Consider the following 288,358-nt stretch of genomic DNA (forward strand, 5'->3'; position numbering starts at 1 on the left):
ACAGGAGAGGTTCAAATCATAGAGAGTTAGAGTGTCACTCCTCTTGTACTTAAGTCGGTATTGTGTCTTTTGTATTAAATTCGGATGCAATTTCTGTGTTTCATCGTCAATAAAAAAGTCCAAGGGATACAGTAAACCTGAAGTGAAGCATCGGAATCTAAAACTGGACTCACAGCAGAGGTTCAAATCATATTTAGTTAGCTTGTCAGTCCTCTTGTAATTAAGTCGGTATTGTGCCTTTTGTATTACATTCGGATACAATTTCTGTGTTTCATCATCAATAAGAAGGTCCAAGGGATACAGTAAACCTGAAGTGAAGCATCGGAATCTACAACTGGACTCACAGGAGAGGTTCACATCATAGAAAGTTAGAGTGTCACTCCTCTTGTACTTAAGTCGGCATTGTGCCCTTTGTATTAAATTCGGATGCAAACTCTGTATTACATCGACAATAAAACAGTCCAAGGGACACTGGAAACCTGAAGTGAAGCATCGGAATCTAAAACTAGATTCACAGGAGAGGTTCAAATCATAGAAAGTGAGAGTGTCACTCCTCTTGTACTTATGTCGGCATTGTGCCTTTTGTATTAAATTCAGATGCAATTTCTGTGTTTCATCGTCAGTAAGAAGTTCCATGGGATACAGTAAACCTGAAGTGAAGCATCGGAATCTAAAACTGGACTCACAATAGAGGTTCAAATCATAGAAAGTGAGAGTGTCAGACTCTTGTAGTTAAGTCGGCATTGTGCCTTTTGTATTAAATTCCGATGCAATTTCTGTGTTTCATCGTCAATAAGAAGGTGCAATGTATGCACTAAACCTGAAGTGAAGCATCGGAATCTAAAACTTAACTCACAGGAGAGGTTCAAATCATGGAATGTGAGAGTGTCAGTCCTCTTGTACTTAAGTCGGCATTGTGCCTTTTGTATTAAATTCGGATGCAATTTCTGTGTTTAATCGTCAATAAGAACGTCCACGGGATACAGTAAACCTGAAGAGTAGCATCGGAATCTAAAACTGAACTCACAGGAGCGGTTCAAATCATAGAAAGTGAGAGTGTCAGCCCTCTTGTACTTAAGTCGGCATTGTGCCTTTTGTATTAAATTCGGGTGATATTTCTGTGTTTCATCGTCGAAAAGAAGGTCCGACGTATACAGTAAACCTGAAGTGAAGCATCGGAATCTAAAACTGGAATCACAGGAGAGGTTCAAATTATAGAAAGTTAGAGTGTCAGTCCTCATGTAATTAAGTCGGCATTGTGACTTTTGTACTAAATTCGGATGCAATTTCTGTGTTTCATCGATAATAAGAAGGTCCAAGGGATACAGTACAGCTGAAGTGAAGCATCGGAATCTAAAACTGGATTCACAGGAGAGGTTCAAATCATAGAGAGTTAGAGTATCACTCCTCTTGTACTTAAGTCGGTATTGTGTCTTTGTATTTAATTCGGATGCAATTTATGTGTTTCATCGTCAATAAGAAGGTCCAAGGGATACAGTAAACCTGAAGTGAAGCATCGGAATCTAAAACTGGACTCACAGGAGAGGTTCTAATCACAGAAAGTTAGAGTGTCAGTCCTCTTGTACTTAAGTCAGCATTGTGCCTTTTGTATTAAATTCGGATGCAATTTCTGTGTTTCATCGTCAATAAGAAGGTCCAAGGGATACAGTAAACCTGAAGTGAAGCATCGGAATCTAAAACTGGACTCACAGGAGAGGTTCAAATCATTGAAAGTGAGAGTGTCAGTCCTCTTGTACTTACGTTGGCATTGTGCCTTTTATATCAAATTCGGATGCAATATCTGTGTTTCATCGTCAATAAGAAGGTGCAAGGTATACAGTACACCTGAAGTGAAGCATCGGATTCTAAAACTGGACTCACAGGAGAGGTTCAAATCATATTAATTTAGAGTGTCAGTCCTCTTGTAATTAAGTCGACATTGTGCCTTTTGTATTAAATTCGGATGCAATTTCAGTGTTTTCGTCAAAGAGAAGGTCCGAGGTGTACAGTAAATCTAAAGTGACGCATCGGAATCTAAAACTGGACTCACAGGAGAGGTTCAAATCACAGAAAGTTAGAGTGTCACTCCTTTTGTACTTAAGTCGGTATTGTGTCTTTGGTATTAAATTTGGATGCAATTTCTGTGTTTCATCGTCAATAAAAAAGTCCAAGGGATACAGTAAACCTGAAGTGAAGCATCGGAATCTAAAATTGGACTCACAGCAGAGGTTCAAATCATATTTAGTTAGCTTGTCAGACCTCTTGTAATTAAGTCGGTATTGTGCCTTTTGTATTACATTCGGATACAATTTCTGTGTTTCATCATCAATAAGAAGGTCCAAGGGATACAGTAAACCTGAAGTGAAGCATCGGAATCTACAACTGGACTCACAGGAGAGGTTCAAATCATAGAAAGTTAGAGTGTCAGCCCTCTTGTACTTAAGTCGGCATTGTGCCTTTTGTATTAAATTCGGATGAAATTTCTATGTTTCATCGTCAATACGAAAGTCCAAAAGATACAGTAAACCTGAAGTGAAGCATTGGAATCTGAAACTGGACTCACAGGAGAGGTTCAAATCATAGAAAGTGAGAGTGTCAGTCCTTTTTTTTACATAAGTCGGCATTGTGTCTTTGGTATTAAATTTGGATGCAATTTCTGTGTTTCATCGTCAATAAAAAAGTCCAAGGGATACAGTAAACCTGAAGTGAAGCAACGGAATCTAAAATTGGACTCACAGGAGAGTTTGAAATCATTGAAAGTTAGAGTGTCAGTCCTCTTGTACTTAAGTCGGCTTTGTGCACTTTGTATTAAATTCGGTTGCAAACTCTGTGTTTCTTCGTCAATAAGAAGGTCCAAGTTATACAGTAAACCTGAAGAGAAGCATCGGAATCTAAAACTGAACTCACAGGAGCGGTTGAATCATAGAAAGTGAGAATGTCAGTCCTCTTTTACTTTAGTCGGCATTGTACCTTATGTATTAAATTCGGATGCAATTTCTGTGTTTCTTCGTCAATAAGAAGGTCCAAAGGATACAGTAAACCTGAAGTGAAGCATTGGAATCTAAAACTGGACTCAAAGGAGAGGTTCAAATCATAGAAAGTTAGAGTGTCAGCCCTCTTGTACTTAAGTCGGCATTGTGCCTTTTGTATTAAATTCGGATGAAATTTCTATGTTTCATCGTCAATACGAAAGTCCAAAAGATACAGTAAACCTGAAGTGAAGCATTGGAATCTAAAACTGGACTCACAGGAGAGGTTCAAATCATAGAAAGTGAGAGTGTCAGTCCTATTTTTTACTTAAGTCGGCATTGTGCCTTTTGTATTAAATTCCGATGCAATTTCTGTGTTTCATCGTCAGTAAGAAGATCCAAGGTATACAGTAAACCTGAAGGGAAGCATCGGAATCTAAAATTGGACTCACAGGAGAGTTTGAAATCATTGAAAGTTAGAGTGTCAGTCCTCTTGTACTTAAGTCGGCTTTGTGCACTTTGTATTAAATTCGGATGCAAACTCTGTGTTTCATCGTCAATAAGAAGGTCCAAGTTATACAGTAAACCTGAAGTGAAGCATCGGATTCTAAAACTGGACTCACAGGAGAGGTTCAAATCATAGAAAGTTAGAGTGTCAGCCCTCTTGTACTTAAGTCGGCATTGTGCTTTTTGTATGAAATTCGGATGCAATTTCTGTGTTTCATCGGCAAAGAGAAGGTCCGAGGTGTACAGTAAATCTGAAGTGAAGCATCGGAATCTAAAACTGGACTCACAGGAGAGGTTCAAATCATAGTAAGTTAGAGTGTCAGTCCTCTTGTACTTAAGTCGGCATTGTGACTTTTGTATTAAATTCGGATGCAATTTCTGTGTTTCATCGTTAATAAGAAGGTGCAAGGGATACAGTACACCTGAAGTGAAGCATCGGAATGTAAAACTGGATTGACAGGAGAGATTCAAATCATAGAGAGTTAGAGTGTCACTCCTCTTGTACTTAAGTCGGTATTGTGTCTTTTGTATAAAATTTGGATGCAATTTCTGTGTTTCATCGTGAATAAAAAAGTCCAAGGGATACAGTAAACCTGAAGTGAAGCATCGGAATCTAAAACTGGACTCACAGGAGAGGTTCAAATCATATTAAGTTAGAGTGTCAGTCCTCTTGTAATTAAGTCGGCCTTGTGCCTTTTGTATTACATTCGGATGCAATTTCTGTGTTTCATCATCAATAAGAAGGTCCAAAGGATACAGTAAACCTGAAGTGAAGCATTGGAATCTAAAACTGGACTCACAGGAGAGGTTCAAATCATAGAAAGTTAGAGTGACAGTCCTCTTTTACCTATGTCGGCATTGTGCCTTTTGTATTAAATTCGGATGCAATTTCTGTGTTTCACCGTCAGTAACAAGGTCCGAGGTATACAGTAAACCTGAAGGGAAGCATCGGTATCTAAAACTGGACTCACAGGAGACTTTCAAAACATAGAAAGTTAGAGTGTCAGTCCTCTTGTACTTAAGTCGACATTGTGCCATTTGTATTAAATTCGGATGCAAACTCTGTGTTTCATTGTCAATAAGAAGGTCCAAGTTATACAGTAAACCTGAAGTGAAGGATCGGATTCTAAAGTGGACTCACAGGAGAGGTGCAAATCATAGAAAATTAGAGTGTCAACCCGCTTGTACTTAAGTCGGCATTGTGCGTTTTGTATTAAATTCGGATGCAATTTCTGTGTTTCATCGTCAAAAAGAAGGTCCTAGGTATACAGTAAATCTGAAGTGAAGCATCGGTATCTAAAACTGGACTCACAGGAGAGGTTCAAGTCGTAGAAAGTTAGAGTGACAGTCCTCTTTTACCTAAGTCGGCATTGTGCCTTTTGTATTAAATTCGGATGCAATTTCTGTGTTTCATCGTCAGTAAGAAGGTCCAAGTTATACAGTAAACCTGAAGGGAAGCATCGGAATCTAAAACTGGACTCACAGGAGACTTTCAAAACATAGAAAGTTAGAGTGTCAGTCCTTTGTACTTAAGTCGACATTGTGCCATTTGTATTAAATTCGGATGCAAACTCTATGTTTCACTGTCAATAAGAATGTCCATGTTATACAGTAAACCTGAAGTGAAGCATCGGATTCTAAAGTGGACTCACAGGAGAGGTTCAAATCATAGAAAGTTAGAGTGTCAGTCCTCTTGTACTTAAGTCGACATTGTGCCATTTGTATTAAATTCGGATGCAAACTCTGTGTTTCACTGTCAATAAGAAGGTCCAAGTTATACAGTAAACCTGAAGTGAAGCATCGGAATCTAAAACTGGACTCACAGGAGAGGTTTATATAATAGAAAGTTAGAGTGTCAGTCCTCTTGTAATTAAGTCTGCATTGTGCCTTTGTATTAAATTCGGATGCTATTTCTGTGTTTCATCATCAATAAGAAGGTCCAAGGGATACAGTGAACCAGAAGTGAAGCATCGGAATCTAAAACTGGACTCACAGGAGTGGTTCAAATCATAGACAGTTAGAGAGTCAGTCCCCTTGTACTTAAGTCTGCATTGTGCCTTTTGTATTAAATTTGGATGCAAACTCTGTGTTTCATCGACAATAAAAAGGTCCAACGGACACTGGAAACATGAAGTGAAGCTTCGGAATCTAAAACTGGACTCACAGGAGAGGTTCAAACCATTGAAAGTTAGAGTGTCGTTCCTCTTGTACTTAAGTCGGCATTGTGCCTTTTGTATTAAATTCGGATGAAATTTCTGTGTTTCATCGTCAATAAGAAAGTCCAAAGGATACAGTAAACCTGAAGTGAAGCATTGGAATCTAAAACTGGACTCACAGGAGAGGTTCAAATCATAGAAAGTGAGAGTGTCAGTCCTCTTTTACTTAAGTCGGCATGGTGCCTTTTGTATTAAATTCGGATGCAATTTCTGTGTTTCATCGTCAGTAAGAAAGTCCAAGGTATACAGTAAACCTGAAGGGAAGCATCGGAATCTAAAACTGGACTCACAGGAGAGTTTGAAATCATAGAAAGTTAGAGTGTCAGTTCTCTTGTACTTAAGTCGGCCTTGTGTGCTTTGTATTAAATTCGGATGCAAACTCTGTGTTTCATCGTCAATAAGGAGGTCCAAGTTATACAGTAAACCTGAAGTGAAGCATCGGATTGTAAAACTGGACTCACAGGAGAGGTTCAAATCATAGAAAGTTAGAGTGTCAGCCCTCTTGTACTTAAGTCGGCATTGTGCCTTTTGTATTAAATTCGGATGCAATTTTTGTGTTTCATCGTCAAAGAGAAGGTCCGAGGTGTACAGTAAATCAGAAGTGAAGCATCGGAATCTAAAACTGGACTCACAGGAGAGGTTCAGATCATAGAAAGTTAGAGTGTCAGTCCTCTTGTACTTAAGTCGGCATTGTGACTTTTGTATTAAATTCGGATGCAATCTCTGTGTTTCATCGTTAATAAGAAGGTGCAAGGGATAAAGTACACCTGAAGTGAAGCATCGGAATCTAAAACTGGATTGACAGGAGAGGTTCAAATCATAGAGAGTTAGAGTGTCACTCCTCTTGTACTTAAGTCGGTATTGTGTCTTTTGTATTAAATTCGGATGCAATTACTGTGTTTCATCGTCAATAAAAAAGTCCAAGGGATACAGTAAACCTGAAGTGAAGCATCGGAATCTAAAACTGGACTCACAGCAGAGGTTCAAATCATATTTAGTTAGCTTGTCAGTCCTCTTGTAATTAAGTCGGTATTGTGCCTTTTGTATTACATTCGGATACAATTTCTGTGTTTCATCATCAATAAGAAGGTCCAAGGGATACAGTAAACCTGAAGTGAAGCATCGGAATCTACAACTGGACTCACAGGAGAGGTTCACATCATAGAAAGTTAGAGTGTCACTCCTCTTGTACTTAAGTCGGCATTGTGCCCTTTGTATTAAATTCGGATGCAAACTCTGTGTTACATCGACAATAAAACAGTCCAAGGGACACTGGAAACCTGATGTGAAGCATCGGAATCTAAAACTAGATTCACAGGAGAGGTTCAAATAATAGAAAGTGAGAGTGTCAGTCCTCTTGTACTTATGTCGGCATTGTGCCTTTTGTATTAAATTCAGATGCAATTTCTGTGTTTCATCGTCAGTAAGAAGTTCCATGGGATACAGTAAACCTGAAGTGAAGCATCGGAATCTAAAACTGGACTCACAATAGAGGTTCAAATCATAGAAAGTGAGAGTGTCAGTTCCCTTGTAGTTAAGTCGGCATTGTGCCTTTTGCATTAAATTCCGATGCAATTTCTGTGTTTCATCGTCAATAAGAAGGTGCAATGTATGCACTAAACCTGAAGTGAAGCATCGGAATCTAAAACTGGACTTACAGGACAGGTTCAAATCATTGAAAGTGAGAGTGCCAGTCCTCTGGTACTTAACTCGCCATTGTGCCTTTTGCATTAAATTCGGAAGCAATTTCTGTGTTTCATCGTCAATAAGAAAGTCCAAGGGATGCAGTAAACCTGAGGTGAAGCATCGGAATCTAAAACTTAACTCACAGGAGAGGTTCAAATCATGGAATGTGAGAGTGTCAGTCCTCTTGTACTTAAGTCGGCATTGTGCCTTTTGTATTAAATTCGGATGCAATTTCTGTGTTTAATCGTCAATAAGGACGTCCACGGGATACAGTAAACCTGAAGAGAAGCATCGGAATCTAAAACTGAACTCACAGGAGCGGTTCAAATCATAGAAAGTGAGAGTGTCAGCCCTCTTGTACTTAAGTCGGCATTGTGCCTTTTGTATTAAATTCGGGTGATATTTCTGTGTTTCATCGTCGAAAAGAAGGTCCGACGTATACAGTAAACCTGAAGTGAAGCATCGGAATCTAAAACTTAAATCACAGGAGAGGTTCAAATCATAGAAAGTTAGAGTGTCAGTCCTCATGTAATTAAGTCGGCATTGTGACATTTGTACTAAATTCGGATGCAATTTCTGTGTTTCATCGATAATAAGAAGGTCCAAGGGATACAGTACACCTGAAGTGAAGCATCGGAATCTAAAACTGGATTCACAGGAGATGTTCGAATCATAGAGAGTTAGAGTATCACTCCTCTTGTACTTAAGTCGGTATTGTGTCTTTGTATTTAATTCGGATGCAATTTATGTGTTTCATCGTCAATAAGAAGGTCCAAGGGATACAGTAAACCTGAAGTGAAGCATCGGAATCTAAAACTGGACTCACAGGAGAGGTTCCAATCACAGAAAGTTAGAGTGTCAGTCCTCTTGTACTTAAGTCAGCATTGTGCCTTTTGTATTAAATTCGGATGCAATTTCTGTGTTTCATCGTCAATAAGAAGGTCCAAGGGATACAGTAAACCTGAAGTGAAGCATCGGAATCTAAAACTGGCCTCACAGGAAAGGTTCAAATCATTGAAAGTGAGAGTGTCAGTCCTCTTGTACTTACGTTGGCATTGTGCCTTTTATATCAAATTCGGATGCAATATCTGTGTTTCATCGTCAATAAGAAGGTGCAAGGTATACAGTACACCTGAAGTGAAGCATCGGATTCTAAAACTGGACTCACAGGAGAGGTTCAAATCATATTAATTTAGAGTGTCAGTCCTCTTGTAATTAAGTCGGCATTGTGCCTTTTGTATTAAATTCGGATGCAATTTCTGTGTTTTCGTCAAAGAGAAGGTCCGAGGTGTACAGTAAATCTAAAGTGAAGCATCGGAATCTAAAACTGGACTCACAGGAGAGGTTCAAATCACAGAAAGTTAGAGTGTCACTCCTTTTGTACTTAAGTCGGTATTGTGTCTTTGGTATTAAATTTGGATGCAATTTCTGTGTTTCATCGTCAATAAAAAAGTCCAAGGGATACAGTAAACCTGAAGTGAAGCATCGGAATCTAAAAGTGGACTCACAGCAGAGGTTCAAATCATATTTAGTTAGCTTGTGAGTCCTCTAGTAATTAAGTCGGTATTGTGCCTTTTGTATTACATTTGGATACAATTTCTGTGTTTCATCATCAATAAGAAGGTCCAAGGGATACAGTAAACCTGAAGTGAAGCATCGGAATCTACAACTGGACTCACAGGAGAGGTTCAAATCATAGAAAGTTAGAGTGTCAGCCCTCTTGTACTTAAGTCGGCATTGTGCCTTTTGTATTAAATTCGGATGAAATTTCTGTTTCATCGTCAATACGAAAGTCCAAAAGATACAGTAAACCTGAAGTGAAGCATTGGAATCTAAAACTGGACTCACAGGAGAGGTTCAAATCATAGAAAGTGAGAGTGTCAGTCCTTTTTTTTACATAAGTCGGCATTGTGTCTTTGGTATTAAATTTGGATGCAATTTCTGTGTTTCATCGTCAATAAAAAAGTCCAAGGGATACAGTAAACCTGAAGTGAAGCATCGGAATCGAAAATTGGACTCACAGGAGAGTTTGAAATCATTGAAAGTTAGAGTGTCAGTCCTCTTGTACTTAAGTCGGCTTTGTGCACTTTGTATTAAATTCGGATGCAAACTCTGTGTTTCTTCGTCAATAAGAAGGTCCAAGTTATACAGTAAACCTGAAGTGAAGCATCGGAATCTAAAACTGAACTCACAGGAGCGGTTGAATCATAGAAAGTGAGAATGTCAGTCCTCTTTTACTTTAGTCGGCATTGTACCTTATGTATTAAATTCGGATGCAATTTCTGTGTTTCTTCGTCAATAAGAAGGTCCAAAGGATACAGTAAACCTGAAGTGAAGCATTGGAATCTAAAACTGGACTCAAAGGAGAGGTTCAAATCATAGAAAGTTAGAGTGTCAGCCCTCTTGTACTTAAGTCGGCATTGTGCCTTTTGTATTAAATTCGGATGAAATTTCTATGTTTCATCGTCAATACGAAAGTCCAAAAGATACAGTAAACCTGAAGTGAAGCATTGGAATCTAAAACTGGACTCACAGGAGAGGTTCAAATCATAGAAAGTGAGAGTGTCAGTCCAATTTTTTACTTAAGTCGGCATTGTGCCTTTTGTATTAAATTCCGATGCAATTTCTGTGTTTCATCGTCAGTAAGAAGGTCCAAGGTATACAGTAAACCTGAAGGGAAGCATCGGAATCTAAAATTGGACTCACAGGAGAGTTTGAAATCATTGAAAGTTAGAGTGTCAGTCCTCTTGTACTTAAGTCGGCTTTGTGGACTTTGTATTAAATTCGGATGCAAACTCTGTGTTTCATCGTCAATAAGAAGGTCCAAGTTATACAGTAAACCTGAAGTGAAGCATCGGATTCTAAAACTGGACTCACAGGAGAGGTTCAAATCATAGAAAGTTAGAGTGTCAGCCCTCTTGTACTTAAGTCGGCATTGTGCTTTTTGTATGAAATTCGGATGCAATTTCTGTGTTTCATCGTCAAAGAGAAAGTCCGAGGTGTACAGTAAATCTGAAGTGAAGCATCGGAATCTAAAACTGGACTCACAGGAGAGGTTCAAATCATAGTAAGTTAGAGTGTCAGTCCTCTTGTACTTAAGTCGGCATTGTGACTTTTGTATTAAATTCGGATGCAATTTCTGTGTTTCATCGTTAATAAGAAGGTGCAAGGGATACAGTACACCTGAAGTGAAGCATCGGAATGTAAAACTGGATTGACAGGAGAGATTCAAATCATAGAGAGTTAGAGTGTCACTCCTCTTGTACTTAAGTCGGTATTGTGTCTTTTGTATAAAATTTGGATGCAATTTCTGTGTTTCATCGTGAATAAAAAAGTCCAAGGGATACAGTAAACCTGAAGTGAAGCATCGGAATCTAAAACTGGACTCACAGGAGAGGTTCAAATCATATTAAGTTAGAGTGTCAGTCCTCTTGTAATTAAGTCGGCATTGTGCCTTTTGTATTACATTCGGATGCAATTTCTGTGTTTCATCATCAATAAGAAGGTCCAAAGGATACAGTAAACCTGAAGTGAAGCATTGGAATCTAAAACTGGACTCACAGGAGAGGTTCAAATCATAGAAAGTTAGAGTGACAGTCCTCTTGTACTTAAGTCGACATTGTGCCATTTGTATTAAATTCGGATGCAAACTCTGTGTTTCATTGTCAATAAGAAGGTCCAAGTTATACAGTAAACCTGAAGTGAAGGATCGGATTCTAAAGTGGACTCACAGGAGAGGTGCAAATCATAGAAAATTAGAGTGTCAACCCGCTTGTACTTAAGTCGGCATTGTGCGTTTTGTATTAAATTCGGATGCAATTTCTGTGTTTCATCGTCAAAAAGAAGGTCCTAGGTATACAGTAAATCTGAAGTGAAGCATCGGTATCTAAAACTGGACTCACAGGAGAGGTTCAAATCATAGAAAGTTAGAGTGACAGTCCTCTTTTACCTAAGTCGGCATTGTGCCTTTTGTATTAAATTCAGATGCAATTTCTGTGTTTCATCGTCAGTAAGAAGGTCCAAGTTATACAGTAAACCTGAAGGGAAGCATCGGAATCTAAAACTGGACTCACAGGAGACTTTCAAAACATAGAAAGTTAGAGTGTCAGTCCTCTTGTACTTAAGTCGACATTGTGCCATTTGTATTAAATTCGGATGCAAACTCTGTGTTTCACTGTCAATAAGAAGGTCCAAGTTATACAGTAAACCTGAAGTGAAGCATCGGATTCTAAAGTGGACTCACAGGAGAGGTTCAAATCATAGAAAGTTAGAGTGTCAGTCCTCTTGTACTTAAGTCGACATTGTGCCATTTGTATTAAATTCGGATGCAAACTCTGTGTTTCACTGTCAATAAGAAGGTCCAAGTTATACAGTAAACCTGAAGTGAAGCATCGGAATCTAAATCTGGACTCACAGGAGAGGTTTATATAATAGAAAGTTAGAGTGTCAGTCCTCTTGTAATTAAGTCTGCATTGTGCCTTTGTATTAAATTCGGATGCAATTTCTGTGTTTCATCATCAATAAGAAGGTCCAAGGGATACAGTAAACCTGAAGTGAAGCATCGGAATCTAAAACTGGACTCACAGGAGTGGTTCAAATCATAGAAAGTTAGAGAGTCAGTCCCCTTGTACTTAAGTCTGCATTGTGCCTTTTGTATTAAATTTGGATGCAAACTCTGTGTTTCATCGACAATAAAAAGGTCCAACGGACACTGGAAACATGAAGTGAAGCATCGGAATCTAAAACTGGACTCACAGGAAAGGTTCAAATCATAGAAAGTGAGAGTGTCAGTGCTCTTGTACTTATGTCGGCATTGCGCCTTTTGTATTAAATTCCGATGCAATTTCTGTGTTTCATCGTCAATAAGAAGGTGCAAGGTACACAGTGAACCTGAAGTGAAGCATCGGAATCTAAAACTGGACTCAAAGGTTAGGTTCAGATCATAGAAAGTTAGAGTGTCAGTCCTCTTGTACTTAAGTCGACATTGCGCCTTTTGTATTAAATTCGGATGCAAACTCTGTGTTTCATCGTCAATAAGAAGGTCCAAGTTATACAGTAAACCTGAAGTGAAGCATCGGATTCCAAAACTGGACTCACAGGAGAGGTTCAAATCATAGAAAGTTAGTGTGTCAGCCCTCTTGTACTTAAGTCGGCATTGTGCCTTATGTATTAAATTCGGATGCAATTTCTGTGTTTCATCGTCAATAAGAAGGTCCAAGGGATGCAGTAAACCTGAAGTGAAGCATCGGAATCTAAAAGTGGACTCACAGGAGAGGTTCAAATCATAGAAAGTTAGAGTGTCAGTCCTCTTGTACTTAAGTCGGCATTGTGCCTTTTGTATTAAATTCGGATGCAGTTTCTGTGTTTCATCGTCAATAAGAATGTCCAAGGGATACAGTACCCGAAGTGAAGCATCGGAATTTAACTCTGGACTGACAGGAGAGGTACAAATCATAGAAAGTGAGAGTGTCAGTCCTCTTGTACTTAAGTCGGCTTTGTGCCTTTTGTATTAAATTCGGATGCAAGCCCTGTGTTTCATTGTCAGTAAGAAGTTCCATGGGATACAGTAAACCTGAAGTGAAGCATCGGAATCTAAAACTGGACTCACAATAGAGGTTCGCATCATAGAAACTGAGAGTGTCAGTTCTCTTGTAGTTAAGTCGGCATTGTGCGTTTTGTATTAAATTCCGATGCAATGTCTGTGTTTCATCGTCAATAAAAAGGTGCAAGGTATGCAGTAATCCTGAAGTGAAGCGTCGGAATCTAACACTGGACTCACAGGAGAGGTTCAAATCATAGATAGTGAGAGTGCCAGTCCTCTGGTACTTGAGCCGCCATTGTGCCTTTTGCATTAAATTTGGAAGCAATTTCTGTGTTTCATCGTCAATAAGAAAGTCCAAGGGATGCAGTAAACCTGAGGTAAAGCATCGGAATCTAAAACGTAACTCACAGGAGAGGTTCAAATCATAGAAAGTGAGAATGTCAGTCCTCTTGTACTTAAGTCGGCATTGTGCCTTTTGTATTATATTCGGATGCAATTTCTGTGTTTCATCGTCAATAAGAATGTCCAAGCGATACAGTAAACCTGGAGAGAAGCATCGGAATATAAAACTGGACTCACAGGAGCGGTTCAAATCATAGTAAGTGAGAGTGTCAGTCCTCTTTTACTTAAGTCGGAATTGTACGTTTTTTATTAAATTAGGTCGCAATTTCTGTGTTTCTTCGTCAATAAGAAGGTGCAAGGTATACAGTAAACCTGAAGTGAAGCATCGGAATCTAAAACTGGACTCACAGGAGAAGTTGAAATCATTGTAAGTTAGAGTGTCAGTCCTCTTGTACTTAAGTCGGCATTGTGCCTTTTGTATTAAATTCGGATAAAATTTCTGTGTTTCATCGTCAATAAGAAAGTCCAAAGGATACAGTAAACCTGAAGTGAAGCATTGGAATCTAAAACTGGACTCACAGGAGAGGTTCAAATCATAGAAAGTGAGAGTGTCAGTCCTCTTTTACTTAAGTCGGCATTGTGCCTTTTCTATTAAATTCGGATGCAATTTCTGTGTTTCATCGTCAGTAAGAAGGTCCAAGGAATACAGTAAACCTGAAGGGAAGCATCGGAATCTAAAACTGGACTCACAGGGGGGTTTGAAATCATAGAAAGTTAGAGTGTCAGTCCTCTTGTACTTAAGTCGACATTGTGCCATTTGTATTAAATTCGGATGCAGACTCTGTGTTTCATTGTCAATAAGAAGGTCCAAGTTATACAGTAAACCTGAAGTGAAGCATCGGATTCTAAAGTGGACTCACAGGAGAGGTGCAGATCATAGAAAGTTAGAGTGTCAGCTCGCTTGTACTTAAGTCGGCATTGCGCCATTTGTATTAAATTCGGATGCAATTTCTGTGTTTCATCGTCAAAAAGAAGGTCCCAGCTATACAGTAAATCTGAAGTGAAGAATCGGAATCTAAAACTGGACTCACAGGAGAGGTTCAAATCACAGAAAGTTAGAGTGTCAGTCCTCTTGTACTTAAGTCGGCATTGTGACTTTTGTATTAAATTGGGATGCAATTTCTGTGTTTCATCGTTAATAAGAAGGTGCAAGGGATACAGTACACCTGAAGTGAAGCATCGGAATGTAAAACTGGACTCACAGGCGAGGTTCAAATCATAGGAAGTTAGAGTGTCAGTCCTCTTGTACTTAAGTCGGCGTTGTGCCTTTTGTATTAAATTCGGATGCAAACTCTGTGTTTCATCGTCAATAAGAAGGTCCAAAGGATACAGTAAACCTGATGTGAAGCACTGGAATCTTAAACTGGACTCACAGGAGAGGATCAAATCATAGGAAGTTAGAGTGTCAGCCCTCTTGTACTTATGTCGGCGTTGTGCCTTTTGTATTAAATTCGGATACATTTTCTGGGTTTCATCGTCAAAAAGAAGGTCCGAGGTATACAGTAAACCTGAAGTGAAGCATCGGAATCTAAAACTGGTCTAACAGGACAGGTTCAAACCATAGAAAGTTAGAGTGCCAGTCCTCTTGTAATTAAGTCGGCATTGGGTCTTTTGTACTAAATTCGGATGCAATTTCTGTGTTTCATCGTTAATAAGAAGGTCCAAGGGATACAGTACACCTGAAGTGAAGCATCGGAATCTAAAACTGGACTCACAGGAGTGGTTCAAATCACAGAAAGTTAGAGTGTCAGCCCTCTTGTACATAAGTCAGCATTGTGCGTTTTGTATTAAATTCGGATGCAATTTCTGTATTTCATCGTCAATAAGAAGGTCCAAGGGATACAGTAAACCTGAAGTGAAGCATCGGAATCTAAAACTGGACTCACAGGAGAGGTTCAAATCATTGAAAGTGAGAGTGTCAGTCCTCTTGTACTTACGTTGGCATTGTGCCTTTTGTATTAAATTCGGATGCAATATCTGTGTTTCATCGTCAATAAGAAGGTGCAAGGTATACAGTAAACCTGAAGTGAAGCATCGGAATCTAAAACTGGACTCACAGGAGAGGTTGAAATCATTGTAAGTTAGAGTGTCAGTCCTCTTGTACTTAAGTCGGCATTGTGCCTTTTGTATTAAATTTGGATGAAATTTCTGTGTTTCATCGTCAATAAGAATGTCCAAAGGATACAGTAAACCTGAAGTGAAGCATTGGAATCTAAAACTGGACTCACAGGAGAGGTTCAAATCATAGAAAGTGAGAGTGTCAGTCCTCTTTTACTTAAGTCGGCATTGTGCCTTTTGTATTAAATTCGGATGCAATTTCTGTGTTTCATCGTCAGTAAGAAGGTCCAAGGTATACAGTAAACCTGAAGGGAAGCATCGGAATCTAATACTGGATTCACAGGAGAGTTTGACATCATAGAAAGTTAGAGTGTCAGTCCTCTTGTACTTAAGTCGGCCTTGTGCCCTTTGTATTAAATTCGGATGCAAACTCTGTGTTTCATCGTCAATAAGAAGGTCCAAGTTATACAGTAAACCTGAAGTGAAGCATAGGATTCTAAAACTGGACTCACAGGAGAGATTCAAATCATAGAAAGTTAGAGTGTCAGCCCTCTTGTACTTAAGTCGGCATTGTGCCTTTTGTATTAAATTCGGATGCAATTTCTGTGTTTCATCGTCAAAAAGAAGGTCCGAGGTGTACAGTAAATCTGAAGTGAAGCATCGGAATCTAAAACTGGACTCACAGGAAAGGTTCAAATCATAGAAAGTTAGAATGTCAGTCCTCTTGTACTTAGGTCGGCATTGTGACTTTTGTATGAAATTCGGATGCAATTTCTGTGTTTCATCGTTAATAAGAAGGTGCAAGGGATACAGTACACCTGAAGTGAAGCATCGGAATCTAAAACTTGATAGACAGGCGAGGTTCAAATCATAGAGAGTTAGAGTGTCTCTCCTCTTGTACTTAAGTCGGTATTGTGTCTTTTGTATAAAGTTCAGATGCTATTTCTGTGTTTCATCGTCAATAAAAAAGTCCAAGGGATACAGTAAACCTGAAGTGAAGCATCGGAATCTAAAACTGGACTCAAAGGAGAGGTTCAAATCATATTAAGTTAGAGTGTCAGTCCTCTTGTAATTAAGTCGGCATTGTGCATTTTGTATTACATTCGGATGCAATTTCTGTGTTTCATCATCAATAAGAAGGTCCAAGGGATACAGTAAACCTGAAGTGAAGGATCGGAATCTAAAACTGTACTCACAGGAGAGGTTCAAATCATAGAAAGTGAGAGAGTCAGTCCTCTTGTACTTACGTCGGCATTGTGACTTTTGTATTAAATTCGGATGCAATTTCTGTGTTTCATCGTTAATAAGAAGGTGCAAGGGATACAGTACACCTGAAGTGAAGCATCGGAATCTAAAACTGGATTGACAGGAGAGGTTCAAATCAAAGGGAGTTAGAGTGTCACTCCTCTTGTACTTAAGTCGGTATTTTGTCTTTTGTATAAAATTCGGATGCAATTTCTGTGTTTAATCGTCAATAAAAAGGTCCAAGGGATACAGTAAACCTGAAGTGAAGCATCGGAATCTAAAACTGGACTCACAGGAGAGGTTCAAATAATAGGAAGTTAGAGTGTCAGTCCTCTTGTACTTAAGTCGGCGTTGTGCCTTTTGTATTAAATTCGGATGCAAACTCTGTGTTTCATCGTCAATAAGAAGGTCCAAGGGATACTGTAAACCTGAAGTGAAGCATCGGAATCTAAAACTGGACTCACAGGAGAGGTTCAAATCATAGAAAGTGAGAGTGTCTGTCCTCTTTTACTTAAGTCGGCGTAGTGCCTTTTGTATTAAATTCGGATGCAATTTCTGTGTTTCATCGTCAAAAAGAAGTTCCGAGGTATACAGTAAACCTGAAGGGAAGCATCGGAATCTAAAACTGGACTCACAGGAGAGTTTGAAAACATAGAAAGTTAGAGTGTCAGTCCTCTAGTCCTTAAGTCGGCATTGTGCCTTTTGTATTAAATTCGGATGCAAACTCTGTGTTTCACCGTCAACAAGAAAGTCCAAGTTATACAGTAAACCTGAAGTGAAGCATCGGAATCTAAAACTGGATTCACAGGAGAGGTTCAAATCATAGAGAGTTAGAGTGTCACTCCTCTTGTACTTAAGTCGGTATTTTGTCTTTTGTATTAAATTCGGATGCAATTTCTGTGTTTCATCGTCAATAAAAAGGTCCAAGGGATACAGTAAACCTGAAGTGAAGCATCGGAATCTAAAACTGGACTCACAGGAGAGGTTCAAATAATAGGAAGCTAGAGTGTCAGTCCTCTTGTACTTAAGTCGGCGTTGTGCCTTTTGTATTAAATTCGGATGCAAACTCTGTGTTTCATCGTCAATAAGAAGGTCCAAGGGATACTGTAAACCTGAAGTGAAGCATCGGAATCTAAAACTGGACTCACAGGAGAGGTTCAAATCATAGAAAGTGAGAGTGTCAGTCCTCTTTTACTTAAGTCGGCGTTGTGCCTTTTGTATTAAATTCGGATGCAATATCTGTGTTTCATCGTTAAAAAGAAGGTCCGAGGTATACAGTAAACCTGAAGGGAAGCATCGGAATCTAAAACTGGACTCACAGGAGAGTTTGAAAACATAGAAAAATAGAGTGTCAGTCCTCTTGTCCTTAAGTCGGCATTGTGCCTTTTGTATTAAATTCGGATGCAAACTCTCTGTTCCATCGTCAACAAGAAAGTCCAAGTTATACAGTAAACCTGAAGTGAAGCATCGGGATCTAAAACTGGATTCACAGGAGAGGTTCAAATCATAGAAAGTTAGAGTGTCAGCCCTCTTGTACTCAAGTCGGCATTGTGACTTTAGTACTAAATTCGGATGCAATCTCTGTGTTTCATCGTCAATAAGAAGACCCAAGGGATGCAGTAAACCTAAAGTGCAGCATCGGAATCTAATACTGGACTCACAGCAGAGGTTCAAATCATAGAAAGTTAGAGTGTCAGTCCTCTTGTACTTAACTCGGCATTGTGCCTTTTAAATTTAATTCAGATGCAATTTCTGTGTTTCATCGTAAATAAGAAGATTCTAGGTACACAGTAAACCTGAATAGAAGCATCGGAATCACAAACTGGACTCACAGGAGAGGTTCATATCATAGAAAGTTAGAATGTCAGTCCTCTTGTACTTAAGTCGGCATTGTGCCTTTTGTATTAAATTCGGATGCAGACCCTGTGTTTCATCGTCAATAAGAAGGTCCAAAGGATACTGGTAACCTGAAGTGAAGCATCGGAATTTAAAACTGGACTCACAGGAGAGGTTCAAATCATAGAAAGTGAGAGTGTCAGTCCTCTTGTACTTAAGTCGGCATTGTGCCTTTGTATTAAATTCGGATGCAAACTCTGTGTTTCATCGTCAATAAGAAGGTCCAAGGGATGCAGTAAACCTAAAGTGAAGCATCGGAATCTGAAACTGGGCTCACAGGAGAGGTTCAAATTATAGAAAGTTAGAGTGTCAGTCCTCTTGTGCTTAAGTCGGCATTGTGCTTTTTGTATTAAATTCGGATGAAATATCTGTGTTTCATCATCAATAAGAAGGTCCAAGGGATACAGTAAACCTGAAGTGAAGCATCGGAATCTAAAACTGGACTCACAATAGAGGTTCAAATCGTAGCAAGTAAGAGTGTCAGTCCTCTTGTAGTTTAGTCGGCATTGTGATTTGTGTATTAAATTCGGATACAATTTCTGTGTTTCATCGTCAATAAGAAGGTCCAAGGGATACAGTAAACCTGAAGAGAGGCTTCGGAATCTAAAACTAAACACACAGGAGTGGTTCAAATCATAGAAAGTGAGAGTGACAGTCCTCTTTTACTTAAGTCGGCATTGTGCTTTTTGTATTAAATTCGGATGCAATTTCTGTGTTTCATCGTCAATAAGAAGGTACAGGCTATACAGTAAACCTGAAGTGAAGCATCGGAATCTAAATCTGGACTCACAGGAGAGTTTAAAATTAAATAAAGTTAGAGTGTCAGTCCTTCTGTATTTAAGTCGGCATTGTGCCTTTTGTATTAAATTCGGATGCAAACTCTGTGTTTCAACGTCAATAAGAAGTTCTAAGTTTATACAGTAAACCTGAAGTGAAGCATCGGATTCTAAAACTGGATTCACACGAGAGGTTCAAATCATAGAAAGTTAGAGTGTCAGCCCACTTGTACGTGAGTCGGCATTGTGCCTTTTGTATTAATTTCGGATGCAATTTCTGTTTCTCATCGTCACAAAGAAGGTCCGAAGTATACAGTAAACCTGAAGTGAAGCATCGGAATCTAAAACTGGACTCACAGGAGAGGTTCAAATCATAGAAATTTAGTGTGTCAGTCCTCCTGTACTTATGTCGGCATTGTGCCTTTTGTATTAAATACGGATGCAATTTCTGTGTTTCATCGTCAATAAGAAGGTCCAAGAGATACAGTAAACCTGAAGTGAAGCATCGGAATCTAAAACTGGACTCACAGGAGAGGTTCAAATCATAGAAAAATTGAGTGTCAGTCCTCTTGTACTTAAGTCGGCATTGTGCCATTTGCATTAAATTCGGATGCAATTTCTGTGTTTCATCGTCAATTAGAAGGTCCAAGGGATACAGTAAACCTGAAGTGAAGCATCGGAATCTAAAATTGGACTCACATGAGAGGTTCAAATCGTAGAAAGTTAGAGTGTCAGTAATGTTGTACTTAAGTCGGCATTGTGCCTTTTATATTAAATTCGGATGCAATTTCTGTGTTTCATCGTCAAAAAGAAGGTCCAAGGGATACAGTAAACCTGAAGTGAAGCATCGGAATCTAAAACTTAACTCACAGGAGAGGTTCAAATCATAGAAAGTTTGAGTGTCAGTCCTCTTGTACTTAAGTCGGCATTGTGCCCTTTGTATTAATTTCGGATGCAATATCTGTGTTTTATCGTCAATAAGAAGGACCAAAGGATACAATAAACCTAAAGGTAAGCATCGGAATCTAAAAGTGGACTCACAGGAGGGGTTCATATCATAGAAAGTGAGAGTGTCAGTCCTCTTTTACCTAAGTCGGCATTGTGCCTTTTGTATTAAATTCGGATGCAATTTCTGTGTTTCATCGTCAATAAGAAGGTCCAAGGGATACAGTAAACCTGAACTGAAGCATCGGAATCTATAACTGGACTCACAGGAGAGGTTCAAATCATAGAAAAATTGAGTGTCAGTAATCTTGTACTTAAGTCGGCATTGATCCTTTTATATTAATTTCGGATGCAAACTCTGTGCTTCATCTTCAATAAGAAGGTCCAAGTTATACTGTAAACCTGAAGTGAAGCATCGGAATCTAAAACTGGACTCACAGGAGAGGTTCAAACCATAGAAAGTTAGAGTGTCAGTCCTCTTGTACTTAAGACGGCATTGTGCCTTTTGTATTAAATTCGGATGATATTTCTGTGTTTCATCGTCAATAAGACGGTCCAAGGGGTACAGTAATCCTGAAGTGAAGCATTGGAATCTAACACTGGACTGACAGGAGAGGTTCAAATCATAGAAAGTGAGAGTGTCAGTCCTCTTGTACTTAAGTTGGCATTGTGCCTTTTGTATTAAATTCGGATGCAAACTCTGTGGTTCATCGTGAATAAGAAGTTCCATGGGATACAGTAAACCTGAAGTGAAGCATCGGAATCTAAAACTGGACTCACAATAGAGGTTCAAATCATAGAAAGTGAGAGAGACAGTCCTCTTTTACTTGAGTCGGCATTATGCCTTTTGTATTAAATTCGGATGCAATTTCTGTGTTTCATCGTAAATAAGAAGGTCCAAAAAATACAGCAAACCTGAAGTGAAGCATCGGAATCTAAAACTGGACTCACAGGAGAGGTTCAAATCATAGAAAGCAAGAGTGTCTGTCCTCTTTTACTTACGTTGGCATTGTGCCTTTTGTATTAAATTCGGATGCAGTATCTGTGTTTCATGGTCAATAAGAAGGTGCAAGGTATACAGTAAACCTGAAGTGAAGCATTGGAATCTAAAACTGGACTCACAGGAGAGGTTCAAATCATAGAAAGTTAGAGTGTCAGCCCTCTTGTACTTAAGTCGGCATTGTGCCTTTTGTATTAAATTCGGATGCAATTTCTGTCTTTCATCGTCAAAAAGAAGGTCCGAGGTGTACAGTAAATCTGAAGTGAAGCATCGGAATCTAAAACTGGACTCACAGGAGAGGTTCAAATCATATTAAGTTAGAGTGTCAGTCCTCTTGTAATTAAGTCGGCATTGTGCCTTTTGTATTACATTCGGATGCAATTTCTGTGTTTCATCATCAATAAGAAGGTCCAAGGGATACTGTAAACCTCAAGAGAAGGATCGGAATCTAAAACTGTACTCACAGGAGAGGTTCAAATCATAGAAAGTGAGAGTGTCAGTCCTCTTGTACTTACGTCGGCATTGTGCCTTTTGTATTAAATTCCGATGCAATTTCTGTGTTTTATCGTCAATAAGTAGGTGCAAGGTATACAGTAAACCTGAAGGGAAGCATCGGAATCTAAAACTGGACTCACAGGAGAGGTTCAAATCATAGAAAGTTAGAGTGTCAGCCCTCTTGTACTTAAGTCGGCATTGTGCCTTTTGTATTAAATTCGGATGCGAACTCTGTGTTCCATCGTCAATAAGAAGGTCCAAGGGGTACAGTAAACCTAAAGTGAAGCATCGGAATCTAAAACTGGACTCACAGGAGAGGTTAAAATCATAGAAAATTAGAGGGTCAGTCCTCTTGTACATAAGTCGGCATTGTGCCTTTTGTATTAAATTCGGATGAAATTTCTGTGTTTCATCGTCAATAAGATAGTCCAAAGGATACAGTAAGCCTGATGTGAAGCATTGGAATCTAAAACTAGACTCACAGGAGAGGTTCAAATCACAGAAAGTGAGAGTGACAGTCCTCTTTAACCTAAGCCGGCATTGTGCCTTTTGTATTAAATTCGGATGCAATATCTGTGTTTCATCGTCAGTAAGAAGGTCCAAGGTATACAGTAAACCTGAAGGGAAGCATCGGAATCTAAAACTGGACTCACACGAGACTTTGAAATCATAGAAAGTTAGAGTGTCAGTTCTCTTGTACTTAAGTCGACATTGTGCCATTTGTATTAAATTCGGATGCAAACTCTGTGTTTCATCGTCAATAAGAAGGTACAAGGGATGCAGTAAACCTAAAGTGAAGCATCGGAATCTGAAACTGGGCTCACAGGAGAGGTTCAAATTATAGAAAGTTAGAGTGTCAGTCCTCTTGTACTTAAGTCGGCATTGTGCCTTTTGTATTCAATTCGGATGAAATATCTGTGTTTCATCATCAATAAGAAGGTCCAAGGGATACAGTGAACCTGAAGTGAAGCATCGGAATCTAAAACTGGACTCACAATAGAGGTTCAAATTATAGAAAGTCAGAGTGTCAGTTCCCTTGTAGTTAAGTCGGCATTGTGCCATTTGTATTAAATTCGGATGCAATTTCTGTGTTTCATCGTCGATAAGAAGGTCCAAGGGATACAGTAAACCTGAAGTGATGCATCGGAATCTAAAACTGGACTCAAAGGAGAGGTTCAAATCATAGAATGTTGGAGTGTCAGTCCTCTAGTACTTAAGACGGCATTGTGCCTTTTGTATTAAATTCGAATGCAAACCCTGTGTTTCATCGTGAATAAGAAGGTCCAAGGGATACAGTAAACCTGAAGTGAAGCATCGGAATCTAAAACTGGACTCACAGGAGAGGTTCAAATCATAGAAAGTCAGAGTGTCAGTCCTCTTGTGCTTAAGACGGCATTGTGCCTTTTGTATTAAATTCGGATGATATTTCTGTGTTTCATCGTCAATAAGACGGTCCAAGGGGTACAGTAAACCTGAAGTGAAGCATTGGAATCTAACATTGGACTGACAGGAGAGGTTCAAATCATAGAAAGTGAGAGTGTCTGTCCTCTTGTACTTAAGTCGGCATTGTGCCTTTTGTATTAAATTCGGATGCTAACTCTGTGGTTCATCGTGAATAAGAAGTTCCATGGGATACAGTAAACCTGAAGTGAAGCATCGGAATCTAAAACTGGACTCACAATAGAGGTTCAAATCGTAGCAAGTGAGAGTGTCAGTCCTCTTGTACTTTAGTCGGCATTGTGACTTGTGTATTAAATTCGGATACAATTTCTGTGTTTCATCGTCAATAAGAAGGTCCAAGGGATACAGTAAACCTGAAGAGAGGCATCGGAATCTAAAACTAAACACACAGGAGTGGTTCAAATCATAGAAAGTGAGAGTGACAGTCCTCTTTTACTTAAGTCGGCATTGTGCTTTTTGTATTAAATTCGGATGCAATTTCTGTGTTTCATCGTCAATAAGAAGGTACAAGCTATACAGTAAACCTGAAGTGAAGCATCGGAATCTAAATCTGGACTCACAGGAGAGTTTAAAATTAAATAAAGTTAGAGTGTCAGTCCTTCTGTATTTAAGTCGGCATTGTGCCTTTTGTATTAAATTCGGATGCAAACTCTGTGTTTCAACGTCAATAAGAAGTTCCAAGTTTATACAGTAAACCTGAAGTGAAGCATCGGATTCTAAAACTGGATTCACAGGAGAGGTTCAAATCATAGAAAGTTAGAGTGTCAGCCCACTTGTACTTGAGTCGGCATTGTGCCTTATGTATTAATTTCGGACACAATTTCTGTTTTTCATCGTCACAAAGAAGGTCCGAAGTATACAGTAAACCTGAAGTGAAGCATCGGAATCTAAAACTGGACTCACAGGAGAGGTTCAAATCATAGAAAGTTAGTGTGTCAGTCCTCCTGTACTTATGTCGGCATTGTGCCTTTTGTATTTAATACGGATGCAATTTCTGTGTTTCATCGTCAATAAGAAGGTCCAAGGGATACAGTAAACCTGAAGTGAAACATCGGAATCTAAAACTGGACTCACAGGAGAGGTTCAAATCATAGAAAAATTGAGTGTCAGTCCTCTTGTACTTAAGTCGGCATTGTGCCTTTTGCATTAAATTCGGATGCAACTTTTGTGTTTCATCGTCAATTAGAAGGTCCAAGGGATACAGTAAACCTGAAGTGAAGCATCGGAATCTAAAATTGGACTCACATGAGAGGTTCAAATCGTAGAAAGTTAGAGTGTCAGTCCTGTTGTACTTAAGTCGGCAATGTGCCTTTTGTATTAAATTCGGATGCAATTTCTGTGTTTCATCGTCAATAAGAAGGTCCAAGGGATACAGTAAACCTGAAGTGAAGCATCGGAATCTAAAACTTAACTCACAGGAGAGGTTCAAATCATAGAAAGTTTGAGTGTCAGTCCTCTTGTACTTAAGTCCGCATTGTGCCCTTTGTATTAATTTCGGATGCAATTTCTGTGTTTCATCGTCAATAAGAAGGACCAAAGGATACAATAAACCTAAAGGTAAGCATCGGAATCTAAAAGTGGACTCACAGGAGGGGTTCATATCATAGAAAGTGAGAGTGACAGTCCTCTTTTACTTGAGTCGGCATTATGCCTTTTGTATTAAATTCGGATGCAATTTCTGTGTTTCATCGTAAATAAGAAGGTCCAAAAAATACAGCAAACCTGAAGTGAAGCATCGGAATCTAAAACTGGACTCACAGGAGAGGTTCAAATCATAGAAAGCAAGAGTGTCTGTCCTCTTTTACTTACGTTGGCATTGTGCCTTTTGTATTAAATTCGGATGCAGTATCTGTGTTTCATGGTCAATAAGAAGGTGCAAGGTATACAGTAAACCTGAAGTGAAGCATTGGAATCTAAAACTGGACTCACAGGAGAGGTTCAAATCATAGAAAGTTAGAGTGTCAGCCCTCTTGTACTTAAGTCGGCATTGTGCCTTTTGTATTAAATTCGGATGCAATTTCTGTCTCTCATCGTCAAAAAGAAGGTCCGAGGTGTAGAGTAAATCTGAAGTGAAGCATCGGAATCTAAAACTGGACTCACAGGAGAGGTTCAAATCATATTAAGTTAGAGTGTCAGTCCTCTTGTAATTAAGTCGGCATTGTGCCTTTTGTATTACATTCGGATGCCATTTCTGTGTTTCATCATCAATAAGAAGGTCCAAGGGATACTGTAAACCTCAAGAGAAGGATCGGAATCTAAAACTGTACTCACAGGAGAGGTTCAAATCATAGAAAGTGAGAGTGTCAGTCCTCTTGTACTTACGTCGGCATTGTGCCTTTTGTATTAAATTCCGATGCAATTTCTGTGTTTTATCGTCAATTAGTAGGTGCAAGGGATACAGTAAACCTGAAGGGAAGCATCGGAATCTAAAACTGGACTCACAGGAGAGGTTCAAATCATAGAAAGTTAGAGTGTCAGCCCTCTTGTACTTAAGTCGGCATTGTGCCTTTAGTATTAAATTCGGATGCGAACTCTGTGTTCCATCGTCAATAAGAAGGTCCAAGGGGTACAGTAAACCTAAAGTGAAGCATCGGAATCTAAAACTGGACTCACAGGAGAGGTTAAAATCATAGAAAGTTAGAGGGTCAGTCCTCTTGTACATAAGTCGGCATTGTGCCTTTTGTATTAAATTCGGATGAAATTTCTGTGTTTCATCGTCAATAAGATAGTCCAAAGGATACAGTAAGCCTGATGTGAAGCATTGGAATCTAACACTAGACTCACGGAGAGGTTCAAATCACAGAAAGTGAGCGTGACAGTCCTCTTTTACCTAAGTAGGCATTGTGCCTTTTGTATTAAATTCGGATGCAATTTCTGTGTTTCATCGTCAGTAAGAAGGTCCAAGGTATACAGTAAACCTGAAGGGAAGCATCGGAATCTAAAACTGGACTCACACGAGACTTTGAAATCATAGAAAGTTAGAGTGTCAGTCCTCTTGTACTTAAGTCGACATTGTGCCATTTGTATTAAATTCGGATGCAAACTCTGTGTTTCATCGTCAATAAGAAGGTACAAGGGATGCAGTAAACCTAAAGTGAAGCATCGGAATCTGAAACTGGGCTCACAGGAGAGGTTCAAATTATAGAAAGTCAGAGTGTCAGTCCTCTTGTACTTAAGTCGGCATTGTGCCTTTTGTATTAAATTCGGATGAAATATCTGTGTTTCATCATCAATAAGAAGGTCCAAGGGATACAGTAAACCTGAAGTGAAGCATCGGAATCTAAAACTGGACTCACAATAGAGGTTCAAATTATAGAAAGTCAGAGTGTCAGTTCCCTTGTAGTTAAGTCGGCATTGTGCCTTTTGTATTAAATTCGGATGCAATTTCTGTGTTTCATCGTCGATAAGAAGGTCCAAGGGATACAGTAAACCTGAAGTGATGCATCGGAATCTAAAACTGGACTCAAAGGAGAGGTTCAAATCATAGAATGTTAGAGTGTCAGTCCTCTAGTACTTAAGACGGCATTGTGCCATTTGTATTAAATTCGAATGCAAACCCTGTGTTTCATCGTCAATAAGAAGGTCCAAGGGATACAGTAAACCTGAAGTGAAGCATCGGAATCTAAAACTGGACTCACAGGAGAGGTTCACATCATAGAAAGTCAGAGTGTCAGTCCTCTTGTGCTTAAGACGGCATTGTGCCTTTTGTATTAAATTCGGATGATATTTCTGTGTTTCATCGTCAATAAGACGGTCCAAGGGGTACAGTAAACCTGAAGTGAAGCATTGGAATCTAATATTGGACTGACAGGAGAGGTTCAAATCATAGAAAGTGAGAGTGTCAGTCCTCTTGTACTTAAGTCGGCATTATGCCTTTTGTATTAAATTCGGATGCAAACTCTGTGGTTCATCGTGAATAAGAAGTTCCATGGGATACAGTAAACCTGAAGTGAAGCATCGGAATCTAAAACTGGACTCACAATAGAGGTGCAAATCGTAGCAAGTGAGAGTGTCAGTCCTCTTGTACTTTAGTTGGCATTGTGACTTGTGTATTAAATTCGGATACAATTTCTGTGTTTCATCGTCAATAAGAAGGTCCAAGGGATACAGTAAACCTGAAGAGAGGCATCGGAATCTAAAACTAAACACACAGGAGTGGTTCAAATCATAGAAAGTGAGAGTGACAGTCCTCTTTTACTTAAGTCGGCATTGTGCTTTTTGTATTAAATTCGGATGCAATTTCTGTGTTTCATCGTCAATAAGAAGGTACAAGCTATACAGTAAACCTGAAGTGAAGCATCGGAATCTAAATCTGGACTCACAGGAGAGTTTAAAATTAAATAAAGTTAGAGTGTCAGTCCTTCTGTATTTAAGTCGGCATTGTGCCTTTTGTATTAAATTCGGATGCAAACTCTGTGTTTCAACGTCAATAAGAAGTTCCAAGTTTATACAGTAAACCTGAAGTGAAGCATCGGATTCTAAAACTGGATTCACAGGAGAGGTTCAAATCATAGAAAGTTAGAGTGTCAGCCCACTTGTACTTGAGTCGGCATTGTGCCTTTTGTATTAATTTCGGACACAATTTCTGTTTTTCATCGTCACAAAGAAGGTCCGAAGTATACAGTAAACCTGAAGTGAAGCATCGGAATCTAAAACTGGACTCACAGGAGAGGTTCAAATCATAGAAAGTTAGTGTGTCAGTCCTCCTGTACTTATGTCGGCACTGTGCCTTTTGTATTTAATACGGATGCAATTTCTGTGTTTCATCGTCAATAAGAAGGTCCAAGGGATACAGTAAACCTGAAGTGAAACATCGGAATCTAAAACTGGACTCACAGGAGAGGTTCAAATCATAGAAAAATTGAGTGTCAGTCCTCTTGTACTTAAGTCGGCATTGTGCCTTTTGCATTAAATTCGGATGCAACTTTTGTGTTTCATCGTCAATTAGAAGGTCCAAGGGATACAGTAAACCTGAAGTGAAGCATCGGAATCTAAAATTGGACTCACATGAGAGGTTCAAATCGTAGAAAGTTAGAGTGTCAGTCCTGTTGTACTTAAGTCGGCAATGTGCCTTTTGTATTAAATTCGGATGCAATTTCTGTGTTTCATCGTCAATAAGAAGGTCCAAGGGATACAGTAAACCTGAAGTGAAGCATCGGAATCTAAAACTTAACTCACAGGAGAGGTTCAAATCATAGAAAGTTTGAGTGTCAGTCCTCTTGTACTTAAGTCCGCATTGTGCCCTTTGTATTAATTTCGGATGCAATTTCTGTGTTTCATCGTCAATAAGAAGGACCAAAGGATACAATAAACCTAAAGGTAAGCATCGGAATCTAAAAGTGGACTCACAGGAGAGGTTCAAATCATAGAAAGCAAGAGTGTCTGTCCTCTTTTACTTACGTTGGCATTGTGCCTTTTGTATTAAATTCGGATGCAGTATCTGTGTTTCATGGTCAATAAGAAGGTGCAAGGTATACAGTAAACCTGAAGTGAAGCATTGGAATCTAAAACTGGACTCACAGGAGAGGTTCAAATCATAGAAAGTTAGAGTGTCAGCCCTCTTGTACTTAAGTCGGTATTGTGCCTTTTGTATTAAATTCGGATGCAATTTCTGTCTTTCATCGTCAAAAAGAAGGTCCGAGGTATAGAGTAAATCTGAAGTGAAGCATCGGAATCTAAAACTGGACTCACAGGAGAGGTTCAAATCATATTAAGTTAGAGTGTCAGTCCTCTTGTAATTAAGTCGGCATTGTGCCTTTTGTATTACATTCGGATGCAATTTCTGTGTTTCATCATCAATACGAAGGTCCAAGGGATACTGTAAACCTCAAGAGAAGGATCGGAATCTAAAACTGTACTCACAGGAGAGGTTCAAATCATAGAAAGTGAGAGTGTCAGTCCTCTTGTACTTACGTCGGCATTGTGCCTTTTGTATTAAATTCCGATGCAATTTCTGTGTTTTATCGTCAATTAGTAGGTGCAAGGTATACAGTAAACCTGAAGGGAAGCATCGGAATCTAAAACTGGACTCACAGGAGAGGTTCAAATCATAGAAAGTTAGAGTGTCAGCCCTCTTGTACTTAAGTCGGCATTGTGCCTTTTGTATTAAATTCGGATGCGAACTCTGTGTTCCATCGTCAATAAGAAGGTCCAAGGGGTACAGTAAACCTAAAGTGAAGCATCGGAATCTAAAACTGGACTCACAGGAGAGGTTAAAATCATAGAAAGTTAGAGGGTCAGTCCTCTTGTACATAAGTCGGCATTGTGCCTTTTGTATTAAATTCGGATGAAATTTCTGTGTTTCATCGTCAATAAGATAGTCCAAAGGATACAGTAAGCCTGATGTGAAGCATTGGAATCTAACACTAGACTCACAGGAGAGGTTCAAATCACAGAAAGTGAGAGTGACAGTCCTCTTTTACCTAAGTCGGCATTGTGCCTTTTGTATTAAATTCGGATGCAATTTCTGTGTTTCATCGTCAGTAAGAAGGTCCAAGGTATACAGTAAACCTGAAGGGAAGCATCGGAATCTAAAACTGGACTCACACGAGACTTTGAAATCATAGAAAGTTAGAGTGTCAGTCCTCTTGTACTTAAGTCGACATTGTGCCATTTGTATTAAATTCGGATGCAAACTCTGTGTTTCATCGTCAATAAGAAGGTACAAGGGATGCAGTAAACCTAAAGTGAAGCATCGGAATCTGAAACTGGGCTCACAGGAGAGGTTCAAATTATAGAAAGTTAGAGTGTCAGTCCTCTTGTACTTAAGTCGGCATTGTGCCTTTTGTATTAAATTCGGATGAAATATCTGTGTTTCATCATCAATAAGAAGGTCCAAGGGATACAGTAAACCTGAAGTGAAGCATCGGAATCTAAAACTGGACTCACAATAGAGGTTCAAATTATAGAAAGTCAGAGTGTCAGTTCCCTTGTAGTTAAGTCGGCATTGTGCCTTTTTTTTTAAATTCGGATGCAATTTCTGTGTTTCATCGTCGATAAGAAGGTCCAAGGGATACAGTAAACCTGAAGTGATGCATCGGAATCTAAAACTGGACTCAAAGGAGAGGTTCAAATCATAGAATGTTAGAGTGTCAGTCCTCTAGTACTTAAGACGGCATTGTGCCATTTGTATTAAATTCGAATGCAAACCCTGTGTTTCATCGTCAATAAGAAGGTCCAACGGATACAGTAAACCTGAAGTGAAGCATCGGAATCTAAAACTGGACTCACAGGAGAGGTTCACATCATAGAAAGTCAGAGTGTCAGTCCTCTTGTGCTTAAGACGGCATTGTGCCTTTTGTATTAAATTCGGATGATATTTCTGTGTTTCATCGTCAATAAGACGGTCCAAGGGGTACAGTAAACCTGAAGTGAAGCATTGGAATCTAATATTGGACTGACAGGAGAGGTTCAAATCATAGAAAGTGAGAGTGTCAGTCCTCTTGTACTTAAGTCGGCATTATGCCTTTTGTATTAAATTCGGATGCAAACTCTGTGGTTCATCGTGAATAAGAAGTTCCATGGGATACAGTAAACCTGAAGTGAAGCATCGGAATCTAAAACTGGACTCACAATAGAGGTGCAAATCGTAGCAAGTGAGAGTGTCAGTCCTCTTGTACTTTAGTCGGCATTGTGACTTGTGTATTAAATTCGGATACAATTTCTGTGTTTCATCGTCAATAAGAAGGTCCAAGGGATACAGTAAACCTGAAGAGAGGCATCGGAATCTAAAACTAAACACACAGGAGTGGTTCAAATCATAGAATGTGAGAGTGACAGTCCTCTTTTACTTAAGTCGGAATTGTGCTTTTTGTATTAAATTCGGATGCAATTTCTGTGTTTCATCGTCAATAAGAAGGTACAAGCTATACAGTAAACCTGAAGTGAAGCATCGGAATCTAAATCTGGACTCACAGGAGAGTTTAAAATTAAATAAAGTTAGAGTGTCAGTCCTTCTGTATTTAAGTCGGCATTGTGCCTTTTGTATTAAATTCGGATGCAAACTCTGTGTTTCAACGTCAATAAGAAGTTCCAAGTTTATACAGTAAACCTGAAGTGAAGCATCGGATTCTAAAACTGGATTCACAGGAGAGGTTCAAATCATAGAAAGTTAGAGTGTCAGCCCACTTGTACTTGAGTCGGCATTGTGCCTTTTGTATTAATTTCGGACACAATTTCTGTTTTTCATCGTCACAAAGAAGGTCCGAAGTATACAGTAAACCTGAAGTGAAGCATCGGAATCTTAAACTGGACTCACAGGAGAGGTTCAAATCATAGAAAAATTGAGTGTCAGTCCTCTTGTACTTAAGTCGGCATTGTGCCTTTTGCATTAAATTCGGATGCAACTTTTGTGTTTCATCGTCAATTAGAAGGTCCAAGGGATACAGTAAACCTGAAGTGAAGCATCGGAATCTAAAATTGGACTCACATGAGAGGTTCAAATCGTAGAAAGTTAGAGTGTCAGTCCTGTTGTACTTAAGTCGGCAATGTGCCTTTTGTATTAAATTCGGATGCAATTTCTGTGTTTCATCGTCAATAAGAAGGTCCAAGGGATACAGTAAACCTGAAGTGAAGCATCGGAATCTAAAACTTAACTCACAGGAGAGGTTCAAATCATAGAAAGTTTGAGTGTCAGTCCTCTTGTACTTAAGTCCGCATTGTGCCCTTTGTATTAATTTCGGATGCAATTTCTGTGTTTCATCGTCAATAAGAAGGACCAAAGGATACAATAAACCTAAAGGTAAGCATCGGAATCTAAAAGTGGACTCACAGGAGAGGTTTAAATCATAGAAAGCAAGAGTGTCTGTCCTCTTTTACTTACGTTGGCATTGTGCCTTTTGTATTAAATTCGGATGCAGTATCTGTGTTTCATGGTCAATAAGAAGGTGCAAGGTATACAGTAAACCTGAAGTGAAGCATTGGAATCTAAAACTGGACTCACAGGAGAGGTTCAAATCATAGAAAGTTAGAGTGTCAGCCCTCTTGTACTTAAGTCGGTATTGTGCCTTTTGTATTAAATTCGGATGCAATTTCTGTCTTTCATCGTCAAAAAGAAGGTCCGAGGTGTAGAGTAAATCTGAAGTGAAGCATCGGAATCTAAAACTGGACTCACAGGAGAGGTTCAAATCATATTAAGTTAGAGTGTCAGTCCTCTTGTAATTAAGTCGGCATTGTGCCTTTTGTATTACATTCGGATGCAATTTCTGTGTTTCATCATCAATACGAAGGTCCAAGGGATACTGTAAACCTCAAGAGAAGGATCGGAATCTAAAACTGTACTCACAGGAGAGGTTCAAATCATAGAAAGTGAGAGTGTCAGTCCTCTTGTACTTACGTCGGCATTGTGCCTTTTGTATTAAATTCGGATGCAAACTCTGTGGTTCATCGTGAATAAGAAGTTCCATGGGATACAGTAAACCTGAAGTGAAGCATCGGAATCTAAAACTGGACTCACAATAGAGGTTAAAATCATAGAAAGTGAGAGTGACAGTCCTCTTTTACTTGAGTCGGCATTATGCCTTTTGTATTAAATTCGGATGCAATTCATGTGTTTCATCGTAAATAAGAAGGTCCAAAAAATACAGCAAACCTGAAGTGAAGCATCGGAATCTAAAACTGGACTCACAGGAGAGGTTCAAATCATAGAAAGCGAGAGTGTCAGTCCTCTTTTACTTAAGTCGGCACTGTGCTTTTTGTATTACATTCGGATGCAATTTCTGTGTTTCATCGTCATTAAGAAGGTCCAAGCTATACCGTAAACCTGAAGTATAGCATCGGAATCTAAATCTGGACTCTCAGGAGAGTTTAAAATTAAATAAAGTTAGAGTGTCAGTCCTTCTGTATTTAAGTCGGCATTGTGCCTTTTGTATTAAATTTGGATGCAAACTCTGTGTTTCAACGTCAATAAGAAGTTCCAAGTTATACAGTAAACCTGAAGTGAAGCATCGGAATCTAAAACTGAACTCACAGGAGAGGTTCAAATCACAGAAAGTTAGAGTGTCAGTCCTCTTGTACTTAAGTCAGCATTGTGCCTTTTGTATTAAATTCGGATGCAATTTCTGTGTTTCATCGTCAATAAGAAGGTCCTAGGGATACAGTAAACCTGAACTGAAGCATCGGAATCTAAAACTGGACTCACAGGAGAGGTTCAAATCATTGAAAGTGAGAGTGTCAGACCTCTTGTACTTACGTTGGCATTGTGCCTTTTGTATTAAATTCGGATGCAATATCTGTGTTTCATGGTCAATAAGAAGGTGCAAGGTATACAGTAAACCTGAAGTGAAGCATTGGAATCTAAAACTGGACTCACAGGAGAGGTTCAAATCATAGAAAGTTAGAGTGTCAGCCCTCTTGTACTTAAGTCGGCATTGTGCCTTTTGTATTAAATTCGGATGCAATTTCTGTCTTTCATCGTCAAAAAGAAGGTCCGAGGTGTACAGTAAATCTGAAGTGAAGCATCGGAATCTACAACTGGACTCACAGGAGAGGTTCAAATCATATTAAGTTAGAGTGTCAGTCCTCTTGTAATTAAGTCGGCATTGTGCCTTTTGTATTACATTCGGATGCAATTTCTGTGTTTCATCATCAATAAGAAGGTCCAAGGGATACTGTAAACCTCAAGAGAAGGATCGGAATCTAAAACTGTACTCACAGGAGAGGTTCAAATCATAGAAAGTGAGAGTGTCAGTCCTCTTGTACTTACGTCGGCATTGTGCCTTTTGTATTAAATTCCGATGCAATTTCTGTGTTTTATCGTCAATAAGTAGGTGCAAGGTATTCAGTAAACCTGAAGGGAAGCATCGGAATCTAAAACTGGACTCACAGGAGAGGTTCAAATCATAGAAAGTTAGAGTGTCAGCCCTCTTGTACTTAAGTCGGCATTGTGCCTTTTGTATTAAGTTCGGATGCGAACTCTATGTTCCATCGTCAATAAGAAGGTCCAAGGGGTACAGTAAACCTAAAGTGAAGCATCGGAATCTAAAACTGGGCTCACAGGAGAGGTTAAAATCATAGAAAGTTAGAGGGTCAGTCCTCTTGTACATAAGTCGGCATTGTGCCTTTTGTATTAAATTCGGATGAAATTTCTGTGTTTCATCGTCAATAAGATAGTCCAAAGGATACAGTAAACCTGATGTGAAGCATTGGAATCTAAAACTAGACTCACAGGAGAGGTTCAAATCACAGAAAGTGAGAGTGACAGTCCTCTTTTACCTAAGTCGGCATTGTGCCTTTTGTATTAAATTCGGATGCAATTTCTGTGTTTCATCGTCAGTAAGAAGGTCCAAGGTATACAGTAAACCTGAAGGGAAGCATCGGAATCTAAAATTGGACTCACACGAGACTTTGAAATCATAGAAAGTTAGAGTGTCAGTCCTCTTGTACTTAAGTCGACATTGTGCCATTTGTATTAAACTCGGATGCAAACTCTGTGTTTCATTGTCTATAAGAAGGTCCAAGTAATACAGTAAACCTGAAGTGAAGCATCGGATTCTAAAGTGGACTCACAGGAGAGGTGCAAATCATAGAAAGTTAGAGTGTCAGCCCACTTGTACTTAAGCCGGCATTAGGCCATTTGTATTAATTTCGGATGCAATTTCTGTGTTTCATCGTCAAAAAGAAAGTCCCAGGTATACAGTAAATCTGAAGTGAAGCATCGGAATATAAAACTGGACTCACAGGAGAGGTTCAATTCATAGAAAGTTAGAGTGTCAGTCCTCTTGTAATTAAGTCGGCATTGTGCCTTTTGTATTACATTCGAATGCAATTTCTGTGTTTCATCGTCAATAAGAAGTTCCAAGGGATACAGTAAACCTGAAGTGAAGCATCGGAATCTAAAACTGGACTCACAGGCGAGGTTCAAATCATAGAGAGTTAGAGTGTCACTCCTCTTGTACTTAAGTCGGTATTGTGTCTTTTGTATTAAATTCGGATGCAATTTCTGTGTTTCATCGTCAATAAAAAGGTCCAAGGGATACAGTAAACCTGAAGTGAAGCATCGGAATATAAAACTGGACTCACAGGACAGGATCAAATCATAGAAAGTTGGAGTGTCAGTCCTCTTGTAATTAAGTCGGCATTGTGCCTTTTGTATTACATTCGGATGCAATTTCTGTGTTTCGTCATCAATAAGAAGGTCCAAGGGATACAGTAAACCTGAAGTGAAGCATCGGAATCTAAAGCTGGACTCACAGGCGAGGTTCAAATCATAGGAAGTTAGAGTGCCAGTCCTGTTGTACTTAAGTCGGCATTGTGACTTTTGTATTAAATTCGGATGCAATTTCTGTGTTTCATCGTTAATAAGAAGGTCCAAGGGATACAGTACACCTGAAGTGAAGCATCAGAATCTAAAACTGGACTCACAGGAGAGTTTGAAATCATAGAAAGTTAGAGTGTCAGTCCTCTTGTACTTAAGTCGGCATTGTGCCTTTTGTATTATATTCGGATGCAAACTCGTGTTTCATCGTCAATAAGAAGGTCAAAGTTATAACAGTATACCTGAAGTGAAGCATCGGAATCTAAAACTGGATTCACAGGTGAGGTTCAAATTATAGAAAGTTAGAGTGTCATTCCTCTTCTACTTACGTCGGGTTTGTGACTTTTGTATTAAAATCGGATGCAATGTCTGTGTTTCATCGTCAATAAGGAGGTCCAAGGGATGCAGCAAACCTGAAGTGATGCATAGGAATCCAAAACTGGACTCGCAGGAGAGGTTCAAATCATAGAAAGTTAGAGTGTCAGTCCTCTTGTACTTAACTCGGCATTGAGCCTTTGGAATTTAATTCGGATGCAATTTCTGTGTTTCATCGTCAATAAGAAGGTCCAAGGTACACAGTAAACCTGAAGAGAAGCATCGGAATCTAAAACTGGACTCACAGGAGAGGTTCAAATCATAGAAAGTTAGAGTGTCAGTCCTCTTGTACTTATGTCGGCATTGTGCCTGTTGTATTAAATTCGGATGCAATTTCTGTGTTTCATCGTCAATAAGAAGGTCCAAGGGATACAGTAAACCCGAAGTGAAGAATCGGAATCTAAAACTGGACTCACAGGAGAAGTTCAAATCATAGAAAGTTTGAGTGTCAGTCCTCTTGTACTTAAGTCGGCATTTTGCTTTTTGTATTAAATTCGGATGCAATTTCTGTGTTTCATCGTCAATAAGAAGGTACAAGCTATACAGTAAACCTGAAGTGAAGCATCGGAATCTAAATCTGGACTCACAGGAGAGTTTAAAATTAAATAAAGTTAGAGTGTCAGTCCTTCTGTATTTAAGTCGGCATTGTGCCTTTTGTATTAAATTCGGATGCAAACTCTGTGTTTCAACGTCAATAAGAAGTTCCAAGTTTATACAGTAAACCTGAAGTGAAGCATCGGATTCTAAAACTGGATTCACAGGAGAGGTTCAAATCATAGAAAGTTAGAGTGTCAGCCCACTTGTACTTGAGTCGGCATTGTGCCTTTTGTATTAATTTCGGACACAATTTCTGTTTTTCATCGTCACAAAGAAGGTCCGAAGTATACAGTAAACCTGAAGTGATGCATCGGAATCTAAAACTGGACTCACAGGAGAGGTTCAAATCATAGAAAGTTAGTGTGTCAGTCCTCCTGTACTTATGTCGGCATTGTGCCTTTTGTATTAAATACGGATGCAATTTCTGTGTTTCATCGTCAATAAGAAGGTCCAAGGGATACAGTAAACCTGAAGTGAAACATCGGAATCTAAAACTGGACTCACAGGAGAGGTTCAAATCATAGAAAAATTGAGTGTCAGTCCTCTTCTACTTAAGTCGGCATTGTGCCTTTTGCATTAAATTCGGATGCAACTTCTGTGTTTCATCGTCAATTAGAAGGTCCAAGGGATACAGTAAACCTGAAGTGAAGCATCGGAATCTAAAATTGGACTCACATGAGAGGTTCAAATCGTAGAAAGTTAGAGTGTCAGTCCTGTTGTACTTAAGTCGGCATTGTGCCTTTTGTATTAAATTCGGATGCAATTTCTGTGTTTCATCGTCAATAAGAAGGTCCAAGGGATACAGTAAACCTGAAGTGAAGCATCGGAATCTAAAACTTAACTCACAGGAGAGGTTCAAATCATAGAAAGTTTGAGTGTCAGTCCTCTTGTACTTAAGTCGGCATTGTGCCCTTTGTATTAATTTCGGATGCAATTTCTGTGTTTCATCGTCAATAAGAAGGACCAAAAGATACAATAAACCTAAAGGTAAGCATCGGAATCTAAAAGTGGACTCACAGGAGGGGTTCATATCATAGAAAGTGAGAGTGTCAGTCCTCTTTTACCTAAGTCGGCATTGTGCCTTTTGTATTAAATTCGGATGCAATTTCTGTGTTTCATCGTCAATAAGAAGGTCCAAGGGATACAGTAAACCTGAACCGAAGCATCGGAATCTATAACTGGACTCACAGGAGAGGTTCAAATCATAGAAAAATTGAGTGTCAGTCCTCTTGTACTTAAGTCGGCATTGATCCTTTTATATTAATTTCGGATGCAAACTCTGTGCTTCATCTTCAATAAGAAGGTCCAAGTTATACTGTAAACCTGAAGTGAAGCATCGGAATCTAAAACTGGACTCACAGGAGAGGTTCAAACCATAGAAAGTTAGAGTGTCAGTCCTCTTGTACTTAAGACGGCATTGTGCCTTTTGTATTAAATTCGGATGATATTTCTGTGTTTCATCGTCAATAAGACGGTCCAAGGGGGACAGTAATCCTGAAGTGAAGCATTGGAATCTAACACTGGACTGACAGGAGAGGTTCAAATCATAGAAAGTGAGAGTGTCAGTCCTCTTGTACTTAAGTTGGCATTGTGCCTTTTGTATTAAATTCGGATGCAAACTCTGTGGTTCATCGTGAATAAGAAGTTCCATGGGATACAGTAAACCTGAAGTGAAGCATCGGAATCTAAAACTGGACTCACAGGAGAGGTTCAAATCATAGAAAGCGAGAGTGTCAGTCCTCTTTTACTTAAGTCGGCACTGTGCTTTTTGTATTACATTCGGATGCAATTTCTGTGTTTCATCGTCATTAAGAAGGTCCAAGCTATACCGTAAACCTGAAGTATAGCATCGGAATCTAAATCTGGACTCTCAGGAGAGTTTAAAATTAAATAAAGTTAGAGTGTCAGTCCTTCTGTATTTAAGTCGGCATTGTGCCTTTTGTATTAAATTTGGATGCAAACTCTGTGTTTCAACGTCAATAAGAAGTTCCAAGTTATACAGTAAACCTGAAGTGAAGCATCGGAATCTAAAACTGAACTCACAGGAGAGGTTCAAATCACAGAAAGTTAGAGTGTCAGTCCTCTTGTACTTAAGTCAGCATTGTGCCTTTTGTATTAAATTCGGATGCAATTTCTGTGTTTCATCGTCAATAAGAAGGTCCTAGGGATACAGTAAACCTGAACTGAAGCATCGGAATCTAAAACTGGACTCACAGGAGAGGTTCAAATCATTGAAAGTGAGAGTGTCAGACCTCTTGTACTTACGTTGGCATTGTGCCTTTTGTATTAAATTCGGATGCAATATCTGTGTTTCATGGTCAATAAGAAGGTGCAAGGTATACAGTAAACCTGAAGTGAAGCATTGGAATCTAAAACTGGACTCACAGGAGAGGTTCAAATCATAGAAAGTTAGAGTGTCAGCCCTCTTGTACTTAAGTCGGCATTGTGCCTTTTGTATTAAATTCGGATGCAATTTCTGTCTTTCATCGTCAAAAAGAAGGTCCGAGGTGTACAGTAAATCTGAAGTGAAGCATCGGAATCTAAAACTGGACTCACAGGAGAGGTTCAAATCATATTAAGTTAGAGTGTCAGTCCTCTTGTAATTAAGTCGGCATTGTGCCTTTTGTATTACATTCGGATGCAATTTCTGTGTTTCATCATCAATAAGAAGGTCCAAGGGATACTGTAAACCTCAAGAGAAGGATCGGAATCTAAAACTGTACTCACAGGAGAGGTTCAAATCATAGAAAGTGAGAGTGTCAGTCCTCTTGTACTTACGTCGGCATTGTGCCTTTTGTATTAAATTCCGATGCAATTTCTGTGTTTTATCGTCAATAAGTAGGTGCAAGGTATTCAGTAAACCTGAAGGGAAGCATCGGAATCTAAAACTGGACTCACAGGAGAGGTTCAAATCATAGAAAGTTAGAGTGTCAGCCCTCTTGTACTTAAGTCGGCATTGTGCCTTTTGTATTAAGTTCGGATGCGAACTCTATGTTCCATCGTCAATAAGAAGGTCCAAGGGGTACAGTAAACCTAAAGTGAAGCATCGGAATCTAAAACTGGGCTCACAGGAGAGGTTAAAATCATAGAAAGTTAGAGGGTCAGTCCTCTTGTACATAAGTCGGCATTGTGCCTTTTGTATTAAATTCGGATGAAATTTCTGTGTTTCATCGTCAATAAGATAGTCCAAAGGATACAGTAAACCTGATGTGAAGCATTGGAATCTAAAACTAGACTCACAGGAGAGGTTCAAATCACAGAAAGTGAGAGTGACAGTCCTCTTTTACCTAAGTCGGCATTGTGCCTTTTGTATTAAATTCGGATGCAATTTCTGTGTTTCATCGTCAGTAAGAAGGTCCAAGGTATACAGTAAACCTGAAGGGAAGCATCGGAATCTAAAACTGGACTCACACGAGACTTTGAAATCATAGAAAGTTAGAGTGTCAGTCCTCTTGTACTTAAGTCGACATTGTGCCATTTGTATTAAACTCGGATGCAAACTCTGTGTTTCATTGTCAATAAGAAGGTCCAAGTAATACAGTAAACCTGAAGTGAAGCATCGGATTCTAAAGTGGACTCACAGGAGAGGTGCAAATCATAGAAAGTTAGAGTGTCAGCCCACTTGTACTTAAGCCGGCATTAGGCCATTTGTATTAATTTCGGATGCAATTTCTGTGTTTCATCGTCAAAAAGAAAGTCCCAGGTATACAGTAAATCTGAAGTGAAGCATTGGAATATAAAACTGGACTCACAGGAGAGGTTCAATTCATAGAAAGTTAGAGTGTCAGTCCTCTTGTAATTAAGTCGGCATTGTGCCTTTTGTATTACATTCGAATGCAATTTCTGTGTTTCATCGTCAATAAGAAGTTCCAAGGGATACAGTAAACCTGAAGTGAAGCATCGGAATCTAAAACTGGACTCACAGGCGAGGTTCAAATCATAGAGAGTTAGAGTGTCACTCCTCTTGTACTTAAGTCGGTATTGTGTCTTTTGTATTAAATTCGGATGCAATTTCTGTGTTTCATCGTCAATAAAAAGGTCCAAGGGATACAGTAAACCTGAAGTGAAGCATCGGAATATAAAACTGGACTCACAGGACAGGATCAAATCATAGAAAGTTGGAGTGTCAGTCCTCTTGTAATTAAGTCGGCATTGTGCCTTTTGTATTACATTCGGATGCAATTTCTGTGTTTCATCATCAATAAGAAGGTCCAAGGGATACAGTAAACCTGAAGTGAAGCATCGGAATCTAAAGCTGGACTCACAGGCGAGGTTCAAATCATAGGAAGTTAGAGTGCCAGTCCTGTTGTACTTAAGTCGGCATTGTGACTTTTGTATTAAATTCGGATGCAATTTCTGTGTTTCATCGTTAATAAAAAGGTCCAAGGGATACAGTACACCTGAAGTGAAGCATCGGAATCTAAAACTGGACTCACAGGAGAGTTTGAAATCATAGAAAGTTAGAGTGTCAGTCCTCTTGTACTTAAGTCGGCATTGTGCCTTTTGTATTATATTCGGATGCAAACTCGTGTTTCATCGTCAATAAGAAGGTCAAAGTTATAACAGTATACCTGAAGTGAAGCATCGGAATCTAAAACTGGATTCACAGGTGAGGTTCAAATTATAGAAAGTTAGAGTGTCATTCCTCTTCTACTTACGTCGGGTTTGTGACTTTTGTATTAAAATCGGATGCAATGTCTGTGTTTCATCGTCAATAAGGAGGTCCAAGGGATGCAGCAAACCTGAAGTGATGCATAGGAATCCAAAACTGGACTCGCAGGAGAGGTTCAAATCATAGAAAGTTAGAGTGTCAGTCCTCTTGTACTTAACTCGGCATTGAGCCTTTGGAATTTAATTCGGATGCAATTTCTGTGTTTCATCGTCAATAAGAAGGTCCAAGGTACACAGTAAACCTGAAGAGAAGCATCGGAATCTAAAACTGGACTCACAGGAGAGGTTCAAATCATAGAAAGTTAGAGTGTCAGTCCTCTTGTACTTATGTCGGCATTGTGCCTGTTGTATTAAATTCGGATGCAATTTCTGTGTTTCATCGTCAATAAGAAGGTCCAAGGGATACAGTAAACCCGAAGTGAAGAATCGGAATCTAAAACTGGACTCACAGGAGAAGTTCAAATCATAGAAAGTTTGAGTGTCAGTCCTCTTGTACTTAAGTCGGCATTGTGCTTTTTGTATTAAATTCGGATGCAATTTCTGTGTTTCATCGTCAATAAGAAGGTACAAGCTATACAGTAAACCTGAAGTGAAGCATCGGAATCTAAATCTGGACTCACAGGAGAGTTTAAAATTAAATAAAGTTAGGGTGTCAGTCCTTCTGTATTAAAGTCGGCATTGTGCCTTTTGTATTAAATTCGGATGCAAACTCTGTGTTTCAACGTCAATAAGAAGTTCCAAGTTTATACAGTAAACCTGAAGTGAAGCATCGGATTCTAAAACTGGATTCACAGGAGAGGTTCAAATCATAGAAAGTTAGAGTGTCAGCCCACTTGTACTTCAGTCGGCATTGTGCCTTTTGTATTAATTTCGGACACAATTTCTGTTTTTCATCGTCACAAAGAAGGTCCGAAGTATACAGTAAACCTGAAGTGATGCATCGGAATCTAAAACTGGACTCACGGGAGAGGTTCAAATCATAGAAAGTTAGTGTGTCAGTCCTCCTGTACTTATGTCGGCATTGTGCCTTTTGTATTAAATACGGATGCAATTTCTGTGTTTCATCGTCAATAAGAAGGTCCAAGGGATACAGTAAACCTGAAGTGAAACATCGGAATCTAAAACTGGACTCACAGGAGAGGTTCAAATCATAGAAAAATTGAGTGTCAGTCCTCTTGTACTTAAGTCGGCATTGTGCCTTTTGCATTAAATTCGGATACAACTTCTGTGTTTCATCGTCAATTAGAAGGTCCAAGGGATACAGTAAACCTGAAGTGAAGCATCGGAAACTAAAATTGGACTCACATGTGAGGTTCAAATCGTAGAAAGTTAGAGTGTCAGTCCTGTTGTACTTAAGTCGGCATTGTGCCTTTTGTATTAAATTCGGATGCAATTTCTGTGTTTCATCGTCAATAAGAAGGTCCAAGGGATACAGTAAACCTGAAGTGAAGCATCGGAATCTAAAACTTAACTCACAGGAGAGGTTCAAATCATAGAAAGTTTGAGTGTCAGTCCTCTTGTACTTAAGTCGGCATTGTGCCCTTTGTATTAATTTCGGATGCAATTTCTGTGTTTCATCGTCAATAAGAAGGACCAAAAGATACAATAAACCTAAAGGTAAGCATCGGAATCTAAAAGTGGACTCACAGGAGGGGTTCATATCATAGAAAGTGAGAGTGTCAGTCCTCTTTTACCTAAGTCGGCATTGTGCCTTTTGTATTAAATTCGGATGCAATTTCTGTGTTTCATCGTCAATAAGAAGGTCCAAGGGATACAGTAAACCTGAACCGAAGCATCGGAATCTATAACTGGACTCACAGGAGAGGTTCAAATCATAGAAAAATTGAGTGTCAGTCCTCTTGTACTTAAGTCGGCATTGATCCTTTTATATTAATTTCGGATGCAAACTCTGTGCTTCATCTTCAATAAGAAGGTCCAAGTTATACTGTAAACCTGAAGTGAAGCATCGGAATCTAAAACTGGACTCACAGGAGAGGTTCAAACCATAGAAAGTTAGAGTGTCAGTCCTCTTGTACTTAAGACGGCATTGTGCCTTTTGTATTAAATTCGGATGATATTTCTGTGTTTCATCGTCAATAAGACGGTCCAAGGGGTACAGTAATCCTGAAGTGAAGCATTGGAATCTAACACTGGACTGACAGGAGAGGTTCAAATCATAGAAAGTGAGAGTGTCAGTCCTCTTGTACTTAAGTTGGCATTGTGCCTTTTGTATTAAATTCGGATGCAAACTCTGTGGTTCATCGTGAATAAGAAGTTCCATGGGATACAGTAAACCTGAAGTGAAGCATCGGAATCTAAAACTGGACTCACAATAGAGGTTAAAATCATAGAAAGTGAGAGTGACAGTCCTCTTTTACATGAGTCGGCATTATGCCTTTTGTATTAAATTCGGATGCAATTCATGTGTTTCATCGTAAATAAGAAGGTCCAAAAAATACAGCAAACCTGAAGTGAAGCATCGGAATCTAAAACTGGACTCACAGGAGAGGTTCAAATCATAGAAAGCGAGAGTGTCAGTCCTCTTTTACTTAAGTCGGCACTGTGCTTTTTGTATTACATTCGGATGCAATTTCTGTGTTTCATCGTCATTAAGAAGGTCCAAGCTATACGGTAAACCTGAAGTATAGCATCGGAATCTAAATCTGGACTCTCAGGAGAGTTTAAAATTAAATAAAGTTAGAGTGTCAGTCCTTCTGTATTTAAGTCGGCATTGTGCCTTTTGTATTAAATTCGGATGCAAACTCTGTGTTTCAACGTCAATAAGAAGTTCCAAGTTATACAGTAAACCTGAAGTGAAGCATCGGAATCTAAAACTGAACTCACAGGAGAGGTTCAAATCACAGAAAGTTAGAGTGTCAGTCCTCTTGTACTTAAGTCAGCATTGTGCCTTTTGTATTAAATTCGGATGCAATTTCTGTGTTTCATCGTCAATAAGAAGGTCCTAGGGATACAGTAAACCTGAACTGAAGCATCGGAATCTAAAACTGGACTCACAGGAGAGGTTCAAATCATTGAAAGTGAGAGTGTCAGACCTCTTGTACTTACGTTGGCATTGTGCCTTTTGTATTAAATTCGGATGCAATATCTGTGTTTCATGGTCAATAAGAAGGTGCAAGGTATACAGTAAACCTGAAGTGAAGCATTGGAATCTAAAACTGGACTCACAGGAGAGGTTCAAATCATAGAAAGTTAGAGTGTCAGCCCTCTTGTACTTAAGTCGGCATTGTGCCTTTTGTATTAAGTTCGGATGCGAACTCTATGTTCCATCGTCAATAAGAAGGTCCAAGGGGTACAGTAAACCTAAAGTGAAGCATCGGAATCTAAAACTGGGCTCACAGGAGAGGTTAAAATCATAGAAAGTTAGAGGGTCAGTCCTCTTGTACATAAGTCGGCATTGTGCCTTTTGTATTAAATTCGGATGAAATTTCTGTGTTTCATCGTCAATAAGATAGTCCAAAGGATACAGTAAACCTGATGTGAAGCATTGGAATCTAAAACTAGACTCACAGGAGAGGTTCAAATCACAGAAAGTGAGAGTGACAGTCCTCTTTTACCTAAGTCGGCATTGTGCCTTTTGTATTAAATTCGGATGCAATTTCTGTGTTTCATCGTCAGTAAGAAGGTCCAAGGTATACAGTAAACCTGAAGGGAAGCATCGGAATCTAAAACTGGACTCACACGAGACTTTGAAATCATAGAAAGTTAGAGTGTCAGTCCTCTTGTACTTAAGTCGACATTGTGCCATTTGTATTAAACTCGGATGCAAACTCTGTGTTTCATTGTCAATAAGAAGGTCCAAGTAATACAGTAAACCTGAAGTGAAGCATCGGATTCTAAAGTGGACTCACAGGAGAGGTGCAAATCATAGAAAGTTAGAGTGTCAGCCCACTTGTACTTAAGCCGGCATTAGGCCATTTGTATTAATTTCGGATGCAATTTCTGTGTTTCATCGTCAAAAAGAAAGTCCCAGGTATACAGTAAATCTGAAGTGAAGCATCGGAATATAAAACTGGACTCACAGGAGAGGTTCAATTCATAGAAAGTTAGAGTGTCAGTCCTCTTGTAATTAAGTCGGCATTGTGCCTTTTGTATTACATTCGAATGCAATTTCTGTGTTTCATCGTCAATAAGAAGTTCCAAGGGATACAGTAAACCTGAAGTGAAGCATCGGAATCTAAAACTGGACTCACAGGCGAGGTTCAAATCATAGAGAGTTAGAGTGTCACTCCTCTTGTACTTAAGTCGGTATTGTGTCTTTTGTATTAAATTCGGATGCAATTTCTGTGTTTCATCGTCAATAAAAAGGTCCAAGGGATACAGTAAACCTGAAGTGAAGCATCGGAATATAAAACTGGACTCACAGGACAGGATCAAATCATAGAAAGTTGGAGTGTCAGTCCTCTTGTAATTAAGTCGGCATTGTGCCTTTTGTATTACATTCGGATGCAATTTCTGTGTTTCATCATCAATAACAAGGTCCAAGGGATACAGTAAACCTGAAGTGAAGCATCGGAATCTAAAGCTGGACTCACAGGCGAGGTTCAAATCATAGGAAGTTAGAGTGCCAGTCCTGTTGTACTTAAGTCGGCATTGTGACTTTTGTATTAAATTCGGATGCAATTTCTGTGTTTCATCGTTAATAAGAAGGTCCAAGGGATACAGTACACCTGAAGTGAAGCATCGGAATCTAAAACTGGACTCACAGGAGAGTTTGAAATCATAGAAAGTTAGAGTGTCAGTCCTCTTGTACTTAAGTCGGCATTGTGCCTTTTGTATTATATTCGGATGCAAACTCGTGTTTCATCGTCAATAAGAAGGTCAAAGTTATAACAGTATACCTGAAGTGAAGCATCGGAATCTAAAACTGGATTCACAGGTGAGGTTCAAATTATAGAAAGTTAGAGTGTCATTCCTCTTCTACTTACGTCGGGTTTGTGACTTTTGTATTAAAATCGGATGCAATGTCTGTGTTTCATCGTCAATAAGGAGGTCCAAGGGATGCAGCAAACCTGAAGTGATGCATAGGAATCCAAAACTGGACTCGCAGGAGAGGTTCAAATCATAGAAAGTTAGAGTGTCAGTCCTCTTGTACTTAACTCGGCATTGAGCCTTTGGAATTTAATTCGGATGCAATTTCTGTGTTTCATCGTCAATAAGAAGGTCCAAGGGATACAGTAAACCCGAAGTGAAGAATCGGAATCTAAAACTGGACTCACAGGAGAAGTTCAAATCATAGAAAGTTTGAGTGTCAGTCCTCTTGTACTTAAGTCGACATTGTGCTTTTTGTATTAAATTCGGATGCAATTTCTGTGTTTCATCGTCAATAAGAAGGTACAAGCTATACAGTAAACCTGAAGTGAAGCATCGGAATCTAAATCTGGACTCACAGGAGAGTTTAAAATTAAATAAAGTTAGAGTGTCAGTCCTTCTGTATTTAAGTCGGCATTGTGCCTTTTGTATTAAATTCGGATGCAAACTCTGTGTTTCAACGTCAATAAGAAGTTCCAAGTTTATACAGTAAACCTGAAGTGAAGCATCGGATTCTAAAACTGGATTCACAGGAGAGGTTCAAATCATAGAAAGTTAGAGTGTCAGCCCACTTGTACTTCAGTCGGCATTGTGCCTTTTGTATTAATTTCGGACACAATTTCTGTTTTTCATCGTCACAAAGAAGGTCCGAAGTATACAGTAAACCTGAAGTGATGCATCGGAATCTAAAACTGGACTCACGGGAGAGGTTCAAATCATAGAAAGTTAGTGTGTCAGTCCTCCTGTACTTATGTCGGCATTGTGCCTTTTGTATTAAATACGGATGCAATTTCTGTGTTTCATCGTCAATAAGAAGGTCCAAGGGATACAGTAAACCTGAAGTGAAACATCGGAATCTAAAACTGGACTCACAGGAGAGGTTCAAATCATAGAAAAATTGAGTGTCAGTCCTCTTGTACTTAAGTCGGCATTGTGCCTTTTGCATTAAATTCGGATGCAACTTCTGTGTTTCATCGTCAATTAGAAGGTCCAAGGGATACAGTAAACCTGAAGTGAAGCATCGGAATCTAAAATTGGACTCACATGTGAGGTTCAAATCGTAGAAAGTTAGAGTGTCAGTCCTGTTGTACTTAAGTCGGCATTGTGCCTTTTGTATTAAATTCGGATGCAATTTCTGTGTTTCATCGTCAATAAGAAGGTCCAAGGGATACAGTAAACCTGAAGTGAAGCATCGGAATCTAAAACTTAACTCACAGGAGAGGTTCAAATCATAGAAAGTTTGAGTGTCAGTCCTCTTGTACTTAAGTCGGCATTGTGCCCTTTGTATTAATTTCGGATGCAATTTCTGTGTTTCATCGTCAATAAGAAGGACCAAAAGATACAATTAACCTAAAGGTAAGCATCGGAATCTAAAAGTGGACTCACAGGAGGGGTTCATATCATAGAAAGTGAGAGTGTCAGTCCTCTTTTACCTAAGTCGGCATTGTGCCTTTTGTATTAAATTCGGATGCAATTTCTGTGTTTCATCGTCAATAAGAAGGTCCAAGGGATACAGTAAACCTGAACCGAAGCATCGGAATCTATAACTGGACTCACAGGAGAGGTTCAAATCATAGAAAAATTGAGTGTCAGTCCTCTTGTACTTAAGTCGGCATTGATCCTTTTATATTAATTTCGGATGCAAACTCTGTGCTTCATCTTCAATAAGAAGGTCCAAGTTATACTGTAAACCTGAAGTGAAGCATCGGAATCTAAAACTGGACTCACAGGAGAGGTTCAAACCATAGAAAGTTAGAGTGTCAGTCCTCTTGTACTTAAGACGGCATTGTGCCTTTTGTATTAAATTCGGATGATATTTCTGTGTTTCATCATCAATAAGACGGTCCAAGGGGTACAGTAATCCTGAAGTGAAGCATTGGAATCTAACACTGGACTGACAGGAGAGGTTCAAATCATAGAAAGTGAGAGTGTCAGTCCTCTTGTACTTAAGTTGGCATTGTGCCTTTTGTATTAAATTCGGATGCAAACTCTGTGGTTCATCGTGAATAAGAAGTTCCATGGGATACAGTAAACCTGAAGTGAAGCATCGGAATCTAAAACTGGACTCACAATAGAGGTTAAAATCATAGAAAGTGAGAGTGACAGTCCTCTTTTACATGAGTCGGCATTATGCCTTTTGTATTAAATTCGGATGCAATTCATGTGTTTCATCGTAAATAAGAAGGTCCAAAAAATACAGCAAACCTGAAGTGAAGCATCGGAATCTAAAACTGGACTCACAGGAGAGGTTCAAATCATAGAAAGCGAGAGTGTCAGTCCTCTTTTACTTAAGTCGGCACTGTGCTTTTTGTATTACATTCGGATGCAATTTCTGTGTTTCATCGTCATTAAGAAGGTCCAAGCTATACGGTAAACCTGAAGTATAGCATCGGAATCTAAATCTGGACTCTCAGGAGAGTTTAAAATTAAATAAAGTTAGAGTGTCAGTCCTTCTGTATTTAAGTCGGCATTGTGCCTTTTGTATTAAATTCGGATGCAAACTCTGTGTTTCAACGTCAATAAGAAGTTCCAAGTTATACAGTAAACCTGAAGTGAAGCATCGGAATCTAAAACTGAACTCACAGGAGAGGTTCAAATCACAGAAAGTTAGAGTGTCAGCCCTCTTGTACTTAAGTCGGCATTGTGCCTTTTGTATTAAATTCGGATGCAATTTCTGTCTTTCATCGTCAAAAAGAAGGTCCGAAGTGTACAGTAAATCTGAAGTGAAGCATCGGAATCTAAAACTGGACTCACAGGAGAGGTTCAAATCATATTAAGTTAGAGTGTCAGTCCTCTTGTAATTAAGTCGGCATTGTGCCTTTTGTATTACATTCGGATGCAATTTCTGTGTTTCATCATCAATAAGAAGGTCCAAGGGATACTGTAAACCTCAAGAGAAGGATCGGAATCTAAAACTGTACTCACAGGAGAGGTTCAAATCATAGAAAGTGAGAGTGTCAGTCCTCTTGTACTTACGTCGGCATTGTGCCTTTTGTATTAAATTCCGATGCAATTTCTGTGTTTTATCGTCAATAAGTAGGTGCAAGGTATTCAGTAAACCTGAAGGGAAGCATCGGAATCTAAAACTGGACTCACAGGAGAGGTTCAAATCATAGAAAGTTAGAGTGTCAGCCCTCTTGTACTTAAGTCGGCATTGTGCCTTTTGTATTAAGTTCGGATGCGAACTCTATGTTCCATCGTCAATAAGAAGGTCCAAGGGGTACAGTAAACCTAAAGTGAAGCATCGGAATCTAAAACTGGGCTCACAGGAGAGGTTAAAATCATAGAAAGTTAGAGGGTCAGTCCTCTTGTACATAAGTCGGCATTGTGCCTTTTGTATTAAATTCGGATGAAATTTCTGTGTTTCATCGTCAATAAGATAGTCCAAAGGATACAGTAAACCTGATGTGAAGCATTGGAATCTAAAACTAGACTCACAGGAGAGGTTCAAATCACAGAAAGTGAGAGTGACAGTCCTCTTTTACCTAAGTCGGCATTGTGCCTTTTGTATTAAATTCGGATGCAATTTCTGTGTTTCATCGTCAGTAAGAAGGTCCAAGGTATACAGTAAACCTGAAGGGAAGCATCGGAATCTAAAACTGGACTCACACGAGACTTTGAAATCATAGAAAGTTAGAGTGTCAGTCCTCTTGTACTTAAGTCGACATTGTGCCATTTGTATTAAACTCGGATGCAAACTCTGTGTTTCATTGTCAATAAGAAGGTCCAAGTAATACAGTAAACCTGAAGTGAAGCATCGGATTCTAAAGTGGACTCACAGGAGAGGTGCAAATCATAGAAAGTTAGAGTGTCAGCCCACTTGTACTTAAGCCGGCATTAGGCCATTTGTATTAATTTCGGATGCAATTTCTGTGTTTCATCGTCAAAAAGAAAGTCCCAGGTATACAGTAAATCTGAAGTGAAGCATCGGAATATAAAACTGGACTCACAGGAGAGGTTCAATTCATAGAAAGTTAGAGTGTCAGTCCTCTTGTAATTAAGTCGGCATTGTGCCTTTTGTATTACATTCGAATGCAATTTCTGTGTTTCATCGTCAATAAGAAGTTCCAAGGGATACAGTAAACCTGAAGTGAAGCATCGGAATCTAAAACTGGACTCACAGGCGAGGTTCAAATCATAGAGAGTTAGAGTGTCACTCCTCTTGTACTTAAGTCGGTATTGTGTCTTTTGTATTAAATTCGGATGCAATTTCTGTGTTTCATCGTCAATAAAAAGGTCCAAGGGATACAGTAAACCTGAAGTGAAGCATCGGAATATAAAACTGGACTCACAGGACAGGATCAAATCATAGAAAGTTGGAGTGTCAGTCCTCTTGTAATTAAGTCGGCATTGTGCCTTTTGTATTACATTCGGATGCAATTTCTGTGTTTCATCATCAATAAGAAGGTCCAAGGGATACAGTAAACCTGAAGTGAAGCATCGGAATCTAAAGCTGGACTCACAGGCGAGGTTCAAATCATAGGAAGTTAGAGTGCCAGTCCTGTTGTACTTAAGTCGGCATTGTGACATTTGTATTAAATTCGGATGCAATTTCTGTGTTTCATCGTTAATAAGAAGGTCCAAGGGATACAGTACACCTGAAGTGAAGCATCGGAATCTAAAACTGGACTCACAGGAGAGTTTGAAATCATAGAAAGTTAGAGTGTCAGTCCTCTTGTACTTAAGTCGGCATTGTGCCTTTTGTATTATATTCGGATGCAAACTCGTGTTTCATCGTCAATAAGAAGGTCAAAGTTATAACAGTATACCTGAAGTGAAGCATCGGAATCTAAAACTGGATTCACAGGTGAGGTTCAAATTATAGAAAGTTAGAGTGTCATTCCTCTTCTACTTACGTCGGGTTTGTGACTTTTGTATTAAAATCGGATGCAATGTCTGTGTTTCATCGTCAATAAGGAGGTCCAAGGGATGCAGCAAACCTGAAGTGATGCATAGGAATCCAAAACTGGACTCGCAGGAGAGGTTCAAATCATAGAAAGTTAGAGTGTCAGTCCTCTTGTACTTAACTCGGCATTGAGCCTTTGGAATTTAATTCGGATGCAATTTCTGTGTTTCATCGTCAATAAGAAGGTCCAAGGGATACAGTAAACCCGAAGTGAAGAATCGGAATCTAAAACTGGACTCACAGGAGAAGTTCAAATCATAGAAAGTTTGAGTGTCAGTCCTCTTGTACTTAAGTCGGCATTGTGCTTTTTGTATTAAATTCGGATGCAATTTCTGTGTTTCATCGTCAATAAGAAGGTACAAGCTATACAGTAAACCTGAAGTGAAGCATCGGAATCTAAATCTGGACTCACAGGAGAGTTTAAAATTAAATAAAGTTAGAGTGTCAGTCCTTCTGTATTTATGTCGGCATTGTGCCTTTTGTATTAAATTCGGATGCAAACTCTGTGTTTCAACGTCAATAAGAAGTTCCAAGTTTATACAGTAAACCTGAAGTGAAGCATCGGATTCTAAAACTGGATTCACAGGAGAGGTTCAAATCATAGAAAGTTAGAGTGTCAGCCCACTTGTACTTGAGTCGGCATTGTGCCTTTTGTATTAATTTCGGACACAATTTCTGTTTTTCATCGTCACAAAGAAGGTCCGAAGTATACAGTAAACCTGAAGTGATGCATCGGAATCTAAAACTGGACTCACGGGAGAGGTTCAAATCATAGAAAGTTAGTGTGTCAGTCCTCCTGTACTTATGTCGGCATTGTGCCTTTTGTATTAAATACGGATGCAATTTCTGTGTTTCATCGTCAATAAGAAGGTCCAAGGGATACAGTAAACCTGAAGTGAAACATCGGAATCTAAAACTGGACTCACAGGAGAGGTTCAAATCATAGAAAAATTGAGTGTCAATCCTCTTGTACTTAAGTCGGCATTGTGCCTTTTGCATTAAATTCGGATGCAACTTCTGTGTTTCATCGTCAATTAGAAGGTCCAAGGGATACAGTAAACCTGAAGTGAAGCATCGGAATCTAAAATTGGACTCACATGAGAGGTTCAAATCGTAGAAAGTTAGAGTGTCAGTCCTCTTGTACTTAAGTCGGCATTGTGCCTTTTGTATTAAATTCGGATGCAATTTCTGTGTTTCATCGTCAATAAGAAGGTCCAAGGGATACAGTAAACCTGAAGTGAAGCATCGGAATCTAAAACTTAACTCACAGGAGAGGTTCAAATCATAGAAAGTTTGAGTGTCAGTCCTCTTGTACTTAAGTCGGCATTGTGCCCTTTGTATTAATTTCGGATGCAATTTCTGTGTTTCATCGTCAATAAGAAGGACCAAAAGATACAATAAACCTAAAGGTAAGCATCGGAATCTAAAAGTGGACTCACAGGAGGGGTTCATATCATAGAAAGTGAGAGTGTCAGTCCTCTTTTACCTAAGTCGGCATTGTGCCTTTTGTATTAAATTCGGATGCAATTTCTGTGTTTCATCGTCAATAAGAAGGTCCAAGGGATACAGTAAACCTGAACCGAAGCATCGGAATCTATAACTGGACTCACAGGAGAGGTTCAAATCATAGAAAAATTGAGTGTCAGTCCTCTTGTACTTAAGTCGGCATTGATCCTTTTATATTAATTTCGGATGCAAACTCTGTGCTTCATCTTCAATAAGAAGGTCCAAGTTATACTGTAAACCTGAAGTGAAGCATCGGAATCTAAAACTGGACTCACAGGAGAGGTTCAAACCATAGAAAGTTAGAGTCTCAGTCCTCTTGTACTTAAGACGGCATTGTGCCTTTTGTATTAAATTCGGATGATATTTCTGTGTTTCATCGTCAATAAGACGGTCCAAGGGGTACAGTAATCCTGAAGTGAAGCATTGGAATCTAACACTGGACTGACAGGAGAGGTTCAAATCATAGAAAGTGAGAGTGTCAGTCCTCTTGTACTTAAGTTGGCATTGTGCCTTTTGTATTAAATTCGGATGCAAACTCTGTGGTTCATCGTGAATAAGAAGTTCCATGGGATACAGTAAACCTGAAGTGAAGCATCGGAATCTAAAACTGGACTCACAATAGAGGTTAAAATCATAGAAAGTGAGAGTGACAGTCCTCTTTTACATGAGTCGGCATTATGCCTTTTGTATTAAATTCGGATGCAATTCATGTGTTTCATCGTAAATAAGAAGGTCCAAAAAATACAGCAAACCTGAAGTGAAGCATCGGAATCTAAAACTGGACTCACAGGAGAGGTTCAAATCATAGAAAGCGAGAGTGTCAGTCCTCTTTTACTTAAGTCGGCACTGTGCTTTTTGTATTACATTCGGATGCAATTTCTGTGTTTCATCGTCATTAAGAAGGTCCAAGCTATACCGTAAACCTGAAGTATAGCATCGGAATCTAAATCTGGACTCTCAGGAGAGTTTAAAATTAAATAAAGTTAGAGTGTCAGTCCTTCTGTATTTAAGTCGGCATTGTGCCTTTTGTATTAAATTCGGATGCAAACTCTGTGTTTCAACGTCAATAAGAAGTTCCAAGTTATACAGTAAACCTGAAGTGAAGCATCGGAATCTAAAACTGAACTCACAGGAGAGGTTCAAATCACAGAAAGTTAGAGTGTCAGTCCTCTTGTACTTAAGTCAGCATTGTGCCTTTTGTATTAAATTCGGATGCAATTTCTGTGTTTCATCGTCAATAAGAAGGTCCTAGGGATACAGTAAACCTGAACTGAAGCATCGGAATCTAAAACTGGACTCACAGGAGAGGTTCAAATCATTGAAAGTGAGAGTGTCAGACCTCTTGTACTTACGTTGGCATTGTGCCTTTTGTATTAAATTCGGATGCAATATCTGTGTTTCATGGTCAATAAGAAGGTGCAAGGTATACAGTAAACCTGAAGTGAAGCATTGGAATCTAAAACTGGACTCACAGGAGAGGTTCAAATCATAGAAAGTTAGAGTGTCAGCCCTCTTGTACTTAAGTCGGCATTGTGCCTTTTGTATTAAATTCGGATGCAATTTCTGTCTTTCATCGTCAAAAAGAAGGTCCGAGGTGTACAGTAAATCTGAAGTGAAGCATCGGAATCTAAAACTGGACTCACAGGAGAGGTTCAAATCATATTAAGTTAGAGTGTCAGTCCTCTTGTAATTAAGTCGGCATTGTGCCTTTTGTATTACATTCGGATGCAATTTCTGTGTTTCATCATCAATAAGAAGGTCCAAGGGATACTGTAAACCTCAAGAGACGGATCGGAATCTAAAACTGTACTCACAGGAGAGGTTCAAATCATAGAAAGTGAGAGTGTCAGTCCTCTTGTACTTACGTCGGCATTGTGCCTTTTGTATTAAATTCCGATGCAATTTCTGTGTTTTATCGTCAATAAGTAGGTGCAAGGTATACAGTAAACCTGAAGGGAAGCATCGGAATCTAAACTGGACTCACAGGAGAGGTTCAAATCATAGAAAGTTAGAGTGTCAGCCCTCTTGTACTTAAGTCGGCATTGTGCCTTTTGTATTAAGTTCGGATGCGAACTCTATGTTCCATCGTCAATAAGAAGGTCCAAGGGGTACAGTAAACCTAAAGTGAAGCATTGGAATCTAAAACTGGGCTCACAGGAGAGGTTAAAATCATAGAAAGTTAGAGGGTCAGTCCTCTTGTACATAAGTCGGCATTGTGCCTTTTGTATTAAATTCGGATGAAATTTCTGTGTTTCATCGTCAATAAGATAGTCCAAAGGATACAGTAAACCTGATGTGAAGCATTGGAATCTAAAACTAGACTCACAGGAGAGGTTCAAATCACAGAAAGTGAGAGTGACAGTCCTCTTTTACCTAAGTCGGCATTGTGCCTTTTGTATTAAATTCGGATGCAATTTCTGTGTTTCATCGTCAGTAAGAAGGTCCAAGGTATACAGTAAACCTGAAGGGAAGCATCGGAATCTAAAACTGGACTCACACGAGACTTTGAAATCATAGAAAGTTAGAGTGTCAGTCCTCTTGTACTTAAGTCGACATTGTGCCATTTGTATTAAACTCGGATGCAAACTCTGTGTTTCATTGTCAATAAGAAGGTCCAAGTAATACAGTAAACCTGAAGTGAAGCATCGGATTCTAAAGTGGACTCACAGCAGAGGTGCAAATCATAGAAAGTTAGAGTGTCAGCCCACTTGTACTTAAGCCGGCATTAGGCCATTTGTATTAATTTCGGATGCAATTTCTGTGTTTCATCGTCAAAAAGAAAGTCCCAGGTATACAGTAAATCTGAAGTGAAGCATCGGAATATAAAACTGGACTCACAGGAGAGGTTCAATTCATAGAAAGTTAGAGTGTCAGTCCTCTTGTAATTAAGTCGGCATTGTGCCTTTTGTATTACATTCGAATGCAATTTCTGTGTTTCATCATCAATAAGAAGTTCCAAGGGATACAGTAAACCTGAAGTGAAGCATCGGAATCTAAAACTGGACTCACAGGCGAGGTTCAAATCATAGAGAGTTAGAGTGTCACTCCTCTTGTACTTAAGTCGGTATTGTGTCTTTTGTATTAAATTCGGATGCAATTTCTGTGTTTCATCGTCAATCAAAAGGTCCAAGGGATACAGTAAACCTGAAGTGAAGCATCGGAATATAAAACTGGACTCACAGGACAGGTTCAAATCATAGAAAGTTAGAGTGTCAGTCCTCTTGTAATTAAGTCGGCATTGTGCCTTTTTTATTACATTCGGATGCAATTTCTGTGTTTCATCATCAATAAGAAGGTCCAAGGGATACAGTAAACCTGAAGTGAAGCATCGGAATCTAAAGCTGGACTCACAGGCGAGGTTCAAATCATAGGAAGTTAGAGTGCCAGTCCTGTTGTACTCAAGTCGGCATTGTGACTTTTGTATTAAATTCGGATGCAATTTCTGTGTTTCATCGTTAATAAGAAGGTCCAAGGGATACAGTACACCTGAAGTGAAGCATCGGAATCTAAAACTGGACTCACAGGAGAGTTTGAAATCATAGAAAGTTAGAGTGTCAGTCCTCTTGTACTTAAGTCGGCATTGTGCCTTTTGTATTATATTCGGATGCAAACTCGTGTTTCATCGTCAATAAGAAGGTCCAAGTTATAACAGTATACCTGAAGTGAAGCATCGGAATCTAAAACTGGATTCACAGGAGAGGTTCAAATTATAGAAAGTTAGAGTGTCATTCCTCTTCTACTTACGTTGGGTTTGTGACTTTTGTATTAAAATCGGATGCAATGTCTGTGTTTCATCGTCAATAAGAAGGTCCAAGGGATGCAGCAAACCTGAAGTGATGCATAGGAATCCAAAACTGGACTCGCAGGAGAGGTTCAAATCATAGAAAGTTAGAGTGTCAGTCCTCTTGTACTTAACTCGGCATTGAGCCTTTGGAATTTAATTCGGATGCAATTTCTGTGTTTCATCGTCAATAAGAAGGTCCAAGGTACACAGTAAACCTGAAGAGAAGCATCGGAATCTAAAACTGGACTCACAGGAGAGGTTCAAATCATAGAAAGTTAGAGTGTCAGTCCTCTTGTACTTATGTCGGCATTGTGCCTGTTGTATTAAATTCGGATGCAATTTCTGTGTTTCATCGTCAATAAGAAGGTCCAAGGGATACAGTAAACCCGAAGTGAAGAATCGGAATCTAAAACTGGACTCACAGGAGAAGTTCAAATCATAGAAAGTTTGAGTGTCAGTCCTCTTGTACTTAAGTCGGCATTGTGCCTTTTGTATTAAATTCGGATGCAATATCTGTGTTTCATCGTCAATAAGAAGGTCCAAGGGATACAGTAAACCTGAAGTGAAGCATCGGAATCTAAAACTGGATTCACAGGAGAGGATCAATTCATAGAAACTGAGAGTGTCAGTCCTCTTTTACTTAAGCCGGCATTGTGCTTTTGTATTAAATGCGGTTGCAATTTCTGTGTTTCATCGTCAAAAAGAAGGTACAAAGGATGCAGTAAACCTGAAGTGTAGCATTGGAATCTACAACTGGACTCACAGGAGAGGTTCAAATCATAGAAAATTAGAGTGTCAGTCCTCTTTTACTTACGTCGGCATTCTACATTTTGTAATAAAATCGGATGCAATTTCTGTGTTTCATCGTCAATAAGATGGTCTAAATTATACAGTAAACCTGAAGGGAAGCATCGGAATCTAAAACTGGACTCACAGGAGAGTTTGAAATCATAGAAAGTTAGAGTGTCAGTCCTCTTGTCCTTAAGTCGACATTCTGCCATTTGTATTAAATTCGGTTGCAAACTCTGTGATTCATCGTCAACAAGAAGGTCCAAGTTATACAGTAAACCTGAAGTGAAGCATCGGAATCTAAAACTGGACTCACAGGAGAGGTTCAAATCATAGAAAGTTAGAGTGTCAGCCCTCTTGTACTTAAGTCGGCATTGTGCCTTTTGTATTAAATTCGGATGCAATTTCTGTGTTTCATCGTCAAAAAGAAGGTCCGAGATATACAGTAAACCTGAAGTGAAGCATCGGAATCTAAAACTGGACTCACAAGAGAGGTAGAAATCATAGAAATTTAGAGTGTCAGTCCTCTTGTACTCAAGTCGGCATTGTGACTTTAGTACTAAATTCGGATGCAATCTCTGTGTTTCATCGTCAATAAGAAGATCCATGGGATGCAGTAAACCTAAAGTGTAGCATCGGAATCTAATACTGGACTCACAGGAGAGGTTCAAATCATAGAAAGTTATAATGTCAGTCCTCTTGTACTTAAGTCGGCATTGTGCCTTTTGTATTAAATTCGGATGCAGACCCTGTGTTTCATCGTCAATAAGAAGGTCCAAGGGATACTGGTAACCTGAAGCGAAGCATCGGAATTTAAAACTGGACTCACAGGAGAGGTTCAAATCATAGAAAGTGAGAGTGTCAGTCCTCTTGTACTTAAGTCGGCATTGTGCCTTTTGTATTAAATTCGGATGCAATATCTGTGTTTCATCGTCAATAAGATGGTGCAAGGTATACATTAAACCTGAAGTGAAGCATCGGAATCTAAATTTGGACGCAAAGGAGAAGTTCAAATCACAGAAAGTTAGAGTGTCAGTCCTCTTGTACTTAAGTCGGCATTGTGCCTTTGTATTATATTCGGATGCAATCTCTGTGTTTCATCATCAATAAGAAGGTCCAAGGGATACAGTAAACCTGTAGTGAAGCATCGGAATCCAACACTGGACTGACAGGAGAGGTTCAAACCATAGAAAGTGAGAGTGTCAGTCCTCTTGTACTTTAGTCGGCATTGTGACTTGTGTATTAAATTCGGATGCAATTTCTGTGTTTCATCGTCAATAAGAAGGTCCAAGGGATACAGTAAACCTGAAGAGAGGCATCGGAATCTAAAACTAAACACACAGGAGAGGTTCAAATCATAGAAAGTGAGAGTGACAGTCCCCTTTTACTTAAGTCGGCATTGTGCTTTTTGTATTAAATTCGGATGCAATTATTGTGTTTCATCGTCAATAAGAAGGTACAAGCTATACAGTAAACCTGAAGTCAAGCATCGGAATCTAAATCTGGACTCACAGGAGAGTTTAAAATTTAATAAAGTTAGAGTGTCAGTCCTTCTGTATTTAAGTCGGCCTTGTGCCTTTTGTATTAAATTCGGATGCAAACTCAGTGTTTCAACGTCAATAAGAAGTTCCAAGTTATACAGTAAACCTGAAGTGAAGCATCGGAATCTAAAACTGGACTGACAGGAGAGGTTCAAATCATAGAAAGTTAGAGTGTCAGTCCTCTTGTACTTAAGTCGGCATTGTGCCTTTTGTATTAAATACGGATGCAATTTCTGTGTTTCATCGTCAATAAGAATGTCCAAGGGATACAGTAAACCTGAAGTGAAGCATCGGAATCTAAAACTGGACACACAGGAGAGGTTCAAATCATAGAAAAATTGAGTGTCAGTCCTCTTGTACTTAAGTCGGCATTGTGCCTTTTGCATTAAATTCGGATGCGATTTCTGTGTTTCATCGTCAATAAGAAGGTCCAAGGGTTACAGTAAACCTGAAGTGAAGCATCGGAATCTAAAACTGGACTCACATGAGAGGTTCAAATCGTAGAAAGTTAGAGTTCAGTCCTCTTGTACTTAAGTCGGCATTGTGCCTTTTGTATTAAATTCGGATGCAAACTCTGTGCTTCATCTTCAATAAGAAGGTCCAAGTTATACTGTAAACCTGAAGTGAAGCATCGGAATCTAAAACTGGACTCACAGGAGAGGTTCAAATCACAGAAAGTTAGAGTGTCAGTCCTCTTGTACTTAAGACGGCATTGTGCCTTTTGTATTAAATTCGGATGATGTTTCTGTGTTTCATCGTCAATAACACGGTCCAAGGGGTACAGTAAACCTGAAGTGAGCATTGGAATCTAACACTGCACTGACAGGAGAGGTTCAAATCATAGAAAGTGAGAGTGTCAGTCCTCTTGTACTTAAGTCGGCATTGTGCCTTTTGTATTAAACTTGGATGCAAAGTCTGTGGTTCATCGTGAATAAGAAGTTCCATGGGATACAGTAAACCTGAAGTGAAGCATCGGAATCTAAAACTGGACTCACAGGAAAGGTTCAAATCATAGAAAGCGAGAGTGACAGTCCTCTTTTTACTTAAGTCGGCATTGTGCTTTTTGTATTACATTCGGATGCAATTTCTGTGTTTCATCGTCAATAAGAACGTCCAAGCTATACAGTAAACCTGAAGTGAAGCATCGGAATCTAAATCTGGACTCACAGGAGAGTTTAAAATTAAATAAAGTTAGAGTGTCAGTCCTTCTGTATTTAGGTCAGCATTGTGCCTTTTGTATTAAATTCGGATGCAAACTCTGTGTTTCAACGTCAATAAGAAGTTCCATGTAATACAGTAAACCTAAAGTGAAGCATCGGAATCTAAAACTGGACTCACTGGAGAGGTTGAAATCACAGAAAGTTAGAGTGTCAATCCTCTTGTACTTAAGTCAGCATTGTGCCTTTTTTTTAAATTCGGATGCAATTTCTGTGTTTCATCGTCAATAAGAAGGTCGAAGGGATACAGTAAACCTGAAGTGAAGCATCGGAATCTAAAACTGGACTCACAGGAGAGGTTCAAATCATTGAAAGTGAGAGTGTCAGTGCTCTTGTACTTACGTTGGCATTGTGCCTTTTGTATTAAATTCGGATGCAATATCTGTGTTTCATCGTCAATAAGAAGGTGCAAGGTATACAGTAAACCTGAAGTGAAGCATTGGAAACTAAAACTGGACTCACAGGAGAGGTTAAAATCATAGAAAGTTAGAGTGTCAGTCCTCTTATACTTAAGTCGGCATTGTGCCTTTTGTATTAAAATCGGATGCAAATTCTGTGTTTCATCGTCAGTAAGAAGGTCCAAGGTATACAGTAAACCTGAAGGGAAGCATCGGAATCTAAAACTGGACTCACAGGAGAGTCTGAAATCATAGAAAGTTAGAGTGTCAGTCCTCTTGTACTTAAGTCGGCCTTGTGCCCTTTGTATTAAATTCGGATGCAAACTCTGTGTTTCATCGTCAATAAGAAGGTCCAAGTTATACAGTAAACCTGAAGTGAAGCATCGGATTCTAAAACTGGACTCACAGGAGAGGTTCAAATCATAGAAAATTAGAGTGTTAGCCCTCTTGTACTTAAGTCGGCATTGTGCCTTTTGTATTAAATTCAGATGCAATTTTTGTGTTTCATCGTCAAAAAGAAGGTCCGAGGTGTACAGTAAATCTGAAGTTAAGCATCGGAATCTAAAACTGGACTCACAGGAGAGGTTCAAATCATAGAAAGTTGGAGTGTCAGACCTCTTGTACTTAAGTCGGCATTGTGACTTTTGTATTAAATTCGGATGCTATTACTGTGTTTCATCGTTAATAAGAAGGTGCAAGGGATACAGTACACCTGAAGTGAAGCATCGGAATCTAAAACTGGATTGACAGGAGAGGTTCAAATCATAGAGAGTTAGAGTGTCTTTCCTCTTGTAATTAAGTCGGCATTGTGCCTTTTGTATTACATTCGGATGCAATTTCTGTGTTTCATCATCAATAAGAAGGTGCAAGGGATACAGTAAACCTGAAGTGAAGCATCGGAATCCAAAACTGGACTCACATGAGAGGTTCAAATCGTAGAAAGTTAGAGTGTCAGTCCTCTTGTACTTAAGTCGGCATTGTGCCTTTTGTATCGAATTCGGATGCAATTTCTGTGTTTCATCGTCAATAAGAAGGTCCAAGGGATACAGTAAACCTCAAGTGAAGCATCGGAATCTAAAACTTAACTCACAGGAGAGGTTCAAATCATAGAAAGTTTGAGTGTCAGTCCTCTTGTACTTAAGTCGGCATTGTGCCCGTTATATTAATTTCGGATGCAATTTCTGTGTTTCATCGTCAATAAGAAGGTCCAAAGGATACAATAAACCTGAAGTGAAGCATCGGAATCTAAAAGTGGACTCACAGGAGGGGTTCAAATCATAGAAATTGAGAGTGTCAGTCCTCTTTTACCTAAGTCGCCATTGTGCCTTTTGTATTAAATTCGGATGCAATTTCTGTGTTTCATCGTCAATAAGAAGGTCCAAGGTATACAGTAAGCCTGGAGTGAAGCATCGGAATCTAAAACTGCACTCACAGGAGAGGTTCAAATCATAGAAAGTTAAAGTGTCAGTCCTCTTGTACTTAAGACGGCATTGTGCCTTTTGTATTAAATTCGGATGATATTTCTGTGTTTCATCGTCAATAAGAAGGTCCAAGGGATGCAGCAAACCTGAAGTGGAGCATCGGAATCCAAAACTGGACTCGCAGGAGAGGTTCAAATCATAGAAAGTGTGAGTGTCAGTCCTCTTTTACTTACGTCGGCATTCTACATTTTGTAATAAATTCGGATGCAATTTCTGTGTTTCATCGTCAATAAGAAGGTCTAAAGTATACAGTAAACCTGAAGGGAAGCATCGGAATGTAAAACTGGACTCACAGGAGAGTTTGAAATCATAGAAAGTTAGAGTGTCAGTCCTCTTGTCGTTAAGTCGGCATTGTGCCTTTTGTTTTAAATTCGGATTCAAACTCTGTGTTTCATCGTCAACAAGAAGGTATAAGTTATACAGTAAACCTGAAGTGAAGCATCGGAATCTAAAACTGGACTCACAGGAGAGGTTCAAATCATAGAAAATTAGAGTGTCAGCCCTCTTGTACTTAAGTCGGCATTGTGCCTTTTGTATTAAATTCGGATGCAATTTCTGTGTTTCATCGTCAAAAAGAAGGTCCGAGGCATACAGTAAACCTGAAGTGAAGCATGGGAATCTAAAACTGGATTCACAAGAGAGGTTCAAATCATAGAAATTTAGAATGTCAGTCCTCTTGTACTTAAGTCGGCATTGTGCCTTTTGTATTAAATTCGGATGCAGACCCTGTGTTTCATCGTCAATAAGAAGGTCCAAGGGATACTGGTAACCTGAAGTGAAGCATCGGAATTTAAAACTGGACTCACAGGAGAGGTTCAAATCATAGAAAGTGAGAGTCTCAGACCTCTTGTACTTAAGTCGGCATTGTGCCTTTGTATTAAATTCGGATGCAATATCTGTGTTTCATCGTCAATAAGATGGTGCAAGGTATACAGTAAACTTGAAGTGAAGCATCGGAATCTAAATTTGGACTCGAAGGAGAGGTTCAAATCAGAGAAAGTTAGAGTGTCAGTCCTCTTGTACTTAAGTCGGCATTGTGCCTTTGTATTAAATTCGGATGCAAACTCTGTGTTTCATCGTCAATAAGAAGGTCCAAGGGATGCAGTAAACCTAAAGTGAAGCATCGGAATCCGAAACTGGGCTCACAGGAGAGGTTCAAATTATAGAAAGTTAGAGTGTCAGTCCTCTTGTACTTAAGTCGGCATTGTGCCTTTTGTATTAAATTCGGATGAAATATCTGTCTTTCATCATCAATAAGAAGGTCCAAGGGATACAGTAAACCTGAAGTGAAGCATCGAAATCCAACACTGGACTGACAGGAGAGGTTCAAACCATAGGAAGTGAGAGTGTCAGTCCTCTTGTACTTAAGTCGGCATTGTGCGTTTTGTGTTAAATTCGGATGCAAACTCTGTGTTTCATCGTCAATAAGAAGTTCCATGAGATACAGTAAACCTGAAGTGAAGCATCGGAATCTAAAACTGGACTCACAATAGAGGTTCAAATTAAAGAAAGTGAGAGTGTCAGTTCTCTTGTACTTAAGTCGGCATTGTGCCTTTTGTAATAAATTCGGATGCAATTTCAGTGTTTCATCGTCAATAAGAAGGTAGAAGGGATACTGTAAACCTGAAGTGAAGCATCGGAATCTAAAACTAAACTCACAGGAGAGGTTCAAATCATAGAAAGTGAGAGTGTCAGTCCTCTTGTACTTAAGTCGGCATTGTGCCTTTTGTATTAAATTCGGATGCAATATCTGTGTTTCATCGTCAATAAGAAGGTGCAAGGTATACAGAAAACCTGAAGTGATGCATCGGAATCTAAAACTGGACTCAAAGGAGAGGTTCAAATCATAGAAAGTTAGAGTGTCAGTCCTCTTGTACTTAAGACTGCATTGTGCCTTTTGTATTAAATTCGGATGATATTTCTGTGTTTCATCGTCAATAAGACGGTCCAAGGTGTACAGTAAACCTGAAGTGAAGCATTGGAATCTAACACTGAGCGGACAGGAGAGGTTCAAATCATAGAAAGTGAGAGTGTCAGTCCTCTTGTACTTAAGTCGGCATTGTGCCTTTTGTTTTAAATTCGGATGCAAACTCTGTGGTTCATCGTGAATAAGAAGTTCCATGGGATACAGTAAACCTGAAGTGAAGCATCGGAAACTAAAACTGGACTCACAATAGAGGTTCAAATCGTAGCAAGTGAGAGTGTCAGTCCTCTTGTACTTTAGTCGGCATTGTGACTTGTGTATTAAATTCGGATGCAATTTCTGTCTTTCATCGTCAATATGAAGGTCCAAGGGATACAGTAAACCTGAAGAGAGGCATCGGAATCTAAAACTAAACACACAGGAGAGGTTCAAATCATAGAAAATTAGAGTGTTAGCCCTCTTGTACTTAAGTCGGCATTGTGCCTTTTGTATTAAATTCAGATGCAATTTTTGTGTTTCATCGTCAAAAAGAAGGTCCGAGGTGTACAGTAAATCTGAAGTTAAGCATCGGAATCTAAAACTGGACTCACAGGAGAGGTTCAAATCATAGAAAGTTGGAGTGTCAGACCTCTTGTACTTAAGTCGGCATTGTGACTTTTGTATTAAATTCGGATGCTATTACTGTGTTTCATCGTTAATAAGAAGGTGCAAAGGATACAGTACACCTGAAGTGAAGCATCGGAATCTAAAACTGGATTGACAGGAGAGGTTCAAATCATAGAGAGTTAGAGTGTCTTTCCTCTTGTTATTAAGTCGGCATTGTGCCTTTTGTATTACATTCGGATGCAATTTCTGTGTTTCTTCATCAATAAGAAGGTGCAAGGGATACAGTAAACTTGAAGTGAAGCATCGGAATCCAAAACTGGACTCACATGAGAGGTTCAAATCGTAGAAAGTTAGAGTGTCAGTCCTCTTGTACTTAAGTCGGCATTGTGCCTTTTGTATCGAATTCGGATGCAATTTCTGTGTTTCATCGTCAATAAGAAGGTCCAAGGGATACAGTAAACCTGAAGTGAAGCATCGGAATCTAAAACTTAACTCACAGGAGAGTTTCAAATCATAGAAAGTTTGAGTGTCAGTCCTCTTGTACTTAAGTCGGCATTGTGCCCTTTATATTAATTTCGGATGCAATTTCTGTGTTTCATCGTCAATAAGAAGGTCCAAAGGATACAATAAACCTGAAGTGAAGCATCGGAATCTAAAAGTGGACTCACAGGAAGGGTTCAAATCATAGAAATTGAGAGTGTCAGTCCTCTTTTACCTAAGTCGGCATTGTGCCTTTTGTATTAAATTCGGATGCAATTTCTGTGTTTCATCGTCAATAAGAAGGTCCAAGGTATACAGTAAGCCTGGAGTGAAGCATCGGAATCTAAAACTGCACTCACAGGAGAGGTTCAAATCATAGAAAGTTAAAGTGTCAGTCCTCTTGTACTTAAGACGGCATTGTGCCTTTTGTATTAAATTCGGATGATATTTCTGTGTTTCATCGTCAATAAGACGGTCCAAGGGGTACAGTAAACCTGAAGTGAAGCATTGGAATCTATCACTGGACTGACAGGAGAGGTTCAAATCATAGAAAGTTTGAGTGTCAGTCCTCTTGTACTTAAGTCGGCATTGTGCCCTTTATATTAATTTCGGATGCAATTTCTGTGTTTCATCGTCAATAAGAAGGTCCAAAGGGTACAATAAACCTGAAGTGAAGCATCGGAATCTAAAAGTGGACTCACAGGAGGGGTTCAAATCATAGAAATTGAGAGTGTCAGTCCTCTTTTACCTAAGTCGGCATTGTGCCTTTTGTATTAAATTCGGATGCAATTTCTGTGTTTCATCGTTAATAAGAAGGTTCAAGGGATACAGTACACCTGAAGTGAAGCATCGGAATCTAAAACTGGATTGTCAGGAGAGGTTCAAATCCTAGAGAGTTAGAGTGTCATTCCTCTTGTACTTAGGTCGGAATTGTGTCTTTTGTATTAAATTCCGATGCAATTTCTGTGTTTTATCGTCAATAAGAAGGTGCAAGGTATACAGTAAACCTGAAGCGAAGCATCGGAATCTGAAATTGGACTCAATGGTGTGGTTCAAATCATAGGAAGTTAGAGTGTCAGTCCTCTTGTACTTAAGTCGGCATTGTGCCTTTTGTATTAAATTCGGATGCGAACTCTGTGTTCCATCGTCAATAAGAAGGTCCAAGGGGTACAGTATACCTAAAGTGAAGCATCGGAATCTAAAACTGGACTCACAGGAGAGGTTCAAATCATAGAAAGTTAGAGTGTAAGTCCTGTTGTACTTAAGTCGGCATTGTGCCTTATGTATTAATTTCGGATGCAATTTCTGTGTTTCATCGTCAAAAAGAATGTCCGAGGTATACAGTCAACCTGAAGTGATGCATCGGAATCTAAAACTGGTCTCACAGGACAGGTTCAAATCATAGAAAGTTAGAGTGTCAGTCCACTTCTACTTAAGTCGGCATTGTGACTTTTGTATTAAATTCGGATGCAATTTCTGTGTTTAATCGTCAAAAAGAAGGTCCGAGGTGTACAGTAAATCTGAAGTGAAGCATCGGAATCTAAAACTGGATTCAAAGGAGAGGTTCAAATTATAGATAGTTAGAGTGTCAGTCCTCTTCTACTTAAGTCGGCATTGTGACTTTTGTATTACATTCGGATGCAATTTCTGTGTTTCATCGTCAATAAGAAGGTAGAAGGGATACTGTAAACCTGAAGTGAAGCATCGGAATCTAAAACTAAACTCACAGGAGAGGTTCAAATCATAGAAAGTGAGAGTGTCAGTCCTCTTGTACTTAAGTCGGCATTGTGCCTTTTGTATTAAATTCGGATGCAATATCTGTGTTTCATCGTCAATAAGAAGGTGCAAGGTATACAGAAAACCTGAAGTGATGCATCGGAATCTAAAACTGGACTCAAAGGAGAGGTTCAAATCATAGAAAGTTAGAGTGTCAGTCCTCTTGTACTTAAGACTGCATTGTGCCTTTTGTATTAAATTCGGATGATATTTCTGTGTTTCATCGTCAATAAGACGGTCCAAGGGGTACAGTAAACCTGAAGTGAAGCATTGGAATCTAACACTGGGCGGACAGGAGAGGTTCAAATCATAGAAAGTGAGAGTGTCAGTCCTCTTGTACTTAAGTCGGCATATTGCCTTTTGTTTTAAATTCGGATGCAAACTCTGTGGTTCATCGTGAATAAGAAGTTCCATGGGATACAGTAAACCTGAAGTGAAGCATCGGAAACTAAAACTGGACTCACAATAGAGGTTCAAACCATAGGAAGTGAGAGTGTCAGTCCTCTTGTACTTAAGTCGGCATTGTGCGTTTTGTGTTAAATTCGGATGCAAACTCTGTGTTTCATCGTCAATAAGAAGTTCCATGAGATACAGTAAACCTGAAGTGAAACATCGGAATCTAAAACTGGACTCACAATAGAGGTTCAAATTAAAGAAAGTGAGAGTGTCAGTTCTCTTGTACTTAAGTCGGCATTGTGCCTTTTGTATTAAATTCGGATGCAATTTCAGTGTTTCATCGTCAATAAGAAGGTAGAAGGGATACTGTAAACCTGAAGTGAAGCATCGGAATCTAAAACTAAACTCACAGGAGAGGTTCAAATCATAGAAAGTGAGAGTGTCAGTCCTCTTGTACTTAAGTCGGCATTGTGCCTTTTGTATTAAATTCGGATGCAATATCTGTGTTTCATCGTCAATAAGAAGGTGCAAGGTATACAGAAAACCTGAAGTGATGCATCGGAATCTAAAACTGCACTCACAGGAGAGGTTCAAATCATAGAAAGTTAAAGTGTCAGTCCTCTTGTACTTAAGACGGCATTGTGCCTTTTGTATTAAATTCGGATGATATTTCTGTGTTTCATCGTCAATAAGACGGTCCAAGGGGTACAGTAAACCTGAAGTGAAGCATTGGAATCTATCACTGGACTGACAGGAGAGGTTCAAATCATAGAAAGTTTGAGTGTCAGTCCTCTTGTACTTAAGTCGGCATTGTGCCCTTTATATTAATTTCGGATGCAATTTCTGTGTTTCATCGTCAATAAGAAGGTCCAAAGGGTACAATAAACCTGAAGTGAAGCATCGGAATCTAAAAGTGGACTCACAGGAGGGGTTCAAATCATAGAAATTGAGAGTGTCAGTCCTCTTTTACCTAAGTCGGCATTGTGAATTTTGTATTAAATTCGGATGCAATTTCTGTGTTTCATCGTTAATAAGAAGGTTCAAGGGATACAGTACACCTGAAGTGAAGCATCGGAATCTAAAACTGGATTGACAGGAGAGGTTCAAATCCTAGAGAGTTAGAGTGTCATTCCTCTTGTACTTAGGTCGGAATTGTGTCTTTTGTATTAAATTCCGATGCAATTTCTGTGTTTTATCGTCAATAAGAAGGTGCAAGGTATACAGTAAACCTGAAGCGAAGCATCGGAATCTGAAATTGGACTCAATGGTGTGGTTCAAATCATAGGAAGTTAGAGTGTCAGTCCTCTTGTACTTAAGTCGGCATTGTGCCTTTTGTATTAAATTCGGATGCGAACTCTGTGTTCCATCGTCAATAAGAAGGTCCAAGGGGTACAGTATACCTAAAGTGAAGCATCGGAATCTAAAACTGGACTCACAGGAGAGGTTCAAATCATAGAAAGTTAGAGTGTAAGTCCTGTTGTACTTAAGTCGGCATTGTGCCTTATGTATTAATTTCGGATGCAATTTCTGTGTTTCATCGTCAAAAAGAATGTCCGAGGTATACAGTAAACCTGAAGTGATGCATCGGAATCTAAAACTGGTCTCACAGGACAGGTTCAAATCATAGAAAGTTAGAGTGTCAGTCCACTTCTACTTAAGTCGGCATTGTGACTTTTGTATTAAATTCGGATGCAATTTCTGTGTTTAATCGTCAAAAAGAAGGTCCGAGGTGTACAGTAAATCTGAAGTGAAGCATCGGAATCTAAAACTGGATTCACAGGAGAGGTTCAAATTATAGATAGTTAGAGTGTCAGTCCTCTTCTACTTAAGTCGGCATTGTGACTTTTGTATTACATTCGGATGCAATTTCTGTGTTTCATCGTCAATAAGAAGGTCCAAGGGATGCAGCAAACCTGAAGTGAAGCATCGGAATCCAAAACTGGACTCGCAGGAGAGGTTCAAATCATAGAAAGTGTGAGTGTCAGTCCTCTTTTACTTACGTCGGCATTCTACATTTTGTAATAAATTCGGATGCAATTTCTGTGTTTCATCGTCAATAAGAAGGTCTAAAGTATACAGTAAACCTGAAGGGAAGCATCGGAATGTAAAACTGGACTCACAGGAGAGTTTGAAATCATAGAAAGTTAGAGTGTCAGTCCTCTTGTCGTTAAGTCGGCATTGTGCCTTTTGTTTTAAATTCGGATTCAAACTCTGTGTTTCATCGTCAACAAGAAGGTATAAGTTATACAGTAAACCTGAAGTGAAGCATCGGAATCTAAAACTGGACTCACAGGAGAGGTTCAAATCATAGAAAATTAGAGTGTCAGCCCTCTTGTACTTAAGTCGGCATTGTGCCTTTTGTATTAAATTCGGATGCAATTTCTGTGTTTCATCGTCAAAAAGAAGGTCCGAGGCATACAGTAAACCTGAAGTGAAGCATGGGAATCTAAAACTGGATTCACAAGAGAGGTTCAAATCATAGAAATTTAGAGTGTCAGTCCTCTTGTACTCAAGTCGGCATTGTGACTTTTGTACTAAGTTCGGATGCAATCTCTGTGTTTCATCGTCAATAAGAAAGTCCAAGGGATGCGGTAAACCTAAAGTGAAGCATCGGAAACTAATACTGGACTCACAGGAGAGGTTCAAATCATAGAAAGTTAGTGTAAGTCCTCTTGTACTTAACTCGGCATTATGCCTTTTAAATTTAATTCGGATGCAATTTCTGTGTTTCATCGTAAATAAGAAGGTCCTAGGTACACAGTAAACCTGAATAGAAGCATCGGAATCACAAACTGGACTCACAGGAGAGGTTCAAATCATAGAAAATTTGAATGTCAGTCCTCTTGTACTTAAGTCGGCATTGTGCCTTTTGTATTAAATTCGGATGCAGACCCTGTGTTTCATCGTCAATAAGAAGGTCCAAGGGATACTGGTAACCTGAAGTGAAGCATCGGAATTTAAAACTGGACTCACAGGAGAGGTTCAAATCATAGAAAGTGAGAGTCTCAGTCCTCTTGTACTTAAGTCGGCATTGTGCCTTTTGTATTAAATTCGGATGCAATATCTGTGTTTCATCGTCAATAAGATGGTGCAAGGTATACAGTAAACTTGAAGTGAAGCATCGGAATCTAAATTTGGACTCGAAGGAGAGGTTCAAATCAGAGAAAGTTAGAGTGTCAGTCCTCTTGTACTTAAGTCGGCATTGTGCCTTTGTATTAAATTCGGATGCAAACTCTGTGTTTCATCGTCAATAAGAAGGTCCAAGGGATGCAGTAAACCTAAAGTGAAGCATCGGAATCCGAAACTGGGCTCACAGGAGAGGTTCAAATTATAGAAAGTTAGAGTGTCAGTCCTCTTGTACTTAAGTCGGCATTGTGCCTTTTGTATTAAATTCGGATGAAATATCTGTCTTTCATCATCAATAAGAAGGTCCAAGGGATACAGTAAACCTGAAGTGAAGCATCGAAATCCAACACTGGACTGACAGGAGAGGTTCAAACCATAGGAAGTGAGAGTGTCAGTCCTCTTGTACTTAAGTCGGCATTGTGCGTTTTGTGTTAAATTCGGATGCAAACTCTGTGTTTCATCGTCAATAAGAAGTTCCATGAGATACAGTAAACCTGAAGTGAAACATCGGAATCTAAAACTGGACTCACAATAGAGGTTCAAATTAAAGAAAGTGAGAGTGTCAGTTCTCTTGTACTTAAGTCGGCATTGTGCCTTTTGTATTAAATTCGGATGCAATTTCAGTGTTTCATAGTCAATAAGAAGGTAGAAGGGATACTGTAAACCTGAAGTGAAGCATCGGAATCTAAAACTAAACTCACAGGAGAGGTTCAAATCATAGAAAGTGAGAGTGTCAGTCCTCTTGTACTTAAGTCGGCATTGTGCCTTTTGTATTAAATTCGGATGCAATATCTGTGTTTCATCGTCAATAAGAAGGTGCAAGGTATACAGAAAACCTGAAGTGATGCATCGGAATCTAAAACTGGACTCAAAGGAGAGGTTCAAATCATAGAAAGTTAGAGTGTCAGTCCTCTTGTACTTAAGACTGCATTGTGCCTTTTGTATTAAATTCGGATGATATTTCTGTGTTTCATCGTCAATAAGACGGTCCAAGGGGTACAGTAAACCTGAAGTGAAGCATTGGAATCTAACACTGGGCGGACAGGAGAGGTTCAAATCATAGAAAGTGAGAGTGTCAGTCCTCTTGTACTTAAGTCGGCATATTGCCTTTTGTTTTAAATTCGGATGCAAACTCTGTGGTTCATCGTGAATAAGAAGTTCCATGGGATACAGTAAACCTGAAGTGAAGCATCGGAAACTAAAACTGGACTCACAATAGAGGTTCAAATCGTAGCAAGTGAGAGTGTCAGTCCTCTTGTACTTTAGTCGGCATTGTGACTTGTGTATTAAATTCGGATGCAATTTCTGTCTTTCATCGTCAATATGAAGGTCCAAGGGATACAGTAAACCTGAAGAGAGGCATCGGAATCTAAAACTAAACACACAGGAGAGGTTCAAATCATAGAAAGTGAGAGTGACAGTCCTCTTTTACTTAAGTCGGCATTGTGCCTTTTGTATTAAATTCGGATGCAAACTCTGTGTTTCAACGTCAATAAGAAGTTCCAAGTTATACAGTAAACCTGAAGTGAAACATCGGAATCTAAAACTGGATTCACAGGAGAGGTTCAAATCGTAGAAAGATAGAGTGTCACCCTCTTGTTCTTGAGTCGGCATTGTGCCTTTTGTATTAATTTCGGATGCAATTTCTGTGTTTCATCGTCACAAAGAAGGTCCGAGGTATACAGTAAACCTGAAGTGAAGAATCGGAATCTATAACTGGACTCACAGGAGAGGTTCAAATCATATAAAGTTAGAGTGTCAGTCCTCTTGTACATATGTCGGCATTGTGCCTTTTGTATTAAATTCGGATGCAATTTCTGTGTTTCATCGTCAACAAGAAGGTCCAAGGGATACAGTAAACCTGAAGTGAAGAATCGGAATCTAAATCTGGACTCACAGGAGAGGTTCAAATCATAAAAAAATTGGGTGTCAGTCCTCTTGTACTTAAGTCGGCATTGTGCCTTTTGCATAAAATTCGGATGCAATTTCTGTGTTTCATCATCAATAAGAAGGTGCAAGGGATACAGTAAACCTGAAGTGAAGCATCGGAATCTAAAACTGGACTCACATGAGAGGTTCAAATCGTAGAAAGTTAGAGTGTCAGTCCTCTTGTACTTAAGTCATCATTGTGCCTTTTGTATCAAATTCGGATGCAATTTCTGTGTTTCATCGTCAATAAGAAGGTCCAAGGGATACAGTAAACCTGAAGTGAAGCATCGGAATCTAAAACTTAACTCACAGGAGAGGTTCAAATCATAGATAGTTTGAGTGTCAGTCCTCTTGTACTTAAGTCGGCATTGTGCCCTTTATATTAATTTCGGATGCAATTTCTGTATTTCATCGTCAATAAGAAGGTCCAAAGGATACAATAAACCTGAAGTGAAGCATCGGAATCTAAAAGTGGACTCACAGGAGGGGTTCAAATCATAGAAATTGAGAGTGTCAGTCCTCTTTTACCTAAGTCGGCATTGTGCCTTTTGTATTAAATTCGGATGCAATTTCTGTGTTTCATCGTCAATAAGAAGGTCCAAGGTATACAGTAAGCCTGGAGTGAAGCATCGGAATCTAAAACTGCACTCACAGGAGAGGTTCAAACCATAGAAAGTTAAAGTGTCAGTCCTCTTGTACTTAAGACGGCATTGTGCCTTTTGTATTAAATTCGGATGATATTTCTGTGTTTCATCGTCAATAAGACTGTCCAAGGGGTACAGTAAACCTGAAGTGAAGCATTGGAATCTATCACTGGACTGAGAGGAGAGGTTCAAATCATAGAAAGTTTGAGTGTCAGTCCTCTTGTACTTAAGTCGGCATTGTGCCCTTTATATTAATTTCGGATGCAATTTCTGTGTTTCATCGTCAATAAGAAGGTCCAAAGGGTACAATAAACCTGAAGTGAAGCATCGGAATCTAAAAGTGGACTCACAGGAGGGGTTCAAATCATAGAAATTGAGAGTGTCAGTCCTCTTTTACCTAAGTCGGCATTGTGCCTTTTGTATTAAATTCGGATGCAATTTCTGTGTTTCATCGTTAATAAGAAGGTTCAAGGGATACAGTACACCTGAAGTGAAGCATCGGAATCTAAAACTGGATTGTCAGGAGAGGTTCAAATCCTAGAGAGTTAGAGTGTCATTCCTCTTGTACTTAGGTCGGAATTGTGTCTTTTGTATTAAATTCCGATGCAATTTCTGTGTTTTATCGTCAATAAGAAGGTGCAAGGTATACAGTAAACCTGAAGCGAAGCATCGGAATCTGAAATTGGACTCAATGGTGTGGTTCAAATCATAGGAAGTTAGAGTGTCAGTCCTCTTGTACTTAAGTCGGCATTGTGCCTTTTGTATTAAATTCGGATGCGAACTCTGTGTTCCATCGTCAATAAGAAGGTCCAAGGGGTACAGTATACCTAAAGTGAAGCATCGGAATCTAAAACTGGACTCACAGGAGAGGTTCAAATCATAGAAAGTTAGAGTGTAAGTCCTGTTGTACTTAAGTCGGCATTGTGCCTTATGTATTAATTTCGGATGCAATTTCTGTGTTTCATCGTCAAAAAGAATGTCCGAGGTATACAGTAAACCTGAAGAGATGCATCGGAATCTAAAACTGGTCTCACAGGACAGGTTCAAATCATAGAAAGTTAGAGTGTCAGTCCACTTCTACTTAAGTCGGCATTGTGACTTTTGTATTAAATTCGGATGCAATTTCTGTGTTTCATCGTCAAAAAGAAGGTCCGAGGTGTACAGTAAATCTGAAGTGAAGCATCGGAATCTAAAACTGGATTCACAGGAGAGGTTCAAATTATAGATAGTTAGAGTGTCAGTCCTCTTCTACTTAAGTCGGCATTGTGACTTTTGTATTACATTCGGATGCAATTTCTGTGTTTCATCGTCAATAAGAAGGTCCAAGGGATGCAGCAAACCTGAAGTGAAGCATCGGAATCCAAAACTGGACTCGCAGGAGAGGTTCAAATCATAGAAAGTGTGAGTGTCAGTCCTCTTTTACTTACGTCGGCATTCTACATTTTGTAATAAATTCGGATGCAATTTCTGTGTTTCATCGTAAATAAGAAGGTCCTAGGTACACAGTAAACCTGAATAGAAGCATCGGAATCACAAACTGGACTCACAGGAGAGGTTCAAATCATAGAAAATTAGAATGTCAGTCCTCTTGTACTTAAGTCGGCATTGTGCCTTTTGTATTAAATTCGGATGCAGACCCTGTGTTTCATCGTCAATAAGAAGGTCCAAGGGATACTGGTAACCTGAAGTGAAGCATCGGAATTTAAAACTGGACTCACAGGAGAGGTTCAAATCATAGAAAGTGAGAGTCTCAGTCCTCTTGTACTTAAGTCGGCATTGTGAATTATGTATTAAATTCGGATGCAATATCTGTGTTTCATCGTCAATAAGATGGTGCAAGGTATACAGCAAACTTGAAGTGAAGCATCGGAATCTAAATTTGGACTCGAAGGAGAGGTTCAAATCAGAGAAAGTTAGAGTGTCAGTCCTCTTGTACTTAAGTCGGCATTGTGCCTTTGTATTAAATTCGGATGCAAACTCTGTGTTTCATCGTCAATAAGAAGGTCCAAGGGATGCAGTAAACCTAAAGTGAAGCATCGGAATCCGAAACTGGGCTCACAGGAGAGATTCAAATTATAGAAAGTTAGAGTGTCAGTCCTCTTGTACTTAAGTCGGCATTGTGCCTTTTGTATTAAATTCGGATGAAATATCTGTCTTTCATCATCAATAAGAAGGTCCAAGGGATACAGTAAACCTGAAGTGAAGCATCGAAATCCAACACTGGACTGACAGGAGAGGTTCAAACCATAGGAAGTGAGAGTGTCAGTCCTCTTGTACTTAAGTCGGCATTGTGCGTTTTGTGTTAAATTCGGATGCAAACTCTGTGTTTCATCGTCAATAAGAAGTTCCATGAGATACAGTAAACCTGAAGTGAAGCATCGGAATCTAAAACTGGACTCACAATAGAGGTTCAAATTAAAGAAAGTGAGAGTGTCAGTTCTCTTGTACTTAAGTCGGCATTGTGCCTTTTGTATTAAATTCGGATGCAATTTCAGTGTTTCATCGTCAATAAGAAGGTAGAAGGGATACTGTAAACCTGAAGTGAAGCATCGGAATCTAAAACTAAACTCACAGGAGAGGTTCAAATCATAGAAAGTGAGAGTGTCAGTCCTCTTGTACTTAAGTCGGCATTGTGCCTTTTGTATTATATTCGGATGCAAACTCTGTGGTTCATCGTGAATAAGAAGTTCCATGGGATACAGTAAACCTGAAGTGATGCATCGGAATCTAAAACTGGACTCAAAGGAGAGGTTCAAATCATAGAAAGTTAGAGTGTCAGTCCTCTTGTACTTAAGACTGCATTGTGCCTTTTGTATTAAATTCGGATGATATTTCTGTGTTTCATCGTCAATAAGACGGTCCAAGGGGTACAGTAAACCTGAAGTGAAGCATTGGAATCTAACACTTTTCGGACAGGAGAGGTTCAAATCATAGAAAGTGAGAGTGTCAGTCCTCTTGTACTTAAGTCGGCATTGTGCCTTTTGTTTTAAATTCGGATGCAAACTCTGTGGTTCATCGTGAATAAGAAGTTCCATGGGATACAGTAAACCTGAAGTGAAGCATCGGAATCTAAAACTGGACTCACAATAGAGGTTCAAATCGTAGCAAGTGAGAGTGTCAGTCCTCTTGTACTTTAGTCGGCATTGTGACTTGTGTATTAAATTCGGATGCAATTTCTGTCTTTCATCGTCAATATGAAGGTCCAAGGGATACAGTAAACCTGAAGAGAGGCATCGGAATCTAAAACTAAACACACAGGAGAGGTTCAAATCATAGAAAGTGAGAGTGACAGTCCTCTTTTACTTAAGTCGGCATTGTGCTTCTTGTATTAAATTCGGATGCAATTTCTGTGTTTCCTCGCCAATAAGAAGGTCCAAGCTATACAGTAAACCTGAAGTGAAGCATCGGAATCTAAATCTGGACTCACAGGAGGGTTTAAAATTAAATAAAGTTAGAGTGTGAGTCCTTCTGTATTTAAGTCAGCATTGTGCCTTTTGTATTAAATTCGGATGCAAACTCTGTGTTTCAACGTCAATAAGAAGTTCCAAGTTATACAGTAAACCTGAAGTGAAACATCGGAATCTAAAACTGGATTCACAGGAGAGGTTCAAATCGTAGAAAGATAGAGTGTCACCCTCTTGTTCTTGAGTCGGCATTGTGCCTTTTGTATTAATTTCGGATGCAATTTCTGTGTTTCATCGTCACAAAGAAGGTCCGAGGTATACAGTAAACCTGAAGTGAAGAATCGGAATCTAAAACTGGACTCACAGGAGAGGTTCAAATCATATAAAGTTAGAGTGTCAGTCCTCTTGTACATATGTCGGCATTGTGCCTTTTGTATTAAATTCGGATGCAATTTCTGTGTTTCATCGTCAACAAGAAGGTCCAAGGGATACAGTAAACCTGAAGTGAAGCATCGGAATCTAAATCTGGACTCACAGGAGAGGTTCAAATCATAAAATATTGGGTGTCAGTCCTCTTGTACTTAAGTCGGCATTGTGCTTTTTGCATAAAATTCGGATGCAATTTCTGTGTTTCATCGTCAATAAGAAGGTCCAAGGGATACAGTAAACATGAAGTGAAGCATCGGAATCTAAAACTGGACTCACATGAGAGGTTCAAATCGTAGAAAGTTAGAGTGTCAGTCCTGTTGTACTTAAGTCGGCATTGTGCCTTTCATATTAATCTCGGATGCAAACTCTGTGCTTCATCTTCAACAAGAAGGTCCAAGTTATACAGTAAACCTGAAGTGAAGCATCGGAATCTAAAACTGGACTCACAGGCGACGTTCAAATCATAGAAAGTTAGAGTGTCAGTCCTCTTGTACTTAAGATGGCATTGTGCCTTTTGTATTAAATTCGGATGCAAACTCTGTGGTTCATCGTGAATAAGAAGTTCCATGGGATACAGTAAACCTGAAGTGAAGCATCGGAATCTAAAACTGGACTCACAATAGAGGTTCAAATCGTAGCAAGTGAGAGTGTCAGTCCTCTTGTACTTTAGTCGGCATTGTGACTTGTGTATTAAATATCGGATGCAATTTCTGTGTTTCATCGTCAATAAGAAGGTCCAAGGTATACAGTAAACCTGAAGTGAAGCATCGGAATCTAAAACTAAACACACAGGAGAGGTTCAAATCATAGAAAGTGAGAGTGACAGTCCTCTTTTACTTAAGTCGGCATTATGCCTTTTGTATTAAATTCGGATGCAATTTCTGTGTTTCATCGTAAATAAGAAGGTCCAAAGGATTCAGTAAACCTGAAGTGAAGCATCGGAATCTAAAACTGGACTCACAGGAGAGGTTCAAATCATAGCAAGCGAGAGTGTCAGTCCTCTTTTACTTAAGTCGGCATTGTGCTTTTTGTATTACATTAGGATGCAATTTCAGTGTTTCATCGTCAATAAGAAGGTCCAAGCTATACAGTAAACCTGAAGTGAACCATCGGAATCTAAATCTGAATTCACAGGAGAGTCTAAAATTAAATAAAGTTAGAGTGTCAGTCCTTCTGTATTTAAGTCGGCATTGTGCCTTTTGTATTAAATTCGGATGCAAACTCTGTTTTTCAACGTCAATAAGAAGTTCCAAGTTATACAGTAAACCTGAAGTGAAGCATTGGAATCTAAAACTTGACTCACAGGAGAGGTTCAAATCACAGAATGTTAGAGTGTCAGTCCTCTTGTACTTAATTCAGCATTGTGCCTTTTGTATTAAATTCGGATGCAATTTCTGTGTTTTATCGTCAATAAGAAGGTCCAAGGGATACAGTAAACCTGAAGTGAAGCATCGGATTCTAAAACTGGACTCACAGGAGAGGTTGAAATCATTGTAAGTTACAGTGTCAGTCCTCTTGTTCTTAAGTCGGCATTGTGCGTTTTGTATTAAATTCGGATGAAATTTACGTGTTTCATCGTCAGTAAGAAAGTCCAAAGGATACAGTAAACCTGAAGTGAAGCATTGAAATCTAAAACTGGACTCACAGGAGAGGTTCAAATCATAGAAAGTGAGAGTGTCAGTCCTCATTTACTTAAGTCGGCATTGTGCCTTTTGTATTAAATTCGGATGCAATTTCTGTGTTTCATCGTCAGTAAGAAGGTCCAAGGTATACAGTAAACCTGAAGGGAAGCATCGGAATCGAAAACTGGACTCACAGGAGAGTTTGAAATCATAGAAATTTAGAGTGTCAGTCCTCTTGTACTTAAGTCGGCCTTTTGCCCTTTGTATTAAATTCGGATGCAAACTCTGTGTTTCATCGTCAATAAGAAGGTCCAAGTTATACCGTAAACCTGAAGTGAAGCATCGGATTCTAAAACTGGACTCACAGGAGAGGTTCAAATCATATTAAGTTAGAGTGTCAGCTCGCTTGTACTTAAGTCGGCATTGTGCCTTTTGTATTAAATTTGGATGCAACTTCTGTGTTTCATCGTCAAAAAGAAGGTCCCAGGTATACAGTAAATCTGAAGTGAAGCATCGGAATCTATTACTGGACTCACAGGAGAGGCTCAAATCATAGAAAGTTAGAGTGTCAGTCCTCTTGTACTTAAGTCGGCATTGTGACTTTTGTATTAAATTCGGATGCAATTTATGTGTTTCATCGTTAATAAGAAGGTGCAAGGGATACAGTACACCTGAAGTGAAGCATCGGAATCTAAAACTGGATTGACAGGAGAGGTTCAAATCATAGAGAGTTAGAGTGTCACTCCTCTTGTACTTAAGTCGGCATTGTGCCTTTTGTATTACATTCGGATGCAATTTCTGTGTTTCATCATCAATAAGAAGGTCCAAGGGATAAAGTAAATCTGAAGTAAAGCATCGGAATCAAAACTGGTCTCACAGGCGAGGTTCAAATCATAGGAAGTTAGAGTGTCAGTCCTCTCGTACTTAAGTCGGCATTGTTCCTTTTGTATTAAATTCAGATGCAATTTCTGTGTTTCTTCGTCAATAAGAAGGTCCAAAGGATACAGTAAACCTGATGTGAAGCACTGGAATCTTAACCTGGACTCACTGGAGAGGTTCAAATCATAGAAAGTTAGAGTGTCAGCCCTGTTGTAGTTAAGTCGGCGTTGTGCCTTTTGTATTAAGTTCGGATGCAATTTCTGTGTTTCATCGTCCAAAAGAAGGTCTGAGGTATACTGTAAACCTGAAGTGAAGCATCGGAATCTAAAACTGGTCTCACAGGACAGGTTCAAAGCATAGAAAGTTAAAGTGTCAGTCCTCTTGTACTTAAGTCGGCATTGTGCCTTTTGTATTAAATTCGAATGCAAACTCGTGTTTCATCGTCAATAAGAAGGTCCAAGTTATACAGTAAACCTGAAGTGAAGCATCGGAATCTAAAACTGGATTCACAGGAGGGGTTCAAATTATAGAAAGTTAGAGTGTCAGTCCTCTTCTACTTAAGTCGGCATTGTGACTTTTGTATTAAATTCGGATGCAATTTCTGTGTTTCATCGTTAATAAGAAGGTCCAAGGGATGCAGCTAACCTGAAGTGAAGCATTGGAATCCAAAACTGGACTCACAGGAGAGGTTCAAATCATAGAAAGTTAGAGTGTCAGTCCTCTTTTACCTAAGTCGGCATTGTGCTTTTGTATTAAATGCGGATGCAATTTCTGATTTTCATCGTCAAAAAGAAGGTCCAAAGGATACAGTAAACCTGAAGTGTAGCATCGGAATCTACAACTGGACTCACAGGAGAGGTTCAAATCATAGAAAGTGAGAGTGTCAGTCCTCTTTTTCTTACGTCGGCATTCTACATTTTGTAATAAATTCGGATGCAATTTCTGAGTTTCATCGTCAATAAGAAGGTCTAAAGTATACAGTAAACCTGAAGTGAAGCATCGGAATCTAAAACTGGTCTCACAAGACAGGTCCAAATCGTAGAAAGTTAGAGTGTCAGTCCTCTTGTACTTAAGACGGCGTTGTGCCTTTTGTATTAAATTCGGATGCAATTTCTGTGTTTCATCGTCAAAAAGATGGTCCGAGGTATACAGTAAACCTGAAGTGAAGCATCGGAATCTAAAACTGGTCTCACAGGACAGGTTCGAATCATAGAAAGTTAGAGTGTCAGTTCTCTTGTACTTAACTCGGCATTGTGCCTTTGGAATTTAATTCGGATGCAATTTGTGTGTTTCATCGTCAATAAGAAGGTCCAAGGTACACAGTAAACCTGAAGAGAAGCATCGGAATCTAAAACTGGACTCACAGGAGAGGTTCAAATCATAGAAAGTTAGAGTGTCAGTCCTCTTGTACTTATGTCGGCATTGTGCCTGTTGTATTAAATTCGGATGCAATTTCTGTGTTTCATCGTCAGTAAGAAGGTCCAAGGGATACAGTAAACCTGAAGTGAAGCATCGGAATCTAAAACTGGATTCACAGGAGAGGTTCAAATCATAGAAACTGAGAGTGTCAGTCCTCTTTTACTTAAGTCGGCATTGTGCTTTTGTATTAAATGCGGATGCAATTTCTGATTTTCATCGTCAAAAAGAAGGTCCAAAGGATACAGTAAACCTGAAATGTAGCATCGGAATCTACAACTGGACTCACAGGAGAGGTTCAAATCATAGAAAGTGAGAGTGTCATTCCTCTTTTACTTACGTCGGCATTCTACATTTTGTAATAAATTCGGATGCAATTTGTGTGTTTCATCGTCAATAATCAGGTCCAAGGTACACAGTAAACCTGAAGAGAAGCATCGGAATCTAAAACTGGACTCACAGGAGAGGTTCAAATCATAGAAAGTTAGAGTGTCAGTCCTCTTGTACTTAAGTCGGCATTGTGACTTTTGTAATAAATTCGGATGCAATTTCTGTGTTTCATCATTAATAAGAAGGTGCAAGGGATACAGTACACCTGAAGTGAAGCATCGGAATCTAAAAATGGACTCACAGGAGAGGTTCAAATCATATTAAGTTAGAGTGTCAGCTCGCTTGTACTTAAGTCGGCATTGTGCCTTTTGTATTAAATTCGGATGCAATTTCTGTGTTTCATCGTCAAAAAGAAGGTCCCAGGTATACAGTAAATCTGAAGTGAAGCATCGGAATCTATTACTGGACTCACAGGAGAGGCTCAAATCATAGAAAGTTAGAGTGTCAAGCCTCTTGTACTTAAGTCGGCATTGTGACTTTTGTATTAAATTCGGATGCAATTTCTGTGTTTCATCGTTAATAAGAAGGTGCAAGGGATACAGTACACCTGAAGTGAAGCATCGGAATCTAAAACTGGACTCACAGGAGAGTTTGAAATCATAGAAAGTTAGAGTGTCAGTCCTCTTGTACTTAAGTCGGCATTGTGCCTTTTGTATTAAATTCGGATGCAAACTCGTGTTTCATCGTCAATAAGAAGGTCCACGTTATACGGTTATAATGAAGTGAAGCATCGGAATCTAAAACTGGATTCACAGGAGAGGTTGAAATTATAGAAAGTTAGAGTGTCAGTCTTCTTCTACTTAAATCGGCATTTTGACTTTTGTATTAAGTTCGGATGCAATTTCTGTGTTTCATCGTCAATAAGAAGGTCCAAGGGATGCAGCAAACCTGAAGTGAAGCATCGGAATGTAAAACTGGACTCGCAGGAGAGGTTCAAATTATAGAAAGTGAGAGTGTCAGTCCTCTTTTACTTACGTCGGCATTCTACATTTTGTAATAAATTCGGATGCAATTTCTGTGTTTCATCGTCAATAAGAAGGTCTAAAGTATACAGTAAACCTGAAGGGAAGCATCGGAATCTAAAACTGGACTCACAGGAGAGTTTGAAATCATAGAAAGTTAGAGTGTCAGTCCTCCTGTCCTTAAGTCGGCATTGTGCCTTTTGTATTAAATTCGGATTCAAACTCTGTGTTTCATCGTCAACAAGATGGTATAAGTCATACAGTAAACCTGAATTGAAGCATCGGAATCTAAAACTGGACTCACAGGAGAGGTTCAAATCATAGAAAGTTAGAGTGTCAGCCCTCTTGTACTTAAGTCGGCATTGTGCCCTTTGTATTAAATTCGGATGCAATTTCTGTGTTTGATCGTCAAAATGAAGGTCCGAGGTATACAGTAAACCTGAAGTGAAGCATCGGAATCTAAAACTGGACTCACAACAGAGGTTCAAATCATAGAAATTTAGTGTGTCAGTCCTCTTGTACTCAAGTCGGCATTGTGACTTTTGTACTAAATTCGGATGCAATCTCTGTGTTTCATCGTCAAAAAGAAGGTCCAAGAGATGCAGTAAACCTAAAGTGAAGCATCGGAATCTAATACTGGACTCACAGGAGAGGTTCAAATCATAGAAAGCTAGTGTAAGTCCTCTTGTACTTAACTCGGCATTGTGCCTTTTAAATTTAATTCGGATGCAATTTCTGTGTTTCATCGTAAATAAGAAGGTCCTAGGTACACAGTAAACCTGAATAGAAGCATCGGAATCACAAACTGGACTCACAGGAGAGGTTCAAATCATAGAAAGTTAGAATGTCAGTCCTCTTGTACTTAAGTCGGCATTGTGACTTTTGTATTAAATTCGGATGCAATTTCTGTGTTTCATCGTTAATAAGATGGTCCAAGGGATACAGTACACCTGAAGTGAAGCATCGGAATCTAAAACTGGACTCACAGGAGAGTTTGAAATCATAGAAAGTTAGAGTGTCAGTCCTCTTGTACTGAAGTCGGCATTGTGCCTTTTGCTTTAAATTCGGATGCAAACTCGTGTTTCATCGTCAATAAGAAGGTCCACGTTATACAGTTATCCTGAAGTGAAGCATCGGAATCTAAAACTGGATTCACAGGAGAGGTTCAAATTATAGAAAGTTAGAGTGTCAGTCCTCTTCTACTTAAATCGGCATTGTGACTTTTGTATTAAGTTCGGATGCAATTTCTGTGTTTCATCGTCAATAAGAAGGTCCAAGGGATGCAGCAAACCTGAAGTGAAGCATCGGAATGTAAAACTGGACTCGCAGGAGAGGTTCAAATCATAGAAAGTGAGAGTGTCAGTCCTCTTTTACTTACGTCGGCATTCTACATTTTGTAATAAATTCGGATGCAATTTCTGTGTTTCATCGTCAATAAGAAGGTCTAAAGTATACAGTAAACCTGAAGGGAAGCATCGGAATCTAAAACTGGACTCACAGGAGAGTTTGAAATCACAGAAAGTTAGAGTGTCAGTCCTCCTGTCCTTAAGTCGGCATTGTGCCTTTTGTATTAAATTCGGATTCAAACTCTGTGTTTCATCGTCCTCAAGAAGGTATAAGTTATACAGTAAACCTGAAGTGAAGCATCGGAATCTAAAACTGGACTCACAGGAGAGGTTCAAATCATAGAAAGTTAGAGTGTCAGCCCTCTTGTACTTAAGTCGGCATTGTACCTTTTGTATTAAATTCGGATGCAATTTCTGTGTTTCATCGTCAAAAAGAAGGTCCGAGGTATACAGTAAACCTGAAGTGAAGCATCGGAATCTAAAACTGGACTCACAAGAGAGGTTCAAATCATAGAAATTTAGTGTGTCAGTCCTCTTGTACTCAAGTCGGCATTGTGACTTTTGTACTAAATTCGGATGCAATCTCTGTGTTTCATCGTCAAAAAGAAGGTCCAAGAGATGCAGCAAAACTAAAGTGAAGCATCGGAATCTAATACTGGACTCACAGGAGAGGTTCAAATCATAGAAAGCTAGTGTAAGTCCTCTTGTACTTAACTTGGCATTGTGCCTTTTAAATTTAATTCGGATGCAATATCTGTGTTTCATCGTAAATAAGAAGGTCCTAGGTACACAGTAAACCTAAATAGAAGCATCGGAATCACAAACTCTACTCACAGGAGAGGTTCAAATCATAGAAAGTTAGAATGTCAGTCCTCTTGTACTTAAGTCGGCATTGTGACTTTTGTATTAATTTCGGATGCAATTTCTGTGTTTCATCGTTAATAAGATGGTCCAAGGGATACAGTACACCTGAAGTGAAGCATCGGAATCTAAAACTGGACTCACAGGAGAGTTTGAAATCATAGAAAGTTAGAGTGTCAGTCCTCTTGTACTTAAGTCGGCATTGTGCCTTTTGCATTAAATTCGGATGCAAACTCGTGTTTCATCGTCAATAAGAAGGTCCAAGTTATACAGTAAACCTGAAGTGAAGCATCGGAATCTAAAACTGGATTCACAGGAGAGGTTCAAATTATAGAAAGTTAGAGTGTCAGTCCCCTTCTACTTAAGTCGGCATTGTGACTTTTGTATTAAATTCGGATGCAAATTCTGTGTTTCATCGTCAATAAGAAGGTCCAAGGGATGCAGCTAACCTGAAGTGAAGCATCGGAATCCAAAACTGGACTCGCAGGAGAGGTTCAAATCATGGAAAGTTAGAGTGTCAGTCCTCTTGTACTTAACTCGGCATTGTGCCTTTGGAATTTAATTCGGATGCAATTTGTGTGTTTCATCGTCAATAAGAAGGTCCAAGGTACACAGTAAACCTGAAGAGAAGCATCGGAATCTAAAACTAAACTCACAGGAGAGGTTCAAATCATAGAAAATGAGAGTGTCAGTCCTCTTGTACTTAAGTCGGCATTGTGCCTTTTGTATTAAATTCGGATGCAATATCTGTGTTTCATCGTCAATAAGATGGTGCAAGGTATACAGTTAACCTGAAGTGAAGCATCGGAATCTAAATTTGGACTCAAAGGAGAGGTTCAAATCAGAGAAAGTTAGAGTGTCAGTCCTCTTGTACTTAAGTCGGCATTGTGCGTTTTGTATTAAATTCGGATGCAAACTCTGTGTTTCATCGTCAATAAGAAGTTCCATGAGATACAGTAAACCTGAAGTGAAGCATCGGAATCTAAAACTGGACTCACAATAGAGGTTCAAATTAAAGAAAGTGAGAGTGTCAGTTCTCTTGTACTTAAGTCGGCATTGTGCCTTTTGTATTAAATTCGGATGCAATTTCAGTGTTTCATCGTCAATAAGAAGGTAGAAGGGATACTGTAAACCTGAAGTGAAGCATCGGAATCTAAAACTAAACTCACAGGAGAGGTTCAAATCATAGAAAGTGAGAGTGTCAGTCCTCTTGTACTTAAGTCGGCATTGTGCCCTTTGTATTAAATTCTGATGCAATATCTGTGTTTCATCGTCAATAAGAAGGTGCAAGGTATACAGAAAACCTGAAGTGATGCATCGGAATCTAAAACTGGACTCAAAGAAGAGGTTCACATCATAGAAAGTTAGAGTGTCAGTCCTCTTGTACTTAAGACGGCATTGTGCCTTTTGTATTCAATTCGGATGATATTTCTGTGTTTCATCGTCAATAAGACGGTCCAAGGGGTACAGTAAACCTGAAGTGAAGCATTGGAATCTAACACTGGACGGACTGGAGAGGTTCAAATCATAGAAAGTGAGAGATACAGTCCTCTTGTACTTAAGTCGGCATTGTGCCTTTTGTTTTAAATTCGGATGCAAACTCTGTGGTTCATCGTGAATAAGAAGTTCCATGGGATACAGTAACCCTGAAGTGAAGCATCGGAATCGAAAACTGGACTCACAATAGAGGTTCAAATCGTAGCAAGTGAGAGTGTCAGTCCTCTTGTACTTTAGTCGGCATTGTGACTTGTGTATTAAATTCGGATGCAATTTCTGTCTTTCATCGTCAATAAGAAGGTCCAAGGGATACAGTAAACCTGAACAGAGGCATCGGAATCTAAAACTAAACACACAGGAGAGCTTCAAATCATAGAAATTGAGAGTGACAGTCCTCTTTTACTTAAGTCTACATTGTGCTTTTTGTATTAAATTCGGATGCAATTTCTGTGTTTCATCGTCAATAAGAAGGTCCAAGCTATACAGTAAACCTGAAGTGAAGCATCGGAATCTAAATCTGGACTAACAGGAGAGTTTAAAATTAAATAAAGTTAGAGTGTCAGTCCTTCTGTATTTAAGTCGGCATTGTGCCTTTTGTATTAAATTCGGATGCAAACTCTGTGTTTCAACGTCAATAAGAAGTTCCAAGTTATACAGTAAACCTGAAGTGAAACTTCGGAATCTAAAACTGGATTCACAGGAGAGGTTCAAATCATAGAAAGTTAGAGTGTCAGCCCTCTTGTACTTGAGTCGGCATTGTGCCATTTGTATTAATTTCGGATGCAATTTCTGTGTTTCATCGTCACAAAGAAGGTCCAAGGTATGCAGTAAACCTGAAGTGAAGCATCGGAATCTAAAACTGGACTCACAGGAGAGGTTCAAATCATATAAAGTTAGTGTGTCAGTCCTCTTGTACTTATGTCGGCATTGTGCCATTTGTATTAAATTCGGATGCAATTTCTGTGTTTGATCGTCAACAAGAAGGTCCAAATGGTACAGTAAACCTGATGTGAAGCATCGGAATCTAAAACTGGACTTACAGGAGAGGTTCAAATCATAAAAAAATTGAGTGTCAGTCCTCTTGTACTTAACTCGGCATTGTGCCTTTTGCATTAAATTCGGATGCAATTTCTGTGTTACATCGTCAATAAGAAGGTCGAAGCTGTACAGTAAACCTGAAGTGAACCATAGGCATCTAAAACTGCACTCACAATAGAGGTTCAAATCGTAGCAAGTGAGAGAGTCAGTCCTCTTGTACTTTAGTCGGCATTGTGACTTGTGTATTAAATTCGGATGCATTTCTGTGTTTCATCGTCAATAAGAAGGTCCAAGGGATACAGTAAACCTGAACAGAGGCATCGGAATCTAAAACTAAACACACAGGAGAGGTTCAAATCTTAGAAAGTGAGAGTGACAGTCCTCTTTTACTTAAGTCGGCATTATGCCTTTTGTATTAAATTCGGATGCAATTTCTGTGTTTGATCGTCAACAAGAAGGTCCAAATGGTACAGTAAACCTGAAGTGAAGCATCGGAATCTAAAACTGGACTCACAGGAGAGGTTCAAATCATAGAAAGCGAGAGTGTCAGTCCTCTTTTACTTAAGTCGGCATTGTGCTTTTTGTATTAAATTCGGATGCAATTTCTGTGTTTCATCGTCAATAAGAAGGTCCAAGCTATACAGTAAACCTGAAGTGAACCATCGGAATCTAAATCTGGACTCACAGGAGAGTTAAAAATTAAATAAAGTTAGAGTGTCAGTCCTTCTGTATTTAAGTCGGCATTGTGCCTTTTGTATTAAATTCGGATGCAAACTCTGTGTTTCAACGTCAATAAGAAGTTCCAAGTTATACAGTAAACCTGAAGTGAAGCATCGGAATCTAAATCTGGACTCACAGGAGAGGTTCAAATCACAGAAAGTTAGAGTGTCAGTCCTCTTGTACTTACGTCAGCATTGTGCCTTTTGTATTAAATTCGGATGCAATTTCTGTGTTTCATCGTCAATAAGAAGGTGCAAGGTATACAGTAAACCTGAAGTGAAGCATCGGATTCTAAAACTGGACTCACAGGAGAGGTGGAAATCATTGTAAGTTAGAGTGTCAGTCCTCTTGTTCTTATGTCGGCATTGTGCCTTTTGTATTAAATTCGGATGAAATTTCTGTGTTTCATCGTCAATAAGAAAGTCCAAAGGATACAGTAAACCTGAAGTGAAGCATTGGAATCTAAAACTGGACTCACAGGAGAGGTTCAAATCATAGAAAGTGAGAGTGTCAGTCCTCTTTTACTTAAGTCGGCATTGTGCCTTTTGTATTAAATTCGGATGCAATTTCTGTGTTTCATCGTCAGTAAGAAGGTCCAAGGTATACAGTAAACCTGAAGGGAAGCATCGGAATCTAAAACTGGACTCACAGGAGAGGTTCAAATCATAGAAAGTTAGGGTGTCAGCCTTCTTGTACTTAAGTCGGCATTGTGCCTTTTGTGTTAAATTCGGATGCAATTTCTGTGTTTCATCGTCAAAAAGAAGTTCCGAGGTGTACAGTAAATCTGAAGTGAAGCATCGGAATCTAAAACTGGACTCACAGGAGAGGTTAAAATCATAGAAAGTTAGAGTGTCAGTCCTCTTGTACATAAGTCGGCATTGTGCCTTTTGTATTAAATTCGGATGAAATTTCTGTGTTTCATCGATAATAAGAAGGTGCAAGGTATACAGTAAACCTGAAGTGAAGCATCGGAATCTAAAATTGGACTCAAAGGTGTGGTTCAAATCATAGGAAGTTAGAGTGTCAGTCCTCTGGTACTTAAGTCGGCTTTGTGCCTTTTGTATTAAATTCGGATGCGAACTCTGTGTTCCATCGTCAATAAGAAGGTCCAAGGGGTACAGTAAACCCAAAGTGAAGCATCGGAATCTAAAACTGGACTCACAGGAGAGGTTAAAATCATAGAAAGTTAGAGTGTCAGTCCTCTTGTACATAAGTCGGCATTGTGCCTTTTGTATTAAATTCGGATGAAATTTCTGTGTTTCATCGATAATAAGAAGGTCCAAAGGATACAATAAACCTGAAGTGAAGCATCGGAATCTAAAACTGGACTCACAGGAGACTTTGAAATCATAGTAAGTTAGAGTGTCAGTCCTCTTGTACTTAAGTCGACATTGTGCCATTTGTATTAAATTCGGATGCAAACTCTGTGTTTCATTGTAATTAAAAGGTCCAAGTTATACAGTAAACCTGAAGTGAAGCATCGGATTCTAAAGTGGACTCACAGGAGAGGTGCAAATCATAGAAAGTTAGAGTGTCAGCCCGCTTGTGCTTAAGTCGGCATTGTGCCTTTTGTATCAAATTCGGATGCAATTTCTGTGTTTCATCGTCAAAAAGAAGGTCCCAGGTATACAGTAAATCTGAAGTGAAGCATCGGAATCTAAAACTGGACTCACAGGAGAGGCTCAAATCATAGAAAGTTAGAGTGTCAGTCCTCTTGCAATTAAGTCGGCATTGTGCCTTTTGTATTACATTCGGATGCAATTTCTGTGTTTCATCATCAATTAGAAGGTCCAAGGGATAAAGTAAACCTGAAGTAAAGCATCGGAATCTAAAACTGGTCTCACAGGCGAGGTTCAAATCATAGGAAGTTAGAGTGTCAGTCCCCTTGTACTTAAGTCGGCATTGTGCCTTTTGTATTAAATTCGGATGCAAACTCTGTGTTTCATCGTCAATAAGAAGGTCCAAGGGATACTGTAAACCTGAAGTGAAGCATCGGAATCTAAAACTGGACTCACAGGAGAGGTTCAAATCATAGAAAGTGAGAGTGTCAGTCCTCTTTTACTTAAGTCGGCATTGTGCCTTTTCTATTAAATTCGGATGCAATTTCTGTGTTTCATCGTCAAAAAGAAGTTCCGAGGTGTACAGTAAATCTGAAGTGAAGCATCGGAATCTAAAACTGGACTCACAGGAGAGGTTCAAATCATAAAAAGTTAGAGTGTCAGTCCTCTTGTACTTAAGTCGGCATTGTGACTTTTGTATTAAATTCGGATGCAATTTCTCTGTTTCATCATTAATAAGAAGGTGCAAGGGATACAGTACACCTGAAGTGAAGCATCGGAATCTAAAACTGGACTCACAGGAGAGTATCAAATCATATTAAGTTAGAGTGTCAGTCCACTTGTAATTAAGTCGGCATTGTGCCTTTTGTATTACATTCGGATGCAATTTCTGTGTTTCATCATCAATAAGGAGGTCCAAGTTATACAGTAAACCTGAAGTGAAGGATCGGAATCTAAAACTGTACTCACAGGAGAGGTTCAAATCATAGAAATTGAGAGTGTCAGTCCTCTTGTACTTACGTCGGCATTGTGCCTTTTGTATTAAATTCCGATGCAATTTCTGTGTTTTATCGTCAATAAGAAGGTGGAAGGTATACAGTAAACCTGAAGTCAAGCATCGGAATCTAAAACTGGACTCACAGGAGAGGTTCAAATCATAGAAAGTGAGAGTGTCAGTCCTCCTTTACTTAAGTCGGCATTGTGCCTTTTCTATTAAATTCGGATGCAATTTCTGTGTTTCTTCGTCAATAAGAAGGTCCAAAGGATACAGTAAACCTGATGTGAAGCACTGGAATCTTAACCTGGTCTCACAGGAGAGGATCAAATCATAGAAATTAAGAGTGTCAGCCCTCTTGTACTTAAGTCGGCGTTGTGCCTTTTGTATTAAATTCGGATGCAATTAATGTGTTTCATCGTCCAAGAGAAGGTCCGAGATATACAGTAAACCTGAAGTGAAGCATCGGAATCTAAAACTGGTCTCACAGCACAGGTTCAACTCATAGAAAGTTAGAGTGTCAGTCCTCTTGTACTTAAGTCGGCATTGTGACTTTTGTATTAAATTCGGATACAATTTCTGTGTTTCATCGTTAATAAGAAGGTCCAAGGGATACAGTACACCTGAAGTGAGGCATCGGAATCTAAAACTGGACTCACAGGAGAGTTTGAAATCATAGAAAGTTAGAGTGTCAGTCCTCTTGTACTTAAGTCGGCATTGTGACTTTTGTATTAAATTCGGATGCAATTTCTGTGTTTCATCGTTAATAAGAAGGTCCAAGGGATACAGTACACCTGAAGTGAAGCATCGGAATCTAAAAGTGGACTGACAGGAGAGTTTGAAATCATAGAAAGATAGAGTGTCAGTCCTCTTGTACTTAAGTCGGCATTGTGCCTTTTGTATTAAATTCGGATGCAAACTCGTGTTTCATCGTCAATAAGAAGGTCCAAGTAATACAGTAAACCTGAAGTGAAGCATCGGAATCTAAAACTGGATTCACAGGAGTGGTTCAAATTATAGAAAGTTAGAGTGTCAGTCCTCTTCTACTTAAGTCGGCATTGTGAGTTTTGTATTAAATTCGGATGCAATTTCTGTGTTTCATCGTCAATAAGAAGGTCCAAGGGATGCAGCTAACCTGAAGTGAAGCATCGGAATCCAAAACTGGACTCGCAGGAGAGGTAAAATGATAGAAAGTTAGAGTGTCAGTCCTCTTCTACTTAACTCGGCATTGTGCCTTTGGAATTTAATTCGGATGCAGTTTCTGTGTTTCATCGTCAATAAGAAGGTCCAAGGTACACAGTAAACCTGAAGAGATGCATCGGAATCTAAAACTGGACTGACAGGAGAGGTTCAAATCATAGAAAGTTAGAGTGTCAGTCCTCTTGTACTTATGTCGGCATTGTGCCTGTTGTATTAAATTCGGATGCAATTTCTGTGTTTCATCGTCAGTAAGAAGGTCCAAGGTATACAGTAAACCTGAAGTGAAGCATCGGAATCTAAAACTGGATTCACAGGAGAGGTTCAAATCATAGAAACTGAGAGTGTCAGTCCTCTTTTACTTAAGTGGGCATTGTGCTTTTGTATTAAATGCGGATGCAATATCTGTGTTTCATCGTCAAAAAGAAGGTCCAAAGGATACAGTAAACCTGAAGTGTAGCATCGGAATCTACAACTGGACTCACAGGAGAGGTTGAAATCATAGAAAGTGAGAGTGTCAGTCCTCTTTTACTTACGTCGGCATTCTACATTTTGTAATAAATTCGGATGCAATTTCTGTGTTTCATCGTCAATAAGAAGGTCTAAAGTATACAGTAAACCTGAAGGGAAGCATCGGAATCTAAAACTGGACTCACAGGAGAGTTTGAAATCATAGAAAGTTAGAGTGTCAGTTCTCTTGTCCTTAAGTCGGCATTGTGCCTTTTGTATTAAATTCGGATGCAAACTCTGTGTTTCATCGTCAACAAGAAGGTCCAAGTTATACAGTAAACCTGAAGTGAAGCATCGGAATCTTAAACTGGACTCACAGGAGAGGTTCAAATCATAGAAAGTTAGAGTGTCAGCCCTCTTGTACTTAAGTCGGCACTGTGCCTTTTGTATTAAATTCGGATGCAATTTCTGTGTTTCATCGTCAATAAGATGGTGCAAGGTATACAGTAAACCTGAAGCGAAGCATCGGAATCTAAATTTGGACTCAAAGGAGAGGGGCAAATCCGAGAAAGTTAGAGTGTCAGTCCTCTTGTACTTAAGTCGGCGTTGTGCCTTTTGTATTAAATTCGGATGCAATATCTGTGTTTCATCGTCCAAAAGAAGGTCCGAGGTATACAGTACACCTGAAGTGAAGCATCGGAATCTAAAACTGGTCTCACAGGACAGGTTCAAATCGTAGAAAGTTAGAGTGTCAGTCCTCTTGTACTTAAGTCGGCATTGTGACTTTTGTATTAAATTCGGATGCAATTTCTGTGTTTCATCGTTAATAAGAAGGTCCAAGGGATACAGTACACCTGAAGTGAAGCATCGGAATCTAAAACTGGACTCACAGGAGAGCTTGAAATCATAGAAAGTTAGAGTGTCAGTCCTCTTGTACTTAAGTCGGCATTGTGCCTTTTGTATTAAATTCGGATGCAATTTCAGTGTTTCATCGTCAATTAGAAGGTAGAAGGGATACTGTAAACCTGAAGTGAAGCATCGGAATCTAAAACTAAACTCACAGGAGAGGTTCAAATCATAGAAAGTGAGAGTGTCAGTCCTCTTGTACTTAAGTCGGCATTGTGCCTTTTGTATTAAATTCGAATGCAATATCTGTGTTTCATCGTCAATAAGACGGTCCAAGGGGTACAGTAAACCGGAAGTGAAGCATTGGAATCTAACACTGGACTGACAGTAGAGGTTCAAATCATAGAAAGTGAGAGTGTCAGTCCTCTTGTACTTAAGTCGGCATTGTGCCTTTTGTATTAAATTCGGTTGCAAATTCTGTGTTTCATCGTCCATAAGAAGTTCCATGGGATACAGTAAACCTGAAGTGAAGCATCGGAATCTAAAACTAAACACACAGGAGAGGTTCAAATCATAGAATGTGAGAGTGACAGTCCTCTTGTACTTAAGTCGGCATTGTGCCTTTTGTATTAAATTCGGATGCAAATTCTGTGTTTCATCGTCCATAAGAAGTTCCATGGGATACAGTAAACCTGAAGTGAAGCATCGGAATCTAAAACTAAACTCACAGGAGAGGTTCAAATCATAGAAAGTGAAAGTGTCAGTCCTCTTGTACTTAAGACGGCATTGTGCCTTTTGTATTAAATTCGGATGATATTTCTGTGTTTCATCGTCAATAAGACGGTCCAAGGGGTACAGTAAACCTGAAGGGAAGCATTGGAATCTAACACTGGACGGACTGGAGAGGTTCAAATCATAGAAAGTGAGAGTTACAGTCCTCTTGTACTTAAGTCGGCATTGTGCCTTTTGTTTTAAATTCGGATGCAAACTCTGTGGTTCATCGTGATTAAGAAGTTCCATGGGATACAGTAACCCTGAAGTGAAGCATCGGAATCTAAAACAGGACTCACAATAGAGGTTCAAATCGTAGCAAGTGAGAGTGTCAGTCCTCTTGTACTTTTAGTCGGCATTGTGACTTGTGTATTATATTCGGATGCAATTTCTGTCTTTCATCGTCAATAAGAAGGTCCAAGGGATACAGTAAACCTGAACAGAGGCATCGGAATCTAAAACTAAACACACAGGAGAGGTTCAAATCATAGAAAGTGAGAGTGACAGTCCTCTATTACTTAAGTCGGCATTGTGCTTTTTGTATTAAATTCGGATGCAATTTCTGTGTTTCATCGTCAATAAGAAGGTCCAAGCTATACAGTAAACCTGAAGTGAAGCATCGGAATCTAAATCTGGACTCAAAGGAGAGTTTAAAATTAAATAAAGTTAGAGTGTCAGTCCTTCTGTATTTAAGTCGGCATTGTGCCTTTTGTATTAAATTCGGATGCAAACTCTGTGTTTCAACGTCAATAAGAAGTTCCAAGTTATACAGTAAACCTGAAGTGAAACTTCGGAATCTAAAACTGGATTCACAGGAGAGGTTCAAATCATAGAAAGTTAGAGTGTCAGCCCTCTTGTACTTGAGTCGGCATTGTGCCATTTGTATTAATTTCGGATGCAATTTCTGTGTTTCATCGTCACAAAGAAGGTCCAAGGTATACAGTAAACCTGAAGTGAAGCATCGGAATCTAAAACTGGACTCACAGGAGAGGTTCAAATCATATAAAGTTAGAGTGTCAGTCCTCTTGTACTTATGTCGGCATTGTGCCATTTGTATTACATTCTGATGCAATTTCTGTGTTTGATCGTCAACAAAAAGGTCCAAATGGTACAGTAAACCTGATGTGAAGCATCGGAATCTAAAACTGGACTCACAGGAGAGGTTCAAATCATAAAAAAATTGAGTGTCAGTCCTCTTGTACTTAACTCGGCATTGTGCCTTTTGCATTAAATTCGGATGCAATTTCTGTGTTTCACCGTCAATAAGAAGGTCGAAGCTATACAGTAAACCTGAAGTGAACCATCGGCATCTAAAACTGCACTCACAGGAGAGTTTGAAATCATAGAAAGTTGCAGTGTCAGTCCTCTGGTACTTAAGTCGGCATTGTGCCTTTCATATTAATTTCGGATGCAAACTCTGTGTTTCATCTTCAATAAGAAGGTCCAAGTTATACAGTAAACCTGAAGTGAAGCATCGGAATCTAAAACTGGACTCACAGGAGAGGTTCAAATCATACAAATTTAGAGTGTCAGTCCTCTTGTACTTAAGACGGCATTGTGCCTTTTGTATTAAATTCGGATGCAAACTCTGTGGTTCATCGTGAATAAGAAGTTCCATGGGATACAGTAAACCTGAAGTGAAGCATCAGAATCGAAAACTGGACTCACAATAGAGGTTCAAATCGTAGCAAGTGAGAGAGTCAGTCCTCTTGTACTTTAGTCGGCATTGTGACTTGTGTATTAAATTCGGATGCATTTCTGTGTTTCATCGTCAATAAGAAGGTCCAAGGGATACAGTAAACCTGAACAGAGGCATCGGAATCTAAAACTAAACACACAGGATAGGTTCAAATCTTAGAAAGTGAGAGTGACAGTCCTCTTTTACTTAAGTCGGCATTGTGCCTTTTGTATTAAATTCGGATGCAATTTCTGTGTTTCATCGTCAATAAGAAGGTGCAAGGTATACAGTAAACCTGAAGTGAAGCATCGGATTCTAAAACTGGACTCACAGGAGAGGTGGAAATCATTGTAAGTTAGAGTGTCAGTCCTCTTGTTCTTATGTCGGCATTGTGCCTTTTGTATTAAATTCGGATGAAAGTTCTGTGTTTCATCGTCAATAAGAAAGTCCAAAGGATACAGTAAACCTGAAGTGAAGCATTCTAATCTAAAACTGGACTCACAGGAGAGGTTCAAATCATAGAAAGTGAGAGTGTCAGTCCTCTTTTACTTAAGTCGGCATTGTGCCTTTTGTATTAAATTCGGATGCAATTTCTGTGTTTCATCGTCAGTAAGAAGGTCCAAGGTATACAGTAAACCTGAAGTGAAGCATCGGAATCTAAAACTGGATTCACAGGAGAGGTTCAAATCATAGAAACTGAGAGTGTCAGTCCTCTTTTACTTAAGTGGGCATTGTGCTTTTGTATTAAATGCGGATGCAATATCTGTGTTTCATCGTCAAAAAGAAGGTCCAAAGGATACAGTAAACCTGAAGTGTAGCATCGGAATCTACAACTGGACTCACAGGAGAGGTTGAAATCATAGAAAGTGAGAGTGTCAGTCCTCTTTTACTTACGTCGGCATTCTACATTTTGTAATAAATTCGGATGCAATTTCTGTGTTTCACCGTCAATAAGAGGGTCTAAAGTATACAGTAAACCTGAAGGGAAGCATCGGAATCTAAAACTGGACTCACAGGAGAGTTTGAAATCATAGAAAGTTAGAGTGTCAGTTCTCTTGTCCTTAAGTCGGCATTGTGCCTTTTGTATTAAATTCGGATGCAAACTCTGTGTTTCATCGTCAACAAGAAGGTCCAAGTTATACAGTAAACCTGAAGTGAAGCATCGGAATCTTAAACTGGACTCACAGGAGAGGTTCAAATCATAGAGAGTTAGAGTGTCAGCCCTCTTGTACTTAAGTCGGCACTGTGCCTTTTGTATTAAATTCGGATGCAATTTCTGTGTTTCATCGTCAATAAGATGGTGCAAGGTATACAGTAAACCTGAAGCGAAGCATCGGAATCTAAATTTGGACTCAAAGGAGAGGGGCAAATCCGAGAAAGTTAGAGTGTCAGTCCTCTTGTACTTAAGTCGGCGTTGTGCCTTTTGTATTAAATTCGGATGCAATATCTGTGTTTCATCGTCCAAAAGAAGGTCCGAGGTATACAGTACACCTGAAGTGAAGCATCGGAATCTAAAACTGGTCTCACAGGACAGGTTCAAATCGTAGAAAGTTAGAGTGTCAGTCCTCTTGTACTTAAGTCGGCATTGTGACTTTTGTATTAAATTCGGATGCAATTTCTGTGTTTCATCGTTAATAAGAAGGTCCAAGGGATACAGTACACCTGAAGTGAAGCATCGGAATCTAAAACTGGACTCACAGGAGAGCTTGAAATCATAGAAAGTTAGAGTGTCAGTCCTCTTGTACTTAAGTCGGCATTGTGCCTTTTGTATTAAATTCGGATGCAATTTCAGTGTTTCATCGTCAATTAGAAGGTAGAAGGGATACTGTAAACCTGAAGTGAAGCATCGGAATCTAAAACTAAACTCACAGGAGAGGTTCAAATCATAGAAAGTGAGAGTGTCAGTCCTCTTGTACTTAAGTCGGCATTGTGCCTTTTGTATTAAATTCGAATGCAATATCTGTGTTTCATCGTCAATAAGACGGTCCAAGGGGTACAGTAAACCGGAAGTGAAGCATTGGAATCTAACACTGGACTGACAGTAGAGGTTCAAATCATAGAAAGTGAGAGTGTCAGTCCTCTTGTACTTAAGTCGGCATTGTGCCTTTTGTATTAAATTCGGATGCAAATTCTGTGTTTCATCGTCCATAAGAAGTTCCATGGGATACAGTAAACCTGAAGTGAAGCATCGGAATCTAAAACTAAACACACAGGAGAGGTTCAAATCATAGAATGTGAGAGTGACAGTCCTCTTGTACTTAAGTCGGCATTGTGCCTTTTGTATTAAATTCGGATGCAAATTCTGTGTTTCATCGTCCATAAGAAGTTCCATGGGATACAGTAAACCTGAAGTGAAGCATCGGAATCTAAAACTAAACTCACAGGAGAGGTTCAAATCATAGAAAGTGAAAGTGTCAGTCCTCTTGTACTTAAGACGGCATTGTGCCTTTTGTATTAAATTCGGATGATATTTCTGTGTTTCATCGTCAATAAGACGGTCCAAGGGGTACAGTAAACCTGAAGGGAAGCATTGGAATCTAACACTGGACGGACTGGAGAGGTTCAAATCATAGAAAGTGAGAGTTACAGTCCTCTTGTACTTAAGTCGGCATTGTGCCTTTTGTTTTAAATTCGGATGCAAACTCTGTGGTTCATCGTGATTAAGAAGTTCCATGGGATACAGTAACCCTGAAGTGAAGCATCGGAATCTAAAACAGGACTCACAATAGAGGTTCAAATCGTAGCAAGTGAGAGTGTCAGTCCTCTTGTACTTTTAGTCGGCATTGTGACTTGTGTATTATATTCGGATGCAATTTCTGTCTTTCATCGTCAATAAGAAGGTCCAAGGGATACAGTAAACCTGAACAGAGGCATCGGAATCTAAAACTAAACACACAGGAGAGGTTCAAATCATAGTAAGTGAGAGTGACAGTCCTCTATTACTTAAGTCGGCATTGTGCTTTTTGTATTAAATTCGGATGCAATTTCTGTGTTTCATCGTCAATAAGAAGGTCCAAGCTATACAGTAAACCTGAAGTGAAGCATCGGAATCTAAATCTGGACTCAAAGGAGAGTTTAAAATTAAATAAAGTTAGAGTGTCAGTCCTTCTGTATTTAAGTCGGCATTGTGCCTTTTGTATTAAATTCGGATGCAAACTCTGTGTTTCAACGTCAATAAGAAGTTCCAAGTTATACAGTAAACCTGAAGTGAAACTTCGGAATCTAAAACTGGATTCACAGGAGAGGTTCAAATCATAGAAAGTTAGAGTGTCAGCCCTCTTGTACTTGAGTCGGCATTGTGCCATTTGTATTAATTTCGGATGCAATTTCTGTGTTTCATCGTCACAAAGAAGGTCCAAGGTATACAGTAAACCTGAAGTGAAGCATCGGAATCTAAAACTGGACTCACAGGAGAGGTTCAAATCATATAAAGTTAGAGTGTCAGTCCTCTTGTACTTATGTCGGCATTGTGCCATTTGTATTAAATTCTGATGCAATTTCTGTGTTTGATCGTCAACAAGAAGGTCCAAATGGTACAGTAAACCTGATGTGAAGCATCGGAATCTAAAACTGGACTCACAGGAGAGGTTCAAATCATAAAAAAATTGAGTGTCAGTCCTCTTGTACTTAACTCGGCATTGTGCCTTTTGCATTAAATTCGGATGCAATTTCTGTGTTTCACCGTCAATAAGAAGGTCGAAGCTATACAGTAAACCTGAAGTGAACCATCGGCATCTAAAACTGCACTCACAGGAGAGTTTGAAATCATAGAAAGTTACAGTGTCAGTCCTCTTGTACTTAAGTCGGCATTGTGCCCTTCATATTAATTTCGGATGCAAACTCTGTGTTTCATCTTCAATAAGAAGGTCCAAGTTATACAGTAAACCTGAAGTGAAGCATCGGAATCTAAAACTGGACTCACAGGAGAGGTTCAAATCATACAAATTTAGAGTGTCAGTCCTCTTGTACTTAAGACGGCATTGTGCCTTTTGTATTAAATTCGGATGCAAACTCTGTGGTTCATCGTGAATAAGAAGTTCCATGGGATACAGTAAACCTGAAGTGAAGCATCGGAATCGAAAACTGGACTCACAATAGAGGTTCAAATCGTAGCAAGTGAGAGAGTCAGTCCTCTTGTACTTTAGTCGGCATTGTGACTTGTGTATTAAATTCGGATGCATTTCTGTGTTTCATCGTCAATAAGAAGGTCCAAGGGATACAGTAAACCTGAACAGAGGCATCGGAATCTAAAACTAAACACACAGGAGAGGTTCAAATCTTAGAAAGTGAGAGTGACAGTCCTCTTTTACTTAAGTCGGCATTGTGCCTTTTGTATTAAATTCGGATGCAATTTCTGTGTTTCATCGTCAATAAGAAGGTGCAAGGTATACAGTAAACCTGAAGTGAAGCATCGGATTCTAAAACTGGACTCACAGGAGAGGTGGAAATCATTGTAAGTTAGAGTGTCAGTCCTCTTGTTCTTATGTCGGCATTGTGCCTTTTGTATTAAATTCGGATGAAATTTCTGTGTTTCATCGTCAATAAGAAAGTCCAAAGGATACAGTAAACCTGAAGTGAAGCATTCTAATCTAAAACTGGACTCACAGGAGAGGTTCAAATCATAGAAAGTGAGAGTGTCAGTCCTCTTTTACTTAAGTCGGCATTGTGCCTTTTGTATTAAATTCGGATGCAATTTCTGTGTTTCATCGTCAGTAAGAAGGTCCAAGGTATACAGTAAACCTGAAGGGAAGCATCGGAATCTAAAACTGGACTCACGGGAGAGGTTCAAATCATAGAAAGTTAGAGTGTCATCCTTCTTGTACTTAAGTCGGCATTGTGCCTTTTGTGTTAAATTCGGATGCAATTTCTGTGTTTCATCGTCAAAAAGAAGTTCCGAGGTGTACAGTAAATCTGAAGTGAAGCATCGGAATCTAAAACTGGACTCACAGGAGAGGTTCAAATCATAAAAAGTTAGAGTGTCAGTCCTCTTGTACTTAAGTCGGCATTGTGACTTTTGTATGAAATTCGGATGCAATTTCTCTGTTTCATCATTAATAAGAAGGTGCAAGGGATACAGTACACCTGAAGTAAAGCATCGGAATCTAAAACTGGACTCACAGGAGAGTATCAAATCATATTAAGTTAGAGTGTCAGTCCACTTGTAATTAAGTCGGCATTGTGCCTTTTGTATTACATTCGGATGCAATTTCTGTGTTTCATCATCAATAAGAAGGTCTAAGTTATACAGTAAACCTGTGGTGAAGGATCGGAATCTAAAACTGTACTCACAGGAGAGGTTCAAATCATAGAAATTGAGAGTGTCAGTCCTCTTGTACTTACGTCGGCATTGTGCCTTTTGTATTAAATTCCGATGCAATTTCTGTGTTTTATCGTCAATAAGAAGGTGCAAGGTATACAGTAAACCTGAAGTGAAGCATCGAAATCTAAAATTGGACTCAAAGGTGTGGTTCAAATCATAGGAAGTTAGAGTGTCAGTCCTCTGGTACTTAAGTCGGCTTTGTGCCTTTTGTATTAAATTCGGATGCGAACTCTGTGTTCCATCGTCAATAAGAAGGTCCAAGGGGTACAGTGAACCCAAAGTGAAGCATCGGAATCTAAAACTGGACTCACAGGAGAGGTTAAAATCATAGAAAGTTAGAGTGTCAGTCCTCTTGTACATAAGTCGGCATTGTGCCTTTTGTATTAAATTCGGATGAAATTTCTGTGTTTCATCGATAATAAGAAGGTCCAAAGGATACAATAAACCTGAAGTGAAGCATCGGAATCTAAAACTGGACTCACAGGAGACTTTGAAATCATAGTAAGTTAGAGTGTCAGTCCTCTTGTACTTAAGTCGACATTGTGCCATTTGTATTAAATTCGGATGCAAACTCTGTGTTTCATTGTAATTAAAAGGTCCAAGTTATACAGTAAACCTGAAGTGAAGCATCGGATTCTAAAGTGGACTCACAGGTGAGGTGCAAATCATAGAAAGTTAGAGTGTCAGCCCGCTTGTACTTAAGTCGGCATTGTGCCTTTTGTATCAAATTCGGATGCAATTTCTGTGTTTCATCGTCAAAAAGAAGGTCCCAGGTATACAGTAAATCTGAAGTGAAGCATCGGAATCTAAAACTGGACTCACAGGAGAGGTTCAAATCATAGAAAGTTAGAGTGTCAGTCCTCTTGCAATTAAGTCGGCATTGTGCCTTTTGTATTAAATTCGGATGCAATTTCTGTGTTTCATCGTTAATAAGAAGGTCCAAGGGATACAGTACACCTGAAGTGAAGCATCGGAATCTAAAAGTGGACTCACAGGAGAGTTTGAAATCATAGAATGTTATAGTGTCAGTCCTCTTGTACTTAAGTCGGCATTGTGCCTTTTGTATTAAATTCGGATGCAAACTCGTGTTTCATCGTCAATAAGAAGCTCCAAGTAATACAGTAAACCTGAAGTGAAGCATCGGAATCTAAAACTGGATTCACAGGAGTGGTTCAAATAATAGAAAGTTAGAGTGTCAGTCCTCTTCTACTTAAGTCGGTATTGTGACTTTTGTATTAAATTCGGATGCAATTTCTGTGTTTCATCGTCAATAAGAAGGTCCAAGGGATGCAGCTAACCTGAAGTGAAGCATCGGAATCCAAAACTGGACTCGCAGGAGAGGTAAAATGATAGAAAGTTAGAGTGTCAGTCCTCTTCTACTTAACTCGGCATTGTGCCTTTGGAATTTAATTCGGATGCAATATCTGTGTTTCATCGTCAATAAGAAGGTCCAAGGTACACAGTAAACCTGAAGAGATGCATCGGAATCTAAAACTGGACTCACAGGAGAGGTTCAAATCATAGAAAGTTAGAGTGTCAGTCCTCTTGTACTTATGTCGGCATTGTGCCTGTTGTAATAAATTCGGATGCAATTTCTGTGTTTCATCGTCAGTAAGAAGGTCCAAGGTATACAGTAAACCTGAAGTGAAGCATCGGAATCTAAAACTGGATTCACAGGAGAGGTTCAAATCATAGAAACTGAGAGTGTCAGTCCTCTTTTACTTAAGTCGGCATTGTGCTTTTGTATTAAATGCGGATGCAATATCTGTGTTTCATCGTCAAAAAGAAGGTCCAAAGGATACAGTAAACCTGAAGTGTAGCATCGGAATCTACAACTGGACTCACAGGAGAGGTTGAAATCATAGAAAGTGAGAGTGTCAGTCCTCTTTTACTTACGTCGGCATTCTACATTTTGTAATAAATTCGGATGCAATTTCTGTGTTTCATCGTCAATAAGAAGGTCTAAAGTATACAGTAAACCTGAAGGGAAGCATCGGAATCGAAAACTGGACTCACAATAGAGGTTCAAATCGTAGCAAGTGAGATAGTCAGTCCTCTTGTACTTTAGTCGGCATTGTGACTTGTGTATTAAATTCGGATGCATTTCTGTGTTTCATCGTCAATTAGAAGGTCCAAGGGATACAGTAAACCTGAACAGAGGCATCGGAATCTAAAACTAAACACACAGGAGAGGTTCAAATCTTAGAAAGTGAGAGTGACAGTCCTCTTTTACTTAAGTCGGCATTGTGCCTTTTGTATTAAATTAGGATGCAATTTCTGTGTTTCATCGTCAATAAGAAGGTGCAAGGTATACAGTAAACCTGAAGTGAAGCATCGGATTCTAAAACTGGACTCACAGGAGAGGTGGAAATCATTGTAAGTTAGAGTGTCAGTCCTCTTGTTCTTATGTCGGCATTGTGCCTTTTGTATTAAATTCGGATGAAATATCTGTGTTTCATCGTCAATAAGAAAGTCCAAAGGATACAGTAAACCTGAAGTGAAGCATTCTAATCTAAAACTGGACTCACAGGAGAGGTTCAAATCATAGAAAGTGAGAGTGTCAGTCCTCTTTTACTTAAGTCGGCATTGTGCCTTTTGTATTAAATTCGGATGCAATTTCTGTGTTTCATCGTCAGTAAGAAGGTCCAAGGTATACAGTAAACCTGAAGGGAAGCATCGGAATCTAAAACTGGACTCACAGGAGAGGTTCAAATCATAGAAAGTTAGAGTGTCATCCTTCTTGTACTTAAGTCGGCATTGTGCCTTTTGTGTTAAATTCGGATGCAATTTCTGTGTTTCATCGTCAAAAAGAAGTTCCGAGGTGTACAGTAAATCTGAAGTGAAGCATCGGAATCTAAAACTGGACTCACAGGAGAGGTTCAAATCATAAAAAGTTAGAGTGTCAGTCCTCTTGTACTTAAGTCGGCATTGTGACTTTTGTAATAAATTCGGATGCAATTTCTCTGTTTCATCATTAATAAGAAGGTGCAAGGGATACAGTTCACCTGAAGTAAAGCATCGGAATCTAAAACTGGACTCACAGGAGAGTATCAAATCATATTAAGTTAGAGTGTCAGTCCACTTGTAATTAAGTCGGCATTGTGCCTTTTGTATTACATTCGGATGCAATTTCTGTGTTTCATCATCAATAAGAAGGTCTAAGTTATACAGTAAACCTGAGGTGAAGGATCGGAATCTAAAACTGTACTCACAGGAGAGGTTCAAATCATAGAAATTGAGAGTGTCAGTCCTCTTGTACTTACGTCGGCATTGTGCCTTTTGTATTAAATTCCGATGCAATTTCTGTGTTTTATCGTCAATAAGAAGGTGCAAGGTATACAGTAAACCTGAAGTGAAGCATCGAAATCTAAAATTGGACTCAAAGGTGTGGTTCAAATCATAGGAAGTTAGAGTGTCAGTCCTCTGGTACTTAAGTCGGCTTTGTGCCTTTTGTATTAAATTCGGATGCGAACTCTGTGTTCCATCGTCAATAAGAAGGTCCAAGGGGTACAGTGAACCCAAAGTGAAGCATCGGAATCTAAAACTGGACTCACAGGAGAGGTTAAAATCATAGAAAGTTAGAGTGTCAGTCCTCTTGTACATAAGTCGGCATTGTGCCTTTTGTATTAAATTCGGATGAAATTTCTGTGTTTCATCGATAATAAGAAGGTCCAAAGGATACAATAAACCTGAAGTGAAGCATCGGAATCTAAAACTGGACTCACAGGAGACTTTGAAATCATAGTAAGTTAGAGTGTCAGTCCTCTTGTACTTAAGTCGACATTGTGCCATTTGTATTAAATTCGGATGCAAACTCTGTGTTTCATTGTAATTAAAAGGTCCAAGTTATACAGTAAACCTGAAGTGAAGCATCGGATTCTAAATTGGACTCACAGGTGAGGTGCAAATCATAGAAAGTTAGAGTGTCAGCCCGCTTGTACTTAAGTCGGCATTGTGCCTTTTGTATCAAATTCGGATGCAATTTCTGTGTTTCATCGTCAAAAAGAAGGTCCCAGGTATACAGTAAATCTGAAGTGAAGCATCGGAATCTAAAACTGGACTCACAGGAGAGGTTCAAATCATAGAAAGTTAGAGTGTCAGTCCTCTTGCAATTAAGTCGGCATTGTGCCTTTTGTATTAAATTCGGATGCAATTTCTGTGTTTCATCGTTAATAAGAAGGTCCAAGGGATACAGTACACCTGAAGTGAAGCATCGGAATCTAAAAGTGGACTCACAGGAGAGTTTGAAATCATAGAATGTTATAGTGTCAGTCCTCTTGTACTTAAGTCGGCATTGTGCCTTTTGTATTAAATTCGGATGCAAACTCGTGTTTCATCGTCAATAAGAAGCTCCAAGTAATACAGTAAACCTGAAGTGAAGCATCGGAATCTAAAACTGGATTCACAGGAGTGGTTCAAATAATAGAAAGTTAGAGTGTCAGTCCTCTTCTACTTAAATCGGTATTGTGACTTTTGTATTAAATTCGGATGCAATTTCTGTGTTTCATCGTCAATAAGAAGGTCCAAGGGATGCAGCTAACCTGAAGTGAAGCATCGGAATCCAAAACTGGACTCGCAGGAGAGGTAAAATGATAGAAAGTTAGAGTGTCAGTCCTCTTCTACTTAACTCGGCACTGTGCCTTTGGAATTTAATTCGGATGCAATTTCTGTGTTTCATCGTCAATAAGAAGGTCCAAGGTACACAGTAAACCTGAAGAGATGCATCGGAATCTAAAACTGGACTCACAGGAGAGGTTCAAATCATAGAAAGTTAGAGTGTCAGTCCTCTTGTACTTATGTCGGCATTGTGCCTGTTGTATTAAATTCGGATGCAATTTCTGTGTTTCATCGTCAGTAAGAAGGTCCAAGGTATACAGTAAACCTGAAGTGAAGCATCGGAATCTAAAACTGGATTCACAGGAGAGGTTCAAATCATAGAAACTGAGAGTGTCAGTCCTCTTTTACTTAAGTCGGCATTGTGCTTTTGTATTAAATGCGGATGCAATATCTGTGTTTCATCGTCAAAAAGAAGGTCCAAAGGATACAGTAAACCTGAAGTGTAGCATCGGAATCTACAACTGGACTCACAGGAGAGGTTGAAATCATAGAAAGTAAGAGTGTCAGTCCTCTTTTACTTACGTCGGCATTCTACATTTTGTAATAAATTCGGATGCAATTTCTGTGTTTCATCGTCAATAAGAAGGTCTAAAGTATACAGTAAACCTGAAGGGAAGCATCGGAATCTAAAACTGGACTCACAGGAGAGTTTGAAATCATAGAAAATTAGAGTGTCAGTTCTCATGTCCTTAAGTCGGCATTGTGCCTTTTGTATTAAATTCGGATGCAAACTCTGTGTTTCATCGTCAATAAGAAGGTCATAGGTACACAGTAAACCTGAATAGATGCATCGGAATCACAAACTGGACTCACAGGAGATGTTCAAATCATAGAAAGTTAGAATGTCAGTCGTCTTGTACTTAAGTCGGCATGTGCATTTTGTATTAAATTCGGATGCAATATCTGTGTTTCATCGTCAATAAGATGGTGCAAGGTATACAGTAAACCTGAAGCGAAGCATCGGAATCTAAATTTGGACTCAAAGGAGAGGTTCAAATCCGAGAAAGTTAGAGTGTCAGTCCTCTTGTACTTAAGTCGGCGTTGTGGCTTTTGTATTAAATTCGGATGCAATATCTGTGTTTCATCGTCCAAAAGAAGGTCCGAGGTATACAGTAAACCTGAAGTGAAGCATCGGAATCTAAAACTGGTCTCACAGGACAGGTTCAAATCATAGAAAGTTAGAGTGTCAGTCCTCTTGTACTTAAGTCGGCATTGTGACTTTTGTATTAAATTCGGATGCAATTTCTGTGTTTCACGTTAATAAGAAGGTCCAAGGAATACAGTACACCTGAAGTGAAGCATCGGAAACTAAAACTGGACTCACAGGAGAGCTTGAAATCATAGAAAGTTAGAGTGTCAGTCCTCTTGTACTTAAGTCGGCATTGTGCCTTTTGTATTAAATTCGGATGCAATTTCAGTGTTTCATCGTCAATTAGAAGGTAGAAGGGATACTGTAAACCTGAAGTGAAGCATCGGAAACTAAAACTAAACTCACAGGAGAGGTTCAAATCATAGAAAGTGAGAGTGTCAGTCCTCTTGTACTTAAATCGGCATTGTGCCTTTTGTATTAAATTCGGATGCAATATCTGTGTTTCATCGTCAATAAGAAGGTGCAAGGTTTAAAGAAAACCTGAAGTGATGCATCGGAATCTAATACAGGACTCAAAGGAGAGGTTATAATCATAGAAAGTTAGAGTGTCAGTCCTCTTGTACTTAAGACGGCATTGTGCCTTTTGTATTAACTTCGAATGCAAACTCTGTGTTTCATCGTCAATAAGACGGTCCAAGGGGTACAGTAAACCTGAAGTGAAGCATTGGAATCTAACACTGGACTGACAGTAGAGGTTCAAATCATAGAAAGTGAGAGTGTCAGTCCTCTTGTACTTAAGTCGGCATTGTGCCTTTTGTATTAAATTCGGATGCAAACTCTGTGGTTCATCGTGAATAAGAAGTTCCATGGGATACAGTAAACCTTAAGTGAAGCATCGGAATCTAAAACTGGACTCACAATAGAGGTTCAAATCGTAGCAAGTGAGAGTGTCAGTCCTCTGGTACTTTCGTCGGCATTGTGACTTGTGTATTAAATTCGGATGCAATTTCTGTGTTTCATCGTCAATAAGAAGGTCCAGGGGATACAGTAAACCTGAAGAGAAGCATCAGAATCTAAAACTAAACACACAGGAGAGGTTCAAATCATAGAAAGTGAGAGTGACAGTCCTCTTTTACTTAAGTCGGCATTGTGCTTTTTGTATTAAATTCGGCTGCATTTTCTGTGTTTCATCGTCAATAAGAAGGTCCAAGCTATACAGTAAAACTGAAGTGAAGCATCGGAATCTAAATCTGGACACACAGGAGAGTTTATAATTAAATAAAGTTAGAGTATCAGTCCTTCTGTGTTTAAGTCGGCATTGTGCCTTTTGTATTAAATTCGGATGCAAACTCTTTGTTTCAACGTCAAAAAGAAGTTCCAAGTTATACAGTAATCCTGAAGTGAAGCATCGGAATCTAAAACAGGATTCAGAGGAGAGGTTCAAATCATAGAAAGTTAGAGTGTCAGCCCACTTGTACTTGAGTCGGCATCTGCCATTTGTATTAATTTCGGACGCAATTTCTGTGTTTCATCGTCACAAAGAAGGTCCGAGGTATACAGTAAACCTGAAGTGAAGCATCGGAATCTAAAACTGGACTCACAGGAGATGTTCAAATCATAGAAAGTCAGAGTGTCAGTCCTCTTGTACGTATGACGGCAATGTGCCTTTTGTATTAAATTCGGATGCAATATCTGTGTTTCATCGTCAATAAGAGGGTCCAAGGGATACAGTAAACCTTAAGTGAAGCATCGGAATCTAAAACTGGACTCACAGGAGAGGTTCACACCATAGAAAAATTGAGTGTCAGTCCTCTTGTACTTAAGTCGGCATTGTGCCTTTTGTATTAAATTCGGATGAAGTATCTGTGTTTCATCATCAATAAGAAGGTCCAAGGGACACAGTAAACCTGAAGTGAAGCATCGGAATCCAACACTGGACTGACAGGAGAGGTTCAAACCATAGAAAGTGAGAGTGTCAGTCCTCTTGTACTTAAGTCGGCATTGTGCCTTTTGTATTAAATTCGGATGCAAATTCTGTGTTTCATCGTCCATAAGAAGTTCCATGGGATACAGTAAACCTGAAGTGAAGCATCGGAATCTAAAACTGGACTCACAATAGAGGTTCAAATTATAGAAAGTGAGAGTGTCAGTTCTCTTGTAGTTAAGTCGGCATTGTGCCTTTTGTAATAAATTCGGATGCAATTTCTGTGTTTCATCGTCGATAAGAAGGTCCAAGCGATACAGTAAACCTGAAGTGAAGCATCGGAACCTAAAACTGGACTCACAGGAGAGGTTCAAATCATAGAAAGTTAGAATGTCAGTCCTCTTGTACTTAAGTCGGCAGTGTGCCTTTTGTATTAAATTCGGATGCAATTTCAGTGTTTGATCGTCAATAAGAAGTTCGAAGGGATACTGTAAACCTGAAGTGAAGAATCTGAATCTAAAACTAAACTCACAGGAGAGGTTCAAATCATAGAAAGTGAGAGTGTCAGTCCTCTTGTACTTAAGTCGGCATTGTGCCTTTTGTATTAAATTCGGATGCAATATCTGTGTTTCATCGTCAATAAGAAGGTGCAAGGTATACAGAAAACCTGAAGTGATGCATCGGAATCTAAAACTGGGCTCAAAGGAGAGGTTATAATCATAGAATGTTAGAGTGTCAGTCCTCTTGTACTTAAGACGGCATTGTGCCTTTTGTATTAAATTCGAATGCAAACTCTGTGTTTCATCGTCAATAAGACGGTCAAAGGGGTACAGTAAACCTGAAGTGAAGCATTGGAATCTAACACTGGACTGACAGGAGAGGTTCAAATCATAGAGAGTGAGAGTGTCAGTCCTCTTGTACTTAAGTCGGCATTGGGCCTTTTGTTTTAAATTCGGATGCAAACTCTGTGGTTCATCGTGAATAAGAAGTTCCATGGGATACAGTAAACCTGAAGTGAAGCATCGGAATCTAAAACTGGACTCACAATAGAGGTTCAAATCGTAGCAAGTGAGAGTGTCAGTCCTCTTGTATTTTAGTCGGCATTGTGACTTGTGTATTAAATTCGGATGCAATTTCTGTGTTTCATCGTTAATAAGAAGGTCCAAGTTATACAGTAAACCTGAAGTGAAGCATCGGAATCTAAAACTGGATTCACAGGAGAGGTTCAAATCATAGAGAGTTAGAGGGTCAGCCCACATGTACTTGAGTCGGCATTGTGCCTTTTGTATTAATTTCGGATGCAATTTCTGTGTTTCATCGTCACAAAGAAGGTCCGAGGTATACACTAAACCTGAAGTGAAGCATCGGAATCTAAAACTGGACTCACAGGAGAGGTTCAAATCATAGAAAAATTGAGTGTCAGTCCTCTTGTACTTAAGTCGGCATTGTGCCTTTTGCATTAAATTCGGATGCAATTTCTGTGTTTCATCGTCAATAAGAATGTCCAAGGGATACAGTAAACCTGTAGTGAAGCATCGGAATCTAAAACTGGACTCACATGAGAGGTTCAAATCGTAGAAAGTTAGAGTGTCAGTCCTCTTGTACTTAAGTCGGCATTGTGCCTTTTGTATTAATTTCGGATGCTAATTCTGTGCTTCATCTTCAATAAGAAGGTCCAAGTTATACAGTAAACCTGAAGTGCAGCATCGGAATCTAAAACTGGACTCACAGGAGAGGTTCAAATCATAGAAAGTTAGAGTGTCAGTCCTCTTGTACTTAAGACGGCATTGTGCCTTTTGTATTAAATTCGGATGATATTTCTGTGTTTCATCGTCAATAAGACGGTCCAAGGGCTACAGTAAACCTGAAGTGAAGCATTGGAATCTATCACTGGATGACAGGAGAGGTTCAAATCATAGAAAGTGAGAGTGTCAGTCCTCTTGTACTTAAGTCGGCATTGTGCTTTTTGTATTAAATTCGGATGCAAACTCTGTGGTTCATCGTGAATAAGAAGTTCCATGGGATACAGTAAACCTGAAGTGAAGCATCGGAATCAAAACTGGACTCACGATAGAGGTTCAAATCGTAGCAAGTGAGAGTGTCAGTCCTCTTGTACTTTAGCCGGCATTGTGACTTGTGTATTAAATTCGGATGCAATTCTGTGTTTCATCGTCAATAAGAAGGTCCAAGGGATACAGTAAACCTGAAGAGAGGCATCGGAATCTAAAACTAAACACACAGGAGAGGTTCAAATCATAGAAAGTGAGAGTGACAGTCCTATTTTACTTAAGTCGGCATTATGCCTTTTGTATTAAATTCGGATGCAATTTCTGTGTTTCATCGTAAATAAGAAGGTCCAAAGGATACAGTAAACCTGAAGTGAAGCAACGTAATCAAAATCTGGACTCACAGGAGAGATCAATTCATAGAAAGCGAGAGTGTCAGTCCTCTCTTACTTAAGTCGGCATTGTGCTTTTTGTATTACATTCGGATGCAATTTCTGTGTTTCATCGTCAATAAGAAGGTCCAAGCTATACGGTAAACCTGAAGTGAAGCATCGGAATCTAAATCTGGACTCACAGGAGAGTTTAAAATTAAATAAAGTTAGAGTGTCAGTCCTTCTGTATTTAAGTCGGCATTGTGCCTTTTGTATTAAATTAAGATGCAAACTCTGTGTTTCAACGTCAATAAGAAGTTCCAAGTTATACAGTAAACCTGAAGTGAAGCATCGGAATCTAAAACAGGATTCACAGGAGAGGTTCAAATCATTGAAAGGTAGAGTGTCAGCCCACATGTACTTGAGTCGGCATTGTGCCTTTTGTATTAATTTCGGATGCAATTTCTGTGTTTCATCGTCACAAAGAAGGTCCGAGGTATAGAGTAAACCTGAAGTGAAGCATCGGAATCTAAAACTGGACTCACAGGAGAGGTTCAAATCATAGAAAGTTAGAGTGTCAGTCCTCTTGTACTTATGTCGGCATTGTTCCTTTTGTATTAAATTCGGATGCAATTTCTGTGTTTCATCGTCAATAAGAAGGTCCAAGGGATACAGTAAACCTGAAGTGAAGCATCGGAAACAAAAACTGGACTCACAGGAGAGGTTCAAATCATTGAGAAATTGAGTGTCAGTCCTCTTGTACTTAAGTCGGCATTGTGCCTTTGTATTAAATTCGCATGCAAACTCTGTGTTTCATCGTCAATAAGAAGGTCCAAGGGATGCAGTAAACCTGAAGTGAAGCATCGGAATCAAAATCTGGACTCACAGGAGAGATCAATTCATAGAAAGCGAGAGTGTCAGTCCTTTCTTACTTAAGTCGGCATTGTGCTTTTTGTATTACATTCGGATGCAATTTCTGTGTTTCATCGTCAATAAGAAGGTCCAAGCTATACAGTAAACCTGAAGTGAAGCATCGGAATCTAAATCTGGACTCACAGGAGAGTTTAAAATTATATAAAGTTAGAGTGTCAGTCCTTCTGTATTTAAGTCGGCATTGTGCATTTTGTATTAAATTCGGATGCGAACTCTGTGTTTCAACGTCAATAGGAAGTTCCAAGTTATACAGTAAACCTGAAGTGAAGCATCGGAAACTAAAACTTGATTCACAGGAGAGGTTCAAATCATAGAAAGTGAGAGTGTCAGTCCTCTTGTACTTAAGTCGGCATTGTGCCTTTTGTATTAAATTCGGAAGCAATATCTGTGTTTCATCGTCAATAAGAAGGTGCAAGGTATACAGAAAACCTGAAGTGATGCATCGGAATCTAAAACTGGACTCAAAGGAGAGGTTCAAATCATAGAAAGTTAGAGTGTCAGTCCTCTTGTACTCAAGACGGCATTGTGCCTTTTGTATTAAATTCGAATGCAAACTCTGTGTTTCATCGTCGATAAGACGGTCCAAGGGGGACAGTAAACCAGAAGTGAAGCATTGGAATCTAAAACTGGACTCACAGGAGAGGTTCAAATCATTAAAAAATTGAGTGTCAGTCCTCTTGTACTTAAGTCGGCATTGTGCCTTTTGTTTTAAATTCGGATGCAATTTCTGTGTTTCATCGTCAATAAGAAGGTCCAAGGGATACAGTAAACCTGAAGTGAAGCATCGGAATCGAAAACTGGACTCACAGGAGAGGTTCAAATCATTAAAAAATTGAGTGTCAGTCCTCTTGTACTTAAGTCGGCATTGTGCCTCTTGCATTAAATTCGGATGCAATTTCTGTGTTTCATCGTCAATAAGAAGGTCCAAGTTACACAGTAAACCTGAAGTGATGCATCGGCATCTAAAACTGGACTCACAGGAGAGGTTCAAATCATAGAAAGTGAGAGTGTCAGTCCTCTGGTACTTAAGTCGGCATTGTGCCTTTTGTATTAAATTCGGATGCAAACTCTGTGGTTCATCGTGAATAAGAAGTTCCATGGGATACAGTAAACCTGAAGTGAAGCATCGGAATCTAAAACTGGAATCACAATAGAGGTTCAAATCGTAGCAAGTGAGAGTGTCAGTCCTCTTGTACTTTAGTCGGCTTTGTGACTTGTGTATTAAATTCGGATGCAATTTCTGTGTTTCATCGTCAATAAGAAGGTCCAAGGGATACAGTAAACCTGAAGAGAGGCATCGGAATCTAAAACTAAACACACAGGAGAGGTTCAAATCATAGAAAGTGAGAGTGACAGTCCTATTTTACTTATGTCGGCATTATGCCTTTTGCTTTAAATTCGGATGCAATTTTCTGTGTTTCATCTTAAATAAGAAGGTCCAAAGGATACTGTAAACCTGAAGTGAAGCATCGGAATCTAAAACAGGAATCACAGGAGAGGTTCAAATCGTAGAAAGCGGGAGTGTCACTCCTCTTTTACTTAAGTCGGCATTGTGCTTTTTGTATTACATTCGGATGCAATTTCTGTGTTTCATCGTCAGTAAGAAGGACCAAGCTATACAGTAAACCTGAAATGAAGCATCGGAATCTAAATCTGGACTCACAGGAGAGTTTAAAATTAAATAAAGTTAGAGTGCCAGTCCTTCTGTATTTAAGTCGGCATTGTGCCTTTTGTATTAAATTCGGATGCAAACTCTGTGTTTCAACGTCAATAAGAAGTTCCAAGTTATAAAGTAAAGCTGAAGTGAAGCATCGGAATCTAAAACTGGATTCACAGAAGAGGTTCAAATCATAGAAAGTTTGAGTGTCAGTCCTCTTGTACTTAAGTCGGCATTGTGCCCTTTGTATTAATTTCGGATGCAATTTCTGTGTTTCATCGTCAGTAAGAAGGTCCGAGGTATACAGTAAACCTGAAGTGAAGCATCGGAATCTAAAACTGGAGTCACAGGAGAGGTTCAAATCATAGAAAAATTGAGTGTCAGTCCTCTTGTACTTAAGTCGGCATTGTGCCTTTTGCATTAAATTCGGATGCAATTTCTGTGTTTCATCGTCAATAAGAAGGTCCAAGGGATAGAGTAAACCTGAAGTGAAGCATCGGAATGTAAAACTGGACTCACATGAGAGGTTCAAATCGTAGAAAGTTATAGTGTCAGTCCTCTTGTACTTAAGTCGGCATTGTGCCTTTTGTATTAAATTCGGATGCAATTTCTGTGTTTCATCGTCAATAAGAAGGTCCAAGGGATACAGTAAACCTGAAGTGAAGCATCGGAATCTAAAACTAGACTCACAGGAGAGGTTCAAATCATAGAAAGTTTGAGTGTCAGTAATCTTGTACTTAAGTCGGCATTGTGCCCTTTGTATTAATTTCGGATGCAATTTCTGAGTTTCATCGTCAATACGAAGGTCCAAAGGATACAATAAACCTGAAGTGAAGCATCGGTATCTAAAACTGGACTCACAGGAGGAGCTCAAATCATAGAAAGTGAGAGAGTCAGTCCTCTTTTACCTAAGTCGGCATTGTGCCTTTTGTATTAAATTCGGATGCATTTTCTGTGTTTCATCGTCAATAAGAATGTCCAAGGTACACAGTAAACCTGGAGTGAAGCATCGGAATCTAAAACTGCACTCACAGGACAGTTTGAAATCATAGATAGTTAGAGTGTCAGTCCTCTTGTACTTAAGTCGGCATTGTGCCTTTTGTATTAATTTCGGATGCAAACTCTGTGCTTCATCTTCAATAAGAAGGTCCAAGTTATACAGTAAACCTGAAGTGAAGCATCGGAATCTAAAACTGGACCCACAGTAGAGTTTCAAATCATAGAAAGTTAGAGTGTCAGTCCTCTTGTACATAAGACGGCATTGTGCCTTTTGTATTAAATTCGGATGATATTTCTTTGTTTCATCGTCAATAAGACGGTCCAAGGGGTACAGTAAACCTGAAGTGAAGCATTGGAATCTAACACTGGACTGACAGGAGAGGTTCAAATCATAGAAAGTGTGAGTGTCAGTCCTCTTGTACTTAAGTCGGCATTGTGCCTTTTGTATTAAATTCGGATGCAAACTCTGTGGTTCATCGTGAATAAGAAGTTCCATGGGATACAGTTAACCTGAAGTGAAGCATCGGAATCTAGATGTGGACTCACAATAGAGGTTCAAATTGTAGCAAGTGAGAGTGTCAGTCCCCTGGTACTTTAGTCGGCATTGTGACTTGTGTATTAAATTCGGATGCAATTTCTGTGTTTCATCGTCAATAAGAAGGTCCAAGGGATACAGTAAACCTGAATAGAGGCATCAGAATCTAAAACTAAACACACAGGAGAGGTTCAAGTCATAGAAAGTGAGAGTGACAGTCCTCTTTTACTTAAGTCGGCATTGTGCTTTTTGTATTAAATTCGGATGCAATTTCTGTGTTTCATCGTCAATAAGAAGGTCCAAGCCATACAGTAAACCTGAAGTGAAACATCGGAATCTAAATCTGGACACACAGGAGAGTTTATAATTAAATAAAGTTAGAGTGTCAGTCCTTCTGTGTTTAAGTCGGCATTGTGCCTTTTGTATTAAATTCGGATGCAAACTCTGTGTTTCAACGTCAATAAGAAGTTCCAAGTTATACAGTAAACCTGAAGTGAAGCATCGGAATCTAAAACTGGATTCACAGGAGAGGCTCAAATCATAGAAAGTTAGAGTGTCAGCCCACTTGTACTTGAGTCGGCATGTGCCTTTTGTATTAATTTCGGATGCAATTTCTGTGTTTCATCGCCACAAAGAAGGTCCGAGGTATACAGTAAACATGAAGTGAAGCATCGGAATCTAAAACTGGACTCACAGGAGAGGTTCAAATCATAGAAAGTTAGAGTGTCAGTCCTCTTGTACTTATGTCGGCATTGTGCCTTTTGTATTAAATTCGGATGCAATTTCTGTGTTTCATCGTCAATAAGAAGGTCCAAGGGATACAATAAACCTGAAGTGAAGCATCGGAATCTAAAACAGGACTCACAGGAGAGGTTCAAACCATAGAAAATTGAGTGTCAGTCCTCTTGTACTTAAGTCGGCATTGTGCCTTTTGCATTAAATTCGGATGCAATTTCTGTGTTTCATCGTCAATAAGAAGGTCCGAGGTATAGAGTAAACCTGAAGTGAAGCATCGGAATCTAAAACTGGACTCACAGGAGAGGTTCAAATCATAGAAAGTTAGAGTGTCAGTCCTCTTGTACTTATGTCGGCATTGTGCCTTTTGTATTAAATTCGGATGCAATATCTGTGTTTCATCGTCAATAAGAAGGTCCAAGGGATACAGTAAACCTGAAGTGAAGCATCGGAATCAAAAACTGGACTCACAGGAGAGGTTCAAATCATTGAAAAATTGAGTGTCAGTCCTCTTGTACTTAAGTCGGCATTGTGCCCTATTTATTAGTTTCGGATGCAATTTCTGTGTTTCATCGTCAATAAGAAGGTCAAAGGGATACAATAAACCTAAAGTGAAGCATCGGAATCTAAAACTGGACTCACAGGAGGGGTTCAAATCATAGAAAGTGAGAGTGTCAGTCCTCTTTTACCTATGTCGGCATTGTGCCTTTTGTATTAAATTCGGATGCAATTTCTGTGTTTCTTCGTCAATAAGAAGGTCCAAGGTATACAGTAAACCTGGAGTGAAGCATCGGAATCTAAAACTGCACTCACAGGAGAGTTTGAAATCACAGAAAGTTAGAGTGTCAGTCCTCTTGTACTTAAGTCGGCATTGTGCCTTTTGTATTAATTTCCGATGCAAACTCTGTGCTTCATCTTCAATAAGATGGTCCAAGTTATACGGTAAACCTGAAGTGAAGCATCAGAATCTAAAACTGGACTCACAGGAGAGGTTCAAATCATAGAAAATTAGAGTGTCAGTCCTCTTGTACTTAAGACGGCATTGTGCCTTTTGTATTAAATTCGGATGATATTTCTGTGTTTCATCGTCAATAAGACGGTCCAAGGGGTACTGTAAACCTGAAGTGAAGCATTGGAATCTAACACTGGACTGACAGGAGAGGTTCAAATCATAGATAGTGAGAGTGTCAGTCCTCTTGTACTTAAGACGGCATTGTGCCTTTTGTATTAAATTCGGATGCAAACTCTGTGGTTCATCGTGAATAAGAAGTTCCATGGGATACAGTAAACCTGAAGTGAAGCATCGGAATGAAAACTGGACTCACAATAGAGGTTCAAATCGTAGCAAGTTAGAGTGTCAGTCCTCTTGTACTTTAGTCGGCATTGTGACTTGTGTATTAAATTCGGATGCAATTCTGTGTATCATCGTCAATAAGAAGGTCCAAGGGATACAGTAAACCTGAAGAGAGGCATCGGAATCTAAAACTAAACACACAGGAGAGGTTCAAATCATAGAAAGTGAGAGTGACAGTCCTATTTTACTTAAGTCGGCATTATGCCTTTTGTATTAAATTCGGATGCAATTTCTGTGTTTCATCGTAAATAAGAAGGTCCAAAGGATACAGTAAACCTGAAGTGAAGCATCGGAATCAAAATCTGGACTCACAGGAGAGATCAATTCATAGAAAGCGAGAGTGTCAGTCCTCTCGTACTTAAGTCGGCATTGTGCTTTTTGTATTACATTCGGATGCAATTTCTGTGTTTCATCGTCAATAAGAAGGTCCAAGCTATACAGTAAACCTGAAGTGAAGCATTGGAATCTAAAACTGGATTCACAGGAGAGGTTCAAATCATTGAATGTTAGAGTGTCAGCCCACATGTACTTGAGTCGGCATTGTGCCTTTTGTATTACTTTCGCATGCAATTTCTGTGTTTCATCGTCACAAAGAAGGTCCGAGGTATAGAGTAAACCTGAAGTGAAGCATCGGAATCTATAACTGGACTCACAGGAGAGGTTCAAATCATAGAAAGTTAGAGTGTCAGTCCTCTTGTACTTATGTCGGCATTGTGCCTTTTGTATTAAATTCGGATGCAATATCTGTGTTTCATCGTCAATAACAAGGTCCAAGGGATACAGTAAACCTGAAGTGAAGCATCGGAATCAAAAACTGGACTCACAGGAGAGGTTCAAATCATTGAAAAATTGAGTGTCAGTCCTCTTGTACTTAAGTCGGCATTGTGCCTTTTGCATTAAATTCGGATGCAATTTCTGTGTTTCATCGTCAATAAGAAGATCCAAGGGATACAGTAAAAATGAAGTGAAGCATCGGAATCTAAAACTGGACTCACATGAGAGGTTCAAATCGTAGAAAGTTAGAGTGTCAGTCCACTTGTACTTAAGTCGGAATTGTGCCTTTTGTATTAAATTCGGATGCAATTTCTGTGTTTCATCGTCAATAAGAAGGGCCCAGGGATACAGTAAACCTGAAGTGAAGCATCGGAATCTAAATTTGGACTCAAAGGAGAGGTTCAAATCCGAGAAAGTTAGAGTGTCAGTCCTCTTGTACTTAAGTCGGCATTGTGCCTTTGTATTAAATTCGGATGCAAACTCTGTGTTTCATCGTCAATAAGAAGTTCGAAGGGGTACAGTAAACCTGAAGTGAAGCATTGGAATCTAACACTGGACTGACAGGAGAGGTTCAAATCATAGAGAGTGAGAGTGTCAGTCCTCTTGTACTTAAGTCGGCAGTGTGCCTTTTGTATTATATTCGGATGCAATTTCAGTGTTTCATCGTCAATAAGAAGTTCGAAGGGATACTGTAAACCTGAAGTGAAGAATCTGAATCTAAAACTAAACTCACAGGAGAGGTTCAAATCATAGAAAGTGAGAGTGTCAGTCCTCTTGTACTTAAGTCGGCATTGTGCCTTTTGTATTAAATTCGGATGCAATATCAGTGTTTCATCGTCAATAAGAAAGTGCAAGGTATACAGAAATTCTGAAGTGATGCATCGGAATCTAAAACTGGACTCAAAGGAGAGGTTATAATCATAGAATGTTAGAGTGTCAGTCCTCTTGTACTTAAGACGGCATTGTGCCTTTTGTATTAAATTCGAATGCAAACTCTGTGTTTCATCGTCAATAAGACGGTCAAAGGGGTACAGTAAACCTGAAGTGAAGCATTGGAATCTAACACTGGACTGACAGGAGAGGTTCAAATCATAGAGAGTGAGAGTGTCAGTCCTCTTGTACTTAAGTCGGCATTGGGCCTTTTGTTTTAAATTCGGATGCAAACTCTGTGGTTCATCGTGAATAAGAAGTTCCATGGGATACAGTGAACCTGAAGTGAAGCATCGGAATCTAAAACTGGACTCACAATAGAGGTTCAAATCGTAGCAAGTGAGAGTGTCAGTCCTCTTGTATTTTAGTCGGCATTGTGACTTGTGTATTAAATTCGGATGCAATTTCTGTGTTTCATCGTTAATAAGAAGGTCCAAGCTATACAGTAAACCTGAAGTGAAGCATCGGATTCTAAATCTGGACACACAGGAGAGTTTATAATTAAATAAAGTTAGAGTGTCAGTCCTTCTGTATTTAAGTCGGCATTGTGCCTTTGTATTAAATTCGGATGCAAACTCTGTGTTTCAACGTCAATAAGAAGTTCCAAGTTATACAGTAAACCTGAAGTGAAGCATCGGAAACTAAAACTGGATTCACAGGAGAGGTTCAAATCATAGAAAGTTAGAGGGTCAGCCCACATGTACTTGAGTCGGCATTGTGCCTTTTGTATTAATTTCGGATGCAATTTCTGTGTTTCATCGTCACAAAGAAGGTCCGAGGTATACACTAAACCTGAAGTGAAGCATCGGAATCTAAAACTGGACTCACAGGAGAGGTTCAATTCCTAGAAAGTTAGAGTGTCAGTCCTCTTGTACTTATGTCGGCATTGTGCCTTTTGTATTAAATTCGGATGCAATTTCTGTGCTTCATCGTCAATAAGAAGGTCCAAGGGATACAGTAAACCTGAAGTGAAGCATCGGAATCTAAAACTGGACTCACAGGAGAGGTTCAAATCATAGAAAAATTGAGTGTCAGTCCTCTTGTACTTAAGTCGGCATTGTGCCTTTTGCATTAAATTCGGATGCAATTTCTGTGTTTCATCGTCAATAAGAATGTCCAAAGGATACAGTAAACATGTAGTGAAGCATCGGAATCTAAAACTGGACTCACATGAGAGGTTCAAATCGTAGAAAGTTAGAGTGTCAGTCCTCTTGTACTTAAGTCGGCATTGTGCCTTTTGTATTAAATTCGGACGCAATTTCTGTGTTTCATCGTCAATAAGAAGTTCCAAGGGATACAGTAAACCTGAAGTGAAGCATCGGAATCTAAAACTGGACTCACAGGAGAGGTTCAAATCATAGAAAGTTTGAGTGTCAGTCCTCTTGTACTTAAGTCGGCAATGTGCCTTTTGTATTAATTTCGGATGCAATTTCTGTGTTTCATCGTCAATAAGAAGGTCGAAAGGATACAATAAACCTGAAGTGAAGCATCGGAATCTAAAACTGGACTCACAGGAGGGGTTCAAAACATAGAAAGTGAGATTGTCAGTCCTCTTTTACCTAAGTAGGCATTGTGCCTTTTGTATTAAATTCGGATGCAATTTCTGTGTTTCATCGTCAATAAGAAGGTCCCAGGTATACAGGAAACCTGGATTGAAGCATCGGAATCTAAAACTGCACTCACAGGAGAGTTTGAAATCATAGAAAGTTAGAGTGTCAGTCCTCTTGTTCTTAAGTCGGCATTGTGCCTTATGTATTAATTTCGGATGCAAACTCTGTGCTTCATCTTCAATAAGAAGGTCCAAGTTATACAGTAAACCTGAAGTGCAGCATCGGAATCTAAAACTGGACTCACAGGAGAGGTTCAAATCATAGAAAGTTAGAGTGTCAGTCCTCTTGTACTTAAGACGGCATTGTGCCTTTTGTATTAAATTCGGATGATATTTCTGTGTTTCATCGTCAATAAGACGGTCCAAGGGCTACAGTAAACCTGAAGTGAAGCATTGGAATCTAACACTGGATGACAGGAGAGGTTCAAATCATAGAAAGTGAGAGTGTCAGTCCTCTTGTACTTAAGTCGGCATTGTGCCTTTTGTTTTAAATTCGGATGCAAACTCTGTGGTTCATCGTGAATAAGAAGTTCCATGGGATACAGTAAACCTGAAGTGAAGCATCGGAATCAAAACTGGACTCACAATAGAGGTTCAAATCGTAGCAAGTGAGAGTGTCAGTCCTCTTGTACTTTAGCCGGCATTGTGACTTGTGTATTAAATTCGGATGCAATTCTGTGTTTCATCGTCAATAAGAAGGTCCAAGGGATACAGTAAACCTGAAGAGAGGCATCGGAATCTAAAACTAAACACACAGGAGAGGTTCAAATCATAGAAAGTGAGAGTGACAGTCCTATTTTACTTAAGTCGGCATTATGCCTTTTGTATTAAATTCGGATGCAATTTCTGTGTTTCATCGTAAATAAGAAGGTCCAAAGGATACAGTAAACCTGAAGTGAAGCATCGAAATCAAAATCTGGACTCACAGGAGAGATCAATTCATAGAAAGCGAGAGTGTCAGTCCTCTCTTACTTAAGTCGGCATTGTGCTTTTTGTATTACATTCGGATGCAATTTCTGTGTTTCATCGTCAATAAGAAGGTCCAAGCTATACAGTAAACCTGAAGTGAAGCATCGGAATCTAAATCTGGACTCACAGGAGAGTTTAAAATTAAATAAAGTCAGAGTGTCAGTCCTTTTGTATTTAAGTCGGCATTGTGCCTTTTGTATTAAATTCGGATGCAAACTCTGTGTTTCAACGTCAATAAGAAGTTCCAAGTTATACAGTTAACCTGAAGTGAAGCATCGGAATCTAAAACTGGATTCACAGGAGAGGTTCAAATCATTGAAAGTTAGAGTGTCAGCCCACATGTACTTGAGTCGGCATTGTGCCTTTTGTATTAATTTCGGATGCAATTTCTGTGTTTCATCGTCACAAAGAAGGTCCGAGGTATAGAGTAAACCAGAAGTGAAGCATCGGAATCTAAAACTGGACTCACAGGAGAGGTTCAAATCATAGAAAGTTAGAGTGTCAGTCCTCTTGTACTTATGTCGGCATTGTTCCTTTTGTATTAAATTCGGATGCAATTTCTGTGTTTCATCGTCAATAAGAAGGTCCAAGGGATACAGTAAACCTGAAGTGAAGCATCGGAATCAAAAACTAGACTCACAGGAGAGGTTCAAATCATTGAGAAATTGAGTGTCAGTCCTCTTGTACTTAAGTCGGCATTGTGCCTTTGTATTAAATTCGGATGCAAACTCTGTGTTTCATCGTCAATAAGAAGGTCCAAGGGATGCAATAAACCTGAAGTGAAGCATCGGAATCAAAATCTGGACTCACAGGAGAGATCAATTCATAGAAAGCGAGAGTGTCAGTCCTCTCTTACTTAAGTCGGCATTGTGCTTTTTGTATTACATTCGGATGCAATTTCTGTGTTTCATCGTCAATAAGAAGGTCCAAGCTATACAGTAGACCTGAAGTGAAGCATCGGAATCTAAATCTGGACTCACAGGAGAGTTTAACATTAAATAAAGTTAGAGTGTCAGTCCTTCTGTATTTAAGTCGGCATTGTGCATTTTGTATTAAATTCGGATGCGAACTCTGTGTTTCAACGTCAATAAGAAGTTCCAAGTTATACAGTAAACCTGAAGTGAAGCATCGGAAACTAAAACTTGATTCACAGGAGAGGTTCAAATCATAGAAAGTGAGAGTGTCAGTCCTCTTGTACTTAAGTCGGCATTGTGCCTTTTGTATTAAATTCGGATGATATTTCTTTGTTTCATCGTCAATAAGACGGTCCAAGGGGTACAGTAAACCTGAAGTGAAGCATTGGAATCTAACACTGGACTGACAGGAGAGGTTCAAATCGTAGAAAGTGTGAGTGTCAGTCCTCTTGTACTTAAGTCGGCATTGTGCCTTTTGTATTAAATTCGGATGCAAACTCTGTGGTTCATCGTGAATAAGAAGTTCCATGGGATACAGTTAACCTGAAGTGAAGCATCGGAATCTAGATGTGGACTCACAATAGAGGTTCAAATCGTAGCAAGTGAGAGTGTCAGTCCCCTGGTACTTTAGTCGGCATTGTGACTTGTGTATTAAATTCGGATGCAATTTCTGTGTTTCATCGTCAATAAGAAGGTCCAAGGGATACAGTAAACCTGAATAGAGGCATCAGAATCTAAAACTAAACACACAGGAGAGGTTCAAGTCATAGAAAGTGAGAGTGACAGTCCTCTTTTACTTAAGTCGGCATTGTGCTTTTTGTATTAAATTCGGATGCAATTTCTGTGTTTCATCGTCAATAAGAAGGTCCGAGGTATAGAGTAAACCTGAAGTGAAGCATCGGAATCTAAAACTGGATTCACAGGAGAGGCTCAAATCATAGAAAGTTAGAGTGTCAGCCCACTTGTACTTGAGTCGGCATGTGCCTTTTGTATTAATTTCGGATGCAATTTCTGTGTTTCATCGCCACAAAGAAGGTCCGAGGTATACAGTAAACATGAAGTGAAGCATCGGAATCTAAAACTGGACTCACAGGAGAGGTTCAAATCATAGAAAGTTAGAGTGTCAGTCCACTTGTACTTATGTCGGCATTGTGCCTTTTGTATTAAATTCGGATGCAATTTCTATGTTTCATCGTCAATAAGAAGGTCCAAGGGATACAATAAACCTGAAGTGAAGCATCGGAATCTAAAACAGGACTCACAGGAGAGGTTCAAACCATAGAAAATTGAGTGTCAGTCCTCTTGTACTTAAGTCGGCATTGTGCCTTTTGCATTAAATTCGGATGCAATTTCTGTGTTTCATCGTCAATAAGAAGGTCCGAGGTATAGAGTAAACCTGAAGTGAAGCATCGGAATCTAAAACTGGACTCACAGGAGAGGTTCAAATCATAGAATGTTAGAGTGTCAGTCCTCTTGTACTTATGTCGGCATTGTGCCTTTTGTATTAAATTCGGATGCAATATCTGTGTTTCATCGTCAATAAGAAGGTCCAAGGGATACAGTAAACCTGAAGTGAAGCATCGGAATCAAAAACTGGACTCACAGGAGAGGTTCAAATCATTGAAAAATTGAGTGTCAGTCCTCTTGTACTTAAGTCGGCATTGTGCCCTATTTATTAGTTTCGGATGCAATTTCTGTGTTTCATCGTCAATAAGAAGGTCCAAGGTATACAGTAAACCTGGAGTGAAGCATCGGAATCTAAAACTGCACTCACAGGAGTGTTTGAAATCACAGAAAGTTAGAGTGTCAGTCCTCTTGTACTTAAGTCGGCATTGTGCCTTTTGTATTAATTTCCGATGCAAACTCTGTGCTTCATCTTCAATAAGATGGTCCAAGTTATACGGTAAACCTGAAGTGAAGCATCGGAATCTAAAACTGGACTCACAGGAGAGGTTCAAATCATAGAAAATTAGAGTGTCAGTCCTCTTGTACTTAAGACGGCATTGTGCCTTTTGTATTAAATTCGGATGATATTTCTGTGTTTCATCGTCAATAAGACGGTCCAAGGGGTACTGTAAACCTGAAGTGAAGCATTGGAATCTAACACTGGACTGACAGGAGAGGTGCAAATCATAGATAGTGAGAGTGTCAGTCCTCTTGTACTTAAGACGGCATTGTGCCTTTTGTATTAAATTCGGATGCAAACTCTGTGGTTCATCGTGAATAAGAAGTTCCATGGGATACAGTAAACCTGAAGTGAAGCATCGGAATGAAAACTGGACTCACAATAGAGGTTCAAATCGTAGCAAGTTAGAGTGTCAGTCCTCTTGTACTTTAGTCGGCATTGTGACTTGTGTATTAAATTCGGATGCAATTCTGTGTATCATCGTCAATAAGAAGGTCCAAGGGATACAGTAAACCTGAAGAGAGGCATCGGAATCTAAAACTAAACACATAGGAGAGGTTCAAATCATAGAAAGTGAGAGTGACAGTCCTATTTTACTTAAGTCGGCATTATGCCTTTTGTATTAAATTCGGATGCAATTTCTGTGTTTCATCGTAAATAAGAAGGTCCAAAGGATACAGTAAACCTGAAGTGAAGCATCGGAATCAAAATCTGGACTCACAGGAGAGATCAATTCATAGAAAGCGAGAGTGTCAGTCCTCTCGTACTTAAGTCGGCATTGTGCTTTTTGTATTACATTCGGATGCAATTTCTGTGTTTCATCGTCAATAAGAAGGTCCAAGCTATACAGTAAACCTGAAGTGAAGCATTGGAATCTAAAACTGGATTCACAGGAGAGGTTCAAATCATTGAAAGTTAGAGTGTCAGCCCACATGTACTTGAGTCGGCATTGTGCCTTTTGTATTACTTTCGCATGCAATTTCTGTGTTTCATCGTCACAAAGAAGGTCCGAGGTATAGAGTAAACCTGAAGTGAAGCATCGGAATCTATAACTGGACTCACAGGAGAGGTTCAAATCATAGAAAGTTAGAGTGTCAGTCCTCTTGTACTTATGTCGGCATTGTGCCTTTTGTATTAAATTCGGATGCAATATCTGTGTTTCATCGTCAATAACAAGGTCCAAGGGATACAGTAAACCTGAAGTGAAGCATCGGAATCAAAAACTGGACTCACAGGAGAGGTTCAAATCATTGAAAAATTGAGTGTCAGTCCTCTTGTACTTAAGTCGGCATTGTGCCTTTTGCATTAAATTCGGATGCAATTTCTGTGTTTCATCGTCAATAAGAAGATCCAAGGGATACAGTAAAAATGAAGTGAAGCATCGGAATCTAAAACTGGACTCACATGAGAGGTTCAAATCGTAGAAAGTTAGAGTGTCAGTCCTCTTGTACTTAAGTCGGAATTGTGCCTTTTGTATTAAATTCGGATGCAATTTCTGTGTTTCATCGTCAATAAGAAGGGCCCAGGGATACAGTAAACCTGAAGTGAAGCATCGGAATCTAAATTTGGACTCAAAGGAGAGGTTCAAATCCGAGAAAGTTAGAGTGTCAGTCCTCTTGTACTTAAGTCGGCATTGTGCCTTTGTATTAAATTCGGATGCAAACTCTGTGTTTCATCGTCAATAAGAAGTTCGAAGGGGTACAGTAAACCTGAAGTGAAGCATTGGAATCTAACACTGGACTGACAGGAGAGGTTCAAATCATAGAGAGTGAGAGTGTCAGTCCTCTTGTACTTAAGTCGGCAGTGTGCCTTTTGTATTATATTCGGATGCAATTTCAGTGTTTCATCGTCAATAAGAAGTTCGAAGGGATACTGTAAACCTGAAGTGAAGAATCTGAATCTAAAACTAAACTCACAGGAGAGGTTCAAATCATAGAAAGTGAGAGTGTCAGTCCTCTTGTACTTAAGTCGGCATTGTGCCTTTTGTATAAAATTCGGATGCAATATCAGTGTTTCATCGTCAATAAGAAAGTGCAAGGTATACAGAAATTCTGAAGTGATGCATCGGAATCTAAAACTGGACTCAAAGGAGAGGTTATAATCATAGAATGTTAGAGTGTCACTCCTCTTGTACTTAAGACGGCATTGTGCCTTTTGTATTAAATTCGAATGCAAACTCTGTGTTTCATCGTCAATAAGACGGTCAAAGGGGTACAGTAAACCTGAAGTGAAGCATTGGAATCTAACACTGGACTGACAGGAGAGGTTCAAATCATAGAGAGTGAGAGTGTCAGTCCTCTTGTACTTAAGTCGGCATTGGGCCTTTTGTTTTAAATTCGGATGCAAACTCTGTGGTTCATCGTGAATAAGAAGTTCCATGGGATACAGTGAACCTGAAGTGAAGCATCGGAATCTAAAACTGGACTCACAATAGAGGTTCAAATCGTAGCAAGTGAGAGTGTCAGTCCTCTTGTATTTTAGTCGGCATTGTGACTTGTGTATTAAATTCGGATGCAATTTCTGTGTTTCATCGTTAATAAGAAGGTCCAAGCTATACAGTAAACCTGAAGTGAAGCATCGGATTCTAAATCTGGACACACAGGAGAGTTTATAATTAAATAAAGTTAGAGTGTCAGTCCTTCTGTATTTAAGTCGGCATTGTGCCTTTGTATTAAATTCGGATGCAAACTCTGTGTTTCAACGTCATTAAGAAGTTCCAAGTTATACAGTAAACCTGAAGTGAAGCATCGGAAACTAAAACTGGATTCACAGGAGAGGTTCAAATCATAGAAAGTTAGAGGGTCAGCCCACATGTACTTGAGTCGGCATTGTGCCTTTTGTATTAATTTCGGATGCAATTTCTGTGTTTCATCGTCACAAAGAAGGTCCGAGGTATACACTAAACCTGAAGTGAAGCATCGGAATCTAAAACTGGACTCACAGGAGAGGTTCAATTCCTAGAAAGTTAGAGTGTCAGTCCTCTTGTACTTATGTCGGCATTGTGCCTTTTGTATTAAATTCGGATGCAATTTCTGTGCTTCATCGTCAATAAGAAGGTCCAAGGGATACAGTAAACCTGAAGTGAAGCATCGGAATCTAAAACTGGACTCACAGGAGAGGTTCAAATCATAGAAAAATTGAGTGTCAGTCCTCTTGTACTTAAGTCGGCATTGTGCCTTTTGCATTAAATTCGGATGCAATTTCTGTGTTTCATCGTCAATAAGAATGTCCAAAGGATACAGTAAACCTGTAGTGAAGCATCGGAATCTAAAACTGGACTCACATGAGAGGTTCAAATCGTAGAAAGTTAGAGTGTCAGTCCTCTTGTACTTAAGTCGGCATTGTGCCTTTTGTATTAAATTCGGACGCAATTTCTGTGTTTCATCGTCAATAAGAAGTTCCAAGGGATACAGTAAACCTGAAGTGAAGCATCGGAATCTAAAACTGGACTCACAGGAGAGGTTCAAATCATAGAAAGTTTGAGTGTCAGTCCTCTTGTACTTAAGTCGGCAATGTGCCTTTTGTATTAATTTCGGATGCAATTTCTGTGTTTCATCGTCAATAAGAAGGTCCAAAGGATACAATAAACCTGAAGTGAAGCATCGGAATCTAAAACTGGACTCACAGGAGGGGTTCAAAACATAGAAAGTGAGATTGTCAGTCCTCTTTTACCTAAGTAGGCATTGTGCCTTTTGTATTAAATTCGGATGCAATTTCTGTGTTTCATCGTCAATAAGAAGGTCCCAGGTATACAGGAAACCTGGATTGAAGCATCGGAATCTAAAACTGCACTCACAGGAGAGTTTGAAATCATAGAAAGTTAGAGTGTCAGTCCTCTTGTTCTTAAGTCGGCATTGTGCCTTTTGTATTAATTTCGGATGCAAACTCTGTGCTTCATCTTCAATAAGAAGGTCCAAGTTATACAGTAAACCTGAAGTGCTGCATCGGAATCTAAAACTGGACTCACAGGAGAGGTTCAAATCATAGAAAGTTAGAGTGTCAGTCCTCTTGTACTTAAGACGGCATTGTGCCTTTTGTATTAAATTCGGATGATATTTCTGTGTTTCATCGTCAATAAGACGGTCCAAGGGCTACAGTAAACCTGAAGTGAAGCATTGGAATCTAACACTGGATGACAGGAGAGGTTCAAATCATAGAAAGTGAGAGTGTCAGTCCTCTTGTACTTAAGTCGGCATTGTGCCTTTTGTTTTAAATTCGGATGCAAACTCTGTGGTTCATCGTGAATAAGAAGTTCCATGGGATACAGTAAACCTGAAGTGAAGCATCGGAATCAAAACAGGACTCACAATAGAGGTTCAAATCGTAGCAAGTGAGAGTGTCAGTCCTCTTGTACTTTAGCCGGCATTGTGACTTGTGTATTAAATTCGGATGCAATTCTGTGTTTCATCGTCAATAAGAAGGTCCAAGGGATACAGTAAACCTGAAGAGAGGCATCGGAATCTAAAACTAAACACACAGGAGAGGTTCAAATCATAGAAAGTGAGAGTGACAGTCCTATTTTACTTAAGTCGGCATTATGCCTTTTGTATTAAATTCGGATGCAATTTCTGTGTTTCATCGTAAATAAGAAGGTCCAAAGGATACAGTAAACCTGAAGTGAAGCATCGGAATCAAAATCTGGACTCACAGGAGAGATCAATTCATAGAAAGCGAGAGTGTCAGTCCTCTCTTACTTAAGTCGGCATTGTGCTTTTTGTATTACATTCGGATGCAATTTCTGTGTTTCATCGTCAATAAGAAGGTCCAAGCTATACAGTAGACCTGAAGTGAAGCATCGGAATCTAAATCTGGACTCACAGGAGAGTTTAAAATTAAATAAAGTTAGAGTGTCAGTCCTTCTGTATTTAAGTCGGCATTGTGCATTTTGTATTAAATTCGGATGCGAACTCTGTGTTTCAACGTCAATAAGAAGTTCCAAGTTATACAGTAAACCTGAAGTGAAGCATCGGAAACTAAAACTTGATTCACAGGAGAGGTTCAAATCATAGAAAGTGAGAGTGTCAGTCCTCTTGTACTTAAGTCGGCATTGTGCCTTTTGTATTAAATTCGGATGCAATATCTGTGTTTCATCGTCAATAAGAAGGTGCAAGGTATACAGAAAACCTGAAGTGATGCATCGGAATCTAAAACTGGACTCAAAGGAGAGGTTCAAATCATAGAAAGTTAGAGTGTCAGTCCTCTTGTACTCAAGACGGCATTGTGCCTTTTGTATTAAATTCGAATGCAAACTCTGTGTTTCATCGTCGATAAGACGGTCCAAGGGGGACAGTAAACCTGAAGTGAAGCATTGGAATCTAAAACTGGACTCACAGGAGAGGTTCAAATCATTAAAAAATTGAGTGTCAGTCCTCTTGTACTTAAGTCGGCATTGTGCCTTTTGTTTTAAATTCGGATGCAAATTCTGTGTTTCATCGTCAATAAGAAGGTCCAAGGGATACAGTAAACCTGAAGTGAAGCATCGGAATCGAAAACTGGACTCACAGGAGAGGTTCAAATCATTAAAAAATTGAGTGTCAGTCCTCTTGTACTTAAGTCGGCATTGTGCCTTTTGCAATTCGGATGCAACTTCTGTGTTTCATCGCCAATAAGAAGGTCCAAGTTATACAGTAAACCCGAAGTGAAGCATCGGCATCTAAAACTGGACTCACAGGAGAGGTTCAAATCATAGAAAGTGAGAGTGTCAGTCCTCTGGTACTTAAGTCGCCATTGTGCCTTTTGTATTAAATTCGGATGCAAACACTGTGGTTCATCGTGAATAAGAAGTTCCATGGGATACAGTAAACCTGAAGTGAAGCATCGGAATCTAAAACTGGACTCACAATAGAGGTTCAAATCGTAGCAAGTGAGAGTGTCAGTCCTCTTGTACTTTAGTCGGCATTGTGACTTGTGTATTAAATTCGGATGCAATTTCTGTGTTTCATCGTCAATAAGAAGGTCCAAGGGATACAGTAAACCTGAAGAGAGGCATCGGAATCTAAAACTGGATTCACAGGAGAGGTTCAAATCATTGAAAGTTAGAGTGTCAGCCCACTTGTACTTGAGTCGGCATTGTGCCTTTTGCATTAAATTCGGATGCAATTCTGTGTTTCATCGTCAATAAGAAGGTCCAAGGGATAGAGTAAACCTGAAGTGAAGCATCGGAATGTAAAACTGGACTCACATGAGAGGTTCAAATCGTAGAAAGCGGGAGTGTCACTCCTCTTTTACTTAAGTCGGCATTGTGCTTTTTGTATTAGATTCGGATGCAATTTCTGTGTTTCATCGTCAATAAGAAGGACCAAGCTATACAGTAAACCTGAAATGAAGCATCGGAATCTAAATCTGGACTCACAGGAGAGTTTAAAATTAAATAAAGTTAGAGTGTCAGTCCTTCTGTATTTAAGTCGGCATTGTGCCTTTTGTATTAAATTCGGATGCAAACTCTGTGTTTCAACGTCAATAAGAAGTTCCAAGTTATACAGTAAACCTGAAGTGAAGCATCGGAATCTAAAACTGGATTCACAGGAGAGGTTCAAATCGTTGAAAGTTAGAGTGTCAGCCCACATGTACTTGAGTCGGCATTGTGCCTTTTGCATTAAATTCGGATGCAATTTCTGTGTTTCATCGTCAATAAGAAGGTCCAAGGGATAGAGTAAACCTGAAGTGAAGCATCGGAATGTAAAACTGGACTCACATGAGAGGTTCAAATCGTAGAAAGTTATAGTGTCAGTCCTCTTGTACTTAAGTCGGCATTGTGCCTTTTGTATTAAATTCGGGTACAATTTCTGTGTTTCATCGTCAATAAGAAGGTCCAAGGGATACAGTAAACCTGAAGTGAAGCATCGGAATCTAAAACTTGACTCACAGGAGAGGTTCAAATCATAGAAAGTTTGAGTGTCAGTCCTCTTGTACTTAAGTCGGCATTGTGCCTTTTGTATTAAATTCGGATGCAAACACTGTGGTTCATCGTGAATAAGAAGTTCCATGGGATACAGTAAACCTGAAGTGAAGCATCGGAATCTAAAACTGGACTCACAATAGAGGTTCAAATCGTAGCAAGTGAGAGTGTCAGTCCTCTTGTACTTTAGTCGGCATTGTGACTTGTGTATTAAATTCGGATGCAATTTCTGTGTTTCATCGTCAATAAGAAGGTCCAAGGGTTACAGTAAACCTGAAGAGAGGCATCGGAATCTAAAACTAAACACACAGGAGAGGTTCAAATCATAGAAAGTGAGAGTGACAGTCCTATTTTACTTATGTCGGCATTATGCCTTTTGCATTAAATTCGGATGCAATTTCTGTGTTTCATCTTAAATAAGAAGGTCCAAAGGATACTGTAAACCTGAAGTGAAGCATCGGAATCTAAAACTGGAATCACAGGAGAGGTTCAAATCGTAGAAAGCGGGAGTGTCACTCCTCGTTTACTTAAGTCGGCATTGTGCTTTTTGTATTACATTCGGATGCAATTTCTGTGTTTCATCGTCAATAAGAAGGACCAAGCTATACAGTAAACCTGAAATGAAGCATCGGAATCTAAATCTGGACTCACAGGAGAGTTTAAAATTAAATAAAGTTAGAGTGTCAGTCCTTCTGTATTTAAGTCGGCATTGTGCCTTTTGTATTAAATTCGGATGCAATTTCTGTGTTTCATCGTCAATAAGAATGTCCAAGGTATACAGTAAACCTGGAGTGAAGCATCGGAATCTAAAACTGCACTCACAGGAGAGATTGAAATCATAGAAAGTTAGAGTGTCAGTCCTCTTGTACTTAAGTCGGCATTGTGCCTTTTGTATTAATTTCGGATGCAAACTCTGTGCTTCATCTTCAATAAGAAGGTCCAAGTTATACAGTAAACCTGAAGTGAAGCATCGGAATCTAAAACTGGACCCACAGTAGAGGTTCAAATCATAGAAAGTTAGAGTGTCAGTCCTCTTGTACTTAAGACGGCATTGTGCCTTTTGTATTAAATTCGGATGATATTTCTGTGTTTCATCGTCAATAAGACGGTCCAAGGGGTACAGTAAACCTGAAGTGAAGCATTGGAATCTAACACTGGACTGACAGGAGAGGTTCAAATCATAGAAAGTGTGAGTGTTAGTCCTCTTGTACTTAAGTCGGCATTGTGCCTTTTGTATTAAATTCGGATGCAAACTCTGTGGTTCATCGTGAATAAGAAGTTCCATGGGATACAGTTAACCTGAAGTGAAGCATCGGAATCTAGATGTGGACTCACAATAGAGGTTCAAATCGTAGCAAGTGCGAGTGTCAGTACTCTTGTACTTTAGTCGGCATTATGACTTGTGTATTAAATTCGGATGCAATTTCTGTGTTTCATCGTCAATAAGATGGTCCAAGGGATACAGTAAACCTGAAGAGAGGCATCGGAATCTAAAACTAAACACACAGGAGAGGTTCAAATCATAGAAAGTGAGAGTGACAGTCCTCTTTTACTTAAGTCGGCATTATGCCTTTTGTATTAAATTCGGATGCCATTTCTGTGTTTCATCGTAAATAAGAAGGTCCAAAGCATACAGTAAACCTGAAGTGAAGCATTGGAATCTAAAAGTGGACTCACAGGAGAGGTTCAAATCATAGAGAGCGAGAGTGTCAGTCTTCTCTTACTTAAGTCGGCATTGTGCTTTTTGTATTACATTCGGATGCAATTTCTGTGTTTCATCGTCAATAAGAAGGTCCAAGCTATGCAGTAAACCTGAAGTGAAGCATCGGAATATAAATCTGGACTCACAGGAGAGTTTAAAATTAAATAAAGTTAGGGTGTCAGTCCTTCTGTATTTAAGTCGGCATTGTGCCTTTTGTATTAAATTCGGATGCAAACTCTGTGTTTCAACGTCAATAAGAAGTTCCAAGTCATACAGTACACCTGAAGTGAAGCATCGGAATCTAAAACTGGATTCACAGGAGAGGTTCAAATCATAGAAAGTGAGAGTGTCAGTCCTCTTGTACTTAAGTCGGCATTGTGCCTTTTGTAATTAATTCGGATGCAATATCTGTGTTTCATCGTCAATAAGAAGGTGCAAGGTATACAGAAAACCTGAAGTGATGCATCGGAATCTAAAACTGGACTCAAAGGGGAGGTTCAAATCATAGAAAGTTAGAGTGTCAGTCCACTTGTACTTAAGACGGCATTTTGCCTTTCGTATTAAATTCGAATGCAAACTCTGTGTTTCATCGTCAATAAGACGGTCCAAGGGGTACAGTAAACCTGATGTGAAGCATTGGAATCTAACACTGGACTGACAGGAGAGGTTCAAATCATAGAATGTGAGAGTGTCAGTCCTCTTGTACTTAAGTCGGCATTGTGCCTTTTGTATTAAATTCGGATGAAAACTCTGTGGTTCATCGTGAATAAGAAGTTCCATGGGATACAGTAAACCTGAAGTGAAGCATCGGAATCTAAAACTTGACTCACAATAGAGGTTCAAATCGTAGCAAGTGAGAGTGTCAGTCCTCTAGTACTTTAGTCGATATTGTGACTTGTGTATTAAATTCGGATGCAATTTCATTGTTTCATCGTCAATAAGAAGGTCCAAGGGATACAGTAAACCTGAAGGGAGACATCGGTATCTAAAACTAAACACACAGGAGAGGTTCAAATCATAGAAAGTGAGAGTGACAGTCCTCTTTTACTTAAGTCGGCATTGTGCTTTTTGTAGTAAATTCGGATGCAATTTCTGTGTTTCATCGTCAATAAGAAGTTCCTAGCTATACAGTAAACCTGAAGTGAAGCATCGGAATCTAAATCTGGACTCACAGGAGAGTTTAAAATTAAATAAAGTTAGAGTGTCAGTCCTTCTGTATTTAATTCGGCATTGTGCCTTCAGTATTAAATTCGGATGCAATTTCTGTGTTTCAACGTCAATAAGAAGTTCCAAGTTATACAGTAAACCTGAAGTGAAGCATCGGAATCTAAAACTGGATTCACAGGAGAGGTTCAAATCATAGAAAGTAAGAGTGTCAGCCCACTTGTACTTGAGTCGGCAGTGTGCCTTTTGTATTAATTTCGGATGCAATTTCTGTGTTTCATCGTCACAAAGAAGGTCCGAGGTATACAGTAAACCTGAAGTGAAGCATCGGAATCTATAACTGGACTCACAGGAGAGGTTCAAATCATAGAAAGTTAGAGTGTCAGTCCTATTTTACTTAAGTCGGCATTATGCCTTTTGTATTAAATTCGGATGCAATTTCTGTGTTTCATCGTAAATAAGAAGGTCCAAAGGATACAGTAATCCTGAAGTGAAGCATCGGAATCAAAAACTGGAATCACAGGAGAGGTTCAAATCATAGAAAGCGAGAGTGTCAGTCCTCTTTTACTTAAGTCGGCATTGTGCTTTTTATATTACATTCGGATGCAATTTCTGTGTTTCAACGTCAATAAGAAGTCCCAAGTTATACAGTAAACCTGAAGTGAATCATCGGAAACTAAAACTTGATTCACAGGAGAGGTTCAAATCATAGAAAGTGAGAGTGTCAGTCCTCTTGTACTGCAGACGGCATTGTGCCTTTTGTATTAAATTCGAATGCAAACTCTGTGTTTCATCGTCAATAAGACGGTCCAAGGGGGACAGTAAACCTGAAGTGAAGCATTGGAATCTAACACTGGACTGACAGGAGAGGTTCAAATCATAGAAAGTGAGAATGTCAGTCCTCTTGTACTTAAGTCGGCATTGTGCCTTTTGTATGAAATTCGGATGCAAACTCTGTGGTTCATCGTGAATAAGAAGTTCCATGGGATACAGTAAACCTGAAGTGAAGCATCGGAATCTAAAACTGGACTCACAATATAAGTTCAAATCGTAGCAAGTGAGAGTGTCAGTCCTCTTGTACTTTAGTCGGCATTGTGACTTGTGTATTAAATTCGGATGCAATTTCTGTGTTTCATCGTCAATAAGAAGGTCCAAGGGATACAGTAAACCTGAAGAGAGGCATCGGAATCTAAAACTAAACACACAGGAGAGGTTCAAATCATAGAAAGTGAGAGTGACAGTCCTCTTTTACTTAAGTCGGCATTGTACTTTTTGTATTAAATTCGGATGCAATTTCTGTGTTTCATCGTCAATAAGAAGGTCCAAGCTATACAGTAAACCTGAAGTGAAGCATCGGAATCTAAATCTGGACTCACAGGAGAGTTTAAAATCAAATAAAGTTAGAGTGTCAGTCCTTCTGTATTTAAGTCGGCATTGTGCCTTTTGTATTAAATTCGGATGCAAACTCTGTGTTTCAACGTCAATAAGAAGTTCCAAGTTATACGGTAAACCTGAAGTGAAGCATAGGAATCTAAAACTGGATTCACAGGAGAGGTTCAAATCATAGAAAGTTAGAGTGTCAGCCCACTTGTACTTGAGTCGGCATTGTGCCTTTTGTATTAATTTCGGATGCAATTTCTGTGTTTCATCGTCACAAAGAAGGTCCGAGGTATATACAGTAAACCTGAAGTGAAGCATCGGAACCAAAAACTGGACTCACAGGAGAGGTTCAAATCATAGAAAGTTAGAGTGTCAGTCCTCTTGTACTTATGTCGGCATTGTGCCTTTTGTTTTAAATTCGGATGCAATTTCTGTGTTTCATCGTCAATAAGAAGGTCCAAGGGATACAGTAAACCTGAAGTGAAGCATCGGAATCGAAAACTGGACTCACAGGAGAGGTTCAAATCATTAAAAAATTGGGTGTCAGTCCTCTTGTACTTAAGTCGGCATTGTGCCTTTTGCATTAAATTCGGATGCAATTTCTGTGTTTCATCATCAATAAGAAGGTCCAAGTTATACAGTAAACCTGAAGTGAAGCATCGGCATCTAAAACTGGACTCCCAGGAGAGGTTCAAATCATAGAAAGTGAGAGTGTCAGTCCTCTGGTACTTAAGTCGGCATTGTGCCTTTTGTATTAAATTCGGATGCAAACTCTGTGTTTCATCGTCAATAAGAAGGTCCAAGGGATACAGTAAACCTGAAGAGAGGCATCGGAATCTAAAACTAAACACACAGGAGAGGTTCAAATCATAGAAAGTGAGAGTGACAGTCCTATTTTACTTATGTCGGCATTATGACTTTTGCAATAAATTCGGATGCAATTTCTGTGTTTCATCGTAAATAAGAAGGTCCAAAGGATACTGTAAACCTGAAGTGAAGCATCGGAATCTAAAACTGGAATCACAGGAGAGGTTCAAATCATAGAAAGCGGGGGTGTCACTCCTCTTTTACTTAAGTCGGCATTGTGCTTTTTGTATTACATTCGGATGCAATTTCTGTGTTTCATCGTCAATAAGAAGGACCAAGCTATACAGTAAACCTGAAATGAAGCATCGGAATCTAAATCTGGACTCACAGGAGAGTTTAAAATTAAATAAAGTTAGAGTGTCAGTCCTTCTGTATTTAAGTCGGCATTGTGCCGTTTGTATTAAATTCGGATGCAAACTCTGTGTTTCAACGTCAATAAGAAGTTCCAAGTTATAAAGTAAACCTGAAGTGAAGCATCGGAATCTAAAACTGGATTCACAGGAGAGGTTCAAATCATAGAAAGTTTGAGAGTCAGTCCTCTTGTACTTAAGTCGGCATTGTGCCCTTTGTATTAATTTCGGATGCAATTTCTGTGTTTCATCGTCAATAAGAAGGTCCGAGGTATACAGTAAACCTGAAGTGAAGCAGCGGAATCTAAAACTGGAGTCACAGGAGAGGTTCAAATCATAGAAAAATTGAGTGTCAGTCCTCTTGTACTTAAGTGGGCATTGTGCCTTTTGCATTAAATTCGGATGCAATTTCTGTGTTTCATCGTCAATAAGAAGGTCCAAGGGATACAGTAAACCTGAAGTGAAGCATCGGAATGTAAGACTTGACTCACATGAGAGGTTCAAATCGTAGAAAGTTATAGTGTCTGTCCTCTTGTACTTAAGTCGGCATTGTGCCTTTTGTATTAAATTCGGATGCAATTTCTGTGTTTCATCGTCAATAAGAAGGTCCAAGGGATACAGTAAACCTGAAGTGAAGCATCGGAATCTAAAACTAGACTCACAGGAGAGGTTCAAATCATAGAAAGTTTGAGTGTCAGTCCTCTTGTACTTAAGTCGGCATTGTGCCCTTTGTATTAATTTCGGATGCAATTTCTGTGTTTCATCGTCAATACGAAGGTCCAAAGGATACAATAAACCTGAAGTGAAGCATCGGTATCTAAAACTGGACTCACAGGAGGGGCTCAAATCATAGAAAGTGAGAGAGTCAGTCCTCTTTTACCTAAGTCGGCATTGTGCCTTTTGTATTAAATTCGGATGCAATTTCTGTGTTTCATCGTCAATAACAGTGTCCAAGGTATACAGTAAACCTGGAGTGAAGCATCGTAATCTAAAACTGCACTCACAGGAGAGTTTGAAATCATAGAAAGTTAGAGTGTCAGTCCTCTTGTACTTAAGTCGGCATTGTGCCTTTTGTATTAATTTCGGATGCAAACTCTGTGCTTCATCTTCAATAAGAAGGTCCAAGTTATACAGTAAACCTGAAGTGAAGCATCGGAATCTAAAACTGGACCCACAGTAGAGGTTCAAATCATAGAAAGTTAGAGCGTCAGTCCTCTTGTACTTAAGACGGCATTGTGCCTTTGTATTAAATTCGGATGCAAACTCTGTGTTTCATCGTCAATAAGAAGGTCCAAGGGATGCAGTAAACCTGAAGTGAAGCATCGGAATCAAAATCTGGACTCACAGGAGAGATCAATTCATAGAAAGCGAGAGTGTCAGTCCTCTCTTACTAAAGTCGGCATTGTGCTTTTTGTATTACATTCGGATGCAATTTCTGTGTTTCATCGTCAATAAGAAGGTCCAAGCTATACAGTAAACCTGAAGTGAAGCATCGGAATCTAAATCTGGACTCACAGGAGAGTTTAAAATTAAATATAGTTAGAGTGTCAGTCCTTCTGTATTTAAGTCGGCATTGTGCATTTTGTATTAAATTCGGATGCGAACTCTGTGTTTCAACGTCAATAAGAAGTTCCAAGTTATACAGTAAACCTGAAGTGAAGCATCGGAAACTAAAACTTGATTCACAGGAGAGGTTCAAATCATAGAAAGTGAGAGTGTCAGTCCTCTTGTACTTAAGTCGGCATTGTGCCTTTTGTATTAAATTCGGATGCAATATCTGTGTTTCATCGTCAATAAGAAGGTGCAAGGTATACAGAAAACCTGAAGTGATGCATCGGAATCTAAAACTGGACTCAAAGGAGAGGTTCAAATCATAGAAAGTTAGAGTGTCAGTCCTCTTGTACTGCAGACGGCATTGTGCCTTTTGTATTAAATTCGAATGCAAACTCTGTGTTTCATCGTCGATAAGACGGTCCAAGGGGGACAGTAAACCTGAAGTGAAGCATTGGAATCTAAAACTGGACTCACAGGAGAGGTTCAAATCATTAAAAAATTGAGTGTCAGTCCTCTTGTACTTAAGTCGGCATTGTGCCTTTTGTTTTAAATTCGGATGCAATTTCTGGGTTTCATCGTCAATAAGAAGGTCCAAGGGATACAGTAAAGCTGAAGTGAAGCATCGGAATCGAAAACTGGACTCACAGGAGAGGTTCAAATCATTAAAAAATTGAGTGTCAGTCCTCTTGTACTTAAGTCGGCATTGTGCCTTTTGCATTAAATTCGGATGCAATTTCTGTGTTTCATCGTCAATAAGAAGGTCCAAGATATACAGTAAACCTGAAGTGAAGCATCGGCATCTAAAACTGGACTCACAGGAGAGGTTCAAATCATAGAATGTGAGAGTGTCAGTCCTCTGGTACTTAAGTCGGCATTGTGCCTTTTGTATTAAATTCGGATGCAAACACTGTGGTTCATCGTGAATAAGAAGTTCCATGGGAAACATTAAACCTGAAGTGAACCATCGGAATCTAAAACTGGACTCACAATAGAGGTTCAAATCGTAGCAAGTGAGAGTGTCAGTCCTCTTGTACTTTAGTCGGCATTGTGACTTGTGTATTAAATTCGGATGCAATTTCTGTGTTTCATCGTCAATAAGAAGGTCCAAGGGATACAGTAAACCTGAAGAGAGGCATCGGAATCTAAAACTAAACACACAGGAGAGGTTCAAATCATAGAAAGTGAGAGTGACAGTCCTATATTACTTATGTCGGCATTATGCCTTTTGCATTAAATTCGGATGCAATTTCTGTGTTTCATCTTAAATAAGAAGGTCCAAAGGATACTGTAAACCTGAAGTGAAGCATCGGAATCTAGAACTGGAATCACAGGAGAGGTTCAAATCGTAGAAAGCGGGAGTGTCACTCCTCTTTTACTTAAGTCGGCATTGTGCTTTTTGTATTACATTCGGATGCAATTTCTGTGTTTCATCGTCAATAAGAAGGACCAAGCTATACAGTAAACCTGAAATGAAGCATCGGAATCTAAATCTGGACTCACAGGAGAGTTTAAAATTAAATAAAGTTAGAGTGTCAGTCCTTCTGTATTTAAGTCGGCATTGTGCCTTTTGTATTAAATTCGGATGCAAACTCTGTGTTTCAACGTCAATAAGAAGTTCCAAGTTATAAAGTAAACCTGAAGTGAAGCATCGGATCTTAAACTGGATTCACAGAAGAGGTTCAAATCATAGAAAGTTTGAGTGTCAGTCCTCTTGTACTTAAGTCGGCATTGTGCCCTTTGTATTAATTTCGGATGCAATTTCTGTGTTTCGTCGTCAGTAAGAAGGCCCGAGGTATACAGTAAACCTGAAGTGAAGCATCGGAATCTAAAACTGGAGTCACATGAGAGGTTCAAATCATAGAAAAATTGAGTGTCAGTCCTCTTGTACTTAAGTCGGCATTGTGCCTTTTGCATTAAATTCGGATGCAATTTCTGTGTTTCATCGTCAATAAGAAGGTCCAAGGGATAGAGTAAACCTGAAGTGAAGCATCGGAATGTAAAACTGGACTCACATGAGAGGTTCAAATCGTAGAAAGTTATAGTGTCAGTCCTCTTGTACTTAAGTCGGCATTGTGCCTTTTGTATTAAATTCGGGTGCAATTTCTGTGTTTCATCGTCAATAAGAGGGTCCAAGGGATACAGTAAACCTGAAGTGAAGCATCGGAATCTAAAACTTGACTCACAGGAGAGGTTCAAATCATAGAAAGTTTGAGTGTCAGGCCTCTTGTACTTAAGTCGGCATTGTGCCCTTTGTATTAATTTCGGATGCAATTTCTGTGTTTCATCGTCAATACGAAGGTCCAAAGGATACAATAAACCTGAAGTGAAGCATCGGTATCTAAAACTGGACTCACAGGAGGGGCTCAAATCATAGAAAGTGAGAGAGTCAGTCCTCTTTTACCTAAGTCGGTATTGTGCCTTTTGTATTAAATTCGGATGCAATTTCTGTGTTTCATCGTCAATAAGAATGTCCAAGGTATACAGTAAACCTGGAGTGAAGCATCGGAATCTAAAACTGCACTCACAGGAGAGTTTGAAAGCATAGAAAGTTAGAGTGTCAGTCCTCTTGTACTTAAGTCGGCATTGTGCCTTTTGTATTAATTTCGGATGCAAACTCTGTGCTTCATCTTCAATAAGAAGGTCCAAGTTATACAGTAAACCTGAAGTGAAGCATCGGAATCTAAAACTGGACCCACAGTAGAGGTTCAAATCATAGAAAGTTAGAGTGTTAGTCCTCTTGTACTTAAGACGGCATTGTGCCTTTTGTATTAAATTCGGATGATATTTCTGTGTTTCATCGTCAATAAGACGGTCCAAGGGGTACAGTAAACCTGAAGTGAAGCATTGGAATCTAACACTGGACTGACAGGAGAGGTTCAAATCATAGAAAGTGTGAGTGTCAGTCCTCTTGTACTTAAGTCGGCATTGTGCCTTTTGTATTAAATTCGGTTGCAAACTCTGTGGTTCATCGTGAATAAGAAGTTCCATGGGATACAGTTAACCTGAAGTGAAGCATCGGAATCTAGATGTGGACTCACAATAGAGGTTCAAATCGTAGCAAGTGCGAGTGTCAGTACTCTTGTACTTTAGTCGGCATTATGACTTGTGTATTAAATTCGGATGCAATTTCTGTGTTTCATCGTCAATAAGATGGTCCAAGGGATACAGTAAACCTGAAGAGAGGCATCGGAATCTAAAACTAAACACACAGGAGAGGTTCAAATCATAGAAAGTGAGAGTGACAGTCCTCTTTTACTTAAGTCGGCATTGTGCTTTTTGTAGTAAATTCGGATGCAATTTCTGTGTTTCATCGTCAATAAGAAGTTCCAAGCTATACAGTAAACCTGAAGTGAAGCATCGGAATCTAAAACTGGACTCACAGGAGAGGTTCAAATCATAGAAAGTTAGAGTGTCAGTCCTATTTTACTTAAGTCGGCATTATGCCTTTTGTATTAAATTCGGATGCAATTTCTGTGTTTCATCGTAAATAAGAAGGTCAAAAGGATACAGTAATCCTGAAGTGAAGCATCGGAATCAAAAACTGGAATCACAGGAGAGGTTCAAATCATAGAAAGCGAGAGTGTCAGTCCTCTTTTACTTAAGTCGGCATTGTGCTTTTTATATTACATTCGGATGCAATTTCTGTGTTTCAACGTCAATAAGAAGTTCCAAGTTATACAGTAAACCTGAAGTGAATCATCGGAAACTAAAACTTGATTCACAGGAGAGGTTCAAATCATAGAAAGTGAGAGTGTCAGTCCTCTTGTACTTAAGTCGGCATTGTGCCTTTTGTATTAAATTCGGATGCAATATCTGTGTTTCATCGTCAATAAGAAGGTGCAAGGTATACAGAAAACCTGAAGTGATGCATCGGAATCTAAAACTGGACTCAAAGGAGAGGTTCAAATCATAGAAAGTTAGAGTGTCAGTCCTCTTGTACTGCAGACGGCATTGTGCCTTTTGTATTAAATTCGAATGCAAACTCTGTGTTTCATCGTCAATAAGACGGTCCAAGGGGGACAGTAAACCTGAAGTGAAGCATTGGAATCTAACACTGGACTGACAGGAGAGGTTCAAATCATAGAAAGTGAGAGTGTCAGTCCTCTTGTACTTAAGTCGGCATTGTGCCTTTTGTATTAAATTCGGATGCAAACTCTGTGGTTCATCGTGAATAAGAAGTTCCATGGGATACAGTAAACCTGAAGTGAAGCATCGGAATCTAAATCTGGACTCACAGGAGAGTTTAAAATTAAATAAAGTTAGAGTGTCGGTCCCTCTGTATTTAATTCGGCATTGTGCCTTCAGTATTAAATTCGGATGCATTTTCTGTGTTTCAACGTCAATAAGAAGTTCCAAGTTATACAGTAAACCTGAAGTGAAGCATCGGAATCTAAAACTTGATTCACAGGAGAGTTTCAAATCATAGAAAGTTAGAGTGTCAGCCCACTTGTACTTGAGACGGCAGTGTGCCTTTTGTATTAATTTCGGATGCAATTTCTGTGTTTCATCGTCACAAAGAAGGTCCGAGGTATACAGTAAACCTGAAGTGAAGCATCGGAATCTAAAACTGGACTCACAGGAGAGGTTCAAATCATAGAAAGTTAGAGTGTCAGTCCTATTTTACTTAAGTCGGCATTATGCCTTTTCTATTAAATTCGGATGCAATTTCTGTGTTTCATCGTAAATAAGAAGGTCCAAAGGATACAGTAATCCTGAAGTGAAGCATCGGAATCAAAAACTGGAATCACAGGAGAGGTTCAAATCATAGAAAGCCAGAGTGTCAGTCCTCTTTTACTTAAGTCGGCATTGTGCTTTTTATATTACATTCGGATGCAATTTCTGTGTTTCAACGTCAATAAGAAGTTCCAAGTTATACAGTAAACCTGAAGTGAATCATCGGAAACTAAAACTTGATTCACAGGAGAGGTTCAAATCATAGAAAGTGAGAGTGTCAGTCCTCTTGTACTTAAGTCGGCATTGTGCCTTTTGTATTAAATTCGGATGCAATATCTGTGTTTCATCGTCAATAAGAAGGTGCAAGGTATACAGAAAACCTGAAGTGATGCATCGGAATCTAAAACTGGACTCAAAGGAGAGGTTCAAATCATAGAAAGTTAGAGTGTCAGTCCTCTTGTACTGCAGACGGCATTGTGCCTTTTGTATTAAATTCGAATGCAAACTCTGTGTTTCATCGTCAATAAGACGGTCCAAGGGGGACAGTAAACCTGAAGTGAAGCATTGGAATCTAACACTGGACTGACAGGAGAGGTTCAAATCATAGAAAGTGAGAGTGTCAGTCCTCTTGTACTTAAGTCGGCATTGTGCCTTTTGTATTAAATTCGGATGCAAACTCTGTGGTTCATCGTGAATAAGAAGTTCCATGGGATACAGTAAACCTGAAGTGAAGCATCGGAATCTAAAACTGGACTCACAATAGAGGTTCAAATCGTAGCAAGTGAGAGTGTCAGTCCTCTTGTACTTTAGTCGGCATTGTGACTTGTGTATTAAATTCGGATGCAATTTCTGTGTTTCATCGTCAATAAGAAGGTCCAAGGGATACAGTAAACCTGAAGAGAGGCATCGGAATCTAAAACTAAACACACAGGAGAGGTTCAAATCATAGAAAGTGAGAGTGACAGTCCTCTTTTACTTAAGTCGGCATTGTACTTTTTGTATTAAATTCGGATGCAATTTCTGTGTTTCATCGTCAATAAGAAGGTCCAAGCTATACAGTAAACCTGAAGTGAAGCATCGGAATCTAAATCTGGACTCACAGGAGAGTTTAAAATCAAATAAAGTTAGAGTGTCAGTCCTTCTGTATTTTAGTCGGCATTGTACCTTTTGTATTAAATTCGGATGCAAACTCTGTGTTTCAACGTCAATAAGAAGTTCCAAGTTATACGGTAAACCTGAAGTGAAGCATCGGAATCTAAAACTGGATTCACAGGAGAGGTTCAAATCATAGAAAGTTAGAGTGTCAGCCCACTTGTACTTGAGTCGGCATTGTGCCTTTTGTATTAATTTCGGATGCAATTTCTGTGTTTCATCGTCACAAAGAAGGTCCGAGGTATATACAGTAAACCTGAAGTGAAGCATCGGAACCAAAAACTGGACTCACAGGAGAGGTTCAAATCATAGAAAGTTAGAGTGTCAGTCCTCTTGTACTTATGTGGGCATTGTGCCTTTTGTTTTAAATTCGGATGCAATTTCTGTGTTTCATCGTCAATAAGAAGGTCCAAGGGATACAGTAAACCTGAAGTGAAGCATCGGAATCGAAAACTGGACTCACAGGAGAGGTTCAAATCATTAAAAAATTGGGTGTCAGTCCTCTTGTACTTAAGTCGGCATTGTGCCTTTTGCATTAAATTCGGATGCAATTTCTGTGTTTCATCGTCAATAAGAAGGTCCAAGTTATACAGTAAACCTGAAGTGAAGCATCGGCATCTAAAACTGGACTCCCAGGAGAGGTTCAAATCATAGAAAGTGAGAGTGTCAGTCCTCTGGTACTTAAGTCAGCATTGTGCCTTTTGTATTAAATTCGGATGCAAACTCTGTGTTTCATCGTCAATAAGAAGGTCCAAGGGATACAGTAAACCTGAAGAGAGGCATCGGAATCTAAAACTAAACACACAGGAGAGGTTCAAATCATAGAAAGTTAGAGCGTCAGTCCTCTTGTACTTAAGACGGCATTGTGCCTTTGTATTAAATTCGGATGCAAACTCTGTGTTTCATCGTCAATAAGAAGGTCCAAGGGATGCAGTAAACCTGAAGTGAAGCATCGGAATCAAAATCTGGACTCACAGGAGAGATCAATTCATAGAAAGCGAGAGTGTCAGTCCTCTCTTACTTAAGTCGGCATTGTGCTTTTTGTATTACATTCGGATGCAATTTCTGTGTTTCATCGTCAATAAGAAGGTCCAAGCTATACAGTAAACCTGAAGTGAAGCATCGGAATCTAAATCTGGACTCACAGGAGAGTTTAAAATTAAATATAGTTAGAGTGTCAGTCCTTCTGTATTTAAGTCGGCATTGTGCATTTTGTATTAAATTCGGATGCGAACTCTGTGTTTCAACGTCAATAAGAAGTTCCAAGTTATACAGTAAACCTGAAGTGAAGCATCGGAAACTAAAACTTGATTCACAGGAGAGGTTCAAATCATAGAAAGTGAGAGTGTCAGTCCTCTTGTACTTAAGTCGGCATTGTGCCTTTTGTATTAAATTCGGATGCAATATCTGTGTTTCATCGTCAATAAGAAGGTGCAAGGTATACAGAAAACCTGAAGTGATGCATCGGAATCTAAAACTGGACTCAAAGGAGAGGTTCAAATCATAGAAAGTTAGAGTGTCAGTCCTCTTGTACTGCAGACGGCATTGTGCCTTTTGTATTAAATTCGAATGCAAACTCTGTGTTTCATCGTCGATAAGACGGTCCAAGGGGGACAGTAAACCTGAAGTGAAGCATTGGAATCTAAAACTGGACTCACAGGAGAGGTTCAAATCATTAAAAAATTGAGTGTCAGTCCTCTTGTACTTAAGTCGGCATTGTGCCTTTTGTTTTAAATTCGGATGCAATTTCTGTGTTTCATCGTCAATAAGAAGGTCCAAGGGATACAGTAAACCTGAAGTGAAGCATCGGAATCGAAAACTGGACTCACAGGAGAGGTTCAAATCATTAAAAAATTGAGTGTCAGTCCTCTTGTACTTAAGTCGGCATTGTGCCTTTTGCATTAAATTCGGATGCAATTTCTGTGTTTCATCGTCAATAAGAAGGTTCAAGGTATACAGTAAACCTGAAGTGAAGCATCGGCATCTAAAACTGGACTCACAGGAGAGGTTCAAATCATAGAATGTGAGAGTGTCAGTCCTCTGGTACTTAAGTCGGCATTGTGCCTTTTGTATTAAATTCGGATGCAAACACTGTGGTTCATCGTGAATAAGAAGTTCCATGGGAAACAGTAAACCTGAAGTGAACCATCGGAATCTAAAACTGGACTCACAATAGAGGTTCAAATCGTAGCAAGTGAGAGTGTCAGTCCTCTTGTACTTTAGTCGGCATTGTGACTTGTGTATTAAATTCGGATGCAATTTCTGTGTTTCATCGTCAATAAGAAGGTCCAAGGGATACAGTAAACCTGAAGAGAGGCATCGGAATCTAAAACTAAACACACAGGAGAGGTTCAAATCATAGAAAGTGAGAGTGACAGTCCTATATTACTTATGTCGGCATTATGCCTTTTGCATTAAATTCGGATGCAATTTCTGTGTTTCATCTTAAATAAGAAGGTCCAAAGGATACTGTAAACCTGAAGTGAAGCATCGGAATCTAGAACTGGAATCACAGGAGAGGTTCAAATCGTAGAAAGCGGGAGTGTCACTCCTCTTTTACTTAAGTCGGCATTGTGCTTTTTGTATTACATTCGGATGCAATTTCTGTGTTTCATCGTCAATAAGAAGGACCAAGCTATACAGTAAACCTGAAATGAAGCATCGGAATCTAAATCTGGACTCACAGGAGAGTTTAAAATTAAATAAAGTTAGAGTGTCAGTCCTTCTGTATTTAAGTCGGCATTGTGCCTTTTGTATTAAATTCGGATGCAAACTCTGTGTTTCAACGTCAATAAGAAGTTCCAAGTTATAAAGTAAACCTGAAGTGAAGCATCGGATCTTAAACTGGATTCACAGAAGAGGTTCAAATCATAGAAAGTTTGAGTGTCAGTCCTCTTGTACTTAAGTCGGCATTGTGCCCTTTGTATTAATTTCGGATGCAATTTCTGTGTTTCGTCGTCAGTAAGAAGGCCCGAGGTATACAGTAAACCTGAAGTGAAGCATCGGAATCTAAAACTGGAGTCACATGAGAGGTTCAAATCATAGAAAAATTGAGTGTCAGTCCTCTTGTACTTAAGTCGGCATTGTGCCTTTTGCATTAAATTCGGATGCAATTTCTGTGTTTCATCGTCAATAAGAAGGTCCAAGGGATAGAGTAAACCTGAAGTGAAGCATCGGAATGTAAAACTGGACTCACATGAGAGGTTCAAATCGTAGAAAGTTATAGTGTCAGTCCTCTTGTACTTAAGTCGGCATTGTGCCTTTTGTATTAAATTCGGGTGCAATTTCTGTGTTTCATCGTCAATAAGAAGGTCCAAGGGATACAGTAAACCTGAAGTGAAGCATCGGAATCTAAAACTTGACTCACAGGAGAGGTTCAAATCATAGAAAGTTTGAGTGTCAGGCCTCTTGTACTTAAGTCGGCATTGTGCCCTTTGTATTAATTTCGGATGCAATTTCTGTGTTTCATCGTCAATACGAAGGTCCAAAGGATACAATAAACCTGAAGTGAAGCATCGGTATCTAAAACTGGACTCACAGGAGGGGCTCAAATCATAGAAAGTGAGAGAGTCCGTCCTCTTTTACCTAAGTCGGTATTGTGCCTTTTGTATTAAATTCGGATGCAATTTCTGTGTTTCATCGTCAATAAGAATGTCCAAGGTATACAGTAAACCTGGAGTGAAGCATCGGAATCTAAAACTGCACTCACAGGAGAGTTTGAAAGCATAGAAAGTTAGAGTGTCAGTCCTCTTGTACTTAAGTCGGCATTGTGCCTTTTGTATTAATTTCGGATGCAAACTCTGTGCTTCATCTTCAATAAGAAGGTCCAAGTTATACAGTAAACCTGAAGTGAAGCATCGGAATCTAAAACTGGACCCACAGTAGAGGTTCAAATCATAGAAAGTTAGAGTGTTAGTCCTCTTGTACTTAAGACGGCATTGTGCCTTTTGTATTAAATTCGGATGATATTTCTGTGTTTCATCGTCAATAAGACGGTCCAAGGGGTACAGTAAACCTGAAGTGAAGCATTGGAATCTAACACTGGACTGACAGGAGAGGTTCAAATCATAGAAAGTGTGAGTGTCAGTCCTCTTGTACTTAAGTCGGCATTGTGCCTTTTGTATTAAATTCGGATGCAAACTCTGTGGTTCATCGTGAATAAGAAGTTCCATGGGATACAGTTAACCTGAAGTGAAGCATCGGAATCTAGATGTGGACTCACAATAGAGGTTCAAATCGTAGCAAGTGCGAGTGTCAGTACTCTTGTACTTTAGTCGGCATTATGACTTGTGTATTAAATTCGGATGCAATTTCTGTGTTTCATCGTCAATAAGATGGTCCAAGGGATACAGTAAACCTGAAGAGAGGCATCGGAATCTAAAACTAAACACACAGGAGAGGTTCAAATCATAGAAAGTGAGAGTGACAGTCCTCTTTTACTTAAGTCGGCATTGTGCTTTTTGTAGTAAATTCGGATGCAATTTCTGTGTTTCATCGTCAATAAGAAGTTCCAAGCTATACAGTAAACCTGAAGTGAAGCATCGGAATCTAAAACTGGACTCACAGGAGAGGTTCAAATCATAGAAAGTTAGAGTGTCAGTCCTATTTTACTTAAGTCGGCATTATGCCTTTTGTATTAAATTCGGATGCAATTTCTGTGTTTCATCGTAAATAAGAAGGTCAAAAGGATACAGTAATCCTGAAGTGAAGCATCGGAATCAAAAACTGGAATCACAGGAGAGGTTCAAATCATAGAAAGCGAGAGTGTCAGTCCTCTTTTACTTAAGTCGGCATTGTGCTTTTTATATTACATTCGGATGCAATTTCTGTGTTTCAACGTCAATAAGAAGTTCCAAGTTATACAGTAAACCTGAAGTGAATCATCGGAAACTAAAACTTGATTCACAGGAGAGGTTCAAATCATAGAAAGTGAGAGTGTCAGTCCTCTTGTACTTAAGTCGGCATTGTGCCTTTTGTATTAAATTCGGATGCAATATCTGTGTTTCATCGTCAATAAGAAGGTGCAAGGTATACAGAAAACCTGAAGTGATGCATCGGAATCTAAAACTGGACTCAAAGGAGAGGTTCAAATCATAGAAAGTTAGAGTGTCAGTCCTCTTGTACTGCAGACGGCATTGTGCCTTTTGTATTAAATTCGAATGCAAACTCTGTGTTTCATCGTCAATAAGACGGTCCAAGGGGGACAGTAAACCTGAAGTGAAGCATTGGAATCTAACACTGGACTGACAGGAGAGGTTCAAATCATAGAAAGTGAGAGTGTCAGTCCTCTTGTACTTAAGTCGGCATTGTGCCTTTTGTATTAAATTCGGATGCAAACTCTGTGGTTCATCGTGAATAAGAAGTTCCATGGGATACAGTAAACCTGAAGTGAAGCATCGGAATCTAAATCTGGACTCACAGGAGAGTTTAAAATTAAATAAAGTTAGAGTGTCGGTCCTTCTGTATTTAATTCGGCATTGTGCCTTCAGTATTAAATTCGGATGCATTTTCTGTGTTTCAACGTCAATAAGAAGTTCCAAGTTATACAGTAAACCTGAAGTGAAGCATCGGAATCTAAAACTTGATTCACAGGAGAGTTTCAAATCATAGAAAGTTAGAGTGTCAGCCCACTTGTACTTGAGTCGGCAGTGTGCCTTTTGTATTAATTTCGGATGCAATTTCTGTGTTTCATCGTCACAAAGAAGGTCCGAGGTATACAGTAAACCTGAAGTGAAGCATCGGAATCTAAAACTGGACTCACAGGAGAGGTTCAAATCATAGAAAGTTAGAGTGTCAGTCCTATTTTACTTAAGTCGGCATTATGCCTTTTCTATTAAATTCGGATGCAATTTCTGTGTTTCATCGTAAATAAGAAGGTCCAAAGGATACAGTAATCCTGAAGTGAAGCATCGGAATCAAAAACTGGAATCACAGGAGAGGTTCAAATCATAGAAAGCCAGAGTGTCAGTCCTCTTTTACTTAAGTCGGCATTGTGCTTTTTATATTACATTCGGATGCAATTTCTGTGTTTCAACGTCAATAAGAAGTTCCAAGTTATACAGTAAACCTGAAGTGAATCATCGGAAACTAAAACTTGATTCACAGGAGAGGTTCAAATCATAGAAAGTGAGAGTGTCAGTCCTCTTGTACTTAAGTCGGCATTGTGCCTTTTGTATTAAATTCGGATGCAATATCTGTGTTTCATCGTCAATAAGAAGGTGCAAGGTATACAGAAAACCTGAAGTGATGCATCGGAATCTAAAACTGGACTCAAAGGAGAGGTTCAAATCATAGAAAGTTAGAGTGTCAGTCCTCTTGTACTGCAGACGGCATTGTGCCTTTTGTATTAAATTCGAATGCAAACTCTGTGTTTCATCGTCAATAAGACGGTCCAAGGGGGACAGTAAACCTGAAGTGAAGCATTGGAATCTAACACTGGACTGACAGGAGAGGTTCAAATCATAGAAAGTGAGAGTGTCAGTCCTCTTGTACTTAAGTCGGCATTGTGCCTTTTGTATTAAATTCGGATGCAAACTCTGTGGTTCATCGTGAATAAGAAGTTCCATGGGATACAGTAAACCTGAAGTGAAGCATCGGAATCTAAAACTGGACTCACAATAGAGGTTCAAATCGTAGCAAGTGAGAGTGTCAGTCCTCTTGTACTTTAGTCGGCATTGTGACTTGTGTATTAAATTCGGATGCAATTTCTGTGTTTCATCGTCAATAAGAAGGTCCAAGGGATACAGTAAACCTGAAGAGAGGCATCGGAATCTAAAACTAAACACACAGGAGAGGTTCAAATCATAGAAAGTGAGAGTGACAGTCCTCTTTTACTTAAGTCGGCATTGTACTTTTTGTATTAAATTCGGATGCAATTTCTGTGTTTCATCGTCAATAAGAAGGTCCAAGCTATACAGTAAACCTGAAGTGAAGCATCGGAATCTAAATCTGGACTCACAGGAGAGTTTAAAATCAAATAAAGTTAGAGTGTCAGTCCTTCTGTATTTTAGTCGGCATTGTACCTTTTGTATTAAATTCGGATGCAAACTCTGTGTTTCAACGTCAATAAGAAGTTCCAAGTTATACGGTAAACCTGAAGTGAAGCATCGGAATCTAAAACTGGATTCACAGGAGAGGTTCAAATCATAGAAAGTTAGAGTGTCAGCCCACTTGTACTTGAGTCGGCATTGTGCCTTTTGTATTAATTTCGGATGCAATTTCTGTGTTTCATCGTCACAAAGAAGGTCCGAGGTATATACAGTAAACCTGAAGTGAAGCATCGGAACCAAAAACTGGACTCACAGGAGAGGTTCAAATCATAGAAAGTTAGAGTGTCAGTCCTCTTGTACTTATGTGGGCATTGTGCCTTTTGTTTTAAATTCGGATGCAATTTCTGTGTTTCATCGTCAATAAGAAGGTCCAAGGGATACAGTAAACCTGAAGTGAAGCATCGGAATCGAAAACTGGACTCACAGGAGAGGTTCAAATCATTAAAAAATTGGGTGTCAGTCCTCTTGTACTTAAGTCGGCATTGTGCCTTTTGCATTAAATTCGGATGCAATTTCTGTGTTTCATCGTCAATAAGAAGGTCCAAGTTATACAGTAAACCTGAAGTGAAGCATCGGCATCTAAAACTGGACTCCCAGGAGAGGTTCAAATCATAGAAAGTGAGAGTGTCAGTCCTCTGGTACTTAAGTCGGCATTGTGCCTTTTGTATTAAATTCGGATGCAAACTCTGTGTTTCATCGTCAATAAGAAGGTCCAAGGGATACAGTAAACCTGAAGAGAGGCATCGGAATCTAAAACTAAACACACAGGAGAGGTTCAAATCATAGAAAGTGAGAGTGACAGTCCTATTTTACTTATGTCGGCATTATGACTTTTGCAATAAATTCGGATGCAATTTCTGTGTTTCATCGTAAATAAGAAGGTCCAAAGGATACTGTAAACCTGAAGTGAAGCATCGGAATCTAAAACTGGAATCACAGGAGAGGTTCAAATCATAGAAAGCGGGAGTGTCACTCCTCTTTTACTTAAGTCGGCATTGTGCTTTTTGTATTACATTCGGATGCAATTTCTGTGTTTCATCGTCAATAAGAAGGACCAAGCTATACAGTAAACCTGAAATGAAGCATCGGAATCTAAATCTGGACTCACAGGAGAGTGTAAAATTAAATAAAGTTAGAGTGTCAGTCCTTCTGTATTTAAGTCGGCATTGTGCCGTTTGTATTAAATTCGGATGCAAACTCTGTGTTTCAACGTCAATAAGAAGTTCCTAGTTATAAAGTAAACCTGAAGTGAAGCATCGGAATCTAAAACTGGATTCACAGGAGAGGTTCAAATCATAGAAAGTTTGAGTGTCAGTCCTCTTGTACTTAAGTCGGCATTGTGCCCTTTGTATTAATTTCGGATGCAATTTCTGTGTTTCATCGTCAATAAGAAGGTCCGAGGTATACAGTAAACCTGAAGTGAAGCAGCGGAATCTAAAACTGGAGTCACAGGAGAGGTTCAAATCATAGAAAAATTGAGTGTCAGTCCTCTTGTACTTAAGTCGGCATTGTGCCTTTTGCATTAAATTCGGATGCAATTTCTGTGTTTCATCGTCAATAAGAAGGTCAAGGGATACAGTAAACCTGAAGTGAAGCATCGGAATGTAAGACTGGACTCACATGAGAGGTTCAAATCGTAGAAAGTTATAGTGTCAGTCCTCTTGTACTTAAGTCGGCATTGTGCCTTTTGTATTAAATTCGGATGCAATTTCTGTGTTTCATCGTCAATAAGAAGGTCCAAGGGATACAGTAAACCTGAAGTGAAGCATCGGAATCTAAAACTAGACTCACAGGAGAGGTTCAAATCATAGAAAGTTTGAGTGTCAGTCCTCTTGTACTTAAGTCGGCATTGTGACCTTTGTATTAATTTCGGATGCAATTTCTGTGTTTCATCGTCAATACGAAGGTCCAAAGGATACAATAAACCTGAAGTGAAGCATCGGTATCTAAAACTGGACTCACAGGAGGGGCTCAAATCATAGAAAGTGAGAGAGTCAGTCCTCTTTTACCTAAGTCGGCATTGTGCCTTTTGTATTAAATTCGGATGCAATTTCTGTGTTTCATCGTCAATAAGAATGTCCAAGGTATACAGTAAACCTGGAGTGAAGCATCGTAATCTAAAACTGCACTCACAGGAGAGTTTGAAATCATAGAAAGTTAGAGTGTCAGTCCTCTTGTACTTAAGTCGGCATTGTGCCTTTTGTATTAATTTCGGATGCAAACTCTGTGCTTCATCTTCAATAAGAAGGTCCAAGTTATACAGTAAACCTGAAGTGAAGCATCGGAATCTAAAACTGGACCCACAGTAGAGGTTCAAATCATAGAAAGTTAGAGCGTCAGTCCTCTTGTACTTAAGACGGCATTGTGCCTTTTGTATTAAATTCGGATGATATTTCTGTGTTTCATCGTCAATAAGACGGTCCAAGGGGTACAGTAAACCTGAAGTGAAGCATTGGAATCCAACACTGGACTGACAGGAGAGGTTCAAATCATTGAAAGTGTGAGTGTCAGTCCTCTTGTACTTAAGTCGGCATTGTGCCTTTTGTATTAAATTCGGATGCAAACTCTGTGGTTCATCGTGAATAAGAAGTTCCATGGGATACAGTTAACCTGAAGTGAAGCATCGGAATCTAGATGTGGACTCACAATAGAGGTTCAAATCGTAGCAAGTGAGAGTGTCAGTCCTCTTGTACTTTAGTCGGCATTATGACTTGTGTATTAAATTCGGATGCAATTTCTGTGTTTCATCGTCAATAAGATGGTCCAAAGGATACAGTAAACCTGAAGAGAGGCATCGGAATCTAAAACTAAACACACAGGAGAGGTTCAAATCATAGAAAGTGAGAGTGACTGTCCTCTTTTACTTAAGTCGGCATTATGCCTTTTGTATTAAATTCGGATGCAATTTCTGTGTTTCAACGTAAATAAGAAGGTCCAAAGCATACAGTAAACCTGAAGTGAAGCATCGGAATATAAAACTGGACTCACAGGAGAGGTTCAAATCAAAGAAAGCGAGAGAGTCAGTCCTCTCTTACTTAAGTCGGCATTGTGCTTTTTGTATTACATTCGGATGCAATTTCTGTGTTTCATCGTCAATAAGAAGGTCCAAGCTATACAGTAAACCTGAAGTGAAGCATCGGAATCTAAATCTGGACTCACAGGAGAGTTTAAAATTAAATAAAGTTAGGGTGTCAGTCCTTCTGTATTTAAGTCGGCATTGTGCCTTTTGTATTAAATTCGGATGCAAACTCTGTGTTTCAACGTCAATAAGAAGTTCCAAGTCATACAGTAAACCTGAAGTGAAGCATCGGAATCTAAAACTGGATTCACAGGAGAGGTTCAAATCATAGAAAGTGAGAGTGTCAGTCCTCTTGTACTTAAGTCGGCATTGTGCCTTTTGTAATTAATTCGGATGCAATATCTGTGTTTCATCGTCAATAAGAAGGTGCAAGGTATACAGAAAACCTGAAGTGATGCATCGGAATCTAAAACTGGACTCAAAGGGGAGGTTCAAATCATAGAAAGTTAGTGTGTCAGTCCACTTGTACTTAAGACGGCATTTTGCCTTTCGTATTAAATTCGGATGCAAACTCTGTGTTTCATCGTCAATAAGACGGTCCAAGGGGTACAGTAAACCTTAAGTGAAGCATTGGAATCTAACACTGGACTGACAGGAGAGGTTCTAATCATAGAAAGTGAGAGTGTCAGTCCTCTTGTACTTAAGTCGGCATTGTGCCTTTTGTATTAAATTCGGATGAAAACTCTGTGGTTCATCGTGAATAAGAAGTTCCATGGGATACAGTAAACGTGAAGTGAAGCATCGGAATCTAAAACTTGACTCACAATAGAGGTTCAAATCGTAGCAAGTGAGAGTGTCAGTCCCCTAGTACTTTAGTCGATATTGTGACTTGTGTATTAAATTCGGATGCAATTTCATTGTTTCATCGTCAATAAGAAGGTCCAAGGGATACAGTAAACCTGAAGGGAGACATCGGTATCTAAAACTAAACACACAGGAGAGGTTCAAACCATAGAAAGTGAGAGTGACAGTCCTCTTTTACTTAAGTCGGCATTGTGCTTTTTGCATTAAATTCGGATGCAATTTCTGTGTTTCATCGTCAATAAGAAGTTCCAAGCTATACAGTAAACCTGAAGTGAAGCATCGGAATCTAAATCTGGACTCACAGGATTGTTTAATATTAAATAAAGTTAGAGTGTCAGTCCTTCTGTATTTAAGTCGGCATTGTGCCTTTTGTATTAAATTCGGATGCAATTTCTGTGTTTCAACGTCAATAAGAAGTTCCAAGTTATACAGTAAACCTGAAGTGAAGCATCGGAATCTAAAACTGGATTCACAGGAGAGGTTCAAATCATAGAAAGTTAGAGTGTCAGCCCACTTGTACTTGAGTCGGCATTGTGCCTTTTCTATTAATTTCGGATGCAATTTCTGTGTTTCATCGTCACAAAGAAGGTCCGAGGAATACAGTAAACCTGAAGTGAAGCATCGGAATCTAAAACTGGACTCACAGGAGAGGTTCAAATCATAGAAAGTTAGACTGTCAGTCCTATTTTACTTAAGTCGGCATTATGACTTTTGTATTAAATTCGGATGCAATTTCTGTGTTTCATCGTAAATAAGAAGGTCCAAAGGATACAGTAATCTTGAAGTGAAGCATCGGAATCAAAAACTGGAATCACAGGAGAGGTTCAAATCATAGAAAGCGAGAGTGTCAGTCCTCTATTACTTAAGTCGGCATTGTGCTTTTTGTATTACATTCGGATGCAATTTCTGTGTTTCATCGTCAATAAGAAGGTCCAAGCTATACAGTAACCCTGAAGTGAAACATCGGAATCTAAATCTGGTCTCACAGGAGAGTCTAAAATTAAATAAAGTTAGAGTGTAAGTCCTTCTGTATTTAAGTCGGCATTGTGCCTTCTGTATTAAATTCGGATGCAAACTCTGTGTTTCAACACCAATAAGAAGTTCCAAGTTATACAGTAACCTAAAGTGAAGCATCGGAATCGAAAACTGGATTCACAGGAAAGGTTCAAATCATAGATAGTTAGAGTGTCAGCCCACTTGTACTTGAGTCGGCATTGTGCCTTTTGTATTAATTTCGGATGCAATTTCTGTGTTTCATCGTCACAAGGATGGTCCGAGGTATACAGTAAACCTGAAGTGAAGTATCGGAATCTAAAACTGGACTTACAGGAGAGGTTCAAATCATAGAAAGTTAGAGTGTCAGACCTCTTGTACTTATGTCGGCATTGTGCCTTTTGTATTAAATTCGGATGCATTTTCTGTGTTTCATCGTCAATAAGAAGGTCCAAGGGATACAGTAAACCTGAAGTGAAGCATCGGAATCTAAAACTGGACTCACAGGAGAGGTTCAAATCATAGAAAGTTAGAGTGTCAGTCCTCTTGTACTTATGTTGGCATTGTGCCTTTTGTATTAAATTCGGATGCATTTTCTGTGTTTCATCGTCAATAAGAAGGTCTAAGGGATGCAGTAAACCTGATGTGAAGCATTGGAATCTAACACTGGACTCAAAGGGGAGGTTCAAATCATAGAAATTTAGAGTGTCAGTCCACTTGTACTTAAGACGGCATTTTGCCTTTCGTATTAAATTCGAATGCAAACTCTGTGTTTCATCGTCAATAAGACGGTCCAAGGGGTACAGTAAACCTGATGTGAAGCATTGGAATCTAACACTGGACTGACAGGAGAGGTTCAAATCATAGAATGTGAGAGTGTCAGTCCTCTTGTACTTAAGTCGGCATTGTGCCTTTTGTATTACATTCGGATGAAAACTCTGTGGTTCATCGTGAATAAGAAGTTCCATGGGATACAGTAAACCTGAAGTGAAGCATCGGAATCTAAAACTTGACTCACAATAGAGGTTCAAATCGTAGCAAGTGAGAGTGTCAGTCCTCTAGTACTTTAGTCGATATTGTGACTTGTGTATTAAATTCGGATGCAATTTCATTGTTTCATCGTCAATAAGAAGGTCCAAGGGATACAGTAAACCTGAAGGGAGACATCGGTATCTAAAACTAAACACACAGGAGAGGTTCAAATCATAGAAAGTGAGAGTGACAGTCCTCTTTTACTTAAGTCGGCATTGTGCTTTTTGTAGTAAATTCGGATGCAATTTCTGTGTTTCATCGTCAATAAGAAGTTCCAAGCTATACAGTAAACCTGAAGTGAAGCATCGGAATCTAAATCTGGACTCACAGGAGAGTTTAAAATTAAATAAAGTTAGAGTGTCAGTCCTTCTGTATTTAATTCGGCATTGTGCCTTCAGTATTAAATTCGGATGCAATTTCTGTGTTTCAACGTCAATAAGAAGTTGCAAGTTATACAGTAAACCTGAAGTGAAACATCGGAATCTGAAACTGGATTCACAGGAGAGGTTCAAATCATAGAAAGTTAGAGTGTCAGCCCACTTGTACTTGAGTCGGCAGTGTGCCTTTTGTATTAATTTCGGATGCAATTTCTGTGTTTCATCGTCACAAAGAAGGTCCGAGGTATACAGTAAACCTGAAGTGAAGCATCGGAATCTAAAACTGGACTCACAGGAGAGGTTCAAATCATAGAAAGTTAGAGTGTCAGTCCTATTTTACTTAAGTCGGCATTATGCCTTTTGTATTAAATTCGGATGCAATTTCTGTGTTTCATCGTAAATAAGAAGGTCCAAAGGATACAGTAATCCTGAAGTGAAGCATCGGAATCAAAAACTGGAATCACAGGAGAGGTTCAAAACATAGAAAGCGAGAGTGTCAGTCCTCTTTTACTTAAGTCGGCATTGTGCTTTTTATATTACATTCGGATGCAATTTCTGTGTTTCAACGTCAATAAGAAGTTCCAAGTTATACAGTAAACCTGAAGTGAATCATCGGAAACTAAAACTTGATTCACAGGAGAGGTTCAAATCATAGAAAGTGAGAGTGTCAGTCCTCTTGTACTTAAGTCGGCATTGTGCCTTTTGTATTAAATTCGGATGCAATATCTGTGTTTCATCGTCAATAAGAAGGTGCAAGGTATACAGAAAACCTGAAGTGATGCATCGGAATCTAAAACTGGACTCAAAGGAGAGGTTCAAATCATAGAAAGTTAGAGTGTCAGTCCTCTTGTACTGCAGACGGCATTGTGCCTTTTGTATTAAATTCGAATGCAAACTCTGTGTTTCATCGTCAATAAGACGGTCCAAGGGGGACAGTAAACCTGAAGTGAAGCATTGGAATCTAACACTGGACTGACAGGAGAGGTTCAAATCATAGAAAGTGAGAGTGTCAGTCCTCTTGTACTTAAGTCGGCATTGTGCCTTTTGTATTAAATTCGGATGCAAACTCTGTGGTTCATCGTGAATAAGAAGTTCCATGGGATACAGTAAACCTGAAGTGAAGCATCGGAATCTAAAACTGGACTCACAATAGAGGTTAAAATCGTAGCAAGTGAGAGTGTCAGTCCTCTTGTACTTTAGTCGGCATTGTGACTTGTGTATTAAATTCGGATGCAATTTCATTGTTTCATCGTCAATAAGAAGGTCCAAGGGATACAGTAAACCTGAAGAGAGGCATCGGAATCTAAAACTAAACACACAGGAGAGGTTCAAATCATAGAAAGTGAGAGTGACAGTCCTCTTTTACTTAAGTCGGCATTGTACTTTTTGTATTAAATTCGGATGCAATTTCTGTGTTTCATCGTCAATAAGAAGGTCCAAGCTATACAGTAAACCTGAAGTGAAGCATCGGAATCTAAATCTGGACTCACAGGAGAGTTTAAAATCAAATAAAGTTAGAGTGTCAGTCCTTCTGTATTTAAGTCGGCATTGTGCCTTTTGTATTAAATTCGGATGCAAACTCTGTGTTTCAACGTCAATAAGAAGTTCCAAGTTATACGGTAAACCTGAAGTGAAGCATCGGAATCTAAAACTGGATTCACAGGAGAGGTTCAAATCATAGAAAGTTAGAGTGTCAGCCCACTTGTACTTGAGTCGGCATTGTGCCTTTTGTATTAATTTCGGATGCAATTTCTGTGTTTCATCGTCAAAAAGAAGGTCCGAGGTATATACAGTAAACCTGAAGTGAAGCATCGGAACCAAAAACTGGACTCACAGGAGAGGTTCAAATCATAGAAAGTTAGAGTGTCAGTCCTCTTGTACTTATGTCGGCTTTGTGCCTTTTGTTTTAAATTCGGATGCAATTTCTGTGTTTCATCGTCAATAAGAAGGTCCAAGGGATACAGTAAACCTGAAGTGAAGCATCGGAATCGAAAACTGGACTCACAGGAGAGGTTCAAATCATTAAAAAATTGGGTGTCAGTCCTCTTGTACTTAAGTCGGCATTGTGCCTTTTGCATTAAATTCGGATGCAATTTCTGTGTTTCATCGTCAATAAGAAGGTCCAAGTTATACAGTAAACCTGAAGTGAAGCATCGGCATCTAAAGCTGGACTCCCAGGAGAGGTTCAAATCATAGAAAGTGAGAGTGTCAGTCCTCTGGTACTTAAGTCGGCATTGTGCCTTTTGTATTAAATTCGGATGCAAACTCTGTGTTTCATCGTCAATAAGAAGGTCCAAGGGATACAGTAAACCTGAAGAGAGGCATCGGAATCTAAAACTAAACACACAGGAGAGGTTCAAATCATAGAAAGTGAGAGTGACAGTCCTATTTTACTTATGTCGGCATTATGACTTTTGCAATAAATTCGGATGCAATTTCTGTGTTTCATCGTAAATAAGAAGGTCCAAAGGATACTGTAAACCTGAAGTGAAGCATCGGAATCTAAAACTGGAATCACAGGAGAGGTTCAAATCATAGAAAGCGGGAGTGTCACTCCTCTTTTACTTAAGTCGGCATTGTGCTTTTTGTATTACATTCGGATGCAATTTCTGTGTTTCATCGTCAATAAGAAAGACCAAGCTATACAGTAAACCTGAAATGAAGCATCGGATTCTAAATCTGGACTCACAGGAGAGTTTAAAATTAAATAAAGTTAGAGTGTCAGTCCTTCTGTATTTAAGTCGGCATTGTGCCGTTTGTATTAAATTCGGATGCAAACTCTGTGTTTCAACGTCAATAAGAAGTTCCAAGTTATAAAGTAAACCTGAAGTGAAGCATCGGAATCTAAAACTGGATTCACAGGAGAGGTTCAAATCATAGAAAGTTTGAGTGTCAGTCCTCTTGTACTTAAGTCGGCATTGTGCCCTTTGTATTAATTTCGGATGCAATTTCTGTGTTTCATCGTCAATAAGAAGGTCCGAGGTATACAGTAAACCTGAAGTGAAGCAGCGGAATCTAAAACTGGAGTCACAGGAGAGGTTCAAATCATAGAAAAATTGAGTGTCAGACCTCTTGTACTTAAGTCGGCATTGTGCCTTTTGCATTAAATTCGGATGCAATTTCTGTGTTTCATCGTCAATAAGAAGGTCCAAGGGATACAGTAAACCTGAAGTGAAGCATCGGAATGTAAGACTGGACTCACATGAGAGGTTCAAATCGTAGAAAGTTATAGTGTCAGTCCTCTTGTACTTAAGTCGGCATTGTGCCTTTTGTATTAAATTCGGATGCAATTTCTGTGTTTCATCGTCAATAAGAAGGTCCAAGGGATACAGTAAACCTGAAGTGAAGCATCGGAATCTAAAACTAGACTCACAGGAGAGGTTCAAATCATAGAAAGTTTGAGTGTCAGTCCTCTTGTACTTAAGTCGGCATTGTGCCCTTTGTATTAATTTCGGATGCAATTTCTGTGTTTCATCGTCAATACGAAGGTCCAAAGGATACAATTAACCTGAAGTGAAGCATCGGTATCTAAAACTGGACTCACAGGAGGGGCTCAAATCATAGAAAGTGAGAGAGTCAGTCCTCTTTTACCTAAGTCGGCATTGTGCCTTTTGTATTAAATTCGGATGCAATTTCTGTGTTTCATCGTCAATAAGAATGTCCAAGGTATACAGTAAACCTGGAGTGAAGCATCGTAATCTAAAACTGCACTCACAGGAGAGTTTGAAATCATAGAAAGTTAGAGTGTCAGTCCTCTTGTACTTAAGTCGGCATTGTGCCTTTTGTATTAATTTCGGATGCAAACTCTGTGCTTCATCTTCAATAAGAAGGTCCAAGTTATACAGTAAACCTGAAGTGAAGCATCGGAATCTAAAACTGGACCCACAGTAGAGGTTCAAATCATAGAAAGTTAGAGCGTCAGTCCTCTTGTACTTAAGACGGCATTGTGCCTTTTGTATTAAATTCGGATGATATTTCTGTGTTTCATCGTCAATAAGACGGTCCAAGGGGTACAGTAAACCTGAAGTGAAGCATTGGAATCCAACACTGGACTGACAGGAGAGGTTCAAATCATTGAAAGTGTGAGTGTCAGTCCTCTTGTACTTAAGTCGGCATTGTGCCTTTTGTATTAAATTCGGATGCAAACTCTGTGGTTCATCGTGAATAAGAAGTTCCATGGGATACAGTTAACCTGAAGTGAAGCATCGGAATCTAGATGTGGACTCACAATAGAGGTTCAAATCGTAGCAAGTGAGAGTGTCAGTCCTCTTGTACTTTAGTCGGCATTATGACTTGTGTATTAAATTCGGATGCAATTTCTGTGTTTCATCGTCAATAAGATGGTCCAAAGGATACAGTAAACCTGAAGAGAGGCATCGGAATCTAAAACTAAACACACAGGAGAGGTTCAAATCATAGAAAGTGAGAGTGACTGTCCTCTTTTACTTAAGACGGCATTATGCCCTTTGTATTAAATTCGGATGCAATTTCTGTGTTTCAACGTAAATAAGATGGTCCAAAGCATACAGTAAACCTGAAGTGAAGCATCGGAATATAAAACTGGACTCACAGGAGAGGTTCAAATCATAGAAAGCGAGAGAGTCAGTCCTCTCTTACTTAAGTCGGCATTGTGCTTTTTGTATTACATTCGGATGCAATTTCTGTGTTTCATCGTCAATAAGAAGGTCCAAGCTATACAGTAAACCTGAAGTGAAGCATCGGAATCTAAATCTGGACTCACAGGAGAGTTTAAAATTAAATAAAGTTAGGGTGTCAGTCCTTCTGTATTTAAGTCGGCATTGTGCCTTTTGTATTAAATTCGGATGCAAACTCTGTGTTTCAACGTCAATAAGAAGTTCCAAGTCATACAGTAAACCTGAAGTGAAGCATCGGAATCTAAAACTGGATTCACAGGAGAGGTTCAAATCATAGAAAGTGAGAGTGTCAGTCCTTTTGTACTTAAGTCGGCATTGTGCCTTTTGTAATTAATTCGGATGCAATATCTGTGTTTCATCGTCAATAAGAAGGTGCAAGGTATACAGAAAACCTGAAGTGATGCATTGGAATCTAAAACTGGACTCAAAGGGGAGGTTCAAATCATAGAAAGTTAGTGTGTCAGTCCACTTGTACTTAAGACGGCATTTTGCCTTTCGTATTAAATTCGAATGCAAACTCTGTGTTACATCGTCAATAAGACGGTCCAAGGGGTACAGTAAACCTTAAGTGAAGCATTGGAATCTAACACTGGACTGACAGGAGAGGTTCTAATCATAGAAAGTGAGAGTGTCAGTCCTCTTGTACTTAAGTCGGCATTGTGCCTTTTGTATTAAATTCGGATGAAAACTCTGTGGTTCATCGTGAATAAGAAGTTCCATGGGATACAGTAAACCTGAAGTGAAGCATCGGAATCTAAAACTTGACTCACAATAGAGGTTCAAATCGTAGCAAGTGAGAGTGTCAGTCCCCTAGTACTTTAGTCGATATTGTGACTTGTGTATTAAATTCGGATGCAATTTCATTGTTTCATCGTCAATAAGAAGGTCCAAGGGATACAGTAAACCTGAAGGGAGACATCGGTATCTAAAACTAAACACACAGGAGAGGTTCAAACCATAGAAAGTGAGAGTGACAGTCCTCTTTTACTTAAGTCGGCATTGTGCTTTTTGCATTAAATTCGGATGCAATTTCTGTGTTTCATCGTCAATAAGAAGTTCCAAGCTATACAGTAAACCTGAAGTGAAGCATCGGAATCTAAATCTGGACTCACAGGATTGTTTAATATTAAATAAAGTTAGAGTGTCAGTCCTTCTGTATTTAAGTCGGCATTGTGCCTTTTGTATTAAATTCGGATGCAATTTCTGTGTTTCAACGTCAATAAGAAGTTCCAAGTTATACAGTAAACCTGAAGTGAAGCATCGGAATCTAAAACTGGATTCACAGGAGAGGTTCAAATCATAGAAAGTTAGAGTGTCAGCCCACTTGTACTTGAGTCGGCATTGTGCCTTTTCTATTAATTTCGGATGCAATTTCTGTGTTTCATCGTCACAAAGAAGGTCCGAGGAATACAGTAAACCTGAAGTGAAGCATCGGAATCTAAAACTGCACTCACAGGAGAGGTTCAAATCATAGAAAGTTAGAGTGTCAATCCTATTTTACTTAAGTCGGCATTATGACTTTTGTATTAAATTCGGATGCAATTTCTGTGTTTCATCGTAAATAAGAAGGTCCAAAGGATACAGTAATCCTGAAGTGAAGCATCGGAATCAAAAACTGGAATCACAGGAGAGGTTCAAATCATAGAAAGCGAGAGTGTCAGTCCTCTATTACTTAAGTCGGCATTGTGCTTTTTGTATTACATTCGGATGCAATTTCTGTGTTTCATCGTCAATAAGAAGGTCCAAGCTATACAGTAACCCTGAAGTGAAGCATCGGAATCTAAATCTGGTCTCACAGGAGAGTCTAAAATTAAATAAAGTTAGAGTGTAAGTCCTTCTGTATTTAAGTCGGCATTGTGCCTTCTGTATTAAATTCGGATGCAAACTCTGTGTTTCAACGTCAATAAGAAGTTCCAAGTTATACAGTAACCTAAAGTGAAGCATCGGAATCGAAAACTGGATTCACAGGAAAGGTTCAAATCATAGATAGTTAGAGTGTCAGCCCACTTGTACTTGAGTCGGCATTGTGCCTTTTGTATTAATTTCTGATGCAATTTCTGTGTTTCATTGTCACAAGGATGGTCCGAGGTATACAGTAAACCTGAAGTGAAGTATCGGAATCTAAAACCGGACTTACAGGAGAGGTTCAAATCATAGAAAGTTAGAGTGTCAGACCTCTTGTACTTATGTCGGCATTGTGCCTTTTGTATTAAATTCGGATGAATTTTCTGTGTTTCATCGTCAATAAGAAGGTCCAAGGGATACAGTAAACCTGAAGTGAAGCATCGGAATCTAAAACTGGACTCACAGGAGAGGTTCAAATCATAGAAAGTTAGAGTGTCAGTCCTCTTGTACTTATGTCGGCATTGTGCCTTTTGTATTAAATTCGGATGCATTTTCTGTGTTTCATCGTCAATAAGAAGGTCTAAGGGATGCAGTAAACCTGAAGTGAAGCATCGGAATCTAAAACTGGACTCACAGGGGAGGTTCAAATCATAGAAAGTTGAAGTGTCAGTCCACTTGTACTTACGTCGGCATTGTACCTTTTGCATTGAATTCGAATGTAATATCTGTAAATCATCGTCAATAAGAAGGTCCAAGGGATACAGTATACCTGAAGTGAAGCATCGGAATCTAAAACTGGACTCACATGAGAGGTTCAAATCGTAGAAAGTTAGAGTGTCAGTCCTCTTGTACTTAAGTCGGCATTGTACTTTTTGTATTAAATTCGGATGCAATTTCTGTGTTTCATCGTCAATAAGAAGGTCCAAAGGATACAATAAACCTGAAGTGAAGCATCGGAATCAAAATCTGGACTCACAGGACGGGTTCAAATCATAGAAAGTGAGAGTGTCAGTCCTCTTTTACCTAAGTCTGCAATGTGACTTTTGTATTAAATTCGGATGCAATTTCTGTGTTTCATCTTCAATAAGAAGGTCCAAGTTATACAGTAAACCTGAAGTGAAGCATCGGAATCTAAAACAGGGCTCACAGGAGAGTTTCAAATCATAGAAAGTTAGAGTGTCAGTCCTCTTGTACTTAAGACGGCATTGTGCCTTTTGTATTAAATTCGGATGCAATTTCTGTGTTTCATCGTCAAAAAGAAGGTCCGAGGAGTACAGTTAACCTGAAGTGAAGCATCGGAATCTAAAACTGGACACACAGGAGAGGTTCAAATCATAGATAGTTAGAGTGTCAGTCCTCTTGTACTTCAGTCGGCATTGTGCATTTTGTATTAAATTCGGATGCAAACTCTTTGTTTCATCGTCAATAAGAAGGTCCAAGGTATACAGTAAACCTGGAGTGAAGCATCGGAATCTAAAACTGCACTCACAGGAGAGTTTGAAATCATACAAAGTTAGAGTGTCAGTCCTCTTGTACTTAAGACGGCATTGTGCCTTTTGTATTAAATTCGGATGATATTTCTGTGTTTCATCGTCAATAAGACGGTCCAAGGGGTACAGTAAACCTGAAGTAAAGCATTGGAATCTAACACTGGACTGACAGGAGTGGTTCAAATCGTAGAAAGAGAGAGTGTCAGTCCTCTTGTATTTAAGTCGGCATTGTGCCTTTTGTATTAAATTCGGATGCAAACTCTGTGGTTCATCGTGAATAAGAAGTTCCATGGGATACAGTAAACCTGAAGTGAAGCATCGGAATCTAGAAGTGGACTCGCAATAGAGGTTCAAATCGTAGACAGTGAGAGTGTCAGTCCTCTTGTACTTTAGTCGGCATTGTGAATTGTGTATTAAATTCGGATGCAATTTCTGTGTTTCATCGTCAATAAGAAGGTCCAAGGGATACAGTAAACCTTAAGAGAGGTATCGGAATCTAAAAGTAAACACACAGGAGAGGTTCAAATCATAGAAAGTGAGAGTGACAGTCCTATTTTACTTAAGTCAGCATTATGACTTTTGTATTAAATTCGGATGCAATTTCTGTGTTTCATCGTAAATAAGAAGGTACAAAGGAGACTGTAAACCTGAAGTGAAGCATCGGAATCTAAAACTGGAATCACAGGAGAGGTTCAAATCATAGAAAGCGAGAGTGTCAGTCCTCTTTTACTTAAGTCAGCATTGTGCTTTTTGTATTACATTCGGATGCAATTTCTGTGTTTCATCGTCAATAAGAAGGTCCGAGCTATACAGTTAACCTGAAGTGAAGCATCGGAATCTAAATCTGGACTCACAGGAGAGTTTAAAATTAAATAAAGTTAGAGTGTCAGTCCTTCTGTATTTAAGTCGGCATTGTGCCTTCTGTATTAAATTCGATTGCAAACTCTGTGTTTGAACGTCAATAAGAAGTTCCAAGTTATACAGTAAACCTGCAGTGAAGCATCGGAATCTAAAACTGGATTCACAGGACAGGTTCAAATCATAGAAAGTTAGAGTGTCAGTCCTCTTGTACTTATGTCGGCATTGTGCCTTTTGTATTAAATTCGGATGCTTTTTCTGTGTTGCATCGTCAATAAGAAGGTCTAAGGGATGCAGTAAACCTGAAGTGAAGCATCGGAATCTGAAACTGGACTCACAGGAGAGGTTCAAATCATAGAAAGTTTGAGTGTCAGTCCACTTGAACTTAAGTCGGCATTGTGCCTTTTGCATTAAATTCGAATGCAATTTCTGTGTTTCATCGTCAATAAGAAGGTCCACGGGATACAGTAAACCTGAAGTGAAGCATCGGAATCTAAAACTGGACTCACAGGATAGGTTCAAATCATTGAAAGTTTGAGTGTCAGTCCTCTTGTACTTAAGTCGGCATTGTGCCCTTTGTATTAAATTCGGATGCAATATCTGTGTTTCATCGTCAATAAGAAGGTCCAAAGGATACAATAAACCTGAAGTGAAGCTTCGGAATCTAAATCTGGACTCACAGGAGGGGTTCAAATCATAGAAAGTGAGAGTGTCAGTCCTCTTTTACCTAAGTCTGCAATGTGACTTTTGTATTAAATTCGGATGCAATTTCTGTGTTTCATCGTCAATAAGAAGGTCCAAGGTATACAGTAATCCTGGAGTGAAGCATCGGAATCTAAAACTGCACTCACAGGAGAGTTTGAAATCATAGAAAGTTTGAGTGTCAGTCCTCTTGTACTTAAGTCGGCATTGTGCCTTTTGTATTAATTTCGGATGCAAACTCTGTGCTTCATCTTCAATAAGAAGGTCCAAGTTAAACAGTAAACCTGAAGTGAAGCATCGGAATCTAAAACTGGGCTCACAGGAGAGTTTCAAATCATAGAAAGTTAGAGTGTCAGCCCTCTTGTACTTAAGTCGGCATTGTGCCTTTTGTATTAAATTCGGATGCAATTTCTGTGTTTCATCGTCAAAAAGAAGGTCCGAGGAGTACATTAAACCTGAAGTGAAGCATCGGAATCTAAAACTGGACACACAGGAAAGGTTCAAATCATAGATATTTTGAGTGTCAGTCCTCTTGTACTTCAGTCGGCATTGTGCATTTTGTATTAAATTCGGATGCAAACTCTGTGTTTCATCGTCAAATAGAAGTTAAATGGGATACAGTAAACCTGAAGTGAAGCATCAGAATCCAAACCTGGACTCACAATAGAGGTTCAAATCACAGAAAGTGAGAGTGCCAGTTCTCTGGTAGTTTAGTCGGCATTGTGCCTTTTGTATTAAATTCGGATTCAATTTCTGTGTTTCATCGTCAATAACAAGGTGCAAGGTATGCAGTAAACATGAAGTGAAGCATCGGAATCTATAACTGGAATCACAGGAGAGCTTAATTTCATAGAAAGTGAGAGTGTCAGTCCTCTTGTACTTAAGTCGGCATTGTGCCTTTTGTATTAAATTCGGATGAAATTTCTGTTTTTCATCGTCAATAAGAAGGTCCAACGGATACAGTAAACCTGAAGTGAAGCATTGGAATCCAACACTGTACTGACAGAAGAGCTTCAAATCATAGAAAGTTAGAGTGTCAGCCCACTTGTACTTGAGTCGGCATTGTGCCTTTTGTATTAATTTCGGATGCAATTTCTGTGTTTCATCGTCACAAAGAAGGTCCGAGGTATACAGTAAACCTGAAGTGAAGCATCGGAATCTAAAACTGGACTCACAGGAGAGGTTCAAATCATAGAAAGTTAGAGTGTCAGTCCTCTTGTACTTATGTCGGCATTGTGCCTTTTGTATTAAATTCGGATGCATTTTCTGTGTTTCATCGTCAATAAGAAGGTCCAAGGGATACAGTAAACCAGAAGTGAAGCATCGCAATCAAAAACTGGACTCACAGGAGAGGTTCAAATCATAGAAAGTTAGAGTGTCAGTCCTCTTGTACTTATGTCGGCATTGTGCCTTTTGTATTAAATTCGGATGCATTTTCTGTGTTTCATCGTCAATAAGAAGGTCTAAGGGAAGCAGTAAACCTGAAGTGAAGCATCGGAATCTAAAACTGGACTCACAGGAGAGGTTCAAATCATAGAAAATTTGAGTGTCAGTCCACTTGTACTTAAGTCGGCATTGTGCCTTTTGCATTAAATTCGAATGCAATTTCTGTGTTTCATCGTCAATAAGAAGGTCCACGGGATACAGTAAACCCGAAGTGAAGCATCGGAATCTAAAACTGGACTCACATGAGAGGTTCAAATCGTAGAATGTTAGAGTGTCAGCCCTCTTGTACTTAAGTCGGCATTGTGCCTTTTGTATTAAATTCGGATGCAAACTCTGTGTTTCATCGTCAATAAGAAGTTCCATGGGATACAGTAAGCCTGAAGTGAAGCATAGGAATCTAAACCTGGGCTCACAATAGAGGTTCAAATCATAGAAAGTGAGAGTGTCAGTTCTCTTGTAGTTAAGTCATCATTGTGTTAATTGTACTAAATTCCGATGTAATTTCTGTGTTTCATCGTCAATAAGAAGGTGCAAGGTATGCAGTAAACCTGAAGTGAAGCATCGGAATCTAAAACTGGAATCACAGGAGAGGTTAAATTCATAGAAAGTGAGAGTGTCAGTCCTCTTGTACTTACGTCGGCATTGTGCCTTTTGTATTAATTTCGGATGCAATTTCTGTGTTTCATCGTCAAAATGAAGGTCCGAGGAGTACAGTAAACCTGAAGTGAAGCATCGGAATCTAAAACTGGACACACAGGAGAGGTTCAAATCATAGATAGTTAGAGTGTCAGTCCTCTTGTACTTCAGTCGGCATTGTGCATTTTGTATTAAATTCGGATGCAAACTCTGTGATTCATCGTCAATAAGAAGTTCCATGGGATACAGTAAACCTGAAGTGAAGCATCAGAATCCAAAACTGGACTCACAATGGAGGTTCAAATCACAGAAAGTGAGAGTGCCAGTTCTCTTGTAGTTTAGTCGGCATTGTGCCTTTTGTATTAAATTCGGATTCAATTTCTGTGTTTCATCGTCAATAAGAAGGTGCAAGGTATGCAGTAAACATGAAGTGAAGCATCGGAATCTATAACTGGAATCACAGGAGAGGTTAAATTCATAGAAAGTGAGAGTGTCAGTCCTCTTGTACTTAAGTCGGCATTGTGCCTTTTGTATTAAATTAGGATGAAATTTCTGTGTTTCATCGTCAATAAGAAGGTCCCACGGATACAGTAAACCTGAAGTGAAGCATAGGAATCTAAACCTGGGCTCACAATAGAGGTTCAAATCATAGAAAGTGAGAGTGTCAGTTCTCTTGTAGTTAAGTCATCATTGTGTCTTTTGTACTAAGTTCCGATGTAATTTCTGTGTTTCATCGTCAATAAGAAGGTGCAAGGTGTGCAGTAAACCTGAACTGAAGCATCGGAATCTAAAACTGGAATCACAGGAGAGGTTAAATTCATAGAAAGTGAGAGTGTCAGTCCTCTTGTACTTAAGTCGGCATTGTGCCTTTTGTATTACATTCCGATGCAATTTCTGTGTTTCATCGTCAATAAGAAAGTCCATGGGATACAGTAAACCTCAAGTGAAGCATCGGATTCTAAGACTGGACTCACAGGCGAGGTTCAAATCATAGAAAGTTAGAGTGTCAGCCCACTTGTACTTGAGTCGGCATTGTGCCTTTTGTATTAATTTCGGATGCAATTTCTGTGTTTCATCGTCACAAAGAAGGTCCGAGGTTTACAGTAAACCTGAAGTGAAGCATCGGAATCTAAAACTGGATCACAGGAGAGGTACAAATCATAGAAAGTTAGAGTGTCAGTCCTCTTGTACTTACGTCGGCATTGTGCATTTGTATTAAATTCGGATGCAATTTCTGTGTTTCATCGTCAATAAGAAGGTCCAAGGGATACAGTAAACCTCAAGTGAAGCATCGGAATCTAAAACTGGACTCACAGGAGAGGTTCAAATCATAGAAAAATTGAGTGTCAGTCCCCTTGTACTTAAGTCGGCATTGTGCCTTTTGCATTAAATTCGGATGCAATTTCTGTGTTTCATCGTCAATAAGAAGGTCCAAGGGATACAGTAAAACTGAAGTGAAGCATCGGAATCTAAAACTGGACTCACATGAGAGGTTCAAATCGTAGAAAGGTAGAGTGTCGGTCCTCTTGTACTTAAGTCGGCATTGTGCCTTTTGTATTAAGTTCGGATGCAATATCTGTGTTTCATCGTCAATAAGAAGGTCCAAAGGATACAGTAAATCTGAAGTGAAGCATCGGAATCTAAAACTAAACACACAGGAGGGGTTCAAATCATTGAAAGTGAGAGTGACAGTCCTCTTTTACTTAAGTCGTCATTATGCCTTTTGTATTAATTTCGGATGCAATTTCTGTGTTTCATCGTAAATAAGAAGGTCCAAAGGATACAGTAAACCTGAAGTGAAGCATCGGAATCTAAAACTGGACTCACAGGAGAGGTTCAAATCATAGAAAGCGAGAGTTTCAGTCCTCTTTTACTTAAGTCGGCATTGTGCTTTTTGTATTACATTCGGATGCAATTTCTGTGTTTCATTGTCAATAAGAAGGTCCAAGTTATACAGTAAACCTGAAGTGAAGCATCGGAATCTAAATCTGGACACACAGGAGAGTTTAAAATTAAATAAAGTTAGAGTGTCAGTCCTTCTGTATTTATGTCGGCATTGTGCCTTTTGTATTAAATTCGGATGCAAACTCTGTGTTTCAACGTCAATAAGAAGTTCCAAGTTATACAGTAATCCTGAAGTGAAGCATCGGATTCTAAAACTGGACTCACAGGAGAGGTTCAAATCATAGAAAGTTAGTGTGTCAGTCCTCTTGTACTTAACTCGGCATTGTGCCTAGAGAATTTAATTCGGATGCAATTTCTGTGTTTCATCGTCAATAACAAGGTCCAAGGTACAGGGTAAAAATGAAGAGAAACATTGGAATCTAAAACTGGACTCACAGGAGAGGTTCAAATCATAGAAAAATTGAGTGTCAGTCCCCTTGTACTTAAGTCGGCATTGTGACTTTTGCATTAAATTAGGATGCAATTTCTGTGTTTCATCATCAATAAGAAGGTCCAAGGGATACAGTAAACCTGAAGTGAAGCATCGGAATCTAAAACTGGACTCACATGAGAGGTTCAAATCGTAGAAAGTTAGGGTGTCAGTCCTCTTGTCCTTAAGTCGGCATTGTGAATTTTGTATTAAATTCGGATGCAATTTCTGTGTTTCATCGTCAATAAGAAAGTCCAAGGGATACAGTAAACCTGAAGTGAATCATCGGAATCTAAAACTGGACTCACAGGAGAGGTTCAAATCATAGAAAGTTTGAGTGTCAGTCCTCTTGTACGTAAGTCGGCATTGTGCCCTTTGTATTAAATTCGGATGCAATTTCTGTGTTTCATCGTCAATAAGAAGGTCCAAAGGATACAATAAACCTGAAGTGAAGCTTCGGAATCTAAATCTGGACTCACAGGAGGGGTTCAAATCATAGAAAGTGAGAGTGTCAGTCCTCTTTGACCTAAGTCGGCATTGTGCCTTTTGTATTAAATTCGGATGCAATTTCTGTGTTTCATCGTCAATAAGACGGTCCAAGGTATACAGTAATCCTGGAGTGAAGCATCGGAATCTAAAACTGCACTCACAGGAGAGTTTGAAATCATAGAAAGTTAGAGTGTCAGGCCTCTTGTACTTAAGTCGGCATTGTGCCTTTTGTATTAATTTCGGAAGCAAACTCTGTGCTTCATCTTCAATAAGAAGGTCCAAGTTATACAGTAAACCTGAAGTGAAGCATCGGAATCTAAAACTGGACTCACAGGAGAGGTTCAAATCATAGAAAGTTAGAGTGTCAGCCCTCTTGTACTTAAGTCGGCATTGTGCCTTTTGTATTAAATTCGGATGCAATTTCTGTGTTTCATCCTCAAAAAGTAGGTCCGAGGAGTACAGTAAACCTGAAGTGAAGCATCGGAATCTAAAACTGGACACACAGGAGAGGTTCAAATCATAGTTAGTTAGAGTGTCAGTCCTCTTGTACTTAAGTCGGCATTGTGCCTTTTGTATTAAATTCGGATGCAAACTCTGTGTTTCATCGTCAATAAGAAGTTCCATGGGATACAATAAACCTGAAGTGAAGCATCAGACTCCAAAACTGGACTCACAATAGGGGTTCAAATCACAGAAAGTGAGAGTGTCAGTTCTCTTGTAGTTTAGTCGGCATTGTGCCTTTTGTGTTAAATTCGGAATCAATTTCTGTGTTTCATCGTCAATAAGAAGGTGCAAGGTATGCAGTAAACCTGAAGTGAAGCATCGGAATCTATAACTGGAATCACAGGAGAGGTTAAATTCATAGAAAGTGAGAGTGTCAGTCCTCTTGTTCTTAAGTGTGTATTGTGCCTTTTGTATTAAATTCGGATGAAATTTCTGTGTTTCATCGTCAATTAGAAGGTCCACCGGATACAGTAAACCTGAAGTGAAGCATTGGAATCCTACACTGTACTGACAGGAGAGGTTCAAATCATAGAAAGTGAGAGTGTCAGCCCTCTTGTACTTAAGTCGGCATTGTGCCTTTTGTATTAAATTCGGATGCAAACTCTGTGTTTCATCGTCAATAAGAAGGTGCAAGGTATGCAGTAATCCTGAAGTGAAGCATCGGATTCTAAAACTGGACTCACAGGAGAGGTTCAAATCATAGAAAGTGAGAGTGTCGGTCCTCTTGTACTTATGTCGGCATTGTGCCATTTGTATTAAATTCCGATGCAATTTCTGTGTTTCATCGTCACAAAGAAGGTCCGAGGTATACAGTAAACCTGAAGTGAAGAATCGGAATCTAAAACTGGACTCGCAGGAGAGGTTCAAATCATAGAAAGTTAGAGTGTCATCCTCTTGTACGTAAGTCGGCATTGTGACTTTTGAATTAAATTCGGATCCAATATCTGTGTTTCATCGTCAATAAGAAGGTCCAAGGGGTGCAGTAAACCTGAAGTGAAGCATCGGAATCTAAAACTGGACTCACAGATCAGGTTCAAATCATAGAAACCGAGAGTTTCAGTCCTCTTTTACTTAAGTCGGCATTGTGCTTTTTGTAATAAATTCGGATGCATTTTCTGTGTTTAATCGTCAAAAAGAAGGTCCAAGCTATACAGTAAACCTGAAGTGAAGCATCGGAATCTAAAACTGGACTCACAGGAGAGGTTCAAATCATAGAAAGTTAGTGTCAGCCCTCTTGTACTTAAGTCAGCATTGTGCCTTTTGTATTAAATTCGGATGCAATTTCTGTGTTTCATCGTCAATAAGAAATTCCATGGGATACGGTAAACCTGAAGTGACGCATCAGAATCTAAAACTGGACTCACAATAGAGGTTCAAATCATAGAAAGTGAGAGTGTCAGTTCTCTTGTAGTTTAGTCGGCATTGTGCTTTTGGATTAAATTCCGATGTAATTTCTGTGTTTCATCGTCAATAAGGAGGTGCAAGGTTTGCAGTAAACCTGAAGTGAATCATCGGAATCCAAACCTGGAATCACAAGAGTGGTTAAATTCATAGAAAGTGAGAGTGTCAGTCCTCTTGTACTTAAGTCGGCATTGTGCCTTTTGTATTAAATTCGGATGAAATTTCTGTGTTTCATCGTCAATAGGAAGGTCCAACGGATACAGTAAACCTGAAGTGAAGCATCGGAATCTAACACTTTACTGACAGGAGAGGTTCAAATCATAGAAAGTGAGGGTGTCAGCCCTCTTGTACTGAAGTCGGCATTGTGCCCTTTGTATTAAATTCGGATGCAAACTCTGTGTTTCATCGTCAATAAGAAGTTCCATGGGATACAGTAAACCTGAAGTGAAGCATCGGAATCTAAAACTTGACTCACTATAGAGGTTCAAATCATAGAAAGTGAGAATCTCAGTTCTCTTGTACTTAAGTCGGCATTGTGCCTTTTGTATTACATTCCGATGCAATTTTTGTGTTTCATCGGCAATAAGAAAGTCCAAGGGATACAGTAAACCTGAAGTGAAGCATCGGAATTTAAAACTGTACTCACAGGAGAGGTTCAAATCATAGAAAGTTAGAGTGTCAGTCCTCTTGTACCTAAGTCGGCATTGTGACTTGTGTATTAAATTCGGATGCAATTTCTGTGTTTCATCGTCAATAAGAAAGTCCAAGTGATATAGTAAACCTGAAGAGAAGCATCGGAATCTAAAACTGGACTCACAGGAGAGGTTTAAATCACAGAAAGTGAGAGTGTCAGCACTCTTTTACTTAAGTCGGCATTGTGCCCTTTGTATTAAATTCGGATGCAATTTCTGTGTTTCATCGTCAATAAGAAGGTCCAAGGTATACAGTAAACCTGAAGTGAGGCATCGGAATCTAAATCTGGACCCACAGGAGAGTTTGAAATCATAGAAACTTAGAGTGTCAGTCCTCTTGTACTTAAGTCGGCATTGTGCCTTTTGTATTAAATTCGGATGCAATCTCTGTGTTTCATCGTCAATAAGAAGTTGCAAGTTATACAGTAAAACTGAAGTGAAGCTTCGGAATCTAAAACTGGATTTACAGGAGTGGTTCAATTCATAGAAAGTTAGAGTATCAGCAAACTTGTACTTAAGTCTGCATTGTGCCTTTTGTATTAAATTCGGATGCAATTTCTGTGTTTCATCGTCACAAAGAAGGTCCGAGGTATACAGTAAACCCGAAGTGAGGCATCGGAATCTAAAACTGGACTCACAGGAGAGGTGCAAATCATAGAAAGTTAGAGTGTCAGTCCTCTTGTACGTCAGTCGGCATTGTGACATTTGAATTAAGTTCGGATCCAATATCTGTGTTTCATCGTCAATAAGAAGGTCCAAGGGGTGCAGTAAACCTGAAGTGAAGCATCGGAATCTAAAACTGGACTCACTGGAGGGGTTCAAATCATAGAAAGTTAGAGTGTCAGTCCTCTTGTACTTAACTCGGCATTGTGCCTTTTGAATTTAATTCAGATGCAAATTCTGTGTTTCATCGTCAATAAGAAGGTCCAAGGTACACAGTAAACCTGAAGAGAAACATCGGAAACTAAAACTGGACTCACAGGAGAGGTTCTAGTCATAGAAAGTTAGAGTGTCAGTCGTCTTGTACTGAAGACGGCATTGTGCCTTTTGTATTAAATTCGGATGATACTTCTATGTTTCATCGACAATAAGACGGTCCAAGGGGTACAGTAAACCTGAAGTGAAGCATTGGAATCTAACACTGGACTGACAGGAGAGGTTCAAATCATCGAAAGTGAGAGTGTCAGTCCTCTTGTACTTAAGTCGGCATTGTGCCTTTTGTATTAAATTCGGATGCAAACTCTGTGGTTCATCGTGAATAAGAAGTTCCATGGGATACAGTAAACCTGAAGTGAAGCATCGGAAACTAAAACTGGACTCACAATTGAGGTTCAAATCGTAGCAAGTGAGAGTGTCAGTCCACTTGTACTTTAGTCGGCATTGTGACTTATGTATTAAATTCGGATGCAATTTCTGTGTTTCATCGTCAATAAGAAGGTCCAAGGGATACAGTAAACCTGAAGAGAGGCATCGGAATCTAAAACTAAACACACAGGAGAGGTTCAAATCACAGAAAGTGAGAGTGACAGTCCTCTTTTACTTAAGTCGGCATTGTGCCTTTTGTATTAAAATCGGATGCAATTTCTGTGTTTCATCGTAAATAAGAAGGTCCAAAGGATACAGTGAACCTGAAGTGAAGCATCGGAATCTGAAACTGGACTCACAGGAGAGGTTCAAATCATAGAAAGCGAGAGTGTCAGTCCTCTTTTACTTAAGTCGGCATTGTGCTTTTTGTATTAAATTCGGATGCAATTTCTGTGTTTCATCGTCAATAAGAAGGTCCAAGCTATACAGTAAACCTGAAGTGAAGCATCGGAATCTAAATCTGGACTCACAGGAGAGTTTAAAATTAAATAAAGTTAGAGTGTCAGTCGTTCTGTATTTAAGTCGGCATTGTGCCTTTTATATTAAATTCGGATGCAAACTCTGTGTATCAACGTCAATAAGAAGTTCCAAGTTATACAGTAAACCTGAAGTGAAGCATCGGAACCTAAAACTGGATTCACAGGAGAGGTTCAAATCATAGAAAGTTAGAGTGTCAGTCCTCCTGTACTTAAGTCGGCATTGTGCATTTTGTATTAAATTCGGATGCAAACTCTGTGATTCATCGTCAATAAGAAGTTCCATGGGATACAGTAAACCTGAAGTGAAGCATCAGAATCCAAAACTGGACTCACAATGGAGGTTCAAATCTCAGAAAGTGAGAGTGCCAGTTCTCTTGTAGTTTAGTCGGCATTGTGCCTTTTGTATTAAATTCGGATTCAATTTCTGTGTTTCATCGTCAATAAGAAGGTGCAAGGTATGCAGTAAACATGAAGTGAAGCATCGGAATCTATAACTGGAATCACAGGAGAGGTTAAATTCATAGAAAGTGAGAGTGTCAGTCCTCTTGTACTTAAGTCGGCATTGTGCCTTTTGTATTAAATTAGGATGAAATTTCTGTGTTTCATCGTCAATAAGAAGGTCCCACGGATACAGTAAACCTGAAGTGAAGCATAGGAATCTAAACCTGGGCTCACAATAGAGGTTCCAATCATAGAAAGTGAGAGTGTCAGTTCTCTTGTAGTTAAGTCATCATTGTGTCTTTTGTACTAAGTTCCGATGTAATTTCTGTGTTTCATCGTCAATAAGAAGGTGCAAGGTGTGCAGTAAACCTGAACTGAAGCATCGGAATCTAAAACTGGAATCACAGGAGAGGTTAAATTCATAGAAAGTGAGAGTGTCAGTCCTCTTGTACTTAAGTCGGCATTGTGCCTTTTGTATTACATTCCGATGCAATTTCTGTGTTTCATCGTCAATAAGAAAGTCCATGGGATACAGTAAACCTGAAGTGAAGCATCGGATTCTAAGACTGGACTCACAGGCGAGGTTCAAATCATAGAAAGTTAGAGTGTCAGCCCACTTGTACTTGAGTCGGCATTGTGCCTTTTGTATTAATTTCGGATGCAATTTCTGTGTTTCATCGTCACAAAGAAGGTCCGAGGTTTACAGTAAACCTGAAGTGAAGCATCGGAATCTAAAACTGGATCACAGGAGAGGTACAAATCATAGAAAGTTAGAGTGTCAGTCCTCTTGTACTTACGTCGGCATTGTGCATTTGTATTAAATTCAGATGCAATTTCTGTGTTTCATCGTCAATAAGAAGGTCCAAGGGATACAGTAAACCTCAAGTGAAGCATCGGAATCTAAAACAGGACTCACAGGAGAGGTTCAAATCATAGAAAAATTGAGTGTCAGTCCCCTTGTACTTAAGTCGGCATTGTGCCTTTTGCATTAAATTCGGATGCAATTTCTGTGTTTCATCGTCAATAAGAAGGTCCAAGGGATACAGTAAAACTGAAGTGAAGCATCGGAATCTAAAACTGGACTCACATGAGAGGTTCAAATCGTAGAAAGGTAGAGTGTCGGTCCTCTTGTACTTAAGTCGGCATTGTGCCTTTTGTATTAAGTTCGGATGCAATATCTGTGTTTCATCGTCAATAAGAAGGTCCAAAGGATACAGTAAACCTGAAGTGAAGCATCGGAATCTAAAACTAAACACACAGGAGAGGTTCAAATCATTGAAAGTGAGAGTGACAGTCCTCTTTTACTTAAGTCGTCATTATGCCTTTTGTATTAATTTCGGATGCAATTTCTGTGTTTCATCGTAAATAAGAAGGTCCAAAGGATACAGTAAACCTGAAGTGAAGCATCGGAATCTAAAACTGGACTCACAGGAGAGGTTCAAATCATAGAAAGCGAGAGTTTCAGTCCTCTTTTACTTAAGTCGGCATTGTGCTTTTTGTATTACATTCGGATGCAATTTCTGTGTTTCATTGTCAATAAGAAGGTCCAAGTTATACAGTAAACCTGAAGTGAAGCATTGGAATCTAAATCTGGACACACAGGAGAGTTTAAAATTAAATAAAGTTAGAGTGTCAGTCCTTCTGTATTTATGTCGGCATTGTGCCTTTTGTATTAAATTCGGATGCAAACTCTGTGTTTCAACGTCAATAAGAAGTTCCAAGTTATACAGTAATCCTGAAGTGAAGCATCGGATTCTAAAACTGGACTCACAGGAGAGGTTCAAATCATAGAAAGTTAGTGTGTCAGTCCTCTTGTACTTAACTCGGCATTGTGCCTAGAGAATTTAATTCGGATGCAATTTCTGTGTTTCATCGTCAATAACAAGGTCCAAGGTACAGGGTAAAAATGAAGAGAAACATTGGAATCTAAAACTGGACTCACAGGAGAGGTTCAAATCATAGAAAAATTGAGTGTCAGTCCCCTTGTACTTAAGTCGGCATTGTGCCTTTTGCATTAAATTCGGATGCAATTTCTGTGTTTCATCGTCAATAAGAAGGTACAAGGGATACAGTAAACCTGAAGTGAAGCATCGGAATCTAAAACTGGACTCGCAGGAGAGGTTCAAATCATAGAAAGTTTGAGTGTCAGTCCTCTTGTACTTAAGTCGGCATTGTGACTTTTGCATTAAATTAGGATGCAATTTCTGTGTTTCATCATCAATAAGAAGGTCCAAGGGATACAGTAAACCTGAAGTGAAGCATCGGAATCTAAAACTGGACTCACATGAGAGGTTCAAATCGTAGAAAGTTAGGGTGTCAGTCCTCTTGTCCTTAAGTCGGCATTGTGAATTTTGTATTAAATTCGGATGCAATTTCTGTGTTTCATCGTCAATAAGAAAGTCCAAGGGATACAGTAAACCTGAAGTGAATCATCGGAATCTAAAACTGGACTCACGGGAGAGGTTCAAATCATAGAAAGTTTGAGTGTCAGTCCTCTTGTACGTAAGTCGGCATTGTGCCCTTTGTATTAAATTCGGATGCAATTTCTGTGTTTCATCGTCAATAAGAAGGTCCAAAGGATACAATAAACCTGAAGTGAAGCTTCGGAATCTAAATCTGGACTCACAGGAGGGGTTCAAATCATAGAAAGTGAGAGTGTCAGTCCTCTTTGACCTAAGTCGGCATTGTGCTTTTGTATTAAATTCGGATGCAATTTCTGTGTTTCATCGTCAATAAGACGGTCCAAGGTATACAGTAATCCTGGAGTGAAGCATCGGAATCTAAAACTGCACTCACAGGAGAGTTTGAAATCATAGAAAGTTAGAGTGTCAGACCTCTTGTACTTAAGTCGGCATTGTGCCTTTTGTATTAATTTCGGAAGCAAACTCTGTGCTTCATCTTCAATAAGAAGGTCCAAGTTATACAGTAAACCTGAAGTGAAGCATCGGAATCTAAAACTGGACTCACAGGAGAGGTTCAAATCATAGAAAGTTAGAGTGTCAGCCCTCTTGTACTTAAGTCGGCATTGTGCCTTTTGTATTAAATTCGGATGCAATTTCTGTGTTTCATCCTCAAAAAGAAGGTCCGAGGAGTACAGTAAACCTGAAGTGAAGCATCGGAACCTAAAACTGGACACACAGGAGAGGTTCAAATCATAGTTAGTTAGAGTGTCAGTCCTCTTGTACTTAAGTCGGCATTGTGCCTTTTGTATTAAATTCGGATGCAAACTCTGTGTTTCATCGTCAATAAGAAGTTCCATGGGATACAATAAACCTGAAGTGAAGCATCAGACTCCAAAACTGGACTCACAATAGGGGTTCAAATCACAGAAAGTGAGAGTGTCAGTTCTCTTGTAGTTTAGTCGGCATTGTGCCTTTTGTGTTAAATTCGGAATCAATTTCTGTGTTTCATCGTCAATAAGAAGGTGCAAGGTATGCAGTAAACCTGAAGTGAAGCATCGGAATCTATAACTGGAATCACAGGAGAGGTTAAATTCATAGAAAGTGAGAGTGTCAGTCCTCTTGTTCTTAAGTGTGTATTGTGCCTTTTGTATTAAATTCGGATGAAATTTCTGTGTTTCATCGTCAATTAGAAGGTCCACCGGATACAGTAAACCTGAAGTGAAGCATTGGAATCCTACACTGTACTGACAGGAGAGGTTCAAATCATAGAAAGTGAGAGTGTCAGCCCTCTTGTACTTAAGTCGGCATTGTGCCTTTTGTATTAAATTCGGATGCAAACTCTGTGTTTCATCGTCAATAAGAAGGTGCAAGGTATGCAGTAATCCTGAAGTGAAGCATCGGATTCTAAAACTGGACTCACAGGAGAGGTTCAAATCATAGAAAGTGAGAGTGTCGGTCCTCTTGTACTTATGTCGGCATTGTGCCATTTGTATTAAATTCCGATGCAATTTCTGTGTTTCATCGTCACAAAGAAGGTCCGAGGTATACAGTAAACCTGAAGTGAAGCATCGGAATCTAAAACTGGACTCACAGATCAGGTTCAAATCATAGAAACCGAGAGTTTCAGTCCTCTTTTACTTAAGTCGGCATTGTGCTTTTTGTAATAAATTCGGATGCATTTTCTGTGTTTAATCGTCAAAAAGAAGGTCCAAGCTATACAGTAAACCTGAAGTGAAGCATCGGAATCTAAAACTGGACTCACAGGAGAGGTTCAAATCATAGAAAGTTAGTGTCAGCCCTCTTGTACTTAAGTCAGCATTGTGCCTTTTGTATTAAATTCGGATGCAATTTCTGTGTTTCATCGTCAATAAGAAATTCCATGGGATACGGTAAACCTGAAGTGACGCATCAGAATCTAAAACTGGACTCACAATAGAGGTTCAAATCATAGAAAGTGAGAGTGTCAGTTCTCTTGTAGTTTAGTCGGCATTGTGCTTTTGGATTAAATTCCGATGTAATTTCTGTGTTTCATCGTCAATAAGGAGGTGCAAGGTTTGCAGTAAACCTGAAGTGAATCATCGGAATCCAAACCTGGAATCACAAGAGTGGTTAAATTCATAGAAAGTGAGAGTGTCAGTCCTCTTGTACTTAAGTCGGCATTGTGCCTTTTGTATTAAATTCGGATGAAATTTCTGTGTTTCATCGTCAATAAGAAGGTCCAACGGATACAGTAAACCTGAAGTGAAGCATCGGAATCTAACACTTTACTGACAGGACAGGTTCAAATCATAGAAAGTGAGGGTGTCAGCCCTCTTGTACTGAAGTCGGCATTGTGCCCTTTGTATTAAATTCGGATGCAAACTCTGTGTTTCATCGTCAATAAGAAGTTCCATGGGATACAGTAAACCTGAAGTGAAGCATCGGAATCTAAAACTTGACTCACTATAGAGGTTCAAATCATAGAAAGTGAGAATCTCAGTTCTCTTGTACTTAAGTCGGCATTGTGCCTTTTGTATTACATTCCGATGCAATTTTTGTGTTTCATCGGCAATAAGAAAGTCCAAGGGATACAGTAAACCTGAAGTGAAGCATCGGAATTTAAAACTGTACTCACAGGAGAGGTTCAAATCATAGAAAGTTAGAGTGTCAGTCCTCTTGTACCTAAGTCGGCATTGTGACTTGTGTATTAAATTCGGATGCAATTTCTGTGTTTCATCGTCAATAAGAAGGTCCAAGTGATATAGTAAACCTGAAGAGAAGCATCGGAATCTAAAACTGGACTCACAGGAGAGGTTTAAATCACAGAAAGTGAGAGTGTCAGTACTCTTTTACTTAAGTCGGCATTGTGCCCTTTGTATTAAATTCGGATGCAATTTCTGTGTTTCATCGTCAATAAGAAGGTCCAAGGTATACAGTAAACCTGAAGTGAGGCATCGGAATCTAAATCTGGACCCACAGGAGAGTTTGAAATCATAGAAACTTAGAGTGTCAGTCCTCTTGTACTTAAGTCGGCATTGTGCCTTTTGTATTAAATTCGGATGCAATCTCTGTGTTTCATCGTCAATAAGAAGTTGCAAGTTATACAGTAAAACTGAAGTGAAGCTTCGGAATCTAAAACTGGATTTACAGGAGTGGTTCAATTCATAGAAAGTTAGAGTATCAGCAAACTTGTACTTAAGTCTGCATTGTGCCTTTTGTATTAAATTCGGATGCAATTTCTGTGTTTCATCGTCACAAAGAAGGTCCGAGGTATACAGTAAACCCGAAGTGAGGCATCGGAATCTAAAACTGGACTCACAGGAGAGGTGCAAATCATAGAAAGTTAGAGTGTCAGTCCTCTTGTACGTCAGTCGGCATTGTGACATTTGAATTAAGTTCGGATCCAATATCTGTGTTTCATCGTCAATAAGAAGGTCCAAGGGGTGCAGTAAACCTGAAGTGAAGCATCGGAATCTAAAACTGGACTCACTGGAGGGGTTCAAATCATAGAAAGTTAGAGTGTCAGTCCTCTTGTACTTAACTCGGCATTGTGCCTTTTGAATTTAATTCAGATGCAAATTCTGTGTTTCATCGTCAATAAGAAGGTCCAAGGTACACAGTAAACCTGAAGAGAAATATCGGAAACTAAAACTGGACTCACAGGAGAGGTTCTAGTCATAGAAAGTTAGAGTGTCAGTCGTCTTGTACTGAAGACGGCATTGTGCCTTTTGTATTAAATTCGGATGATACTTCTATGTTTCATCGACAATAAGACGGTCCAAGGGGTACAGTAAACCTGAAGTGAAGCATTGGAATCTAACACTGGACTGACAGGAGAGGTTCAAATCATAGAAAGTTAGAGTGTCAGTCCTCCTGTACTTAAGTCGGCATTGTGCATTTTGTATTAAATTCGGATGCAAACTCTGTGATTCATCGTCAATAAGAAGTTCCATGGGATACAGTAAACCTGAAGTGAAGCATCAGAATCCAAAACTGGACTCACAATGGAGGTTCAAATCTCAGAAAGTGAGAGTGCCAGTTCTCTTGTAGTTTAGTCGGCATTGTGCCTTTTGTATTAAATTCGGATTCAATTTCTGTGTTTCATCGTCAATAAGAAGGTGCAAGGTATGCAGTAAACATGAAGTGAAGCATCGGAATCTATAACTGGAATCACAGGAGAGGTTAAATTCATAGAAAGTGAGAGTGTCAGTCCTCTTGTACTTAAGTCGGCATTGTGCCTTTTGTATTAAATTAGGATGAAATTTCTGTGTTTCATCGTCAATAAGAAGGTCCCACGGATACAGTAAACCTGAAGTGAAGCATAGGAATCTAAACCTGGGCTCACAATAGAGGTTCCAATCATAGAAAGTGAGAGTGTCAGTTCTCTTGTAGTTAAGTCATCATTGTGTCTTTTGTACTAAGTTCCGATGTAATTTCTGTGTTTCATCGTCAATAAGAAGGTGCAAGGTGTGCAGTAAACCTGAACTGAAGCATCGGAATCTAAAACTGGAATCACAGGAGAGGTTAAATTCATAGAAAGTGAGAGTGTCAGTCCTCTTGTACTTAAGTCGGCATTGTGCCTTTTGTATTACATTCCGATGCAATTTCTGTGTTTCATCGTCAATAAGAAAGTCCATGGGATACAGTAAACCTGAAGTGAAGCATCGGATTCTAAGACTGGACTCACAGGCGAGGTTCAAATCATAGAAAGTTAGAGTGTCAGCCCACTTGTACTTGAGTCGGCATTGTGCCTTTTGTATTAATTTCGGATGCAATTTCTGTGTTTCATCGTCACAAGGAAGGTCCGAGGTTTACAGTAAACCTGAAGTGAAGCATCGGAATCTAAAACTGGATCACAGGAGAGGTACAAATCATAGAAAGTTAGAGTGTCAGTCCTCTTGTACTTACGTCGGCATTGTGCATTTGTATTAAATTCAGATGCAATTTCTGTGTTTCATCGTCAATAAGAAGGTCCAAGGGATACAGTAAACCTCAAGTGAAGCATCGGAATCTAAAACAGGACTCACAGGAGAGGTTCAAATCATAGAAAAATTGAGTGTCAGTCCCCTTGTACTTAAGTCGGCATTGTGCCTTTTGCATTAAATTCGGATGCAATTTCTGTGTTTCATCGTCAATAAGAAGGTCCAAGGGATACAGTAAAACTGAAGTGAAGCATCGGAATCTAAAACTGGACTCACATGAGAGGTTCAAATCGTAGAAAGGTAGAGTGTCGGTCCTCTTGTACTTAAGTCGGCATTGTGCCTTTTGTATTAAGTTCGGATGCAATATCTGTGTTTCATCGTCAATAAGAAGGTCCAAAGGATACAGTAAACCTGAAGTGAAGCATCGGAATCTAAAACTAAACACACAGGAGAGGTTCAAATCATTGAAAGTGAGAGTGACAGTCCTCTTTTACTTAAGTCGTCATTATGCCTTTTGTATTAATTTCGGATGCAATTTCTGTGTTTCATCGTAAATAAGAAGGTCCAAAGGATACAGTAAACCTGAAGTGAAGCATCGGAATCTAAAACTGGACTCACAGGAGAGGTTCAAATCATAGAAAGCGAGAGTTTCAGTCCTCTTTTACTTAAGTCGGCATTGTGCTTTTTGTATTACATTCGGATGCAATTTCTGTGTTACATTGTCAATAAGAAGGTCCAAGTTATACAGTAAACCTGAAGTGAAGCATTGGAATCTAAATCTGGACACACAGGAGAGTTTAAAATTAAATAAAGTTAGAGTGTCAGTCCTTCTGTATTTATGTCGGCATTGTGCCTTTTGTATTAAATTCGGATGCAAACTCTGTGTTTCAACGTCAATAAGAAGTTCCAAGTTATACAGTAATCCTGAAGTGAAGCATCGGATTCTAAAACTGGACTCACAGGAGAGGTTCAAATCATAGAAAGTTAGTGTGTCAGTCCTCTTGTACTTAACTCGGCATTGTGCCTAGAGAATTTAATTCGGATGCAATTTCTGTGTTTCATCGTCAATAACAAGGTCCAAGGTACAGGGTAAAAATGAAGAGAAACATTGGAATCTAAAACTGGACTCACAGGAGAGGTTCAAATCATAGAAAAATTGAGTGTCAGTCCCCTTGTACTTAAGTCGGCATTGTGCCTTTTGCATTAAATTCGGATGCAATTTCTGTGTTTCATCGTCAATAAGAAGGTACAAGGGATACAGTAAACCTGAAGTGAAGCATCGGAATCTAAAACTGGACTCGCAGGAGAGGTTCAAATCATAGAAAGTTTGAGTGTCAGTCCTCTTGTACTTAAGTCGGCATTGTGACTTTTGCATTAAATTAGGATGCAATTTCTGTGTTTCATCATCAATAAGAAGGTCCAAGGGATACAGTAAACCTGAAGTGAAGCATCGGAATCTAAAACTGGACTCACATGAGAGGTTCAAATCGTAGAAAGTTAGGGTGTCAGTCCTCTTGTCCTTAAGTCGGCATTGTGAATTTTGTATTAAATTCGGATGCAATTTCTGTGTTTCATCGTCAATAAGAAAGTCCAAGGGATACAGTAAACCTGAAGTGAATCATCGGAATCTAAAACTGGACTCACGGGAGAGGATCAAATCATAGAAAGTTTGAGTGTCAGTCCTCTTGTACGTAAGTCGGCATTGTGCCCTTTGTATTAAATTCGGATGCAATTTCTGTGTTTCATCGTCAATAAGAAGGTCCAAAGGATACAATAAACCTGAAGTGAAGCTTCGGAATCTAAATCTGGACTCACAGGAGGGGTTCAAATCATAGAAAGTGAGAGTGTCAGTCCTCTTTGACCTAAGTCGGCATTGTGCTTTTGTATTAAATTCGGATGCAATTTCTGTGTTTCATCGTCAATAAGACGGTCCAAGGTATACAGTAATCCTGGAGTGAAGCATCGGAATCTAAAACTGCACTCACAGGAGAGTTTGAAATCATAGAAAGTTAGAGTGTCAGACCTCTTGTACTTAAGTCGGCATTGTGCCTTTTGTATTAATTTCGGAAGCAAACTCTGTGCTTCATCTTCAATAAGAAGGTCCAAGTTATACAGTAAACCTGAAGTGAAGCATCGGAATCTAAAACTGGACTCACAGGAGAGGTTCAAATCATAGAAAGTTAGAGTGTCAGCCCTCTTGTACTTAAGTCGGCATTGTGCCTTTTGTATTAAATTCGGATGCAATTTCTGTGTTTCATCCTCAAAAAGAAGGTCCGAGGAGTACAGTAAACCTGAAGTGAAGCATCGGAACCTAAAACTGGACACACAGGAGAGGTTCAAATCATAGTTAGTTAGAGTGTCAGTCCTCTTGTACTTAAGTCGGCATTGTGCCTTTTGTATTAAATTCGGATGCAAACTCTGTGTTTCATCGTCAATAAGAAGTTCCATGGGATACAATAAACCTGAAGTGAAGCATCAGACTCCAAAACTGGACTCACAATAGGGGTTCAAATCACAGAAAGTGAGAGTGTCAGTTCTCTTGTAGTTTAGTCGGCATTGTGCCTTTTGTGTTAAATTCGGAATCAATTTCTGTGTTTCATCGTCAATAAGAAGGTGCAAGGTATGCAGTAAACCTGAATTGAAGCATCGGAATCTATAACTGGAATCACAGGAGAGGTTAAATTCATAGAAAGTGAGAGTGTCAGTCCTCTTGTTCTTAAGTGTGTATTGTGCCTTTTGTATTAAATTCGGATGAAATTTCTGTGTTTCATCGTCAATTAGAAGGTCCACCGGATACAGTAAACCTGAAGTGAAGCATTGGAATCCTACACTGTACTGACAGGAGAGGTTCAAATCATAGAAAGTGAGAGTGTCAGCCCTCTTGTACTTAAGTCGGCATTGTGCCTTTTGTATTAAATTCGGATGCAAACTCTGTGTTTCATCGTCAATAAGAAGGTGCAAGGTATGCAGTAATCCTGAAGTGAAGCATCGGATTCTAAAACTGGACTCACAGGAGAGGTTCAAATCATAGAAAGTGAGAGTGTCGGTCCTCTTGTACTTATGTCGGCATTGTGCCATTTGTATTAAATTCCGATGCAATTTCTGTGTTTCATCGTCACAAAGAAGGTCCGAGGTATACAGTAAACCTGAAGTGAAGCATCGGAATCTAAAACTGGACTCACAGATCAGGTTCAAATCATAGAAACCGAGAGTTTCAGTCCTCTTTTACTTAAGTCGGCATTGTGCTTTTTGTAATAAATTCGGATGCATTTTCTGTGTTTAATCGTCAAAAAGAAGGTCCAAGCTATACAGTAAACCTGAAGTGAAGCATCGGAATCTAAAACTGGACTCACAGGAGAGGTTCAAATCATAGAAAGTTAGTGTCAGCCCTCTTGTACTTAAGTCAGCATTGTGCCTTTTGTATTAAATTCGGATGCAATTTCTGTGTTTCATCGTCAATAAGAAATTCCATGGGATACGGTAAACCTGAAGTGACGCATCAGAATCTAAAACTGGACTCACAATAGAGGTTCAAATCATAGAAAGTGAGAGTGTCAGTTCTCTTGTAGTTTAGTCGGCATTGTGCTTTTGGATTAAATTCCGATGTAATTTCTGTGTTTCATCGTCAATAAGGAGGTGCAAGGTTTGCAGTAAACCTGAAGTGAATCATCGGAATCCAAACCTGGAATCACAAGAGTGGTTAAATTCATAGAAAGTGAGAGTGTCAGTCCTCTTGTACTTAAGTCGGCATTGTGCCTTTTGTATTAAATTCGGATGAAATTTCTGTGTTTCATCGTCAATAAGAAGGTCCAACGGATACAGTAAACCTGAAGTGAAGCATCGGAATCTAAAACTTGACTCACTATAGAGGTTCAAATCATAGAAAGTGAGAATCTCAGTTCTCTTGTACTTAAGTCGGCATTGTGCCTTTTGTATTACATTCCGATGCAATTTTTGTGTTTCATCGGCAATAAGAAAGTCCAAGGGATACAGTAAACCTGAAGTGAAGCATCGGAATTTAAAACTGTACTCACAGGAGAGGTTCAAATCATAGAAAGTTAGAGTGTCAGTCCTCTTGTACCTAAGTCGGCATTGTGACTTGTGTATTAAATTCGGATGCAATTTCTGTGTTTCATCGTCAATAAGAAGGTCCAAGTGATATAGTAAACCTGAAGAGAAGCATCGGAATCTAAAACTGGACTCACAGGAGAGGTTTAAATCACAGAAAGTGAGAGTGTCAGTACTCTTTTACTTAAGTCGGCATTGTGCCCTTTGTATTAAATTCGGATGCAATTTCTGTGTTTCATCGTCAATAAGAAGGTCCAAGGTATACAGTAAACCTGAAGTGAGGCATCGGAATCTAAATCTGGACCCACAGGAGAGTTTGAAATCATAGAAACTTAGAGTGTCAGTCCTCTTGTACTTAAGTCGGCATTGTGCCTTTTGTATTAAATTCGGATGCAATCTCTGTGTTTCATCGTCAATAAGAAGTTGCAAGTTATACAGTAAAACTGAAGTGAAGCTTCGGAATCTAAAACTGGATTTACAGGAGTGGTTCAATTCATAGAAAGTTAGAGTATCAGCAAACTTGTACTTAAGTCTGCATTGTGCCTTTTGTATTAAATTCGGATGCAATTTCTGTGTTTCATCGTCACAAAGAAGGTCCGAGGTATACAGTAAACCCGAAGTGAGGCATCGGAATCTAAAACTGGACTCACAGGAGAGGTGCAAATCATAGAAAGTTAGAGTGTCAGTCCTCTTGTACGTCAGTCGGCATTGTGACTTTTGAATTAAGTTCGGATCCAATATCTGTGTTTCATCGTCAATAAGAAGGTCCAAGGGGTGCAGTAAACCTGAAGTGAAGCATCGGAATCTAAAACTGGACTCACTGGAGGGGTTCAAATCATAGAAAGTTAGAGTGTCAGTCCTCTTGTACTTAACTCGGCATTGTGCCTTTTGAATTTAATTCAGATGCAAATTCTGTGTTTCATCGTCAATAAGAAGGTCCAAGGTACACAGTAAACCTGAAGAGAAACATCGGAAACTAAAACTGGACTCACAGGAGAGGTTCTAGTCATAGAAAGTTAGAGTGTCAGTCGTCTTGTACTGAAGACGGCATTGTGCCTTTTGTATTAAATTCGGATGATACTTCTTTGTTTCATCGACAATAAGACGGTCCAAGGGGTACAGTAAACCTGAAGTGAAGCATTGGAATCTAACACTGGACTGACAGGAGAGGTTCAAATCATCGAAAGTGAGAGTGTCAGTCCTCTTGTACTTAAGTCGGCATTGTGCCTTTTGTATTAAATTCGGATGCAAACTCTGTGGTTCATCGTGAATAAGAAGTTCCATGGGATACAGTAAACCTGAAGTGAAGCATCGGAAACTAAAACTGGACTCACAATTGAGGTTCAAATCGTAGCAAGTGAGAGTGTCAGTCCACTTGTACTTTAGTCGGCATTGTGACTTATGTATTAAATTCGGATGCAATTTCTGTGTTTCATCGTCAATAAGAAGGTCCAAGGGATACAGTAAACCTGAAGAGAGGCATCGGAATCTAAAACTAAACACACAGGAGAGGTTCAAATCACAGAAAGTGAGAGTGACAGTCCTCTTTTACTTAAGTCGGCATTGTGCCTTTTGTATTAAAATCGGATGCAATTTCTGTGTTTCATCGTAAATAAGAAGGTCCAAAGGATACAGTGAACCTGAAGTGAAGCATCGGAATCTGAAACTGGACTCACAGGAGAGGTTCAAATCATAGAAAGCGAGAGTGTCAGTCCTCTTTTACTTAAGTCGGCATTGTGCTTTTTGTATTAAATTCGGATGCAATTTCTGTGTTTCATCGTCAATAAGAAGGTCCAAGCTATACAGTAAACCTGAAGTGAAGCATCAGAATCTAAATCTGGACTCACAGGAGAGTTTAAAATTAAATAAAGTTAGAGTGTCAGTCGTTCTGTATTTAAGTCGGCATTGTGCCTTTTATATTAAATTCGGATGCAAACTCTGTGTATCAACGTCAATAAGAAGTTCCAAGTTATACAGTAAACCTGAAGTGAAGCATCGGAACCTAAAACTGGATTCACAGGAGAGGTTCAAATCATAGAAAGTTAGAGTGTCAGTCCTCCTGTACTTAAGTCGGCACTGTGACTTTTGTATTAAATATGGAACCAATATCTGTGTTTCATCGTCAATAAGAAGGTCCAAGGGATGCAGTACACCTGAAGTGAAGCATCGGAATCCAAAACCGGACTCACATAGAGGTTCAAATCATAGAAAGATAGAGTGTCAGTCCTGTTGTTCTTAACACGGCATTGTGCCTAGAGAATTTAATTCGTATGCAATTTCTGTGTTTCATCGTCAATAACAAGGTCCAAGTTACACAGTAAAAATGAAGAGAAACATTGGAATCTAAAACTGGACTCACAGGAGAGGTTCAAATCATAGAAAGTTAGAGTGTCAGTCCTCTCGTACTTAAGTTGGCATTGTGCTTTTTGTATTAAATTCAGATGCAATTTCTGTCTTTTATCGTCAATAAGAAGGTCCAAGGGATACAGTAAACCTGAAGTGAAGCATCGGAATCTAAAACTGGACTCACAGGAGAGGTTCAAATCGTAGAAAGTTAGAGTGTCAGTCCTCTTGTACTTAAGTCGGCATTGTGGCTTTTGTATTAAATTCCGATGCAATTTCTGTGTTTCATCGTCAATAAGACGGTCCAAGGGATACAGTAAACCTGAAGTGAAGCATTGGAATCTAAAACTGGACTCACAGGAGAGGTTCAAATCATAGAAAGTTTGAGTGTCAGTCCTCTTGTACTTAAGTCGGCATTGTGCATTTTGTATTAAATTCGGATGCAATATCTGTGTTTCATCATAAATAAGAAGGTCCAAAGGATACAATAAACCTGAAGTGAAGCATCGTAATCTAAAACTGGACTCACACGAGGGGTTCAAATCATAGAAAGTGAGAGTGTCTGTCCTCTTTTACCTAAGTCGGCATTGTGCCTTTTGTACTAAATTCGGATGCAATTTCAGTGTTTCATCGTCAATAAGAAGGTCCAAGGTATACAGTTAACCTGGAGTGAAGCATCGGAATCTAAATCTGCACTCACAGGAGAGTTTGATATCATAGAAAGTTAGAGTATCAGTCCTCTTGTACTTAAGTCGGCATTGTGCCTTTCGTATTAATTTCGGATGCAAACTCTGTGCTTCATCTTCAATACGAAGGTCCAAGTTATACAGTAAACCTGAAGTGAAGCATCGGAATCTAAAACTGGACTCACAGGAGAGGTTCAAATCATAGAAAGTGAGAGTGTCGGTCCTCTTGTACTTAAGTCGGCATTGTGCCTTTTGCATTAAATTCGGATGCAATTTCTGTGTTTCATCGTCAAAATGAAGGTCCGAGGAGTACAGTAAACCTGAAGTGAAGCAACGGAATCTAAAACTGGACACACAGGAGAGGTTCAAATCATAGATAGTTAGAGTGTCAGTCCCCTTGTACTTAAGTCGGCATTGTGCCTTTTGTATTAAATTCGGATGCAAACTCTGTGTTTCATCGTCACTTAGAAGGTCCAACGGAAACAGTAAACCTGAAGTGAAGCATTGGAATCCAACACTGTACTGACAGGAGAGGTTCAAATCATAGAAAGTGAGAGTGTCAGCCCTCTTGTACTTAAGTCGGCATTGTGCCTTTTGTATTAAATTCGGATGCAATCTCTGTGTTTCATCGTCAATAAGAAGTTCCATGGGATACGGTAAACCTGAAGTGAAGCATAGGAATCTAAACCTGGGCTCACAATAGAGGTTCAAATCATAGAAAGTGAGAGTGTCAGTTCTCTTGTAGTTACGTCGGCATTATGTATTTTGTACTAAATTCCGATGTAATTTCTGTGTTTCATCGTCAATAAGAAGGTGCAAGGTATGCAGTAATCCTGAAGTGAAACATCGGAATCTAAAACTGGAATCACAGGAGAGGTTAAATTCATAGAAAGTGAGAGGGTCAGTCCTCTTGTACTTAAGTCGGCATTGTGCCTTTTGTATTACATTCCGATGCAATTTCTGTGTTTCATCGTCAATAAGAAAGTCCATGGGATACAGTAAACCTGAAGTGAAGCATCGGATTCTAAAACTGGACTCACAGGAGAGGTTCAAATCATAGAAAGTGAGAGTGTCGGTCCTCTTGTACTTATGTCGGCATTGTGCCTTTTGTATTAAATTCCGATGCAATTTCTGTGTTTCATCGTCAATAAGAAGTTGCAAGTTATACAGTAAAACTGAAGTGAAGCATCGGAATCTAAAACTGGATTCACCGGAGAGGTTCAAATCATAGAAAGTTAGAGTATCAGCAAACTTGTACTTAAGTCGGCATTGTGCCTTTTGTATTAAATTCGGATGCAATTTCTGTGTTTCATTGTCACAAAGAAGGTCCGAGGTATACAGTAAACCTGAAGTGAAGAATCGGAATCTAAAACTGGACTCACAGGAGAGGTTCAAATCATAGAAAGTTAGAGTGTCATCCTCTTGTACGTAAGTCGGCATTGTGACTTTTGAATTAAATTCGGATCCAATATCTGTGTTTCTTCGTCAATAAGAAGGTCCAAGGGGTGCAGTAAACCTGAAGTGAAGCATCGGAATCTAAAACTGGACTCACAGAACAGGTTCAAATCATAGAAACCGAGAGTGTCAGTCCTCTTTTACTTAAGTCGGCATTGTGCTTTTAGTAATAAATTCGGATGCATTTTCTGTGCTTCGTTGTCAATAAGAAGGTCCAAGCTATACAGTAAACCTGAAGTGAAGCATCGGAATCTAAAACTGGACTCACAGGAGAGGTTCAAATCATAGAAAGTTTGAGTGTCAGCCCTCTTGTACTTAAGTCAGCATTGTGCCTTTTGTATTAAATTCGGATGCAATTTCTGTGTTTCATCGTCAATAAGAAGTTCCATGGGATACGGTAAACCTGAAGTGAAGCATCAGAATCTAAAACTGGACTCACAATAGAGGTTCAAATCATAGAAAGTGAGAGTGTCAGTTCTCTTGTAGTTTAGTCGGCATTGTGCTTTTGGATTAAATTCCGATGCAATTTCTGTGTTTCATCGTCAATAAGGAGGTCCAAGGTATACAGTAAACCTGGAGTGAAGCATCGGAATCTAAATCTGCACTCACAGGAGAGTTTGATATCATAGAAAGTTAGAATATCAGTCCTCTTGTACCTAAGTCGGCATTGTGCCTTTCGTATTAATTTCGGATGCAAACTCTGTGCTTCATCTTCAAAACGAAGGTCCAAGTTATACAGTAAACCTGAAGTGAAGCATCGGAATCTAAAACTGGACTCACAGGAGAGGTTCAAATCATAGAAAGTTAGAGTGTCAGCCCTCTTGTACTTAAGTTGGCATTGTGCCTTTTGTATTAAATTCGGATGCAATTTCTGTGTTTCATCGTCAAAAAGAAGGTCCGAGGAGTACAGTAAACCTGAAGTAAAGCATCGGAATCTAAAACTGGACTCACAGGAGAGGTTCAAATCATAGAAAGTTAGAGTGTCAGCCCTCTTGTACTTAAGTTGGCATTGTGCCTTTTGTATTAAATTCGGATGCAATTTCTGTGTTTCATCGTCAAAAAGAAGGTCCGAGGAGTACAGTAAACCTGAAGTAAAGTGTCGGAATCTAAAACTGGACACACAGGAGAGGTTCAAATCATAGATAGTTAGAGTGTCAGTCCTCTTGTACTTAGGTCGGCATTGTGCCTTTTGTATTAAATTCCGATGCAATTTCTGTGTTTCATCGTCAATAAGAAGTTGCAAGTTATATAGTAAAACTGAAGTGAAGCATCAGAATCTAAAACTGGACTCACAGGAGAGGTTCAAATCATAGTAAGTTAGAGTGTCAGCCCTCTTGTACTTAAGTTGGCATTGTGCCTTTTGTATTAAATTCGGATGCAATATCTGTGTTTCATCGCCAATAAGAAGGTCCAAGGGGTGCAGTAAACCTGAAGTGAAGCATCGGAATCTAAAACTGGACTCACAGGAGGGGTTCAAATCATAGAAAGTTAGAGTGTCAGTCCTCTTGTACTTAACTCGGCATTGTGCCTTTTGAATTTAATTCAGATGCAATTTCTGTGTTTCATCGTCAATAAGAAGGTCCAAGGTACACAGTAAACCTGAAGAGAAACATCGGAAACTAAAACTGGACTCACAGGAGAGGTTCTAGTCATAGAAAGTTAGAGTGTCAGTCGTCTTGTACTGAAGACGGCATTGTGCCTTTTGTATTAAATTCGGATGATACTTCTTTGTTTCATCCACAATAAGACGGTCCAAGGGGTACAGTAAACCTGAAGTGAAGCATTGGAATCTAACACTGGACTGACAGGAGAGGTTCAAATCATCGAAAGTGAGAGTGTCAGTCCTCTTGTACTTAAGTCGGCATTGTGCCTTTTGTATTAAATTCGGATGCAAACTCTGTGGTTCATCGTGAATAAGAAGTTCCATGGGATACAGTCAACCTGAAGTGAAGCATCGGAAACTAAAACTGGACTCACAATTGAGGTTCAAATCGTAGCAAGTGAGAGAGTCAGTCCACTTGTACTTTAGTCGGCATTGTGACTTGTGTATTAAATTCGGATGCAATTTCTGTGTTTCATCGTCAATAAGAAGGTCCAAGGGATACAGGAAACCTGAAGAGAGGCATCGGAATCTAAAACTAAACACACAGGAGAGGTTCAAATCATAGAAAGTGAGAGTGACAGTCCTCTTTTACTTAAGTCGGCATTGTGCCTTTTGTATTAAATTCGGATGCAATTTCTGTGTTTCATCGTAAATAAGAAGGTCCAAAGGATACAGTGAACCTGAAGTGAAGCATCGGAATCTAAAACTGGACTCACAGGAGAGGTTCAAATCATAGAAAGCGAGAGTGTCAGTCCTCTTTTACTTAAGTCGGCATTGTGCTTTTTGTATTAAATTCGGATGCAATTTCTGTGTTTCATCGTCAATAAGAAGGTCCAAGCTATACAGTAAACCTGAAGTGAAGCATCGGAATCTAAATCTGGACTCACAGGAGAGTTTAAAATTAAATAAAGTTAGTGTGTCAGTCCTTCTGTATTTAAGTCGGCATTGTGCCTTTTATATTAAATTCGGATGCAAACTCTGTGTTTCAACGTCAATAAGAAGTTCCAAGTTATACAGTAAACCTGAAGTGAAGCATCGGAACCTAAAACTGGATTCACAGGAGAGGTTCAAATCATAGAAAGTTAGAGTGTCAGTCCTCCTGTACTTAAGTCGGCACTGTGACTTTTGTATTAAATACGGAACCAATATCTGTGTTTCATCGTCAATAAGATGGTCCAAGGGATGCAGTACACCTGAAGTGAAGCATCGGAATCCAAATCTGGACTCACAAAGAGGTTCAAATCATAGAAAGATAGAGTGTCAGTCCTGTTGTTCTTAACACGGCATTGTGCCTAGAGAATTTAATTCGTATGCAATTTCTGTGTTTCATCGTCAATAACAAGGTCCAAGTTACACAGTAAAAATGAAGAGAAACATTGGAATCTAAAACTGGACTCACAGGAGAGGTTCAAATCATAGAAAGTTAGAGTGTCAGTCCTCTCGTACCTAAGTTGGCATTGTGCCTTTTGTATTAAATTCAGATGCAATTTCTGTCTTTTATCGTCAATAAGAAGGTCCAAGGGATACAGTAAACCTGAAGTGAAGCATCGGAATCTAAAACTGGACTCACAAGAGAAGTTCAAATCATAGAAAGTTTGAGTGTCAGTCCTCTTGTACTTAAGTCGGCATTGTGCCTTTTGCATTAAATTCGGATGCAATTTCTGTGTTTCATCGTCAATAAGAGTGTCCAAGGGATATAGTAAACCTGAAGTGAAGCATCGGAATCTAAAACTGGACTCACAGGAGAGGTTCAAATCGTAGAAAGTTAGAGTGTCAGTCCTCTTGTACTTAGGTCGGCATTGTGGCTTTTGTATTAAATTCCGATGCAATTTCTGTGTTTCATCGTCAATAAGACGGTCCAAGGGATACAGTAAACCTGAAGTGAAGCATCGGAATCTAAAACTGGACTCACAGGAGAGGTTCAAATCATAGAAAGTTTGAGTGTCAGTCCTCTTGTACTGAAGTCGGCATTGTGCATTTTGTATTAAATTCGGATGCAATATCTGTGTTTCATCATAAATAAGAAGGTCCAAAGGATACAATAAACCTGAAGTGAAGCATCGTAATCTAAAACTGGACTCACACGAGGGGTTCAAATCATAGAAAGTGAGAGTGTCTGTCCTCTTTTACCTAAGTCGGCATTGTGCCTTTTGTACTAAATTCGGATGCAATTTCAGTGTTTCATCGTCAATAAGAAGGTCCAAGGTATACAGTTAACCTGGAGTGAAGCATCGGAATCTAAATCTGCACTCACAGGAGAGTTTGATATCATAGAAAGTTAGAGTATCAGTCCTCTTGTACTTAAGTCGGCATTGTGCCTTTCGTATTAATTTCGGATGCAAACTCTGTGCTTCATCTTCAATACGAAGGTCCAAGTTATACAGTAAACCTGAAGTGAAGCATCGGAATCTAAAACTGGACTCACAGGAGAGGTTCATATCATAGAAAGTTATAGTGTCAGCCCTCTTTTACTTAAGTCGGCATTGTGCCTTTTGTATTAAATTCGGATGCAATTTCTGTGTTTCATCGTCAAAATGAAGGTCCGAGGAGTACAGTAAACCTGAAGTGAAGCATCGGAATCTAAAACTGGACACACAGGAGAGGTTCAAATCATAGAAAGTTAGAGTATCAGTCCTCTTGTACTTAAGTCGGCATTGTGCCTTTTGTATTAAATTCGGATGCAAACTCTGTGTTTCATCGTCAATTAGAAGGTCCAACGGATACAGTAAACCTGAAGTGAAGCATTGGAATCCAACACTGTACTGACAGGAGAGGTTCAAATCATAGAAAGTGAGAGTGTCAGCCCTCTTGTACTTAAGTCGGCATTGTGCCTTTTGTATTAAATTCGGATGCAAACTCTGTGTTTCATCGTCAATAAGAAGTTCCATGGGATACGGTAAACCTGAAGTGAAGCATAGGAATCTAAACCTGGGCTCACAATAGAGGTTCAAATCATAGAAAGTGAGAGTGTCAGTTCTCTTGTAGTTAAGTCGGCATTATGTATTTTGTACTAAATTCCGATGTAATTTCTGTGTTTCATCGTCAATAAGAAGGTGCAAGGTATGCAGTAATCCTGAAGTGAAACATCGGAATCTAAAACTGGAATCACAGGAGAGGTTAAATTCATAGAAAGTGAGAGTGTCAGTCCTCTTGTACTTAAGTCGGCATTGTGCCTTTTGTATTACATTCCGATGCAATTTCTGTGTTTCATCGTCAATAAGAAAGTCCATGGGATACAGTAAACCTGAAGTGAAGCATCGGATTCTAAAACTGGACTCACAGGAGAGGTTCAAATCATAGAAAGTGAGAGTGTCGGTCCTCTTGTACTTATGTCGGCATTGTGCCTTTTGTATTAAATTCCGATGCAATTTCTGTGTTTCATCGTCAATAAGAAGTTGCAAGTTATACAGTAAAACTGAAGTGAAGCATCGGAATCTAAAACTGGATTCACCGGAGAGGTTCAAATCATAGAAAGTTAGAGTATCAGCAAACTTGTACTTAAGACGGCACTGTGCCTTTTGTATTAAATTCGGATGCAATTTCTGTGTTTCATCGTCACAAAGAAGGTCCGAGGTATACAGTAAACCTGAAGTGAAGAATCGGAATCTAAATCTGGACTCACAGGAGAGGTTCAAATCATAGAAAGTTAGAGTGTCATCCTCTTGTACGTAAGTCGGCATTGTGACTTTTGAATTAAATTCGGATCCAATATCTGTGTTTCTTCGTCAATAAGAAGGTCCAAGGGGTGCAGTAAACCTGAAGTGAAGCATCGGAATCTAAAACTGGACTCACAGAACAGGTTCAAATCATAGAAACCGAGAGTGTCAGTCCTCTTTTACTAAAGTCGGCATTGTGCTTTTAGTAATCAATTCGGATGCATTTTCTGTGCTTCATCGTCAATAAGAAGGTCCAAGCTATACAGTAAACCTGAAGTGAAGCATCGGAATCTAAAACTGGACTCACAGGAGAGGTTCAAATCATAGAAAGTTTGAGTGTCAGCCCTCTTGTACTTAAGTCAGCATTGTGCCTTTTGTATTAAATTCGGATGCAATTTCTGTGTTTCATCGTCAATAAGAAGTTCCATGGGATACGGTAAACCTGAAGTGAAGCATCAGAATCTAAAACTGGACTCACAATAGAGGTTCAAATCATAGAAAGTGAGAGTGTCAGTTCTCTTGTAGTTTAGTCTGCATTGTGCTTTTGGATTAAATTCCGATGCAATTTCTGTGTTTCATCGTCAATAAGAAGGTCCAAGGTATACAGTAAACCTGGAGTGAAGCATCGGAATCTAAATCTGCACTCACAGGAGAGTTTGATATCATAGAAAGTTAGAATATCAGTCCTCTTGTACTTAAGTCGGCATTGTGCCTTTCGTATTAATTTCGGATGCAAACTCTGTGCTTCATCTTCAAAACGAAGGTCCAAGTTATACAGTAAACCTGAAGTGAAGCATCGGAATCTAAAACTGGACTCACAGGAGAGGTTCAAATCATAGAAAGTTAGAGTGTCAGCCCTCTTGTACTTAAGTTGGCATTGTGCCTTTTGTATTAAATTCGGATGCAATTTCTGTGTTTCATCGTCAAAAAGAAGGTCCGAGGAGTACAGTAAACCTGAAGTGAAGCATCGGAATCTAAAACTGGACACACAGGAGAGGTTCAAATCATAGATAGTTAGAGTGTCAGTCCTCTTGTACTTAAGTCGGCATTGTGCCTTTTGTATTAAATTCCGATGCAATTTCTGTGTTTCATCGTCAATAAGAAGTTGCAAGTTATACAGTAAAACTGAAGTGAAGCATCGGAATCTAAAACTGGATTCACAGGAGAGGTTCAAATCATAGAAAGTTAGAGTATCAGCAAACTTGTATATAAGTCGGCATTGTGCCTTTTGTATTAAATTCGGATGCAATTTCTGTGTTTCATCGTCACAAAGAAGGTCCGAGGTATACAGTAAACCTGAAGTGAAGAATCGGAATCTAAAACTGGACTCACAGGAGAGGTTCAAATCATAGAAAGTTAGAGTGTCATCCTCTTGTACGTAAGTCGGCATTGTGACTTTTGAATTAAATTCGGATCCAATATCTGTGTTTCATCGTCAATAAGAAGGTCCAAGGGGTGCAGTAAACCTGAAGTGAAGCATCGGAATCTAAAACTGGACTCACAGAACAGGTTCAAATCATAGAAACCGAGAGTGTCAGTCCTCTTTTACTTAAGTCGGCATTGTGCCTTTTGTATTAAATTCGGATGCAATTTCTATGTTTCATCGTCACTAAGAAGTTCCATGGGATACGGTATACCTGAAGTGAAGCATCAGAATCTAAAACTGGACTCACAATAGAGGTTCAAATCATAGAAAGTGAGAGTGTCAGTTATCTTGTAGTTTAGTCGGCATTGTGCTTTTGGATTAAATTCCGATGCAATTTCTGTGTTTCATCGTCAATAAGGAGGTGCAAGGTTTGCAGTAAACCTGAAGTGAAGCATCGGAATCCAAACCTGGAATCACAAGAGTGGTTAAATTCATAGAAAGTGAGAGTGTCAGTCCTCTTGTACTTAAGTCGGCATTGTGCCTTTTGTATTAAGTTCGGATGAAATTTCTGTGTTTCATCGTCAATAAGAAGGTCCAACGGATACAGTAAACCTGAAGTGAAGCATTGGAATCTAACACTTTACTGACGGGAGAGGTTCAAATCATAGAAAGTGAGGGTGTCAGCTCTCTTGTACTGAAGTCGGCATTGTGTCTTTTGTATTAAATTCGGATGCAAACTCTGTGTTTCATCGTCAATAAGAAGTTCCATGGGATACAGGAAACCTGAAGTGAAGCATCGGAATCTAAAACTTGACTCACTATAGAGGTTCAAATCATAGAAAGTGAGAATGTCAGTTCTCTTGTAGTTAAGTCGGCATTGTGCCCTTTGTATTAAATTCCGATGCAATTTCTGTGTTTCATCGTCAATAAGAAAGTCCAAGGGATACAGTAAACCTGAAGTGAAGCATCGGAATTAAATCTGGACTCACAGGAGAGGTTCAAATCATAGAAAGTTAGAGTGTCAGTCCTCTTGTACCTAAGTCGGCATTGTGACTTGTGTATTAAATTCGGATGCAATTTCTGTGTTTCATCGTCAATAAGAAGGTCCAAGTGATATAGTAAACCTGAAGAGAAGCATCGGAATCTAAAACTGGACTCACAGGAGAGGTTCAAAACACAGAAAGTGAGAGTGTCAGTACTCTTTTACTTAAGTCGGCATTGTGCCCTTTGTATTAAATTCGGATGCAATTTCTGTGTTTCATCGTCAATAAGAAGGTCCAAGGTATACAGTAAACCTGAAGTGAGGCATCGGAATCTAAATCTGGACCCACAGGAGAGTTTGAAATCATAGAAACTTAGTGTGTCAGTCCTCTTGTATTTAAGTCGGCATTGTGCCTTTTGTATTAAATTCGGATGCAATCTCTGTGTTTCATCGTCAATAAGAAGTTGCAAGTTATACAGTAAAACTGAAGTGAAGCATCGGAATCTAAAACTGGATTTACAGGAGTGGTTCAAATCATAGTAAGTTAGAGTATCAGCAAACTTGTACTTAAGTCTGCATTGTGCCTTTTGTATTAAATTCGGATGCAATTTCTGTGTTTCAACGTCACAAAGAAGGTCCGAGGTATACAGTAAACCTGAAGTGAGGCATCGGAATCTAAAACTGGACTCACAGGAGAGGTGCAAATCATAGAAAGTTAGAGTGTCAGTCCTCTTGTACGTAAGTCGGCATTGTGACATTTGAATTGAATTCCGATCCAATATCTGTGTTTCATCGTCAATAAGAAGGTCCAAGGGGTGCAGTAAACCTGAAGTGAAGCATCGGAATCTAAAACTGGACTCACAGGAGGGGTTCAAATCATAGAAGGTTAGAGTGTTAGTCCTCTTGTACTTAAGTCAGCATTGTGCCTTTTGTATTAAATTCGGATGCAATTTCTGTGTTTCATCGTCAATAAGAAGTTCCATGGGATACGGTAAACCTGAAGTGAAGCATCAGAATCTAAAACTGGACTCACAATAGAGGTTCAAATCATAGAAAGTGAGAGTGTCAGTTCTCTTGTAGTTTAGTCTGCATTGTGCTTTTAGATTAAATTCCGATGCAATTTCTGTGTTTCATCGTCAATAAGGAGGTCCAAGGTATACAGTAAACCCGGAGTGAAGCATCGGAATCTAAATCTGCACTCACAGGAGAGTTTGATATCATAGAAAGTTAGAATATCAGTCCTCTTGTACTTAAGTCGGTATTGTGCCTTTCGTATTAATTTCGGATGCAAACTCTGTGCTTCATCTTCAAAACGAAGGTCCAAGTTATACAGTAAACCTGAAGTGAAGCATCGGAATCTAAAACTGGACTCACAGGAGAGGTTCAAATCATAGAAAGTTAGAGTGTCAGCCCTCTTGTACTTAAGTTGGCATTGTGCCTTTTGTATTAAATTCGGATGCAATTTCTGTGTTTCATCGTCAAAAAGAAGGTCCGAGGAGTACAGTAAACCTGAAGTGAAGCACCGGAATCTAAAACTGGACACACAGGAGAGGTTCAAATCATAGATAGTTAGAGTGTCAGTCCTCTTGTACTTAAGTCGGCATTGTGCCTTTTGTATTAAATTCCGATGCAATTTCTGTGTTTCATCGTCAATAAGAAGTTGCAAGTTATACAGTAAAACTGAAGTGAAGCATCGGAATCTAAAACTGGATTCACAGGAGAGGTTCAAATCATAGAAAGTTAGAGTATCAGCAAACTTGTATATAAGTCGGCATTGTGCCTTTTGTATTAAATTCGGATGCAATTTCTGTGTTTCATCGTCACAAAGAAGGTCCGAGGTATACAGTAAACCTGAAGTGAAGAATCGGAATCTAAAACTGGACTCACAGGAGAGGTTCAAATCATAGAAAGTTAGAGTTTCATCCTCTTGTACGTAAGTCGGCATTGTGACTTTTGAATTAAATTCGGATCCAATATCTGTGTTTCATTGTCAATAAGAAGGTCCAAGGGGTGCAGTAAACCTGAAGTGAAGCATCGGAATCTAAAACTGGACTCACATAACAGGTTCAAATCATAGAAACCGAGAGTGTCAGTCCTCTTTTACTTAAGTCGGCATTGTGCCTTTTGTATTAAATTCGGATGCAATTTCTATGTTTCATCGTCACTATGAAGTTCCATGGGATACGGTATACCTGAAGTGAAGCATCAGAATCTAAAACTGGACTCACAATAGAGGTTCAAATCATAGAAAGTGAGAGTGTCAGTTATCTTGTAGTTTCGTCGGCATTGTGCTTTTGGATTAAATTCCGATGCAATTTCTGTGTTTCATCGTCAATAAGGAGGAGCAAGGTTTGCAGTAAACCTGAAGTGAAGCATCGGAATCCAAACCTGGAATCACAAGAGTGGTTAAATTCATAGAAAGTGAGAGTGTCAGTCCTCTTGTACTTAAGTCGGCATTGTGCCTTTTGTATTAAGTTCGGATGAAATTTCTGTGTTTCATCGTCAATAAGAAGGTCCAACGGATACAGTAAACCTGAAGTGAAGCATTGGAATCTAACACTTTACTGACGGGAGAGGTTCAAATCATAGAAAGTGAGGGTGTCAGCTCTCTTGTACTGAAGTCGGCATTGTGTCTTTTGTATTAAATTCGGATGCAAACTCTGTGTTTCATCGTCAATAAGAAGTTCCATGGGATACAGGAAACCTGAAGTGAAGCATCGGAATCTAAAACTTGACTCACTATAGAGGTTCAAATCATAGAAAGTGAGAATGTCAGTTCTCTTGTAGTTAAGTTGGCATTGTGCCCTTTGTATTAAATTCCGATGCAATTTCTGTGTTTCATCGTCAATAAGAAAGTCCAAGGGATACAGTAAACCTGAAGTGAAGCATCGGAATTAAATCTGGACTCACAGGAGAGGTTCAAATCATAGAAAGTTAGAGTGTCAGTCCTCTTGTACCTAAGTCGGCATTGTGACTTGTGTATTAAATTCGGATGCAATTTCTGTGTTTCATCGTCAATAAGAAGGTCCAAGTGATATAGTAAACCTGAAGAGAAGCATCGGAATCTAAAACTGGACTCACAGGAGAGGTTCAAAACACAGAAAGTGAGAGTGTCAGTACTCTTTTACTTAAGTCGGCATTGTGCCCTTTGTATTAAATTCGGATGCAATTTCTGTGTTTCATCGTCAATAAGAAGGTCCAAGGTATACAGTAAACCTGAAGTGAGGCATCGGAATCTAAATCTGGACCCACAGGAGAGTTTGAAATCATAGAAACTTAGAGTGTCAGTCCTCTTGTATTTAAGTCGGCATTGTGCCTTTTGTATTAAATTCGGATGCAATCTCTGTGTTTCATCGTCAATAAGAAGTTGCAAGTTATACAGTAAAACTGAAGTGAAGCATCGGAATCTAAAACTGGATTTACAGGAGTGGTTCAAATCATAGTAAGTTAGAGTATCAGCAAACTTGTACTTAAGTCTGCATTGTGCCTTTTGTATTAAATTCGGATGCAATTTCTGTGTTTCATCGTCACAAAGAAGGTCCGAGGTATACAGTAAACCTGAAGTGAGGCATCGGAATCTAAAACTGGACTCACAGGAGAGGTGCAAATCATAGAAAGTTAGAGTGTCAGTCCTCTTGTACGTAAGTCGGCATTGTGACATTTGAATTGAATTCGGATCCAATATCTGTGTTTCATCGTCAATAAGAAGGTCCAAGGGGTGCAGTAAACCTGAAGTGAAGCATCGGAATCTAAAACTGGACTCACAGGAGGGGTTCAAATCATAGAAGGTTAGAGTGTCAGTCCTCTTGTACTTAACTCGGCATTGTGCCTTTTGAATTTAATTCTGATGCAATTTCTGTGTTTCATCGTCAATAAGAAGGTCCAAGGTACACAGTAAACCTGAAGAGAAACTTCGGAAACTAAAACTGGACTCACAGGAGAGGTTCAAGTCATAGAAAGTTAGAGTGTCAGTCCTCTTGTACTTAAGACGGCATTGTGCCTTTTTTATTAAATTCGGATGATATTTCTTTTTTTCATCGACAATAAGACGGTCGAAGGGGTACAGTAAACCTGAAGTGAAGCATCGGAATCTAAATCTGGACTCACAGGAGAGTTTAAAATTAAATAAAGTTAGAGTGTCAGTCCTTCTGTATTTAAGTCGGCATTGTGCCTTTTGTATTAAATTCGGATGCAAACTCTGTGTTTCAACGTCAATAAGAAGTTCCAAGTTATACAGTAAGCCTGAAGTGAAGCATCGGAACCTAAAACTGGATTCACAGGAGAGGTTCAAATCATAGAAAGTTAGAGTGTCAGTCCTATTGTACTTAAGTCGGCACTGTGACTTTTGTATTAAATTCGGATCCAATATCTGTGTTTCATCGTCAATAAGAAGGTCCAAAGGATGCAGTACACCTGAAGTGAAGCATCGGAATCCAAAACTGGACTCACATAGAGGTTCAAATCATAGAAAGTTTGAGTGTCAGTCCTCTCGTACTTAAGTTGGCATTGTGCCTTTTGGATTAAATTCAGATGCAATTTCTGTCTTTCATCGTCAATAAGAAGGTCCAAGGGATACAGTAAACCTGAAGTGAAACATCGGAATCTAAAACTGGACTCACAAGAGAAGTTCAAATCATAGAAAGTTTGAGTGTCAGTCCTCTTGTACTTAAGTCGGCATTGTGCATTTTGTATTGAATTCGGATGCAATATCTGAAATTCGTCATAAATAAGAAGGTCCAAAGGATACAATAAACCTGAAGTGAAGCATCGGAATATAAAACTGGACTCACAGGAGAGGTTCAAATCATAGAAAGTTTGAGTGTCAGTCCTCTTGTACTTAAGTCGGTATTGTGCATTTTGTATTAAATTCGGATGCAATATCTGTGTTTCATCATAAATAAGAAGGTCCAAAGGATACAATAAACCTGAAGTGAAGCATCGGAATCTAAAACTGGACTCACAGGAGAGGTTCAAATCATAGAAAGTTTGAGTGTCAGTCCTCTTGTACTTAAGTCGGCATTGCGCATTTCGTATTAAATTCGGATCCAATATCTGTGTTCCATCGTCAATAAGAAGGTCCAAAGGATGCAGTACACCTGAAGTGAAGCATCGGAATCCAAAACTGGACTCACATAGAGGTTCAAATCATAGAAAGTTTGAGTGTCAGTCCTCTTGTACTTTAGTCGGCATTGTGCATTTTGTATTAAATTCGGATGCAATGTCTGTGTTTCATCATAAATAAGAAGGTCCAAAGGATACAATAAACCTGAAGTGAAGCATCGGAATCTAAAACTGGACTCACAGGAGAGGTTCAAATCATAGAAAGTTTGAGTGTCAGTCCTCTTGTACTTAAGTCGGCATTGTGCCTTTCGTATTAATTTCGGATGCAAACTCTGTGCTTCATCTTCAATACGAAGGTCCAAGTTATACAGTAAACCTGAAGTGAAGCATCGGAATCTAAAACTGGACTCACAGGAGAGGTTCAAATCATAGAAAGTTAGAGTGTCAGCCCTCTTGTACTTAAGTCGGCATTGTGGCTTTTGTATTAAATTAGGATGCAATTTCTGTGTTTCATCGTCAAAAAGAAGGTCCGAGGAGTACAGTAAACCTGAAGTGAAGCATCGGAATCTAAAACTGGTCACACAGGAGAGGTTCAAATCATAGATAGTTAGAGTGTCAGTCCTCTTGTACTTAAGTCGGCATTGTGCCTTTTGTATTAATTTCGGATGCAAACTCTGTGTTTCATCGTCAATAAGAAGTTCCATGGGATACAGTAAACCTGAAGTGAAGCATCGGAATCTAAAACTGGACTCACAATAGAGGTTCAAACCATAGAAAGTGAGAGTGTCAGTTCTCTTGTAGTTTAGTCGGCATTGTGCCTTTTGTATTAAATTCCGATGCAATTTCTGTGTTTCATCGTCAAAAAGAAGGTGCAAGGTATGCAGTAAACCTGAAGTGAAGCATCGGAATCTAAAACTGGAATCACAGTAGAGGTTAAATTCATAGAAAGTGAGAGTGTCAGTCCTCTTGTACTTAAGTCGGCATTGTGCCTTTTGTATTAAATTCAGATGAAATTTCTGTGTTTCATCGTCAATAAGAAGGTCCAACGGATACAGTAAACCTGAAGTGAAGCATTGGAATCTAACACTGTACTGACACGAAAGGTTCAAATCATAGAAAGTGAGAGTGTCAGCCCTCTTGTACTTAAGACGGCATTGTGCCTTTTGTATTAAATTCCGATGCAAACTCTGTCGTTCATCGTCAATAAGAAGTTCCGTGGGATACAGTAAACCTGAAGTGAAGCATCGGAATTTAAAACTGGACTCACAGGAGAGGTTCAAATCATAGAAAGTTAGAGTTTCAGTCCTCTTGTACTTAAGTCGGCATTGAGACTTGTGTATTAAATTCGGATGCAATTTCTGTGTTTCATCGTAAATAAGAAGGTCCAAAGTATACAGTAAACCTGAAGTGAAGCATCGGAATCTAAAACTGGACTTAAGGGAGAGGTTCAAATCATAGAAAGTGAGAGTGTCAGTCCTCATTTACTTAAGTCGGCATTGTGCCTTTTGTATTAAATTCGGATGCAATTTCTGTGTTTCATCGTCAATAAGAAGGTCCAAGGTATACAGTAAATCTGAAGTGAAGCATCGGAATCTAAATCTGTACCCACAGGAGAGTTTGAAATCATAGAAAGTGAGAGTGTCAGTCCTCTTGTATTTAAGTCGGCATTGTGCCTTTTGTATTAAATTCGGATGCAAACTCTGTGTTTCATCGTCAATAAGAAGTTGCAAGTTATACAGTAAAACTGAAGTGAAGCATCGGAATCTAAAACTGGATTTACAGGAGTGGTTCAAATCATAGAAAAATAGAGTATCAACAAACTTGTACTTAAGTCTGCATTGTGACTTTTGTATTAAATTCGGATGCAATTTCTGTGTTTCATCGTCACAAAGAAGGTCCGAGGTATACAGTAAACCTGAAGTGAGGCATCGGAATCTAAAACTGGACTCACAGGAGAGGTGCAATTCATAGAAATTTAGAGTGTCAGTCCTCTTGTACGTAAGTGGGCATTGTGACATTTGAATTAAATTCGGATCCAATATCTGTGTTTCATCGTCAATAAGAAGGTCCAAGGGGTGCAGTAAACCTGAAGTGAAGCATCGGAATCTAAAACTGGACTCACAGGAGGGGTTCAAATCATAGAAAGTTAGAGTGTCAGTCCTCTTGTACTTAACTCGGCATTGTGCCTTTTGAATTTAATTCTGATGCAATGTCTGTGTTTCATCGTCCATAAGAAGGTCCAAGGTACACAGTAAACCTGAAGAGAAACATCGGAAACTAAAATTGGACTCACAGGAGAGGTTCAAGTCATAGAAAGTTAGAGTGTCAACCCTCTTGTACTTAAGACGGCATTGTGCCTTTTGTATTAAATTCGGATGATATTTCTTTGTTTCATCGACAATAAGACGGTCCAAGGGGTACAGTAAACCTGAAGTGAAGCATTGGAATCTAACACTGGACTGACAGGAGAGGTTCAAATCATCGAAAGTGAGGGTGTCAGTCCTCTTTTACTTAAGTCGGCATTGTGCTTTTTGTAATAAATTCGGATGCAATTTCTGTGTTTCATCGTCAATAAGAAGGTCCAAGCTATACAGTAAACCTGAAGTGAAGCATCGGAATCTAAATCTGGACTCACAGGAGAGTTTAAAATTAAATAAAGTTAGAGTGTCAGTCCTTCTGTATTTAAGTCGGCATTGTGCCTTTTGTATTAAATTCGGATGCAAACTCTGTGTTTCAACGTCAATAAGAAGTTCCAAGTTATACAGGAAACCTGAAGTGAAGCATCGGAACCTAAAACTGGATTCACAGGAGAGGTTCAAATCATAGAAAGTTAGAGTGTCAGTCCTCTTGTACTTAACTCGGCATTGTGCCTTTTGTATTAAATTCGGATGCAATTTCTGTGTTTCATCGTCAAAAAGAAGGTCCGAGGAGTACAGTAAACCTGAAGTGAAGCATCGGAATCTAAAACTGGTCACACAGGAGAGGTTCAAATCATAGATAGTTAGAGTGTCAGTCCTCTTGTACTTAAGTCGGCATTGTGCCTTTTGTATTAAATTCGGATGCAAACTCTGTGTTTCATCGTCAATAAGAAGTTCCATGGGATACAGTAAACCTGAAGTGAAGCATCGGAATCTAAAACTGGACTCACAATAGAGGTTCAAACCATAGAAAGTGAGAGTGTCAGTTCTCTTGTAGTTTAGTCGGCATTGTGCCTTTTGTATTAAATTCCGATGCAATTTCTGTGTTTCATCGTCAAAAAGAAGGTGCAAGGTATGCAGTAAACCTGAAGTGAAGCATCGGAATCTAAAACTGGAATAACAGTAGAGGTTAAATTCATAGAAAGTGAGAGTGTCAGTCCTCTTGTACTTAAGTCGGCATTGTGCCTTTTGTATTAAATTCAGATGAAATTTCTGTGTTTCATCGTCAATAAGAAGGTCCAACGGATACAGTAAACCTGAAGTGAAGCATTGGAATCTAACACTGTACTGACACGAAAGGTTCAAATCATAGAAAGTGAGAGTGTCAGCCCTCTTGTACTTAAGACGGCATTGTGCCTTTTGTATTAAATTCCGATGCAAACTCTGTCGTTCATCGTCAATAAGAAGTTCCGTGGGATACAGTAAACCTGAAGTGAAGCATCGGAATTTAAAACTGGACTCACTGGAGAGGTTCAAATCATAGAAAGTTAGAGTTTCAGTCCTCTTGTACTTAAGTCGGCATTGAGACTTGTGTATTAAATTCGGATGCAATTTCTGTGTTTCATCGTAAATAAGAAGGTCCAAAGTATACAGTAAACCTGAAGTGAAGCATCGGAATCTAAAACTGGACTTAAGGGAGAGGTTCAAATCATAGAAAGTGAGAGTGTCAGTCCTCATTTACTTAAGTCGGCATTGTGCCTTTTGTATTAAATTCGGATGCAATTTCTGTGTTTCATCGTCAATAAGAAGGTCCAAGGTATACAGTAAATCTGAAGTGAAGCATCGGAATCTAAATCTGTACCCACAGGAGAGTTTGAAATCATAGAAAGTGAGAGTGTCAGTCCTCTTGTATTTAAGTCGGCATTGTGCCTTTTGTATTAAATTCGGATGCAAACTCTGTGTTTCATCGTCAATAAGAAGTTGCAAGTTATACAGTAAAACTGAAGTGAAGCATCGGAATCTAAAACTGGATTTACAGGAGTGGTTCAAATCATAGAAAAATAGAGTATCAACAAACTTGTACTTAAGTCTGCATTGTGACTTTTGTATTAAATTCGGATGCAATTTCTGTGTTTCATCGTCACAAAGAAGGTCCGAGGTATACAGTAAACCTGAAGTGAGGCATCGGAATCTAAAACTGGACTCACAGGAGAGGTGCAATTCATAGAAATTTAGAGTGTCAGTCCTCTTGTACGTAAGTGGGCATTGTGACATTTGAATTAAATTCGGATCCAATATCTGTGTTTCATCGTCAATAAGAAGGTCCAAGGGGTGCAGTAAACCTGAAGTGAAGCATCGGAATCTAAAACTGGACTCACAGGAGGGGTTCAAATCATAGAAAGTTAGAGTGTCAGTCCTCTTGTACTTAACTCGGCATTGTGCCTTTTGAATTTAATTCTGATGCAATGTCTGTGTTTCATCGTCCATAAGAAGGTCCAAGGTACACAGTAAACCTAAAGAGAAACATCGGAAACTAAAATTGGACTCACAGGAGAGGTTCAAGTCATAGAAAGTTAGAGTGTCAACCCTCTTGTACTTAAGACGGCATTGTGCCTTTTGTATTAAATTCGGATGATATTTCTTTGTTTCATCGACAATAAGACGGTCCAAGGGGTACAGTAAACCTGAAGTGAAGCATTGGAATCTAACACTGGACTGACAGGAGAGGTTCAAATCATCGAAAGTGAGGGTGTCAGTCCTCTTTTACTTAGGTCGGCATTGTGCTTTTTGTATTAAATTCGGATGCAATTTCTGTGTTTCATCGTCAATAAGAAGGTCCAAGCTATACAGTAAACCTGAAGTGAAGCATTGGAATCTAAATCTGGACTCACAGGAGAGTTTAAAATTAAATAAAGTTAGAGTGTCAGTCCTTCTGTATTTAAGTCGGCATTGTGCCTTTTGTATTAAATTCGGATGCAAACTCTGTGTTTCAACGTCAATAAGAAGTTCCAAGTTATACAGGAAACCTGAAGTGAAGCATCGGAACCTAAAACTGGATTCACAGGAGAGGTTCAAATCATAGAAAGTTAGAGTGTCAGTCCTCTTGTACTTAACTCGGCATTGTGCCTTTTGTATTAAATTCGGATGCAATTTCTGTGTTTCATCGTCAAAAAGAAGGTCCGAGGAGTACAGTAAACCTGAAGTGAAGCATCGGAATCTAAAACTGGACTCACAGGAGAGGTTCAAATCATAGAAAGTTAGAATGTCAGCCCTCTTGTACTTAAGTCGGCATTGTGCCTTTTGTATTAAATTCGGATGCAATTTCTGTGTTTCATCGTCAAAAAGAAGGTCCGAGGAGTACAGTAAACCTGAAGTGAAGCATCGGAATCTAAAACTGGTCACACAGGAGAGGTTCACATCATAGATAGTTAGAGTGTCAGTCCTCTTGTACTTAAGTCGGCATTGTGCCTTTTGTATTAAATTCGGATGCAAACTCTGTGTTTCATCGTCAATAAGAAGTTCCATGGGATACAGTAAACCTGAAGTGAAGCATCGGAATCTAAAACTGGACTCACAATAGAGGTTCAAATCATAGAAAGTGAGAGTGTCAGTTCTCTTGTAGTTTAGTCGGCATTGTGCCTTTTGTATTAAATTCCGATGCAATTTCTGAGTTTCATCGTCAAAAAGAAGGTGCAAGGTATGCAGTAAACCTGAAGTGAAGCATTGGAATCTAACACTGTACTGACACGAAAGGTTCAAATCATAGAAAGTGAGAGTGTCAGCCCTCTTGTACTTAAGACGGCATTGTGCCTTTTGTATTAAATTCGGATGCAAACTCTGTGGTTCATCGTGAATATGAAGTTCCATGGGATACAGTAAACCTGAAGTGAAGCATCGGGAACTAAAACTGGACTCACAATAGAGGTTCAAATCGTAGCAAGTGAGAGTGTCAGTCCACTTGTACTTTAGTCGGCATTGTGACTTGTGTATTAAATTCGGATGCAATTTCTGTGTTTCATCGTCAATAAGAAGGTCCAAGGGATACAGTAAACCTGAAGAGAGGCATCGGAATCTAAAACTAAACACACAGGAGAGGTTCAAATCATAGAAAGTGAGAGTGACAGTCCTCTTTTACTTAAGTCGGCATTGTGCCTTTTGTATTTAATTCGGATGCAATTTCTGTGTTTCATCGTAAATAAGAAGGTCCAAAGGATACAGTGAACCTGAAGTGAAGCATCGGAATCTAAAACTGGACTGACAGGAGAGGTTCAAATCATAGAAAGCGAGAGTGTCGGTCCTCTTTTACTTAAGTCGGCATTGTGCTTTTTGTATTTAATTCGGATGCAATTTCTGTGTTTCATTGTCAATAAGAAGGTCCAAGCTATACAGTAAACCTGAAGTGAAGCATCGAAATCTAAATCTGGACTCACAGGAGAGTTTAAAATTAAATAAAGTTAGAGTGTCAGTCCTTCTGTATTTAAGTCGGCATTGTGCCTTTTGTATTAAATTCGGATGCAAACTCTGTGTTTCAACGTCAATAAGAAGTTCCAAGTTATACAGGAAACCTGAAGTGAAGCATCGGAACCTAAAACTGGATTCACTGGAGAGGTTCAAATCATAGAAAGTTAGAGTGTCAGTCCTCCTGTACTTAAGTCGGCACTGTGACTTTTGTATTAAATTCGGATCCAATATCTGTGTTTCATCGTCAATAAGAAGGTCCAAGGGATGCAGTACACCTGAAGTGAAGCATCGGAATCCAAAACTGGACTCACATAGAGGTTCAAATCTTAGAAAGTTTGAGTGTCAGTCCTCTTGTACTTAACTCGGCATTGTGCCTAGAGATTTTAATTCGTATGCAATTTCTGTGTTTCATCGTCAATAACAAGGTCCAAGTTACACAGTAAAAATGAAGAGAAACATTGGAATCTAAAACTGGACTCACAGGAGAGGTTCAAATCATAGAAAGTTAGAGTGTCAGTCCTCTCGTACTTAAGTTGGCATTGTGCCTTTTGTATTAAATTCGGATGCAATTTCTGTCTTTCATCGTCAAAAGAAGGTCCAAGGGATACAGTAAACCTGAAGTGAAGCATCGGAATCTAAAACTGGACTCACAAGAGAAGTTCAAATCATAGAAAGTTTGAGTGTCAGTCCTCTTGCACTTAAGTCGGCATTGTGCTTTTGCATTAAATTCGGATGCAATTTCTGTGTTTCATCATAAATAAGAAGGTCCAAAGGATACAATAAACCTGAAGTGAAGCATCGGAATCTAAAACTGGACTCACACGAGGGGTTCAAATCATAGAAAGTGAGAGTGTCAGTCCTCTTTTACCTAAGTCGGCATTGTGCCTTTTGTACTAAATTCGGATGCAATTTCAGTCTTTCATCGTCAATAAGAATATCCAAGGTATACAGTAAACCTGGAGTGAAGCATCGGAATCTAAAACTGCACTCACAGGAGAGTTTGATATCATAGAAAGTTAGAGTATCAGTCCTCTTGTACTTAAGTCGGCATTGTGCCTTTCGTATTAATTTCGGATGCAAACTCTGTGCTTCATCTTCAATACGAAGGTCCAAGTTATACAGTAAACCTGAAGTGAAGCATCGGAATCTAAAACTGAACTCACAGGAGAGGTTCAAATCATAGAAAGTTAGAGTGTCAGCCCTCTTGTACTTAAGTCGGCATTGTGCCTTTTGTATTAAATTCGGATGCAATTTCTGTGTTTCATCGTCAAAAAGAAGGTCCGAGGAGTACAGTAAACCTGAAGTGCAGCATCGGAATCTAAAACTGGACACACAGGAGAGGTTCAAATCATAGATAGTTAGAGTGTCAGTCCTCTTGTACTTAAGTCGGCATTGTTCCTTTTGTATTAAATTCGGATGAAAACTCTGTGTTTCATCGTCAATAAGAAGTTCCATGGGATACAGTAAACCTGAAGTGAAGCATCGGAATCTAAAACTGGACTCACAATAGAGGTTCAAATCATAGAATGTGAGTGTCAGTTCTCTTGTAGTTTAGTATGCATTGTGCCTTTTGTATTAAATTCCGATGCAATATCTGTGTTTCATCGTCAATAAGATGGTGCAGGGTATGCAGTAAACCTGAAGTGAAGCATCGGAATCTAAAACTGGAATCACAGTAGAGGTTAAATTCATAGAAAGTGAGAGTGTCAGTCCAATTGTACTTAAGTCGGCATTGTGCCTTTTGTATTAAATTCGGATAAAATTTCTGTGTTTCATCGTCAATAAGAAGGTCCAACGGATACAGTAAACCTGAAGTGAAGCATTGGAATCTAACACTGTACTGACACGAGAGGTTCAAATCATAGAAAGTGAGAGTGTCAGCCCTCTTGTACTTAAGACGGCATTGTGCCTTTTGTATTAAATTCGGATGCAAACTCTGTCTTTCATCGTCAATAAGAAGTTCCGTGGGATACAGTAAACCTGAAGTGAAGCATCGGAATTTAAAACTGGACTCACAGGAGAGGTTCAAATCATAGAAAGTTAGAGTAGCAGTCCTCTTGTACTTAAGTCGTCATTGAGACTTGTGTATTAAATTCGGATGCAATTTCTGTGTTTCATCGTCAATAAGAAGGTCCAAGTGATATAGTAAACCTCAAGAGAAGCATCGGAATCTAAAACCGGACTCACAGGAGAGGTTCAAATCTCAGAAAGTGAGAGTGTCAGTCCTCTTTTACTTAAGTCGCCATTGTGCCTTTTGTATTACATTCGGATGCAATTTCTGTGTTTCATCGTAAATAAGAAGGTCCAAAGTATACAGTAAACCTGAAGTGAAGCATCGGAATCTAAAACTGGACATAAGGGAGAGGTTCAAATCATAGAAAGTGAGGGTGTCAGTCCTCTTTTACTTAAGTCGGCATTGTGCCTTTTGTATTAAATTCGGATGCAATTTCTGTGTTTCATCGTCAATAAGAAGGTCCAAGGTATACAGTAAATCTGAAGTGAAGCATCGGAATCTAAATCTGGACCCACAGGAGAGTTTGAAATCATAGAAACTGAGAGTGTCAGTCCTCTTGTATTTAAGTCGGCATTGTGCCTTTTGTATTAAATTCGGATGCAAATTCTGTGTTTCATCGTCAATAAGAATTTGCAAGTTATACAGTAAAACTGAAGTGAAGCATCGGAATCTAAAACTGGATTCACAGGAGAGGTTCAAATCACAGAAAGTTAGAGTATCAGCAAACTTGTACTTAAGTCGGCATTGTGCCTTTTGTATTAAATTCGGATGCAATTTCTGTGTTTCATCGTCACGAAGAAGGTCCGAGGTATACAGTAAACCTGAAGTGAAGCATCGGAATCTAAATCTGGACTCAAAGGAGAGGTTCAAATCATAGAAAGTGAGAGTGTCAGTCCTCTTGTACTTAAGTCGGCATTGTGAATTTTGTATTAAATTCGGATCCCATATCTCTGTTTCATCGTCAATAAGAAGGTCCAAGGGATGCTGTAAACCTAAAGTGAAGCATCGGAATCTAAAACTGGACTCACAGGAGAGGTTCAAATCATAGAAAGTTAGTGTCAGCCCTCTTGTACTTAATTCGGCATTGTGCCTTTTGTATTAAATTCGGATGCAATTTCTGTGTTTGATCGACAAAAAGAAGGTCCGAGGTGTACAGTAAACCTGAAGTGAAGCATCGGAATCTAAAACTGGACTCACAGGAGAGGTTCAAATCGGCATTATGATTTTTGTATTAAATTCGGATGCAATTTCTGTGTTTCATCGTCAATCAGAAGGTCCAAGGGATACAGTAAACCTGAAGTGAATCATCGGAATCTAAAACTGGACTCACAGGAGAGGTTCAAATCATAGAAAGTTTGAGTGTCAGGCCTCTTGTACTTAAGTCGGCATTGTGCCTTTTGCATTCAATTCGGATGCAATTTCTGTGTTTCATCGTCAATAAGAAGGTCCAAGGGATACAGTAAACCTGAAGTGAAGCATCGGAATCTAAAACTGGACTCACAGGAGAGGTTCAAATCGTAGAAAGTTAGAGTGTCAGTCCTCTTGTACTTAAGTTGGCATTGTGCCTTTTGTATTAAATTCGGATGCAATTTCTGTGTTTCATCGTCAATAAGAAGGTCCAAGGGATACAGTAAACCTGGAGTATGGCATCGGAATCTAAAACTGGACTCACAGGAGGGGTTCAAATCATAGAAGGTGAGAGTGTCAGTGCTCTTTTACCAAGGTCGGCATTGTGCCTTTTGTATTAAATTCGGATGCAATTTCTGTGTTTCATCGTCAATAAGAAGGTCCAAGGTATACAGTAAACCTGGAGTGAAGCATCGGAATCTAAAACTGCACTCACAGGAGAGTTTGAAATCATAGAAAGTTAGAGTGTCAGTCCTCTTGTACTTAAGTCGGCATTGTGCCTTTTGTATTAATTTTGGATGCAAACTCTGTACTTCATCTTCAATAAGAAGGTCCAAGTTATGCAGTAAACCTGAGGTGAAGCATCGGAATCTAAAACTGAACTCACAGGAGAGGTTCAAATCATAGAAAGTTAGAGTGTCAGCCTTCTTGTACTTAATTCGGCATTGTGCCTTTTGTATTAAATTCGGATGCAATTTCTGTGTTTCATCGTCAAAAAGAAGGTCCGAGGAGTACAGTAAACTTGAAGTGAAGCATCGGTATCTAAAACTGGACACACAGGAGACGTTCAAATCATAGATAGTTAGAGTGTCAGTCATCTTGTACTTAAGTCGGCATTGTGCCTTTTGTATTAATTTCGGATGCAAGCTCTGTGTTTCATCGTCAATAAGAAGTTCCATGGGATACAGTAAACCTGAAGTGAAGCATCGGAATCTAAAACTGGACTCACAATAGAGGTTCAAATCATAGGAAGGAGAGTGTCAGTTCTCTTGTTGTTTAGTCGGCATTGTGCCTTTTGTATTAAATTCCGATGCAATATCTGTGTTTCATCGTCAATAAGATGGTGCAGGGTATGCAGAAAACCTGAAGTGAAGCATCGGAATCTAAAACTGGAATCACAGGAGAGGTTAAATTCATAGAAAGTGAGAGTGTCAGTCATCCTGTACTTAAGTCGGCATTGTGCCTTTTGTATTAAATTCGGATGAAATTTCTGTGTTTCATCGTCAATAAGAAGGTCTAACGGATAGAGTAAACCTGAAGTGAAGCATTGGAATCTAACACTGTACTGGCAGGTGAGGTTCAAATCATAGAAAGTGAGAGTGTCAGCCCTCTTGTACTTAAGTCGCCATTGTGCCTTTTGTATTAAATTCGGATGCAAACTCTGTGTTTCATCGTCAATAAGAAGTTCCATGGGATACAGTTAACCTGAAGTGAAGCATCGGAATCTAAAACTGGACTCACAATAGAGGTTCAAATCATAGAAAGTGAGAGTGTCAGTTCTCTTGTAGTTAAGTCGGCATTGTGCCTTTTGTACTAAATTCCGATGTAATTTCTGTGTTTCATCGTCAATAAGAAGTTGCAAGTTATACAGTAAAACTGAAGTGAAGCATCGGAATCTAAAACTGGATTTACAGGAGTGGTTCAAATCATAGAAAGTTAGAGAATCAGCAAACTTGTACTTAAGTCTGCATTGTGACTTTGAATTAAATTCGGACGCAATTTCTGTGTTTCATCGTCACAAAGAAGGTCCGAGGTATACAGTGAACCTGAAGTGAGGCATCGGAATCTAAAACTGGACTCACAGGAGAGGTGCAAATCATAGAAAGTTAGAGTGTCAGTCCTCTTGTACGTAAGTCGGCATTGTGACATATGAATTAAATTCGGATCCAATATCTGTGTTTCATCGTCAATAAGAAGGCCCAAGGGGTGCAGTAAACCTGAAGTGAAGCATCGGAATCTAAAACTGGACTCACAGGAGTGGTTCAAATCATAGAAAGTTAGAGTGTCAGTCCTCTTGTACTTAACTCGGCATTGTGCCTTTTGAGTTTAATTCTGATGCAATTTCTGTGTTTCATCGTCAATAAGAAGGTCCAAGGTACACAGTAAACCTGAAGAGAAACATCGGAAACTAAAACTGGACTCACAGGAGAGGTTCAAGTCATAGAAAGTTAGAGTGTCAGTCCTCTTGTACTTAAGACGGCATTGTGCCTTTTGTATTAAATTCGGATGATATTTCTTTGTTTCATCGACAATAAGACGGTCCAAGGGGTACAGTAAACCTGAAGTGAAGCATTGGAATCTAACACTGGACTGACAGGAGAGGTTCAAATCATCGAAAGTGAGAGTGTCAGTCCTCTTGTACTTAAGTCGGCATTGTGCCTTTTGTATTAAATTCGGATGCAAACTCTGTGGTTCATCGTGAATAAGAAGTTCCATGGGATACAGTAAACCTGAAGTGAAGCATCGGAAACTATAACTGGACTCACAATACAGGTTCAAATCGTAGCAAGTGAGAGTGTCAGTCCACTTGTACTTTAGTCGGCATTGTGACTTGTGTATTAAATTCGGATGCAATTTCTGTGTTTCATCGTCAATAAGAAGGTCCAAGGGATACAGTAAACCTGAAGAGAGGCATCGGAATCTAAAACTAAACACACAGGTGAGGTTCAAATCATAGAAAGTGAGAGTGACAGTCCTCATTTACTTAAGTCGGCATTGTGCCTTTTGTATTCACTTCGAATGCAATTTCTGTGTTTCATCGTAAATAAGAAGGTCCAAAGGATATAGTGAACCTGAAGTGAAGCATCGGAATCTAAAACTGGACTCACAGGAGAGGTTCAAATCATAGAAAGCGAGAGTGTCAGTCCTCTTTTACTTAAGTCGGCATTGTGCTTTTTGTATTAAATTCGGATGCAATTTCTGTGTTTCATCGTCAATAAGAAGGTCCAAGCTATACAGTAAACCTGAAGTGAAGCATCGGAATCTAAATCTGGACTCACTGGAGAGTTTAAAATTAAATAAAGTTAGAGTGTCAGTCCTTCTGTATTTAAGTCGGCATTGTGCCTTTTGTATTAAATTCGGATGCAAACTCTGTGTTTCAACGTCAATAAGAAGTTCCAAGTTATACAGGAAACCTGAAGTGAAGCATCGGAACCTAAAACTGGTTTCACAGCAGAGGTTCAAATCATAGAAAGTTATAGTGTCAGTCCTCCTGTACTTAAGTCGGCATTGTGACTTTTGTATTAAATTCGGATCCAATATCTGTGATTCATCGTCAATACGAAGGTCCAAGGGATGCAGTACACCTGAAGTGAAGCATCGGAATCCATACTGGACTCACATAGAGGTTCAAATCATAGAAAGTTAGAGTGTCAGTCCTCTTGTACTTAACTCGGCATTGTGCCTAGAGAATTTAATTCCTATGCAATTTCTGTGTTTCATCGTCAATAACAAGGTCCAAGTTACACAGTAAAAATGAAGAGAAACATTGGAATCTAAAACTGGACTCACAGGAGAGGTTCAAATCATAGAAAGTTAGAGTGTCAGTCCTCTTGTACTTATGTCGGCATTGTGCCTTTTGTATTAAATTCGGATGCATTTTCTGTGTTTCATCGTCAATAAGAAGGTCTAAGGGATGCAGTAAACCTGAAGTGAAGCATCGGAATCTAAAACTGGACTCACAGGGGAGGTTCAAATCATAGAAAGTTGAAGTGTCAGTCCACTTGTACTTACGTCGGCATTGTACCTTTTGCATTGAATTCGAATGTAATATCTGTAAATCATCGTCAATAAGAAGGTCCAAGGGATACAGTAAACCTGAAGTGAAGCATCGGAATCTAAAACTGGACTCACAGGAGAGGTTCAAATCGTAGAAAGTTAGAGTGTCAGTCCTCTTGTACTTAAGTTGGCATTGTGCCTTTTGTATTAAATTCGGATGCAATTTCTGTGTTTCATCGTCAATAAGAAGGTCCAAGGGATACAGTAAACCTGGAGTATGGCATCGGAATCTAAAACTGGACTCACAGGAGGGGTTCAAATCATAGAAGGTGAGAGTGTCAGTGCTCTTTTACCAAGGTCGGCATTGTGCCTTTTGTATTAAATTCGGATGCAATTTCTGTGTTTCATCGTCAATAAGAAGGTCCAAGGTATACAGTAAACCTGGAGTGAAGCATCGGAATCTAAAACTGCACTCACAGGAGAGTTTGAAATCATAGAAAGTTAGAGTGTCAGTCCTCTTGTACTTAAGTCGGCATTGTGCCTTTTGTATTAATTTTGGATGCAAACTCTGTACTTCATCTTCAATAAGAAGGTCCAAGTTATGCAGTAAACCTGAGGTGAAGCATCGGAATCTAAAACTGAACTCACAGGAGAGGTTCAAATCATAGAAAGTTAGAGTGTCAGCCTTCTTGTACTTAATTCGGCATTGTGCCTTTTGTATTAAATTCGGATGCAATTTCTGTGTTTCATCGTCAAAAAGAAGGTCCGAGGAGTACAGTAAACTTGAAGTGAAGCATCGGTATCTAAAACTGGACACACAGGAGACGTTCAAATCATAGATAGTTAGAGTGTCAGTCATCTTGTACTTAAGTCGGCATTGTGCCTTTTGTATTAATTTCGGATGCAAGCTCTGTGTTTCATCGTCAATAAGAAGTTCCATGGGATACAGTAAACCTGAAGTGAAGCATCGGAATCTAAAACTGGACTCACAATAGAGGTTCAAATCATAGGAAGGAGAGTGTCAGTTCTCTTGTTGTTTAGTCGGCATTGTGCCTTTTGTATTAAATTCCGATGCAATATCTGTGTTTCATCGTCAATAAGATGGTGCAGGGTATGCAGAAAACCTGAAGTGAAGCATCGGAATCTAAAACTGGAATCACAGGAGAGGTTAAATTCATAGAAAGTGAGAGTGTCAGTCATCCTGTACTTAAGTCGGCATTGTGCCTTTTGTATTAAATTCGGATGAAATTTCTGTGTTTCATCGTCAATAAGAAGGTCTAACGGATAGAGTAAACCTGAAGTGAAGCATTGGAATCTAACACTGTACTGGCAGGTGAGGTTCAAATCATAGAAAGTGAGAGTGTCAGCCCTCTTGTACTTAAGTCGCCATTGTGCCTTTTGTATTAAATTCGGATGCAAACTCTGTGTTTCATCGTCAATAAGAAGTTCCATGGGATACAGTTAACCTGAAGTGAAGCATCGGAATCTAAAACTGGACTCACAATAGAGGTTCAAATCATAGAAAGTGAGAGTGTCAGTTCTCTTGTAGTTAAGTCGGCATTGTGCCTTTTGTACTAAATTCCGATGTAATTTCTGTGTTTCATCGTCAATAAGAAGTTGCAAGTTATACAGTAAAACTGAAGTGAAGCATCGGAATCTAAAACTGGATTTACAGGAGTGGTTCAAATCATAGAAAGTTAGAGTATCAGCAAACTTGTACTTAAGTCTGCATTGTGACTTTGTATTAAATTCGGACGCAATTTCTGTGTTTCATCGTCACAAAGAAGGTCCGAGGTATACAGTGAACCTGAAGTGAGGCATCGGAATCTAAAACTGGACTCACAGGAGAGGTGCAAATCATAGAAAGTTAGAGTGTCAGTCCTCTTGTACTTAACTCGGCATTGTGCCTTTTGAGTTTAATTCTGATGCAATTTCTGTGTTTCATCGTCAATAAGAAGGTCCAAGGTACACAGTAAACCTGAAGAGAAACATCGGAAACTAAAACTGGACTCACAGGAGAGGTTCAAGTCATAGAAAGTTAGAGTGTCAGTCCTCTTGTACTTAAGACGGCATTGTGCCTTTTGTATTAAATTCGGATGATATTTCTTTGTTTCATCGACAATAAGACGGTCCAAGGGGTACAGTAAACCTGAAGTGAAGCATTGGAATCTAACACTGGACTGACAGGAGAGGTTCAAATCATCGAAAGTGAGAGTGTCAGTCCTCTTGTACTTAAGTCGGCATTGTGCCTTTTGTATTAAATTCGGATGCAAACTCTGTGGTTCATCGTGAATAAGAAGTTCCATGGGATACAGTAAACCTGAAGTGAAGCATCGGAAACTATAACTGGACTCACAATACAGGTTCAAATCGTAGCAAGTGAGAGTGTCAGTCCACTTGTACTTTAGTCGGCATTGTGACTTGTGTATTAAATTCGGATGCAATTTCTGTGTTTCATCGTCAATAAGAAGGTCCAAGGGATACAGTAAACCTGAAGAGAGGCATCGGAATCTAAAACTAAACACACAGGTGAGGTTCAAATCATAGAAAGTGAGAGTGACAGTCCTCTTTTACTTAAGTCGGCATTGTGCCTTTTGTATTCACTTCGAATGCAATTTCTGTGTTTCATCGTAAATAAGAAGGTCCAAAGGATACAGTGAACCTGAAGTGAAGCATCGGAATCTAAAACTGGACTCACAGGAGAGGTTCAAATCATAGAAAGCGAGAGTGTCAGTCCTCTTTTACTTAAGTCGGCATTGTGCTTTTTGTATTAAATTCGGATGCAATTTCTGTGTTTCATCGTCAATAAGAAGGTCCAAGCTATACAGTAAACCTGAAGTGAAGCATCGGAATCTAAATCTGGACTCACTGGAGAGTTTAAAATTAAATAAAGTTAGAGTGTCAGTCCTTCTGTATTTAAGTCGGCATTGTGCCTTTTGTATTAAATTCGGATGCAAACTCTGTGTTTCAACGTCAATAAGAAGTTCCAAGTTATACAGGAAACCTGAAGTGAAGCATCGGAACCTAAAACTGGATTCACAGCAGAGGTTCAAATCATAGAAAGTTATAGTGTCAGTCCTCCTGTACTTAAGTCGGCATTGTGACTTTTGTATTAAATTCGGATCCAATATCTGTGATTCATCGTCAATACGAAGGTCCAAGGGATGCAGTACACCTGAAGTGAAGCATCGGAATCCATACTGGACTCACATAGAGGTTCAAATCATAGAAAGTTAGAGTGTCAGTCCTCTTGTACTTAACTCGGCATTGTGCCTAGAGAATTTAATTCCTATGCAATTTCTGTGTTTCATCGTCAATAACAAGGTCCAAGTTACACAGTAAAAATGAAGAGAAACATTGGAATCTAAAACTGGACTCACAGGAGAGGTTCAAATCAGAGAAAGTTAGAGTGTCAGTCCTCTCGTACTTAAGTTGGCATTGTGCCTTTTGTATTAAATTCGGATGCAATTTCTGTCTTTCATCGTCAATAAGAAGGTCCAAGGGATACAGTAAACCTGAAGTGAAGCATCGGAATCTAAAACTGGACTCACAAGAGAAGTTCAAATCATAGAAAGTTTGAGTGTCAGTCCTCTTGTACTTAAGTCGGCATTGTGCCTTTTGCATTAAATTCGGATGCAAACCCTGTGCTTCATCTTCAATACGAAGGTCCAAGTTATACAGTAAACCTGAAGTGAAGCATCGGAATCTAAAACTGGAATCACAGTAGAGGTTAAATTCATAGAAAGTGAGAGTGTCAGTCCAATTGTACTTAAGTTGGCATTGTGCCTTTTGTATTAAATTCGGATGAAATTTCTGTGTTTCATCGTCAAAAAGAAGGTCCGAGGAGTACAGTAAACCTGAAGTGAAGCATCGGAATCTAAAACTGGACACACAGGAGAGGTTGAAATCATAGATAGTTAGAGTGTCAGTCCTCTTGTACTTAAGTCGGCATTGTTCCTTTTGTATTAAATTCGGATGCAAACTCTGTGTTTCTTCGTCAATAAGAAGTTCCATGGGATACAGTAAACCTGAAGTGAAGCATCGGAATCTAAAACTGGACTCACAATAGAGGTTCAAATCATAGAAAGTGAGAGTGTCAGTTCCCTTGTAGTTTAGTCGGCATTGTGCCTTTTGTATTAAATTCCGATGCAATTTCTGTGTTTCATCGTCAAAAAGAAGGTGCAAGGTATGCAGTAAACCTGAAGTGAAGCATCGGAATCTAAAACTGGAATCACAGTAGAGGTTAAATTCATAGAAAGTGAGAGTGTCAGTCCAATTGTACTTAAGTCGGCATTGTGCCTTTTGTATTAAATTCGGATGAAATTTCTGTGTTTCATCGTCAATAAGAAGGTCCAAAGGATACAGTAAACCTGAAGTGAAGCATTGGAATCTAACACTGTACTGACACGAGAGGTTCAAGTCATAGAAAGTGAGAGTGTCAGCCCTCTTGTACTTAAGACGGCATTGTGCCTTTTGTATTAAATTCGGATGCAAACTCTGTCTTCCATCGTCAATAAGAAGTTCCGTGGGATACAGTAAACCTGAAGTGAAGCATCGGAATTTAAAACTGGACTCACAGGAGAGGTTCAAATCAAAGAAATTTAGAGTGCCAGTCCTCTTGTACTTAAGTCGGCATTGAGGCTTGTGTATTGAATTCGGACGCAATTTCTGTATTTCATCGTCAATAAGAATGTCCAAGGGATACAGTAAACCTGAAGTGAAGCATCGGAATCTAAAACTGGACTCACAGGAGAGGTTCAAATCATAGAAAGTGAGAGTGTCAGTCCTCTTTTACTTAAGTCGACATTGTGCCTTTTGTATTAAATTCGGATGCAATTTCTGTGTTTCATCGTCACGATGAAGGTCCGAGGTATACAGTAAACCTGAAGTGAAGCATCGGAATCTAAATCTGGACTCACAGGAGAGGTTCAAATCATAGAAAGTGTGAGTGTCAGTCCTCTTGTACTTAAGTCGGCATTGTGACTTTTGTATTAAATTCGGATCCTATATCTGTGTTTCATCGTCAATAAGAAGGTCCAAGGGATGCTGTAAACCTGAAGTGAAGCATCGGAATCTAAAACTGGACTCACAGGAGAGGTTCAAATCATAGAAAATTAGAGTGTCAGCCCTCTTGTACTTAATTCGGCATTATGCCTTTTGTATTAAATTCGGATGCAATTTCTGTGTTTGATCGACAAAAAGAAGGTCCGAGGTATACAGTAAACCTGAAGTGAAGCATCGGAATCTAAAACTGGACTCACAGGAGAGGTTCAAATCAGCATTATGATTTTTGTATTAAATTCGGATCCAATATCTGTGTTTCATCGTCAATAAGAAGGTCCAAGGGATGCTGTAAACCTGAAGTGAAGAATCGGAATCTAAAACTGGACTCACTGGAGAGGTTCAAATCATAGAAAGTTAGAGTGTCAGTCCTCTTGTACATAAGTCGGCATTGTGCCGCATGTATTAAATTCGAATGCAATTTCTGTGTTTCAACTTCAATAAGAAGGTCCACGGGATACAGTAAACCTGAAGTGAAGCATCGGAATCTAAAACTGGACTCACAGGAGAGGTCCAAATCATAGAAAGTTTGAGTGTCAGGCCTCTTGTACTTAAGTCGGCATTGTGCCTTTTGCATTAAATTCGGATGCAATTTCTGTGTTTCATCGTCAATAAGAAGGTCCAAGGGATACAGTAAACCTGAAGTGAAGCATCGGAATCTAAAACTGGACTCACAGGAGAGGTTCAAATCACAGAAAGTTAGAGTGTCAGTCGTCTTGTACTTAGCTCGGCATTGTGCCTAGAGAATTTAATTCGGATGCAATTTCTGTGTTTCATCGTCAATAAGAAGGTCCAAGGGATACAGTAAACCTGGAGTAAGGCATCGGAATCTAAAACTGGACTCACAGGAGGGGTTCAAATCATAGAAGGTGAGAGTGTCAGTGCTCTTTTACCAAAGTCGGCATTGTGCCTTTTGTATTAAATTCGGATGCAATTTCTGTGTTTCATCGTCAATAAGAAGGTCCAAGGTATACAGTAAACCTGGAGTGAAGCATCGGAATCTTAAACTGCACTCACAGGAGAGTTTGAAATCATAGAAAGTTAGAGTGTCAGTCCTCTTGTACTTAAGTCGGCATTGTGCCTTTTGTATTAATTTTGGATGCAAACTCTGTACTTCATCTTCAATAAGAAGGTCCAAGTTATGCAGTAAACCTGAGGTGAAGCATCGGAATCTAAAACTGGACTCACAGGAGAGGTTCAAATCATAGATAGTTAGAGTGTCAGTCGTCTTGTACTTAAGTTGGCATTGTGCCTTTTGTATTAAATTCGGATGCAATTTCTGTGTTTCATCGTCAATAAGAAGGTCCAAGAGACACAGTAAACCTGAAGTGAAGCATCGGAATCTAAAACTGGACTCACAGGAGGGGTTCAAATCATAGAAGGTGAGAGTGTCAGTGCTCTTTTACCTAAGTCGGCATTATACTATTTGTATTAAATTCGGATGCAATTTCTGTGTTTCATCGTCAAAAAGAAGGTCCGAGGAGTACAGTAAACCTGAAGTGAAGCATCGGAATCTAAAACTGGACACACAGGAGAGGTTCAAATCATAGAAAGTGAGTGTGTCAGTCATCTTGTACTTAAGTCGGCATTGTGCCTTTTGTATTAAATTCGGATGAAATTTCTGTGTTTCATCGTCAATAAGAAGGTCTAACGGATAGAGTAAACCTGAAGTGAAGCATTGGAATCTAACACTGTACTGACAGGAGAGGTTCAAATCATAGAAAGTGAGAGTGTCAGCCCGCTTGTACTTAAGTCGGCATAGTGCCTTTTGTATTAAATTCGGATGCAAACTCTGTGTTTCATCGTCAATAAGAAGTTCCATGTGATACAGTAAACCTGAAGTGAAGCATCGGAATCTAAAACTGGACTCACAATAGAGGTTCAAATCATAGAAAGTGAGAGTGTCAGTTCTCTTGTAGTTAAGTCGGCATTGTGCCTTTTGTACTAAATTCCGATGTAATTTCTGTGTTTCATCGTCAATAAGAAGGTGCAAGGTATGCAGTAATCCAGATGTGAAGCATCGGAATCTAAAACTGGAATCACAGGAGAGGTTAAATTCATAGAAAGTGAGAGTGTCAGTCCTCATGTACTTAAGTCGGCATTGTGCCTATTGTATTACATTCCGATGCAATTTCTGTGTTTCATCGTCAATAAGAAAGTCCAAATGATACAGTTAACCTGAAGTGAAGCATCGGAATTTAAAACTGGACTCACAGGAGAGGTTCAAATCACAGAAAGTTAGAGTGTCAGTCCTCTTGTACTTAAGTCGGCATTGTGGATTTTGTATTAAATTCGGATGCAATTTCTGTGTTTCATCGTCAATAAGAAGATCCAAGGTATACTGTAAACCTGAAGTGAAGCATCGGAATCTAAATCTGGACCCACGGGAGAGTTTGAAATCATAGAAAGTTAGAGTGTCTGTCCTCTTGTATTGAAGTCGGCTTTGTGCCTTTTGTATTAAATTCGGATGCAAACTCTGTGTTGCATCGTCAATAAGAAGTTGCAAGTTATACAGTAAAACTGTAGTGAAGCATCGGAATCTAAAACTGGATTCATAGGAGAGGTTCAAATCATAGAAAGTTAGAGTATCAGCAAACTTGTACTTAAGTCGGCATTGTGCTTTTGTGTTAAATTCGGATGCAATTTCTGTGTTTCATCGTCACAAAGGAGGTCCGAGGTATACAGTAAACCTGAAGTGAAGCATCGGAATCTAAAACTGGATTCACAGGAGAGGTTCAAATCATAGAAAGTTAGAGTGTCAGCCCACTTGTACTTGAGTCGGCATTGTGCCTTTTGTATTAATTTCGGATGCAATTTCTGTGTTTCATCGTCACAAAGAAGGTCCGAGGTATACAGTAAACCTGAAGTGAAGCATCGGAATCTAAAACTGGACTCACAGGAGAGGTTCAAATCACAGAAAGTTAGAGTGTCAGTCGTCTTGTACTTAGCTCGGCATTGTGCCTAGAGAATTTAATTCGGATGCAATTTCTGTGTTTCATCGTCAATAAGAAGGTCCAAGGTACACAGTAAAAATGAAGAGAAACATTGGAATCTAAACCTGAACTCACTGGAGAGGTTCAAATCATAGAAAGTTAGAGTGTCAGTCTTCTTGTACTCAAGTCGGCATTGTGCCTTTTGTATAAAATTCGGATGCAATTTCTGTGTTTCATCGTCAATAAGAAGGTCCAAGGGATACAGTAAACCTGAAGTGAAGCATCGGAATCAAAAACTGGACTCACAGGAGAGGTTCAAATCATAGAAGTTTGAGTGTCAGTCCTCTTGTACTTAAGTCGGCATTGTGCCTTTTGCATTAAATTCGGATGCAATTTCCTTGTTTTATCGTCAATAAGAAGGTCCAAGGGATACAGTAAACCTGAAGTGAAGCATAGGAATCTAAAACTGGAGTCACTGGAGTTGTTGAAATCATAGAAAGTGAGAGTGTCAATCCTCTTTTACCTAAGTCGGCATTGTGCCTTTTGTATTGAATTCGGATGCAATTTCTGTGTTTCATCGTCAATAAGAAGGTCCAAGGTATACAGTAAACCTGGAGTGAAGCATCGGGATCTAAAACTGCACTCACAGGAGGGTTTGAAATCATAGAAAGTTAGAGTGTCAGTCCTCTTGTACTTAAGTCGGCATTGTACCTTTTGTATTAAATTTGGATGTAATTTCTGTGTTTCATCGTCAAAAAGAAGGTCCGAGGAGTACAGTAAACCTGAAGTGAAGCATCGGAATCTAAAACTGGACTCACAATAGAGGTTCAAACCATAGAAAGTGAGAGTGTCAGTTCTCTTGTAGTTTAGTCGGCATTGTGCCTTTTGTATTAAATTCCGATGCAATTTCTGTGTCTCATCGTCAATAAGAAATTGCAAGGTATGCAGTAAACCTGAAGTGAAGCATCGGAATCTAAAACTGGAATCACAGGAGAGGTTAAATTCATAGAAAGTGAGAGTGTCAGTCCTCTTGTACTTAAGTCGGCATTGTGCCTTTTGTATTAAATTCGGATGAAATTTCTGTGTTTCATCGTCCATAAGAAGGTCCAACGGATACAGTTAACCTGAAGTGAAGCATTGGAATCTAACACTGTACTGACAGGAGAGGTTCAAAACATAGAAAGTGAGAGTGTCAGCCCTCTTGTACTTAAGTCGGCATTGTGCCTTTTGTATTAAATTCGGATGCAAACTCTGTGTTTCATCGTCAATAAGAAGTTCCATGGGATACAGTAAACCTGAAGAGAAGCATCGGAATCTAAAACTGGACTCACAATAGAGGTTAAAATCATAGAAAGTGAGAGTGTCAGTTCACTTGTAGATAAGTCGGCATTGTGCCTTTTGTACTAAATTCCGATGTAATTTCTGTGTTTCATCGTCAATAAGAAGGTGCAAGGAATGCAGTAAACCTGAAGTGAAGCATCGGAATCTAAAACTGGAATCACAGGAGAGGTTAAATTCATAGTAAGTGAGAGTGTCAGTCGTCTTGTACTTAAGTCGGCATTGTGCCTTTTGTATTACATTCCGATGCAATTTCTGTGTTTCATCGTCAATAAGAAAGTCCAAGGGATACTGTAAACCTGAAGTGAAGCATCGGAATTTAAAACTGGACTCACAGGAGAGGTTCAAATCATAGAAAGTTAGAGTGTCAGTCCTCTAGTACTTAAGTCGGCATTGTGACTTGTGTATTAAATTCGGATGCAATTTCTGTGTTTCATCGTCAATAAGAAGGTCCAAGTGATATAGTAAACCTGAAGAGAAGCATCGGAATCTAAAACTGGATTCACAGGAGAGGTTCAAATCACAGAAAGTGAGAGTGTCAGTCCTCTTTTACATAAGTCGGCATTGTGCCTTTTGTATTACACTCGGATGCAATTTCTGTGTTTCATCGTAAATAAGAAGGTCCAAAGTATACAGTAAACCTGAAGTGAAGCATCGGAATCTAAAACTGGACTTAAGGGACAGGTTCAAATCATAGAAAGTGAGAGTGTCAGTCCTCTTGTACGTAAGACGGCATTGTGACTTTTGAATTAAATTCGGATCCAATATCTGTGTTTCATCGTCAATAAGAAGGTCCAAGGGGTGCAGTAAACCTGAAGTGAAGCATCGGAATCTAAAACTGGGTTCGCAGGAGAGGTTCAATTCATAGGAAGTTAGAGTATCAGCAAACTTGTACTTATGTCGGCATTGTGCTTTTGTAATAAATTCGGATGCAATTTCTGTGTTTCATCGTCACAAAGAAGGTCCGAGGTATACAGTAAACCTGAAGTGAAGCATCAGAATCCAAAACTGGACTCACAGGAGATGTTCAAATCGTAGAAAGTTAGAGTGTCAGTCGTCTTGTACTTAAGTTGGCATTGTGCCTTTTGTATTAAATTCGGATGCAATTTCTGTGTTTCATCATCAATAAGAAGGTCCAAGGGATACAGTAAACCTGAAGTGAAGCATCGGAATCTAAAACTGGACTCACAGGAGGGGTTCAAATCATAGAAGGTGAGAGTGTCAGTGCTCTTTTACCTAAGTCGGCATTGTGCCTTTTGTATTAAATTCGGATGCAATTTCTGTGTTTCATCGTCAATAAGAAGGTCCAAGGTATACAGTAAACCTGGAGTGAAGCATCGGAATCTAAAACTGCACTCACAGGAGAGTTTGAAATCATAGAATGTAAGAGTGTCAGTCCTGTTGTACTTAAGTCGGCATTGTACCTTTTGTATTAATTTTGGATGCAAACTCTGTGCTTCATCTTCAATAAGAAGGTCCAAGTTATACAGTAAACCCAAGGTGAAGCATCGGAATCTAAAACTGGACTCACGGGAGAGGTTCAAATCATAGAAAGTTAGAGTGTCAGCCCTCTGGTACTTAAGTCGGCATTGTGCCTTTTGTATTAAATTCGGATGCAATTTCTGTGTTTCATCGTCAAAAAGAAGGTCCGAGGAGTACAGTAAACCTGAAGTGAAGCATCGGAATCTAAAACTGGACACACAGGAGAGGTTCAAATCATAGATAGTTAGAGTGTCAGCCCTCTTGTACTTAAGTCGGCATTGTGCCTTTTGTATTAATTTCGGATGCAAACTCTGTGTTTCATCGTCAATAAGAAGTTCCATGGGATACAGTAAACCTGAAGTGAAGCATCGGAATCTAAAACTGGACTCACAATAGAGGTTCAAATCATAGAAAGTGAGAGTGGCAGTTCTCTTGTAGTTAAGTCGGCATTGTGCCTTTTGTATTACATTCCGATGCAATTTCTGTGTTTCATCGTCAATAAGAAAGTCCAAATGATACAGTAAACCTGAAGTGAAGCATCGGAATTTGAAACTGGACTCACAGGAGAGGTTCAAATCACTGAAATTTAGAGTGTCAGTCCTCTTGTACTTAAGTCGGCATTGTGACTTGTGTATTAAATTCGGATGCAATTTCTGTGTTTCATCGTCAATAAGAAGGTCGAAGTGATATAGTAAACCTGAACAGAAGCATCGGAATCTAAAACTGGACTTACAGGAGAGGTTCAGATCACGGAAAGTGAGAGTGTCAGTCCTCTTTTACTTAAGTCGGCATTGTGGATTTTGTATTAAATTCGGATGCTATTTCTGTGTTTCATCGTCAATAAGAAGGTCCAAAATATACTGTAAAGCTGAAGTGAAGCATCGGAATCTAAATCTGGACCCACAGGAGAGTTTGATATCATAGAAAGTTAGAGTGTCGGTCCTCTTGTATTTAAGTCGGCATTGTGCCTTTTGTATTAAATTGGGATGCAAACTCTGTGTTTCATCGTGAATAAGAAGTTGCAAGTTATACAGTAAAACTGAAGTGAAGCATTGGAATCTAAAACTGGATTCACAGGAGAGGTTCAAATCACAGAAAGTGAGAGTGTCAGTCCTCTTGTACTTCAGTCGGCATTGTGAATTTTGTATTAAATTCGGATGCAAACTCTGTGTTTCATCGTCAATAAGAAGTTCCATGGGATACAGTAAACCTGAAGAGAAGCATCGGAATCTAAAACTGGACTCACAATAGAGGTTAAAATCATAGAAAGTGAGAGTGTCTGTTCACTTGTAGTTAAGTCGGCATTGTGCCTTTTGTACTAAATTCCGATGTAATTTCTGTGTTTCATCGTCAATAAGAAGGTGCAAGGTATGCAGTAAACCTGAAGTGAAGCATCGGAATCTAAAACTGGAATCACAGGAGAGGTTAAATTCATAGTAAGTGAGAGTGTCAGTCCGCTTGTACTTAAGTCGGCATTGTGCCTTTTGTATTACATTCCGATGCAATTTCTGTGTTTCATCGTCAATAAGAAAGTCCAAGGGATACTGTAAACCTGAAGTGAAGCATCGGAATTTAAAACTGGACTCACAGGAGAGGTTCAAATCATAGAAAGTTAGAGTGTCAGTCCTCTTGTACTTAAGTCGGCATTGTGACTTGTGTATTAAATTCGGATGCAATTTCTGTGTTTCATCGTCAATAAGAAGGTCCAAGTGATATAGTAAACCTGAAAAGAAGCATCGGAATCTAAAACTGGATTCACAGGAGAGGTTCAAATCACAGAAAGTGAGAGAGTCAGTCCTCTTTTACTTAAGTTGGCATTGTGCCTTTTGTATTACATTCGGATGCAATTTCTGTGTTTCATCGTAAATAAGAAGGTCCAAAGTATACAGTAAACCTGAAGCGAAGCATCGGAAACTAAAACTGGACTTAAGGGACAGGTTCAAATCATAGAAAGTGAGAGTGTCAGTCCTCTTTTACTTAAGACGGCATTGTGCCTTTTGTATTAAATTCGGATGCAATTTCTGTGTTTCATCGTCAATAAAAAGGTCCAAGGTATACAGCAAACCTGAAGTGAAGCATCGGAATCTAAAACTGGACTCACAGGAGAGGTTCAAATCATAGAAGGTTAGAGTGTCAGTTCTCTTGTACGTAAGTCGGCATTGTGACTTTTGAATTAAATTCGGATCCAATATCTGTGTTTCATCGTCAATAAGAAGGTCCAAGGTGTGCAGTAAACCTGAAGTGAAGCATCGGAATCTAAAACTGGACTCACAGGAGAGGTTCAAATCATAGAAAGTTAGAGTGTCAGCCCTCTTGTACTTAAGTCGGCATTGTGCCTTTTGTATTAAATTCGGATGCAATTTCTGTGTTTCATCGTCAAAAAGAAGGTCCGAGGAGTACAGTAAACCTGAAGTGAAGCATCGGAATCTAAAACAGGACACACAGGAGAGGTTCAAATCATAGATAGTTAGAGTGTCAGTCCTCTTGTACTTAAGTCGGCATTGTGCCTTTTGTATTAATTTCGGATGCAAACTCTGTGTCTCATCGTCAATAAGAAGTTCCATGGGATACAGTAAACCTGAACTGAAGCATCGGAATCTAAAACTGGACTCACAATAGAGGTTCAAATCATAGAAAGGAGAGTGTCAGTTCTCTTGTAGTTTAGTCGGCATTGTGCCTTTTGTATTAAATTCCGATGCAATTTCTGTGTTTCATCGTCAATAAGAAAGTCCAAATTATACAGTAAACCTGAAGTGAAGCATCGGAATTTGAAACTGGACTCACAGGAGAGGTTCAAATCACAGAAATTTAGAGTGTCAGTCCTCTTGTACTTAAGTCGGCATTGTGACTTGTGTTTTAAATTCGGATGCAATTTCTGTGTTTCATCGCCAATAAGAAGGTCGAAGTGATATAGTAAACCTGAAGAGAAGCATCGGAATCTAAAACTGGACTCACAGGAGAGGTTCAGATCACAGAAAGTGAGAGTGTCAGTCCTCTTTTACTTAAGTCGGCATTGTGGATTTTGTATTAAATTCGGATGCTATTTCTGTGTTTCATCGTCAATAAGAAGGTCCAAGGTATACTGTAAACCTGAAGTGAAGCATCGGAATCTACATCTGGACCCACGGGAGAGTTTGAAATCATAGAAAGTTAGAGTGTCGGTCCTCTTGTATTTAAGTCGGCATTGTGCCTTTTGTATTAAATTCGGATGCAAACTCTGTGTTTCATCGTCAATAACAAGTTGCAAGTTATACAGTAAAACTGAAGTGAAGCATCGGAATCTAAAACTGGATTCACAGGAGAGGTTCAAATCACAGAAAGTGAGAGTGTCAGTCCTCTTGTACTTAAGTCGGCATTGTGACTTGTGTATTAAATTCGGATGCAATTTCTGTGTTTCATCGTCAATAAGAAGGTCCAAGTGATATAGTAAACCTGAAGAGAAGCATCGGAATCTAAAACTGGATTCACAGGAGAGGTTCAAATCACAGAAAGTGAGAGTGTCAGTCCTCTTTTACTTAAGTCGGCATTGTGCCTTTTGTATTACATTCGGATGCAATTTCTGTGTTTCATCGTAAATAAGACGGTCCAAAGTATACAGTAAACCTGAAGTGAAGCATCGGAATCTAAAACTGGACTGAAGGGACAGGTTCAAATCATAGAAAGTGAGAGTGTCAGTCCTCTTTTACTTAAGTCGGCATTGTGCCTTTTGTATTATATTCGGATGCAATTTCTGTGTTTCATCGTCAATAAAAAGGTCCAAGGTATACAGCAAACCTGAAGTGAAGCATCGGAATCTAAAACTGGACTCACAGGAGAGGTTCAAATCATAGAAGGTTAGAGTGTCCGTCCTCTTGTACGTAAGTCGGCATTGTGACTTTTGAATTAAATTCGGATCCGATATCTGTGTTTCATCGACAATAAGAAGGTCCAAGGGGTGCAGTAAACCTGAAGTGAAGCATCGGAATCTAAAACTGGATTCACAGGAGAGGTTCAAATCATAGGAAGTTAGAGAATCAGCAAACTTGTACTTAAGTCGGCATTGTGCTTTTGTATTAAATTCGGATGCAATTTCTGTGTTTCATCGTCTCAAAGAAGGTCCGAGGTATACAGTAAACCTGAAGTGAAGCATCGGAATCTAAAACTGGACTCACAGGAGATGTTCAAATCGTAGAAAGTTAGAGTGTCAGTCGTCTTGTACTTAAGTTGGCATTGTGCCTTTTGTATTAAATTCGGATGCAATTTCTGTGTTTCATCGTCAATAAGAAGGTCCAAGGGATACAGTAAACCTGAAGTGAAGCATCGGAATCTAAAACTGGACTCACAGGAGGGGTTCAAATCATAGAAGGTGAGAGTGTCAGTGCTCTTTTACATAAGTCGGCATTGTGCCTTTTGTATTAAATTGGGATGCAATTTCTGTGTTTCATCGTCAATAAGAAGGTCCAAGGTATACAGTAAACCTGGAGAGAAGCATCGGAATCTAAAACTGCACTCACAGGAGAGTTTGAAATCATAGAAAGTTAGAGTGTCAGTTCTCTTGTACTTAAGTCGGCATTGTGCTTTTTGTATTAAATTTGGATGCAAACTCTGTGCTTCATCTTCAATAAGAAGGTCCAAGTTATACAGTAAACCTGAGGTGAAGCATCGGAATCTAAAACTGGACTCACAGGAGAGGTTCAAATCATAGAAAGTTAGAGTGTCAGCCCTCTTGTACTTAAGTCGGCATTGTGCCTTTTGTATTAAATTCGCATGCAAACTCTGTGTTTCATCGTCAATAAGAAGTTCCATGGGATACAGTAAACCTGAAGTGAAGCATCGGAATCTAAAACTGGGCTCACAATAGAGGTTCTAATCATAGAAAGTGAGAGTGTCAGTTCTCTTGTAGTTAAGTCGGCATTGTGCCTTTTGTACTAAATTCCGATGTAATTTCTGTGTTTCATCGTCAATAAGACGGTCCAAGGTATGCAGTAATCCAGAAGTGAAGCATCGGAAACTAAAACTGGAATCACAGGAGAGGTTAAATTCATAGAAAGTGAGAGTGTCAGTCCTCTTGTACTTAAGTCGGCATTGTGCCTTTTGTATTAAATTCGGATGAAATTTCTGTGTTTCGTCGTCAATAAGAAGGTCTAACGGATAGAGCAAACCTGAAGTGAAGCATTGGAATCTAACACAGTACTGACAGGAGAGGTTCAAATCATAGAAAGTGAGAGTGTCAGCCCTCTTGTACTTAAGTCGGCATTGTGCCTTTTGTATTACATTCCGATGCAATTTCTGTGTTTCATCGTCAATAAGAAAGTCCAAATGATACAGTAAACCTGAAGTGAAGCATCGGAATTTGAAACTGGACTCACAGGAGAGGTTCAAATCACAGAAATTTAGAGAGTCAGTCCTCTTGTACTTAAGTCGGCATTGTGACTTGTGTATTAAATTCGGATGCAATTTCTGTGTTTCATCGTCAATAAGAAGGTCGAAGTGATATAGTAAACCTGAAGAGAAGCATCGGAATCTAAAACTGGACTCACAGGAGAGGTTCAGATCACAGAAAGTGAGAGTGTCAGTCCTCTTTTACTTAAGTCGGCATTGTGGATTTTGTATTAAATTCGGATGCAATTTCTGTGTTTCATCGTCAATAAGAAGGTCCAAGGGATACAGTAAACCTGAAGTGAAGCATCGGAATCTAAAACTGGACTCACAGGAGGGGTTCAAATCATAGAAGGTGAGAGTGTCAGTGCTCTTTTACCTAAGTCGGCATTGTGCCTTTTGTATTAAATTCGGATGCAATTTCTGTGTTTCATCGTCAATAAGAAGGTCCAAGGTATACAGTAAAACTGGAGTGAAGCATCGGAATCTAAAACTGCACTCACAGGAGAGTTTGAAATCATAGAAAGTTAGAGTGTCAGTCCTCTTGCACTAAAGTCGGCATTGTGCCTTTTGTATTAATTTTGGATGCAAACTCTGTGCTTGATCTTCAATTAGAAGGTCCAAGTTATACAGTAAACCTGAGGTGAAGCATCGGAATCTAAAACTGGACTCACAGGAGAGGTTCAAATCATAGGAAGTTAGAGTGTCAGCCCTCTGGTACTTAAGTCGGCATTGTGCCTTTTGTATTAAATTCGGATGCAATTTCTGTGTTTCATCGTCAAAAAGAAGGTCCGAGGAGTACAGTAAACCTGAAGTGAAGCATCGGAATCTAAAACTGGACACACAGGAGAGGTTCAAATCATAGAAAGTGAGAGTGTCAGTCCTCTTGTACTTAAGTCGGCATTGTGCCTTTTGTATTAAATTCGGATGAAATTTCTGTGTTTCATCGTCAATAAGAAGGTCTAACGGATAGAGCAAACCTGAAGTGAAGCATTGGAATCTAACACAGTACTGACAGGAGAGGTTCAAATCATAGAAAGTGAGAGTGTCAGCCCTCTTGTACTTAAGTCGGCATTGTGCCTTTTGTATTAAATTCGGATGCAAACTCTGTGTTTCATCGTCAATAAGAAGTTCCATGTGATACAGTAAACCTGAAGTGAAGCATCGGAATCTAAAACTGGACTCACAATAGAGGTTCAAATCATAGAAAGTGAGAGTGTCAGTTCTCTTGTAGTTAAGTCGGCATTGTGCCTTTTGTACTAAATTCTGATGTAATTTCTGTGTTTCATCGTCAATAAGAAGGTGCAAGGTATGCAGTAATCCAGAAGTGAAGCATCGGAATCTAAAACTGGAATCACAGGAGAGGTTAAATTCATAGAAAGTGAGAGTGTCAGTCCTCATGTACTTAAGTCGGCATTGTGCCTTTTGTATTACATTCCGATGCAATTTCTGTGTTTCATCGTCAATAAGAAAGTCCAAATGATACAGTTAACGTGAAGTGAAGCATCGGAATTTAAAACTGGACTCACAGGAGAGGTTCAAATCACAGAAAGTTAGAGTGTCAGTCCTCTTGTACTTAAGTCGGCATTGTGACTTGTGTATTAAATTCGGATGCAATTTGTGTGTTTCATCGTCAATAAGAAGGTCGAAGTGATATAGTAAACCTGAAGAGAAGCATCGGAATCTAAAACTGGACTCACAGGAGAGGTTCAGATCACAGAAAGTGAGAGTGTTAGTCCTCTTGTATTTAAGTCGGCATTGTGCCTTTTGTATTAAATTCGGATGCAAACTCTGTGTTGCATCGTCAATAAGAAGTTGCAAGTTATACAGTAAAACTGTAGTGAAGCATCGGAATCTAAAACTGGATTCACAGGAGAGGTTCAAATCATAGAAAGTTAGAGTATCAGCAAACTTGTACTTAAGTCGGCATTGTGCTTTTGTATTAAATTCGGATGCAATTTCTGTGTTTCATCGTCACAAAGGAGGTCCGAGGTATACAGTAAACCTGAAGTGAAGCATCGGAATGAAATACTTTACTCACAGGAGAGGTTCAAATCACAGAAAGTTAGAGTGTCAGTCCTCTTGTACTTAAGTCGGCATTGTGACTTGTGTATTAAATTCGGATGCAATTTGTGTGTTTCATCGTCAATAAGAAGGTCGAAGTGATATAGTAAACCTGAAGTGAAGCATCGGAATCTACAACTGGACTCACAGGAGAGGTTCAAATCATAGAATGTTAGAGTGTCAGTCCTCTTGTACTTAACTCGGCATTGTGCCTTTTGAATTTAATTCGGATGCAATTTCTGTGTTTCATCGTCAATAAGAAGGTCCAAGGTACACAGTAAACCTGAAGAGAAACATCGGAAACTAAAACTGGACTGACAGGAGTGGTTCAAGTCATAGAAAGTTAGAGTGTCAGTCCTCTTGTACTTCAGAGGGCATTGTGCCTTTTGTATTAAATTCGGATGATATTTCTGTGTTTCATCGTCAATATGACGGTCCAAGGGGTACAGAAAACCTGATGTGAAGCATTGGAATCTAACACTGGACTGACAGGAGAGGTTCAAATCATAGAAAGTGAGAGTGTCAGTCCTCTATAACTTAAGTCGGCATTGTGCCTTTTGTATTAAATTCGGATGCAAACTCTGTGGTTCATCGTGAACAAGAAGTTCCATGGGATACCGTAAACCTGAAGTGAAGCATCGGAATCTAAAACTGGACTCACAATAGAGGTTCAAATCGTAGCAAGTGAGAGTGTCAGTCCTCTAGTACTTTAGTCGGCATTGTGACTTGTGTATTAAATTCGGATGCAATTTCTGTGTTTCATCGTCTATAAGAAGGTCCAAGGGATACAGTAAACCTGAAGAGAGGCATCGGAATCTAAAACTAAACACACAGGAGAGGTTCAAATCATAGAAAGTGAGAGTGACTGTCCTCTTTTACTTAAGTCGGCATTGTGCCTTTTGTATTAAATTCGGATGCAATTTCTGTGTTTCATCGTAAATAAGAAGGTCCTAAGGATACAGTAAACCTGAAGTGAAGCATCGGAATCTAAAACTGGACTCACAGGGAGGTTCAAATCATAGAGAGCGAGAGTGTCAGTCCTGTTTTACTTAAGTCGGCATTGTGCTTTTTGTTTTAAATTCGGATGCAATTTCTGTGTTCATCGTCAATAAGAAGGTCCAAGCTATACAGTAAACCTGAAGTGAAGCATCAGAATCTAAATCTGGACTCTCAGGAGAGATTAAAATTAAATAAATTTAGTGTTTCAGTCCTTCTGTATTTCAGTCGGTATTGTGCCTTTTGTATTAAATTCGGATGCAAACTCTGTGTTTCAACGTCAATAACAAGTTCCAAGTTATACAGTAAACCTGAAGTGAAGCATCGGAATCTAAAACTGGATTCACAGGAGAGGTTCAAATCATAGAAAGTTAGAGTGTCAGCCCACTTGTACTTGAGTCGACATTGTGCCTTTTGTATTAATTTCGGATGCAATTTCTGTGTTTCATCGTCACAAAGAAGGTCCGAGGTATACTGTAAACCTGAAGTGAAGCATCGGAATCTAAAACTGGACTCACAGGAGAGGTTCAAATCACAGAAATTTAGAGTGTCAGTCGTCTTGTACTTAGCTCGGCATTGTGCCTAGAGAATTTAATTCGGATGCAATTTCTGTGTTTCATCGTCAATAAGAAGGTCCAAGGTACACAGTAAAAATGAAGAGAAACATTGGAATCTAAAACTGAACTCACTGGATTGGTTCAAATCATAGAAGTTTGAGTGTCAGTCCTCTTGTATTTAAGTCGGCATTGTGCCTTTTGTATTAAATTCGGATGCAATTTCTGTGTTTCATCGTCAATAAGAAGGTCCAAGGGATACAGTAAACCTGGAGTGAAGCATCGGGATCTAAAACTGCACTCACAGGAGGGTTAGAAATCATAGAAAGTTAGAGTGTCAGTCCTCTTGTACTTAAGTCGGCATTGTGCCTTTTGTATTAAATTCGGATGCAATTTCTGTGTTTCATCGTCAAAAAGAAGGTCCGAGGAGTACAGTAAACCTGAAGTGATGCATCGGAATCTAAAACTGGACACACAGGAGACGTTCAAATCATAGATAGTTAGAGTGTCAGTCCTCTTGTTCTTAAGTCGGCATTGTGCCTTTTGTATTAAATTCGAATGCAAACTCTGTGTTTCATCGTCAATAAGAAGTTCCATGGGATACAGTAAACCTGAAGTGAAGCATCGGAATCTAAAACTGGACTCACAATAGAGGTTCAAACCATAGAAAGTGAGAGTGTCAGTTCTCTTGTAGTTTACTCGGCATTGTGCCTTTTGTACTAAATTCCGATGAAATTTCTGTGTTTCATCGTCAATAAGAAGGTGCAAGGTATGCAGTAAACCTGAAGTGAAGCATCGGAATCTAAAACTGGACTCACAGGAGAGGTTCAAATCATAGAGGGTTAGAGTGTCAGTCCTCTTGTACGTAAGTCGGCATTGTGACTTTTGAATTAATTTCGGATCCAATATCTGTGTTTCATCGTCAATAAGAAGGTCCAAGGGATGCAGTAAACCTGAAGTGAAGCATCGGAATCTAAAACTGGATTCGCAGGAGGGGTTCAAATCATGGGAAGTTAGAGTATCAGCAAACTTGTACTTAAGTCGGCATTGTGCTTTTGTAATAAATTCGGATGCAATTTCTGTGTTTCATCGTCACAAAGAAGGTCCGAGGTATACAGTAAACCTGAAGTGAAGCATCAGAATCCAAAACTGGACTCACAGGAGATGTTCAAATCGTAGAAAGTTAGAGTGTCAGTCGTCTTGTACTTAAGTTGGCAATGTGCCTTTTGTATTAAATTCGGATGCAATTTCTGTGTTTCATCGTCAATAAGAAGGTCCAAGGGATACAGTAAAACTGAAGTTAAGCATCGGAATCTAAAACTGGACTCACAGGAGGGGTTCAAATCATAGAAGGTGAGAGTGTCAGTGCTCTTTTACCTAAGTCGGCATTGTGCCTTTTGTATTAAATTCGGATGCAATTTCTGTGTTTCATCGTCAATAAGAAGGTCCAAGGTATACAGTAAACCTGGAGTGAAGCATCGGAATCTAAAACTGCACTCACAGGAGAGTTTGAAATCATAGAATGTTAGAGTGTCAGTCCTGTTGTACTTAAGTCGGCATTGTACCTTTTGTATTAATTTTGGATGCAAACTCTGTGCTTCATCTTCAATAAGAAGGTCCAAGTTATACAGTAAACCTGAGGTGAAGCATCGGAATCTAAAACTGGACTCACGGGAGAGGTTCAAATCATAGAAAGTTAGAGTGTCAGCCCTCTTGTACTTAAGTCGGCATTGTGCCTTTTGTATTAAATTCGGATGCAATTTCTGTGTTTCATCGTCAAAAAGAAGGTCCGAGGAGTACAGTAAACCTGAAGTGAAGCATCGGAATCTAAAACTGGACACACAGGAGAGGTTCAAATCATAGATAGTTAGAGTGTCAGTCCTCTTGTACTTAAGTCGGCATTGTGCCTTTTGTATTAATTTCGGATGCAATTTCTGTGTTTCATCGTCAATAAGAAGGTCCAAGGGATACAGTAAAACTGAAGTTAAGCATCGGAATCTAAAACCGGACTCACAATAGAGGTTCAAATCATAGAAAGTGAGAGTGGCAGTTCTCTTGTAGTTAAGTCGGCATTGTGCCTTTTGTATTACATTCCGATGCAATTTCTGTGTTTCATCGTCAATAAGAAAGTCCAAATGATACAGTAAACCTGAAGTGAAGCATCGGAATCTGAAACTGGACTCACAGGAGAGGTTCAAATCACAGAAATTTAGAGTGTCAGTCCTCTTGTACTTAAGTCGGCATTGTGACTTGTGTATTAGATTCGGATGCAATTTCTGTGTTTCATCGTCTATAAGAAGGTCGAAGTGATATAGTAAACCTGAAGAGAAGCATCGGAATCTAAAACTGGACTCACAGAAGAGGTTCAGATCACAGAAAGTGAGAGTGTCAGTCCTCTTTTACTTAAGTCGGCATTGTGGATTTTGTATTAAATTCGGATGCTATTTCTGTGTTTCATCGTCAATAAGAAGGTCCAAGGTATACTGTAAACCTGAAGTGAAGCATCGGAATCTAAATCTGGACCCACAGGAGAGTTTGAAATCATAGAAAGTTAGAGTGTCGGTCCTCTTGTATTTAAGTCGGCATTGTGCCTTTTGTATTAAATTGCGATGCAAACTCTGTGTTTCATCGTCAATAAGAAGTTGCAAGTTATACAGTAAAACTGAAGTGAAGCATCGGAATCAAAAACTGGATTCACAGGAGAGGTTCAAATCACAGAAAGTGAGAGTGTCAGTCCTCTTGTACTTAAGTCGGCACTGTGCCTTTTGTATTAAATTCGGATGCAAACTCTGTGTTTCATCGTCAATAAGAAGTTCCATGGGATATAGTAAACCTGAAGAGAAGCATCGGAATCTAAAACTGGACTCACAATAGAGGTTAAAATCATAGAAAGTGAGAGTGTCTGTTCACTTGTAGTTAAGTCGGCATTGTGCCTTTTGTACTAAATTCCGATGTAATTTCTGTGTTTCATCGTCAATAAGAAGGTGCAAGGTATGCAGTAAACCTGAAGTGAAGCATCGGAATCTAAAACTGGAATCACAGGAGAGGTTAAATTCATAGTAAGTGAGAGTGTCAGTCCTCTTGTACTTATGTCGGCATTGTGCCTTTTGTATTACATTCCGATGCAATTTCTGTGTTTCATCGTCAATATGAAAGTCCAAGGGATACTGTAAACCTGAAGTGAAGCATCGGAATTTAAAACTGGACTCACAGGAGAGGTTCAAATCATAGAAAGTTAGAGTGTCAGTCCTCTTGTACTTAAGTCGGCATTGTGACTTGTGTATTAAATTCGGATGCAATTTCTGTGTTTCATCGTCAATAAGTAGGTCCAAGTGATATAGTAAACCTGAAGAGAAGCATCGGAATCTAAAACTGGATTCACAGGAGAGGTTCAAATCACAGAAAGTGAGAGTGTCAGTCCTCTTTTACTTAAGTCGGCATTGTGCCATTTGTATTACATTCGGATGCAATTTCTGTGTTTCATCGTAAATAAGAAGGTCCAAAGTATACAGTAAACCTGAAGTGAAGCATCGGAATCTAAAACTGGACTTAAGGGACTGGTTAAAATCATAGAAAGTGAGAGTGTCAGTCCTCTTTTACTTAAGACGCCATTGTGCCTTTTGTATTAAATTCGGATGCAATTTCTGTGTTTCATCGTCAATAAAAAGGTCCAAGGTATACAGCAAACCTGAAGTGAAGCATCGGAATCTAAAACTGGACTCACAGGAGAGGTTCAAATCATAGAGGGTTAGAGTGTCAGTCCTCTTGTACGTAAGTCGGCATTGTGACTTTTGAATTAAATTCGGATCCAATATCTGTGTTTCATCGTCAATAAGAAGGTCCAAGGGGTGCAGTAAACCTGAAGTGAAGCATCGGAATCTAAAACTGGATTCGCAGGAGAGGTTCTAATCATAGGAAGTTAGAGTATCAGCAAACTTGTACTTAAGTCGGCATTGTGCTTTTGTAATAAATTCGGATGCAATTTCTGTGTTTCATCGTCACAAAGAAGGTCCGAGGTATACAGTAAACCTGAAGTGAAGCATCAGAATCCAAAACTGGACTCACAGGAGATGTTCAAATCGTAGAAAGTTAGAGTGTCAGTCGTCTTGTACGTAAGTCGGCATTGTGACTTTTGAATTAAATTCGGATCCAATATCTGTGTTTCATCGTCAATAAGAAGGTCCAAGGGGTGCAGTAAACCTGAAGTGAAGCATCGGAATCTAAAACTGGATTCGCAGGAGAGGTTCTAATCATAGGAAGTTAGAGTATCAGCAAACTTGTACTTAAGTCGGCATTGTGCTTTTGTAATAAATTCGGATGCAATTTCTGTGTTTCATCGTCACAAAGAAGGTCCAAGGGATACAGTAAAACAGAAGTGAAGCATCGGAATCTAAAACTGGACTCACAGGAGGGGTTCAAATCATAGAAGGTGAGAGTGTCAGTGCTCTTTTACCTAAGTCGGCATTGTGCCTTTTGTATTAAATTCGGATGCAATTTCTGTGTTTCATCGTCAATAAGAAGGTCCAAGGTATACAGTAAACCTGGAGTGAAGCATCGGAATCTAAAACTGCACTCACAGGAGAGTTTGAAATCATAGAATGTTAGAGTGTCAGTCCTGTTGTACTTAAGTCGGCATTGTACCTTTTGTATTAATTTTGGATGCAAACTCTGTGCTTCATCTTCAATAAGAAGGTCCAAGTTATACAGTAAACCTGAGGTGAAGCATCGGAATCAAAAACTGGACTCACGGGAGAGGTTCAAATCATAGAAAGTTAGAGTGTCAGCCCTCTTGTACTTAAGTCGGCATTGTGCCTTTTGTATTAAATTCGGATGCAATTTCTGTGTTTCATCGTCAAAAAGAAGGTCCGAGGAATACAGTAAACCTGAAGTGAAGCATCGGAATCTAAAACTGGACACACAGGAGAGGTTCAAATCATAGATAGTTAGAGTGTCAGCCCTCTTGTACTTAAGTCGGCATTGTGCCTTTTGTATTAATTTCGGATGCAAACTCTGTGTTTCATCGTCAATAAGAAGTTCCATGGGATACAGTAAACCTGAAGTGAAGCATCGGAATCTAAAACCGGACTCACAATAGAGGTTCAAATCATAGAAAGTGAGAGTGGCAGTTCTCTTGTAGTTAAGTCGGCATTGTGCCTTTTGTATTACATTCCGATGCAATTTCTGTGTTTCATCGTCAATAAGAAAGTCCAAATGATACAGTAAACCTGAAGTGAAGCATCGGAATTTGAAACTGGACTCACAGGAGAGGTTCAAATCACAGAAATTTAGAGTGTCAGTCCTCTTGTACTTAAGTCGGCATTGTGACTTGTGTATTAAATTCGGATGCAATTTCTGTGTTTCATCGTCAATAAGAAGGTCGAAGTGATATAGTAAACCTGAAGAGAAGCATCGGAATCTAAAACTGGACTCACAGAAGAGGTTCAGATCACAGAAAGTGAGAGTGTCAGTCCTCTTTTACTTAAGTCGGCATTGTGGATTTTGTATTAAATTCGGATGCTATTTCTGTGTTTCATCGTCAATAAGAAGGTCCAAGGTATACTGTAAACCTGAAGTGAAGCATCGGAATCTAAATCTGGACCCACAGGAGTGTTTGAAATCATAGAAAGTTAGAGTGTCGGTCCTCTTGTATTTAAGTCGGCATTGTGCCTTTTGTATTAAATTGGGATCCACACTCTGTGTTTCATCGTCAATAAGAAGTTGCAAGTTATACAGTAAAACTGAAGTGAAGCATCGGAATCTAAAACTGGATTCACAGGAGAGGTTCAAATCACAGATAGTGAGAGTGTCAGTCCTCTTGTACTTAAGTCGGCACTGTGCCTTTTGTATTAAATTCGGATGCAAACTCTGTGTTTCATCGTCAATAAGAAGTTCCATGGGATACAGTAAACCTGAAGAGAAGCATCGGAATCTAAAACTGGACTCACAATAGAGGTTAAAATCATAGAAAGTGAGAGTGTCAGTTCACTTGTAGTTAAGTCGGCATTGTGCCTTTTGTACTAAATTCCGATGTAATTTCTGTGTTTCATCGTCAATAAGAAGGTGCAAGGTATGCAGTAAACCTGAAGTGAAGCATCGGAATCTAAAACTGGAATCACAGGAGAGGTTAAATTCATAGTAAGTGAGAGTGTCAGTCCTCTTGTACTTAAGTCGGCATTGTGCCTTTTGTATTACATTCCGATGCAATTTCTGTGTTTCATCGTCAATAAGAAAGTCCAAGGGATACAGTAAACCTGAAGTGAAGCATCGGAATTTAAAACTGGACTCACAGGAGAGGTTCAAATCATAGAAAGTTAGAGTGTCAGTCCTCTTGTACTTAAGTCGGCATTGTGACTTGTGTATTAAATTCGGATGCAATTTCTGTGTTTCATCGTCAACAAGAAGGTCCAAGTGATATAGTAAACCTGAAGAGAAGCATCGGAATCTAAAACTGGATTCACAGGAGAGGTTCAAATCACAGAAAGTGAGAGTGTCAGTCCTCTTTTACTTAAGTTGGCATTGTGCCTTTTGTATTACATTCGGATGCAATTTCTGTGTTTCATCGTAAATAAGAAGGTCCAAAGTATACAGTAAACCTGAAGTGAAGCATCGGAAACTAAAACTGGACTTAAGGGACAGGTTCAAATCATAGAAAGTGAGAGTGTCAGTCCTCTTTTACTTAAGACGGCATTGTGCCTTTTGTATTAAATTCTGATGCAATTTCTGTGTTTCATCGTCAATAAAAAGGTCCAAGGTATACAGCAAACCTGAAGTGAAGCATCGGAATCTAAAACTGGACTCACAGGAGAGGTTCAAATCATAGAAGGTTAGAGTGTCAGTTCTCTTGTACGTAAGTCGGCATTGTGACTTTTGAATTAAATTCGGATCCAATATCTGTGTTTCATCGTCAATAAGAAGGTCCAAGGGGTGCAGTAAATCTGAAGTGAAGCATCGGAATCTAAAACTGGATTCGCAGGAGAGGTTCAAATCATAGGAAGTTAGAGTATCAGCAAACCTGTACTTAAGTCGGCATTGTGCTTTTGTATTAAATTCGGTTGCAATTTCTGTGTTTCATCGTCACAAAGAAGGTCCGAGGTATACAGTAAACCTGAAGTGAAGCATCAGAATCTAAAACTGGACTCACAGGAGATGTTCAAATCGTAGAAAGTTAGAGTGTCAGTCGTCTTGTACTTAAGTTGGCATTGTGCCTTTTGTATTAAATTCGGATGCAATTTCTGTGTTTCATCGTCAATAAGAAGGTCCAAGGGATACAGTAAACCTGAAGTGAAGCATCGGAATCTAAAACTGGACTCACAGGAGGGGTTCAAATCATAGAAGGTGAGAGTGTCAGTGCTCTTTTACCTAAGTCGGCATTGTGCTTTTTGTATTAAATTCCGATGCAATTTCTGTGATTCATCGTCAATAAGAAGGTCCAAGGTATACAGTAAACCTGGAGTGAAGCATCGAAATCTAAAACTGCACTCACAGGAGAGTTTGACATCATAGAAAGTTAGAGTGTCAGTCCTCTTGTACTTAAGTCGGCATTGTGCCTTTTGTATTAATTTTGGATGCAAAGTCTGTGCTTCATCTTCAATAAGAAGGTGCAAGTTATACAGTAAACCTGAGGTGAAGCGTCGGAATCTAAAACTGGACTCACAGGAGAGGTTCAAATCATAGAAAGTTAGAGTGTCAGCCCTCTTGTACTTAAGTCAGCATTGTGCCTTTTGTATTAAATTCGGATGCAATTTCTGTGTTTCATCGTCAAAAAGAAGGTCCGAGGAGTACAGTAAACCTGAAGTGAAGCATCGGAATCTAAAACTGGACACACAGGAGAGGTTCAAATCATAGATAGTTAGAGTGTCAGTCCTCTTGTACTTAAGTCGGCATTGTGCCTTTTGTATTAATTTCGGATGCAAACTCTGTGTTTCATCGTCAATAAGAAGTTCCATGGGATACAGTAAACCTAAAGTGAAGCATCGGAATCTAAAACCGGACTCACAATAGAGGTTCAAATCATAGAAAGTGAGAGTGGCAGTTCTCTTGTTGTTAAGTCGGCATTGTGCCTTTTGTATTACATTCCGATGCAATTTCTGTGTTTCATCGTCAATAAGAAAGTCCAAATGATACAGTAAACCTGAAGTGAAGCATCGGAATTTGAAACTGGACTCACAGGAGAGGTTCAAATCACAGAAATTTAGAGTGTCAGTCCTCTTGTACTTAAGTCGGCATTGTGACTTGTGTATTAAATTCGGATGCAATTTCTGTGTTTCATCGTCAATAAGAAGTTGCAAGTTATACAGTAGAACTGAAGTGAAGCATCGGAATCTAAAACTGGATTCACAGGAGAGGTTCAAATCACAGAAAGTGAGAGTGTCAGTCCTCTAGTACTTAAGTCGGCATTGTGCCTTTTGTATTAAATTCGGATGCAAACTCTGTGTTTCATCGTCAATAAGAAGTTCCATGGGATACAGTAAACCTGAAGAGAAGCATCGGAATCTAAAACTGGACTCACAATAGAGGTTAAAATCATAGAAAGTGAGAGTGTCTGTTCACTTGTAGTTAAGTCGGCATTGTGCCTATTGTACTAAATTCCGATGTAATTTCTGTGTTTCATCGTCAATAAGAAGGTGCAAGGTATGCAGTAAACCTGAAGTGAAGCATCGGAATCTAAAACTGGAATCACAGGAGAGGTTAAATTCATAGTAAGTGAGAGTGTCAGTCCTCTTGTACTTAAGTCGGCATTGTGCCTTTTGTATTACATTCCGATGCAATTTCTGTGTTTCATCGTCAATAAGAAAGTCCAAGGGATACAGTAAACCTGAGGTGAAGCACCGGAATCTAAAACTGGACTCACAGGAAAGGCTCAAATCATAGAAAGTGAGAGTGTCGGTCCTCTTGTACTTAAGTCGGCATTGTGCCTTTTGTATTAAATTCGGATGCAATTTCTGTGTCTCATCGTATATAATAAGGTCCAAAGTATACAGTAAACCTGAAGTGAAGCATCGGAAACTAAAACTGGACTTAAGGGACAGGTTCAAATCATAGAAAGTGAGAGTGTCAGTCCTCTTTTACTTAAGACGGCATTGTGAATTTTGTATTAAATTCGGATGCAATTTCTGTGTTTCATCGTCAATAAAAAGGTCCAAGGTATACAGCAAACCTGAAGTGAAGCATCGGAATCTAAAACTGCACTTACAGGAGAGGTTCAAATCATAGAAGGTTAGAGTGTCAGTTCTCTTGTACGTAAGTCGGCATTGTGACTTTTGAATTAAATTCGGATCCAATATCTGTGTTTCATCGTCAATAAGAAGGTCCAAGGGGTGCAGTAAACCTGAAGTGAAGCATCGGAATCTAAAACTGGATTCGCAGCAGAGGTTCAAATCATAGGAAGTTAGAGTATCAGCAAACCTGTACTTAAGTCGGCATTGTGCTTTTGTATTAAATTCGGATGCAATTTCTGTGTTTCATCGTCACAAAGAAGGTCCGAGGTATACAGTAAACCTGAAGTGAAGCATCAGAATCTAAAACTGGACTCACAGGAGATGTTCAAATCGTAGAAAGTTAGAGTGTCAGTCGTCTTGTACTTAAGTTGGCATTGTGCCTTTTGTATTAAATTCGGATGCAATTTCTGTGTTTCATCGTCAATAAGAAGGTCCAAGGGATACAGTTAACGTGAAGTGAAGCATCGGAATCTAAAACTGGACTCACGGGAGGGGTTCAAATCATAGATGGTGAGAGTGTCAGTGCTCTTTTACCTAAGTCGGCATTGTGCCTTTTGTATTAAATTCGGATGCAATTTCTGTAGTTCATCGTCAATAAGAAGGTCCAAGGTATACAGTAAACCTGAGGTGATGCATCGGAATCTAAAACTGGACTCACAGGAGAGGTTCAAATCATAGAAAGTTATAGTGTCAGCCCTCTTGTACTTAAGTCGGCATTGTGCCTTTTGTATTAAATTCAGATGCAATTTCTGTGTTTCATCGTCAAAACGAAGGTCCGAGGGGTACAGTAAACCTGAAGTGAAGCATCGGAATCTAAAATTGGACACACAGGAGAGGTTCAAATCATAGATACTTAGAGTGTCAGTCCTCTTGTACTTAAGTCGGCATTGTGCCTTTTGTATTAATTTCGGATGCAAACTCTGTGTTTCATCGTCAATAAGAAGTTCCATGGGATACAGTAAACCTGAACTGAAGCATCGGAATCTAAAACTGGACTCACAATAGAGGTTCAAATCATAGAAAGGAGAGTGTCAGTTCTCTTGTAGTTTAGTCGGCATTGTGCCTTTTGTATTAAATTCCGATGCAATTTCTGTGTTTCATCGTCAATAAGATGGTGCAAGGTATGCAGAAAACCTGAAGTGAAGCATCGGAATCTAAAAGTGGAATCACAGGAGAGGTTAAATTCATAGAAAGTGAGAGTGTCAGTCCTCTTGTACTTAAGTCGGCATTGTGCCTTTTGTATTAAATTTTGATGAAATTTCTGTGTTTCATCGTCAATAAGAAGGTCTAACGGATAGAGTAAACCTGAAGTGAAGCATTGGAATCTAACACTGTACTGACAGGAGAGGTTCAAATCATAGAAAGTGAGAGTGTCAGCCCTCTTGTACTTAAGTCGGCATTGTGCCTTTTGTATTAAATTCGGATGCAAACTCTGTGTTTCATCGTCAATAAGAAGTTCCATGGGATACAGTAAACCTGAAGTGAAGCATCGGAACCTAAAACTGGACTCACAATAGAGGTTCAAATCATAGAATGTGAGAGTGGCAGTTCTCTTGTAGTTAAGTCGGCATTGTGCCTTTTGTATTACATTCCGATGCAATTTCTGTGTTTCATCGTCAATAAGAAAGTCCAAATTATACAGTAAACCTGAAGTGAAGCATCGGAATTTGAAACTGGACTCACAGGAGAGGTTCAAATCACAGAAATTTTGAGTGTCAGTCCTCTTGTACTTAAGTCGGCATTGTGACTTGTGTTTTAAATTCGGATGCAATTTCTGTGTTTCATCGCCAATAAGAAGGTCGAAGTGATATAGTAAACCTGAAGAGAAGCATCGGAATCTAAAACTGGACTCACAGGAGAGGTTCAGATCACAGAAAGTGAGAGTGTCAGTCCTCTTTTACTTAAGTCGGCATTGTGGATTTTGTATTAAATTCGGATGCTATTTCTGTGTTTCAACGTCAATAAGAAGGTCCAAGGTATACTGTAAACCTGAAGTGAAGCATCGGAATCTAAATCTGGACCCACAGGAGAGTTTGAAATCATAGAAAGTTAGAGTGTTGGTCCTCTTATATTTAAGTCGGCATTGTGCCTTTTGTATTAAATTCGGATGCAAACTCTGTGTTTCATCGTCAATAAGAAGTTGCAAGTTATACAGTAAATCTGAAGTGAAGCATCGGAATCTAAAACTGGATTCACACGAGAGGTTCAAATCACAGAAAGTGAGAGTGTCAGTCCTCTTTTACTTAAGTCGGCATTGTGACTTGTGTATTAAATTCGGATGCAATTTCTGTGTTTCATCGTCAATAAGAAGGTCCAAGTGATATAGTAAACCTGAAGAGAAGCATCGGAATCTAAAACTGGATTCACAGGAGAGGTTCAAATCACAGAAAGTGAGAGTGTCAGTCCTCTTTTACTTAAGTCGGCATTGTGCCTTTTGTATTACATTCGGATGCAATTTCTGTGTTTCATCGTAAATAAGAAGGTCCAAAGTATACAGTAAACCTGAAGTGAAGCATCGGAATCTAAAACTGGACTGAAGGGACAGGTTCAAATCATAGAAAGTGAGAGTGTCAGTCCTCTTTTACTTAAGTCGGCATTGTGCCTTTTGTATTAAATTCGGATGCAATTTCTGTGTTTCATCGTCAATAAAAAGGTCCAAGGTATACAGCAAACCTGAAGTGAAGCATCGGAATCTAAAACTGGACTCACAGGAGAGATTCAAATCATAGAAAGTTAGAGTGTCAGTCCTCATGTACTTAAGTCAGCATTGTGACTTTTGTATTAAATTCGGATCCAATATCTGTGTTTCATCGGCAATAAGAAGGTCCAAGGGATACAGTAAACCTGAAGTGAAGCATCGGAATCTAAAACTGGACTCACAGGAGAGGTTCAATTCATAGAAAGTGAGAGTGTCAGTCCTCTTATACTTAAAACGGCATTGTGCCTTTTGTATTAATTTCGGATGCAATTTCTGTGTTTCATCGTCACAAAGAAGGTCCGAGATATACAGTAAACCTGAAGTGAAGCATCGGAATCTAAAACTGGACTCACAGGAGAGGTTGAAATCATAGAAAGTTGGAGTGTCAGTCCTCATGTACTTAAGTCAGCATTGTGACTTTTGTATTAAATTCGGATCCAATATCTGTGTTTCATCGGCAATAAGAAGGTCCAAGGGATGCTGTAAACCTGAAGTGAAGCATCGGAATCTAAAACTGGACTCACAGGAGAGGTTCAAATCATAGAAAGTTAGAGTGTCAGCCCTCTTGTACTTAAGTCGGCATTGTGCATTTTGTATTAAATTCGGATGCAATTTCTGTGTTTCATCGACAAAAAGAAGGTCCGAGGTGAACTGTAAACATGACGTGAAGCATCGGAATCTAAAACAGGACTCACAGGAGAGGTTCAAATCGGCATTATGATTTTTGTATTAAATTCGGATGCAATTTCTGTGTTTCATCGTCAATAAGAAGGTCCAAGGGATACAGTATACCTGAAGTGAGGCATCGGAATCTAAAACAGGACTCACAGGAGAGGTTCAAATCATAGAAAGTTAGAATGTCAGTCCTCATGTACTTAAGTCGGCATTGTGCCGTATGTATTAAATTCGTATGCTATTTCTTTGTATCAACGTCAATAAGAAGGTCCAAGGGATACAGTAAACCTGATGTGAAGCATCGGAATCTAAAACTGGTCTCACAGGAGATGTTAAAAACATAGAAAGTTAGAGTGTCAGTCCTCTTGTACTTAAGTCGGCATTGTGCCTTTTGTATTAAATTCGGATGCAAACTTTGTGTTTCATCGTCAATAACGAGGTCCAAGGGATACAGTAAACCTGAAGTGAAGCATCGGAATCTAAAACTGGACTCACAGGAGAGGTTCAAATCATAGAAAGTGAGAGTGTCAGTCCTCTTGTACTTAAGTTGGCATTGTGCCTTTCTTGTTAAATTCGGATGCAATATCTGTGTTTCATCGTGAATAAGATGGTGCAAGGTATACAGTAAACCTGAAGTGAAGCATCGGATTCTGAAACTGGACTCAAAGGAGGGCTTAAAATCATAGAAAATTAGAGTATCAGTCCTCTTGTACTTAAGTCGGCATTGTGCCTTTTGTATAAAATTCGGATGCAAACTCTGTGTTTCATCGTCAATAAGAAGTTCCATGGGATACAGTAAACCTGACGTGAAGCATCGGAATCTGAAACTGGACTCACAGGAGAGGTTCAAATCGGCATTATGATTTTTGTGTTAAATTCGGATGCAATTTCTGTGTTTCATCGTCAAAAAGAAGGTCCAAGGGATACAGTAAACCTGGAGTGAAGCATCGGGATCTAAAACTGCACTCACAGGAGGGTTTGAAATCATAGAAAGTTAGAGTGTCAGTCCTCTTGTACTTAAGTCGGCATTGTGCCTTTTGTATTAAATTCGGATGCAATTTCTGTGTTTCATCGTCAAAAAGAAGGTCCGCGGAGTACAGTAAACCTGAAGTGATGCATCGGAATCTAAAACTGGACACACAGGAGACGTTCAAATCATAGATAGTTAGAGTGTCAGTCCTCTTGTTCTTAAGTCGGCATTGTGCCTTTTGTATTAAATTCGGCTGCCAACTCTGTGTTTCATCGTCAATAAGAAGTTCCATGGGATACAGTAAACCTGAAGTGAAGCATGGGAAATGTAAAACTGGACTCACAATAGAGGTTCAAATCATAGAAGGTGAGAGTGTCAGTTCACTTGTAGTTAAGTCGGCATTGTGCCTTTTGTACTAAATTCCGATGTAATTTCTGTGTTTCATCGTCAATAAGAAGGTGCAAGGTATGCAGTAAACCTGAAGTGAAGCATCGGAATCTAAAACTGGAATCACAGGAGAGGTTAAATTCATAGTAAGTGAGAGTGTCAGTCCTCTTGTACTTAAGTCGGCATTGTGCCTTTTGTATTACATTCCGATGCAATTTCTGTGTTTCATCGTCAATAAGAAAGTCCAAGGGATACAGTAAACCTGAAGTGAAGCATCGGAATTTAAACTGGACTCACAGGACAGGTTCAAATCATAGAAAGTTAGTGTGTCAGTCCTCTTGTACTTAAGTCGGCATTGTGACTTGTGTATTAAATTCGGATGCAATTTCTGTGTTTCATCGTCAATAAGAAGGTCCAAGTGATATAGTAAACCTGAAGAGAAGCATCGGAATCTAAAACTGGACTCACAGGAGAGGTTCAAATCACAGAAAGTGAGAGTGTCAGTCCTCTTTTACTTAAGTCGGCATTGTGCCTTTTGTATTACATTCGGATGCAATTTCTGTGTTTCATCGTAAATAAGAAGGTCCAATGTATACAGTAAACCTGAAGTGAAGCATCGGAATCTAAAACTGGACTTAAGGGAGAGGTTCAAATCATAGAAAGTGAGAGTGTCAGTCCTCTTTTACTTAAGTCGGCATTGTGCCTTTTGTATTAAATTCGGATGCAATTTCTGTGTTTCATCGTCAATAAGAAGGTCCAAGGGGTGCAGTAAACCTGAAGTGAAGCATCGGAATCTAAAACTGGACTCACAGGAGTGGTTCAAATCAAAGAAAGTTAGAGTGTCAGTCCTCTTGTACTTAACTCGACATTGTGCCTTTTGAATTTAATTCGGATGCAATTTCTGTGTTTCATCGTCAATAAGAAGGTCCAAGGTACACAGTAAACCTGAAGAGAAACATCGGAAACTAAAACTGGACTCACAGGAGAGGTTCAAGTCATAGAAAATTAGAGTGTCAGTCCTCTTGTACTTAAGTCGGCATTGGGCATTTTGTATTAAATTCGGATGCAATTTCTGTGTTTCATCGTCTATAAGAAGGTCCAAGGGATACAGTAAACCTGAAGTGAAGCATCGGAATCTAAAACTGGACTCACAGGAGAGGTTCAAATCATAGAAAGTGAGAGTGTCAGTCCTCTTTTACTTAAAACGGCATTGTGCCTTTTGTATTAAATTCGGATGCAATTTCTGTGTTTCATCGTCACAAAGAAGGTCCGAGGTATACAGTAAACCTGTAGTGAAGCATCGGAATCTAAAACTGGACTCACAGGAGAGGTTCAAATCATAGTAAGTTAGAGTGTCAGTCCTCTTGTACTTAAGTCGGCATTGTGCCTTTTGTATTAAATTCGGATGCAAACTTTGTGTTTCATCGTCAATAACGAGGTCCAAGGGATACAGTAAACCTGAAGTGAAGCATCGGAATCTAAAGCTTCACTCACAATAGAGGTTCAAATCATAGAAGGTGAGAGTGTCAGTTCACTTGTAGTTAAGTCGGCATTGTGCCTTTTGTACTAAATTCCGATGTAATTTCTGTGTTTCATCGTCAATGAGAAGGTGTAAGGTATGCAGTAAACCTGAAGTGAACCATCGGAATCTAAAACTGGAATCACAGGAGAGGTTAAATTCATAGTAAGTAAGAGTGTCAGTCCTCTTGTACTTAAGTCGGCATTGTGCCTTTTGTATTACATTCCGATGCAATTTCTGTGTTTCATCGTCAATAAGAAAGTCCAAGGGATACAGTAAACCTGAAGTGAAGCATCGGAATTTAAAACTGGACTCACAGGAGAGGTTCAAATCATAGAAAATTAGAGTGTCAGTCCCCTTGTACTTAAGTCGGCATTGTGACTTGTGTATTAAATTCGGATGCAATTTCTGTGTTTCATCGTCAATAAGAAGGTCCAAGTGATATAGTAAACCTGAAGAGAAGCATCGGAATCTAAAACTGGACTCACAGGAGAGGTTCAAATCACAGAAAGTGAGAGTGTCAGTCCTCTTTTACTTAAGTCGGCATTGAGCCTTTTGTATTCCATTCGGATGCAATTTCTGTGTTTCATCGTAAATAAGAAGGTCCAAAGTATACAGTAAACCTGAAGTGAAGCATCGGAATCTAAAACTGGACTTAAGGGATAGGTTCAAATCATAGAAAGTGAGAGTGTCAGTCCTCTTTTACTTAAGTCGGCATTGTGCCTTTTGTATTAAATTCGGGTGCAATTTCTGTGTTTCATCGTCAATAAAAAGGTCCAAGGTATACAGCAAACCTGAAGTGAAGCATCGGAATCTAAAACTGGACTCACAGGAGAGGTTCAAATCATAGAAAGTTAGAGTGTCAGTCCTCTTGTACATAAGTCGGCATTGTGACTTTTGAATTAAATTCGGATTAAATATCTGTGTTTCATCGTCAATAAGAAGGTCCAGGGGTGCAGTAAACCTGAAGTGAAGCTTCGGAATCTAAAACTGGACTCACAGGAGTGGTTCACATCATAGAAAGTTAGAGTGTCAGTCCTCTTGTACTTAACTCGGCATTGTGCCTTTTGAATGTAATTCGGATGCAGTATCTGTGTTTCATCGTCAATAAGAAGGTCCAAGGTACACAGTAAACCTGAAGAGAAACATCGGAAACTAAAACTGGACTCACAGGAGAGGTTCAAATCGGCATTATGATTTTTGTGTTAAATTCGGATGCAATTTCTGTGTTTCATCGTCAATGAGAAGGTCCAAGGGATGCTGTAAACCTGAAGTGAAGCATCGGAATCTAAAACGGGACTCACAGGAGAGGTTTAAATCATAGAAAGTTAGAGTGTCAGCCCTCTTGTACTTAAGTCGGCATTGCGCATTTTGTATTAAATTCGGATGCAATTTCTGTGTTTCATCGACAAAAAGAAGTCCGAGGTGTACAGTAAACCTGACGTGAAGCATCGGAATCTAAAACTGGACTCACAGGAGAGGTTCAAATCGGCATTATGATTTTTGTATTAAATTCGGATGCAATTTCTGTGTTTTATCGTCAATAAGACGGTCCAAGGGATACAGTATACCTGAAGTGAAGCATCGGAATCTAAAACAGGACTCACAGGAGAGGTTCAAATCATAGAAAGTTAGAGTGTCAGTCCTCATGTACTTAAGTGGGCATTGTGCCGTATGTATTAAATTCGGATGCTATTTCAGTGTATCAACGTCAATAAGAAGGTCCAAGGGATACAGTAAACCTGAAGTGAAGCATCGGAATCTAAAACTGGACTCACAGGAGATGTTAGAATCATAGAAAGTTAGAGTGTCAGCCCTCTTGTACTTAAGTCGGCATTGTGCCTTTTGTATTAAATTCGGATGCAAACTTTGTGTTTCATCGTCAATAACGAGGTCCAAGGGATACAGTAAACCTGAAGTGAAGCTTCGGAATCTAAAACTGGACTCACAGGAGAGGTTCAAATCATAGAAGGTGAGAGTGTCAGTCCTCTTGTACTTAAGTCGGCATTGTGCCTTTCTTGTTAAATTCGGATGCAAAATCTGTGTTTCATTGTCAATAAGATGGTGCAAGGTATACAGTAAACCTGAAGTGAAGCATCGGATTCTAAAACTGGACTCAAAGGAGAGCTTAAAATCATAGAAAATTAGAGTGTCAGTCCTCTTCTACTAAAGTCGGCATTGTGCCATTTGTATAAAATTCCGATGCAAACTCTGTGTTTCATCGTCAATAAGAAGGTCCAAGGGATACAGTAAACCTGAAGTGAAGCATCGGAATCTAAAACTTCACTCACAATAGAGGTTCAAATCATAGAAGGTGAGAGTGTCAGTTCACTTGTAGTTAAGTCGGCATTGTGCCTTTTGTACTAAATTCCGATGTAATTTCTGTGTTTCATCGTCAATGAGAAGGTGTAAGGTATGCAGTAAACCTGAAGTGAACCATCGGAATCTAAAACTGGAATCACAGGAGAGGTTAAATTCATAGTAAGTAAGAGTGTCAGTCCTCTTGTACTTAAGTCGGCATTGTGCCTTTTGTATTACATTCCGATGCAATTTCTGTGTTTCATCGTCAATAAGAAAGTCCAAGGGATACAGTAAACCTGAAGTGAAGCATCGGAATTTAAAACTGGACTCACAGGAGAGGTTCAAATCATAGAAAATTAGAGTGTCAGTCCCCTTGTACTTAAGTCGGCATTGTGACTTGTGTATTAAATTCGGATGCAATTTCTGTGTTTCATCGTCAATAAGAAGGTCCAAGTGATATAGTAAACCTGAAGAGAAGCATCGGAATCTAAAACTGGACTCACAGGAGAGGTTCAAATCACAGAAAGTGAGAGTGTCAGTCCTCTTTTACTTAAGTCGGCATTGTGCCTTTTGTATTCCATTCGGATGCAATTTCTGTGTTTCATCGTAAATAAGAAGGTCCAAAGTATACAGTAAACCTGAAGTGAAGCATCGGAATCTAAAACTGGACTTAAGGGAGAGGTTCAAATCATAGAAAGTGAGAGTGTCAGTCCTCTTTTACTTAAGTCGGCATTGTGCCTTTTGTATTAAATTCGGGTGCAATTTCTGTGTTTCATCGTCAATAAAAAGGTCCAAGGTATACAGCAAACCTGAAGTGAAGCATCGGAATCTAAAACTGGACTCACAGGAGAGGTTCAAATCATAGAAAGTTAGAGTGTCAGTCCTCTTGTACATAAGTCGGCATTGTGACTTTTGAATTAAATTCGGATTAAATATCTGTGTTTCATCGTCAATAAGAAGGTCCAAGGGGTGCAGTAAACCTGAAGTGAAGCTTCGGAATCTAAAACTGGACTCACAGGAGTGGTTCACATCATAGAAAGTTAGAGTGTCAGTCCTCTTGTACTTAACTCGGCATTGTGCCTTTTGAATGTAATTTGGATGCAGTATCTGTGTTTCATCGTCAATAAGAAGGTCCAAGGTACACAGTAAACCTGAAGAGAAACATCGGAAACTAAAACTGGACTCACAGGAGAGGTTCAAATCGGCATTATGATTTTTGTGTTAAATTCGGATGCAATTTCTGTGTTTCATCGTCAATGAGAAGGTCCAAGGGATGCTGTAAACCTGAAGTGAAGCATCGGAATCTAAAACGGGACTCACAGGAGAGCTTTAAATCATAGAAAGTTAGAGTGTCAGCCCTCTTGTACTTAAGTCGGCATTGCGCATTCTGTATTAAATTCGGATGCAATTTCTGTGTTTCATCGACAAAAAGAAGTCCGAGGTGTACAGTAAACCTGACGTGAAGCATCGGAATCTAAAACTGGACTCACAGGAGAGGTTCAAATCGGCATTATGATTTTTGTATTAAATTCGGATGCAATTTCTGTGTTTTATCGTCAATAAGACGGTCCAAGGGATACAGTATACCTGAAGTGAAGCATCGGAATCTAAAACAGGACTCACAGGAGAGGTTCAAATCATAGAAAGTTAGAGTGTCAGTCCTCATGTACTTAAGTGGGCATTGTGCCGTATGTATTAAATTCGGATGCTATTTCAGTGTATCAACGTCAATAAGAAGGTCCAAGGGATACAGTAAACCTGAAGTGAAGCATCGGAATCTAAAACTGGACTCACAGGAGAGGTTCAAATCATAGAAGGTGAGAGTGTCAGTCCTCTTGTACTTAAGTCGGCATTGTGACTTTCTTGTTAAATTCGGATGCAAAATCTGTGTTTCATTGTCAATAAGATGGTGCAAGGTATACAGTAAACCTGAAGTGAAGCATCGGATTCTAAAACTGGACTCAAAGGAGAGCTTAAAATCATAGAAAATTAGAGTGTCAGTCCTCTTGTACTAAAGTCGGCATTGTGCCATTTGTATAAAATTCCGATGCAAACTCTGTGTTTCATCGTCAATAAGAAGGTCCAAGGGATACAGTAAACCTGAAGTGAAGCATCGGAATCTAAAACTGGACTCCCAATAGAGGTTAAAATCATAGAGAGTGAGAGTGTCTGTCCTCTTGTACTTAAGTCGGTATTGTGCCTTTTGTATTAAATTCCGATGCAATTTCTGTGTTTCATCGTCAATAAGAAGGTGCAAGGTATGCAATAAACCTGAAGTGAAACATCAGAATCTAAAACTGCACTCACAGGAGAGGTTCAAATCATAGAAAGTGAGTGTGTCAGTCCACTTGTACTTAAGTCGGCATTGGTCCTTTTTTATTAAATTCGGATGCAATTTCTGTGTTTCATCGTCAATAAGAAGGTCCAAGGGATACAGTAAACCTGAAGTGAAGCATCCGAATCTAAAACTGGACTCACAGGAGCGGTTCAAATCAAAGAAAGTGAGAGTGTCAGTCCTCTTGTACTTAAGTCAGCATTGTGACGTTTGTATTAAATTCGGATCCAATATCTGTGTTTCATCGTCAATAAGAAGGTCCAAGGGATGCTGTAAACCTGAAGTGAAGCATCGGAATCTAAAACTGGACTCACAGGAGAGGTTCAAATAATAGAAAGTTAGAGTGTCAGCCCTCTTGTACTTAAGTCGGCATTGTGCCTTTTGTATTAAATTCGGATGCAATTTCTGTGTTTCATCGACAAAAAGAAGGTCCGAGGTGTACAGTGAACCTGAAGTGAAGCATCAGAATCTAAAACTGGACTCACAGGAGAGGTTCAAATCGGCATTATGTTTTTTGTATTAAATTCGGATGCAATTTCTGTGTTTCATCGTCAACAAGAAGGTCCAAGGGATACAGTAAACCTGAAGTGAAGCATCGGAATCTAAAACTGGACTCACAGGAGCGGTTCAAATCAAAGAAAGTGAGAGTGTCAGTCCTCTTGTACTTAAGTCGGCATTGTGCCTTTTGTGTTAAATTCGGGTGCTATATCTATGTTTCATCGTCAATAAGATGGTGCAAGGTATACAGTAAACCTGAAGTGAAGCATCGGAATCTAAAACTGGACTCAAAGGAGAGCTTAAAATCATAGAAAATTAGAGTGTCAGTCCTCTTGTACTTAAGTCGGCATTGTGCCTTTTGTATAAAATTCGGATGCAAACTCTGTGTTTCATCGTAAATAAGAAAGTCCAAGGGATACAGTAAACCTGAAGTGAAGCATCGGAATCTAAAACTGGACTCCCAATAGAGGTTCAAATCATAGAAAGTGAGAGTGTCAGTCCTCTTGTACTTAAGTCGGCATTGTGCATTTGTACTAAATTCCGATGCAATTTCTGTGTTTCATCGTCAATAAGAAGGTGCAAGGTATGCAATAAACCTGAAGTGAAGCATCAGAATCTAAAACTGGACTCACAGGAGGGGTTCAAATCATAGAAAGTGAGAGTGTCAGCCCTCTTGTACTTCAGTCGGCATTGGGCCTTTTTTATTAAATTCGGATGCAATTTCTGTGTTTCATCGTCAATAAGAAGTTCCAAGGGATACAGTAAACCTGAAGTGAAGCATCGGAATCTGAAACTGGACTCACAGGAGAGGTTCAAATCATAGAAAGTGAGAGTGTCAGTCCTCTTTTACTTAAGTCGGCATTGTGCCTTTTGTATTAAATTCGGATGCAATTTCTGTGTTTCATCGTCACAAAGACGGTCCGAGGTATACAGTAAACCTGAAGTGAAGCATCGGAATCTAAAACTGGACTCACAGGAGACGTTCAAATCATAGAAAGTTAGAGTGTCAGCCCTCTTGTACTTAAGTCGGCATTGTGCCTTTTGTATTAAATTTGGATGCAATTTCTGTGTTTCATCGACGAAAAGAAGGTCCGAGGTGTACAGTGAACCTGAAGTGAAGCATCGGAATCTAAAACTGGACTCACAGGAGAGGTTCAAATTGGCATTATGATTTTTGTATTAAATTCGGATGCAATTTCTGTGTTTCATCGTCAATAAGAAGGTCCAAGGGATACAGTAAACCTGAAGTGAAGCATCGGAATCTAAAAGAGGACTCACAGGAGAGGTTCAAATCATAGAAAGTTAGAGTGTCAGTCCTCATGTACTTACGTCGGCATTGTGCCGTATGTATTATATTCGGATGCTATTTCTGTGTTTCAACGTCAATAAGAAGGTCCAAGGGATACAGTAAACCTGAAGTGAAGCATCGGAATCTAAAACTGGACTCACAGGAGATGTTAAAATCATATAAAGTTAGAGTGTCAGTCCTCTTGTACTTAAGTCGGCATTGTGCCTTTTGTATTAAATTCGGATGCAAACTCTGTGTTTCATCGTCAATAAGAATGTCCAACGGATACAGTAAACCTGAAGTGAAGCATCGGAATCTAAAACTGGACTGACAGGAGTGGTTCAAATCATAGAAAGTGAGAGTGTCAGTCCTCTTGTACTTAAGTCGGCATCATGCCTTTTGTATTAAATTCGGATGCAATATCTGTGTTACATCGTCAATAAGATAGTGCAAGGTATACAGTCAACCTGAAGTGAAGCATCGGAATCTAAAACTGGTCTCAAAGGAGAGCTTAAAATCATAGAAAATTAGAGTGTCAGTCCTCTTGTACTTAAGTCGGCATTGTGCCTATTGTATGAAATTCGGATGCAAACTCTGTGTTTCATCGTCAATAAGAAGGTCCAAGGGATACAGTAAACCTGAAGTGAAGCATCGGAATCTAAAACTGGGCTCCCAATAGAGGTTCAAATCATAGAAAGTGAGAATGTCAGTCCTCTTGTACTTAAGTCGACATTGTGACTTTTGTATTAAATTCCGATGCAATTTCTGTGTTTCATCGTCAATAAGAAGGAGCAAGGTATGCAGTAAACCTGAAGTGAAGCATCAGAATCTAAAACTGGACTCACAGGAGAGGTTCAAATCATAGAAAGTGAGAGTGTCAATCCTCTTGTACTTAAGTCCGCATTGTGCCTTTTGTATTAGATTCGGATGCAATCTCTGTGTTTCAGCGTCAATGCGAAAGTCCAAGGGATACAGTAAACCTGAAGTGAAGATTCGGAATCTAAAACTCGACTCACAGGAGAGGTTCAAATCATAGAAAGTTAGAGTGTCAGTCCTCTTGTACTTAAGTCGGCATTGTGCCTTTTGTATTAAATTCGGATGCTATTTCTGTGTTTCATCGTCAATAAGAAGGTGCAAGGTATACAGTAAACCTGAAGTGAAGCATCGGAATCTAAAACTGGTCTCAAAGGAGAGGTTCAAATCATAGAAAGTGAGAGTGTCAGTCCTCTTGTACTTAAGTCGGCATTTTGCCATTTGTATTAAATTCGGATGCAAACTCTGTGTTTCATCATCAATAAGAAGGTCCAAGGGATACAGTAAACCTAAAGTGAAGCATCGGAATCAAAACCAGACTCACAGTAGAGGTTAAAATCATAGAAAGTTAGAGTGTCAGTCCTCTTGTACTTAAGTCGGCATTGTGCTTTTTGTATTAAATTCGGATGCAATTTCTGTGTTTCATCGACAATAAGAAGGTCCAAGGGATACAGTAAACCTGAAGTGAAGCACTGGAATCTAACGCTGGACTGACAGGAGAGGTACAAACCATAGTAGGTGAGAGTGTCAGTCCTCTTGTACTTAAGATGGCATTGTGCCTTTTGTATTAAATTCGGATGCAAAGTCTGTGTTTCATCGTCAATAAGAAGGTCCATGGGATACAGTAAACCTGAAGTGAAGCATCGGAATCTAAAACTGGACCCACAATAGAGGTTCAAATCATAGAAAGTGAGAGTGTCAGTTCTCTTGTAGTTAAGTCGGCATTGTGCCTTTTGTATTAAATTCCGATGCAATTTCTGTGTTTCATCGTCAATAAGAAGGTGCAAGGTATGCAGTAAACCTGAAGTGAAGCATCGGAATCTAAAATTGGACTCACAGGAGAGGTTCAAATCATAGAAAGTGAGAGTGTCAGTCCTCTTGTACTTATGTCGGCATTGTGACTTTTGTATTAAATTCGGATCCAATTTCTGTGTTTCATTGTCAATAAGAAGGACCAAGGGATGCAGTAAACCTGAAGTGAAGCATCGGAATCTAAAACTGGACTCACAGAAGAGGTTCAAATCATAAAAAGTTAGAGTGTCGGTCCTCTTGTACTTAACTCGGCATTGTGCCTTTTGAATTTAATTCGAATGCAATTTCTGTGTTTCATCGTCAATAAGAAGGTCCAAGGTACACAGTAAGCCTGAAGAGAAACATCGGAGTCTAAAACTGGACTCACAGGAGACGTTCAAATCATAGAAAGTTAGAGTGTCAGTCCTCTTGTACTTAAGTCGGCATTGTGCCTTATGTATTAAATTCGGATGCAATTTCTGTGTTTCATCGTCAATAAGAAGGTCCAAGGGATACAGTAAACCTCAAGTGAATCATCGGAATCTAAATCTGGACTCACAGGAGAGGTTCAAATCATAGAAAGTGAGAGTGTCAGTCCTCTTTTACTTAAGTCGGCATTGTGCCTTTTGTATTAAATTCGGATGCAAACTCTGTGTTTCATCGTCAATAAGATGGTCCAAGGGATACAGTAAATCTGAAGTAAAGCATCGGAATCTAAAACTGGACTCCCAATAGAGGTTCAAATCATAGAAAGTGAGAGTGTCAGTCCTCTTGTACTTAAGTCGGCATTGTGCCTTTTGTATTAAATTCCGATGCAATTTCTGTGTTTCATCGTCAATAAGAAGGACCAAGGGATGCAGTGAACCTGAAGTGAAGCATCGGAATCTAAAACTGGACTCACAGGAGAGGTTCAAATCATAAATAGATAGAGTGTCGGTCCTCTTGTACTTAACTCGGCATTGTGCCTTTTGAATTTAATTCGGATGCAATTTCTGTGTTTCATCGTCAATAAGAAGGTCCAAGGTACACAGTAAACCTGAAGAGAAACATCGGAGTCTAAAACTGGACTCACAGGAGACGTTCAAATCATAGAATGTTAGAGTGTCAGTCCTCTTGTACTTAAGTCGGCATTGTGCCTTATGTATTAAATTCGGATGCAATTTCTGTGTTTCATCGTCAATAAGAAAGTCCAAATTATACAGTAAACCTGAAGTGAAGCATCGGAATTTGAAACTGGACTCACAGGAGAGGTTCAAATCACAGAAATTTAGAGTGTCAGTCCTCTTGTACTTAAGTCGGCATTGTGACTTGTGTTTTAAATTCGGATGCAATTTCTGTGTTTCATCGCCAATAAGAAGGTCGAAGTGATATAGTAAACCTGAAGAGAAGCATCGGAATCTAAAACTGGACTCACAGGAGAGGTTCAGATCACAGAAAGTGAGAGTGTCAGTCCTCTTTTACTTAAGTCGGCATTGTGGATTTTGTATTAAATTCGGAAGCTATTTCTGTGTTTCATCGTCAATAAGAAGGTCCAAGGTATACTGTAAACCTGAAGTGAAGCATCGGAATCTAAATCTGGACCCACAGGAGAGTTTGAAATCATAGAAAGTTAGAGTGTTGGTCCTCTTATATTTAAGTCGGCATTGTGCCTTTTGTATTAAATTCGGATGCAAACTCTGTGTTTCATCGTCAATAAGAAGTTGCAAGTTATACAGTAAATCTGAAGTGAAGCATCGGAATCTAAAACTGGATTCACACGAGAGGTTCAAATCACAGAAAGTGAGAGTGTCAGTCCTCTTTTACTTAAGTCGGCATTGTGACTTGTGTATTAAATTCGGATGCAATTTCTGTGTTTCATCGTCAATAAGAAGGTCCAAGTGATATAGTAAACCTGAAGAGAAGCATCGGAATCTAAAACTGGATTCACAGGAGAGGTTCAAATCACAGAAAGTGAGAGTGTCAGTCCTCTTTTACTTAAGTCGGCATTGTGCCTTTTGTATTACATTCGGATGCAATTTCTGTGTTTCATCGTAAATAAGAAGGTCCAAAGTATACAGTAAACCTGAAGTGAAGCATCGGAATCTAAAACTGGACTGAAGGGACAGGTTCAAATCATAGAAAGTGAGAGTGTCAGTCCTCTTTTACTTAAGTCGGCATTGTGCCTTTTGTATTAAATTCGGATGCAATTTCTGTGTTTCATCGTCAATAAAAAGGTCCAAGGTATACAGCAAACCTGAAGTGAAGCATCGGAATCTAAAACTGGACTCACAGGAGAGATTCAAATCATAGAAAGTTAGAGTGTCAGTCCTCATGTACTTAAGTCAGCATTGTGACTTTTGTATTAAATTCGGATCCAATATCTGTGTTTCATCGGCAATAAGAAGGTCCAAGGGATACAGTAAACCTGAAGTGAAGCATCGGAATCTAAAACTGGACTCACAGGAGAGGTTCAATTCATAGAAAGTGAGAGTGTCAGTCCTCTTATACTTAAAACGGCATTGTGCCTTTTGTATTAATTTCGGATGCAATTTCTGTGTTTCATCGTCACAAAGAAGGTCCGAGATATACAGTAAACCTGAAGTGAAGCATCGGAATCTAAAACTGGACTCACAGGAGAGGTTGAAATCATAGAAAGTTGGAGTGTCAGTCCTCATGTACTTAAGTCAGCATTGTGACTTTTGTATTAAATTCGGATCCAATATCTGTGTTTCATCGGCAATAAGAAGGTCCAAGAGATGCTGTAAACCTGAAGTGAAGCATCGGAATCTAAAACTGGACTCACAGGAGAGGTTCAAATCATAGAAAGTTAGAGTGTCAGCCCTCTTGTACTTAAGTCGGCATTGTGCATTTTGTATTAAATTCGGATGCAATTTCTGTGTTTCATCGACAAAAAGAAGGTCCGAGGTGTACTGTAAACATGACGTGAAGCATCGGAATCTAAAACAGGACTCACAGGAGAGGTTCAAATCGGCATTATGATTTTTGTATTAAATTCGGATGCAATTTCTGTGTTTCATCGTCAATAAGAAGGTCCAAGGGATACAGTATACCTGAAGTGAGGCATCGGAATCTAAAACAGGACTCACAGGAGAGGTTCAAATCATAGAAAGTTAGAATGTCAGTCCTCATGTACTTAAGTTGGCATTGTGCCGTATGTATTAAATTCGTATGCTATTTCTTTGTATCAACGTCAATAAGAAGGTCCAAGGGATACAGTAAACCTGATGTGAAGCATCGGAATCTAAAACTGGACTCACAGGAGATGTTAAAAACATAGAAAGTTAGAGTGTCAGTCCTCTTGTACTTAAGTCGGCATTGTGCCTTTTGTATTAAATTCGGATGCAAACTTTGTGTTTCATCGTCAATAACGAGGTCCAAGGGATACAGTAAACCTGAAGTGAAGCATCGGAATCTAAAACTGGACTCACAGGAGAGGTTCAAATCATAGAAAGTGAGAGTGTCAGTCCTCTTGTACTTAAGTTGGCATTGTGCCTTTCTTGTTAAATTCGGATGCAATATCTGTGTTTCATCGTGAATAAGATGGTGCAAGGTACACAGTAAACCTGAAGTGAAGCATCGGATTCTGAAACTGGACTCAAAGGAGGGCTTAAAATCATAGAAAATTAGAGTGTCAGTCCTCTTGTACTTAAGTCGGCATTGTGCCTTTTGTATAAAATTCGGATGCAAACTCTGTGTTTCATCGTCAATAAGAAGTTCCATGGGATACAGTAAACCTGACGTGAAGCATCGGAATCTGAAACTGGACTCACAGGAGAGGTTCAAATCGGCATTATGATTTTTGTGTTAAATTCGGATGCAATTTCTGTGTTTCATCGTCAAAAAGAAGGTCCAAGGGATACAGTAAACCTGGAGTGAAGCATCGGGATCTAAAACTGCACTCGCAGGAGGGTTTGAAATCATAGAAAGTTAGAGTGTCAGTCCTCTTGTACTTAAGTCGGCATTGTGCCTTTTGTATTAAATTCGGATGCAAACTTTGTGTTTCATCGTCAATAACGAGGTCCAAGGGATACAGTAAACCTGAAGTGAAGCATGGGAAATGTAAAACTGGACTCACAATAGAGGTTCAAATCATAGAAGGTGAGAGTGTCAGTTCACTTGTAGTTAAGTCGGCATTGTGCCTTTTGTACTAAATTCCGATGTAATTTCTGTGTTTCATCGTCAATAAGAAGGTGCAAGGTATGCAGTAAACCTGAAGTGAAGCATCGGAATCTAAAACTGGAATCACAGGAGAGGTTAAATTCATAGTAAGTGAGAGTGTCAGTCCTCTTGTACTTAAGTCGGCATTGTGCCTTTTGTATTACATTCCGATGCAATTTCTGTGTTTCATCGTCAATAAGAAAGTCCAAGGGATACAGTAAACCTGAAGTGAAGCATCGGAATTTAAACTGGACTCACAGGACAGGTTCAAATCATAGAAAGTTAGTGTGTCAGTCCTCTTGTACTTAAGTCGGCATTGTGACTTGTGTATTAAATTCGGATGCAATTTCTGTGTTTCATCGTCAATAAGAAGGTCCAAGTGATATAGTAAACCTGAAGAGAAGCATCGGAATCTAAAACTGGACTCACAGGAGAGGTTCAAATCACAGAAAGTGAGAGTGTCAGTCCTCTTTTACTTAAGTCGGCATTGTGCCTTTTGTATTACATTCGGATGCAATTTCTGTGTTTCATCGTAAATAAGAAGGTCCAAAGTATACAGTAAACCTGAAGTGAAGCATCGGAATCTAAAACTGGACTTAAGGGAGAGGTTCAAATCATAGAAAGTGAGAGTGTCAGTCCTCTTTTACTTAAGTCGGCATTGTGCCTTTTGTATTAAATTCGGATGCAATTTCTGTGTTTCATCGTCAATAAGAAGGTCCAAGGGGTGCAGTAAACCTGAAGTGAAGCATCGGAATCTAAAACTGGACTCACAGGAGTGGTTCAAATCAAAGAAAGTTAGAGTGTCAGTCCTCTTGTACTTAACTCGACATTGTGCCTTTTGAATTTAATTCGGATGCAATTTCTGTGTTTCATCGTCAATAAGAAGGTCCAAGGTACACAGTAAACCTGAAGAGAAACATCGGAAACTAAAACTGGACTCACAGGAGAGGTTCAAGTCATAGAAAATTAGAGTGTCAGTCCTCTTGTACTTAAGTCGGCATTGGGCATTTTGTATTAAATTCGGATGCAATTTCTGTGTTTCATCGTCTATAAGAAGGTCCAAGGGATACAGTAAACCTGAAGTGAAGCATCGGAATCTAAAACTGGACTCACAGGAGAGGTTCAAATCATAGAAAGTGAGAGTGTCAGTCCTCTTTTACTTAAAACGGCATTGTGCCTTTTGTATTAAATTCGGATGCAATTTCTGTGTTTCATCGTCACAAAGAAGGTCCGAGGTATACAGTAAACCTGTAGTGAAGCATCGGAATCTAAAACTGGACTCACAGGAGAGGTTCAAATCATAGTAAGTTAGAGTGTCAGTCCTCTTGTACTTAAGTCGGCATTGTGCCTTTTGTATTAAATTCGGATGCAAACTTTGTGTTTCATCGTCAATAACGAGGTCCAAGGGATACAGTAAACCTGAAGTGAAGCATCGGAATCTAAAACTTCACTCACAATAGAGGTTCAAATCATAGAAGGTGAGAGTGTCAGTTCACTTGTAGTTAAGTCGGCATTGTGCCTTTTGTACTAAATTCCGATGTAATTTCTGTGTTTCATCGTCAATAAGAAGGTGCAAGGTATGCAGTAAACCTGAAGTGAACCATCGGAATCTAAAACTGGAATCACAGGAGAGGTTAAATTCATAGTAAGTAAGAGTGTCAGTCCTCTTGTACTTAAGTCGGCATTGTGCCTTTTGTATTACATTCCGATGCAATTTCTGTGTTTCATCGTCAATAAGAAAGTCCAAGGGATACAGTAAACCTGAAGTGAAGCATCGGAATTTAAAACTGGACTCACAGGAGAGGTTCAAATCATAGAAAATTAGAGTGTCAGTCCCCTTGTACTTAAGTCGGCATTGTGACTTGTGTATTAAATTCGGATGCAATATCTGTGTTTCATCGTCAATAAGAAGGTCCAAGTGATATAGTAAACCTGAAGAGAAGCATCGGAATCTAAAACTGGACTCACAGGAGAGGTTCAAATCACAGAAAGTGAGAGTGTCAGTCCTCTTTTACTTAAGTCGGCATTGTGCCTTTTGTATTCCATTCGGATGCAATTTCTGTGTTTCATCGTAAATAAGAAGGTCCAAAGTATACAGTAAACCTGAAGTGAAGCATCGGAATCTAAAACTGGACTTAAGGGAGAGGTTCAAATCATAGAAAGTGAGAGTGTCAGTCCTCTTTTACTTAAGTCGGCATTGTGCCTTTTGTATTAAATTCGGGTGCAATTTCTGTGTTTCATCGTCAATAAAAAGGTCCAAGGTATACAGCAAACCTGAAGTGAAGCATCGGAATCTTAAACTGGACTCACAGGAGAGGTTCAAATCATAGAAAGTTAGAGTGTCAGTCCTCTTGTACATAAGTCGGCATTGTGACTTTTGAATTAAATTCGGATTAAATATCTGTGTTTCATCGTCAATAAGAAGGTCCAAGGGGTGCAGTAAACCTGAAGTGAAGCTTCGGAATCTAAAACTGGACTCACAGGAGTGGTTCACATCATAGAAAGTTAGAGTGTCAGTCCTCTTGTACTTAACTCGGCATTGTGCCTTTTGAATGTAATTCGGATGCAGTATCTGTGTTTCATCGTCAATAAGAAGGTCCAAGGTACACAGTAAACCTGAAGAGAAACATCGGAAACTAAAACTGGACTCACAGGAGAGGTTCAAATCGGCATTATGATTTTTGTGTTAAATTCGGATGCAATTTCTGTGTTTCATCGTCAATGAGAAGGTCCAAGGGATGCTGTAAACCTGAAGTGAAGCATCGGAATCTAAAACGGGACTCACAGGAGAGGTTTAAATCATAGAAAGTTAGAGTGTCAGCCCTCTTGTACTTAAGTCGGCATTGCGCATTTTGTATTAAATTCGGATGCAATTTCTGTGTTTCATCGACAAAAAGAAGTCCGAGGTGTACAGTAAACCTGACGTGAAGCATCGGAATCTAAAACTGGACTCACAGGAGAGGTTCAAATCGGCATTATGATTTTTGTATTAAATTCGGATGCAATTTCTGTGTTTTATCGTCAATAAGACGGTCCAAGGGATACAGTATACCTGAAGTGAAGCATCGGAATCTAAAACAGGACTCACAGGAGAGGTTCAAATCATAGAAAGTTAGAGTGTCAGTCCTCATGTACTTAAGTGGGCATTGTGCCGTATGTATTAAATTCGGATGCTATTTCAGTGTATCAACGTCAATAAGAAGGTCCAAGGGATACAGTAAACCTGAAGTGAAGCATCGGAATCTAAAACTGGACTCACAGGAGATGTTAGAATCATAGAAAGTTAGAGTGTCAGTCCTCTTGTACTTAAGTCGGCATTGTGCCTTCTGTATTAAATTCGGATGCAAACTTTGTGTTTCATCGTCAATAACGAGGTCCAAGGGATACAGTAAACCTGAAGTGAAGCTTCGGAATCTAAAACTGGACTCACAGGAGAGGTTCAAATCATAGAAGGTGAGAGTGTCAGTCCTCTTGTACTTAAGTCGGCATTGTGCCTTTCTTGTTAAATTCGGATGCAAAATCTGTGTTTCATTGTCAATAAGATGGTGCAAGGTATACAGTAAACCTGAAGTATAGAAAATTAGAGTGTCAGTCCTCTTGTACTAAAGTCGGCATTGTGCCCATTTGTATAAAATTCGGATGCAAACTCTGTGTTTCATCGTCAATAAGAAGGTCCAAGGGATACAGTAAACCTGAAGTGAAGCATCGGAATCTAAAAACTGGACTCCCAATAGAGGTTAAAATCATAGAGAGTGAGAGTGTCTGTCCTCTTGTACTTAAGTCGGTATTGTGGCCTTTTGTATTTAAATTCCGATTGCAATTTCTGTGTTTCATCGTCAATAAGAAGGTGCAAGGTATGCAATAAACCTGAAGTGAAACATCAGAATCTAAAACTGCACTCACAGGAGAGGTTCAAATCATAGAAAGTGAGAGTGTCAGTCCACTTGTACTTAAGTCGGCATTGGTCCCTTTTTTATTAAATTCGGATGCAATTTCTGTGTTTCATCGTCAATAAGAAGGTCCAAGGGATACAGTAAACCTGAAGTGAAGCATCGGAATCTGAAACTGGACTCACAGGAGAGGTTCAAATCATAGAAAGTGGAGAGTGTCAGTCCTCTTTTACTTAAGTCGGGCATTGTGCCTTTTGTATTAAATTCGGATGGCAATTTTCTGTGTTTCATCGTCACAAAGACGGTCCGAGGTATACAGTAAACCTGAAGTGAAGCATCGGAATCTAAAACTGGACTCACAGGAGACGTTCAAATCATAGAAAGTTAGAGTGTCAGCCCTCTTGTACTTAAGTCGGCATTGTGCCTTTTGTATTAAATTTGGATGCAATTTCTGTGTTTCATCGACAAAAAGAAGGTCCGAGGTGTACAGTGAACCTGAAGTGAAGCATCGGAATCTAAAACTGGACTCACAGGAGAGGTTCAAATTGGCATTATGATTTTTGTATTAAATTCGGATGCAATTTCTGTGTTTTCATCGTCAATAAGAAGGTCTAAGGGATACAGTAACCTGAAGTGAAGCATCGGAATCTAAAAGAGGACTCACAGGAGAGGTTCAAATCATAGAAAGTTAGAGTGTCAGTCCTCATGTACTTACGTCGGCATTGTGCCGTATGTATTATATTCGGATGCTATTTCTGTGTTTCAACGTCAATAAGAAGGTCCAAGGGATACAGTAAACCTGAAGTGAAGCATCGGAATCTAAAACTGGACTCACAGGGAGATGTTAAAATCATATAAAGTTAGAGTGTCAGTCCTCTTGTACTTAAGTCGGCATTGTGCCTTTTGTATTAAATTCGGATGCAAACTCTGTGTTTCATCGTCAATAAGGAATGTCCAACGGATACAGTAAACCTTGAAGTGAAGCATCGGAATCTAAAACTGGACTGACAGGAGTGGTTCAAATCATAGAAAGTGGAGAGTGTCAGTCCTCTTGTACTTAAGTCGGCATCATGCCCTTTTGTATTAAAATTCGGATTGCAATATCTGTGTTACATCGTCAATAAGATAGTGCAAGGTATACAGTCAACCTGAAGTGAAGCATCGGAATCTAAAACTGGACCCACAATAGAGGTTCAAATCATAGAAAGTGAGAGTGTCAGTTCTCTTGTAGTTAAGTCGGCATTGTGCCTTTTGTATTAAAATTCGGATGCTATTTCTGTGTTTCATCGTCAATAAGAAGGTGCAAGGTATACAGTAAACCTGAAGGTGAGCATCGAGAATCTAAAACTGGTCTCAAAGGAGAGGTTCAAATCATAGAAAGTGAAGAGTGTCAGTCCTCTTGTACTTAAGTCGGCATTTTGCCATTTGTATTAAATTCGGATGCAAACTCTGTGTTTCATCATCAATAAGAAGGTCCAAGGGATACAGTAAACCTAAAGTGAAGCATCGGAATCAAAACCAGACTCACAGTAGAGGTTAAAATCATAGAAAGTTAGAGTGTCAGTCCTCTTGTACTTAAGTCGGCATTGTGCTTTTTGTATTAAATTCGGATGCAATTTCTGTGTTTCATCGACAATAAGAAGGTCCAAGGGATACAGTAAACCTGAAGTGAAGCACTGGAATCTAACGCTGGACTGACAGGAGAGGTACAAACCATAGTAGGTGAAGGGTGTCAGTCCTCTTGTACTTAAGATGGCATTGTGCCTTTTTGTATTAAATTCGGATGCAAAGTCCTGTGTTTCATCGTCAATAAGAAGGTCCATGGGATACAGTAAACCTGAAGTGAAGCATCGGAATCTAAAACTGGACCCACAATAGAGGTTCAAATCATAGAAAGTGAGAGTGTCAGGTCTCTTGTAGTTAAGTCGGGCATTGTGCCTTTTGTATTAAATTCCGATGCAATTTCTGTGTTTCATCGTCAATAAGAAGGTGCAAGGTATGCAGTAGAACCTGAAAGTGAAGCATCGGAATCTAAAATTGGACTCACAGGAGAGGTTCAAATCATAGAAAGTGAGAGTGTCAGTCCTCTTGTACTTATGTCGGCATTGTGAACTTTTGTATTAAATATCGGATCCAATTTCTGTGTTTCATTGTCAATAAGAAGGACCAAGGGATGCAGTAAACCTGAAGTGAAGCATCGGAATCTAAAACTGGACTCACAGAAGAGGTTCAAATCATAAAAAGTTAGAGTGTCGGTCCTCTTGTACTTAACTCGGCATTGTGCCTTTTGAATTTAATTCGAATGCAATTTCTGTGTTTCATCGTCAATAAGAAGGTCCAAGGTACACAGTAAACCTGAAGAGAAAACATCGGAGTCTAAAACTGGACTCACAGGAGACGTTCAAATCATAGAAAGTTAGAGTGTCAGTCCTCTTGTACTTAAGTCGGCATTGTGCCTTATGTATTAAATTCGGATGCAATTTCTGTGTTTCATCGTCAATAAGAAGGTCCAAGGGATACAGTAAACCTCAAGTGAAGCATCGGAATCTAAATCTGGACTCACAGGAGAGGTTCAAATCATAGTAAGTGAGAGTGTCAGTCCTCTTTTACTTAAGTCGGCATTGGTGCCTTTTGTATTAAATTCGGATGCAAACTCTGTGTTTCATCGTCAATAAGATGGTCCAAGGGATACAGTAAATCTGAAGTAAAGCATCGGAATCTAAAACTGGACTCCCAATAGAGGTTCAAATCATAGAAAGTGAGAGTGTCAGTCCTCTTGTACTTAAGTCGGCATTGTGCCTTTTGTATTAAATTCCGATGCAATTTCTGTGTTTCATCGTCAATAAGAAGGACCAAGGGATGCAGTGAACCTGAAGTGAAGCATCAGAATCTAAAACTGGACTCACAGGAGAGGTTCAAATCATAAATTGATAGAGTGTCGGTCCTCTTGTACTTAACTCGGCATTGTGCCTTTTGAATTTAATTCGGATGCAATTTCTGTGTTTTCATCGTCAATAAGAAGGTCCACGGTACACAGTAAACCTGAAGAGAAACATCGGAGTCTAAAACTGGACTCACAGGAGACGTTCAAATCATAGAATGTTAGAGTGTCAGTCCTCTTGTACTTAAGTCGGCATTGTGCCTTATGTATTAAATTCGGATGCAATTTCTGTGTTTCATCGTCAATAAGAAGGTCCAAGGGATACAGTAAACCTCAAGTGAAGCATCGGAATCTAAATCTGGACTCACAGGAGAGGTTCAAATCATAGAAAGTTTGAGTGCCAGTCCTCTTGAACGTGAGTCGGGATTGAGCCTTTTGTGTTAAATTCGGATGCAATTTCTGTGTTTCATCGTCAATAAGAAGGTCCAAGGGATACAGTAAACCTGAAGTGAAGCATCGGAATCTAAAAGAGGACTCACAGGAGAGGTTCAAATCATAGAAAGTTAGAGTTTCAGTCCTCATGTACTTACGTCGGCATTGTGCCGTATGTATTAAATTCGGATGCTATTTCTGTGTTTTCAACGTCAATAAGAAGGTCCAAGGGATACAGTAAACCTGAAGTGAAGCATCGGAATCTAAAACTGGACTCACAGGAGATTTTAAAATCATGGAAAGTTAGAGTGTCAGTCCTCTTGTACTTAAGTCGGCATTGTGCCTTATGTATTAAATTCGGATGCAATTTCTGTGTTTCATCGTCAATAAGAAGGTCCAAGGGATACAGTAAAACTGAAGTAAAGCATCGGAATCTAAAACTGGACTCCCAATAGAGGTTCAAAGCATAGAAAGTGAGAGTGTCAGTCCTCTTGTACTTAAGTCGGCATTGTGCCTTTTGTATTAAATTCCGATGCAATTTCTGTGTTTCATCGTCAATAAGAAGGTGCAAGGTATGCACTAAACCTGAAGTGAAGCATCGGAATCGAAAACTGAACTCACAGGAGAGGTTCAAATCATAGAAAGTTAGAGTGTCGGTCCTCTTGTACTTAAGTCGCCATTGTGCCTTTTGTATTAAATTCGGATGCAATTTCATCGTCAAGAGGAAGGGACAAGGGATACAGTACACCTGAAGTGAAGCATCGGAATGTAAATCTCGACTCACAGGAGAGGTTCAAATCATAGAATGTTTGAGTGCCAGTCCTCTTGAACTTAAGTCGGGATTGAGCCTTTTGTGTTAAATTCGGATGCAATATCTGTGTTTCATCGTCAATAAGAAGGTCCAAGGGATACAGTAAACCTGAAGTGAAGCATCGGAATCTAAAAGAGGACTCACAGGAGAGGTTCAAATCATAGAAAGTTAGAGTGTCAGTCCTCATGTACTTACGTCGGCATTGTGCCGTATGTATTAAATTCGGATGCTATTTCTGTGTTTCAACGTCAATAAGAAGGTCCAAGGGATACAGTAAACCTGAAGTGAAGCATCGGAATCTAAAACTGGACTCACAGGAGATTTTAAAATCATAGAAAGTTAGAGTGTCAGTCCTCTTGTACTTAAGTCGGCACTGTGCCTTTTGTATTAAATTCGGATGCAAACTCTGTGTTTCATCGTCAATAAGAATTTCCAAGGGATACAGTAAAACTGAAGTGAAGCATCGGAATCTAAAACTGGACTGACAGGAGAGGTACAAACCATAGTAGGTGAGAGTGTCAGTCCTCTTGTACTTAAGATGGCATTGTGCCTTTTGTATTAAATTCGGATGCAAACTCTGTGTTTCATCGTCAATAAGAAGGTCCATGGGATACAGTAAACCTGAAGTGAAGCATCGGAATCTAAAACTGGACCCACAATAGCGGTTCAAATCATAGAAAGTGAGAGTGTCAGTTCTCTTGTAGTTAAGTCGGCATTGTGCCTTTTGTATTAAATTCCGATGCAATTTCTGTGTTTCATCGTCAATAAGAAGGTGCAAGGTATGCAGTAAACCTGAAGTGAAGCATCGGAATCTAAAACTGGACTCACAGGAGAGGTTCAAATCATAGAAAATTAGAATGTCAGTCCTCTTGTACTTAAATCGGCGTTGTGACTTTTGTATTAAATGTGGATGCATTTCTGTGTTTCATCGTCAATAAGAAGGTGCAAGGTATACAGTAAACCTGAAGTGAAGCATCGGAGCCTAAAACTGGACTCACAGGAGAGGTTCAAATCATGGAAAGTGAGAATGTCAGTCCTCTTTTACTTAAGTCGGCATTGTGCCTTTTGTATTAATTTCGGATGCAATTCCTGTGTTTCATCGTAAATAAGAAGGTCCAAAGGATACAGTAAACCTGAAGTGAGGCATCGGAATCTAAAACTGGACTCACAGGAGATGTTCAAATCATAGAAAGTGAGAGTGTCAGTCCTCTTGTACTTATGTCTGCATTGTGACTTTTGTATTAAATTCGGATCCAATTTCTGTGTTTCATCGTCAATAAGAAGGACCAAGGGATGCAGTAAACCTGAAGTGAAGCATCGGAATCTAAAACTGCACTCACAGAAGAGGTTCAAATCATAAAAAGTTAGAGTGTCGGTTTTCTTGTACTTAAGTCGGCATTGTGCCTTATGTATTAAATTCGGATGCAATTTCTGTGTTTCATCGTCAATAAGAAGGTCCAAGGGATACAGTAAACCTCAAGTGAAGCATCGGAATCTAAATCTGGACTCACAGGAGAGGTTCAAATCATAGAAAGTGAGAGTGTCAGTCCTCTTTTACTTAAGTCGGCATTGTGCCTTTTGTATTAAATTCGGATGCAAACTCTGTGTTTCATCATCAATGAGAAGGTCCAAGGGATACAGTAAATCTGAAGTAAAGCATCGGAATCTAAAACTGGACTCCCAATAGAGGTTCAAATCATAGAAAGTGAGAGTGTCAGTCCTCTTGTACTTAAGTCGGCATTGTGCCTTTTGTATTAAATTCCGATGCAATTTCTGTGTTTCATCGTCAATAAGAAGGACCAAGGGATGCAGTAAACCTGAAGTGAAGCTTCGGAATCTAAAACTGGACTCACAGAAGAGGTTCAAATCATAAAAAGTTAGAGTGTCGGTCCTCTTGTACTTAACTCGGCATTGTGCCTTTTGAATTTAATTCGGATGCAATTTCTGTGTTTCATCGTCAATAAGAAGGTCCAAGGTACACAGTAAACCTGAAGAGAAACATCGGAGTCTAAAACTGGACTCACAGGAGACGTTCAAATCATAGATAGTTAGAGTGTCAGTCCTCTTGTACTTAAGTCGGCATTGTGCCTTATGTATTAAATTCGCATGCAATTTCTGTGTTTCATCGTCAATAAGAAGGTCCAAGGGATACAGTAAACCTCAAGTGAAGCATCGGAATCTAAATCTGGACTCCCAGGAGAGGTTCAAATCATAGAAAGTGAGAGTGTCAGTCCTCTTTGACTTAAGTCGGCATTGTGCCTTTTGTATTAAATTCGGATGCAAACTCTGTGTTTCATCGTCAATAAGAATTTCCAAGGGATACAGTAAAAGTGAAGTGAAGCATCGGAATCTAAAACTGGACTCCCAATAGAGGTTCAAATCATAGAAAGTGAGAGTGTCAGTCCTCTTGTACTTAAGTCGGCATTGTGCCTTTTGTATTAAATTCCGATGCAATTTCTGTGTTTCATCGTCAATAAGAAGGACCAAGGGATGCAGTAAACCTGAAGTGAAGCATCGGAATCTAAAACTGGACTCACAGGAGAGGTTCAAATCATAAAAAGTTAGAGTGTCGGTCCTCTTGTACTTAACTCGGCATTGTGCCTTTTGAATTTAATTCGGATGCAATTTCTGTGTTTCATCGTCAATAAGAAGGTCCAAGGTACACAGTAAACCTGAAGAGAAACATCGGAGTCTAAAACTGGACTCACAGGAGACGTTCAAATCATAGAATGTTAGAGTGTCAGTCCTCTTGTACTTAAGTCGGCATTGTGCCTTATGTATTAAATTCGGATGCAATTTCTGTGTTTCATCGTCAATAAGAAGGTCCAAGGGATACAGTAAACCTCAAGGGAAGCATCGGAATCTAAATCTGGACTCACAGGAGAGGTTCAAATCATAGAAAGTGAGAGTGTCAGTCCTCTTTTACTTAAGTCGGCATTGTGCCTTTTGTATTAAATTCGGATGCAAACTCTGTGTTTCATCATCAATGAGAAGGTCCAAGGGATACAGTAAATCTGAAGTAAAGCATCGGAATCTAAAACTGGACTCCCAATAGAGGTTCAAATCATAGAAAGTGAGAGTGTCAGTCCTCTTGTACTTAAGTCGGCATTGTGCCTTTTGTATTAAATTCCGATGCAATTTCTGTGTTTCATCGTCAATAAGAAGGACCAAGGGATGCAGTAAACCTGAAGTGAAGCTTCGGAATCTAAAACTGGACTCACAGGAGAGGTTCAAATCATAAAAAGTTAGAGTGTCGGTCCTCTTGTACTTAACTCGGCATTGTGCCTTTTGAATTTAATTCGGATGCAATTTCTGTGTTTCATCGTCAATAAGATGGTCCAAGGTACACAGTAAACCTGAAGAGAAACATCGGAGTCTAAAACTGGACTCACAGGAGACGTTCAAATCATAGATACTTAGAGTGTCAGTCCTCTTGTACTTAAGTCGGCAATGTGCCTTATGTATTAAATTCGCATGCAATTTCTGTGTTTCATCGTCAATAAGAAGGTCCAAGGGATACAGTAAACCTCAAGTGAAGCATCGGAATCTAAATCTGGACTCCCAGGAGAGGTTCAAATCATAGAAAGTGAGAGTGTCAGTCCTCTTTGACTTAAGTCGGCATTGTGCCTTTTGTATTAAATTCGGATGCAAACTCTGTGTTTCATCGTCAATAAGAATTTCCAAGGGATACAGTAAAAGTGAAGTGAAGCATCGGAATCTAAAACTGGACTCACAGGAGTGGTTCAAATCATAGAAAGTGAGAGTGTCAGTCATCTTGTACTTAAGTCGGCATCATGCCTTTTGTATTAAATTCGGATGCAATATCTGTGTTATATCGTCAATAAGATAGTGCAAGGTATACAGTCAACCTGAACTGAAGCATCGGAATCTAAAACTGGTCTCAAAGGAGAGCTTAAAATCATAGAAAATTAGAGTGTCAGTCCTCTTGTACTTAAGTCGGCATTGCGCCTTTTGTATGAAATTCGGATGCAAACTCTGTGTTTCATCGTCAATAAGAAGGTCCAATGGATACAGTAAACCTGAAGTGAAGCATCGGAATCTAAAACTGGACTCCCAATAGAGGTTCAAATCATAGAAAGTGAGAGTGTCAGTCCTCTTGTACTTAAGTCGGCATTGTGACATTTGTATTAAATTCCGATGCAATTTCTGTGTTTCATCGTCAATAAGAAGGTACAAGGTATGCAATAAACCTGAAGTGAAGCATCAGAATCTAAAACTGGACTCACAGGAGAGGTTCAAATCATAGAAAGTGAGAGTGTCAATCCTCTTGTACTTAAGTCCGCATTGTGCCTTTTGTATTAACTTCGGATGCAATCTCTGTGTTTCAGCGTCAATACAAAAGTCCAAGGGATACAGTAAACCTGAAGTGAAGCTTCGGAATCTAAAACTCGACTCACAGGAGAGGTTCAAATCATAGAAAGTTAGAGTGTCAGTCCTCTTGTACTTAAGTCGGCATTGTGCCTTTTGTATTAAATTCGGATGCTATTTCTGTGTTTCATCGTCAATAAGAAGGTGCAAGGTATACAGTAAACCTGAAGTGAAGCATCGGAATCTAAAACTGGTCTCAAAAGAGAGGTTCAAATCATTGAAAGTGAGAGTGTCAGTCCTCTTGTACTTAAGTCGGCATTTTGCCTTTTGTATTAAATTCGGATGCAAACTCTGTGTTTCATCATCAATAAGAAGGTCCCAGGGATACAGTAAACCTAAAGTGAAGCATCGGAATCAAAACCAGACTCACAGGAGAGGTTAAAATCATAGAAAGTTAGAGTGTCAGTCCTCTTGTACTTAAGTCGGCATTGTGCCTTTTGTATTAAAATCGGATGCAAACTCTGTGTTTCATCGTCAATAAGAAGGTCCAAGGGATACATTAAATCTGATGTAATGCATCGGAATCTAAAACTGGACTCCCAATAGAGGTTCAAATCATAGAAAGTGAGAGTGTCAGTCCTCTTGTACTTAAGTCGGCATTGTGCCTTTTGTATAAAATTCGGATGCAATTTCTGTGTTTCATCGTCAATAAGAAGGTGCAAGGTATGCAGTAAATCTGAAGTGAAGCATCGGAATCGAAAACTGGACTCACAGGAGAGGTTCAAATCATAGAAAGTTAGAGTGTCGGTCCTCTTGTACTTAAGTCGCCATTGTGCCTTTTGTATTAAATTCGGATGCAATTTCATCGTCAAGAAGAAGGGACAAGGGATACAGTAAACCTGAAGTGAAGCATCGGAATGTAAATCTGGACTCACAGGAGAGGTTCAAATCAGAGAAAGTTTGAGTGCCAGTCCTCTTGAACTTAAGTCGGGATTGAGCCTTTTTTGTTAAATTCGGATGCAATTTCTGTGTTTCATCGTCAATAAGAAGGTCCAACGGATACAGTAAACCTGAAGTGAAGCATCGGAGTCTAAAACTGGACTCACAGGAGAGGTTCAAATCATAGAAAGTGAGAGTGTCAGTCCTCTTTTACTTAAGTCGGCATCATGCCTTTTGTATTAAATTCGGATGCAATATCTGTGTTTCATCGTCAATAAGATGGTGCAAGGTATACAGTAAACCTGAAGTGAAGCATCGGAATCTAAAACTGGACTCCCAATAGGGGTTCAAATCAAAGAAAGTGAGAGTGTCAGTCCTCTTGTACTTAAGTCGGCATTGTGCCTTTTGTATTAAATTCCGATGCAATTTCTGTGTTTCATCGTCAATAAGAAGGTGCAAGGAATGCAATAATCCTGAAGTGAAGCAGCAGAATCTAAAACTGGACTCACAGGAGAGGTTCAAATCATAAAAAGTGAGAGTGTCAATCCTCTTGTACTTAAGTCCGCATTGTGCCTTTTGTATTACATTTGGATGCAATCTCTGTGTTTCATCGTCAATACGAAAGTCCAAGGGATACAGTAAACCTGAAGTGAAGCTTCGGAATCTAAAACCCGACTCACAGGAGAGGTTCAAATCATAGAAAGTTAGAGTGTCAGTCCTCTTGTACTTAAGTCGGCATTGTGCCTTTTGTATTAAATTCGGATGCTATTTCTGTGTTTCATCGTCAATAAAAAGGTCCAAGGGATACAGTAAACCTGAAGTGAAGCATCGGAATCTAGAACTGGACTCACAGGAGAAGTTCAAATCATTGAAAATTAGAATGTCGGTCCTCTTGTACTTAAGTCGGCATTGTGCCTTTTGTATTAAATTCGGATGCAAATTCTGTGTTTCAACGAAAATAAGAAGGTCCAAGGGAAACTGTAAACCTGAAGTGAAGCATCGGAATCTAAAACTGGACATACAGGAGAGGTTCAAATCATAGAGAATGTCAGTCCTCTTGTACTTAAGTCGGCATTGTGCCTTTTGTATTAAATTCGGATGCAATATATGTGTTTCATCGTCAATAAGAAGGTGCAAGGTATACAGTAAACCTGAAGTGAAGCATCGGATTCTAAAACTGGTCTCAAAGGAGAATTTCAAATCATTGAAAGTGAGAGTGTCAGTCCTCTTGTACTTAAGTCGGCATTTTGCCTTTTGTATTAATTTCGGATGCAAACTCTGTGTTTCATCATCAATAAGAAGGTCTAAGGGATACAGTAAACCTGAAGTGAAGCATCGGAATCAAAAACTGGACCCACAGGAGAGGTTAAAATCATAGAAAGTTACAGTGTCAGTCCTCTTGTACTTAGGTCGGCATTGTGCTTTTTGTATTAAATTCGGATGCAATTTCTGTGTTTCATCGACAATAAGAAGGTGCAAGGTATACAGTAAACCTGAAGTGAAGCATCGGAATCTAAAACTGGACTCACAATAGAGGTTCAAATCATAGAAAGTAAGAGTGTCAGTTCTCTTGTAGTTAAGTCGGCATTGTGCCTTTTGTATTAAATTCCGATGCAATTTCTGTGTTTCATCGTCAATAAGAAGGTGCAAGGTATGCAGTAAACCTGAAGTGAAGCATCAGAATCTAATACTGGACTCACAGGAGAGGTTCTAATCATAGAAAGTAAGAGTTTCAGTCCTCTTGTACTTAAGTCGGCATTGTGCCTTTTGTATTAAATGCGGATGCAATTTCTGTGTTTCATCGTCAATAAGATAGTCCAAGGGATACAGTAAACCTGAAGTGAATCATCGGAATCTTAAACTGGACTCACAGGAGAGGTTCAAATCATAGAAAGTGAGAGTGTCCGTCCTCTAGTACTTAAGTCGGCATTGTGCCTTATGTATTAAATTCGGATGCAATTTCTGTGTTTCATCGACAATAAGAAGGTCCAAGGGATACAGTGAACCTGAAGTGAAGCACTGGAATCTAACACTGGACTGACAGGAGAGGTACAAACCATAGTAAGTGAGAGTGTCAGTCCTCTTGTACTTAAGATGGCATTGTGCCCTTTGTATTAAATTCGGATGCAAACTCTGTGTTTCATCGTCAATAAGAAGGTCCATGGGATACAGTAAACCTGAAGTGAAGCATCGGAATCTAAAACTGGACTCAGAATAGAGGTTCAAATCATAGAAAGTGAGAGTGTCAGTTCTCTTGTAGTTAAGTCGGCATTGCGCCTTTTGTATTAAATTCCGATGCAATTTCTGTGTTTCATCGTCAATAAGAAGGTGCAAGGTATGCAGTAAACCCGAAGTGAAGCATTGGAATCTAAAACTGGACTCACAGGAGAGGTTCAAATCATAGAAAATTAGAGTGTCAGTCCTCTTGTACTTAATTCGGCATTGTGACTTTTGTATTAAATGCGGATGCAATTTCTGTGTTTCATCGTCAATAAGAAGGTGCAAGGTATACAGTAAACCTGAAGTGAAACATCGGAGTCTAAAACTGGACTCACAGGAGAGGTTCAAATCATGGAAAGTGAGAATGTCAGTCCTCTTTTACTTAAGTCGACATTGTGCCTTTTGTATTAATTTCGGATGCAATTCCTGTGTTTCATCGTAAATAAGAAGGTCCAAAGGATACAGTAAACCTGAAGTGAGGCATCGGAATCTAAAACTGGACTCACAGGAGAGGTTCAAATCATAGAAAGTGAGAGTGTCAGTCCTCTTGTACTTATGTCGGCATTGTGACTTTTGTATTAAATTCAGATCCAATTTCTGTGTTTCATCGTCAATAAGAAGGACCAAGGGATACATTAAATCTGATGTAATGCATCGGAATCTAAAACTGGACTCCCAATAGAGGTTCAAATCATAGAAAGTGAGAGTGTCAGTCCTCTTGTACTTAAGTCGGCATTGTGCCTTTTGTATAAAATTCGGATGCAATTTCTGTGTTTCATCGTCAATAAGAAGGTGCAAGGTATGCAGTACATCTGAAGTGAAGCATCGGAATCGAAAACTGGACTCACAGGAGAGGTTCAAATCATAGAAAGTTAGAGTGTCGGTCCTCTTGTACTTAAGTCGCCATTGTGCCTTTTGTATTAAATTCGGATGCAATTTCATCGTCAAGAAGAAGGGACAAGGGATACAGTAAACCTGAAGTGAAGCATCGGAATGTAAATCTGGACTCACAGGAGAGGTTCAAATCAGAGAAAGTTTGAGTGCCAGTCCTCTTGAACTTAAGTCGGGATTGAGCCCTTTTTGTTAAATTCGGATGCAATTTCTGTGTTTCATCGTCAATAAGAAGGTCCAACGGATACAGTAAACCTGAAGTGAAGCATCTGAGTCTAAAACTGGACTCACAGGAGAGGTTCAAATCATAGAAAGTGAGAGTGTCAGTCCTCTTTTACTTAAGTCGGCATCATGCCTTTTGTATTAAATTCGGATGCAATATCTGTGTTTCATCGTCAATAAGATGGTGCAAGGTATACAGTAAACCTGAAGTGAAGCATCGGAATCTAAAACTGGACTCCCAATAGGGGTTCAAATCAAAGAAAGTGAGAGTGTCAGTCCTCTTGTACTTAAGTCGGCATTGTGCCTTTTGTATTAAATTCCGATGCAATTTCTGTGTTTCATCGTCAATAAGAAGGTGCAAGGAATGCAATAATCCTGAAGTGAAGCATCAGAATCTAAAACTGGACTCACAGGAGAGGTTCAAATCATAAAAAGTGAGAGTGTCAATCCTCTTGTACTTAAGTCCGCATTGTGCCTTTTGTATTACATTTGGATGCAATCTCTGTGTTTCATCGTCAATACGAAAGCCCAAGGGATACAGTAAACCTGAAGTGAAGCTTCGGAATCTAAAACCCGACTCACAGGAGAGGTTCAAATCATAGAAAGTTAGAGTGTCAGTCCTCTTGTACTTAAGTCGGCATTGTGCCTTTTGTATTAAATTCGGATGCTATTTCTGTGTTTCATCGTCAATAAAAAGGTCCAAGGGATACAGTAAACCTGAAGTGAAGCATCGGAATCCAGAACTGGACTCACAGGACAAGTTCAAATCATTGAAAATTAGAATGTCGGTCCTCTTGTACTTAAGTCGGCATTGTGCCTTTTGTATTAAATTCGGATGCAAACTCTGTGTTTCAACGAAAATAAGAAGGTCCAAGGGAAACTGTAAACCTGAAGTGAAGCATCGGAATCTAAAACTGGACATACAGGAGAGGTTCAAATCATAGAGAGTGTCAGTCCTCTTGTACTTAAGTCGGCATTGTGCCTTTTGTATTAAATTCGGATGCAATATATGTGTTTCATCGTCAATAAGAAGGTGCAAGGTATACAGTAAACCTGAAGTGAAGCATCGGATTCTAAAACTGGTCTCAAAGGAGAATTTCAAACCATTGAAAGTGAGAGTGTCAGTCCTCTTGTACTTAAGTCGGCATTTTGCCTTTTGTATTAATTTCGGATGCAAACTCTGTGTTTCATCATCAATAAGAAGGTCTAAGGGATACAGTAAACCTGAAGTGAAGCATCGGAATCAAAAACTGGACCCACAGGAGAGGTTAAAATCATAGAAAGTTACAGTGTCACTCCTCTTGTACTTAGGTCGGCATTGTGCTTTTTGTATTAAATTCGGATGCAATTTCTGTGTTTCATCGACAATAAGAAGGTGCAAGGTATACAGTAAACCTGAAGTGAAGCATCGGAATCTAAAACTGGACTCACAATAGAGGTTCAAATCATAGAAAGTGAGAGTGTCAGTTCTCTTGTAATTAAGTCGGCATTGTGCCTTTTGTATTAAATTCCGATGCAATTTCTGTGTTTCATCGTCAATAAGAAGGTGCAAGGTATGCAGTAAACCTGAAGTGAAGCATCAGAATCTAATACTGGACTCACAGGAGAGGTTCTAATCATAGAAAGTGAGAGTTTCAGTCCTCTTGTACTTAAGTCGGCATTGTGCCTTTTGTATTAAATTCGGATGCAATTTCTGTGTTTCATCGTCAATAAGATAGTCCAAGGGATACAGTAAACCTGAAGTGAATCATCGGAATCTTAAACTGGACTCACAGAAGAGGTTCAAATCATAGAAAGTGAGAGAGTCCGTCCTCTAGTACTTAAGTCGGCATTGTGCCTTATGTATTAAATTCGGATGCAATTTCTGTGTTTCATCGACAATAAGAAGGTCCAAGGGATACAGTAAACCTGAAGTGAAGCACAGGAATCTAACACTGGACTGACAGGAGAGGTACAAACCATAGTAAGTGAGAGTGTCAGTCCTCTTGTACTTAAGATGGCATTGTGCCCTTTGTATTAAATTCGGATGCAAACTCTGTGTTTCATCGTCAATAAGAAGGTCCATGGGATACAGTAAACCTGAAGTGAAGCATCGGAATCTAAAACTGGACTCACAATAGAGGTTCAAATCATAGAAAGTGAGAGTGTCAGTTCTCTTGTAGTTAAGTCGGCATTGTGCCTTTTGTATTAAATTCCGATGCAATTTCTGTGTTTCATCGTCAATAAGAAGGTGCAAGGTATGCAGTAAACCTGAAGTGTAGCATCGGAATCTAAAACTGGACTCACAGGAGAGGTTCAAATCATAGAAAATTAGAGTGTCAGTCCTCTTGTACTTAAGTCGGCATTGTGACTTTTGTATTAAATGCGGATGCAATTTCTGTGTTTCATCGTCAATAAGAAGGTGCAAGGTATACAGTAAACCTGAAGTGAAACATCGGAGTCTAAAACTGGACTCACAGGAGAGGTTCAAATCATGGAAAGTGAGAATGTCAGTCCTCTTTTACTTAAGTCGGCATTGTGCCTTTTGTATTAATTTCGGATGCAATTCCTGTGTTTCATCGTAAATAAGAAGGTCCAAAGGATACAGTAAACCTGAAGTGAGGCATCGGAATCTAAAACTGGACTCACAGGAGAGGTTCAAATCATAGAAAGTGAGAGTGTCAGTCCTCTTGTACTTATGTCGGCATTGTGACTTTTGTATTAAATTCGGATCCAATTTCTGTGTTTCATCGTCAATAAGAAGGACCAAGGGATGCAGTAAACCTGAAGTGAAGCATCGGAATCTAAAACTGGACTCACAGGAGAGGTTCAAATCATAAAAAGTTAGAGTGTCGGTCCTCTTGTACTTAACTCGGCATTGTGCCTTTTGAATTTAATTCGGAAGCAATTTCTGTGTTTCATCGTCAATAAGAAGGTCCAAGGTACACAGTAAACCTGAAGAGAAACATCGGAGTCTAAAACTGGACTCACAGGAGTCGTTCAAATCATAGAAAGTTAGAGTGTCAGTCCTCTTGTACTTAAGTCGGCATTGTGCCTTATGTATTAAATTCGGATGCAATTTCTGTGTTTCATCGTCAATGAGAAGGTCCAAGGGATACAGTAAACCTCAAGTGAAGCATCGGAATCTAAATCTAGACTCACAGGAGAGGTTCAAATCATAGAAAATGAGAGTGTCAGTCCTCTTTTACTTAAGTCGGCATTGTGCCTTTTGTATTAAATTCGTATGCAAACTCTGTGTTTCATCGTCAATAAGAAGGTCCAAGGGATACATTAAATCTGATGTAATGCATCGGAATCTAAAACTGGACTCCCAATAGAGGTTCAAATCATAGAAAGTGAGAGTGTCAGTCCTCTTGTACTTAAGTCGGCATTGTGCCTTTTGTATTAAATTCCGATGCAATTTCTGTGTTTCATCGTCAATAAGAAGGTGCAAGGAATGCAATAATCCTGAAGTGAAGCATCAGAATCTAAAACTGGACTCACAGGAGAGGTTCAAATCATAAAAAGTGAGAGTGTCAATCCTCTTGTACTTAAGTCCGCATTGTGCCTTTTGTATTACATTTGGATGCAATCTCTGTGTTTCATCGTCAATACGAAAGCCCAAGGGATACAGTAAACCTGAAGTGAAGCTTCGGAATCTAAAACCCGACTCACAGGAGAGGTTCAAATCATAGAAAGTTAGAGTGTCAGTCCTCTTGTACTTAAGTCGGCATTGTGCCTTTTGTATTAAATTCGGATGCTATTTCTGTGTTTCATCGTCAATAAAAAGGTCCAAGGGATACAGTAAACCTGAAGTGAAGCATCGGAATCCAGAACTGGACTCACAGGACAAGTTCAAATCATTGAAAATTAGAATGTCGGTCCTCTTGTACTTAAGTCGGCATTGTGCCTTTTGTATTAAATTCGGATGCAAACTCTGTGTTTCAACGAAAATAAGAAGGTCCAAGGGAAACTGTAAACCTGAAGTGAAGCATCGGAATCTAAAACTGGACATACAGGAGAGGTTCAAATCATAGAGAGTGTCAGTCCTCTTGTACTTAAGTCGGCATTGTGCCTTTTGTATTAAATTCGGATGCAATATATGTGTTTCATCGTCAATAAGAAGGTGCAAGGTATACAGTAAACCTGAAGTGAAGCATCGGATTCTAAAACTGGTCTCAAAGGAGAATTTCAAATCATTGAAAGTGAGAGTGTCAGTCCTCTTGTACTTAAGTCGGCATTTTGCCTTTTGTATTAATTTCGGATGCAAACTCTGTGTTTCATCATCAATAAGAAGGTCTAAGGGATACAGTAAACCTGAAGTGAAGCATCGGAATCAAAAACTGGACCCACAGGAGAGGTTAAAATCATAGAAAGTTACAGTGTCAGTCCTCTTGTACTTAGGTCGGCATTGTGCTTTTTGTATTAAATTCGGATGCAATTTCTGTGTTTCATCGACAATAAGAAGGTGCAAGGTATACAGTAAACCTGAAGTGAAGCATCAGAATCTAAAACTGGACTCACAATAGAGGTTCAAATCATAGAAAGAGAGAGTGTCAGTTCTCTTGTAGTTAAGTCGGCATTGTGCCTTTTGTATTAAATTCCGATGCAATTTCTGTGTTTCATCGTCAATAAGAAGGTGCAAGGTATGCAGTAAACCTGAAGTGAAGCATCAGAATCTAATACTGGACTCACAGGAGAGGATCTAATCATAGAAAGTGAGAGTTTCAGTCCTCTTGTACTTAAGTCGGCATTGTGCCTTTTGTATTAAATTCGGATATAATTTCTGTGTTTCATCGTCAATAAGATAGTCCAAGGGATACAGTAAACCTGAAGTGAATCATCGGAATCTTAAACTGGACTCACAGGAGAGGTTCAAATCATAGAAAGTGAGAGAGTCCGTCCTCTAGTACTTAAGTCGGCATTGTGCCTTATGTATTAAATTCGGATGCAATTTCTGTGTTTCATCGACAATAAGAAGGTCCAAGGGATACAGTAAACCTGAAGTGAAGCACTGGAATCTAACACTGGACTGACAGGAGAGGTACAAACCATAGTAAGTGAGAGTGTCAGTCCTCTTGTACTTAAGATGGCATTGTGCCCTTTGTATTAAATTCGGATGCAAACTCTGTGTTTCATCGTCAATAAGAAGGTCCATGGGATACAGTAAACCTGAAGTGAAGCATCGGAATCTAAAACTGGACTCACAATAGAGGTTCAAATCATAGAAAGTGAGAGTGTCAGTTCTCTTGTAGTTAAGTCGGCATTGTGCCTTTTGTATTAAATTCCGATGCAATTTCTGTGTTTCATCGTCAATAAGAAGGTGCAAGGTATGCAGTAAACCTGAAGTGAAGCATCGGAATCTAATACTGGACTCACAGGAGAGGTTCAAATCATAGAAAATTAGAGTGTCAGTCCTCTTGTACTTAAGTCGGCATTGTGACTTTTGTATTAAATGCGGATGCAATTTCTGTGTTTCATCGTCAATAAGAAGGTGCAAGGTATACAGTAAACCTGAAGTGAAACATCGGAGTCTAAAACTGGACTCACAGGAGAGGTTCAAATCATGGAAAGTGAGAATGTCAGTCCTCTTTTACTTAAGTCGGCATTGTGCCTTTTGTATTAATTTCGGATGCAATTCCTGTGTTTCATCGTAAATAAGAAGGTCCAAAGGATACAGTAAACCTGAAGTGAGGCATCGGAATCTAAAACTGGACTCACAGGAGAGGTTCAAATCATAGAAAGTGAGAGTGTCAGTCCTCTTGTACTTATGTCGGCATTGTGACTTTTGTATTAAATTCGGATCCAATTTCTGTGTTTCATCGTCAATAAGAAGGACCAAGGGATGCAGTAAACCTGAAGTGAAGCATCGGAATCTAAAACTGGACTCACAGGAGAGGTTCAAATCATAAAAAGTTAGAGTGTCGGTCCTCTTGTACTTAACTCGGCATTGTGCCTTTTGAATTTAATTCGGAAGCAATTTCTGTGTTTCATCGTCAATAAGAAGGTCCAAGGTACACAGTAAACCTGAAGAGAAACATCGGAGT

This window comes from Schistocerca piceifrons, chromosome X (assembly GCF_021461385.2).
Source record: "Schistocerca piceifrons isolate TAMUIC-IGC-003096 chromosome X, iqSchPice1.1, whole genome shotgun sequence".
Lineage (NCBI taxonomy): Eukaryota > Metazoa > Arthropoda > Insecta > Orthoptera > Acrididae > Schistocerca > Schistocerca piceifrons.